Genomic DNA, 284,031 nt, shown 5'->3' with positions numbered 1-284,031 from the left:
CATGACCACAGGGTGTGAGGGTCACAGGGAAAGACCCTCTGCCCCTCAGCAATCCTCCTTGTTCAGTGCCTCACTGAAATCTCTCCACTGTGACTCATTTTCTTTTGGTGAGAAGTGGGCAGAGGCAGTGCAGAGAGCTCTGGTCTGGTGGTGAGAGGACCTGCGTTCTAATCTAGGTCCCAGTGCTGCTTGTAACCCGTACTTCCACCACATAACCCCGCCTTCATGTCTCCAGGAGGGCAGCGCGGTGGACTTTTTGGTTAAGATACTTCTTTACTGCCTGGCTGTCCTTTGTAGTGCAAACCGTTTAGCCTCCTTAGTTCAGTCTCCAGTTCTAAATGCTAGTGGCATTGCCCAGTCACATTGTGACATTAAAAACACTCCTGTGCATCTCCAATACTGCCCACTCTCTACCCCCTTCAGGACTACTTCAAGAGATGGTCTACGCAGGAATTGCAAAGAGAATGGCCTCCAAACTGTTCAGACAAGATCATCCCACCGCTCACCTTCAAGCCGTATGAGAGAAGGTAAGGAGTTGGAAAGAAAACTATGGAGGATACATCTGTATGGGGTTCCAAGTAGGAACCCCACCTCAATCAAGTGAGAGGAGCTTAGAGAGACTCACTTGGAGAGCTTGTCAATTCTCCCTGAAACTGGCTAACACAGAGACTGACGGCTGCACAGAGACATATCCCAGCGTGACGCGCAGGAAGAACTATACCAAGAGATTGGAGTCATTCGTGGAGGATGCAGAGTCAGCGAAGGGTTTAAAGCAAGGGATGTTAAAGAGAATCATTGGGGCAGCACGACGGAGGATGTATTGTAGGCAGAGAGACCAGTTAGGCAGCTACTATCAAAGTCCTGAGGACAGATGATGAAGGGCTGAACTGAACTAAGGCAGTGGCCGTAGACAGAAAAGGGCAGGGCTGGATCTGAGAAGAAGCGAACACAAGGGGCCCGGCCTGGTGGCGCAGCGGTTAAGTGTGCATGTTCCACTTTGGCAGCCCGGGGTTCATCGGTTCGGATCCCGGGTGTGGACATGGCACCGCTTGGCATGCCATGCTGTGGTAGGCGTCTCACATACAAAGTAGAGGAAGATGGGCACAGATGTTAGCTCAGGGCCAGTGTTTCTCAGCAAAAAAAAATTTAAAAAGAAGATAAATAAATCAGGACTGTTTTTGAAAACTCTAAGAGGCAGGACCTATAAGAGGAGTTTTTGTTATTGTTATTATTCAATTTAAAAAAATGTAAAACACTGTGGAGAGGGCATATATTGAGCACCATTATCATTCACTAACACTTTAGCATGAATTAGCATATTCATCCATGTATCAGTGGAAATTTATCAAAAGTAAAGTTCTAAAGAATGAAGACTGGATGGGGAGAGGGAAAAAGAAAATATACCACCAGGAAAATGAAAGACCTACATGGGAACAAATCTGGACACTTGCCAGGAGAAGGCAATGTAGACAGAAGAGATAAGAAGGGATGTCAGGCAGACTGTTTTGCACTGGATGTCTGGAGATCTGGCTTAAGTCTCTATCCTGTCCATAACCTATCAGCCCGAGGATCCTAGCAAGTCACTTAACTTCTTAGAGTGTCTAGTTCCTCATTTGTGACTAGTGGATGATACTACTTATCTTACAGGGTCAAGTTCTGTAAAGGGCCTTTTCAACTTCCAAGCTCTGTGAGGGGCTATTATTCCATCAGGTTGCTGAAAGTTAATCCCAGAAATGGTTACCCATCACCTTTCTCTGAAATACAGCCAACCCATCAACCTATCAGCTGCCAGTCTTCTTAAAATTAGTTTTGTCAGCTTCCAAGGAAAACTCGATTAGTCATAATGGGTACAAAAGGGGAAGGGCAAGAGAAAGTTGGCGAGAGTCAGTGCTGCTTAGAAGTCTTCTGTTCACTGGAAACCCCTTATGGACCTCAGTTTCCCCATGTATCCAATGGGAGTGGCAGTGGCTAGCCTCACTATTACAAGGAGATAATCCACGCTTCTAAGTTTGTTTAAGGAAAGGGGCTATCGTCTTTCTTCTTTTCTGCCATTCAGTAGCCATGATCTTGTTTTTAAGTTTTTGTTGCCTCGGTTTCCCAGCTGTGAAATGTGAAGAATAATGGCATATTAGTATGCCATAAGGTTGTTGTGAAGATTAAATGTGTTTAAATTTATGGCGCCTAGGGTGGTATGAGTGAGTACTCTGTAAGCAGTAGCTATTACTACTTCTACTTCCCTGCTACTACCACCGCCATCATTATCGATCCCCGCAGGACCTGGCATCAGTAGACATTCCATATGTGTTTGCTGAACCAGACTGCTCGTGGGTGTGGAGCGTGGAGAGAAGCGTGCACTGTCGTGCAGGTGGGTGAGCGCAGATTCCAGGCCTCCCATGCTCACTGTGCTTGCACTCAGAACCTCAGCTCCCCCGACAATCTAAAGGACTCCAAACAGCCCTTTCCAAGAGTACAACTCAGTAGGGAGAATTGGAGCAGGAAGTTCTTCTGGCACTTTCTTCCCAGTTCCTCTCTTCTAAAGTTGGAAACAAGACCAGGACCCCTCCCCGACAAATGGCTGCCTTTCTGGTGGCCTTGACCCATGATAACCTTGGGCCAGATAGAGAATCCAGTGTCAGTTGACTCAAGTAGGACATCTCCCCAGAGGTCCAGAGCCATATATCCAAGCCTCCTTGACAACCCAAGTCCAGCATTTCCAACACTGAATGCAGGATCCCTCCCCAATCTACGTCACCCCCCAGTGCCCCATCTCCACAAATGGGAGCGCACTCAGCTCCTTTGTGAGTCAGAAACCTGGGAGTCATTCACACTTCTGCATCCCTCAAGATTCAGCCAGGCAACCAGCATTTAGTGAGGACCTCCCGTGGGCCAGGCACCAGGCCAGGCACTGGGGTGCAGTAGTCCCTGGCCTCCTGGAGCTCCCAGTCAGATGGGGTGCACAGAAGTTAAGCAATGATCATTCAAATAACATAATCCAATCTGTGATATTGAAATACAATAATAGGGTGCTGTAAGCCTATATAAGCCTGTAAACAGGTGGCCTGATCTCATCTAAGAGGTCAGGGAGGCCTCTCCGAGAAACAGTCTGTTTATCTTAGATCTGAAGAACAAGTGAAGGAGCCTGGGGGGTGGGGGAGATACTACAGCAGAGAAAGCAACAAGAGCAAAGGCCACGAACAGAGATGGAGCCCCCTGCACTTGACCCACTGTACTCAGACCAAGAAGAAGAGGCTTGATTTGAGGCCAGAGGACCAGGTCAGATGGTGAAGGCCTCTGCGACGGTATCCTAAGAGCAGTGGGAAGCTGCTGAACAGATGATGAGATCTCATTTGCATTTAAACAATATCACCAGGATGTAAAGGAAAAACCAGGTTGGAGGATGTGGGGAGACCAGCTAGCAGGCTGTTGCAGAGGATGAGGCAGGAGATTATGGTGTGGACTAAGGGAATATTGGAAGAAGAGAGAAGTGGGGGAATGGAGACCATCTGGGAGAGGAAATCAATAGGACAACATTTCCCAGTTTCCCCTGCAGCCAGATGTGACTACATTCAGGTCAATGATATGTGAGCAGAAGTGATGTAAATGACATCCAATTTGTGCCCTAAAGGGAGGGGCGTGAATTCCCCTTCCTCTTTGCCCCTTCCCACTGTCCAGAATGAAGTCACGACAGTGGGAACTAGAGCAAACATCGTGGTCAAGGAGAAGAAGGCTGCTTATGAAGGAGAGCAGAGGCATGAAGGAGTGTGGGCCCCCTGGGATTATGGAGCTGCCATACCAGCCCTGAATTGCCAACCCAAACTTTTGTGTGAGAAAGAGGCAAACTTTTATTTTGTTTGGGCACTCCTATTTGGGGTCTCTCTGTTACAGCTGCTGGATCAAACCTTCATAGAGTGACAGATTAGATGTGAAGCAGATGGACAAGAGAGGCAGCGTTTCCCTTGGGTCTCTGGCTTACACCACTGGCTGGTGATGGTCAAGTTCACTGGGACAGGAAAGCCTGGGGCAGGAACAGGCTTCAAGGTGGAAGGAGGTGGGGGCTCTACAGATTGTGAACTTGACTTGGACAAGCTGAATTTGAGGCACCCTAAGAGGAAACAAGAAGAGATGTCCAGGGAGCAGGTAGGGTGCTTAGAAGAGAGATGGGAGTTGGAAGAAAGTGTGATCAGGGAATGAATTGGTGGTTCTCAACCCTGACTGAACAAGAGCATTTAAAAAATGCTAATACCCGGACCCAACGGCAGAGATTCCGATTTATTAGGTCTGGGGCAGGGCCTGGCATCGGCATTTTTAAAAGCTCCCCAGGTGATTCTAACATGCAGCCAGGGACGAGAACGACTGGTGTGGATGGTTATTGAACCCACAGGACTGGATGAGACAGCCTAGGGAAGGAGTATAGAGTGAGAAGAAAATCGATCTTCAAGTCCTGTCGATTTCAGTCCCTCTCACACCTCCAGGGCCCCGCTGGGAGATGAGAAAGAGAGGATGACATAGCAACTGCCCCGCCATTGCCATCAGTCCTCATGTGGAACGTGGGAAGGAGAGCCAAATAAGAAGCACGATAGTCTTCTTGGATGTGGCAGGGCTTTGGAGTGACAAAACTGTTCTCCTTCGTGGGGCCACCTGCCCTCCACTCAGGAAGCTGCTCTGGCCTTCACAGCTGACCCGCCAGAGGCTGCTCGGGAGCAGACTCCACCTCCCCTCCTGCCCAGGGCAACTCCACGAGGCTGTCACTGCAGCTGGTGGCCCTGTCTGCAAGTGCCAGGCCAGGCTGATCTGTGAGAACACACACACAGTGCACCCTCGGGCCATCTACCGCTTCCTTTCTTCCTGGCCATTTTGTTTTTCTGGCTCTCAGATTGCTCATCTGTAAAACAGAATAGCTATACTCAAGCCAAACAAGACAGTGAGTTTTTTTGGTGAGCATCAGAGTGGTCATGAAGGAAACTACGGAAACGTGTGAAGCTCCTTCTATCTGCCATACGTCTATTGTTCTCCAGGCTGGGTGGAAGGAAGATGCAGGGAGGGAGGCAGAGAGATGAAGGGGACCCGCAGACCCCTGCTGCTCTTGGGCTGCTTACAGAAGAACATGCCTCCCATAAGTGAAAGGCTGGAAGCGAAAAAGCCCACGGCATTTGGGTCAGAAGGAGCCCACAGTTTACGAGGGCAGAGGGCAGCGGGAAGGGGAAGGCACTGGAAGCCCAGCCAGAAGGTTATTTCCGTGAGAACAAACATTTTCTTCCCTCATTTGCGTCTCCACGGCAAGTGGCCAGTGTCTGTTCTGGGAGCCAAGAGGGAACGTGGCAATGTTCAGCCAGACCGGGCTTGAATGTCAGCACTGCCACGCTCTGATTGTGTGACCCCCGGGCAAGTTACGAAGTGTTGTCCTTTCTGAGCCTGTTTCTTCATCTACACGTTGCTCAGCATGAAGCCTGGAACACAGCAGAAGTCAATCATAAATATCAGCTACTTTTGCTCTTAACAGGATTATACCAAATTCAGAAGGTTACGAGCTAACATGAAAAAGACCTGACTTCCCTTTCTTCCTTTAAGTTGAATCAAGTGAACTTTCAGGCAGGCACCAGGGTAAAGCCTGCCTGCCAATTCTTTGTAAACAGTGAGGCTTCCTGCAGTGTTATGGGCTGTCGGGGGAGAAGGCATTGTGAACTAGCACCCATTGTGACGGTCTACAAGGTGAGAAGTCGATTATCCCACCTAGGGTGCCAGGAGCAGGAGTGAAAGGTCAGACACAGGGCCAGGAATAATTGCCTGACACAGGGACAGTCCGCAGGGAATACCAGGAGCCCCCTGGGCAAGAGGTCAGTGGGAATGGGGGGTAGGGGCGAGGGAAGACCTACCAGAAAATGATTCTTGGATGGGCGGGTAGATGAATGGTTGGAATCCTGTAGCCTCATGCCCCTGGCTGGGACTAGAGGATCTGGTAGACTTGGATAATTGGTGCTGAGTCCCTACCCTGATGCTAACAGCTTCTCCAGTCCCCATCTTTGACTGTTGCTTCTCCCCTGGGGCCAGGATGGCCCGTTCGGCCCCATGGCAGTTCTTCTCCCAACGTCTGGACTGTAGCCACCTCTCCCCATCCTGAGTTGGAGGGTTTCCCCAGGGCCGGCTGCAACCTCAGCCCACATCACCCCACTGGGGCAGGTTGGCAGGGCCTGAGTAACACGAAGGAGTCCTCTGTGTGTCCTACCCCAGACCCCTGCTCTTCCCACCTTCTCCTCTTATTCCTCCTTTTTCTGCTCCCCCGGGTGGTAAGTTAGGGCCCCAAATTGAGGCCATGTCTCCTGCCTTCCTTCCCCCAGAGCCTGGCCTGCCTTCTTGGTGGCCCCGTCTCCACCTCTGTGTGCGGAGCCCAGCCAGGGTGTTGAAGTGCCTTTGGCAGAGTCGAGAGTCTCAGACAAGATGCCCTGCCTGAGCCCAGTGTTCCTGAGCCCCCCTGGTGGCATGGGGGTGTCCAAAGATCTCGGCCAGGGAGCTCGTTTGCTGGGCTGCAGGCTCAGCCTGGTCTCAGCAGTGGCCGGCCTTGGGAGGTGAGGGGAGGTAGCTGCCTGGTTGCTTTGGGGCTCTGGGCACTATTAGTTGAGGCTCCTGGAAGTTCTGGCACAGGGCTGGAGCTCTACTCACATTTGTTGCATAACTTATACCTGGAAGGGACCTTAAACACTATCGATCCAACCCCCTTCATTTTGCAGACCGAGCAATGGAGTCCCTGGGAGCAGCAATAACCTGCTGGGACTAGAACATCTGAGCATGGTTCCCTCTCATTCCTGCAAAAGGCTGTTCCTTTTGCACATTACACTCAGAGTTACAAAGCTCAGCTGTCCTTGCCAGCTTCTCCTCTGGCGGGACATGCTCTTTCTCAGCTGACCATCAACAAATCCATCCTAGGTGTTAGCCTCTGACAGTGCCCTAAAGGTTCCCTCCAGTCAAGGACAGCCTGGTGACCAGGCGCCCAGCCTCACAGCCCCAAAGGCATGAACTATGGATGGCGGAATCTCAGACAGAGGCCCTCCTTGTTAGCATCGCCCCCACTGCCCAGCCCCCATGGGTGCAAGCAACCACCAGAGGATCTCAGCCACTCAGCAGAAGCCGAAGCAATTGGATTGCAGAAATCCATGAAAAAGAATGGATTTTCTTACTGCACTCAGAGTCTTTAATTTCCTGTGTTTGCCCCCAAAGGGCTTTTTCATCGACAAAGCACTTGGTTCTGTGGGCAGTGCGGTTGAAGAGAAGCTGCTGATGGAGAGATTAGCGATCAGGGACATGCAGGGGCTGGTGTGCTGGGAGGATGGCTCCGATGAAGCAGTAGGAGAGCCCAACCCAGCCTGGGTTAGGGGCAGGGGTGCCCCAAACGGCCAAGAGTGGGCAGACTCAGAACAGAAGCCAGGTTGGGCTGCAGTCAGGAGCCAGGTGGCAGTGAGCAAGTTGCCAAACCAGAAACAAGTGCTTTTGAAAACGGATTCCTAGGGACCTTTCAAATCAGCTGAGAGAGACAGTGGGAGTTAGGGATGGGGGCCAGCTGGAACGTTCTAGAGCCAGAGTCAGGACACAAGAAGCTCAGATCAGAGTCTGTGCCCATCCCTCCCCATGTGTTCTGAACTCCAGACTCTGTCAGAGCCCTGAGCTGAATTCGTGGGCTGTTGCAAGGAGGAGAAACTTCTCCCCTAGGAGAAGGAACAGGAACAACTTGGGGAAGATAGGGCTGATGGGTTTATGAGAGAGCAGGGGGAAAAAAGATTTTCTGTCTTCAACTGTAAGAAGGATGTGTATGAAGGGTCTCCTCAGCTTAGCTATAGAGAAGAACTATAGGCTCACTTTGAAGCAGTTAATATTATAGTCAGACATATGGAAGGACTTCCTGACTACCAAATTAATGAGCTGCCTGGGTCACCCTTCCCACACCCCATGCACTTCTCACCTTAGCTGAGGCCACTTGACACGGCCCCTCCCTGCTCTTTTCAGGAACCATGGATTCCTAGTTCCAGGGACTCAGCGTGAATCTGGCCAGCCTGCAGGGTTCCAGCCCAGGCATGAGCCCAGACCTCCTGCCTTGGGCCAGTGAGTTCTGCGATCTTGCTACAACCGGCCAGAAGCTCACAGGCTCTCCAGGGAGCCTGAAAACTGACCACACCCTGCTTCTTAAGATATCTTCTCCTCCTGCCTGGTTCTCCTCTCGCCTCCCTGGCTTCTCCCTCTCAGCCTCTCATTCGGATTCCTTCTCCGTGGCTCACCCTGTCAATGTTGTGTGCTCCAGGGCTCAGCCCAAGCAACCTTCTCTCCAATGTCTGCACTCTCCCTAGGTGATCGCATCGCCCCCCAGGGCTTTAAATTCCCTCTATCTGTTGCTGACCCCCAAGTATCTATCTCCACCCCAGATGCCTCCCCACACATCCAACTGTCTTCTTACATCTCTAGTTGGATGTCTACAGTCATCTCAAACTTAGCAGGACCAACGCACAACACCTGAGCTCCTCTTCTGAGCCTGCATCCTCCTCCAGCTTCCCTATCTTGGTGACCAACATCACCTTCCACCTGCTGTTCAAAGCAGTGAACATTAGTGAGCATTCTTGATACCTTCCATTCCCTTACCAGTTGCCTATGCCCACTCTGTCAGGGAATCCTGGGGAGACCCAGTGGATCCTGAATCATCCCACTTCTGTCCGACTCCATCTTGACCACCATGACCTGCCATATCCTAATGGGGTGTAGTTAAGCACCCAGATTCTGGAGCCACTCCCTGTGTGGCCTTGGGCAAATTACTTAACCTCTCTGGGCCACAGCTTCCTCACATGTAAAGTGAGGACAATAACAACATCTCCCTTATGAAGTGGTTGTGAAAATTAAGTCAAATGATGTATGTAAGAAAGAACAGTGCTGAGTACATAGGAAACATTTAATCAATAGAATCATTGTCTAACTCAGCCCCATGCAATAGAAACATAATGTGAGCCACAAATGGAAGAAATATAGGTAATTTAAAATGTTCTAGTAGCCACATTAAAAAAAGTAAAAAGAAACAAGGGGAATTAATTTTAATGATACATTTTGTTTAAGCCAGTATACCTAAAATATGATTTTAACATGTAGTCAATACAAAAATATGAATATTTTACATTATTTTTATTGTGCCAAGTCTGAAATCCAGTGTATCTTTTACACTCGCAGCACTTCTCAATTGGGACTTGTCACATTTCAGTGCTCAAAATCTCCATGGGGCCAGTGTCTTCTGCTTTGGCCAGGGCAGGTCTGGGTAGTCTCGATGTTTCCCTTCTTATACAGCAGAGTTTCCCAATCTCTGCACCACTGACATTTTGGGCGAGTGATGGAGACAGAAATTGCACCCAGAGTATATACAGAAAGAGCGAGATGTGAGTGTAGTGACCCTGGGTTATCCCAAAAGAACAGCAGCTCTGGGGAACAGAGACATGTAGAGCAGGGTTTTGCAACCTCAGCACTATTGACATTTGGGGCCAGACACTTCTCTGTTGTGGGGGCCATCCTGCGTACTGGAGGATGTTTAGCAGCATCCCTGGCCTCTACCCACTAGATGCCCGTAAGACCCCCCACCCTCCACCGCAGTCAGACACTGCCAAATATCCAGGGAGAGAGGTCCCTCCTGGTCGAGAATCATTGTTCTTGAGTCTCTTCTGTTTAAATTCCTCTAATGGCTTCTCACTGCACAGAGGATGGATCCCAAACCCCTCACTGGTTGGCACAGTCCTGAGATCTGGCCCCCGTCTGCTGAGCCCATCTCCTTCTCTGTCCTGGGTGCCCACCATGCCCCGGTCCTCCCAGCCTCCTGCAGTTCCTGAGCAGGCCAAGATTGTCCCCTCTGTGGGGTCTCCACCCAACTGTTCCCTCTGCTTGCCATGCTTTTCCCCTTGACCTTCCCTCTGCTGGTTCTTCCCATCCTTCAGGTCTCAGCTTAAGGCTCGCTGGGGTCTGCCAGCCACCTCTACCCGCCCCGGATCTCTCCTCGCCCTTCACTCACCACCCCTCCCCATGGTGAAAGTCTCTGCATGCCACCTGATATCTTTCTAGGTTACTATTGTCTATCTCTTCCTCTGAAACATAAGCTCTGGGACCACAGGGACCTTGTCTATCTTGATTATCACTGTCCTCCCAGCATCCAGAGGAGTGCCAGGCACAGAGTAGGTCCTCTCAGTGAGTATTCACTGAAGGAACCAATGCCCCTCTGCTCTGGCCTCCAGGCCTCAGCTCGAAGTCCCCACAGTGTGCCCACACAGCTATGCCAGGAGTCCCCCTTGATTCTCCGGTGGGTTGGTCAAAGAGCTGCTGCCTTTCCAATGTCTGCTTGGCAGGCTGCTGTAGACGGCAATTCAGGTTCTGCTCCAGGTTTTGCTCCGTGCAAAGGCAGTCTGTGGAGGTGGTGAAGGATGAAATCCATTCTCTGCAGGGCCAGATCTGCCAAGAGAGGGCATCTTCTTCTAATTCACACGAGGGGGCCACGGGGCTCGCAGTATCCTTGCCACTCTGGCTGCCTGATGGTGCCAGCTGCCCAGTCCCAGAGGAACTCCCCATTGCAGGAGTGGTCCCTTCTGGTGCCCCAGGCCTGGCCAGGCACCTGTGGGATCCAGCCTGGATGGAAAATGCCTGGATCTTTGCTCTGGACCTGGGAATCTGCTGGAGGTTGGACAGCACCTCCTCCCCATGTCCTTGTCCTATGAGACCTCCCTGCCTCCTCAGCTATGCACGAGCAGAAGCAGCAGGCCCTGGGACTCTCTGCACCCGCTTCAACCCTACCTGCCAAGGCCAGCTCCAGCTTCCACATCTCTTAGACTGTCATCTAAGAAAGAACTGCCCAGCCAGCAGAGCCTGCAAATCCTGGGAAGTGGCAGAGGGAGAGGCTAAGAGAGCAAAGCCAGCCCGGGGAAGGAGCCTCACCAGTGGCAGGCAGTGAGGAGCAGAGGGTGGATGCAGGATCTTGGAGCAAATGGTCCTGGAGACCTTGCCTAATAAGTGCCCTTGAGAGATGCCCCCTCCAGCGTCCTCTTGGGGCAGTGGGGGCAGCTTCCAAAGACTGTTCAGGGCCCATTCCACAGGCCTCTGACATCCTGGCTAGGCTCTTGTCTCAGGCCAGTAGAGTCTGGAGGGCTGGAGATCAGCCCCCACCCCTTTGATATATGGGGAAACTGAGGCCCAGGGCTGTGAGATTCCAAATGGAGTGGTCTGGAGAGCAGGGGTCACTGAGAGGGCAGTATTAGGAGGACGAGGTAGCAGGAGGGCAGCCAGGGCCTCTGAGCTACTCCCCCAGGCCTCTTGGCCACAGGGCTCCCCCATCCCTACCCAACTCAACCTTTGTCTGATTTGCTCCCTGTGACAGCTGGGGAGGCTGGGCCTCGCCCTGGCTCCTGCCATCAGCCATCTCTGTGTGGCACTAAAGATGTGTGCGGGAGCCAGGCCTCGGCAGCAAGCTTGGCAGGCAGCTTGGCGTTGCCTGGGAGACCACAGAGGAGGAAAGCTGCTCCACACGGCTACCGAGGGCCAGATGGCTCGTGGCTCCAGAGATGCCTCTCCCAGGGGCCACAACCTCATATACACCTTGCAGGGGTGTCTCCCAGACACCCATAAGGCAGATGGGAAAACTGAGGTGCCAAGGAGTGGAAGGTCTGACTTGTTGACACACTGAGGGTCGGTGGCGAGGAACCAAGGACAGACGCAGAGGCCCTGCCTCCCAGCCCTGGGCTCTGCTGACCTCCTGGACCTGCAACTCAGGAACACACAGCCAGGGGGCGTGCTGGTCGCCATGGCCAGGTCTCCCAACCCTACCCCTCTGGAAAGACCTGAGGCTCTGTTAAAGGCCGCTACTAAACCTCGCTCTCTGGAGCAGCGGGATGTGTAGCCACAGAGTCTGAGGAAAACTCCCAGCTCTGGATGCATGCACTGCAAGTGAATAAGACAACACTGAGAGTTGGAAGCTGGGCTCTTGGCTGGGGTGCCATCAAGGAGCCAGAACAGGGTGCTGAGATTGGGTGGCTGTGCCTTGGAGTTGGGGAAGTCCACCGTCTTCCTTCCACACAAGAGGAAATCGAAGTGTGTGTTGGGTGGGGGGAGAGTGTCAGTCGTTCAGAAAGGCTGCCTGGCCCGGTTCCCCTCCTCAAAGCTGGGAGAAGCAGGTATGGGACCTCCCTCACACCTCCAGAGACCCACAGGGTTGGGGGGACCCACTATCCTCAAGGTGGGTGTGGCTGTTTTGCTGAAGGTGATTCTAAAATAGCCGTTCCTCAGCTCGCCCGGCCGGCCGGCCGTGTTCAGTACGCAAGCCTTCCAGCCAAGTGCTTAGAAATGCTGAGCAGGACAGCCCTGGGTGCTGACCCCGGAGGAGAAGAGGAGCTCACCTCTGGCCTGCCCTCGGGGACCCCCAAGGCTGGTGGGTGCCTCCCCTCGCCCTCCAGTTCATGCGTTGGTGAAGAGCGCATACCTGGCCTGGGCTGGAGTTTGAGGCTGGACCTCTCAGGGTTGTGGGGGCTGGTGGGGATGGGGCCATCAGCTGGGGATGGGGAAACCTGGAAGTCTTCCCAGAGAAGGGGAGGGAGAGGGGACAGTCGGGCCCCCTCCCATGGAAGGTCGGGAAATACCCAGCACAGCTCCAAGCACAGATCTTAATGAGTCTCTTCTCTGGGAGCAGGGACATGGCTGTAGGCTTCTCAGCACTGACATTCAGGCATAAATTAAACAGGGAGACAGCCAGGCGGCTCTCCAGGTTCACGTAACCGAGCTAAATTGCCCCACAGCGCTCTCCTCCGTGGCACAAACAGAAACCACCCCCCTGCTGGAGGTTGTCGCCAGGCGGCCCAGCAGCGTCTGCTCAGAGAGCTGCCTGCAGCCCCGGGGCCTCCCGCCCCCAGCCCCTGCCTGCTGCCTGAGCTGTCAGCCCGACTCCCAAACAGGCTGATTATCCCTACCGAGGGAAAACAAAACATGTCAGCAGGCCCTGAGAAGAGGCCTGTCTTCTTAGGCAGAAGTAATCTGAGGAAAACTCCCTGCTCTGATCTGCAATAGGAGGTGAATGAGCTGAGCGCACGCGGCTTTACCAGCCCCGCTTTCTCCTGGCACCGGGGCAGCCTCTGCCAACATCACCTCCTCCGAGAAGCCTTCCGGGCCTACACTGACCCTGCCCAGGCTCCCTGCAGGCCTCCCTGACCGTCCCAGGGCCTGCGGCGAGTTCTCAGTCACTATTCCCCTGTGTAGCCCTGGAGTTTTGTGGACTCTTGGCTGTACGGTTTGTTATTTTGTAGGAATTTTGGAAATGGTTGTGGGCTAGAAGACTTGCTGACTCCTCCAGGAAGAATTCTCTTCCTGGTTGAACGGGGTGCCGTTCAGGTGAGAGGAAGGATGCCACGGAGTTTCGGATCTAGCTGCCTCTGTTTGGGAAGAAAAAAATCATGACTGAGACCCTCGCTCGGCCCATTGGACACCCCTCATGATTTCCCACCCCTGTACTTGCCCTTGGGTTCCCTCCACCTGCGATGTCCTTCAGCCAGTCCTCTATCACAGCTGACCTGCAAACTCAGCCAAACAAACCAGACAAAACCCCAACCCTCCCCAGCTTCAAGGGGTCTCAGCCCCCAGGCCAGACTTTGTACCTCCACCCTGCCTGGTGTTCATCTGAGCAGACATCTCCACTCGCTCTCCCTGGGCTGGGAGCTCCTGTGGGCAGGGGTCATGCCAGCCACATCTGCCCAGGCCCCAGACCGTGGACCAGACACAGCTCACGTCCAGGAAACATGCTGAGTGAATGAAAAGGAAAGTTTCCTCTTCCCAGCCCGGCTTCTCTACCTCTTCCATCTATGTGAGCTGTCCATGCTGCTGCTGCCATCTCCTCCCAAACTCTAAGGAGGGTCCTTGTGTGATATTTACCCAGGGCCCTCCTGCCTGTCCTCTTGGGGAGGGAACTAACATTCTCGGAACGCCTCCGATGTGCTGGGTAAAGTGATAAGCATTTTACACATGGATCTGGTCTAGCCCTCACAGCCCCACTGTGTGTTTGGTGTATTGTGCCCGACCCTACAGATGCAGAAAGTGAGGATCAGAGAACATACAGACCTGCCCCAGAACCTGGGTGGTAGAGCAAGGATCTGAGTTTCAAGGCTCTTGCTTCCATGCCAGGGGCTCTTTCCTCTGCAATAGACAGTTACTCCATTCACCTAGGGTTCCCATGACCAAGCCTCAGGCAAGAAGCGCTGCCGCGGGGTGGGGGTGGGGGGGAGCTCACACTGCCCCCAGGAAGGCTCACACTGCAGCTCCCCATCCCAGGGTGGATGCTCCGTCTGAGCGCATTTCAACCCAGTTATATCATCATTATCCTCAGCTAACTGTTAATGGGCATTTACCATATATGCCAGGTGCAATGCTAAGCGTTTTTGCAAATCGATACATGATAAATTTCACAACAACTCTTTGAGGTTTGTCATTTATAATCTCTACATTGCAGGTGAGGAAACTGAGGCACAGAGAGGTTAGCAAACTCACCTAAGGTCACGGCTATTAAGTAACAGAGTCCACGTTCTTAATAGCATTCAGGCCGGAGGCGTAGGAAATGTGGATCACGTGCCTCTGCCCTGCAGCTAGCCAGAATGACGTTCTGGGGGCATCTAGCATGTTGCCCACCCCACCCTCGCCCACCAAGTGGCACACAGAGGGCTGGGGCTGCCAACTCTCCTCCCCAGCCTGCCTGTAGCTCTGGAGAGTAGGCCCAGAGTCTGCCACCTCTCTCCCCGACCACTCACCCCAACTGTGAGCTCATCAAGGGCCGGGGCCAGATTCATCCTCTTTTATTTCCTCCCACAGGAGAGCAGAGACCAGAGCTGAACAAAAAGGGAGCATAATGATTTTACATACGCATTTACGATGTTTACTCTGCCTGCTTCCAAAGCAGATGTAAGGTGGTTTCGAATATTGAAATGCATAATTAGGACAATACAATTATTCTTTAAAACAGAGCTGTTGGAATCCAATCAGCAGTCAGGAAGATGGAGCTCTTTGGGCAGCTGGGAGGCCCCAGGCTGGAATGCAGGAACCTGGGTTCATGTCCCTGGCTTGGCCACAAACAGCCTTACGTAAGTCATTCATCCTTCTTGGGTCTCAGCGTACCTATCTGTAGAACAGGCAGGTGGAATATGTCGTGCGGAGATTGAAATTGGTGGACAGCTTTTCATTCTGTGCTACCTGGAGCCCTAGGGGTTAGTTAAGGACAGTCCAGTGGCTGCTGTGGGTGGACAGGGAGGTTAGGGGTCAGGAGATGGGCCCCAGGCTGCCACTCCCACCACAATCAGAGTGACTACTTTCATGTATTTTAATCATTGAGCTTCTGCTAAAAATGTTTGAAAAACCGCACCAGGCAAGACATTCTCTTAGTCTCTCAGTGTGAAAAGCCCTCTCCTTCTGTCCACGCTGCTGGCCCACCCACCCACACCAAGCTCCATTCTGGGCATAGCTGGGGTTTCCCTGATCTCAAAGGATGCTTGAGGCCAGGCAGGGAGACGTGGGTGCCCCCTTAGGGAAGGGACTACAGTTCGGGGGCTCACACTTGGCCGGGGTTTCTAAAAAGAAGCTAGGGCCCCTTCTCTCCCTAGACAGGAGCTCACCCTGGGCCTCTAAGACCCAAGCCCTGTGCGTTGGTCCGGGAGCTGTGCACGTCAGGGGCCCTCCCTCACCCTGCCTCAGCCCAGCTGTGCAGGGCCTCTGTGCTGCAGGCAGGTGCCCAGGACACGGTCTCCTCGAGGAGATCACACCAGACACAGGTGGGCAGGCGGGTGGCCCAGATAAGCTCCTGTCCACAGCGGGGACTGGACGTTCCAGCCACCGCAGCTTTGGGGATGACTCAGCCGCTGCCCAGATGGCCAGGTGCCCCCTATGTGGACCTCAGAGTCTGTGCTATCAGCTCCCTGGCACCCCAGTGCCCACTGCCTCCCTCTGTCATTGGCATGGCTGTGGCCGCTGATCTTTGATCACTGTGGTAGGGTGGGTGGCACGGAGCCATGCACTCTCTCAGCCAGTGTCCCTATGGCCAACTTGCTGGTGTACTTTGTCACCTTAAAGTCTGGTCCCAGCCTGAGCCTCCCCCAGAAGTCTAATCCCTCCTAAGCCCAGCCATGAGCAATTCATGCAATGGGAGATCTGAACTGCAGCGCGGAATTCAGGTTCAGTGTGCGTAGTACTCCTGCACCCCTTGAAAGGGAGAGTCCTGTGTCCCGGGAGTGGGGTGCAGGAATAGGTGCCGCACTCAGGCCTGTGGTGATCAATCCTCCGGCTCTGTGGTGGGAGGAAGAGAGGAAAGGGGATAGGAGAGCCAAAAGGACAGATGGCCAAGGCCCAGGACAAATGGGCCAGGGGAGGGTAGAGATGCTGGGGCAGCAACTTCCCCATCCCATGAGCACAAGATAGAGGGCCTCCCTGGAGCCTGGGGGCCCAGAGTAGCACACCCCTACATTCCTGCAGGACAGCCTGCAGACTCCAGTATACCCAATGTGTGCCAGCCACGGCGGGTCTGACTTGGCTTCTGGGATCTGGGCTTTTCCATCAGCTGACCCCATGCTGTGACTTGGAAGCCCCACGACCTCCTGCCAGCTTCATGCCTCACTGCACCTGCCTCTGCTGCATGGGACACCTATGACCATGCCCCTCGGCTTCCTTGACCCAACCATCATCACCCGTCCTCGGCCTCCCATTAAATGATGGTGGTCCCCAGAGCTTGGGTCCTGACTCCCTTTTCACTCTTAGTGGCAACTCTTAGGCAGCACTTAGTGGGCTCGCAGCACAATCTCTGTGGGAGGAGACAGAGATGTCACACACAGGCTCTGATACTCCCACCATCTCCCCACACCCACCCAGCTGAGCACCAGTCTCTGTTCACCAGCTAATTGCCAGGAGACCCAAATCCCTCGTTTGAGCCCCACCCCTGTCTAGCCAACCATCTGCTGGACTTCTCCACAGTGATGCCTCACAGATGCTTTGCAGTCAGCCAGTCCAAAACCAAGCTCATCCCTGTCTTCTAGGTCTTTGTAAAAGGTACCACCATCTCCCCAACTGCCCAAACCACAAACCTAAGTAGGAATAAGCCTCTTCTGCAGAGACCACTCCCATCTCGAGCTGGTCTGCCCCAGCCTGTCCCTCATCCACAGTAGGAAGGCATTTAGTCCCTCCTTTCCAACCACACGGAAGTGCCCAAGCCAGGACATCATTGCCTTTTACCAGTTACAATATCCTCCCAACTGGTCACCAGACCTCTGCTCTCACCCACTCTGCAGTTGGGATAGAGTGAGTTTTGCCACCTGCTAATCTGACTAAGCCATTTCTTTGTTCCAGAATCCTCAATGGCTCCCTATGTCCCATTGTATCCTGTCTAACTCAGCCGAACTCTCTGCAATCGGCTTCCAGGTCTATGTTTTCTCCTTCCTGACTTGCTCTCCACTCCAGCCTTCCCTGACACACCGACGGAGTTTTCCTTCCCCTCCCCCGTCCTGTCTCCGTTCATTTTTAACTCTGCCCCAGCCAGAGCAAGAAAATACTTCCACCGGAGGGCTCTTCTTCCTCAATCCCCATGTCCAGGTCATGAAGGACCAGCTCCATCCACCCTCTTACAGGGGTCTCCCCAGCTGCCTCGGCCCCCACCCACCTCCCTTTTCTGAGCTCCCCTGCCCCAGCCGGCGAGCCCTATGCACGCTCCAGCTCGGCTCTCACTGTGGCCTGGTTCTTCTCTGGCTGACTTCGGGGGGAGGCTGGTCTCCCCACCAGCCAGGGGCTTCCCGAGGGCAGGAGTCAGGCCTCCTATGCCAGTCCTTCCAGTAGGCCAAGCAGTGAAGACCAGGACGCAGGGGAAGGAGCACAGAGCCTGGGGCCTTCTTCAATATCTGGAGGGGCCGCTCACACTCTCCACTCTTACCTGATCTGAACAACTGCTTTTATTTTCCTCAGGGAAAAACTCTGGGACCTCAGGGGTTCTGGGTGAGTTTTGCACCCAATTTTCTTGGGGGGAGGGGTTGAGGAGCCTACAATTTGCAGGGGGAGTCCTGGGTCTAGGCCCCCTGACCCCTGTCATTTATCCCCTCCCCGGGCATCGACCTGGGCCTGGGATGCAGCACCACCATCCTCAGACTCAGACGCTGCTCTCGTCCTCCCTGCCCATCACGCTGCTCATCGCCCTCCCTTCTCCTGAACCGTAGACTGAAAGCTCCAGGCCATTTTAGTCCAATTTTCTCCTCAAATAGACAAGTGATTGTGGCATTAAGACCTGGTATCTGCTGTTCAGAATCAGCAAAGAGCAGAACATGGGACAAATAATGAGGACTTTTGGACAGAGCTACGCAGGAGCACTTTCTCCTCCTGGCCCCACCCCTCCACACCCCCTAACCACCCTCCCACACACACACCCCAGAGTCTGAATGGAGAGGAGCCCTCCCTGGCACAGGGGGTCCCGGCTTCCCCAGCTGGGCATGGGACCCTGGGCCAGCCACCTCTCCTCCCAACCTCGCTCTCCTCATCTGTACAATGGGCATTGCTGTCTTCCCCAGAGGACTAGAGGAAGGTGAGAAGTACTTTAAAAAAGCCAAGGAGGAGACCAGTACCTGGAAACTGTTGCTGTTCCCATCCACTATCAGCCTGCACTCTCTCTCCATCTTTGGCAGGCTGTCTGAGCCAGGATCATTCTACCCAGTTCAGTGGATAAGAACACAGGTGTGCAGCAGCTAAATGTTACCTATTGTCCCCACATCCATTCAGAGGCCTAAGGAAGAATAGCACGTATTTATGGAGATTTTATGACGTCCCAGGACGGGGGCTCCACTTGGATTATCTTATTCGAACCTAACAACGCCACCATGAAATGGTCCCATTATTATCCCCGGTTTACAGATGGGCAAATTAAGGCAGAGATCGTTTAAGCAACTGGCCCAAAGAGACATTTTGTGAGCTGCGGGCAGGGATTTGAACCCAGGCGATCTGGTCCCTCATACGCACCGTGCAACACTCCTTCACGACCAAGTCCCCGAGTCTAAGGACTGAGGGAGTGAACCTGGACGGCTCGGGTCAGCCACAACCCAGGCGTTGGATCGGAGACCCCCCCGAGAGCCCACAGACTCAGGAACTTCCTTCCGTAGTCCTCACCCATTTTCAGAGGAGGTGGGCCGGATGTGTGAACCAGGAAGTCGGTCCTGAGGGGGGGTACAGAAGCAGGTAGATTCTGCTTGTCGGGCCAAGGGATGTGGGGGGAGAGGAAACCCTTCCTGGATTGCCCATGCCTGCTTCAGTCTTCCTCCCTCCTGGTCTCTGTGTTTTCTTCAGGTCTCTACCCCTGCCTTCCTCCCTCTCCCATCCTCTTCTACCTGGTCCAGCCTCTGGCTCTCCCACCAAATCTCTGCATGTCTACCTGCCCCTCCCCTCCCCAAAGCAGCTCCCCGTCCCAGACAAGGGCAGAAAGAGAGAAGTGTAGGGTAAGCTGCTCCCAGGAGGTTGCAGGCAGCTGCGTGCCCCCATTCCAGCGGGCAGATCTTATCTTGAGCACCTCTACCCCGCTCCCCGTATTTCCTGCTGTGGCAGAAATGAGCCCAGCTGGCCAGAGCTGGCACTCATACCCAGGCTTTCCTCTGGTACCTCTACCCCTGCTCTCTCTCCTCCCCTCTTCCCATCCTCCCTTCCTCCTGGATACAGTCAGTCATTCACTCAACAAACTCTGGTGGGATGCCTATTCTTTGTCAGGTGCAAGGCCCAGTGTTTGGGTCCAGATGTGAAAAGGACACTGCCTGGGCTCTGGGCCTCAAAGGAGGGGGTGGACACAGCAACCATTTCCCCACAGTGTGCAAAGGGCTGTGCCAGAGGCATTAGCAGGGGGGCCTGTGGGAGCCTAGCTAATGGGGCTATTCTCTGGGAGTAGGGCACAGGGGTCAGGGGGGCATTCCTAGACATTTCCTGGTTAACCTGACCTGCCCCATCTCATCTGAAAATCGGTGTGACTTCCCAACCTGAATGACATAGGTGCTGAAGCCTGAGGGAAGAGCAGGGACTCCCGGTGATGAGCCCACCCTCTCCCCAGTCTCTGCCCCGCCCCCACAGCCCTGTCCCCAGCCAGCAGGGCAGACCCCGAGGAGGTCAGGGCCACAGACACAGGGGTGGAAAGGAGGCACAGGGTCCCCAGGGCCTGATCCTATTCTGAGCTGGGAGACCTCCACCCGCTCCCCTCCTCCCACAGCAAACTCTCCCCAACCCAAGACCAGCACCAGGCTCCAGCTGGGCCCCCACCCTGCACCCCTTACCCCACATCAGAGCACTGACTGGGCCTTCTGGGGTCCTCCCCCCTCCACGGCCCACTCCCCATCAGCAGGGCCTTGTGCTGGGTGTCAGGAGATGGAGGACAAGGAGGAGCAGAAAGTCCAGGGACCCACCGTGAGTCAACTCGTCCCCCTTCCTCACATCCCCCAGGCCTCCCCACCCTCACCCCGCAGCCAGCTGCCCCCCTGACCCACCATTGGTGCCAGGGAGGAAGTGTGGGTGAGGGCAGGAACAGGGACATTCTGGCCGCCCTCCTGTGCATGGAGGGTGGGGGAGAACTCAGGGATTGGGAGGGCGTCTCAGGCAGGCAGCCGGGACTCTAAAGGCTCTGGTGGGGACAGGAACTCAGGGTCCTCAAGTAGCTGGCCAGTGGCTTTGCTCTTTGCATGGGAACCAGGTAGGACCCAGGAGAAAATGTTTCCTCTCTTGCCAGTGCCTCTCAGAGGAACTGCCTGCTCCCTCCAAGAGGAAGTCAGCCTTATACAAGGTATGTAACCTCTTTATTTTACAGATGAGGACAACTAAGACCAAGAGAGTTTACCCGAGGTCCTTAACAGGGTCACAGGGCAAGTAAGGAGTCCAGGCAGAAGGCATCTGACACAGATCAAGGTCTCCGGGATGATCCAGTCGACACAGGGCCCCTGTGACTGGAGGGTGGGTTGTGGGGTGGCTATTGCTACCCATGATGGGTGCCATCTCCTTCCCTAGTCCACAGAATAGAGGTGGTCCCCACCCAGGTATGCAGAAGAGGAGTGGCTTTACCCGCCTCCCGGGCTCAGAGTGCGCAGCCAGCTCATGATGGCGGCAGCTGCAGCAAGACTTTTCCTGCCCTGGCGGGCCCTTCCCTCACCTTCCTCCTGCCCCTCCCACACCCAGGAGGGGTCAGAAACTGGCTCTCAAGCTGGACAGCGGCTGAAGCGGGGAAGAAGCAAACCATATCCCCCCTTCCCACAGCAGACCCGAGCAAGGCAGGGGAAAGTGCTGTTAAATCAATTTCAGAGTTTTAATTAATAGCTTCTCTGTGGGCTAAGAGTGGGCAGGAAAGATATGGGACCTGCCTGAGTTTTCCTCTAAGAAAGGAGGAGGAGACTTCCCCAACAGTACCTTTCAAGGGAGCTGTGGGATACAAAACTAAAATTGTGTTTTCAATAGACACAAGCCCAGCTTGTTCAACATATACATGTAATGCGCCAAGATTGGTTCCTGTCCCAATAAATGTGAGCTAAAATGACTGTCACCCCCAGGTTCTCTCAGTTCCATCTGACCTTGATGGGGCAAAGGGCCCATCATGTGGTCCTAGCGGCACAGGTGTTCTTGGGTTATCTTTCTGTTTATCTGTCCTGGGTACCTTCAGTGGCAGCCCTGCCACCAACCCCTTCAATGCTTTTGGCCAGGAAGGTCTCTGCCCTATCTGGGCCCCAGTTTCCCTCTCTGTAGCAGGATGAGGCAAATGAGATCCTTTATAAAAGATTGGCCCATTTTAACTATTTAGGTGATGGCAGGGGTCCCCTCTTCAGTGATCTTGAGAAGTCCTGGGTCTACATGGGCATAGGACTATAGTGAGGAAAAAGGTAAAATTCAGGAAATGTCACATAATCTTGATTTCTGAGTCCTCCTGAGCAATTCAGCCAGCATGTCTGCATGGCAACAGTCAACTTAAGTGGGGAGGAGCAGTGTCCATCATCCAGAAAAAAAAATCTCTCCATTTGGCCACAGTCCCCACCACTCCCTATTGCCCTCCATTCCTAATGCCAGCTGCCATTTATCACTGAGCATGTGCTGTTGTTTTAGTAGAAAACTATTTCTTTGTCATTATGTTGCCTCAAAAGTATAAAATTGAACTAGAAGGATATATGTTTTAAGAAAAAAATGGCAAAGGGGGACTATCTCCTTGGAAAGATGTTTAACCATCAAATGTCTGATCCTGCTTTCTTATTTGACTTCCCGGCCCAAGGCATGTAGCAGTTGAGTTTGTCTTCTCAGGCCACCCAGCAGACCCCCTGGCCCTGCCCTGACAGGACTAAGGGATCAGCACAAGTCCCCAGCCCCTGGACATTTCTCTGGGGGAGCTCTCCCTCCTCTTTATTCACCCACACTAAGACATCCTTCTCTAGACCCAGAACCTCATGTGGCAACAGGCCCAAAATGGAGAAGGCTTGCATGGTGCAGAAGCCAGCTTGGAGCCAGGCGGGGCAGGGATATGGGGGCGCCCACAGCGCCCTTGTCTGGACCCTCAGTCTCCATGCTCTGCAGACCCTCACTTGGAGAACCAGCTGACACCCCCCTCAGGCCCTCTCCCTCCTTCCCTCTGCTGGAGTTGCCATGACAACCAGAGTTCATCCTCTCTGCCAAAAACTCTGCAAAAACAACTCCGCCCTGGGCTAGGAGGGAAGGGGCAACAGCCAGGCATCAGGGTAACCACAAGGAAGGCACGTGGGTCGGTGTCCTACCGATGGCCCCCGAAAGAAGTGCTGAGCTGGGAACTGGGAATTTGCAACCGGTCAGAGGCAGAGTCGGGTGGCGTGATAATAGTCCAAAAGGATTTTTCATTGTCCTCCATCTTCCGCATACTCACAGCTTACATCTGGCCCCGCAGTTTCTCCACAGTCTCCATCTAATCTGCCTCCATTCTGGGGTGATGGGCAGAGGACAGAGGGGTGTGGTACAGGGGCCCAGAGAACCAGCTGTAGCCTTGGAACATAGATCCAGAAGGAGACCAGGCTCTCTATCTCTGCCTGGCCCATGCCGTGTGACCTCAGACAAAGGCATTTTCCTCTCTGGTGACCTGAATCCTTAGGCTCCATTTCCTACATCCCCAACTCCCATCATTAAAAGCGAATTCAGGAAGGAGTCAGGGTCTCATTCACACTGGGGTCTATGTGACTGAGAAGGTGTGAGCGGACGTCTTCCCAGGGAATGAGCGTTTTAGCATGGCTTCACCCTTCTGATGGTAGCATTTCAGGCCTCAAAGAGGCGGGCTGGGTTGGGAGCATTTTCTACTCCTCTGAGCTCCCATGAGGTGAGGGGGCCCACACTACTCCCTTCTGGGGAGACTCAAGGACAACCATGTTAACCCCACAGCGCTCTCCCACAGCACGGCCAGCCACAGGAATGGTCACCATTGCAGCTTGAGGACATCCTGCCCTCAGTGCCGTCCCCTCAGGGTGGACCAGGTTGTGATGAGCAGTGGCTGGCCACAGAAGGGGCCCTGAATGTCTGTGGAGGGAGGAAGGGTGGGGACCGGTGGGTGATGGGAGAAGAGCAGAGGCCTGCCTTAGAGACCTCGCATTTGTTCATATCTGATCAGAGCTCCCCCCTCAGCTCACAATGTGTCCTTTAGAAAATTGTTTCTCCGCCCTGGGCCTCGGCCTCCTGGTTCTGAACAATGGGGGCTCTGGGCAGGACAGTCGTGGAGAGCATAGTCTGTGTGATGTTCCACCAGCCTGGGGGCTTGATGGGGCAGGACATCTCCTCTTCACCTCTGACCCCTAGACCCTCAATTTGGGGCTGTGAAAGGGAGGAAGGGCTAGGAAGATGGTGGGTGTGGAGGTCGTGAGCAGAGGCAGGCATGGTCCAGTCTTCCCCAAGGTGGCCGAGGCCCCAGACACCTGGGGCAGGTGAAAGAGCTGCTTCTGCCTGTGGGATCCGGCCGTCCCTGCTGCCTGTGCTGGGGTGGGAAGGAAGTCACTGGCCTGGGCGTTTAGATTCCTCCCTGAAGCCAGAGTGGAGGAGACTCACAGGCGAGCAGACAATTCCAGTTCCATGCAGCATCTGTGAGGATGGAGGGCTCCTCAGGAAGCTCCTGGCGGGAGGAACAAAGTAGCTGAGTGTGAAGACGGGCACATCTATTCTGACTGTGAGGTAGCCGGGCAGGAAAGTCTTTCTGGAGCAGGCAATAACAGAGCCAAGGCCAGCGTGAGGACTGCAGGGGACAAAAAGCAGGGCCAGAAGCTTGCAGGCACAGAGAACCTTGTGAGCAAAAGCCTAGAGAGTGGGACCAGCCTGCTGCATGGGGGCCACGGGAAGGGTGTGTGTCCGCGTGCACATGTGCACGTGTGTGGACTTGCAGGGGCAGACAAGGAGGCCAGCCCCAGCCTTGGCCATCCTGGAGTACAGAGGGCAGAGGGCAGAGGGCAGTGGGAGGGGGTTAGCGGGAGGCAGAGAGACCAGCAGGGAGGTTGCTGTTGTCCAGAGAGGAGAGGACAGCCTACTCTCCAGCAGCCCTGACATGATTCCACTCCGCCAACTTTCCTGAGCATCTACTTAGTGATAATGCGCAACACTTTTGTAAGGCTTGTGTGCGCTGGGCACTATTCCAAGCACTTGACACGTGTTGCCTGGTGTAATCTTACAGCAATCCAGTGAGCTGGGGTCCCTTTCACACACACTCTACAGATGAGAAAAGTGAGGCACATGCAGTGAAGGCCTCTGGTTTCCGTCTCCAGGCAGCCCAGCCCCAGAGTCTCTGCTCTTAACCATCCCTGCCCTGTGCCCACCAGGGAGGCAATGTGCCAGATGTTAGGGACAAATAAAATACGCTCCCCACAAGTCACCAGGCCAGAGGAGATGAAGCCCAGCCTGTGGCAGGCAGGGGTCGTGGGGGTAGAGAGCAGGGGGTGTGTTGGGAGATACTGGGAGGTGATGTTTAGTTTAGAGACTGTGACGGGGGAAGAGGAAGGAGTCAAGGCCCCACCTCTTCCCAGCTCCCGTCTCTTCTTGGAGCTTCCCCCTGAGGTGGAGGCAGAGGAGCTGGCACACACGTGGTGACAGCCACCCCCAACCACCCAGGCCTGGATCTGCTTCCCAGCCCCTCCTGGGTCTCAGCTAGAGCTGCAGTGGGAGGGCTGTGAGGCAGAGGAGCAGCCCCAGCACCGCCTCCCTGGGGAGGGGGCAGGGCTTTGCAGACCCCCTCTTCTCTTTGCCCAAACCCTGACGGGCTGGGTCCCGCTGCAGCAAACACAGGGTGATTTATAGGGACTTCTCCAGCGGTTTCTCATGAACCACAGGCTCCCGAAGACACCCGAGGTGGCTCTCCTCAGACTGAGGACTAAATTGATTGATTAAATAAATATTTAATTTATATAAATATATAATTTACATATAGCTATAAGTTAACTATAACAGTGATTTATTAATATAACCAATTCAGCACCTGGCTTTATTCCAGGCTCCCGGCTGGGCTCTGGAGACAGGGCAGATAGGTATGCCCTGGAACAGGTCAGCCATGACCCTGCTTTCACAGAGCTTACAGCCTGTTTGGGAGACAGGACAGGTGAACAAGTAGGGACTTGGCAGAAAAATGAAGAGCAGAGAGTAGGGGGCACCTAGTCAATTTTGGTGGGGTAGGATGGGTGCAGAGTCATGGAAGGCTTCCTGGAGGCAGTGACATTTAAGCTGAAAGCTGGTAAATAGAGATGGGGCAAAGGAGAAGAGGCAGGGAGGAGGCATGGCGTGCCATACTTGAAGTATGGAGTACTCAGGGTAAGAGCAAGGGCTGGGGCTGAGGAGGTGGGCAGAGGCCAGATAGCAAGACTCATGGCCAAGTGATAGGGTTGAGCTTCATTTCAAGGGCAATGAGAAACTCTCAGATGTGATCAGATTGGGAGAGGTCTCTGAGCCAGACTAGGGAGGAGGAGAGGCATGAGGGGGCTGTCACGGTCCAGGAGAGAAATGATGCACGGACTAGACTGTCCAAGCTGCTGATAGAGACACATGAGCGGACTCCAGAGGTGAGGAGGAAGTGGTGTTCACAGTGTGTGATGGTTGACCCTCTTGGTGGGATGCAGAAGGACCTGTGGACTGGTTCCCTGGACCGCAGGGCAGAGGGCAGGAGTATTCACCAAGGTAGAACGCAGGAGGAAGAGCAGGTTTGGAGGGAGCAATGATGAGTTCAGCTTGAGGTATGCTGAATTTGGGGGGCCTGTGGTCCACACCAGAGGACACGTCTGAACCCCTGGGTGTGGGCTCATGGGAGAGAGCAGGGCTGGAGAGCAGAGTCAGGGATCGTCAGCATGTAGATGTGCCAGGAGGTCAGTGCAGCCCTGGCAGATGCCTTCAAAGGTAAGCCCTGTGGCTTGGCCACAGCCACTTACATTCCCTTCCCCGACTCCTGCAAAGCCCCACTAAAATGACAGAAAAAGACAAAGATGGCCAGAGAGGAGACAACAGGACACGACAAAATTTTGGAAAATGGAAAATGAATGGAGGAGCAGTAACTGCCTTGGCGGAATTGAGAAAGCAGAAACCTAAGTGCCTGTGGAGGCGGAAGGCAGCAAGAAGCAGGCCGGATTCCACTCCGATGCCTGGAAAGACTCAGGAAGGAGAGCTGCCAGACTCCCCTGAAAGCAGGAGTGAGGCTGAAAACAGAGGAGCAGTGTGAAAGTCTCCTTTAAAAAGCTGTCAGACCCGCCCTCCCCATCCCCATGCAAATTCCTTTCCCACCCAGCTGAGGATGAAATAGATCTCAGGAGAGATTCGACCTTGGTGACACTGGGACTGTGAAGTGAGGGATGGGAGATGAGGAATCATACTGAAATGGGGGATTTCATGCTGGAATGGGGGATTTCATACAGAAGGGTGGACCTCCAGCCCCCATCTGCTACTCCACTTGCAGAAGGCTCAAGACCCCAGTAGGAAATTAGAGATCTCTCTGGAAAAACTGCCCAGCTCAAGAGGAAAGATGTAGAGACAGTGGCATTTGGGCTCACCACCTGATCGTCTCCAGGAAAGCCTATCCGTGGACAAGCCCTGTCTGTGCACACAGAGCTTCCTGTCAGATTGGTGGTACTCTGTCTGAAACAAGGATTGCCACCCAGGGTCCGCAGACATGTTAGAAATGCCTCCGACATGAAAGACACAAGACAGGGACGGGGGAAGCAAAAAAGGGGTTTGGCAGACAGAGAAAGAAACTTAGAGGAAACAGAGATAAGCAGGGAGGAAAAAACTAAAAATAGCTAATCTCCTTAGAAAATTAATAAAATATATTGCATACTCGGGAAAAATGATCAGAATGTTATTTTTTAAAGGAACATTAAAAAAAATAAGCAAAAGAACTTGGAAAGGAAAGGGAAAAATTTGATAGCTGAAATTAAATATTCAGTGCAAGGGCTGAAAGATTAAGTTGAAAACCTCTTTTGGAAAATAAAACAAAATGGCAAGTTAGAAAATAAGAGAGAAAAGATAAGAAAGTGGAGGTTCAAATCATAAAGTCTACTATCTTACTAATGGGCGTCCTGGAAAGTGCGAACAGAGGGACCCAAGGGGAGAAATTTTTCAAACAGATGAAACAGGAAGATTTTCTAGAACCAAAGGATGTGAGTCTCTACTTTGAAAGGACTCATGAGTACCCAGCAGCAATGAACTGTAGAAGATGCATACCAAGGCACATTATCACCAAATTCAGAGTATCAGAGACAAGAAAAAACTGAAAATTTTAGGGGAAAGGGGGAGGATGGGTCACATATAAAAGATAAAGACTTTGAATGACATCAGACTTCTCAGGAACAAAACTGGAAAATAGAAAACAACTGAGCACACAAAAGTCTCCTGAGATTTCAAAATCATTGAGAGAAATTTATTTGTAACCTACCATTCCATACCTAGCCAAACTATCCATCATGTAGGTAAAATAAAAGGTAAAATAAATGCATATTCAGACATGAAAGGAGTCACAAAATTTACCTACTGTGTGCATTTTCTTAGGAAATTACTGGAGAATATGCTACACCAAAACAAGGAAGTTAGCCAAGAAATAGGAAGGCATTGGGTCCAGGACACAGTGGAATCAACTAATGAGCAAGATGGAAATCCTCAGGAAGACAGAGAAAGAAGGTTCTAGAAGGACAGCTAGGGAAGAGACGTGGATAGCGGCCCCTTCAGGTGGGGACTAGAGGCTCTAAGGGGCATGTCTGCAAAACAGAAAAAAATTTGAATTTATAGATTATCTGAGGAGGCTGACAGAATCAAAAGCAGTTTTAGGCTTTGTTAGAGAGTTTGGAAAGAATTCACGGTAGGGGGCTGGCCCCGTGGCCGAGTGGTTAAGTTCGCGCGCTCCGCTGCAGGCGGCCCAGTGTTTCGTCGGTTCGAATCCTGGGCGCGGACATGGCACTGCTCGTCAGACCACGCTGAGGCAGCGTCCCACATGCCACAACTAGAGGAACCCACAACGAAGAATACACAACTATGTACCGGGGGGGCTTTGGGGAGTAAAAGGAAAAAATAAAAATCTTTAAAAAAAAAAAAAAAGAATTCACGGTAGGTACATGAAAACTAAGTAAGCAACAAAAAAAATAACTTCAGGAAAAAACAAGTCCTGTGGATGCCACTTCTGACATCTCTCAGGGGTTTCCCCTCCACTTCTCCTGGATTCCAGAAGGTCCACAGCCCCCACTCAGGCAAGATGGTAGATTCTTCTCAGGAGAACTGAACAAGCCCATAAAGAAAGAAGAGCAAAATCTGACATTTGGGCATCCCCCAACAAAAAGGCAGGCTCGCCATCTGCCCACCTCCAGTGGAGCCCCTCAGTAGCCCAGCCCCGCCCAGCCACACAGGCTGCCAATCAGCATCTGAGGGGCTCCCTCAGTACAAACGAGCAGCCAAGGACCACCAGACATTTGAGAAAATCCTCCAACATTAAAGACCAAGGTCCAAACAAAGAAAACGCGTGGTCCAAACTACAAGAAAGAAACAAAGAGAAAACAGAGACAACGCAGGGAACAGAAGAAAACTTCAACACCAGCACTAATGGTAACATGCTTAATGAAAAGAAAAATCACATTCAGACACAAGGGAATTTTGAAAAAAGAACAGAGAACAAAAATGAGCTTTAGGAAATTAAAATAAAAAGAGTAATAAATTTGAAAAATCAACAGAAAAGTGGAAGGTGAAATAGAAGGGCTCTATCAGGAAAAGGCTTTTTAAAAAAAGGAACACAGGAAAAAAATATTACAAGAAAGAATTAGAGATACATTCTAGGAAGTCCAACATCTGGCTAAAGGGAATTCAAGAAAGTGAGGACAAAAAAACTGGAGAAGAAGAAATTGCACACAAAAACTTACCGGAATTGGACATGAATTTCCAGAATAAAAAGGTCCACCCAGGACCCAGCACAATGGATGAAAACAGATTCATAAATGAGGATGAGAAAGCTTATATTGAGCTCTTAGGAGCTTCCAGGTAATGAAGCCGCTGCCCGGAGACCAGGAGTCAGAACGGCATGGGTTGCTCTCCAGCAGCTCTGGAATTGAGAAGCCAACGGGCCATGCTTAACAGGGGAATATATTTCCAACCTGGGAATCCATGCTCTGGGAAGCCATCAACCGAGCGTGAGGCTAGATTAAAGACATTTTCAGAATAAAAATTCTGAAAATTTTACCCCCCGTGTCCCCTTTCTCAGGAAGCAATTGCAGGATGTACATCACCAACAGGGGAACAAACCCAGGAAGGGAAAGAAAAGAGGTTCTGGAAATAAGGACGTGAAGACAGAAGCGCAGTGGAGCTGCGTCTCAGCATGAGGACAGAGAGGGCCCTAAGAGCACAGGTTGAGTATCAGGCCCCGCAGGCAACAAGTCCGGGTTAAAACAAGAGAACAGAGGGAAAAATGAAACCGGTGCGTTTGATTGAATGGAAACCCTATTAATAGGCAAGCGGCAGAGACGTGGAACACTTAGAAAAAGTTGACAATACATACCAGACGTCAGGCGAATAAAAAAGGCGGTTATTAACTCCGGAAAAAAGAAGGGTTATATAAAGAAGAATGCAGGTACAATGTACAACTGGGCTCAGCGGTGCTTTTGTTCAATGAAAAATTAGCAAATAACCTTGTTGGGAGGATGGAGGGAAAGGAAGCAGAAAAGAAGGGAGATTTACATCTTCATTTACCACGGCAGCAAGTCAGAAGCTAACGCCCAAAAGTGACAAATCAAAAAATATTGTGGAAAAAAAAATATTGTGTATGCATATATTTAGAAAAATGGAGTTAAATACAAGACGAAACACCCAAAAGAATTAAGGGTGATTAGAGCACAGAGGTGACACTGAACTTGGAGACCAGTGGACTGGAGATTGCCGCTTTTCATTCTAAACCTTCTAGCACCATTTAACTTTAACTACATGCTGGTATTGTTTTGAATTCCCCAAGTACAATGTTATTCAATCCTTGTATGTCCATAATCCAGCCGGGCGTATAGTCGGTTCTCAAATGTGTGCGTATGAAATGAATAGAGGGAGACATCCTAGAACTGGAGGGGTTTCCCAGGAGAAACCACTGGGCCTAAAAGGCTGGGGCATAGGATCTGGATGAACAGAGAGAAGGACCCTGGTATCTGGAGTGGAAATGGTGGAGCAGAGGGTCCTCCAAGACTGAACAGGCTGATGAATTGTATGGCTCAGTCATTCTGGGAGCCTCTGAATTCTAAAAGAGAGCCCACAGAGAAAGCCCCAAAGGAATGAGGGTGCAGAAGCAGAGTTTCAGTGTCCTTGGCAGATGCGCCACTATTTGTCTATTTGCACAAAACTCTAACACAGTTGCAGCCCCTCGATAAGGGGCCACTAGCAGCCCCTTCCTTCCCCTCTGCACCCCTCAGACCTGCATTCGCTCCTTCTTTCAGAGTGGGAGTACGAAACCCTCTGCACAGCAGGATTCCCTGCGGAGCTTCCCCCAAATAGCACCTCTGTCCGACCCCGTCCCTAAGAGTCTGATGCTCCTGGTCTGGGAAGGGACCCGAGCTTCAGGGAGGGGACTAGGTTGAGGCGAGTGAGGCACTCCCTCTCGGGGTCCTGCAGGGGCAGGTCCTGTCTTGGTTTAAAAGTGTGATATTTTGTTTATCGTGGATTTTTAAATTAATTTTAATGTTTTCAACTATTACATTAAAATATTTTTATCTTGATTACTGAGCTTGGGATCCCTCTTGAATTTTCCACTCCCGTCGAGTGCCTCGCTCTCCGCCCTCTAGTTCTGGCGCTAGTGAGTGTCAGAGTTTTTGCTTAACGCCTTGCCAGGGCCTGACTGTGGGGCGTATGCATTGCACCGAAGCCCCCTGCGCTGTACCCTGCTCCGGGGAGGTGGGCTGTAGGTCAGGGCAGCCCTGGGCTTCTGGACCTTCCAGAGGAGAACCAGCAGCGTCCTGACTCTGGCGGCTCCCTCTGCTCCCTGGGGCTGCCTCAAGATGAGCGGAGGACTGTCACCCCTGCTCTGGGCTGGGAGACTTCTATGGAGGGAAAGGCGACATCTGTGCAACCTTCTTTTTCTAGAAAAGCCGTCCAAACAGTCCCCTGACGCAGACCCTTCAGTCTTCCGAGGGAGTAAATTAAATGCCTGCATGTCGCTTGCATAGCTAACGCTCATTGCGGTTCACAGAAGTTTTATGCACGTTTTCGATCCAGTGGAGCCGAATGTTGCCTGTCAGCTAATTACCACTTACCACGTGCCCGGTGCTCTGCTGGGGCTTTGAGTGGATCATCCTAGTGCATTCTCACGCCACCTCATGAGGTGGAAACCATTGTCTTCTCCATTTTACAGGTGAGGAAATTGATGCCAGAGAGGTCAGTTAACTTGCCGGAGGTCACACAGCTGGCAGAGGGTAAATGGCACTCTGTCATCCTGACTCCCATGCTCAGAAGCACCCCATCATTCTAACTCCACCAGCAGAAATGTCTAGAGTCCAGACTGGAGTCAGGAAGCCGGGGTCTCGGGATGGAGTCACTGTGAGCCGGCGCAAACACGTCCTCCCATTTGCTGTCTCTGGGCCTCAATTTCCTCATTTGAACAGAAGGATTGGGCAGCTGGCCCATTCTGGCCCTGGCGTGCAGGGATCCTGTGACTAGACCATCTGGCCCTATGTTCCAGCAGTCATATGTCCTGCCGGTGTCACGGCTAAAAATGCTGTGGAAGAGAGTGACCTGCAAGTCAGCAGGTCAGCAGGTCAGCAGGTCAGCAGGTCGGCAGGTCAGCAGGTGTGGCTCCAAATTCGGAAGGAAAGGATGGTGGGGTTCTGGGCTGGGGTTGGAAACCACTCTGATCGCCTTCTTCAGGACCTCCTGGTCCGAGTGTTCAGCAGCTGCCCCAAGCCCCGGGGGTGCCCTCCCCTCACCGGAGAGTCTCCTGGCTCCGCAGGTAGAGAGGGGTCAGGGGGCAGAGGCCAGGCTTGGGGGGAGGGGGCGGTGGGGGGGGGGAGGAGCAGGTCTTGGGGATGGAGCTGGGGTGGAGTGAGAGAGGCCTGGAGTGTCCGGGACAGAAGTGGACGGAGCTCCACGAATCGCCCAGGGATTCAAGAGAGAGGAGCCTCAGAAACTGCTGGCCGTGCGCCTTGCTGTGAGGCAGGAAGGGAAACAGGGGAGGACAGGGCCATCTGGGATCCCACCTGCCTGTGACTGGGGGTGGCAGAGGGGAGGGGTTCGGGAGCTGAGGAGCAGCGAAGCCTCTAACAGGGGAAGCAGGCCAGTCTAGAGAGTTCAGGTCCCCTGTGGTCAGGCACAAGGAGCTTGGAGCTGCTGGGAGCCAAGCAGGTGGCCAAGAGGAAGCAGCAGCCCTCCCCAGGGAGTAGATGCTGTGTCCTCCAGAGCCCAGGGATGCTCCACAAGCTGTGAGCTGGTGGAAAGCCACTGCCAGGGCTGGGCCGCCAGAGAGGTCAGTCGCTGGTGACCAGTGGTTCTTCCCGGGATGCTTCCCGCCTCCTTGTGACCAGGTGTGAAGTCGGTAACAGGCCGGGGCCCTGCCCCTGACCCACCGCCTAGCCCCACGGTCTCCGTCTGTCCTGCCTTTCCCTGTATACGTGTGGCGAAGGGGAGGGAAAGCAGCAGATGGGCAGGTGCGACTTCAGGTGGCCTCTGCTGGGTGGATGGAAGAGGCCCCCGAGCCTGCTAACGATGGCTGCTGGGGTCTCACTGTGATACGGCGCCCTCTCCCAAAGGGAACACAGGACAGCCATCACGTTCCACGCTGAGCTGGAAATCAAGAGGCCTGCGCTTTGTCACCAACTCTTCTTTGCCTTCCTGGGAGACCAGGTGTGGTCCCCAAACAAGGGCGCTGCACTCAGATGTCTCAAAGGGTCTCAGTGCATCAAAAGCCATGACTCTGTGGGGCTCCTTGTGACTCTGCACAGAGACTAAAGGGGACCTCTCTGTGATGAGATCACGAGGGCTTATCTGGACCACCCTTCCCTGCCCCCAACTCTAGGGGGGGGTCCCATGACCTCTCATACTCTTTACAGTGGGACAGCGCCCACCTTGGTTACTCATGGTTCGGAAACATTCAATTCTCATGCAACATGTCAGGATGCCAGTCACATGAGAGATTTGGGAGAGAAGTGACTGGCCCTGTAGAAAGGGACATCCTGATCAAGATGAGAACACAGGCCCCACTGCCTTTGATCTGTAACCTCCTGACCATGCCAAGTTCCCAGCCCCCGGCCCGCCTCTCTCTCCTCTCCTTCCTGGCCCCTTCCTTCCAGAGTGTCTTGGTCCCCAATTACTCAGAGCTGCAGGAGGCCTGCCAGGAAAGAAATTAGAGCTACACATCAGCTAGTCTATATTTACCACCTGACGGCCGAGAAGGATCTATCTTCTCCACAATTAAATGAAAAGAGTTTTAATATCGGCAGGCAAAGGACTCGAGCATCAACGGAGAATTAGGTTAAAGCCAGCAATTGGATTAGCGCCCAGCTGCAAGTGAAATGAGGACTCGGACACCGGAGCGTTGTTTTTCTCCTGGTGACAGGCCCTTCCTTGGTGTGGGGCAGGGAGGCTGGGCTCCTGAGATTGGCCCGACCCCCTGCCCTGAGGACCAGAGACTAGAGGGGCCAACTTTCCAAGAACCCTCTGTGAAAAGGAAGCCCTCAGCCAGGTGTGGTAGATGAGGGGAAGCAGGTCCCCACAGCCAGTCAGCCTCCACACCCCCTACTGAGAAGCAGACCTCATCGTGTCCCCTCATTCGTCTCCTCTCTTGCCTAGCTCAGGCCCCCACCTCCTTCCCTCGACTGGCTGCAGCCACCCACGGCCTCTTCTCTCCCCATCCAACCTGCAAGCACACGCTAACCGGTCTTCCCTAAGCCAGCCGCCTTCCCTAACGTGTAGCAAACGGATGCAGGGGCATATGTGCCCCCGCCCGGGGCAGTCGTTGAGGCCACATCAAAGACACTACTCAAATAATTGTCCCTTCCCTTTTTTTTTCAACTTCACACCGAATTACTTTCTTTAGATTTATTAACTGTGAAGTGCATGAATGCACGCTGGCTTTGCTATGGGTTTATCTGGGAGCAAATTCCAGCACAGCCTAGGGAGAGACAGCACACGCGTGTCACTTTGTTTCTGGTCTCTATCTCCCTTCGCTGCCCTGATGAAGCAAACCCAAATCCTTCCCGGGAAACAAAGGCAAGTCCTTCCCATCGGCTCCCTGAAGGTGGGTGTCATGTCCACCCTTCCAAACAGAGCACTGGGAGGCACACAGTCCAGCCCCGACTCATGAGAACATGCAAGCCCCATCCCGGTTGTGTGGATCTTCGGAAGGGCAGACTCCGCAGCCAACTGCATCTCTTCTGGCTGCGTTCCTCCTTTCGCACCAACAGTAAGTTCTTCCTTCCTCTTTCCTAAGCCTCTCTGGGAGGAGTCCAAGTTTGCTGGCCTCATCTCAAGAGAACACAGAAATCAGCCGGTGATGACCGGAGAACACCAGGCCTCTTCCCCCAGACTCCCAAACCTAACAGCCCCGAGCAGAACTGGGGGTCCCGGATTGTCGCCTCCATTGCAGAGGGGAAAGCTGAGGCCCCAGGAAGTCAAATGGCCACCAGAGAACTAGGCATGGAATAGACCGCCCTGAGACTCCCGGATGCCGAGCTCAGCGAGCGAGGAGTACATGTCCTCACTGCCCACGACGTGCCCAGTCCTGTGCTGAGCTGGGGTTGGGAGTGTCAAGAACAGTGCAGGGTCTGAGACTTTACCCCATTTACAAAATCACGGGTTAGCCTGCAGTATGGTGGATGCTGCCAAAGATACCAGACTCCCGGGGTCAGGGACAAAGGACTTAGCTACTCATGGCAAAAGCAGCAGCCAGAGCTTCATGGTGGCTTGCTGTGGTTCTCTTGGGCCACCCAAGTCCCACCAAGGCCATGGGAGGGGCCCATTATGGGCAGGCCTCTCAGCGGGTTGTGTTACAGGAGAGAACACTGAGTTTGGAGGTTCCCCACTTTTGTAGAAAGTGGAAGGAAACCTGCTCTTTGCCTGGTGGGAGATGCTACCTCATCTGTCAAGGTTGCTCGTGGCGAAAATGACCCTGAGGAGTGGCCCAGGTAGAGGGTGATCAGGACCTTGCATTCTTGGCATGTCCAGCGGGAATTTCCAGCAATGCCCATGGCACATGGTGAATTGTCTCTCTCAAGAGGGGGGAGAGGGGGTGGGCATTGTTCCTGCCCTCAGGGTGCCCCAGATCACCATACTCATGGGTGCTGCCTTTGTGCATGCACAGTGGGTATCTCCTTGGAGCTGCACATTTTCACCACAGAAACAACATCATGAATAAGGGCTGGGGTGCCTGGGTATCTCACAGTAACAGCAAATAGCTAGAAAGCATTGTTGTGAAATGAGGTCCGAGTGAGACCATACTAGAACCCTGGAGAAATAGATCTAAATACATCTCAAGGTCCTGACTAAGACTGGACTCCAATTACCTCCTGAGCGTGTCAGGTGGGAGGAAATAGGCCAGGCTGCAGTGACAAATAATTCCCCAAACCTCAGTGGTTTGAAACCACACGGTGTTTTCTTCTTATTCATGCCCCGTGGCCGTCACGGTTAGCAGGGGCTCTGCTGCAGGCCCCAGACTGATGGTCCAGCCCATATCTGGACCTCTGCCAGGGACCGAGGCTGAAGGAAAAGATCCTGTGGTGAAGATGTGCTGGCTCTTAAAGTCTCTGCCCAGCAGTGGCCCCATCACTTCCTACATTCTGCCGGTCCAGGTAAGACCTACGGCCGCAACTAACCTCACGCGGACATGCAAGGGCCATCCCACTCTGTGCACAGAAACAAAGAGAGCCAGAGACTGTGTCCCCAGCCCTTATGACACCCCAACAAGGGTCTCCAGGGTCTCGTTACTCTATAAAGAAACCAGAACAGGAGACCAAAGATGAGGCACCGTGGTTGTGGTTTACGAAAAAACAATAGACGAATTGAAATTCCAGTCAGCGGACTCCCGCTCAAAGAAGAAGCTTTGGCAATACACCAAGAGTGGGTAATGGATATATGTTTTGTTAAGTTGTCCCCCAATGTTGAAGATACGCGCACCATTGTTTATGATGCTCCACTTTGACATTTCTTATTATCTCGTTAATAGTCTTGTAGGGCTTATCTTCAGCTTACATACTCTCTGGGCCCCGATGAAGAGTTAAGTAGTTCTTTGTTGAAGGGTTCCAGTAAGTGTCCCAAAGTCCCTCCAAACTGGGGGGCAAGACTCCGAGACCAGCCCATGTGGCTGCTCCCTTGTGCCCTGACCTCTCCCTTCTCTTCTCTTCAAGTCTCTCCTCCACCTGACGTTGTTGCTCTTCCCTCTTACCAGGCGTGAAATCTTTGCCAAATCATGTAATCTCTCTGTGCCTTAGTTTTCCCATATGTAAAATGGGGGTGCCAATAGGGTCTACCTCATAGGGTTTTTATGAGGATTGATTAAGATGACACATGTAACATGCTTAGAACATACAGCCTGTCAGTAATGTCTGAGATAGAAAAGGGTTCAATATTGTAATTGTTCCACAGACACACACCCTTCCCCCAAGATTAAGAAGTTTCGGCACCCCACTGCATCCTAGAATTTTGTACATTGAGCTGTCTCAGGCATTTGCTAGACGTTTACGAATTCTTCTTCTTTGTAGACTTCCTGCTGACTCCAGGTGGGGAGAAGGTCCCTCCATCCCCTACACGTTCACGAGGAAGGCAATGGCTGCTCCTCCTGGCTGCTGTCTCTGTTCTGGCAATGCTGTGTCTGGTTTTCTCCTACATTCCTAGAAGCAAATACAACTCACAATGAGAACTGATTTCCTGCCTTGTCTCTATGAAGAATATCAACCTCTCCAGCTGCCCCAGTTTTGACTCTAATCCGTGGGAAGTAATAAACCAGGAGTATGATCCCAAAGGTGTGTTTGTCTGTTTCCTGGCAGAGCGTCTGGACAACGGGATCTCCATGGGAACTGAAAGGGCCCATGCTCAGACAAAGGCGGGGCCGTGTGCAAACAGCTTTCCACCTGCATTCCTTCGCTCAGGCTGCTGTAACCAGTATCACAGACAGGGTGAGTTAAACAGCAAAAACTTATTTCTTCATGATCCTGGAGGCCAGGAACACTAGATCGAGGGGTTGACAGTGTTGCTTTCTTCTGAGGCCTCTCTCCTTGGAGTGTGGATGGCCGTCTTCTCCCTGTGTCTTCACGTGGTCTTCCCTCTGTGTGTGTCCGTCGTCTTATGAGGACACCACTCAGCTGGTTTAGGGTCCACTCTAATGACCTCATTTTGACTTAACGACCCCTGTGATGGCCCTATCTCCAGATACAGTCACACCCCGAGGTCCTGGGGGTTACGGCTTCAGCATACGAATTTGGGAGGACCCCATTAAGCCCATAACACTTCCCCTCCTCAAGTTTCAAGCCCAGGAGCAGGGCTGGGGGCAAGTTTCCGTCCATCTCAGCTCTGTTGTCTCCGCCTCAGCCATGTCCTACATTGCCCTCTCCTGTTCGAGCTCCTCCCAGCCCTGACCTCTCCTGCAGGAGGCCTCCTCCTGCTCCGGCCCACACTCTAATCTCCCACAGCCCCATTCCCGACTGTCCCCAGGGACTGAGCTCCCATGGGCTCAGCGGGTGCCCCTGCCCCTCAGCCTGGAGCTCCTCCAGCAGAGGTAACACGCCCACTGGGCCCTGCAGAAGGGGGTGCCCAGCGGGACTCGCCCACTCGCAGAGGCCAGAGGTGGCTGGAGGAATGAGAAGGGTCTTGTGGGGAGGCTGGGGAGGGGCCAGGCCGCCCCAGCTCTGGAAGCGATATCTGGGACGTAGGAGCAGGAAGAGGCCTGTGGGGCCTCCCACTGGATCGACTTGTCCTCTGTGGGCCCACCCCTGGCCCACACGAGCCCTGGCCCCATCTCCCTCAGTGGGAGAGGATGGCTAACAGATGTTCCAGATGTTCCTAAGGGCTCCTCGGCCTCTGAGTCCAGAAGAGGGTCAAGGGGCAACTTTGTAATTTCCTGGCGGGGGAACCGTAGCTAACCACAGGAGCCAGTGGTTTGTAAAGTTTCCACGCACCTCGTCACACTTCCGTTCTGAATCCTTTTTCTGGGTGTCTGTCCCTCTATTGCCTGGATAGTCCGCCCTGCTGGCTGTCGGCCTCACATCTGCTCGAGGCTCCGTGATGGGGATGGGGGTCTGAGTCAGGGACTGTTCAAGTCTTTCTTTGGTCTGATATATATGGGCGTTTTCATTAGTGTATCCACAGTGCCTGGAACAGGAGCCGGTAGGTAGGAAAACACGTGCTCAATAAAAACGTTTGAACAGGTGAATGACAAGGAAGAGCAAACGTCGCCTTGGAGCCCAGTGTGCTGGTTAGAGTAGAGGGGTGGTGCCAGGAGGACAGAAGTCCCCTCTGAAAACACAGATAGACGAGAAGCATGTGAGCTTCCTTAGGAGCATGAGCTGGGAGGGGAAGGAGGGTCAAAAGCAGGGAACTTGAACTCTAAAGCCTGGGTTCAGAGGTCAGAAGAACAGAAAATGGAGAGAGACCAAGAGAAAGCACCTATTGGGAGTGAGTCTCCTGTCACTGGCGGCATTCAAGGCTTGCTAGACACCAGGAGACCAGGATGCTGCCCAGAGGTCCCAAAAGAGCAGATATTCTCAGACTTGATAGTGACGCAGAACTCTGACTCTGGACCTGGCCCTGCTTTTGGCCCTCTGGGACCTGGGCAGGCTCTGGCCTTCTCTGGGCCTCAGTTTCCTCCTCTGTAGTATGGCAGGGAGAGGTATGACTTTGAATTTCACGGCAGCCCCTCCAGCCCTGAAGATCAGTGCTCTTGAGCCTTGGGACTGTGGTCCCCTTCAGGGCTGCTCTCCAGAGAGGGGGGAGCAGGGCACGGAGGGGAAGGGCAGTGGGGAGTCCTGCCCATGGCGTGCAAAGACCTCAGTGAGAACGAGCTATACCCGGACTCCCACGCCTCCAGCCAACCCCATAGGCCCTCAGCCCTGAGTTTAGTGGCCCCAGGGGTGCTGGAGGAGTAGATGAAGGTTTAGCAGGGTCAGGGGTCATGGCCTCCTCTAGGGGAGCGAGGCCAGAGGCAGGGGCTCCAGAGAACACATGTCTGGCAATGGAAGGGCCTCGGGCTGGGAGGCAGGAGGCCTGGGTCCCAGCCCCTGCCCAAACGCTGATTCTCTGTGTGACCATGGGCAAGTCGCTCTCCCTCTCTGAACGCCAACACCCAAATTTACCAAGGCTAGGTCTGGGCTCTGCCAAGATCTGGGCAGGAAGGAGGCAAAATGAAGCAGACAGGGTCGCAAGCTTCAAGAGCCCTGGATGTGACTGAAATTTGGGAAAAGAGGAGGAAGGGACACACAGGAAAGGACAAACATGGTAAAATCAGTAAAATGTGCTTACTAATCTCTGCTCTGCCTTCTGGCCTCTTTGTGAAGAGCAAAACTAAAAACCTGTGTCAGCGAGTCACTCAGTGCTGCCGTGTCCCCCAGCTCGTTGATCTCAGGTTGACCCAGAAGCTCAGCGTCACTGCGAGGAGACAGGCTCTGGGAGGTAAGTGACCCATGCGAGCCATTCTCCGACTAGGACACTATCCCCTCCTGCAGCCCCTGGAGCTCCCTGCCATGTTCTGTCATGGCTGCCTGTCCCTTGTCAGCCTCCCCACCAGGCTGTGAACTCCAGGAGCGCAGGGTGCTGTCTCTGGTTCACGTCCGTATTCATGGCGCCTTGAACGGGGCCTGGCACCCAGGAGGGCAAGGAATCAGAGCCGGATCCCACCCAAAGAAAGGCCTAGAACGACACAGGATGGTCAAAGGAAGATTTCTTTAGATGACTTTGATTTCAGAGAATTTGACACGGAAGCTTCAGGGAAGTCACGGGAGAAATCAGAACTCTGGACCTCTTTACGCATTTTAATTCCATTTCAATTCATTTACACAAACTTTTTCCTAATGCCTTCTCTGTGTCAGGCGCTGTTGAAAAAACTAAACACAAACCCCGCCCCCATGGAGCTTACATTCTAATGGAGAGAGAGAGAGAATAAACAAGATAGGTAGATAAGTCATGCAGGATTTTAGTAGTCGGTGCCCTAGAGAATGTGAAGTGAGAAGGTGGCATAAGACGTGCTGTGGGCTGCGGCTGGGGCGGAAGCTGCCAGTGGGTCAGGGCCCCTCACTGAGGTGAGGGGGTGAGCCACGGGGGTTTCTGAGGGAAGACTTCTCCAGGCAGAGAGGATAAGTGCAAAGGCCCTGGGGCAGGAACAACAAGGAGGCCAGCACAGCTTGAGCCGAGAGAGTGAAGGAAAGAAGAAAAGAGTCCAGAGAGGCAGAGAACACAGGCCTTTGTACTCTTGTGTCGGCCATGGGGCCCCTGGCATTTTACTTTGAGGAAAATGAGGAGCAACTGGAGAGTTTGGCAAATAATTGTGTTTATTTTGGATTACAGTGTTTCGGGATTGGGGGTAGAATAGCCATCATATTCTTCTGTGAATCCCACCCTGGCATGAACCCAGGTCCGACTAACTCCAAACCCAGTACTCACTCTGGTACCCCTGCCTCTGAGAAGGGAGAGGCTGGGAATGGACAGGACATTCTAGTGTTGAGGGCCGAGCCCTGGGCGGGGGGCTTGGGCCAGAGCAGAGGGAGGGAAGCCAGAGGCTCCAGAGGCAGCCTTGCTGGGCTCCCAGCAGCTCTAGGAAGGAGTGTGGCTCCAGTGAGATAATTTTTCCTCCGCAGCACAGGGAATGTGGCGTTTGCCCTGCACGGCCAGCTGTGGGTTGTTTGGGGAAGAGGAAAAGGGAGAAACGACAGCCTGGCTGGGCCCATGTGCAGGCCCGAGGATTGCTCAACAAGCTCAGTGGAGTGGAATCCAGGCTCTCCTCCGCTTGGTCCCCTCCCCACGCCCCAGCAAGCCTCACCCTGCCCTGGGGTCACAGAAGTCAGAAGCTGCTTCCAATTAGACCCGCAGAATCCCACAGGCCCTCAGGGAACGGGTTCGCAGGAGCTTGACGTCACCACCATTTGGGGTCCAGAAGGGAGGAGGAGGTGACCCCTGAGTTGAGTGGGAGGATCAAGGCACATAGCAATCACTGCTTACCTGGGTCCCCAGGGCCCAGAGGCAGTGCCGCAAGCAGGTGTGGAGAGGGTCCTTCAGACACGGATTTGAACCCACTTAGGATGTGCGTGAGCTGCACGACCTTGAGCAAGCAGATGAAGCTCCCTGAGCCTCGGTTTCCTCATCCGTGGAATGGAGAGAATGCGCTACTGACTTCACGAGGCTTAAAAGATGATGCACCCCCAGGGCCTGGCACACGGGCAACGCACGTTACACAGCGGCACCTCTCCTCATCACTCAACCAGTGAGGCGACTTCTCTCCCTGCGTGTCCCCCCACCCCGGGCTGGGCTTGGCTCAGGAGTGGGGGAGCAGGGGGTCCTCTGGGCTCAGCCTAATGGGGGATCCTGGGCTGGCTGGGGTTGATGCAGGAACCCAAATAGGACATGAAAAGAGAGAAAGGTGACCTAGGGGACTGTTTCTCAAACTTGTTTTTACTGCCCCCACGGCGAGAAAGACATCTTGCCCTGTGATTCCACATAAACGTGCATATATGCGTAAAATGGAAACGAAAGTTCCGTGAAACAGTACTCACTCTCACTGGGCGTGATGCAGTCTGTTTTCTGTTCTCTTTCATTTCACTAAAAATGTTAAGTGCTGCTCACAACCCAAACACAAAAAAGATAACCAGCTAACGTGAAGCGCCGGCCCCGGGGCTGGCCGGAATGCAGTCCATGGTTGGGCTCACAGAGGGTTCATTCTGGCCTTTTCGAGAACGGCTCAGGGAGGGGAAGACTGGCTGGTGAGGATGCCCATCGCCATGTGACTGTCCTCTTCAGGTCCTCACAGGGCCACCCAGAGGCCTGGCAAGGAAACCCAAGAGGCAGATGCTCCCGAGAGGCTGCTCTGACCCTCTCCAGGGGGACCCTCTCCAGGGGGACCTTCCTGCCCAGCAGAGCCACCCACAGGGGACCATGGAAGATCATATTCAGACAGAGACCAGATGGCCACTAAGCGGACAGCCTCACTGTGTGTATCTGGCCTGGGAAGGACCAAGGAACCTTGGGGACCCGAGAGAGGCAATATAGCATAGTGGTTAGCACAGAGTCTTTACTGCCAGGTTGCCTGGGTCCAAATCCTGCTTCCATTACCTCTCAGCTATACGGCCACGGGCAAACTACTTAACCTCTTTGTGCCTCAGTTTCCTCCTCTGTAAAATGGGGAGGATAATTCCTCAAAGGGTTCGCACGTGTCACCCAGAACAGTCCCAGGCACTACTGTCATTTTTATTGCTCAGTCAGATGAAGGCGCTTACTGGCTGGAGGCCAGCCGGGTGGGGTGCCAACATATCCCATACAGGACCTGTGGGTCGAGCTTTCTCTCTCCCTGGCCCCCATGTCAGTGAACCAGGTTGTTCTTGAGACCTGTGGGCTGGGAGTGCTGCTGCTCACCCAGAGGGGCCCGCCCAGACAGCATGGACCACCGTCCACCTCACTGCTGGCCTCTGCAGGAGTTCCCTGCCCTGGAAACTTGCCCTGCCTGATGCCCCCAACACACGCTGGTCCAGGGGAGTAGGGGGGCAGTTCTTCCTTCTAACATCGCAGACAGGTCCTTCTGGGGCCGGGGGCCTGTGCGGGGCCCCAGGGTGCAGGAAAAGGTCCTGAGCTGGGAATACAAGTCCGTGCCTGGTGCTACTTTCCGCTATCTTCCTTCAGGCCCCCCTTATGAGCACAGGGTAGACCAGCCCCCATGATGTCAGGGGCTGTGCTTGGGGGAGGGGCCACCCCGTACCTGGAATGGAGTCCCAAAGACTCACTGTTCATGTGCTCGATTCACTGTGTTTCTCCTTGGAGGGCTACGTGGATTCGCACAGGGCCACCATCACCCTGAAGTGTTCATGGGTGTGCTGCAGACCACGTGACAGGTGGGGTGGAGGAGTATTTATGGATGCAGGTGCTTCTTTCTAGTGTTCCCTACACCAAATGCCAAATACTAGAAACCGGAAACTCAAACCTCTTGCGGGACCTGCCCCTACTTCGCCCCAGGGCTCCCCTTTCCCTGCCCGCAGTCTGGCCCTGGGGTCAGCCAGCCCTGCGTGCAGACCCCGGCTCTGCTAGTGACCCGATTCCTGACCTGCAGCTCGTTACTGCACCTCTGTGCGGCCAGGCTGGGCGTCAGTACAACCGGGTCAAGGGCTGCTGCGAGGATTAATCAAGTGAAGCATGGAATCAACCAGCACAGTGCTTGACCCTCCGTGGGTCCGTGACAAATACAAGAGGCTGTCCTCCTCCCTCGGTGGCCTCCCTGCCAAGTCCCCACCTCTGTCCTCCCCACAAGTCGCAACTCCCGGCACAGCCTCCACCCGAGGCTCTTCCGGGCGCTCGGCTTTGTAAACAGGTCTCGTGGCAGCGGCAGCAGCCTTAATTTTAGTTCTGGGCTCAGTAATTGCCTGTGATTACAGGCCTGTCAGCGCAGCGAGCACTGCAGCTGCTAGGAAGCTGGTGGGCCTCGGCAGGGCCGGGCTGCAGCACATGCTCACACACGTGCCTGCGCACGAGGGGACACGGCGCTCGTGTGCACACACACGCACTGGTCCTCCAGGACCAGGACCCCGAGGATGGACCTCAGCGAAGCTGCACGCATTCTGTATGTGCCCGAGTCAGCTCCTCCAGGAGGGGGTTTAACAACACACGTGCACGCACAGCCTACCCCGTGATGGATGACAGGCTGACAGTAAGCAGAGGAGGACAGGGAAACAGAAGGTTTTAGGACAAGAACTCTCACCTACCTGCTCTTTCCAGAATCTTCCTTCTCTCCTCTGCCTGTGGGCCCCAAGGGAGGAACACCAGAAAGAGATGCCCCATCTTTTCTGCTTTGAGACACGTGTGTGAGTGTGTGGGTATGTGGGGCAGGCACTGAGTGTGTGGATGTGAGGCGGGTCAGTCAGTCGATAAACATTCACGAGACATCTACGGTGACTCTTGACCTTGACCCTGTTTAGTCTGGGGGCACAGCGGTGAATAAGACAAAGAGGATCTCGACAATAAACATGAAAATATCTCGTACCCTGCTGTTGATGCTCATTTTTTGCAGGTTCCGTACTCATGAATTTGCCTCCTAGCTGACATTTATTTGTACCCCACAGTCACCACTCAAAGTGCTTCCACTGTCCTTCTCAGAAATGTACAGAGTGGAGAAGAGCTTGGTGGCCCGATGCACAGGTTCCCAGCTGAGGTCCAACAAGGCCACGCTCTGCCTTCCTGTGTCAGCTCTCAGACTGTAAGCAAGTGTCCTTTTGGAAGTCCACCCAGTGCCACGTTTTTAACTTTTCTGTGCTTTTCCTTGGCGATTTGGCAGTTTAAAAGGCCCCCCGAGCGTAGTGCTGTGTAGTGTTCCTAAGGCAGGGAGGCTGTGACGTCCTCCAGGAGAAAACCCGGGTGCTCGAGTAGCTTCCTTCTATTGTGGGTTCCAGCGCTGTTGGCCGTGAGCTCAACGTCAATGAATCAACGAGATACATTAAATAAAGGGTCTACAAACAGAAACACACAGAAAACAAGGTCTGTGTCAGTCGTTGACTAAATGCTGTGACGAGAGCCTCCCGGGAGCCTAACCCCGTATTTCTCATAGGAGCTGGGGTTCCTTATCTGCTAACTCAGCGTTCACGGGGACTTCATAGAACATAACTACCGTGAATAACGAGAATGGACTGCAATTACCGCTCAGTACCACGAAGGAAATAAAACAAGGAAATGCAATAGGACAGTGTGAGACATCACCAGGTGGTCAGGACGGGCCTCCCCGAGGAGGTGACGTTGCCCTGAATGGGGACTAAGTGAAGATGGCAGCCCTGGGCGGCGCTGGGGGAAGAGTGTCCTGGCAGGAGTGGTGCTGAAGCTAGCACAGGCTCCAGACTCTGGGAACCCGAGAAGGTGGGTGTGGCCAGGGCCAGGCACGGGGGAGGAGGGCAGAAGATGAGGCTGGCGGGTGGGCAGGTCTAGGCCACACAGGGCCTCACAGGCCGCAGAAGGGAACTTGAATTCTTTTTCTAAGTCAAGTTAGAAAGCGGGCAGTGCCAGGATTGGCTTTATCCCCACTGTGTGCACCGTGTCCCATAAAGGCTAACAAGGCAACAGCAACTGGTCTGTGGCAGGAGCCCTGGGGTCGTAGCAGAGACGTGGTGACAAGAGGATGGATTTGGAGATGTTGGGGAGGCTGAGGCTTCAGAATATCCTAATGGGATCCGGTGGGAACTGCTGGGCAGATGGGGTAGACACACAGAACGGGGAGACCAGCAGGAGGAGCTGGCCTGCAGCCCTACTAATTGCGAGATGCCCACACACAGTGGTTGGTCGAGGAGGCAGCTGGACCAGGGGTCTGGGGTTGGGTGGGGGCACACGCATGTGAGTCTCACGTGTGCCCTGTGAGATCTTCCCACCCAGGCTGTGTTGGGGCCTCGGCTTTCACTGGGAGCTTTCACTGGGCCCCGCTGGCCTTCCTCCACCCTCTCCCCAGGACACTTCCTGTGGTCAAACAACGCAGAGCCAAACCCAGAGAAACCTCTTCACACACACACACACGGATGGTCTCTGTTTGAAAGATCCAACTCAATCAAACAGGTCATGTGCACTGGGCCTCCCCACCTTCATGTCAGCTGTTCCTCGTCCCCGGATCTTTCCCTTCTTCAAATCTCACTCATCCTTGTGGGCCCAACCCACCACGCCTCCCCCAGGAAGACTTCTCTGACTGCTCTGACCCCCAACTGACCTCTGACATTTGAACCCCCACAGCCCTGCTGGCCTGAGTCCCATAAGCCCCTGTTCTCAGCAAGCATACCCACTGCCCAAAGCAGGGTTGAGGTCTCCTAATCTTCCCCTCCACGCTGTGAGACCCCTAGGGCACAGCCCTAGTGCTAGGGGGTGCAGGAGGTCAGAAGACTGAGGCTGAGGTCAAGGTCAAAGTCAAGATTCCTGCAGGGCTCAGGTTGAAGCCTGAGGCTGTGCTTAGTTAGATTCCAGCTGGGCCCAAGTTCAGGCGGAGGAAGAGGCTGCAGAAAGGACTCAGGCTGTGGGCAGCGTCAGGGCTTGGCCTGGGTCAAGGCGGGGCCTCGGAGTCAGGTCTGCCTGTGCCAGGCTGGCTGGCATGTGCGGCACTGGCTCCCATGACCACCCCACACCCCACGGAGCTCCGGCTGCTGGGCTGCGAGGCTGAGGGCCCTTCGGCCTTCCCCAGAGGCGGGCCCTGGGCTGTTTGCCTCCCACCCGACTCGCAGGCTGCTGGATACCTGGGAGGGGCCCTGCCTGGTGGATATCTGTCCAGTGAGAGCCCAGAGCTGCTCTGTGCCAGCACCACGCCCACTGAGCTGTGGGCCACGCTGGTGCCATGGCGATGCCACCACTGCCAGCCTTTCCCAGCCCCGTCACTATGGGAATGTGTGTAGGGCTGCAGCTGCTTATGCAACACCGCTGAGGCAGGGACTGCCTGCCCGTCAACCCCATCCTGCCTGCCGGCCTAACCTGCTCCCAGGGATCCCTGCAGGGAGGGTCTGTGAACTTGGGTTATGTTGTCCCATCTGTCATCCCCCAGACTCCCCCATATACATACACACACAGCACCCTGTCTCTGGAAGGGACACATGGGTTAGAAGGGCCATGTGGGTCTTGGGGAAGATGGGGAGGAAAGAGAAAGAGACGCGGTTGTGGGGGATGGGCAGAGGGAACTACAGAGGAGAATTCTGACAGATGGGAGCAGCAGGCCATCTGGATGCAAGTGAAAAGCTCCAGCACCTCCGGCCAGCCCCAGGCCCCAGATGTCTACTGTCATAGAGACAGGCCAGCTGCCCGACAGGCTGTTCTGTCACTTACCACAACTGGAAGCTGGGGCCCAGTAAAGAGAAAGAAAAAGACAGGGAGAAAGACAGAGACAGAGATAGAAACAGAGAAATAGAGAGACAGGGACAAAGAGACAGAGAGAGAGACAGAGAAAGAGAGACAGAGAGAGAAAGGAGACAGAGAAAGAGAGATGGAGACAGAGACAGAGAGAGACAGAGACACAGAGAGACACATACAGAGGGAGACACAGAGTGGGAGAGCTCCAGAAGAGAAATACACACACAAAGATTCACACAGATGAGAGAGACAGAACAGACTGTCAAAAAAAAGTCCCAAACATCTGCACTTTATAGTTTCCTGCTGGTTTTCAAAGCCTGGCTCTGCCTCTGAAGGCAGCCCTGTTCCTAACGGTTCCAGGGCCCGGGCCCCAGGCAGCCCCAAAGTTTGGAGGGTGAGGCCATCACAGGCTTGCTGGGCTGGACACACCAGGGCAATCGAGGGCAGGGAAGGGCTGGGTCTCCTCACGCCCCCTGCTGCCCGCCCAGGGCCTCTCCCCCGTGGCCTTGTCATGCGTCTCCCTCCAGCTTGCCTGTCCTCCTCACCCAGCGTCACCCCAACGCCGCCTGAGCCCCCTCTTTGCAGTCTCCAGCCTTCCGCAGGCTTCCTCTGTCACTGGAGACTCTGGCTCCAAGTCCTCCTTTCCTTCAAGCCCAGCCCTCATCCTGGGTGACCAGTCACCTCAGTGCCCAGGCCAAGGTCTTGCAGTCCCTTCCCGTCCTTCTCTCAGGGCCTTCTCCTGGACACCCAGCAATCACTCCCTCCCGCTCCAGCACAGAGCCAAGGCCAAGGCTAGAAACCTCACCAGCAATGGCAGATCCCCACTGAGCCCCTGGCCACACTCGCCTATCCCGCCAGGCCCTGATGCTTCCACACCCCAACCCCTCCATGGGCCCCTCTGGCCTTGATCCTGGGTGATCAGCACAAGCTCTCGTTTGCAAATATGGCGAGGTCTCAGGGCTGGCCCAGGCGCTTTGGCGGTCCTGGGTTCACTGGTTCAGATCCTGGGTGGGGACCTACGCTCTGCATATCAAGCCATGCTGTGTCAGGTGTCTGTGGTAGGCATCCCACATATAAAGTAGAGGAAGACAGGCACAGATGTTAACTCAGGGCTAATCTTACTAAAAAAAAAAAAATATAGTGAGGTGTGAGTGCCTCTGTCTTCTGGGCCAAACCTCACCCTGAATAAGCTCAATTTAGCCTTCTCTGTGCTGGACACTCCTCGTCCACCCCAGGGAGGTCACTCAAATTCATGCTCTCTGGGTGAGCTGGCCCGTTGGCTCTGCCTGACTGCTTCACTATATTTCTCCTCCCACCTTCTGTGGCTACTGTCTCCGACCTTCTCCATTCTCTCCAAGACCCCCACGCACTCTCCACTCTCACCCTGGCAGACAGCTGGCCTTCCCAGTGAATGCAGGAGCCCACAGCCGGCCCCCTGTACCTGCCCACCCCCAGGCCCCCATACCTGCCTGCATCCCCCACTACCCGCTGGGGCAGAGACCCCTTTCCCAGGCCAAGGTGCCCCCATGTGAGTTCTGGGCCCACGTTCTCATTCTCCCCATCTCCTTCTCAGGGACCTCGCTCAACGCCTTGCCCTCCCCGGATCCTTCAGCAACCACCTGACGTCCATCACATCAGCATTTATTCAGGTTGGCTTCTTACAACAAAACCATTCCCCACTAGACCCCACATTGCCCTCCTGACACCCTCTCATCTCCCCTCCCAGACAAGCCTCAGTGAAGGGAGTGTCTACACAGCCTGCCTCCACTCTCCCACGGCCACTCCCTTTTCAGCACCCTCTAGTCTGGCTTCTGCCTCCACCTTCTGCCACAGCCGCTCTTGCTGTGGGCTCGGCTGCCAAGTCCAGAGGCCGCTTTGCGAAGCTCATCTCACGGGCTGCAGGGGTGCTGCCGCCAGCCGCCAGGCTTTCCCTCCACCATGTATGTGGCTCCCAGGAGCCCAGGTTCATCGAGATTTCCTCCCACCTCTTTGCTGCTCCCCCTTTGCAGGTCCTTCTCCTCCATCGGACTTGGGGATGTTTCAGTCCCTCGGGGCTTCCTGCCTCACTCGCTCTCACGCCGGGTGGTGGAACAGCAAGGATGCTCCGACTCACGAATCCCACTTCCAACCCAGGCCTCTCTTCTCAGCCCCACTTGATCCCTGGCATCCAACCGAATGTCTCCCTTGCACACCAAACTCATCGTGCCCACACTGATCGTCCACTCTTCCCCCTACAACGGGCTCCTCTCCACCACCGCCCACCCCAGGACTCTTCCTAGAAACCTCCGTCTTTCCATCTCACGCACTGACTCATCATCTCGTCAGGCATCTTTTCACTCTGTTCTAATCTGTCCTACCACCATCCCTGTGGTCACGCCTCCATTTTCAGTCTCCCTTCTTCCAGGTGAGGTCTCTGCCTGAAATTCAGTCTTCACATACCAGTCAGAGGGATCATTTTAAAAACATAAGGTTCGCTTTATCACACACTTCCAACAATTCTTGGGATGCAAACTTAATATGGCTTTCCCATCCCTGTGTGATCTGGGTGCCACCTGCCCCCACCCTCGTCTCAGGCTTCCCCTTTTCTCCCTACAATCCAGCCATAGCAGCCGACTTTCAACACCCCCCCCCCAAAATTGCCAACTCCTTCCTGCCTCAGGGCCTTTGCACCTGCTGTTTCCTTTACCTGGGATTTCTATCCACTTCTTTATGCAGCCAACTCATACTCTTGGTTCTAATCTCAAATTAGATGTCACCCCTCCAGGAAGCCTTTTTTCGTTACACCCCAGACTAGAGTTGGTCCTCCAAATATTGTTCTTTCGGCAACCTACTTCGCCTTTGTACACCTATCACCATTATTATGCAATTGTTTGAGGGGCATGATTGTCTCCCTGTACTAGACATCTGTCATGTCTGTGGACAGCCAGCATACTCTGAATGTCCTTCGTGTGTCTGAGGAACTTGTGGGATCACGTGGGCCCTCTCCAAGGTAGAAGTCAGAGCTGGCTTTCCCAGACCCCAGTGTAGCTAGTGGACAGGGTCAGGACCAAGGCTGTGCTGTCCACGGCAGCCCTGTGAGACCCAGGTTTGGAAGACAGCAACGAGAGGAAGCCAGCGCCAGGTGGAATTGGGTTTTTGGCAAGTGTGGCGGTGGTGTTTGGCTTTTCAGGACAGCCATGTGGTGTGTCTGGCATCCCGTCCCCAGGGTTACTCGTGTGAGCAGCAGCGTCTGTGACCAAAAGTGGTGGAGTGGGGAATTCGCCACAGTGGTCCCAGGGGGCTCCCTGGGACAGAGAATGGGCTCCTCATTTTCATCCTCGCCTCCCCCTCCCCAAGGTGTAGAGGAGCACAGGCCGGCCACAACAGAGGGAAGTCCAAGTTTCTTCCTTCCCTTTAGGAAACCTCCTTTCTATTGGCTGGGAGGAAGATGCTGCAGTGGATGATGGGAAATTCTGCTTTTCCAGCACAAAACCAGGGGCCCAGGGAAACCCCCTTCTGGTCTGAACCCTGGACAGAGACTTCAATGAGCACCAGTTCTCCTGTCTCTTTAGTTCTCACTCTTCTTATCAGCTTCGTCCTCCTCAAAACTGGGGTCTGGAGGGGTTTGGGGGTGTCCCATTCCTCTTCCCCTCCAGGAGCCTTCTGACCTCTTATGCTGACCAGACTAGAATCCCCTTCTTCCACCTGCCCCGTAGGCTCACTAGGCTAGGCCCTGCGTGTCCTGTGTCCATCTCCAGCCTCAGGGTCTCATTCAGGGAGCAGGGTCAGCCCAGCCAGGGTTCTTGGCTGCAATTATTCTGCCACCTGGTGGCCAAGGTGAGCATTGCTCATCTCAGCTCATCTCATTGCCTGCAGTCAAACGTCCCTTTTGAAGAGCCCTCAGATGTCACCTAATGACCCCCTCCTTCCTGGTACAGATGGGGATGCTGAGGCTCTGAGAAGGGAAGGCCTTGCCAGTCAAAGGATCTGCCCAGGAACCCTCACCGTAGCCCCAGCCCAGGGATCCTTGCAGGGGAAGAGACTAGAAAAGTGATAGGAATTTGAGGCTCCAGTTGAGACTGGAAGGCAGCAAGGAATAGACGTCCAGCCACAGATGCTCTAGGGGAGCAGTGGACGGTTCACAGAGCGAGCTTCTGCTCCGACCACTGCTACCGCCACGAACTCACCGCTCACAGGAGCTGCGGTCAACCACCAACACCAACGCCTAACTAACAGCCAACACTAACTGCTAACAACACCACCAACAGCAGGCAAACGCCGAGAGGCCTCTCTGACTATCCGGCTGACAAAGATACTATTAACGACAATAATGATGCAGAGAAACTGTCACGCTCATGCTGCTTGTGCAAGAACGCACTGGATCGACTTTTCTGGGAGGCAATTTGCCAATAGGAATTAAAAGACTTATCATGGGCATTGCGCTGGCTCCCAAATTCTAGGTCTGGGAGTTTATTCGGATGTTTTTATCTCTTTGCGATGTACACAAAGAACTGTATGCAAGAAGTTTGTCATCACCATTATTTACCAAAAAACCGGGAGCAATCTTCGAGAGAAGATTTGCTAAATAATTATTGGCTGAATAAAGAATATTAGATAGACTTTACAAATTACATAGCAGAAAAGAGGTTTGCAGCAATGACTGATTTACCATTTTTAGTAATAAATTTAGAGATATAATTCACATGATAATTCACGCTTTTAAAGTGTACAATTCAGTGGCTTTTAGTATATTCACAGTGTGCAGCCATCACCACTATCCAGTTTTAGAACATTTCATCACCCCTAAAAGGAACCCCGAACCATCAGTAATCAGTCTCCATTTCCCCCTCCCCCAGCCCCTGGAAACCTCTACTCTACTTTGTCTCTGTGGATTCACCCATTCTGGACATTTCATACAGACAGAATCATACAATAATGTGCCTTTTATGACTGGTGTCTTTCACTTAGCATGTTTCCCGGGTTCATCCACGTCGTATCATGTATCAGGACTTCATTCCTTTTTATTACAGGATAATATTCCATTGTATGGATATACTTCATTTTGTTTATCCATTCACCAATTGATGGAAATTTGGGTTGTTTCCATCTCTTGGGCATTATAATAATGTTGCTATGAACATTCATGTACAAGTTGTTATACAGATGTAGGTTTGCAATTCTCTTGCCTGCATCCCTAGGACCGGATTTGCTGGGTTATATGGTAACTCGATGTTGGACATTTGGAGGAGCTGCTGGAATTTTTGCCAAAAAATGGTCAGAAAATAAATAAATAAATAAATAACTGCACCGTTTTACATTCCCGCCAATAATGTATGATGGTTCTAATTTCTCCACATCCTCGCCAATACTTATCATCTGTTTTTTTCATTTTAGCCATTCTAATGGGTGTGAAACAGTATCTCATTGTAGTTTTGATTTGCATTTTCCCAGTGATTAATGATACTGAGCATCTTTTCATGTGCCTATGGGCCAATTTATATTGTGTATGTTAACTTTATGCATAAGAAACAAAATACGAATTTATAAATATAGATGTGATCTCAAAATGTTTCAAAAATGCAGAGAAAAAACAGGAAACATACAAAATACCAACGGTGATTGTTTTGGGCTAATGAAATTATGGCTGATGTTTATTTTATTTTTTAACCCCTTTTCTCTCTCCCAAATGCCCTGCAATGAGTTTGAATTACTTTTATGATCTGAGACTAAAGGAAAGAATGCCTGATAGGGTTTTTAGACTGGGGCCACACCTTGACGTTTGTCTGACCAGGAGGGCGCTGGGCAGCAGGGCATTATGGCCAACAGTGTGACCATGGGTTTCCTATGGCTGCATTTCCTTTCACTGGACGCACTGAGTGCAAGGGAGGAGGGTGTCCACCAGAGAAGGAAGGGCGGGAAGGCTGGAGGAGTGAGGGAAGGCTCCCTGGAGGCAAGCAAATGGAGCTGAGTTCTGCAGGACCAATAGATCTGCTGTGGGCAGGTAAAGAAGGGGAGAGATTTCGTTCTGACCTGCAGTGCCCATTTCTGCTGAAACCTCCCTCCATCCCCCTCAGTGGCCCACCAACATGTCCCCAAGGACAGCACCCAGTTCTCATTCTCCTCCCTCCTGCCAAGGAGTAGGGTGGGGGAGAAATGGACGGTGATGATGTGTTATATCAGGGGCCCTCACTTGGGTGTGGGGCAGTAGGCAGCAGGTGGGGAGCACAAGAAGGCACACAGTGGAGAGGACATTAGGGAAAACTCTAGAATTGAGAAATCTCCACCCTAGAGTAAAACAGGGAAAGGGATCCAAGCAATTTCCAGAAGAACAAACCCAAAAGGCTAACAGGCACAGGAAGAGATGCTCACTCATTAGTTATCAGAGAACGTAAATTAAAACGACAATGAGATGTCACTTTACACCCATTTGACTTGCAAACATTAAAAAGCTGGGTAATGCCAAGTATTGGCGGAGCTGCTGTGGGAGTGTTGACTTTGCAGGCATCCTGGAGGACAATCTGCTGCTACTTTGTCACAATAAGAAAAGGCCTAACTGATGACCCGGCCCTTCCACCCCTGGGCATGTGTCCCAGAGAAAGGCTCGCTCACCCAGGTGCAGGAGGGGACAGGCATGTGAATGTTCACCTAGAGGGAGGAGGAGACAGGACGAGTCACACGTGGGCAATGACACCATGTGGCACCATACAGCAGTCAAAATAAGGGACCAGATGAGCACACAGCAACACCGGTGGATCTCTTCAAAGCATAGTGCCGAGGGGAAAAACATTAGAAGCAGGATGAGGCACAGAACCAACAGCACTTATGTAAATTACGAGTACACACCCACCAAACACTACATATTTTGCAAAAATACACAGAAAGACAAATATTCACATTAAACACATTGGAATGTTGGCCTGTGGGAGGAGGGAAGTGGAAGTGGAGGTGGAGACAAAAGAGAACAAATTTTAAAAATAAATCAAACAAGAGGATCCTTGCACAGATGATGGTGATGCAACATGAACGGAGGATGATAAACGCACTCCTGAGCCAAATAAAAGCTATGGACCCCTCCCCCCGGGGGCCCGTGCACTCACTCAAACGACATCTGTTCATTTACAAGTTTATTAGCTGCGGCCCAGGCTCTCGGAGGAGGAACTGAGCGGAACAGACAGAGGAACGGAGGAGTCAGAGGCAGACACACAGGGACCCAGGTGCAGGATGGGAAGAATGGCTGCCACTGCCTAGGGCTGGCTGCAGCTCGGAGGGGGCCTCTGGGGGGCACGGGCCCCATACCTCTGGAGGATGGTGGCCCCATTGCAGCTGCCCAAGTTTGGGTATGGACTTCAGTCGCATGAGGTGGCCAGCCTAGCACACAGATGTCAGCACCTTTACCCCCGAGCGAGAAGGCATCGTCCACTTGGCGTGGGTCCTCCGGGCTGGCAGAAGCTCAGGGTCATGGCCGTGCCATCTCCGTGAGATCTCAGCCCTTACCTCCAGGGACAAGAGGGAGGACGTTAGGAAGGTCCTTTACTCAACTCCAGTGGGACTGAGGGTGCAGGGAGAGATCATATAGGAGAAACAGAGACAGGGGCTCCTGGGGCAAGAGAAGCTATGGTTGGCTATAGCCACTGCTAAGTACTGCCTCTACAGGCTACTACTTCCTCCTTCCTGTGAATATTTCTGGCCATTCCCTTTAGTGCCTTTCTCTCTTTTAGCACTGCCTTTGTCCAGGCCCAGTTAAAGATGTTCATGGGTGCTTTCCTGAGTTTCTGGCCAGACAACTACTGTCCTCCCTGAATAGCTTGGACCATCCCCTGCCCTGGGGTTCAATCTCGCCCCTGTCCACTGAGCTGAATGGTGGCCACTGGGAGCCTGTCCAGAGGACATGACCTGAAGGGAGAGAGGACTCCAAACTCTCTCTGAGGAACTGCAGTTGAGGGGACTGAGAGTAACCAAAAAAGCAGCTTGGGAGGGGCAGGGGGGCAATGTCTGTATCTTCACCTCTCCAAGGGGCTCTCGGGGGCAGAGGGAGCTGAGAGGCTGTGACCTGCCTAGATGAGCTGAACTTAGGCCATGGTGAAAAACAAAAGGGAGGCAGATTTTTGTTCAACATAAAGTGAGCTGCCTGACAACAGAAAGAGCTATTCATAGGCAGTAAGCTCCCCATCACGAGAGGTATGTAACTATCTGGTTCCAAACACTGCTTCGTGGGACAGATCCCTTCACAACTCTCTGTGGAACTCCCTTTCCCAGGCGCCCCCAGTCTCAGCTGAGGCTGTTCCTCGCCCCTTCCGGCCTCCCCAGGGCCCATGAGCCACCACTCTCAGATACTGCTGTCCTGTGTCTGCACCTGGATACCAGAAAAGGCTGTGTGAGATTCAGAAAGGCTGAGAAGGCAACGAAGAGTGTCAGAGGGAAGGGAACCACTCAGAGACAGAGGTGGCAGGTGAGGCGGGAGCAACACTCCACAGCTGGGGGGGACAGGCACATGCACCCAGGTCTCCAGCAGAACGCGGAGCCCACGGCAAATCCACGGCCACTAGAGGGAGCCCATGACTGCCGGCACAGTACAGGGCTTGGTGGTCTGGGGCACCAAGTTAAATACTCCCACCTCTCCCCACAAAGCCAGTCTGTCCCAAGGGGAAAAGGCAAGTGCCTTCTGGGCGGATGTTTTAACCCGCTCCTCTCTGCCATCTTTCCGTATTTCTACATGTGCACCAAAACCATCTGTTCCGTCCCTTCATGTGTATGTCCACCTTGTCTGGTCTGTTCTCGTCTCTCTCTCTTCCAGGTGCTCTCACTCAGTGTCCCTGGCTCTGCTCTCCACCATCCTCTACAGCTCTGCATCCCATGCTGTTTTCCTAGGTCCCCATATGTCTACCTCTGACTTTCTTGGTTCCTCTCTCTTCTCTCTGTTTCTCCCAGAGCTGGTTTATTCCCTCCTCCACACTCCTTTTTGTTCAATTTTAGGAACACAGAATCAATTTTAGGAGCACAGTTCAATTTTAGCCCACCCCTGGATCTCTCTTCTGATTCCTGAAAGGCCTCCTCCACCTCCAGCTAAATGGACAGTATACTTCACCCAGCCCAGAGGAGGGATGGATAAAGAATGTTTACAAGAAGCATTCAGGTTCAGCTTGATCCAGAAGCTCAGGACAGACACCCACATAGGATCACAGGACTCAAGGTTTGACCTGAGCTGGGATTTACAGGGCCTGGGCAGGAGAAGGGGGCCTTAGGACTGAGGGAGGAAAGCCTCGATGAGTAAGGATAGCCTGAGATCACATACCTCTTGGTTGAGGAAGCAGTACAGGATGGCAACAATGAAGCCCTGTGTGGCCAAGGAAGAAGGACCCCATCAGAATAACTTGGCCTGGCCTCAAGTTTCTACCACCTTTTCCCTTACCTACTCCCTAGGCTGTGGCTTGGGCCAGGCATTTGGGAAAAGGAAAAGTAGGTACATTCATCACTTACCATATGCTAGGCATACTGTCTCACGTAACTGTCATAGCAAGCCTGCCAAAGCTGTACTGTTGGCCCCATTTCTCTGATATTCTTTACTTCTGCATGCCCAGTATTGAGCAGAGAGCCTGGCAGTAAGGTGCTCAGTAAATGTTGACTTGGTTGGATGGATGGGTGGATGGGTGGAGGGATGGATGGATGGATGGATAGATAGATGGGTGCAGGGGTAGTTGAATGAATAGAGAGATGGATAGATGGAAGGTGGACAGACAGATGGACAATTGAATAGATGGATGAGTGACTGGAAGGAAGAATCCCCCCCCTGCCCAAGGACTCAGAGGGAAGGAGCACCTGTGGGGACCCCCACCTGGAAGGAGCCCAGGCCCAGCTCCAGGGGCAGGCGAACGCCGAGGCCGGCACTATCAGGCAGGAAGTTGAAGATGATGTAGTGAATTCCAAACAACGGGATGAGGAGAAGGGTGGACTTGGAGAGCCGCCTGCAGGAGAGGACAAGCCCTAGGCTCCCGTGGCTGGAATCAGAAACTCCACATGCCCCCGGCTTGCCTTCACCTTCCGCCAGCTCCCCATATCGACTCTACGCATCAGCCACCCTGGAGAATCCATCCTCCCCACACACACCCCGGGCTCCTGGATCCTGCTGCTCCTTCTGCCAAAACCTCTTGTCTCAATTTATTCTGGTAAGTCTATGCATCTTTCAAAGTCTAGTTCAAAGACCACTTCTGCCAGGAAGCCTTCCCTGACCACACCCCACTCTAGCCCCCCCCATTTAGAAAGGCATTCCTTCGGCAGGCTCCTGTAGAAATGGATCCCAGCACTCAGCAGCCTATTTGGCCTGATAACTGGCTGTTTGGAACCTCCATCCTCCCCATATTGTGGTCTCCTGGAGGGCAGGGACCAGATTTATTCTCTCTCTGGGAACATGGGGAAGAGCACGGGGCCAGGATCTTAAATGCCGGCTGGATGAAAGAGAACCACACCAACTCCCACTCCAGTTATGGCCCCAGAATTCCCCAACACACACACATGCGCGTGCGCACATACACACGTTACCAGTACTGAGGCTGGGTGTGAAGGCTGCCCTGAGCTGGCTCCAGTTTCCTCAGCAGGATGCGGATGATATTGAGAAACAGCCCAAAGTTCACCTGGAAATAGAGGTGCAGGAGGGCAAGGGTCACAGGGTGTCCCTGGTGACCTGGAGTGGGGTGTCTTTGGGGACTAGAAGCCTCAAGTCTCTGAGAGACGGGGATGTGCAGGTGGAGGCATGTACACATCGCTCCGGTACTTGGAGCCTAGAGACTGGGAGGTGCCACACGGAGCTCAGGGGCTTAGGGTCCCCCTCCCTCTCCAGTCTTGGGATCAAGGGTGGGAGGCCAGGCCTTGCCATCCTGCCTCCAGCACCTCCTAGAGCCTTCCCTGGCACAAAGCAGGTGGCCTTCACTTTGCATAATTGCTAAATTGGGGGAAATGTGCACGTTCACCGAAGCCACGTAACCCAGCCCTGGCTGCCCCGTTCTCTGTGGGAGCGAGTGCTGGGTCTCAAGGACAGCACTCCTTCTATGTCCCCCTCCCCAGGTTCACGGCAGCAGCTGATGCTCTGCAGCGGGGACACCAGGTGGTCATCAGAACCCTGAGCTGGAACGGCTGAACGCGGAGCGAGGCCACCTGGTTTCATCAGCGGGGCCTCACAGAACCCAGGCTGGAGTCTGTTTCCCGCTGTGGACGGTCCCTCGGTGGACCCAGGGAGGGTAGCTGAATAAAGCAGAGGACACTAGCCCCACAGACTGACCCCAACAGAGAGGACGATGGGCCCTTTGATGATCCACCAGTAGGGGGAGCTGTTGTCCAGGTCCCAGCACCTAGGGAGAGGAGGGCCAGGACTGAGGCCGGATGCTTAGAACGCAGCGGGCCTTTTCTGCGGTCACCGTGCAGCTCTCTCCTCTCTTGTCTCTACCCACCACCCTCCACACTCCACTCTGTGGCATTCGAGCGTTCCAGCCTCCCCGCGCTCCCGTCCAGCCTTCTCTCCACTCTCAGCGCCTGACGCCCCCTGCCGCAGGGCCGCCCAATCCATGCCGGGCTCAGCCTTTCTCTCCGCCTAGATGGATGAACTTCTCGAAAATCAGCCTGTCTGCTGCCTTCTTGCTGGCCCCAACGCTTCCCCGGTTCCAGGAGGCCCCCCACTTACAGCCCCCCACCCCCACCTCTCCCTGAGCCCGCAGGCCCGAGAATCGGAGCCCCTCCCGCCCCTTCGACGCATCCAGGGACAGCCTCCGACCCCGCCCAAGCCTGGGAGTTCTCTGCAGGCGGCCCGGGTCTTCTCTTCCTCTCCCCTCCTGGAGAACAGCCAGGTTCCCTGACTGTACAGTCCACGCCCCACGGGACCCTGTAAGGGTGTGGACAGTTGGCCACCCAGACTCACGCAACGTCCTCGAAGGCCAACTTGCAACCCACCCACGTGCCAGTGAAGAGCAGGGGAAGCCCTGTGGGGGTTCAGAGGAGACAGGAGTAAGGCGTCTGCATCTTGCGCACGGAGACCTGCCCCCGCCTCCCACCACCACCAGCAGCCCCACAGTCACTGTGAGGACAGGCCCAGGCGAGAGCCCAAAGGCCAGGGACCTGGCCCCATTCTCCAACACTTGCTGTAGGACTACAGGCCGTCGCTTCCCCACTGTGGGCCTTGGGTCATCATAAGTGAGCTGAAGGGACCTTCGTGTGAGCTCCCTGGTATTCCTGGCCCTCCGCTTCCCCTACGGTGTGCAAACCAGCCTTCAGTGCTCACCCCAGCCGGCAAGAACTAGCCCCCAGAAGGCTCGCTTTGTGCTGGGGGATGTGGAGGCCAAGAGCCAGGTCAGGTAGACGGCTTCTGCCAACAGCCAGCTGAAGTTGGTCATGGTGGCGAAATGGGAGGTGGCCACAGAGACCTTGCACAGAACCTGTGGGTGGGGGACCTGGGTGCTTCAGAGCTGGGACACCCAGTGGAGCCCCACCCAAGTCCCCCGACTCCACTCAGGTCCCCTCCATCTTGGGCTGTACCAGAGAGGATAGGTAGTATAATGTGGTGGTTAGGAGCACAGATTTGGGATCCGGACAGCCTGGGGTCAAATTGACACCTATTAGCCCGGTAACTTCCCCACGCTTTAGCTTTTCATCTGTAGAAGGAAAACCTTCAATACCTAGCTCATGGCCTCTTCAGAAAGATTAAATGGAAACTGCGTATGAATTGCTGCTATTTTCACATTCATCCCATCCTTCCTGAGCTCAAGCCAATCCCTAGAGCTTGGATATGGAGCACTGCTTACTCATGGACAGCTCCCTCCAGCAAACACACGCATGCGCCCAGGATTTCACTCATTCCCCGCCTGACTCTCCCATCTGTCAGGGTGAGGAGCACCCCTCTGAGCTCAGATGGCCCACACTTGGTCCCAGGCTCACCACTAAGCAGCCGGGTGACATTGCCAATTGTCCTTCATCTACAAATGGGACTAAAATGAAAATATAAGTAGGAAATAAAAGATGATAATGTACGTGAAGCATATAGTGTACTGCCTGGCACATAGGGACTCAGTCTATATATTATCATTCTTGCTTTCATTCATTCATTCAGGTCATCTGTTGGTTTGTTCGTTCATTTTTCTGTTCATTTCCAGCATGATTTTAGGGTTCCTGGTAAGTTCCTCCATACTCGGCCCAACTTCTTTTTATTGTCAGTCTCCACTCATGCTCCCATCTCCCACCCCATTATGACGTCCCAGGTTCTTGGACATGCGCAGCTTCTCCTGTCTGGGAGAGTGTGTTTGCCCAGTCCCTCCACTTAACGTGTCCTCTCTCCCCCTCTCCCTGTCACGAGTGCCCACCCAGCTCCAAAGCCATCTCCTCCCCAGAGCTCCCTCTTGTCCTCTCCTGGCTCTCAGCTCCCTCCACCTGGTGGTCCCATAAGCTGGTGCAATCTGCCCCCTAGGCACCCTGGGCGCTTCCTGAGGGAGGGACCCAGCCCCTCACATACCCACCCCCAGCCACAGATGGACGAGTGCTCAGGGGAGGGGTGGAGTGAAAAGTTGGGTGGAGTGAAATGTGGTCCAGGTTGAATATGGAATGGGGCATGGAAAGAGGAATACCGAATGTGGAGTGGAGAGGGCACTGGGAAATGACATTCATTGGCACCATGGTCCAGGAAACGGCATGAGGATTTAGGACCTGACTCTGGAGCTGGGCGGGAGGAGGGAGGGGTGATTTCCTGTTCTGTGATTGGCAATGCCAGAGCCCCAGGGTCAGCCCACAGGCCTGAGCAGGCTGGCAGGCATATCTAGGTCTCTAACCCAGCCCCTTCCCGCCCCCCCGACCCACCCCGACACCCCCCAACCATGGCTGTTACAGTGGAGAAGCTGCAGTGGTCAGTGTTCTCGCCGTGAAAGAGGGCGGCATCCTTCAGGAACACAGCTCCCGCCTTGAGGATAAAAGTGGCGAACAGCTGGGTGTGGATGTAGTTCCGGGGACAGTGGAGCCTCCTGGAGGGGGCAAGGAGGGATAAGGAACAGAAGGCAAGGTGGGAGCCAGCTTCTAGTGTGCCTGCTGCAGGCTGAGGGAGGCTGAGCAGCGCGGGGGCGGGGGGGGGGGGACTGGATTGACTTGGATTGGACTGGATTGGATTGAGCAGAATTGGGGCTACAGTTTTAGCCTTGCAGGACAGCAGACCAACCACTGCCCTGGGTTCAGTATAGGTGAGGGGCGGAGCATACCAGTCCCCGCCTTCAGAGAGCTCATAGTCTCTCCGACAGAGGCAGAAACAGCAGGGTACTGCCCAGGGGAGTCCCCTGGATGATCAGAGAGAGGAGACACATCCCCATGAGCCAGAGAACAGCACAGGCCAGGTTGTGGGGCTCAAGCTCTGCAGTCTGGGGGGCCTTAAGAGGAACAATGGTCAAAGAGTTGGAACAGTCAAGAAGGGCTCCACGGAAGAAGCAAAGAGGATTCTTAAAGCAGGTGGGAGCTGGCCTTTGAATTTTGAAAGTCATGAAGACCTTGAGAAGAAAGGAGGCAGGCATTGCAAGCAAATAGAATAAGTTCCATGTGAACGAAGGTGTAGAGGTGGGAGAGTCCTGGGGTGTGAAGAGAAGGGTCTACACGTGCAGAAAAAGACAGGAAATGGTAGAAATGGCCATGGCGCCTAGAGCTGGAAACCTGTTGAACGTCCAGGCAAGGAAGCAGGCTTGGCATGGCGGACAATAGGGAGGTAAGGAAGGTTCTTGAGCAGGTGATGAGGATGGCAAACCTGAGAGCCACCAGGATGGCGATGGCCACAAAGAGGGCCACGCTGGAGATGCTGTGGCCCAGGGTGTAGATGATCTTCACGGTGGAGAAGTAAGATTTCTGGGGAGGGGGAGATGGAGAAAGGCTCAGCAACCGTGCCCTTGGGGAAAGGCAGGCTTGACAGTCGAGTGGGCGCAGCTCTCAGCACTACCCCAAGACTCCCCATCTGGGGACAGGGGTGTCCGCGGGGACCACAGCAAGCTCCCTCCGGGAACAGAAGTGTTTGTTTACAGCCTGTCTTCCTCCAGACCCGCTGGGGAGGGAGGAGACGGTGACCGGAATGAGATGCTCACCTCTGCCTGCTGCTCTGAGGGCGGGGAGAGCCAGCAGCAGACACCACGTGTCTCCGGAGAATGACAAAAACTCAAGAGGAAATCAGGCTTGTTTATTGACATCCAGTTTTCTTATTGCCTTGGGAACAAGATGTCCCCAAATAAAGGGGACAGCCAGGGACAGTCGCAGGAAAAAGTTCTTTCCATGAGCAAGTATTTGGATCAATCAAAGTCCAGCCCGGACCACAGAGATGGAGACGGGGGGTGTAGGCTGGGGGATGGGAGCAGGGGCCCAGCTCCCTGGAGGGATGCAGGCAATACCGCCCCTCTCTGACTCAGTTTTTTCATCTGAAAAATGGCCAGACTCATGCTTTCCCTTGCAGGGCTGAGGGGAAAGAGATATGGGATTGTGGGGGTGGAAGCACCTTGCAGAGGCTCCGCTCAGTTCTGAAGTGTGGGGTATGCCGACTAGATTAGGGGTCACTGTGATCACTTCTGGCCTGGAGTCTCCCTCACTTGCCCACATCACAGCCAGGCACACTACTTTACAGACTGAGGACCAGAGAGAGCAAGGAGTTTGCCCAGGACCTCGAGGACCCCTTGTTTCCCTGGAACCACTCAAAGCTTCCTGCCCTGGAGGCCTGGGCACAGAGAGGCTACTCCAAGGAGACAGTGGCCAGCACATCTCCCAGCCTGCCCTCTGTCTGCCCTCTCCCTCCTAGCAGCGTGGCCCACGTGTCACCCTTGAGCAAATTAGCAAAAGGTCCCCCCTCTCTTCCAGACACTTCCATCTTCTGGAAATCTGCTGTAATTAATATTCCAACTTGTTAGCTACAACGGAAATGGTGGCCCCTATGGTTGTGCAGTCCACCACTCATACAAACATCCATGGCAACCCTACCTCCAAGACACCAGGAGCCTCTTACCTCCTCAGTCAGCAGCTCCAGGGGCACAGGGCAGGCCACAGGGTAAGGTGGGAAAGGCTCTGACCAGCCCGTGATAGTACAATCCCGCTTCACGGACCCTGGGAAGGAAGTGGAGATGAGGAAGCAGAGAGCTGGTTATGGCTCCTCCCCTCTGCCCAGGAAGGTGGGGAGCCATGGCCCATGAAGTGACCTTGGCAGGATCTGCAGAGACAGCCCCTCTCAGGGGAAGAGAGAAGGGGTCCTTCCTTCAGAGGCCTGAGTTCCAGGTGCAGCCCACTGGGACACATTCCAGGGCCTTCCTCTCTGGCCTCAGAGTTACCGTTTGTTAAACGAAGAGAATCATTCCCTTGAGGGGCAGAGTAGTGTGTTGGGCCCCCAGCATCCTAAGGGCAGCGGGGAGAAAGGAGGCTTTCTCTGCCCCTGGAGGGACTGTCCACCCCAGGTACCCAGGCCAGGTAGCTGAGGCAGAGCAGCGCGCTGCCCTTCCACCCTGCCCCCAGTAGGCAGCTGGCAGCATCTTAGCGGTCAGACAGGCTCTGGGCCCCGCCTGCTGACATCCAGAGAACATCCACTGGGTGCCAGGCCCTGGGTCCAGCGCTTCCAGGCTCTGCTCATGAATCCTCACTCCCTGTGAATTTGATGCTCTTGTTCTCGCCAAGTCACAGGTGAGGAAGCTGAGGGTCAGGGAGGTTGACTGACTTGCCCAAGGTCCCACCCAAAGAGAGGAAGTTGGTGTTCAAATCCAGGTCTGCCTGCCCCAAAGGCCAGGGATGTGTCTGCCATATCCTGGCACCACCAGATGAAACCACCTCCCCTCCCCTCCACCCCACCTCCAGGAACCCTCACCTGGCTCTGGGCTGAAGTGAGAGAAGAACTCTGGGCAGGGGAGAGTCACCCACTCGCCAGAGTCTGCCATAGGCCAGCAGAGCAGCCCATCCCAGGTCCAAGGGCAGCCTAGACAGAGATGGCAGTGGAGTAGACTCAGCCCGGGAGCAGCCCCTCCAGCATTCCGAGGAGAAGCTGGAGGAGATAAAGCCATCCGAGAAGCCGCCTCCTCCCTCCCAAGCCCCATACCCAGGGTGGTGTTGGGCATCTCCTCGGCCGCCCGGAGACAGGCATCCTCCTCCTCTCTCAGCTGGGTGAGGAAGTCACACTCTGGTTGCACGTGGCCCAGCACCTGCAGGAGAGAGTTAATGGTAAGCCCAGCCAGTGGGGTGCTCCTTCTGGGGTCTCTGGTCCAAATGACCTGAGGGCAGAGACAAAGCTGGAGTCATTTCTGTGCCCCTGCTCCCAAGCACAGAGCCTGCCTCACAGCACGTACAGGTGCACTTGATGGTGGGAGGGAAGGAAGAAGGAGGGAAGGAGAGATGGAGGTCAGATGGATGCCTCCCCTGTTCTTCTCATGGCAACGAGTGCTGACACTCATTACGCAAACATCCTCAGAAGGGCTCACGGAGACAATTAAGCATCCGTGTAGTGGCCTTTGCTGCTCCCTTGCTTTACTCCTGCATCCGCACTCCTGCTTCCTGGGAGCAATTCTTCAAAAAAGCACCTTGGTAGACAGGATAACACCACCCCCTCAACAAAATAAATGTCCACATTTATTCTGGAAACCTGTGAATGTGCCGCCTTGCAGGGCAAGAGACTTGGCAGGTGTGGTTAATTTAAAGATCTTGAGATGGTGAGGTTATCCTGGATCATCTGGGTGGGCACGAGGCTCCTTATAAAAAGAGGCAGGAATGTCTGAGTCAGATGAGGAGATGTGATGATGGAAGGAGGGGTGCGTGTTGGGGGCACTTGTAGTGTTGGGGTGTGTGTGGGAGAGAGAAAGCGAGACTTTACCGCTGGGGCACACACATGAGAGGGAGGAGGCTGCCATCTCTGCGGAGGGCAGGGCAGTAGAAGCTACCTGTATCTTACCTTATGCCCAGCCCTTGACGAGTCAGACCCTGCTCAATGCACAACAGCCCTGGCAAGCAGATATTATTTGCCTTTTTCATAAAAGAGACAAGCAAGGCTCAGGAGGGGTGAGGAACGTGCCCAGGTCACACAGCTAGGTTCAGGGGGCAGGATTTGAGCCGGAAAACCATGTGCCTAGGGGCAGCACCTGTACACGGTGCTTGGGAGGTGTGCCAGCCCCTCCAAGCCAGTGGAGGAAGAAGAAGGCCTCAGTCCACATGGGCTCTCAGGACACCCCCCCCCCCCCCACAGGAACCTGGGCTGCCCGTCCACTACCTTGAGCCTCCTGTTCTGGTCCCTGCGTCATTTGCAGTAACTCGTGGAGAAGATGCTGGGAAATTGCAGCTCATTCAGGGGGGACCCTGGTTCTGGCACCCTATTCTCCAACAGTCTAGACCTCTGGGCAATATTTGGTTGCCTAAAGCTTCTCTGGCGCAAGAGCATATCATAAGAGGAAGAGTCCTCTCAATACGGAGGGGAGCAGCTGTTCTCCACTAACCACTCAGGCCACTCAGTCCCCGGCCACACCCTCTTAAAAGGCAGCAGCCAAATGGGAGTGAGGCTCCAGGGGTTGTTGAGATGGGGAGGGGTCTGGAGATCTTAGAGGAGGAGTATGTGGAAGAACTGGGGGTGCGTAGCTTAGAGAAAGAGACAGGATGTGAAGGGGAGGGCCTGACTGCCTCCCGATGATCCAGAGGCACTGTCTGGGGGCAGACAGAGTCTCTGCGGCCCCGAGAGGACACAGACAGACCCTGGGGGGAGCGACAGGGAGGTGGACTTAGCTTAGCCCCGGCAAGGAGGTCTTGATAGCCAGAGCTACCCCGAGACAAGCAGACTGCCTGGGAAAGGAAGGGATGGGAAGGGATGGAGGAGGCCTCGGGCATCGGGAGTTCTCTAGGCCACGGCCTGCTGCCTGCTTGGCAGACAGAGACTCCTGCACTGGGGAAGAGCAGGCGGGGTCCCCACCAGGCTCCAGCTGGACCTTCGGATGGCCCTGTGGCTCGCAGACCTGGAGCCCAGCAAGAGAGGCAGGAAGGTCTGGGCTGGCTACTCACCATGGGTAACGGGCTCAGTAAGCAGAGGATGCAGACACCCCACGCCCTACCATCCATGGCGGGGCCTCAGGAGCAGCTCCTCAGGCAGCCTCAGTGACCCTCAGCCCTCTTCCCTCCCCGACTGTCCCCTGCTGCTGCCGCTGCCACCACAGCCTCTGCGTCCCCTTCCCGGATGGTTGTTTGCATAGGCAGGAGCCAGAAGAGGGCTCAGAACCACGTGAATATTTACCAGGACTGCAGGACACTGTGCCCAACTCAGCCCTGGCCCTGGAGCGGGACTCCGTGTCCCAGCAGGGAGGGGCTGAACCCCCTCCCCCGACTCCCTTCCACTCTGTCTGTAAGTCAGCCTGTTTGTCTGTCCTGATAGCAATGGGCCTGAGTGGTGACAGTCACAGGACACTTCTTGCTCCATGAGGTCAATATTCTTTCTCATTTTCTTCTCTTTTCTCATTTTCTAGTCCTCTACTGGCCCAGACTGGAGAGAGACCCCCAGAAACGAAGGAGACTCAGAGAAGAAGAAGAAGACCTGGGCTTGCCCTCAGGGAGCCCCCAGTTTGGGTGTTGGTCCCAGTCTCATCCACAGGGCTGGAGGGAGGGCTCAAAGGAGGTGGGGGTAGGGTCTCACAGGGGCGGGAGGGTAGGAATGAGCTGAGACAAGGAAGGGGGATCACGAAGCACCTGCATGGGCTGGGCGAGAAAATGTCGTATCTGCAGCTCCTCGTTTCTTTCCCAGGCAAGGACGCCAGCCTGGATGGCGAGCTAAAGTCTGCAGATACAAGGACCTGGACTTCACGCAGGGGCTTCCCAAAGTCTCTCCAAAAGTCCTCAGGGCCACAGGGAGAGATGAGGCTGAACGGGAGGCGTGCAAGGGAATTCACGGAGCTGGGGCATCCTGAACGGACCAGGGCAGCTGTTATCAGTAGCAGACACGAGAGGACTTACACAGCCGCTCAAATTCTTTTAAATGTTCATTACTTGGTCATTTTTATTATAGTTTAGACTTTAAAAATGTGGAATCCCAATTGACCAGGCTAAAGAAAGTGTTCTAAATTACCCTGGATCTTGCACAGCATTTTGGGGTTTGAATGCACATTTCATCTCCGAGGGCCCCGAACACCCCAGGACCTGGTTGGTGCTGACATTTGTGCGTAGGTCTGCGCTCCCGGAGCTCGCTGGGCTGGACGCTGATGACAGCAGACATGTTTACAGCCTGACGCGAGTCATGAATGATGAAGGCGCCGCGCCCCCGCCACATCTGCATCGCGGAATCAGTTTACATCAGCACGGCTTTCTTTTTCCATTTGTATTCATCGCCAATGAAGTGTTGGAGAAAAATATTTTGAAAAGAAAACATGAGCCACCCCAAGCCCCAGACGCCCCCTGCCCTTGCAAAAGTGTTTTGGTGTGCTTCACAGTGAACAGTGCGAGTGGGCGGCACACACACTGAGCTCAGCAGGTTGTCAGGAGAAGCAGAGGTCCCCTGTCGGTAGGGAAGTGAGGGCAGGAGGGCGGAACACCGAGAAAGTGTAACTTAAAGAGAAAGCTAGAATTTCCCATCCTTCAACTACAAGAAGCAATGGCCCAAGGATAAACATCACAATTAATCAGTGTTGATAATTAGAGTCAATGTCATTAGCTTTAATGATGGTTAATAATTGATATTGATATGCAATAATAATTATTATTATCCAAATTAGTGATTCTTAACAGGAAGCAATTTTGTTCCCCAGGGAACATTTGGCAATGCCTAGAGAGGGTTTTCATTATCACAGCCAAGGGTCAGGAGTCAGAGGTAGGGAGAAAATGTGGAGAGGTGCTATAGTATGTAATGGATGGAAACCAGGGATGCTGATAAACATCCGTCAATGCACAGGTATGCCCCACAGCCATACAAAGAATTATGCAGCCCCAAAGGTCAATAAGACTAAGGTTGAGAAACCCTGGTCTGAAACTCTGTTCATATTCCCCAGGCCTCCCCCAAGGCCCGTTGTCTGTTCTGAATAGACGGGCTCATTGAACTCCCATCTCTGACTATCTCTGTATCTAGTCAGGGTTCAAATTCTGCCTCCACCACTTGCCAGCTGTGTGACCTTGGGCAAGTTATTCAACCCTTCTGAACTTCAGTTTCCCCATCTGAAAAATGGGGATGATAGCTTCCTTGTAGGGTTGATGGGATCAGTAATCAGGGGAAGGCATGTAAAGTGCCTCGCACAGAGCCTGGCTCATAGTCATTAACGGCAGCATGAATAAGGACGGACTATCAGCAGATGAGGTTAGAATAATCGACTCTTTGTATGGAAAAATAAGATTAGCTCTCTAGCTCACATTTATAAATTCTAGAAAGTTTAAAGACCTAATTGTAAAACAACAAAATAATAAGATTTTTTTCCAATCATGGAAATTTCTTTTTATGACCTTAGAAGAAAGGAGATTTTCTTATATAAAAAATAAAAACCATTAAGAAAAGATTGATGTTTGACCACACCAACATTTTAAAAAAAGTATATTCAAGAAAGGACATCACTGATAAAACTATAAGCAAGTTATGGATTGAAAGAAATATCTGTGACCAATAAGGACAAAGACATGGTAACAAAAATATATTTTAAAAATACCTAAAAATCAAAATATAGAGAAAAATAACCCAATAGAAAAGTGAGCAAAGGATATAAAGAAGCAATTCAGAAAATAAGTAAAATATAGGACCAATAAACAGATGAGAGATGCTCGACATCACTAATACTCAAGAAAATGATAATTAAAATAATACTGAGCCACTCTTTTCACCTATCACATTGCTTAAAATATTAATGTCTGATAATACAATGTTTGGAAACTAATGAGAGGAAAGGTACTTTTATACTGTGCAGATTAGAATGAACACTGGTACCCCCACTTTGAAAAGCAATTTGAAGTGATCTACTGAATCTATAAATGAACAGACCCTATCAATCACAAGTTCTATTTCTGGACATCTGCCCCAGAGGGCGATGTTATTTATAATATGTAGTAAAAACCAGAAAACAACACAAATGTCCAATGATAATGGAATAGCTAAATAAAATGTGATATATTCGTACAATGGAATACAGTAGAGCATTAAATGGATGAACTAAATCTATTTGCATCAATATGGAGAGATTTCAAAAACATGTATTTGAGGAACTTCTGCTTCCAGCCAAGACACAGTAACAGGGACCACTTTACCTTCCTCTTGCCTTAACAGCAAGAAACTCAAACAAAATACACAAATCATTGAGTCTTAATAGATGAAGGAAAAAAAGCACATGATCCTCTCAACTGATGCAGAGAAAGCATTTGGCAAAATCTAATACCCTTTCAAGATAAAAACACTCAGTACTCTAAGAATAGAAGGGAGCTTCCCCAACATGATAAAGGCTGTGAATGAAAACTCACAGTTCCACCATGCTCAATGGTGAAAGACGGAAAGCTTTTTCGATAAGATGAGGAACAAGACAGGATGTCCGCTTTCTCCACTTCTGTTCAACGCAGTACTGGAAGTTCTAACCAGAATAATAAGGCAAGAAAAAGAAATAAAAGGCATCCAAATTGGAAGGGGAAAAAATTATCTCTGTTCACAGATGACATTATCTTATATATAGAAAATTCTAAAGAATCCACACACCAAAAACAGGTTAATAAACAAATTCAGCAGAGTTGCAGGATACAAAATCGACATGCAAAAATCAGTTGTTTTTCTATACACTAACAATGAACAATCTGAAAAGCAAATTAAGAAAACCATTCTGTTTACAATAGGATCAAAAAGAAATATATATATATCTCTACAGTAATCATGATAGCGTGGTTTTGACAAAAGGGTAGACATACAGATCAACGAAACAATGTAGAGAGGTCAGAAACAGACGCCCACAAAATAGTCAGCTGGCTTTTTATAAACGTGCGAAGGCAATTCAATGGAAAAAAATAGTCTTTTCAACAAATAGTGCTGAAATAATTGAACATCCATATGCAAAAGAAAAAAATGAACTTCAACACATTCCTCACACTTATGCAAACTGACTCAAATGAGATCGTAGACCTAAATTTAAACATAAAACAATAAATCACCCAGAAGAAAACATAGGGAAAAATTTGCATGTCGTTGGGTTTGGGAAAGGCTTGTTTCATATGATACTAAAAGCACAAACCATAAGAGAGAAAACCTTGTAGGGGCCGGCCCCGTGGCCCAGTGGTTAAGTTCGTGAGCTCCACTTCATGGCCCAAGGTTTCGATGGTTCAGATCTTGGGCGCCGACATGGCACCGCTCATCAGGCCATGATGAGGCAGCGTCCCACATGCCACAACTAGAAGGACCCACAACTACAACATACAACTATGTACTGGGGGGATTTGGGGAGAAAAAACAAAAAAAGAAGATTGGCAACAGTTTTTAGCTCAGGTGCCAATCTTTAAAAAAAAAAAAAAAAACCAGCAGGTTGCCCTTTAAAAAAAGTAACCTGGTAAATTAGACTCTATCAAAATTAAAAATTTTTGCTTTGCAAAGAGATTAAGAAGACAAGCCAGAGACGGGGAGAAAATATTTGCAAACCACATATCTTATAAAGGACGTCTGTCTACAATATACAGTCATGTGTTGCTTAATGATGAGGAAATGCTCTGAGAAATGCATCTTTCGGCGATTTCTTCGTTGTGTGCACACCATGGAGTGCACTTACACAAACCTAGATGGTATAGCCTACTACACACCCAGGCTGTGTGCGACTAATCCTGTGGGACCACCACTGTATACGCAGTTTGTTCTGGACCGAAATGTTGTTACGTGGTGCATGACTGCATAGAAAACACTCAAAACTCAACAATAAGAAAACAAACAACGTAACTTTTAAAAGGGACAAAAGAGCTGGACAGACACTTCATCAAAGAAAATAGAGGCATACCTCAAAGTGGATTTGGTTCCAGACCACCACAATAAAGCGAATATCACAACGAAGTGTATCATGCAAATTTTTTGGTTTCCCAGTGCATATAAAAATAACGTTTACATTATACTATAGTTTATTAAGTGTGCAATACCATTATATCAAAAAAGCAAGGTACATACCTTAATTAGAAAACACTTTATCGCTGGGCCTGGCCTGGCGGGATAATGGTTGGGTTCACACACTTTGCTTCAGCGCCCTGGGGTTCATGGGTTTGGATCCTGGGCACAGACCTATGCACTACTCATCAACCCATGCTGTGGCAGCATCCCACATACAAAATAGAGGAAGATTGGCACAGCTGTTAGCTCAGCGACAATCTTCCTCAAGCAAAAAGAGGAAGATTGGCAACAGATGTTAGCTCAGGGCCAATCTTCTTCACCAAAAGAAAAAAAAAAACTTTATTGCTAAAGATGCTAACCATCATGTGAGCCTTCAGCGAGTTGTAATCTTTTTGCTAGTGGAGGGTCTTGTCTCAATGTTGGTGGCTGCTGACTGATCAGGGTGGTTGCTGAAGGTTGGGGTGGCTGTGGCAATTTCTTAAAATAAGACAACAATGAAGTTTGCTGCATCGATTAACTTTTCCCTTCACAAAGGATTTCTCTGTAGCATGTGATGCCATTTGATAGCATTTTACCCACAGTAGAACTTCTTTCAAAACTGGAGTCAGTCCTTTCAAATCCTGCCACTGCTTTATCAACTAAGTTTATGTAATGTTCTAAATCCTTTGTTGTCATTTCAACAGTCTTCACAGCATCTTCACCAGGAGTAGATTCCATCTCAAGAAACCACTTTCTTTGCTCATCCATAAGAAGCAAATCCTCATCTGTTAAATTTTTATCATGAGATTGCAGCCATTCAGTCACATCTTCAGGCTCCACTTTTAATTCTAGTTCTCTTGCTATTTCCACCACATCTGCAGTTACTTCCTCCACTGAAGTCTTGAATCCCTCAAAGTCATCCACGAGGGTTGGAATCTACTTCTTCCAAACTCCCGTTCACGTTGATATTTTGACATCTTCCCATAAATCACAAATGCTCTTAATGGCATCTAGAATGGCAAATCCTTTCCAGAAGACTTTCAATTTACTTTGCCCTGATCCATCAGAGGAATCACTATCTATGGCAGCTAGAGCCTTACCAAATGTATTTCTTAAATGATAAGTCTTGAAAGTTGAAATTACCCCTTGATCCATGGGCTGCAGAGTGGATGTTGGGTTAGCAACCATGGAAACAATATCAATCTCATCGTACGTCTCCATCAGAGCTCTTGGGAGACCTGGCACATTGTCAATGAGCAGTAATACTTTGAAAGGAATCTTTAACTCTGAGCAGTGGTTCTCAACAGTGGGCTTAAAATATTCAGTAAACCATGTTGTAAACAGATGTGCTGTCATCCAGGCTTTGTTTTTCCAATTATAGAGCGCAGGAGGAGTAGATATAGCATAGTTCTCAAGGGCCCTAGAATTTTTGGAATGGCCAGTGAGCATTGGCTTCAAGTTAAAGTCACCAGCTGCATGAGCCCCTAACAAGAGAGTCAGCCCGTCCTTTGAGCTTTGAAGCCAGGCACTGACTTCTCCTCTCTCGCTATGAAAGCCCTAGATGGCATCTTCTTCCAGTAGAAGTCTGTTTATTCTACACTGAAAATCTGTTGTCTAGTGTGGCCACCATCATTAATGATCTTAGGTAGATCTTCTGGAGAACTTGCTGCAGCATCTCCATCAGCACTTGGTGCTTCACTGTCATTTTATGTTATGGAGATGGCTTCTTTCCTTAAATCTCATGAGCCAACCTCTGCTAGCTTCAGACTTTTCTTCTGCAGCTTCCTCACCTCTCTCAGCCTTCACAGAGTTGAAGAGAGTTAGGGCCTTGCTCTGGATTAGGCTTTGGCTGAAGGGAAGGTTGTGGCTGGTTTGACCTTCTATCCAGACCATTAAAACTTTGTCCACATCAGCAATAAGACTGTTTTGGTTTCTTATTATTTGTGTGTTCACTGGAGTAGCACTTTAATTTCCTTCAAGGACTTTTCCTTTGCATTCACAACTTGGCTAACTGTTTGGCACAAGAGGCCCAGCTTTCAGCCTGTCTCAGCTTTTGAAATGCCTTCCTCACTAAGCTTAATTGTTTCTAGCCTTTGATTTAAAGTGAGAGACGTGCGACTCTTCCTTTCATTTGAACACTTAGAGGCCATTGTAGGGTTATTAATTGGCCTAATTCCAATATTGTTGCATCTCATGGGATAGGGAGGCCCAAGGAGAGAGAGACGGGGAATGGCTGGTTGGTGGAGCAGTCAGAATACACAAAACATTTATGGATTAAGTTCGTTATGTTATATGGGCGCTGTTCATGGCACCCCAAAAAAATTACAATAGTACCATCGAAGATCACTGATCACAGATCACCATAAAAAATAGAATAATAATGAAAAATTCTGAAATATTGCAAAAATTACCAAAATGTGACACAGAGACATGAAATGAGCAAATGCTGTTGGAAAAATGGCGCCGATAGACTTGCTCAAGGCACTGTTGCCACAAACCTTCAATTTGTAATAAATGTAATATCCAGGAACTGCAATAAAGTGAAGTGCAATAAAACTAGGTATGTCTGTATACAAATGGCAAATAACATGTGAAAAGATGCTCAACATCATTAGTCATGAGGGAAATGCAAATTAAAACCACAGATGCTACAAATCACAAACTGCACACATATTAAAATGGCTGAGATTTAAAAGCCAACAAAACCAAGTGCTAGCAAAGATGCAGAGCCACTGGAACTTTCATATGCTGCTGGTGAGAATGTAAGATGGTACAACCACTTTGGAAAACAACTTAGTGGTTTCTTTTAAAGTTAAACATGCACTTACCATCAATCCTACTCCTAGTATTTACTCAAGTGATTGAACACTTGTGTGCCCCTGTATGCAAATGTTTATAGCAGCTTTACTTGCAATCAGCAGAAGCTGGAAACGACCGAGATGTCCTTCAACAGATGGATGGTAAACAAACTGTGGTGCATTCACACAACAGGACATTACTCATCAGTGAAATGGGACAGACTACTGATTCCTGCAACGCTATGGGTCAATCTCAAATTTACTTTGGCAGGTGAGAGAAAGAAGCCAACCCAAAGGCTACTTACTATATTATTCCATTTATATGCCATCCTAGGAAAGGTAAAGCTACAGGGGCAGAAAGCAGATCAGTAATTCCCCAGGGGTGAGAGCGAGAGAAGAGTTTGACTACAGAGGGACAGCACGAGGGAATTGGGGAGCCAAGGAACTTTCCTGGATTGTAATGTGGTGTTGGAAAAATGATTCCATACATTAGTCAAGACCCATGGAACTGTACCCCTCAAAAAGTGAATTTGACTGTGTGAAAATGCTTTTAAAAATCAACCAAGATGTCAGGGGTTCTCAGGATGTAATGTAGACTCTGACGAAAGAATCTGACAGTATTATAAATATAGGACATAACCACACTTAGGGAGTGGGGAAGAAAAGAGCTGACCTCAGTATTTTGCTGGATACTGTGAGGCTAAAGATAAAAAGAACCGTACACAAATTCTGTACTATTTGGTAAATTTCTTTTTCACTAAGTGTGAGTTAGCCATTCTGAAAATACTTCACATGTACAGTAGAGTGGAACAAATAAGTAAATATATTGTAGATAATAAGATCCGAAGAAAGGTATTGTAGTTAATGAGAGCTGAAGACGTTACAGATAACTAAAGAAGAAATGCCAGAGTGAACACACATGCTGGATTGGAGTCACAGGTATTAGCATAAAATGATGTTTTCCTTTAAGAGATGGGCAGACATAGATAGGTGTATAGGTAGGTAGATACATACATATATATGTGCACGTACGTGGTTATATATGTTCATATATTTTCTACCTGTGGCCCATCAGAGGGCCTGGAAGCAATGACACCCTTGTAGCAGCTAGCACTCAATGTTGGTATCTAAATACCACACCAGTTAAAGGAACCAGGGTCATTTGGAGAAGTATTTATTGTTTCCAGGGCTGGGGCAGTAATAACTCAAGATGAGCCTGGAGCATTTTGTGGTGCTAGTAAGTTACAAAGAAAAAAGGAAGAAAAGACAGAGAGGGCAGTGGGGAGGGAGGGAGAAGATGAGGACATGTCAAAGGACACAGGGACAAACCTAGAAGACACCCAAAGGCCAAGACTGGCATTGAGCAACCAAATTAATAGCGATGGTATTGAATTATATTCCAAAGAGTAAAACAAATATCCAGGCGTTCACACTGATACAAATAAATGATGGAGAATGGACAACTCTTCCTTACAAAATAATTCCAATTATTAAAGGTGGATGGAACGAGGGACAGAGAAAATCGCCATTACTACAACACAGTAATATTCGCTGCGGGTAAATTCACCAAAGAATGCAAAAGTTTAAGAAAAAACAGGATATTTGCTTAGTCTCAAAGTATCTCTCTCAAACTTTTATTTTAAGAAAAGAGAAAAAATAGTAACTTTTCAGTGGAAAAAATAGTAACTGTCAGACACCAAGTGATCAAGGTCACCATCCCTGTAATAAGTCACGTTGATGTGACATCCCCATGATGTGGTATAATGAGAAGTGCATGTGGCATTTTTCCCCAAAACCCGTAACTTCCAGCTAAAGATGAGAAAACATCTGACAAACCCAAATTGAGAGAGACTGGACAAAATACCTAACTGTCACAGGTTAGAGGAGACCAAGGAGACGAGACAACTAAACGCGACGTGGTTCCTGGAACAGAAAAAGGACATCAGGGGAATCTGAATTAAGTCTGTGGTTTGGTTGTGGCATTGCAGTAATGTTAATTTCTTAGTTTTGATAATTATACCATGGTTATGTAAGATGTTAAAATTATGGACCTCTCTGTACTATCTTTGCATTGTCCTGTAGATATAAAATTATTCTTAAATAAAAAGCTAAAAAAAGACACAGTGAAACTAAGAAAACAAAAAGCAAACCCCTAAATGAGAGAAAATATTTCTAAAACCTATATCTTATAAAGGACTTGAACCTAGAATATACAAAGAATTACCACAACTTCATAATAAGGAAACAACCTGATTTTAAAAGAATGGTTAAGATTTGAATAGTCACTTAACCAAAGAAGATATGCATGGCAAATAAGCACATTTAAAGTTACTCAGCACCATTAGCCATTATGGAAACATGAATTTCACCACGAGATACCACCACACATCCACTAGAGGAGCTTAAAGTGGAACAGCTGTCAACACAAGTCTTGGTGAGGATGAGGAGCAACTGGGACTCTCACATGTTGCTGGCGGAAGCACAGAACGGCGCAGCTTCTCTAGAAAACAGTTTGGCAGTTGGATATAAAGTTAGACATACATGCAACCCAATAATCCTACTTCTAAATATTTACCCAAGAGAAACGAAAACACACGCTCATGCAAAGACTTGTACCCAAATGTTCGTACGAGCTTTATTCATAATAGCCCAAATCTGGAAACACCCCAAATGTCCCTCACTGATGAATGGATAAGCAAATTATGCTACATGCATGTAACGGAATGTTACTTAGTAATAAAAAGGAACAGACACTCACATGCAGCTACTTGAATGAATCTCAGAAGCATTCAGCTAAGCGACAGAAGTCAGACTGAAAAACTCCACACAGTATGATCCATGTATATGAAATTCCAGAAAAAGTAAAACTATAGCAACAGAAAACAGATCAAAGGTTGCTGGAGCCCAGGGTGAGGGCTGTGAATTGACTGCAAAGGGACAGCCGGGAACGTTGGAAATTTCTATAGGGCGATTAGGATGGCCATTACACTATGCACTCATTTAAAACTCACCAAATTGTAAACGTAAATTGGTGAACTTTATTCTATGAAAAACTATTCCTCAATAAAGCTAATTTAAAATATACAGACTTTTAGTAGAAAAAACCAAGTTGCAAAATTTATTTCTTTTAATTAAAAAAACTATACTTGTGTATACAAATGTATTTTTTAATGTCTGGAAGTCCCCACATCAAAATCATAAAAATGGGGAAAAGAGGAAGGGGACAGGGGATGGAATGTGGAGAATGGTCGAATGGGGCATTCATTTTAACTCCAATATTCCAGTTTTTAAGAAAAATGTATTCGTGCACTACTTGTACAATTAATATTAAATTTCAAAGACAGCAGAAGCTGGCGTTTAGTCTTTCCCTGCCCCCGGGCGGGTATTGGAGAATTCGGGGTCTAAGGTGTCCGCCCCACAAGCAGCGGGGTTCCGAGGGCAGGGACAAATAGTCCTCAAGAGAGCCCTCTGGCCGCAGCACAATGCGCAGCACCGAGCCGCGGAGGCTTTCGGGTCCCGCCAGCGTTTGGTGCCTCCTGGTGGTGATGCTGCGTCCTCCTGATGTTAGGCTGGCGGGGCAACGTGGGAAAGCAGCCCTCCGTCTTGGGTGGCTCCGGGCATGCCTGTACCCGCGGCCGGGGTCTTGAAGCTGGTGGGCAGGTCTCGGGAAGAAGCTATTTCTGGATGTTTGGCCCGGATCTCCCTTGCAGGGGTGGGCTGAGGCAGTGGCACTCAGGGCAAGTCCAGAGCCAGCCCTATCCCAGGCTGGGTTTCAGCCCCTCGTCCTGTTCCTGACTCTGTCCTTCCCTCACCGGCAGGAACACAGGGGCCCTGGGGCCTCAGAGTGGATCCCTTCAGACCGAAGTCCCATCCTTGGCCCTCTGAGAAGGCACCCTGCTTAGCTGGCGCTCCACAGGGGGCTGGCTGCCTGGAGCCACAGGAGGCTGTCACAGGGGCCCGTGACCCGCCACTGCATAGGGCCGGGTGAGAATTCAAGCTCGGCTCAGGAGCTCAGCCTGTGATCTCTTGGGGGTCTCATTTGGACTAGGGTTGAGGCTCAGTTTGGGGGTCAACCTCAGGGGTCAGTCTGGGGCCCGGGCCGGGCTCAGCCTCCGGCTAGGGTCAGGATCAGGAAGAGGGCCAGGGCCGAGTTTTCTTGGGGTACCATGAATGATGATGTTTAGATTCTTTGGGCTCTGAATGGCAAATCAGCTTCTGTTAAAAGGCCTTCAGGTCAATCTCACAGTCCCAAAGTGATTTTTTGCTGAAGCAGAATCGTGGCCCCGAAGGAGCACCTGCTGAATGAGGCACAGGGCAGGGTGGGGCAGGGCCAGGTGCAGACGGGCAGGGGTGCAGGAGGAGCACTGGCCTTCAGCCAGGCAATGTGAGAACAGTGTGACACTTTGTTTTCCTCCTACCGAAGACCGTGCTTTGATTTGTGCATGGAGAACTCATTTCTTTATAAACTTTAAACTTCTCCCTAGACTTTGCCCTCCTTCTCCTGGAACGGGCTTTCTGTAGCCAGGCCTGATGAGAGGGGCTACCTGGGAGGGATCGAGACCCAGCCGTCCCTCGCGTGCGCCCAGCGTGGATCAATGTCCTTATTTTGCAGAAGGAGAAACTGAGGCTCCCAAGGTCTCATGGGAAATTGTCCTCTGAGTCAGGACTGGGACCCGGGTCTCCAGGCTCCCAGCCCGCGTGCTGTCTGTGGCCCGAGTTGCGTGCTATAATTCACTGTAGGAGTCTGATTCAGAATGTCGGTGGCTTGTTTTGGTGTTGAAGACGTTTTTACGCAACAATTCAATGTGCCAGGAGCAGCAGCCCCAGAGCGCTGGGAGAGCATCATGCAGAATGGTGTCCCCCCGCTCCTGTGAGAGGGCAGAGCAGGGCTGCACCCCACATCACTGTGCCACCTTGCACACACTCCCTGGACCTTCCGGATGAGGCAAGCACCACCTCCAGGCAGAGGAAGGATCGCCAGTTCACCTCCTCTCCCCACAAGTGGGGAGACAGAGACCCAAAGAGGGCGGGAGACCTCCCCAGGGTCGCACAGCCGGTCAGAAGCAAAGCTAGGGTGCTACTTGGCCAGCCACTCCTCCCAGAGCAACAGGAGAATGGGCAGTGCCAATGGAATGTGGCCCTGGGTCCGACAGGGACAAAGCTGGGACGCCAGGGCTGGGGGGCTGCCGAGGACCAAGGGAAGCTGCAGGAGTAGGGTAGGAAGGCTCAAGGCTGGGGCCACCAGGCACAGCGTGGCCAGTGGTCAGGAGTGGGCAAGAGTGGCCAGGAGAAACCAGTGGTGGCAAGTTCCCCACAGTAAACAAACCCCTGCCACAGGGAACCAGAGGGATGAATGCCTGAAACCAAAGGTGGACAGAACATCCCAGAAAGCTACCCACAACAGGCTACTGTTCATTTAAAGCCCAAAAAGAGGAGCATTGAACAATTGCTTGATTAGGCATGTATACTTACATGGTCAAAATCTTTTCTTTTAAGCAAAGGAATGATAAACACAAAATTCAGGATATTAGATACCTCTAAGGGGTCTTCAGGGCATAGGCAGGTGCACAGAGCTAGATGTAAATTACTGGAAATGTTCCACGTCTTTGGTTGAGTGACAGGCTCATGGGTATTTATTATTTGTTATTTCACTCAACTTTATAATTTACCTCTGTAATAATTAACACTTACATGGAGCTGACTCCGTGCCAGGCCCTTTCATAAGCGCATTACATACATGAGCCCTTTAATCCTCACCACAGCTCCATGAGGCAGGGCCCCATTTACAGATGAGGAAACTGAGGCACCATTAGTCGGAGATCACACAGCTGATACGAGACCCCGGATTCTACCCGCCGCAGTCTGAGTCCAGAGCCCATGGTCTAAACCTCTCTGCCAAGCTACATGTGTTATTGTATAAGTGTGTTATTTGTTAAGGTAATAGAAAATTTAAAGTGTACTGGGAGAGGTGGGAAAGGAGGCTGCCACTGTGTTCCAGGTGACATGCAGATGTCCCAACCAGCTGGCCCCTTCCCCAGGTAAAATCCCTCCCCTCCTCCCCTCCACCTACCCAGTTGCCCACCCCTGTCTTCTCTGGGCACCTAGCACTGATGATCCTGTGCTTCCATTTGCATAGTGGGGTGGCCTGTAGTCAGATAGCTGGCCCAAGCCTGGAAGACCCATGGAGGAGGCGGCCCTGGGCTCCTCTGGGAGCACCTGGGGGCTGGGCCGGAGCTCCCGCTCCTTCAGGCCTCCCTCAGAGTTGCTGAGCCTGGGGCTGGCACAGGGGTGCTGGTGCTCAGTTCTGATCTGAGCAGGGCCTGCCCCTGGTGGGAAGGGATGGTGAGTGCAAGGAGGGGCTGGATGTCCCCTGAGGCCAACTCCTGGCCTCTCCCTGCAGCTCGATCCTCACCCTCCCCACCCGAACCATCTCGGCCCCACCCAGCCCCCTTATTTATAAACCATATGTCCTTGTGTCCCTGCCCGCCTGGACTGTTTGTCCAAAGCTTCAGCTGCTTCCCCTGATAACCCAAGGACCAGAGGTCCCAGGGAACTGGGAGGCGCCCAGAGCCAAGCAGAGTTCAAGGATGCTCTGCGGGGTCCCTCTCCTTACTCAGGAGCCGTCAGGGGCTCCCCATGGCCATCGCGGGGCCTGATGCATAGAATTTGCTCAAGAATCAGTAGTTGTTCCCATTTAAATGTTTAATTTCTGTTGTTGCCCCCAGGAGCAATTCCAGACTACTTGGCCAAGCCCCTCAAAGACAACTGAGGAAATTTAGGCCCAGAGAGAGGAAATGATTTGCCGTCATTCACACAGCAAGGCATTCTGAAGTTCTCTCTATTTCACCTCACTGCCTTTCTACCCACCCCAATGGAAAAAGGAATAGAACTCAGTCCCAGATCATGGCTCTGAATCCTAGCTCTGCCCTTCCTCGCTGTGCAACTTTGAATTGGTTGTCTAATCTCTCTGATTTATAGTTTCTTTGTCTATAAAACATAAGCATTGTCTGTTTTGTTCAATACCCACTGCCCAGGATAGTGCTTGACACATAGGAGGAGCTGAATAAATGTTTCTCTGATGAATGAACCAGTGACTCCCTAACTCTCAGCTCGTTTATGAGTATCAAGCGAAGTGATATACATGAGGTTCCTGCTCCGTGCTAAACGTGTGGCAGGACATTGCAAATGGGGATCCCCTTGTCCCTTCACTGACCACTCTGAGGGCTCCAGCCTCCCTTTTGACCCCAGCCCGGGAGCCCCAATCTCCAAAGCCCAGATACACCCTGAAATTCCCAGGCACCAAGAGCCTGGAGCCTAATGAATCTGTTCGGAGCGCGCAGGCCAGCCTCCTCCCCTGCAGCTCCTCCAGCCGTGCTCCCTACTTCTCTGCCTGCCCCATGGCCCCTCCACATGGTGCCTGGGGAAACAGCACCCCTGGCCACCCCTTGGGGTCCAGCCTGCAAGCCCTGGGTGCCCTGGACCCCACTCCCCTCTCTTCTCTTTCACCAGTGAGTGTTCCCTCACCCCTGTCATCGGTGGAGGTGGACAGGCGGGCGGGGGGAGGGCGGTGATCAGAGCAAGGTGTCAAGTGAGCCTGTGCCCAGGGCAGTTCTGGGGCGGTGAAGGCCTTTGCAGAGATGGGTTAGGGCTGCCCCACAGGGACAGGGAAAGGCTGAGAAAAGAAATGGCCTCAGTGAAATGCAACCCGAGATGAGGGCCCGAGCAAGCTAGGGGCAGCAGACCGGGCTCGAGTCCCAGCGCACAGGGAGCCCCCAGGTGATTTAGGGCAGGTCCCTTCTCTCTGGCCTCCATTTTCCCAGCTCTTTGATTGGGGAGCGTGGGGGAGGCGTGGGGTTTTTGACCGATTCCCTGTCACCTCCACTCTTCTCTGGCTTCCTAGCATCATCACACCCAGGTCCCCACAGTCCCCACATGTAGACACAGCTGTCCCAGGACACCGAAGCAAACAGGCAGCTTCTACTCCCAGCCTGGCCTGCTAAGGAGCCCCACGCACCCCCATCTGACAACCTCCTCCACCCACTAAGCCCCAGCACCCGCCCTGCAGGGCCCACAAGGGATTAGCAGCCCACAGGAGGAGGGAAGGAGAGATGTGGGCATGCAGGCAGGGCTCTGGAAACAGGCCCCCCTGGGAGTGCTAAGCCCTGGGAAGGGGCCTCGCTGGCTTCCCTGAGAGTTGGGCTGAGGCACCCGGATGGTGATTCCACCTGGATGAGCCCCAGGGTGTGTGGTATGAGGGCCAGGCCTGTGAGTGTTGCCATAGACCTCCTCCTCCCGTGGGCAGGGGGCTGCGACCAGGCAGAGATGGGGGAATGAGGGCGCCGGGGTCCTGGCCTCAGTGAGAGCCTGCAGGGACCCACTGCAGGCCTTCCTCCCAGCACTGTGCTAGGGAAACTAAGTCAGGGGAGGGGTCCCAGCGTCCCACAGCACAGCAGGCAAGTGGGGAGGACAGACAGCAGGTGCAGCAGCTTCCCCATGTCCAGGGCAGGCCTGTACCTTCCAGCGGGAGACAGACTCAATCCTGGCCGCAGAGGATGTCGGATCTCCCCAACCATCCTGGAGCTTCCGAGGAGAGGCCCAAGGCCTCAATCCCTGTGTGTGTCCCCCACAGCAAAGCTGAGCAAGCTCAGAGCCCAGGGGGCCTTAGGACAGAGCTGCAGAGATGTGAGCTGAAGTGTGAATGATAAACCCCCAAGGCCAGCACACGGGGAGAAGCTTCCAGGCTTGAGTTTTGAAAGGCTTTTGAGCAAAATCCTAGACCTGGGAGGGCCTTTCCAGTCTCTCAAATTCAATCCCCATTGTCTGGATGGTGAAACTGAGGCATGGAGAGGAGAAGGGACTGGTCCAAGGTGCCACAATAAGTCAGTGGCAGAGACAGGCCTAGAACTCTGGGCCCCAACTCCCAGCCCAGGGCTCATTCCCCTTCCACGGGCTGCCGCCCTGCTCCAGTGTCAAGGGAGCCCTGGTGTGGGGGCCCGTCCTGGCCTCCCTGGATTGGCCTGTTTCCAGAGGCCCTGGGTGAGATGCGGCTCAGCTCGGGCTCACCCCCAGCCTGCACCACCTTTGCCCACAGCTCCAGGAGCTTGGCATGGACACCGGCCCCAGCTGGTTCCAGCACAATGGAAGGCCAGTCAATGATTCATGAAGCTCCTTTCCTGGAGGCCTTCTCCGAGTGTACCCGGGCACCTGCGCTGGCTCCTGCACAAGCCCCCCAGGGTGGCAGGACAGGGATTAATCACTGATGGGCCCAGAGGAAGAGTCACTCCAAGGAGGAAGGTCCTCTTCACCATCACCCAGATGGCACACAGCTCCCCCCCCAACCCCCAGCCCTCTCCTTCTCTCTCTCCCTCCCACTCTCCCTCTCTCTCTTTTTGTGTCTCTTTGCGATCTTCCTGTCCCTCTTGATCACTGGCTACTTCTATCCCTCACCAGGTCTCTCCCTCTGTCTCTCCCTCACACACATACGCACACCCCCCGACCTGCCTCCCCTTCCCCCCACCCCCCAGCCCCCTCCCTCCGAGCTCAGAGCTTCTCTCTCCTCCCTCTTCCCTTACACCTGCCCTCAGGAGAGGTTTTGATAAACTAAGCCACCTGAGGTTTAAAGAGGGACGCTCTGAAAGCTGAGGGGTCCTCAGAGATAATGCCCAGACCAACATTTACAATACGTGTTCCATAGAAAACCGATTCACTGAAATTATGTTAAGAGTTACTTCTAAAAGAAAGTTTTTTGGCCAAATAAGTTTGGTGAACCCCTACCTAAAAAAGTGAGTGTTTTTTATTGCAGAGCTTGTCAGAGCCTCTACTATGGTTGAGTGTCCCAGAGGGTGATGTGGTTTCTGAACTTACCTCATCACCTGGGAAAATGAGTCGACAGCTCGAGGAGCTGGGGCTGTCACTCTGTGAGGACCACAGAGGGCAGGTGACCCACCGAAGCCCACCCCGCTGAGGATGGCGCCTGTTGGTAGAATCCCCATGGCTGCTGAGCTCTGTTTTAAACCTAACTCTCTAGGATTTCCCCTCCAGAAAATCTCAAGGGCGGCTTGGGCTGGCTTCACACTCAGGGAGAAGGAAGGAAACAGAGAGCGAGGAGTCCTCAGGATTTTCTGGAACGGAAGCTTCGGGCCCCAGGGAGGCATTCCTGGGCTTGGTGTCTCTAGGCCCCACATTCCTGGCGGCAGATGCAGCTGCTCCTCCCAGCCTGGGTGCCAGCAGTGGAAATTCTTGGAATTCGTGTCGGATGGAAGGTGCCACTGGCCCCTCAGTCACAATCCAGGCGCATCAGCCACTCCTGGAACTTCACGAACAGTTTAACAGAGTCACACCCTCCTTTGGGCCCAGCAAGACTCTCACAGGTGTGGAGCAGAAACACCTCTTCAAGTCTGGCGAGGAGGAAGGGGGTTAACCTGCGGCAGGGACAAAAAGACCCAGAAATACGGGTGAATTCACAGAACACTGGAACAGGTATTCACAGATGCTCATTGCAGAGTTGTAGGTGCATGCTGGGCAGCTGGCACATGCCAGGTGGCGGTTGAGATTAAGGGGCCACATGCCCTGTGACTACGGGAGAGGCTGCCTCCAAAACCAGCTTGAGTCAGTGACTTGACCTAGATACAAAACTAACTCCCTCCTCACTGCACCTTCTGGAAGGTGGAACTCACCTCCTGGTCTCTAACTTCACAAGGACTGTCGGCCGAAGAAGCTTGACACGTGAAAAGAGAGCTTGCCAGCATTCTCATCAAACGTATAATTTATTATGCATTTTTCTTCAGAAAAAAATTCTCACTGACGGAAAAAAATACACTCCCACCTCATGTGTCATCCGTCCAAGCAAGGAGACCTGATTCGGTGAGGGTGAAGCAGGGAGCCTGACCTCCAACTGACTCCCAGGAACTTGCTTTTTCCCAGCAGGCAGACCCGCGTGGACAGCCTGGAGCTCAGCAAATGGCTGTCCACTCTGTGGGTCTGGGTAAAGTGCTCTGCTATTGTTCAAAGACTCAGGCTCGATTTAAGGGAGGTCTCCTGGGAGTTCAGACAAATAACAGTTGTGAGTCGGCCACGTCATCCACTGTGAGGCAGTAGCCTGCACAATCTAGAATATTCTGTTGTAGGTTCTATGGTCAACTCAGACATCACTGATTCCCACTGTACGAGTTTGACGTCACTCTTACACATACACACATACACACACACCAAAGTGATCGTCAACATATATTAACACCCTGCATGACATGGGCGCGACCCTCAGCCGTCGACTTTAAACTTAGATGATTAAAATTCATTTTATTGGTTTGTATAGGTTTAGTTTGTTTGGGTTTTCTATTTGAGTTCCTTAAAGGCATAAGTTATGTGTATCTATTTAAGTTGCACTGTGAAAAATACAAGCTAGGTTTAAAAAATAAATAAAGCTTATGTTAAATAAGGTACCAGGGATCTATTGGCCATTTCCAGAATGTTCGAGACTGCTGTGAATGGTGGGCGCCCATCCTTGAGAATTTTTTCATCTTCGTTAATTTTGGGGGGTTTGCTTTTCTTAGATTGGACTCATCTGTTCAATTCATTGAGAGTCTCTCTCTCTCCCTCCCTCCCTCCCTTTCACGTTTCTCCCCAAAGACCATACTTTTCTCCCTCCAAAGTATAGATTTACGTGCTTACTTAAGAGCTTGTAGAAAAAACAATGCCAACTCTGCCTTAATGAACACAAGGCAGGCCAGCCTTCTCAAACTAGTGTTCCACATGGGGGGCAGGCTGGCTTTAGACAAACCAAGGATGGCATCTTGTGGTGGCATCCCTTAGTAACAACATGACTATGGGCAGAGTGCATTTCTCCAGCCTGTGACTATGTGGCAGGCATCCGTCATGGCCTGGGCTGCAAGAGCTGGCAAAGCACTGGGTCTTTTAGGTACACAAAGCTGTGCCATGGCTCTCCCGTGAGGTTCTTAGGACAGATCAGAGGATGACTGCAGACAGAGTATTACAGGGCTGAGTTCTCCCCCAGCACACACACACACGCACACGCACACACACACATTTTTTCTAACTTGAACTTTACTGCACGGACGTCTCTCTTACATATGTGAGTTGAATGCTTTCTTTCCCACCCAGAGGTGACGTGCAAACTACATAACAGCCGCATGTGGCAAGGGCACCAGTCCACCACAGCTTCCCACAACTGTAGTGCTGGACAGGGTCCTGGAGGGCCCTGATGATGACAGGCTTAACCCTTAAGTGCTGGGCTGTGGCAAGGCCACACGCCGGCCTCTTCTGGGGAGACTAGGGAAGGACAAGAGTAGCCAGCGTGGCCAGATGGGGGTTGGTGTATGAGAGGAGCTCCAAACAGGTGGAAGTATTGTAATTTTTAAGAACCGGTGAGGCCGTACTGACCCATATGGCTGAAGATCAGCTGTGCCCTCACTTCGTTCCCCATCAATACTCTGGAAAGAACAGAAAAATAAGCAAAATCCTATATGCAGAGAATGTGGTTTTATTGGAGTGAGGCAGAGTCACCTGAGCAGAATGAGCTCATTAAAATTTCTGGGTACCCTTCACCAGCGGCCACTCTGCGCACCAGGCCCAAGGTGATGGTAGGGACGGTCTCTTGAGGGCTGGATACAATGGCCCTGTAGGCAAAGGCCTCACCTGCCTTCACGACCTCCAGAATTGCCCCCTTTTCATCACTAAGGACAGTAAACATCACCACCTATGGGTCTGTGGCCCCCAAGAATGGCCCTGCCCTGGCCCCCAGCTCCTAGCAAATTCCACTCATTGCCCTCATTGTATTCTAAACCTAAAGAAAACAAGGCGTCATGCCCAGAAGCTGATCCATAAAACATTAATCACTATCACCCTCCTTGAGAGGCTCCTGAGCAGTGAAGGTGTGACCTCCAGGAGCGATGGAAAAATCCTAGTGGGTCAGCACATGGCCGGGCCAAGCCAAGGGGGGGCCCTGGCACCAGTCCCTCCAGTGCTTTTCCAGACCGGCTCCAGGCTTTGGTTCCAAGGATACCGAGGACCAGCCTGGGAACCCTAAAAGGGAGAGAATACTCCCTGCATCTAACGAATCTCCAAAAGGTGCCGTGGTCCTTGGGGCCAAGTGGCAAATGGCTGCCTTGAGTGACCCACATTCTTTCATTTGGGCCATCTTTGAGCCCACATGAGCTTTTGAGATGGATAATGATGCTGGGATCAGGGCCAGAGTTACAAACCGCTAGCCCCAATGAGGCTTCATGGCATCTACGTCAGGCAGCTGACTGATCGCAGTCCCGGATAGCTTCAAAGATCAACTCTTCTCCCGTAGACATCTGAGGACCTCTCCAAGGCCTGGAGAGAGGAATCTCCTTGATCCGGGAGAAGAAAGGGAAATATCAAAGGAGAACTATGGGACTACAAGGATCCCAGATTCTTGGATGTTTAGAAAACCGGGACTTTTTGCCCCAATGGTTGAGGTCATATATGTATGGCTAAAAGGCAACCTCAAGTTGATCTGAACTTTCATCACAGGGCTCTGGCTGATGTTCCCGCTAAAGGGCTTTGGAAAATTGTGTAATCTGGGCCAGGGTTCCCAGGAGGCCTCAGAACAGGTGGGGCAACTGTGGAACCGTAACTTTTTGCTCTTGTGAATTGAATGGAGGGACAAATATTCTAGGATTCAGTAACTGCTGGATTATATCCTGCTTCCTTATGGGCCAAGTGCAGAGGGCACGACCTTCTGGGCCAGCTGAGCCACCTCTGTGTGCAAGTCTCCACTGGACCATGGGAGAGTCCAGTGGAGGAAGTGACCTGTTGTCTTGTCTCATCAGGGACCCAGCCAAAGGGGGGTGATAAGTGCTCCCGCCAAAGCACCTCATCTGTGCAGAGTGACCTGAATGCTCAGCAGCTGAGGAACTAAGGTTGAGTCATGGAATCTTCCAGGAAATTTACTCTCTCCATTAAAATTTGATGAACAAAACAGACAAGGGCTCTGGTTGCTCCAGAAGTCCCACTCCAGTTCCAATTATTCCCCCCAAAATCCCTCCTCTGTGCTGGACTGGACGGAACATGAACAGAACAGAGTAAGGGTGACCCTTGGGAGACAGGGTCCCTGGAGCACTGAACCAGGGGCTGGACATTGGGAGGGAATCTAGGAAAGACTGGCCCCAAAGCTTTTGCCCTCAGGTCTGAATGGGGGTCTGTGACCCGCTTCATGGTGCATTATTATTCCTCAGGGTGCAGCATTGCCCTTCTCCTTCTCATATACTCTGGTGAGAGAGGAAAACCTCTGAATGAGCAAGTTTATCAGACATTTTCCTCTAGGGGGAAGTGAGGCCTGTAGGGCACTGAGGAGGCTGGGGTGGGACCAGTGCTAGGGGAGCAGCCTTGGGCCAGGGGGTGCCAAGGTATCTTAAGCAGACACCACATCCAGCTGGCCTGGGATGAACAGCTCTTCTCCTGGTGCTGGAGTCCCCTTCAACCAGTCGTTCCCCACTCTTCCTCCTCCCTCTAACACCCTGCAGGCAGAGGAAGCCAGGCTGCCTGGCTGGTCCAGAGCTAAACTTATTGGGGGTCATGACAAAATGGGCCAGCATCATATAGTGGGAAATAGCCTGATCTTTGAAGCCAGACAGAGCAGGTTCAAATCCTAATTCTTCCCCCAACGCACTGTGTGGTCTAGGACAAATCATTTTATCTTGAGGGACCCCAGCGTTCTTTATCAATGGGGGCAATCATCTCTGCCTTCCAAGGATTAGAAAGACTGTATCTGAATCCCCAGGGAAGCTCCTCACACATAGTAGGTGCTCAAGAAATACCAGCTCCTCGACTTCTTCTTCAGGTCCTGCCTCCTGGCACTAGGATTCTAGAAGTTATAGCTAAATAGTCAAAAAGAAAGGCTCTGCCCTAGAATGGCTAGGAGGTGGCAAAGGAGGAGCAGGGGCTGAGGTGGGGGTGGCCAGTGCCCCTAGTCAGGACTGAAAAGGCTTCATGCCTAAAAGGATGGGACAAGATAAGGACCCGTGTTGAGAAGGGCTGTGAGAGATAGCCTTGGTACACCCTCCCAGGTGGGCCTGGGTTGCAGTGAGCTAGCTCAGACCCTGTTCCCATACCTGCCTGTCCTCAAGGGCAGTTTGCATGGGCCGAGAAAGCCTGGGTGCCACTCACAGTAGCCCAGTGCCCACTGGAACAGGAAAGCCTGTTCCCATAGCACTGACTCAGCCTTCACTGGTGATCTAGTCCCTGGCCCTCTGCAGGCCCGGCCACCCTGTATCACCATCAGCCAAGCCCTCCACCAGAGGGAGGCAGGAACCATGTGTCTCTTAGGAACAGTGTGGGGGTGCCAGGACCTTCCTAGTCTCCCCTTACCTTCACAGCCCACACTCATGGCAACATCTGCCCATGTGGTCCAGTGAGATTTCTAGAAGGTTGATGGTTCTCAGAGCCCCCCAGACTCCAGGCCTCTGTGGAAGGTGCAAGCCTGCCCATGGCCTGTTCCCTGTTCTCGGGCACTCAGTTTCCCCACATCGTTGTTCCTGTCCTGAGAAACTAGCCTTAAGTGTGTGTGCATGGGGGAGTGTCGGGGCCTGGGGTCAAGTGTCAGCTCTACATAGACTTATCCTGTGACTTTGGGGCATGTCTCTGAGTAGCCATCTCCCTTCCATTGAGTGAGGACACCCATGCCTGCTGTGCGCCCAAGAGTGGGGGAGGCCATAGGTGGGAAGGGGTCTTGTGAGCTCGAGAGGCCTGGCCAGGGCCTTTTTCAGCCCACACTGGCCTCAGGCCTACCAGGGGAAGAGGCAGAAAGGCAGGAGCAGACAGAGGGGTCCTTCCATGGCTCCCTGTCACCCTCTGGCAGAGGCAAGCTCACTCTGACCTCTGTTCTCTTCCATCCTGGGCACACCCCTTGGGAATGTGATGAAAACCACAAACCCCTCCACAGAAAAATGCACATCCTCACTGAATGTGGCTTGTGGTTTCAGAGCAGAGGAGCCCTTTGGCCCAAAAGGGCTCAAGGGACTAAATTACTTTTCCCCTCTTAGCTACTGCACGTTGTCCTTCACATCCTTCATCAGCATCCCCAGTGCCTGGCGCTAACCTCACTCTGACCGGTGAGTCTGTGCTCTCAGTAGGACTGAGTTCCCGGTCAGAGCCTGTGGGCCCCAGTACCCAGCCCAGGCATGGGTGGGGTCAGAAATGTGAGAGGGTCACAGAGGGAAGAATGGCTGGGCAGTCCCTGGTGCTCCCTGGGCTCTGCTCTGATGGGCGCAGAGGGAACTAAAGGGGCTGTCATACTTCCATCCTGCTTCCCCCTCATTCACATTCCAGAATCAAAAATGGCCCCTATTAGGGGTGTCCCTCAGATGCAGTTCTGGGGTGGGGCTGTGTCCACCCTTTGAGGCCAGGGATCCTGAGAAGGGCAGGCAGTGGCTCTCCTTCAGACTAGGTCCCTAGGGGTGGACCCAATCTCTTAGACTTGGAGATCTCTTCTGGGAACACAGTGCCAAATGACGAAAAACTACAAGGAGCTTGGACAACCTGTATTATCCTTTATTTTCTTAACATATAGTGAAATTCCAACTCCAAAGAGACATATATGCAGAGCAGACAGAGGCAGGGTCCTGGTACGCAGCAGCCAGAACTGGGCAGTGGGCGGGTCTGCTCCCTTCTCCCCTCCAGCACAAGCCTCACGCCTCCTGGCCCCTGGCCATTGCCCAGGCAGAAACCAAGAAGCTGGGAATGACAGGAGCCATTCTCACAGTCCAGGGAGTAGCCAGAGGCTGGCCTCGGCTGCTAGGCCTGGCCAAATCATAATCTAGCCGTGGGACCTTGAACCTTAGTTTCCTTGTCTGTTAAATGGGCTAGAAGTCCTTGCTAAGAAATGGAGAAGAGAGTGTGTGGATACCGTGATGCATCAGTGACCATTAGGGCCTCCTGGTCGTCCCACTGCTTCTAGATACCTATGTTGTGTCTCTCAGTTTTTGTTACTGTCGTGGCTACAGGCACATAGGGGCACCTGCTCCGGCCCTGGTGGAGTTGAGTGGACTGTGTGTATAGCTGCCCCCAAAGCAGACTCTGGACTCTGAACTGTCCTTGGGCTGCAGTGGTAGCCACTTCACCAGGTCAAGGCCGCCTCTCCCCTCCAGGTAAAGGAGAAAGAGAAGGCTGTGGCCCAGGGTCACACAGGGAGCCTGTGCAGATCACCCAGCTGCTGAAATACCTCCAACCAGGAGCTCAGGAATAAGGGGGGAGTCTGCTCCTCCCCACCCCTCCCAGGACCAGCCAGGGGCTTGGAAGCCCCCCTAAGGGTCCAACAAGGGCATCTGCCTCCGTGAGCTGATCCACATCATGGTCATCTGTCCTCAGGCTTGGGGCTTCAGATAACCAGCTGCCCTTTAATAAACACACCTGCATAATGGTGACCTGTGTCTACACTGGAGGAAGTGAAGAACCGAATAAAGAGCAAGATGATGCGACAACGGGTGGAAAATACCAGCTAGACTCAGTGAAGGGACGTGAGTATTCATCCTTCACCCTCCGAGGAGCCTTCCTTCTGCAACAGCAGACCCTGTCCGGGAAGCCCCTGCACAGGAATGAGCCCTGCTTGCCCAGGAACGGGAACTTCCGATGTTCTGTGCTATGTGTTGCTCTCTGCTTTGAACATGGATGCATATGTACACGTGTTCACATGGACGCTAGGTACAGCTATAAACTCGGGGAGAGAACCAGGGCAAATGGGAGAAGAAGCGCCAGTCCAGACTACATCTTGCCGAACCCGCGGTGTGTCTACACTTACAGAATCCTACAGAGGGGCCTCAGGCCCAGATAACTCTCCGTGTGCCTGCCACTTTACAGATGGAGTCACTGAGGCCCCGAGATGAGGATGATCCCAAGGTCATGCAGCAAGTCCAGTTGGGGGGCGGGGGGAGGACGGGGCTGGAAGCAAGCTGCACTGCAAGGACGAAGCTTTTCTGCCACTTGCACCCACCACTGCCCCTCGTGCGGGCTCTTCCCCTCAAAGCACCCTAAGGAGCAAAGTGCATGTTCTGAGAAGGAGGGCCACTCCCAAAGGCACAAAGCAATAACAGTGGAGCCCCAGGCACCGGCGGCAGGTGAGTTGGTGAGCAACTTGGAGATGAGGGGGATTTTCGGGCACACCTCCAGTCACACTCTGAGGGGACAACTTAGCAGGGCAGGTCCCTCTCTTTCACCTCCTCCGTGACTTCAAGGGAGTGAGTAATTGGTAAATCTGGGTCCCCAGGAAGCCCCGAGGCCAGGAAACAGAGAAAGAGAAAGAAAGTGATAGAAACAGCCCCAAATCAGGCTTGACCACGCAGTTCCTGCGGGTCTTTGGGAAGTGACATTGGCCAGCTTGTCAGAGTGTCTACAATATGGATTTCAGCCCTCCCCTCCCTCCGCCCGCCCCTGGCCCCGCTCCCCACGTGGGTGCCTGGGCCAGGTCGCCTCTATTTGGGCTTCATCTCCACCCTGGCGTGGATGTCGTCGCCATCCAGGTCGTACTCCTCCACCTGGCCGCTGGTCCACACCTTCACGCGGTCTGCGAGGTCGCTGCTGCGTGGGGCCAGGATGAAGTCATAGATGAGCACTGCCAGGGCTCCCCCGATGAATGGCCCCACCCAGAAAATCTAGGAACAGAGCAGGCGTGCTCAGGGGGTGTCTCATGGGGCCTTCCAGACTGCGCTGAAGGCCCCCTCTTCTGGCATGCTCTCCCCGAGTTCCCCACCCCTCACCCCATTGGATGGGTTCTCTTGCCCCTGTGCCTGGGACAGGGGCAGGCAGTGCTGAACCCCAACATCCTGATTCCAGTGCCCCCAGAACTGGCCCAAGCCACGAGTGAGGTAGTGGGCATCTCCCTGCCACTGTGTGGTCCAGCTCAGGGTGCCTAGTGTGGTCAGAACAGCCCCTTCCTGAGGGTGGCCACTGCCCCACCCTCCCCAGCTTTGGAGGGGCCACAGGAAAGTCTAGTCTGATAAAAGGTTGGCCTGGAATGGAAACCTCAACAGCAAGAACAGCTCAGTCCACTGAGCTCTTCCTCCATCCTGAGCTCAGCTTACAGGTGGTGAGGTCGTTCATGCTCCCGGCCATCCCGGGGGGCAGGTAGGTCCTTCCACACCCCACTTCACAGGCCGGGAAATGCAGGCAATGAGACGGCCAGCAGCCCACCCAAGGTCACGCTGAATGGGAAAGTGGCGGAGCCAGGATTCGGGCCTGGCTCTCGAACACACTGCTGGGAGGACGTGGGGCAGGTCTGAGCTGGGCAGGCAGAGGCCTGGCGTACACTGCCTGAGGTGTGGCCCCATCCGCCCCTCATCTCAGGCCTTGGTTCTCCCTCTGCCCTGGCTGTCTCCCAGAACCTCCATGATGAGAAAGGATGCTGCGAGGTGGGGTGGGGCCTACCATGGGCACCAAAGCCTCCCCCCTTCCTCCACGGGGAGCCTGCCACCCCTTACCCAGTGATCCTTGAAGTTGTGGGTGATCACCGAGGAGCCAAAGGACCGGGCAGGGTTAATACCGCAGCCGGTGTAGTCGATCTGTGAGAGAGAAGGGGCACGCGGGCGGAGGGGGGACAGAAAGGGAGAAAGTGACCCAGAGAGAAAAAACAAGGAGGTGACGATCAGACCCAGAAAGAGAGGGGCACACTGACCCAGAAAGATGGTCAGGAGGTCCCTGTGCTTCCCTCTCCTGGGTAAGACCCAGCCCCCCAGCCCCAAAGAGCTGATCCCCTCACCCCATGGCGTGAGCCCTGTCGGGGGTTCCATCCGCTGCCCCTGACAGGGCACTCCGACAGCCCCTGCCTGGCCCTGCCCACCCCACCCCTACCTGGGAAGACTCCCCACTCACCGCCAGCAGGTGTCCCAGGGCCACAGAGAAGCCGATAGCAAGAGGGGCTGAGCCCCCGAGGTCACGGCGTCTCCGGTCAGTGGTGGCCAGCACACACAGCACCAGCTGCAGGGTGCCGATGATCTCGATGCCCAGGCCTTGGCCCGAGTTCACGCCAGAGGCCAGCTGTAGGGGAGAGGGATGGCAAGCCTCGGTGGGGACTGTGTCCCAGGCCCCCCAGGCCCAGGCACCAAGGGCCAGACCTTCAGTGCCCTGAGAGCCCATCGCATCAGCCCCTGGCTGAGCCTGGAGGGGCCTAGGCCCTGCCCAAGCACACACAGCTGATAGTGGGCGTCAGGCCTTGTCCTCTCCCATATCTGTTGAGGAAGCACCAGCTTGGCCCCTGGTACCTGCCTAGACCCTGCAGGCTCTGCCTAGAGGCCAGAGAGGCCTGGAGTGAGGTGGGTCATCTGCATCCAGCTACACTGAGGCCAGGGTACCCTGGGGGTACTAAGGCCACAGGCAAGGGGTGAGCCCCAGGCATGGGAGGTGATGGTCAGGGACACTCATAGGAGAAGAGAAGCAAAGGGGTGGCAGGGCCCATCTGGAGACATTACTTCATGCCCCCAAAGTCCAGAACATTCCACCCCATCCTCTGCCTCATCCCAAACTCCCAAAGCTGGGAAGGGTCTTGCTCCGTGAGCTGGCCTGGCTCCCTTTGTGCCTCTCTCCTTTGTGCCTTCTCCCTTGCTGCCCCCACCCTCTGTCTCCTTCCCCACCTCTGTCTGTCTCTCCCCTGTTCCAGTGTCTCTCTCCTACTTCTTTCTGGCCCTGCCCTCCCTGTCTGCTCCCTCCCTCTTCCTCCTGGCCCGGCCCCCCTCCCTCTCTCTGGCCACATCGGCTCCGCCACCAGCATCTGGCTGCCACTTGCTCCTGGGCCACTTTTAGAAACATGACTCATGGAAAAAGAAGGGAATGGGACCTGCCATGAGGTCATCGAAGCCGTCCCCCTGCAGCTTCACCAGAAAGACCCCTCCCCAGGGAGTCCCTGCACCCCCCCCCCACGTGGGGGTCCCAGGGGCCAGGTCCTACACGGGGGAGCTGGGCCACATTGGCAAAGGCCCACTCTCAAAGGTGCCCGGATGTGGCCACGTGGGCTGCCTTCTCCCAGGCAGGGCTAGTGTGTCCAAATAAGCCTGCACTTGAAGTCTCATCCTGAGGGTAGGGGGTGTCCCCAAGGCCGTAGGGCATTTTGCAAAATCCTAGAAAAATGGGCACTCCACTCTCCAGAGGTTTTCTCAGCCCCACCCTGAGGCCATCTTACAAGAACAATTCTCTTCCCGCCTTTGTCTGCAGCCCTGGGTCAGAGGGAAAGTGACTCACATCCCCTCCCCTGCTTTGCAACCCCAGTTCTGGGCCTTTCCTGGCCCACCCCAGAGCTTTGGCCCCTCAGCTCAGCCAGCCCTCTGGGCAATGCCCAGTTTCTTCCCACCCCGAGGTGGGGCGGTGGATGCAGGAGCCCTGTGTTCAGGTCCCGACTCTCCTACTTGCTGACCCGATGAGCATGCCCTTTCCCCTCTCTGGTCCTCAGTTTCCCCATCTGTAAAATGGATCTAATTTTCCCTGCCCACTCTCCAGACCAGTTCAAAGGCGGTGGGGGCTGTCTGGGGGCATTTGGAAAGGGCTGCAGAGGCAGGAGCGACCAGAACAGTTGCGGTTTTTTTCTGATTCTTCCAGGTCTTATCCCCAGGATTGGGGGACAGGCAGAAGGGGAAGGGGCCTGCAGCACAGGGGTGTGGAGAAGGGAGTGAGGCCTGCCGGGAGTCGGGAGAAGCTCCACTGAGGCGAGGCTCGTACCGAGGCCCATCACACAGACACCTGCCACTCATCTCTGTGTCTGAGCTCTCAGGGAGCTCAGGGTTCCTCCTCCTCTTCTCTCCTCTGCTCTCCAGGGTCGGCCTAATTGCTAGCTGGCAGGAGTTCTAAAACCAGCCGTTCCAGGCTGATTAATGGAGCAATCGCTCTAAGTGGCTCCTGCCTCAACCTCCCGCATCCCCACCCCGCCACTCACAGACGTGGCCTGGGTGAGCTCATCTCCTTCCCTGGTTCTTAATCAGGTCTGAGCATCCCAGCCTCTGCTTTGCCCCAAGGCACCACTTTTTATGCAAGTGAGCAGAGCACAGGGCCCAGTGTCATACCCACAGCTCCAAGTCCACGGGAAGGGGTCACCTGCCCTGGGAACTTCGGGATATACGCCTTCCTGGCAGTCCAGAGCCCTTAGAACCTGACTGCCCAGAACCACATGGGTTAGTAAACCTCTCCCATTCCCGCCACCACCACCGTCAGGAAGCCTCCCCTGATTGCTTCAGTATCTACTGACCACCTCTCCTTCAACTGCCAATGCACTTGCATTACTTACACCTAGAAAAACTTGATAATTCAGAATTGGAAGGAGTAGTTAAACGTCTGTTGAAACGTGATGTCCAGGAAAGAGCAGGTAAAAATTCAATACATATGTTACTATTTACAACCTATTAAAGTTGAAACAATTGCTTCAATAGGGCCAATCCCAGTTGTGGTCACTTGTTATTGGAAAAAAAAATCAATGTTTGCACGTCCCCAGGTAGTTTTGACTGGCTCAGGTCTTATATTTTACTGATTAAGTAATAAAAAAACAAAAAGTAACAGTTTTGTGAATGCAAGTATAAACAACAGAACAATCCACACAGTTAATCTGAAGCATCAGAAAGATACAAATTCTCCATTCATGAACCAAGCCCATTGATACCGACTCTCAAGACCCATTTCAGACCCACCAACTCCAAGAAGCCTTCCCAGGCCCCTGGCTGGAATTAACTTCTGCCGTCGCCCCGTCTGCCCTCGCTGAACTGCCTGCAGCTGCTGTAGAGAAGCAGTCCTCCCGCCTCCTGTGTGGGTGCTCGTCCCGCCTGGCCTGGGCGCTCAGGGAAGACACGTCACGGAGATCTTCCCATCTCCCTCCCCAGACCTTGGAGTGGACATTTGCTGTATGGCGACAGAAGTGGCAGGGGATGCTAATTTTCTAAGACTTCCACCCTCTCTGGAGGCCACCTGGCTCCAGGGAAGCTCTCTGGACCCAGGGCTGGCTTATCTGCTTTCTAGCAGGGAGACCCCAGGCCAGTCACTAGTCTCCCTGGGCCTTAAAGGGCAGCCCATGCAAGGGCTCTGTGAGATGATGAATGAGGAGGCCAAGGCCCAGGGAGCACAGAGCAAAGAGAGGACCCTTGCCTGGGGTCTGTGCCTCCCACACTCCCAGGCCAAGGCGCTGGCTACCTACCCAGGGACCTGGCTATTCCCACCTTGGACTGGGGAGCTGGCAGAAGATGGCCCTGTAGCTGCCAGTGTGTCCTGGGCTCCAGGGTGGTGGAAGGCTGACCTCTCCAGGAAAAGGGCCTCAAACCCTCCCCATTGCCTATGGGCAGGCTGAGCAAGGTAGCTTCCAGGGCCCAGGGCCCCAGCTTGGCCTGGGCACCCTGGTGTCCCACTCTTGGGAATAGCAGGCTCCAGAGCCACACCTGGCTGCAGCTCTGAGATCTGCTTTTTTTTTTTTTTTTTTGAGGAAGATTAGCCCTGAGCTAACTACTGCCAATCTTCCTCTTTTTGCCGAGGAAGACTGGCCCTGAGCTAACATCCATGCCCATCTTCCTCCACTTTTTTTTTATATGTGGGATGCCCACCACAGCATGGCTTTTGCCAAGTGGTGTCATGTCCACACCTGGGATCCAAACTGGCGAACCCCGGGCCACTGAGAAGTGGAACATGCGAACCTAACCACTGCACCACCGGGCCAGCCCCTGAGATCTGCTCTTGAAGAACAGGGGATGGGAGACATTGAGGCCTGCCCCACCCACCCACTGGACTCCGCACTCACGGTGGGAGGGCCTCAGTGTCACCCCTCCATGGGTGTTCACATGTGCATGTGCCTCTGTGTCCACAGCTCTGTGCACCTCTGTGTGTCTGTATATATCAGTGTCTGCCTATCTGTGGGTGACCACGTATGACTCTCTCCTTTTCTTTTTTTGTTAGGTATTAAAAGATTTATTACATAATAAGTAAATGAAAAGTCTATCAAAGAGCTGTAAAAATTCTCAATCTATATGTGCCAAACAATATAGCCTAAAAATAAATGATACAAAAATTGACAGAAATATAAGGAGCATCTGATCAACCCACTATCAGAGTGAAAGCATTTAAGGACCTTTTCTTAGGAACTGATGGAATGAGGCAGTCAAATATATAAATAACATGAGCAGGGAGGATTGGAACTGTATAATTAATGACTTTGATGTAAGGAAAATATGTAAAACCCTGCACCTCCAAATTAGAGAATATACATTCTTTTCCAGGCCTGGTGGGACATTCAGACAAATGGGTCGTGTGTTGGCCAAATGTATCTCCACTGTCTCTGAGAATCCCTGTGACACAGGGTGTGTCTCTTACCAAGGTGGGCTCTGTGTACTGGGGGTCTCTGTGTGGCATGTGGCCCTGGATGGCCATACTGTGTATCTGAGGGCATTTCTGAGTGTGTCACCATGCCCTGTGTGTCACACATCCACACACAGGTCCCAGCCACTACTGACTAGGGAGGGGGGAAGAGAAGAGAAGGAGGGCCCCTTGAGCAAGAGAGAGAAAAGAGCAGGTCTCAAAGCCTGTTTAGTTGCTCTCAGAAGCCATTTCATCTCCCAGACAAGAAACAATACATAAAGCAATGAGTTCCTCCTTCCCCCACTCCTTCCTTTCCTTACTCCAGGGCAGACCCCACCCTCCTGCCAGGGGAAAGAAGGAGGCTTTACTGAGGAGCCCCCACCCCACTCTCCTGGAGTCCCAGGGCCTGAGTGGGACCAGCCAGACTTGAGAATGTGCTCCACGCCCACGTGTGTGTGCCCCCATGTACCATGTCCAGTGTGTGTGTGAGTGTGTGTGCATGTGTGTGTTAGTACAGCATGGCCGTGTGCACGCTGGAGCAACAGGAATAATGAAAAGCTGGGAGGCAGGAGGCTGGGGGCATGGTCCTGCCCTGCCATGATCCTCTATGCAACCTGGACAAGGCTCCACACACCTGTGGGCCTCAGTTTCCTCATTAGTAAAATGGCGGCCTTGGCCCAGATTCTAATCCCAGACCATCTCTAGAATTCCTCCCTTCCTGACTTGGGACCCCTGCCTCCAAGACCCACAGACATCCCCCCGGCTAAGGTCCAGAAACCCAAGTACAGGATTCCTTTCCACGAGGCCATCTGAACTGCTGGTCTCAACATGGCCCGAAGCCTGTGACGGGACCTCCCTGTACGCACCCTGCTGTACCCCCGCACAGCCAGACGCCCCCAGAGCAGCCCGGCTGCAGATAGATTCTGCTTACACACCCCTAATGACAGGGAGCTCACTGACTTGAAGGCAGCCCCTTCCCAATTAAAAAAAAAAAAAACTCCTGCCTTACGTGGAGCAGACATCCGTCTCTCCAGTGGTCCTGACAGTGGGATTTCAGGCACTGAGAGGAACTGATGATGGGAGTGGGCCCTTTCCTGCCTCTTCTCCCACCTTTGGAGTCGGGGTTTTTAGTCTTCAAGTATGTGCACCCCACTGGACTGTGGATTCCTAGTTGCATGAAGACAGCCCCTCACTTTTCCCCTGGGAAGCACTGTGGGCAAGGAGCCCCTCTGGTCCTGGGGAGACCCCTGGCTGAGGGGACCCTGGCCATGACCACATTTTCCTGCCTACACCTATAGGGCTCAGCCCCAGACATTCGGGAGGCCCCAGACCCTTTGGCCCTCTCAAGGCCGTGATCATGACCCCCAGGGAGGCTCTGCCAGCAAGAACAGAGGGCTCCCTGTGCCCCCAGGAGAGATTCCCCATGCCACTCCCCAAGGGGCAAATGGGGGGCATGTTTGGCCTGCCTGGGGAAAGCCCTGGTGGGCTAACGCACCGGGAGCACCTGCCGGGTGGGGCCCTAGAGGAAGTGAGGAGCACTGTCTGGGCCCGAGCTCAGGTTGGGGAGGACTGCATGGAATTGGCCTGTGAGGAGCTAATGGCTCAAGGCGTGAGGGGGGCTGTGGCCCGGGAGACAGGAGCGAGGCGAGTCCCCTCAACTGAGGCACCTCCTTCAGAGCATCGCCCCTTCCACCAAGGGTTTCCCAGGAGGGGTGAGGGCCAGTGTCAGGTGGGCAACCCAGGGCCGCCAGGGCTGATCCAAGGGCTCTAATGGGGGAAGCAGCTCAGACTTTTCCGTGGTGAAGGAAGTCTCCACCGCAAAGGTCTTGCCTCTCTTGGTGCCCTCCCCCTCATCGGGTTCTGGCTGGAAACAGTAATTATACGTCCCAGCTGTGGCACCACCACCCAGCCCCCAGCCCCCTCCCTGGGCAGGCCAGGCTGGGCATGGCCGTCGGAAAACTCTGGCTTCCCCTTCCCCAGCCCACCCCCAGCCCTGGAGGAGGCAGGGGGGCCCTTCAACTGGGGGAGAAATGATGGCAAGGAGTGGGGGGACTCTCACTCTGTGGTTGGGGAAACTGAGGCCCAAGAAACTGAGGAAGGTTATGGCTGAAGTCAGACCCCTGATGCAGCAGGCAGAAGCATCCCACAGGGGATCAGGCCCAGAATCAGCAGGACTGAGAGAAGACCCCCAAAGAGGGGAGTTTGCCCTCTGCCTGAGCCCCCTAAGGGGCTGAAATCACAGGCTATGGGATGGCCAGGAATCCAGCCCCCTCCAGGATGCTGTCAGACACTGACCTGAATCATGAGCCTCACCACCCTCTGGAGCCCCAACCTTCCACTGTGACCCCGAGTCTGGCCACAACCCACGACCCCAGGCCTCAACATCCACTGCCCCTTTGCCTGTGTTCATGTACTTCCTCTGCCTAAAAGCCCCCTCCCTGGTGGGGTCTCCACATTCAGGCTCATGTGGCACCTCCTCCCTGAAGCCTTCCTGGTCTTCCCCAACCCTTAAGGTTAGAAGTTCTCTGGCTGCCCTGACATCTTTTATCACACCTGCCTTCTGGCCCCCATCACAGGGCAGCCATGCTTATCTTGCCCGGGCAGCTGTGCACACAGCTTATCTCGCCCAGGATCATGGGCTTCCCCAAGGCAGGGAGCCAACTGCTTCAGCCCCGCAGTCAGCCCGCTGCAGCCTCACAGTCTCGCAGTCCTGGGTCGTGTCTGCGGGGAGCGTGGGGAGGGAGCCACCAAGGGGAAGAGTAAAAAGAGTGGGCAAATGGTCAGGACTCCGAGGTTCACAAGCAAGCGAGCATCCTCCACTCCACGGAGCTCAGCCACACCCTGCTGTGTCCCTGTTTCACAGATGGGAACTGGGGATACACAGGGAGCTCAGTTGCGTGAAGTCACACAGGGTATTGGTGGCTGAGCTAGGGCAGGGGAGGCTGCAGCACCAACCCCTGCCTCTGAGCCTCTCACCCTTGGCTGAAATTAGAACCAGCAGGGAATCCTGCAGGCTGGACGGAGGCCCATGGTCTCTCCAGGGCGCATCCTGAGCCCTGACTCAGTGGGAAGAAAGTTGTCCCCACCATGTCCCCGGGGGACACCCCCTGACTCACCCCAACCACTTCCTGCCACTTCTTTCCCTATTTTCCTTGAAAATCTCCAAGCCAACAACTGGCTCCACCCAAGTTTGGGTCAGGGTGGGGCCCCAGGCCCTAGGGGCTGCGGAAGCCTCCCGAAGGGCTGGAGGAAAGAGTGTGTCACCTGCTGGGTAGACTGGACTCTGCCCCTCTTGAGGCCCTGAGGCCACCCCCCAGGTCCCTTCAGATCCCAGGTCCAGTGTCTAATAGGCAGCCTTGGGGGGCACACTTTCTCTGTTTCTAGGACCACGATTTGTGCTTCTGGACACCAATCTCCCATCGTGTGGACAGGGAGCGCCTGGGCCCCTACCACAGTGCTTGCAGCCCTCATGCTCAGCGTGGCCCGCCTGGGCTCCTCTCAGCCAAACCTCCTGGGAAGAGTCATAAACACCAGTGCATAGAGTGAGCTTGCTGGTGGTACGGGCGTGGCCCAGAGATAGCAGGAGACTGGGGCTCCTCTTAAAGCCTCAGGGTCCTCAGCTCCGAGGAAATTCAACAAGTCAGCAACAGAAAGGACCTGAGCCCAGTGTGCCCACCTCCTGGCCCAGGGCTGGCCCCGCACCAGGCTGCCCCTTTTCCTCCCCCATCTGCAACCTGTTCAGCCCAGGTGTTGGGGTGACTCTGGAAAATGGGGGCCAGGGAGGGGAAGAGACAGTGGAACAAGGCGTGGCCAGATCCAGATGGCACAGCGCTGCCCGCCCGCCCACACCTGCGTGGATGCCTGTGTTAGAGAATGTCAAGTGTGTTAGCAGATGCCCTGCCTGCCTGCTCCCTGAGAAGGAGGGTCAGCTGGTGGGCAGAAGGCCTGGGGACACTCCACTCCTCCCCTGTGAGGACCCTTTCCCTACCCCCATCATGCCCAACAGAGCCCAAATGTGAACCTGACCCTACCCAGTGGGCATTCCCTGAGGTCACCTGACTCTGCCCCCACTGAGAGACTAAGGCCTGGAGGGATGTGGCCTGCTGGAACGCTGTCCCTCACATCCACCATGGCCTCATCTTCCTCGACTAAAGTCTAAACTCCAGCCTGCAGGCTAATCTTCAATCTTAGGCTGGGCAGCAGTTGGCTCCACGAGGGGGCTGGGTGAGATGTCACTGTGACATGAGAAGTGCTAAGCCCCCCGTGTCAAGGCCATGCCAGCTGCCCTCTGCACCAGACCTTACCTCGCCTCCCCAGCTGCAGCACCAGGGTCTGAACTTTGGCTGGGAAGCATGAGGACAGTTGCTGTGATCACCCGCTGCTACCTCTGAGGAGCCCTCAGCCAGCTCCCTTACTGTCCCCACACCCACCTGCCCGCCCGAGGTCCTACCAGCCTCCTTTCTCTAGATCTGATTCCACCTCTCGGCTCCTTTGCCTCTCTCCTTCCCTGCAGGGGACACGCTCAGAGACGTCCTTCAAACCTCACTCAGCCTTTAGGGCCAAATTTCCCCCTGCTGTGGCCCAAGCCAGGTCTAAGTTTGCACTTGGCTGACAGGCTGGAAAGCCCAGGTTTGTGACAGCAGGCGACTACCGCCAATGCCAATTAGCTGTGCTAAACAGCCCTAGAGGAAATCTTTTCAGCAGCTGCCACCCAGTTGCCAACATCTGCTTATCATTAGTGCCCCAATCAAGCCAGGAGCGGTGGGCACATGCAGGTACACCTTCACCTCCACCCACGCTCACACAGCAGCACTAACGTGCTCACAGACACACTTCCAGAAACAGACACACACGGGAGCACAGAGCTTACACAAGCTCAGAGAACTATGCCGGCATCCACGTGTACATTCATACACACGGGCACACGCCACACCTCTCAGTGCCCGGCAACAGAGAGTAGAGCCCAGACAGGAGGTGAGATGTCCTCGCCCTAGCCCCACCCCGCACTGTAATCCAGGAAAACCACCTGCAAACAGCCAGAAAGTGTTCCCCCTCATCTTTGTCTGATTCCTGGGGGACAGAGGAGCGAGAGGGGCTTTTTCCTTGAAGGCAGCTTATTTGGGGACCTGTGTGAATGTGGGGGCTGCCGGAAGGCCTGTGTGGCCCCCCACGGGAGTCCTGCTCACACATTTGCAGACCTGGCCACAGACATGCCAGGCATCTGGCTCACGGTGGCTGGGGAGTGAGGGCAGAGTTTCCCCAGGGTCCAGGCTGCAGGAGGAGGGAGGCGGCTGCACAGGCAGGGCTGCCGAGGGCCAAGAAACTACAGCTGAGGGGTGAGGAGCTGCTGGCCCAACCACCAGCTGCCTCCAGAGCTTATTTCCCACAATAGATGCCCACAGGGGATATTGGCAAGACTACTATTCTCTGGGTCTCAGTGCCTGGCAGAAAACAGGCTCTGGGCTGCAGGCGGAGCTGAGTTCCAGCCCCAACTCTGCATGACCTCCAGCAACTTCTGTTCTCTCAGTTCCTCAGTGTCCCCATCTGCATAATGGGCAGAGAATGAGACCTGCGCTGTCTCAGCACCATCCTCGATTCCCCCACGCCTGAGGCCACCCCACTCACCTCGTTGCGGCCGAGTGAGTTGTCGGGCAGGGAGGAGGTGATGCCTGAGAGGATGGCAGTGGCGACGATGGCACCCACACACTGGGCAATGATGTACATGAGGGCCCGGAGGATGCTGATCTGGCAGCTGAGCAGCAGCCCCAGTGTGACGGCCGGGTTGAGGTGGGCGCCACTGATGTGGCCCACGCTCTGGGCCAGTGTGGCGATGCTCAGCCCAAAGGCCAGCGACACCTTCACGTTGTCCTGGGCCGCACCTGCTGTCTGGTTGCTCTTCACCGGGTATTGGAAGCCCAGGGCGGAACCAATGCTGATGAAGACGAAGAGGATCATAGCCAGGAACTCAGCCACCACTGCCCTCCAAAAGAGCTTCGTCTTGAACTCGCTGGCCATGCTGGCAGGGGGCTTGGCTGGAGACTGCTGCCTGGTGCTCAACTCCCTCCGAGAGCTGAGCCACAGCCCGGGCTGGGCCTATTTATAGGGCCCAGGGGGGAGGAGAGGAGGGGGGGCACAAAGGGAGGAAGGCCTCTCCTTGCTCCTGGCCCGCCCCACACCGCACGGGCCTCCTCTCAGCGATGGATGCAGACACAGCTCTGCTGTCGGCCTGCCAACTTTTTTTCCCTTCCTCCTCTCCCCCCTCCCTCCCTCTCTCCCTCCGCCCTCAGCCCTGCCCAGCCCGAGGAGGCAGGCAAGCGACAGCCACTGCTCTAATAGGCTTTGGGAAATTCCTCCAAGTTGGCCCCACTCAGGGGGCCAGAGAAATCCAGGTGTCCCCACCCTGTGTGCAAAGCTCAGAGGGTGCCCGAGGGCAGAGCCGGGCACTCGGGATGGGGCAAGGTGGGCGGGTTGGACTTGGCGGGGTGGACGTTGCCCTCCCTGGGGGCAGGCACCATGACCCTGATGGCCTGGCATCCCCATTCCACCCCAGAGTGGCGTTAGTCTGGAGTCCATGGGCCCAGGGCTCTAAAGGGGCAGTCTGAGCCTCTCACACTCCAGCTCAGGCCTGGCCACTGGATGTCACTTCAGGGATGTCCCCACGCCTCCAGCCCCACCCACCAGGCCTCAGTTGATGGGGACGTGGAGGTAACAGAAGGTGCACAAGCTGTCTGTGGCCCACCCTCCACTCTGTGGTCAAGGGCAGGCCTGAGATAGGCAAGGATCTGGGAAGCCCCCACTCTGGGAGCCCTCAAGTTTCTAGGAAGCAGTTTGAACTAGTGATCTGGGGGCAGGTGGGGAAGGTGAGGGCAGTTCAGGACTTTCCTCTCAAAGGCTGTGACAGATCTCTGGGGAGACTGAAGGAATAGCAGCCTGACCCAGAGACGAGAAGGCCCAGGAGGGAAAGAGGAGAGAAGGAGGGAGCAAGGGAGAAACGGAGAGGCAGACCCGAATGGAGAAGGGAAGAGGAGAGGAGACAGACAGACACACAGACAGACAGACAGAGAATGAAGCAGAGTAATAGGGAAGCGGAACCATCAAAAAAATGGAAGTGAACGAGACAATCCCCAGGCAGAGGCAGGGAGACAGGCTGGGGCTGAGAGAGAGACAGAGAGCACAGATGGAGAGAGACAAACCGGGGAGAGGGGAGACAGGCCTGGACCCAGAGGCCAGAAGGAAAGGGAAAGATTGGGGAGGGGCGGGCAAGTAAAGGGGGAGCGACCAGACAAGCACCCCACCTCTGCAGACTCCTACAGTCCAGCCTGTGACTGTACATCCCCCAGCCAGAGGCCTAATGGCAGCCAACAAGCTGAGCAAGAAACTGGTCTCCTGGGCCAGGAGGCCCATCGGGAGTCTGGGCTCAGTCCCTAGCCTGCTGCACATAGTGTGGGAATGGGAGCAGGCAAGTCCCTAGAGGGTGGGGCCTCAGGGGCCCTTTCCTCCCACATCCCGCCTGCCCCGCCACAGTCCTACACGTGAGTGCTGGCTTCTCCCCATTTTATAGGTGGGAAACTGATGCCCAAGGAGAAGAAGCACTTCTCTGAGTTCTGTGTATGCCAGGGGCTGGGCAGGGGTGAGCACATGACCTTGTGCCTCATGTCCAGGGGCCATCTGCAGAAGATGACGCCAGCCCCACTGGCCACCCTGCTGCCCAGCTGCAGCACACACCAGGGCCACCCTGCCCCGGCGATCAACTGTCCAGGCATCAGCCTAGTGTTTGCGGGGGGCAAGAGGCTCACTGGGGGTGGAGGTTGGGGAGCCGTGTTCCCCTAAGTGTCTGTAAGTACAGGATGGAGTGGCCACAAGGCAGGGAGTCAGCATGTAGCCAACAGGCCCTGCCTGCTCAGAGAGCCCGAGCAGCCGGAGGTAATCGGTGCCTTATTAACCATCCAAGAGAGGGAGCCAGCCCCACTGGGCCACTTCCAGGCACCTCCTCCACATCCTCCACCCTGGGCAGGCCTGGCTCAGCTCTCCGCGCCCCAGGAGGCTTCCTCGCGCTCTGGCTCCTGGCCCCTGGCCCTGTGGACTTGTGGCAACAATGCCCCACAGTGAGGGGTTCTCTGGCCAGTGCCAGGGCCTCCAACCAGAACTCCCTCCCCAGGGCTGGGTTTCCCTCACACCCAGGCCTCAGAGGACAGCCCTTTGTCGCCTCTATCCAGGCAGGACCATTTCCCTTCAGGCCACAGGCTCCATGTCCACTGAGAGACATCCGCACCATCCTCCTTCCCCCTCCATTTCCAGGTCCCGACAGGGCCTGCACCAGTCCTTGCCCTATGCTTGGTGAAGGGCAACTTCTGACACCGGTAGGTACTGGGACCCAGCCCTCGGTCCCTGGGAGGGCTTGCAGAAGGCAGCTGGGAGAGCTGGCATCGGGCCCACAGGGGCCACTGGACGCAAGCTGGTCTAGGGGTACAACACCACAGGAGAGGGGCCTGCATGGGCCCGTGTGTGCTCCGGGTTCTGAACCCCTGTCTGCGGGTCAGTCAGGATCCAAGCAACTGAGGACACAGGGTATGCTACCAGGTGTGAGGGTGAGAGTCCACTGGGACGTACTAATTTATCTGACAAATGTTTACTTGGCACGTGCCAGACACCCTTCTGGGTGCCAGGAGACAGCTACGAACCCAAGGGCCCACTCCTTGTCCTCGTGAAGCTTGCATTCTAGCACGTGAGGCTGCAGGCCCTGTGTGGGCACTCTGGAGGCCAGAGCATGTGACTGTGGAGGGCATGTGTGTGTGCGCGTGTGTGTGTGTGTGTGCGTATGCACTTGGCAGATGCCCATGTCCTTCAGAGCAGGGCGGGAGATAGGGACCCACGCATCACAGGGTAGGCAAAGCACTTTTGTCCAGGCAAATTAGGCACCTGCCAATCTCAGAATGAGAGGAGGGTCCTCAGGGCAACACCTCCGCCACCCCTGCATCTCCCTGCATCTCCCGCCCCTCCTCCACACCAGCTGGCCTCCACCTCAAATGCCACCATCATAGCTCCATTCCTTTGGAGGAAGGCATTGCCATCACCAGGAGGCACCATCAGAATGCAAGCATCTCCAGAATAATGCCCACCTCATTCACCCACCATCTCCCATAATGCCAAGGGGCCTCTGTGGCCATGACCTGACCACATGGATGGGAAGGGGGAAAGGTCTGCACTGGAGCTCCAGACCCAGGAAAGCCCCAAACTCTCCACTTCCTAATCTCTGGTCTGCCACAAATCCAGAGCAACCAGTAGAGGAAGGAAGGAAAGAGCAGCTGGCTGAGGGCCCGTCTTCCCCACATCCCTGGGAGGCTGGGATGGTAAGTGATTTGCCAATGAACAGCAGAGCTGGGATTAGAACTCAGGACCCCGGGGCTGGCCCGGTGGCACAGCGGTTAAGTTTGCACGTTCTGCTTCTCGGTGGCCCCGGGTTTGCCGGTTCGGATCCCAGGTGTGGACATGGCACCACTTGGCAAAAGCCATGCTGTGCTAGGTGTCCCACATATAAAGTGGAGGAAGATGGGCATGGATGTTAGCTCAGGGCCAGCCTTCCTTAGCAAAAAGAGGAGGAATGGGAGATGTTAGCTCAGGGCTAATCTTGCTCAGGAAAAAAAAAAAAGAACTCAGGACCCCTGATTCCCAGAGCCCAAGTCTGGTTCTTGGCCTGCCCGTCAGGAAGGGCCCCTGATGGACCTGGTGACCAGAGGGACAGTCCAGTTCTGCTGGCTCAGGAGCAAGTACAAAGGCTGCGGATCCAGGCCCCAGAGGTCTAGGATGGGTGAGGAGTGGGCATGGGAGGACCGTCTCAGCTTTCCTGCATAACGGGGAGGAGATGGGGGAGGACGCACCGGGCTAAAAGCTGGGAGGGGCTAGAGTCACCCCTGCGGGCCCACTAGTCTGGGAGTTTGGGCTCTGAGATGGCGCTGCCTCCACCCCGGCTCCTCCTCCAGTGTGGCCTGACTTGGCGGGCTCCATGTCCCTCCCATGGACAGTGGCACGGGCTCAGCCTCCAGAGCCCACAGGCCTGAGCCAGGCTAAATAAGGGGAGACTGTCCCCCACCCTGGCTCCTGAGCCCTGGGCGGGGCTTGAGGCCACTCAGGCCTGGTCACCGTCTGGGCCTGCTGGAGCAACAGCCTCGGCAAACGCTTTTCCAGATGTGCCCTGTTCCTGACGTGCCCGGCGAGACCTGAATTCCAGTCAGAGCTGGCTGCTCACAGGACAGTCTGGGCTTTGTCGCCTTCGGGATCCAGCGGGAGAATCTCAGGCTTTGTCCGGAGGTGCGTGCAAAGAACCTCAGGTGTTGGCTAAGGGTCCGGACCTCGGGCTGTGTGGGGAGAAGACGCCCCACGGGTGTGGCCACAGCCCTCACTCTCTTAGCCAGAAGCTTCTGGGGAGCGCAGGGCAGAGGGGCTGAGGGTCACGGACCCTCCCTTCTGGGCCTGGCAGGGACTCCCCCGCCCCCCCTGCAAGCCGGGTTGTGGGGAAACAATGATTTCATTCCCTCCAGGAGGCCCACCAGGGAGGTGGAGCTCGGGGTGGGGAGGGACTCAGACAGCAGGCTGGCCGTGACCATCCAGGCACCATCGGCTCACCAGCAGTTTGGATGAATTTTCCGGAATGGCTCAGGCTTTCCTGAATCAAGGCAGAGAGCAGCACCAAAGGAGAGTGGGAAGACGACAATGTCCCTGAGGGTCCTGGAGAGGGATGGAGAAAATCAGAGACCACCCCTCCTGGAGAATCCCTCTGACCTTGATCTGGGACCTGCCAGCCCTGGTTCTTGGCTGCTCAGACAGGGCCCATCTCCCTGACTCCCCACACTGGGGATTTGGCTCCAGGTGGAGTCATCCTCTCTGAGAGGCATAGCCATTCTCCTCTGAGGGGGAGCACAGGAAGGACCAGGCCCAGAGCACAAAGACCAAAAGGAAATGGGATGTCCCCTCAAACTCCTTGACCTAGTCCTCAAGGCTCTCCACTGGCCACCTTGTGCGGCACTCGCCACTACCCCTTCCCAACCCCAGACAAGGGCCGGGTTCCTGTGCCACCAGGCCCCCTGTGCCTGGATGTCGGTAAGCCACTCTTCCTCCTCTGCCACACCCTCCTTCCTCCTCCTTCCCAGGGACCCCTTGTCCACAGCAGCACCCACAGCAAAGGTCGGGGCTCACCCCAGCCTGGGCTGTCCCCCCACGCTCCATGGGGTGAGGCTGGGCCCGAGGGCAGGGCCTGGGTCTTCTCTTTCCCCATCCTCCGCGCCCCCAGGGGAGCTGAGCAGCAGGCTGAGCATAGCCAGAGACTCTGCTCTCTGGCCGTCTGATTCCCCAGAGAGACGGGGCACCCACCTTTCAAAGCAAGTGAATTCCTCTCTAACAGATAATTTAGGCGTCACACAATCTGCCTTAAATCAAAACCGGATTTAGCGGGCCACCAGTGATTCATCAGAAGCGGAACAATTTAGTAATTCTCTAAACTGCTGCCTCCCTTTCACTTCTCCTCTCGCTGCCCTCACCCCCACCGCTGCCTGCCCTGAGCAATAGCCAGGCTATCATCGGAGCGGGGTGGAGAGGGTGGGCGGGGATGGACACAATGTCAAACCCATTTCTGGAAACCAGGATTTTCTATTTTGATGTTTTCCCAACGTGCCAGCAATAGCACGATTGGATGCCACAGAGGATGAGCCGGAGAGACAGGATGGGAAAAGTTGCCCAGCCCAGCCAGGCTCTATGAGAGCATATCACACCGCATCCAGGGATGGGAGCGGAGATTCCAGAGTCAGGCTGGACTCCCAGGCCTGAATGAGGGCGCTGCGAGGACGCGGGGCTGCCTCCATGCCCCCCTCCAACTCTGCTGGGACTGGAGGAGGTCCTCCAAGAGGGGAGTGAAGTCACCTTTTCCCCAGCCCTGCCCTGCGGGTGGGGAGGCATCCCTCACTTCCAGACAATGCTGGTGCTGGCATTTGTGCCGGGCTGCCAGCCACACCCTTGGGGCGGTGGGCCGGTGGGGCAGTGGGGCGGTGGGGCGGGGTGGTGGGGGGGCGCAGGCAGGACAGGGGCCTCTGCCTGGAGCTGGCCTCTGTGCTGTGGGTCCCTGGAAGGGAAGTCGTGGCTTTATGTGGAAGTGGTTTGGGAGCAATTTCCTCACACTGGGCACACACATGGCACTTCCCCTGTCCCCTGGCCTGGCTGCCCCTGCGGCTTCCCGCTCTACTCTCCAAGCCCCCTACCTCCTCCTGCCCTGGACCCTCAAAAATCTCCTGTCTCTGCCTTCTTAGATCACAAAGCATCAAGATTGGGAGAAGGAGGTCAGATAGCACTGGATCTGATGCCCTCATTTTGGGCATGGGAAACTGAGGCTCAGAGAGGCAAGGTGATATCCCGGGGTTCTTTGGTAGGTCAGGGTGAAGCCAGGACTGGAGTCCTGGTCTCCTGGTTCCTGCCCAGGCCTGGTCTGCCAGCCACACCCTGCCTCTTCCTCCTCCCTTCTCTGCTTGACAGGAGGCCACCTCCTCCTGGACTCCAGCAAGAACTCAGAAAATTGCCCCCCTGACCAGGAATCCAGAGGCCCGGGCAGTCAGAAGGTACCCGTAGGGGAGCCTGACTTTGACTCCCCCAGCCCCCAGGACCTGACATTTTCGTGTCTGCCAGCAGGCCTGAGCCAGCTAGAAGTGCTTCAATTCCCCAGCTACGCTGTATCCCCAGAACCTCTGCTCCCACGGCTCCTGGCATTCTGCTCACCTTGTGAGGTTTCTCATGCTCTCCTGCCCCTGTCCCACCCCTCACCTATGGCCAATGTCCCCATAGGGAGTGTCCGAGTGCTCACAGCAGGCCCTGCAGGCAGGGACTCTGGGCTCCCTTTCCTCTTGCTCCAGCCCTTCTCCTGGACGCCCCATGCTTCTGGCCACCTGGCCTCACTGCCCTCTGTGGGTCCCACTGCCTCTGGCACTCCTCACTACGTCTTCCTTGGCTCTATGTCCTCCTGAGAACCGCCATGGAAGCTGGACCCTGCTTCAGCTGCCCCCGGGTCCCATCACACGTGCCAGGTGCCCTTGCTTCCCGTGGGCTCTACTGCTGGGACAAGCTGGGTGCTTCACAGGGCCAAAGCCTGGGGGCCTCTTCAGCGTTTCCAGCAAGCAAAGCCCAGCTGGATTCCAGCAGCGGGAGCAGGTACCCACCCATATGCCACCTCATGCTCCCTCCAGGCCCTACAGCAGGACCGCTTAGATGCTACTGGGTATCAGAACTTTAGGGAAATTCCTCTTTCATTGTGCTCGCAGCCATTCTCACACACCTCACCACCAGGATCAATATATTTATCATTTTACCAATGCAGTCGCAAAATTTAATTTTTAATATTTTTTATGGAGGAAGAGCATAGGGCCCACAAAAATCATAATGTGGTGCTGAGCACCACCATGGCCACCACCACCACCACCACCAGACAGAAGTATACAGGACGGGGCCGGAGATGGGCAGGCTCAGCTGTGCTCAGACTGACCCCTCCAACAAGTAAGGCGGATTCCTGGGCTGAGCTGTGTCGCCAAATCTTTCCTCCTTCATCATGAGTCCTCTATCCTTCTTGCCTGCCCTTGCAGAGTCACACCTGGCCAGGGTGCCACCATAGCTGTCCCTCCCTCTTCCCCAGACAGCGAGTGGGATTGCATGTGTGCACACACACAGGGCGTGTGCTTGTACATGTATACACACATACACGTGGACAGTACACGTGTACACACATGCATATACATGCAATGCACACACATTGGTTTGCATGCACAAAACACGTGTTGCACACATGCAAACACATGTGCTTGCCCAAACATATACACACGCAAGTGCACACACATCCTCACATGTACACATGCATGCAAACACACAGAGTAAAGATATGCATTGTGGTCACAAACCCCTGCAGCTCCAAGACCCTCTGCCATGCAGACTGTGGCCTCTGCTGCCTGCACCCTGAGCTCTGGGACCTCTGCACAGTCTCTCTGGCACCTCTGAGCACCATAGCTGGGCCATTTGTTCTGCTCATAATCCAGGGGCCTCCCTCATCTCATCTCTTTATCATGGAGCTGAATTTAAATGTTGGAGGGAAGGAGCCGTGGCCAAGAGGAAAGCAGCGGTGGGCATTTCTGTAGCTGCCTGGCTTTGTGGTTTCTCTCTTGGGAATTCTACATCTGTTTCAATGTGTGTCCTAGTCTCTCTTCATCTCCGAACTGAACCCTCCACCCTGAGTGGGGACAGGGACTGGGTCTGACCCGGCTCTCTGCTCACAGCCAGGTGGGTAGCAGCCTCAGTGCACAGAGCTGCTCAGGAAAGATTTTAAAGGTGAACAGAACCAGCCGTCTGCCAGCCCACCAACCAGTGTCTGGAGGGCTGTGCTGGGCCCCCACAGAGCAGGGACAGGCAGGACCACCTATGAGACCACCCCCTTTCTCTCTTTGGCTGTCTAGGGTGGGAGGAAGGGTGAGCAGGGCCCGCCCTGGTCTCCATCCACCGGTGACCCCTCCCTCTGTGGTCCTGTCTGGGGATTCTATTCATGTGAAGCCAACATTCCTGGAGCCCACAGGGCCAGCAAGATCATCTCACACAAGCGGATCGCTGTCTCGCCTAATGAGAAAATGATGACATGGCCCCCTGCCCTGGGCCCCCGGGCCCAGCCAGGCCCTGGCTCCCCAGCCCCCTGTGCCGCCGGCAGCCTCACAAGCGTGCACACACCTCCTGCTTTGTGCCATTGTTCTACAGGTATGCCCGCTGGTCCTGGGAAGTCAACTCACAGGCCCCCACGCCACCCCTCCAGAGGGTGACCTCCTGTCCCCAGGAGTGAGCACCTCTGAACTCCTAGGACATTAGACCGTTAGGACAGGGGGGCCTTCAGGTCATCAAGACCCTATTGCACAAACGTAAAGGAAGGCCCCGGGCTACAGCGGCTTCTCTAATGTCTGCACTGTGAACCAGTCTCAGCTCCCTCCCTACCAGCAGAGCGGCACACAGCTCACTAGGAAGGGCTTGCTACAAGAGCCAGGCAGAGCTCCCTTCCCCACCCCTCACCCCGCATCCTCCCTGTACATTGCCCTCCCCGCCCCCACTCTGGACCTCTGAAGAGCCAAGGCTGGAGGGGTTGGGGCTGCAGGGTCTAGAACTCAGGAAGCCCAGGACCCTCACGTCCATCGATCCTGCCTCTGCCCAGGCCAGGCCTAGGCCTAAAGAGGATAAACACAGTGTTGGCAGCAGCCTAGGGGCTGGTGAGAGGCTTTCCCGGAATCCCTCCACATTCCAGAGCCGGAAGCCCTCGGAGGGGCCATTTTTAGAGCCAACTGGGAAAGAGGGACCTGCCAGGCCTGCATCAGCTGCCTGCCTGCGTCTCCCACTCATCCTCACCCCGCCAGTCAGAGGACAGGTGAGCAGAGGAGGAGATCCGGGCCCTCGGTTCCCAGGCTGGTTGGGAGTCCCAGACTCACAAAGACAAGGCAGTCAGAGAGGAGCCCAGGCAAGGTTATGCGCTGGGGGAGGGAGGGATCGGCGAGGGGGCATAGTCACAGAAGCCTTCCTGGAGGAGGCAGGACTTTGACTCATAGAATCTCGGGATCTGAAGGGATCACAAAGGCTGCCTACAGTTGCACATCATCAGACCCAGGAAGCTCCTTGATACATCCCTTTCAGGAGGCTATGATCCCCTACGTGGGTACCTCCCTCACTGGGGACCCCTTATCTTCTCATCGTGGGACAGCTTAGATGGTTAGAGAGTCACTTCTTATCTGTCACTTTCCAGCAATGCTGCCACCTTTCCCAGTGCTGCCCTTTGGGGGCCTCAGACCAAGTGTGTCCCATGTGTCCACCCCCCGCCAGTGACAGCTCTTTGGAGCAGATGCGTGGACAGAAGGACCCATATTCCAAGGGCTGCCAATTCTCAGTCAAGTCATCCCCGGGTATCTCGGGCCCTCTGTGCTCCTGCTTCATCCTGGTGGCAGTGGACCCAAGCTGCGCACAGTCACATCAGGGCAACCCCATTACCCCAGGAGTGGCCAGAAGCAGTCGCTGCCGAGAGCCCAGCACCGGAGGAGGACGCCTATGGTCCGCGAGGGAGCAGACAGTTGGCCCAACGAGGCCCCCCTGTCCCGGGGCGCATGCTCACCACCCGCCTCATCCCTACAGATGATGACACAAGAGGGCTCCCACACCCCTCAGTGGCCTGACCCTGCCAGAGAGAAGAACTGAGCGCCAAAACTGCAGCCAGGGTCGGTTTGCAGGGCTGGGGTCAGGCCTGGGCAGGGCTGCCACAGAGGTCAGTTTTCCTGTAGAGAAATCAGGGCAGGAAGGGGAATCTTCCCAGGCCCTGTCTCGCGCACTTCCGACATCTGTTCCAAAAGCATCTGAGGATGTCTTCAGCGCTTCTCAGACTCTAACATGAACGTGAATCCTCTGGGGAGCCTGTTAGAATGCAGATTCTTGGGGCCAGCCTTGTGGCACAAGCTCACTTCCACAGCTCGAGTTCCTGGGTTCCAATCCCAGGCACAGACCTACACACCACTCATCAAGTCACGCTGTGGCGGCGACGCACATACAGTGGAGGAAGATTGGCACAGACGATTGCTCTCAGGGCCAATCTTCTTCAAGTGAAAAAACAGGAAGATTGGCAACAGGTGTTAGCTGAGAGCTAATCTTCCTCAGGAGGAAAAGAAAAACGCAGATTCTGATTCAATAGGTCTGGGTAGGCCCAAGATTCTGCTTTTCTAACAAGCTCCCAGGTGGTGCCAATGCTGCTGGTCTCAGGACTTTGAGCAGCAAGGGGCTGAATTACAAAAGCAAAAAGCTCTGGATCACAGTCTAGTTAAAACAAAAACACAGAGAGGGAGGAAGCTGCTCCTGATACCAGAGAGAGATTGCAACGGAGCATCGCTTTCCCTGTGAGCTTTCCGAAAACCGTGGCAAGAAAGGAAAGAAGCGCTTACCAACTCTTACGCCATGATAGAAGAGACAACTGCAGGCATGGAGAGAAAGCCCTTCCCCGGTCTGGCTGCCCAGGAAACTGATGAAGCGGACCTTATTCTCAGGAGAGTGGAGAAGCAGGCTGTTTTAGGGGTACTGCCAGCCTTTCTATGAGAAGCACTGAGCCTGGGCACCTCAGTGGGGTGCATCTGTGATGGAGAGTCACGGTTTAGACCCCACTGCCCCTGGTGCCCCACCTGGGCCAGCGCCATGGTCAGCGCCCATAGGAGACCATCCTTCTCCCACTTTTTGGCTCAGACACTAGCTGGCTTAACCATCCCTGACAACAGAGTGGAAACCTGGACTCAGATGCTTCACCATGCAGCACCCCGCAAGGTGTTCAGGGGAGGGCAGCTGAGGCCCAGGCCTGAGCCTCAGGAAGGGGTGAGGTGGATCTGTGGGCAGCGGAAGAGCCCCACCTCTTTCCAGTAATCAAGAAAGGCTTCCTGGAGGAGGGCACATGGCGGGCAGACTTGTTTATGTAAAGGAAGGGAGGTGGTTTGGGGAAAGGAAAGTCCAAGCAGAAGGAGGGATGGGATGGGGTGGGCATCCAGCCACAGTGGGGGTGGGGAGGTTCCCTCACTGCCCCTCTCTCCATGGCTGGCTCAGACCCTCAGAGACGGGCTGGTGGAGGTGGGACGGCACATGGCTCTCCTGCCACCCCCACGCCCAGGATGTCCAGTATAAGTCTATCTCCTCTTTACACCCTGAATCTCTGCTCCCCCTCCTGGCTCTGCCTGCCTCGAGGAGCACCCAGGTTGGGGCACGGAGGCTCTGGCCTGGGGGCATCCCACACCCAGACCAGTGTGGGTGGGAACTGGAGCTGAGTGAGGGCTTTGGCCAATGAGGCCTCTGAACGTGACCGTGGGCACAGCCACAGGCAGGACACAGGAAAGGAGAGACTGGTCAGCCTTCTGCCACGAGGCCTTGGGATGTCATGGTCAGTCGAGGTCTTCACTCTTAGACGGCTACGTTCCTACGAAAGGCCAACCCGAGTGGTCACCTTGGCCTGAAGGGGGGTCACATGGGTGTTGACTTCTCAGCCATCCTCACTCCTTCCTGGGGTGACCCGGGACACATCCCTCTCTTCCCAGCATCCTTTGTGACAACAAGGACGTGCAGGACCCTGATGATTTCCCAGAGAAGGAAATGGAAAATTCTCAGATAAAAAAAGCCAAGGTGTGTCTGTGTTAGAGGGGAAAAAAGGAAAAGCGCTTGGCATTTTCTATGATGACCAAAGCCGCTGGGGGCCAGTTGGAAGTGGGGTCTGCCGGGGACGCTGGGCTGGACGGCTGTTCCTGCCTTGGTGAGCCAGGCCTCCTTCTGGGCATGGCCAGATGGGGCTGTGACCCATCCTTCTCTCCACCACTCACGGGGAGAGGTCTGAATTGAAGGAAAGGCTGGGCTCCCACACAATGGCTTCGGGTGTAGAAACCAGGACACTGGTGGCTATTTCCAGATTCCCCAAAGTCTCAGGCCAGGGCTGGTGGCTGGGGAGGAAATCAGGGGAGATAGGAGAAGGGGCTCCAGGAAGCCCCCCTGGCGCCACCATCCCGCTTGGGGGCCTTCCAGAAGGCGGGGGAGCAAGTAGGAAGAACTTGGCACCTGCCGTCTGTCAGCCTGGAGGCCCAGTGTGAGTGCCTGGCTCTCTGAGACTCAGTTTCCTCATCTGGAAGTGGGAGGTTGGAGGGAGAGGCCCGTCAGCTGCTGTACGCCGTACCTGCCACGGTGACCCCGGTCTCAGCCTCAGGAGTGGTCACTACAGAGAATGCGGGCCCAGCTATGCAGGGCCACCTGGTCCAGTCACCTCATTTTACATATGGGGTACCGAAGTCCAGAGTGGGGAGGGAGGGCCTTGTGGGGGCAACTTCTCCAGCTGACCCTGGAGCAGCTATGGGACTGGGAGGGATGCAGGGGAGGGAGAGGGGGGACTGCCATCTTGGGGCAGGCTTGGAAATGGAGGGGGAAAGGGACTGACCTCCAGGGGTCAGTCAACACGCTAAGGTCCAGCTGGCTGCACTGCGTCACAGCACTCAGCATGGTCACATTTCTTGTCTCTTAGTGAGTTAGACCTGCCCCGGTTCCTGCACCTGCCCATCCAGCTCCCAGAAAACAGCCAACATCCACTGGGTGCAGGCTGGGTGCTAGGCCCTGTTCCAAGCACAGTCTACTCACTGCTCACACCAGCTGTAAGAGGTGCAGGATATGATTATTCCCATCTCACAGATAGAGAAACTGAGGCTCAGAGAGGTGTTTGTTTTGTAACTTAACTTACATGACCCAACTGAGAAGTTGGAGCTAAGATCGAAACTCAGGTAGTCAAACGCCAGGTAAGAACTCACTCCACTCCGCCAAGCTGCCAGGCCCCTTTCTCCCAGTGCACACCCCATACTGGGTGCAGCACGGATCCCCAAACCCCAGAGACAGAACAGCAGAGGGACAGCCTTGAACCTTTTGACCTACAGGTCCGGGAGAGCCAGGATCCCTGACAACAGCAGACACGGTGGAGGATGAACGGGCCTCGGACCAGGGGCTGGGAGCTCTCTGTCCGCTCTCCCACCTGAGAGAGTCCTGGTCCTCGGGAGATGAGCAGTTTCCACAATGCCCATAGATACCCCAAATGGCCAGAGCTGGGGGTCCCAGACTCAGAACACAGAGGGGCACTGAGAACCCCCAGGGGCAAAGGCCCTTCCCAAGGCCACCGAGGGACTGAGAGCCATCCTGCCAGCCTGCCTGGCCGTCTTCCATATGCGCTTGGAGGTGGCCAGACCCAAGGGAGCCAGACGGTCCCGTCCAGCTGGCCCAAGGTCACCAACAGCTTCGAAAACAATAGGCAGTGGGTCCAGCCGTGGCTGGGGCCAGAACAAAGGCCTAGGCACTTCCTCGAATTGAGGCCCCCTCCTTCATGGTTTGCCAAGGCCGGGGACGAAGGAAACCTTCATCGGGAGGTAGGGATGTTTTGCAAAAAACTGTTCCCCGGAGAGCTCCAGCCGCCAGGGCTGACAGGGGAGCAGACAGAGGGAACGGCTGCCCAAAGCCGAGATCTGTCTGCCAGGAGGCAGGGGAGGGAGCCTTGACTCCAATTCCACGGGCCCCCCCACCTTGCTCCCCAGGCTGAATCACTAAGATCTCCCACCTGCTCCTCGTTTCCATGGCCCTACCTCAGAAGTTGGCATCTTCTCTCTGATCCACCCTCCACAGTGTTGCAGTATCCGTCTTCTAAAACTGCTTGGACCCACTAGTGTCCTGTTCTGAAACCCCCCATGGCTCCCCAGTGCTCACAGGAGACACTGTGACATGCAAGGCCCTTCAGGGATCCAACCCTAATATCCTTAACCTTCCTGCCACCCCAGGTTCCCCAGGCCTCTTTCCCCTGGCAGCTCTGCCCTTGCCCGTCCCTCCTGGAGTGCCTCTGCCCCTCCTCCTCCCCTACCCTCCTTCAGGATCCAGCTTCAGTCTTCCCCCTCCAAGAAGCCTCCCTGATTGCTCCAGCCCATACACATTCCCTTCCTCTGAACCCTATGCCCCCAATAAAACCCAAGAAGGATCTGAGCCCAGGGTTTGGAGAACAGGGCGTCAGGAGATCAAGCAATATTAGGACAATCCTTCCTTAGACTAAGGTTCCCCTTACGTAGCACCATCTGTTTACACAGTTGTCCTGACGCAATTATTATCAGCACCCCCTCAGCTTCACAGGGGCCGGGGAGGGGCGAGGCAGAGGGGGCAGGGCCCAGAGGCAGTGCTGACAACCAGTTTCCCAAGTGCCCCGAGGGTGTCTACACTTGACACCCTGAGGTGAGTGCTTATCGCCCAGGGCTCCCCTCCGCAGGGGGGAGGGACTTCGCTGAACCTCGCAGATCTAATGGGCCTGAAAACAGAACATGCCAGATAAGCACCCAGGATTGCCCTTATCGGGGCCACAGAAAAGCCGCCAGGTTTAATCTCAGAGCCACACCCGGAATCAACAGTCTAGAGACCTCAGGCAGCGCGTGCCCTCCCTAGCACCCCAGTGACTGGGCCGTTATGGTGGGAGGGAGGGGCAGTGCAGGTATGTGGTGGGGGCCTTCTTCAAAGAAGGGGAATGAACCTTGGGCTTCATCCCCCAGGATGGGAAAGTATATGGGGGAAGGGAGAACGGGGGTATCTGGAAACCTGTAGTTGGGTGACCAACATCTACTAACTGGGATCTGGGCTTGTGAGAGAGGAGCTGATCAAGGGTGCTCAGAGGGTAGGGCCCGCACTTTTAGCTGGGTAATTCTGGAGGGCTTCCTGGAGAAAGGGCCTTGGAGCTAAGCTTTGAGGGATGGGTAGGATTTAACACATGGACATGGAGAGCGGAAGGGCAGGGACCCAGGTGCAGCAAAGAGCACTAGCAAAGGCTTCAGGCAGCAAGAGGCTGTTTGGCCTGGGTGGGTGGAGCATGGAGCCAGAGGAGGGAGGAAGGGGGGAGGCAGAATGAGAGGCAGATTGGAATCAACTCCTTGGCCCGCCTATCAGAGGTATTCCTCTCAGTCCAAAGACCGTCTGGAGGTCTGGTCTCCAAGAGACCTCCATGAAGGAGAAATGTCCCAGGAGGGCTCTAAACTAAGGATTGCTATCTGGGCCTCAGTTTCCCATCTGTAAAGAGAAGGCCTTCAGTGACTTCCCAGGGAATAGGACATGGGATGGGTATTTCGTGGGAATGTGGGCAAGACAGTGGGGTGAAGCACCATGATCTAGAAATGGCATGAAAGGAGGGACAGGAGAGGCCAGCCTCAGGCTTCGGAAGTGACCGAGCACCCGGCCAGTGGATTCTGATCCCCCTCCTGGGAAGGGCAGGTCGGCTGGAGCAATGTTCCTGAGCGGTGGGCAGGCACTGGCTAGGTGCCGCCGCCTGCCCACTCCCCGGCCCACCTGCCGGCCCACCCCTGAGTTAAGCAATCTCCATTATCACAGATGCCTGGCATTTTTGCCTGGTAATTACAGCTCCAGCAGCCCCACGAGGATTAGGGCGCGATTAGGGAGCAGGGAGGACTCTGGTGGGTGGAGCAAAATACCTGCAAATAGACTTGGCAGCCTGATTACCTCCTGCAAGTTTCAGGATCCTGTAAGGGCTCGATGGCCGATGGCTGGTAAGGATGGTAAGGGCCTCCAGCAGCAAAGGCCCTCAGCGTCTGTCACCTCCAGCCCCTCCTCGCCTCTCCACTCATGCTGCCCTCCCCGGGAGAACCACAGCAGCCCTCCAATGTGCCCCTGCCTCCACTGCACATGCAGAGAGAAGTCTGAACAGAGCTCTCAGCAGCCCTTGTCTCTGGGAAACATCCCAGCCCCAGGCCCCTGTCTAAGGCCACCCCTACCCGCCACTGCCTCGTCTCCCAATCCTCCGCCCTTCCCACTCTCTTGTCGCCCCCATGAGACCTACAGACATCATGGACTGCCGTGGTCTCTTGGCTCTCAGGGTTCCCTCCACTTGGAATGATCTTCCACCCAAGTCTCCACTTGTCAAACCCTGCCTATCCTTCAAGGCCCCAGGTCAGACCCTGCTACCTCCGAGGAGCCTCTCCTAGCCCCCATGGGAAATATCAAGAGCAAACACATATCAATGCGCCAGGCCCTATTCTGCACGCTTCACAATATCGATTCACTTAATCCTCCTGCCAGCTCTAGGAGGTGGTAATTTCATAGATGAGGAAACTGAGGCCCAGAGAGCTTGTGTCAAGTGTTCATGGCCACCCAGGCAGGAGGCAGTGGGTCAGGACTAAACTCAGGCCCTTTGTCTCGACACAGCTTCTTCCTCGGCACGCCCACCTGGCACCTCTCTCACACGTCCCTTCAGGATCTCCTGACAGAGACGGCTTCTGTTCTCCCACACTGTCACCCCACAAGATCAAGCTCTGGAGCAGAGCTTCTCCAACGTTAATCTGATTTGCCTGAGGGTTTCCTTAAAACGCAGATTTTAATCCAGTGGGTCTGGGGTGGAGCCTGAGGTTCTGCATTTCTAAGAAGCTCTTGGATGTTGTAGATGCTGCGGTGGAAGGACCACATGTGGAGTAGCGAGGCAAGAGTCTGGACTAGAGCAGGAAAGCGCTCCTGGTGCCATCGGTTGCTTAGCAGAGCTGAGGGCCTGTGGGAGCCTAAGACTGCCCTTCACGGCTCCCAGGAGGATGGGCCCACGTCTGCCTCTTTTCCACCGCTGGTGCTCCGAATGGGCTGGGCCCCAATCCCTGACTTCCCTTCAGCCCACACATGGCAATCTGGGGAGCAGTCAGGTGGGGTCTGTACGCATCCCTACCTTAGGATAACCCCCAACGCCCTTCCAAGCCGTGACCCAGCTCTGTCCCCCAGAGAATTCTTGCAGCTCTTCTGGAAACTGCTGTTACCTGTGCCTCCGCCACGTAGAACTTACAGAGAGTGATGCAAATGGTTCTGCCAACATTGGCCCATTACACCCTCTCGCCATGAAAGAAGGTGAAGGAAGCTGACGGGGGGGAGGCCAGTAGCTGTTGAGGGCTTTCTGGAGAGAGGCATCAGTGTGCTGGGATCCCCATCTCCCAGCCATGGGGCCAGGAGGGTGCATCTCGTCTCCTAAAGCCAAGTGAGGGAGGCTTTAGGCAAACCGCCTGAAAGCTTGTCATGTGTACCCCACAGTGTGGGATGGTCCCTGACTCCCATCTGGGGACAGTGGGATGTTGCTGCTCCCAATGGGTGGCTGAGCAGACAGACAGGCTGAGGTGGGAAAGGTCTGACCTCCAGAATTTGGGAGGCAAAGATGCGTTGGTGCTTTGTGTGGTTCAAATGTGTATCCTACAGAAGGAAGACTCCGGTCTTCTTAAAAGGGGAAGGAGGGAGACATACTCCAGCAGAAGCTGGGTGGTGGCAGGTGCCGGGAGCTGCCATAAGCAGCAGCCAGAGGATGAGTCGCCTGACTGGGGAGAGATCCCTAGTGATCCCTGGAGATCCTCAGCGACCCCCCTAAGAGCAGGGGGAGGGGGAACTTTCCAGTGATGAGCTGATGAGCGAATGGAGTTAAGTGGCCATGAGACCGGTCTTACTGTTCACAGTGCAGAAAAAGCAATGGACCCAGCCTGCTCTTTCATCCAGAAACCAAGAGACAGCCAAGGGAAAGAGAGAACCTAGTGGAAAGTAAGAAAGAATAAAGCTGCTTCTGCCTCTTACCCCACCGAGGTCTGCTCGTTCAATAAACTGCGCCCTGGCGCTGTGTCTGTGGTGGGCAGAGGTGGAGCTGCCGAGCCCAGATGCAGCCCTAGAGGCCACTCAACTATAGGCATGGGTCTGAACCTTTTTGACGGACAGCAGGAGGGGCGGTCATTCCAAGCCCAATGCCATGAGGACAGCTATAGACCCTCTCCCCAGAAAGTTACACATATGCACATGTACACAAAGATTTCAATATAAGTGGAGGGGCTATGGACCCTCTGAAGCCCACCCCAGTCTCCCCAAAGAACCATGCACCCCAATGGAGAACGCTCACGTGCAAGGAGGCACGGGCCTGCGTTTCATTCTTGCAGGCTTGGCGCCAGCACCGTGGGTTCATTCTAGTTTCTGGGTCTGGGAGAGGGCGGTGCTGGGATTTGCTCATCTTAAATTCCAGGAAACCCAGGCGAGGGGCGTCAGACGGCACGTGTACCTGCGTCTTGGCTTCGAGAATAATGCTTTTGTAATTTGTTGGAACCAGTCTTCTCAAGCAACGCTGGGAATATTTTGATTTCTCCAGCCCTGCCAATGGGACTCTGGTCAGGAGGTTAAGTGAGTTTCATTGAAAAGACACACTTTTCCTTCCCGGGCTGATAAACAAGGCTGCTGCGGGGAAACCGGCTTCCTCCCCCGGGCGCTCAGCTGGAGCAGCCGGGTCCCGGCCAAGGAAAACAAATGCATAAACATTTTGGGGACATATAGGAAGCATTTCTGCTGGACGCCTGCTGTGTGAATGGCCACTGGCGTTTACAGAGCAAACCCCGCTGGGGCCTCGGCACAGCCTGGACAAAGCACTGCCGGCCCACTCACTTCCCTCGCGGCTCCTCCCTGCCTCTCCCCAAAGACCTGCTGTCGTCGGGCCACGAGAGCACAAAACAGTCTCTACAGTTGTCACCTCCAAAAGCCAGCTTGCCCGCTGCATGCCTAGCACTTAAAGAGAAGGGGTCCCCCTTTCAGCCAGCGCTGCCGAGGGAACATAGACCCCCAGCTGCTTGTGTCCTGAGCCCAAGGGGCACACACAGAGGCTGTGGACCAGCTGCCATCCAGGGTTAATGACTCTCCGGGGCCTCTCCTTAGGCCAGGGCAGACTTGGGAGGAGCACACGCCTTGGTCCCCGTGTGAAAACACCCACCACTGCAGAGCCACTCAGAGTCACAGCCCCAGCGCTCACAGGGCACGGCAGGGGCAGGCGCCGGACGGGGCTCCTGAGGGCTCTGCCATTACGTTGCTCGTAGCTTCTCACAAGGACAGCCACGTGACAGAGGCTCCTGGAGGCCAGTGCTGACTCTGGGCACCCTGGCCCAGCCCCTCTGTTGGCAGCCCTATGCAGAGGGGTCCTTAACTTTGGTTTCCGACATGACTCTTTCCTTCTCTGGTCGTCTTCTTCTTCACCAGCCTCCCCTTGCATTTCTATACTTCCTCATCTTCCTTTTTGAAATGTGTAGGATATAAATTAGTGGAATGAAGGGGGCTCCAGCTGCACAATTTCCCTTCACGAGTGATTGTTTTTCCGTTCCCACCTATCCCATCCTTGCTCTGGAACGCGAGGGTCTCCACAGGCCTGGCCCACCCACGTTTTCAGCCAGTTCTCTTGGCATGTGCCCCACTGCAGCCACATGGGGGGACAACACCCAGTCCCTCTGCTCATCTCCATCATACTGCCCTACGGGGCCAAAAGGCTCCTCCCTAGAAGGTTCTTTCCCCCATATCCACTTGCCCAGGTCCTGCCTACCCTTCAGAGCCTCATGACCATCCTCTTGGGGCCTCGCAGGGGGTCTGCCCTGTGGGTTTGCAGGGGGGCCTGAGTTACTCCTGGTCAGCACAGCTTATGGATCCTGGTGCCTTAGACCTGGGGCTGATCCATAGAAGTTGGGCTAGACCAGAAGTCTAGCCAGGGACACCACGGGATCAGGGTGATGCCCTAGCCCACAGGTCTCCAGGGCTCTGGGGCCCCTCCACCCATCATCGTCCCCACCCAGCCATGAATCTCGCAGAAACCCTGCTTCCTTTGTGGCAACAGAACAAATGAGTCTTGGCCCTCAGCATGGGTTTGATTCCTGTTTTATAGAAAGCCAACTGCCAGAAATAATGAGTGCTCAGGGTCCCTGCGCCGAGGGTCCCTGGGCCGACTGTATCAGAGGCTCGGCGAGGGGACAGCCCAGTGGGGTACAAAGGAGGGAGGCAGACAAAAGGTGGCAAAGGCCCTGCTGGCCAGCCTCCTTCCAGTCCTTGGCAGTCACAGCTCAGCCAGGAGGGAGCTGCACCTCAGCACCCCCGACCTTCACCACAGTCCAGGGGGACCCTTCGTGGAGGCAGCAGGGAGGTGCTGGATGCTTCTGCAGCAGTGCGGGCCCAGGTGAGGTGACACTCTTCTGAGAGACTTGTCCCTGACAACTGGGGCTCAGCTGTCACCTGCAGTGATGAGTGGTGAGCCATAGGGCTTACCCACATGAAGGGTCACAGGATGGGGTCTGAGCCGTTCCAGTTCACCGACGCCCCCTTCCACCTGAGAGCAGAGGAGCACAGAAAGGGAGTCAGAGCTGCAGGGCCCATGAGGGAGCCATCACCTGAAGTTCCTGTCTCAGTGGCTTTGAGATGTCAGGTTCCACCCTCCCCACCTCGCCCCAGCCCACTCACACACAAACCTGCACACCAGGCTCTTATGAAACACAAATGCACCCAAGACCCTGGAGAGCAATGGAGGAGACAGAAGTGACAGGTCATTCATTTATTCCTTCCTTCATGCCACAAGAGTTCACTGAGAATCTCATTTGCGCCTGGCATGGCAGGGCCCTCAGCCGACATGAGTGATGCACACACATCAGAATCCAGCTGCTTTCCAGGGGTGCCTAATGGGGGTACTGTAAAGGCACATGGGAAGACCTAAATACGGAGACATCCTGGAGTGTTCAAGGTGCAGAAGGAGGTCCAGGCACCGGAGCCTAGACAAGTAAGGAGAGAGGTGCAGCACAGGGTGGGCAGCGGATGCGAGCGGCGCCGCACGGAACCTGGGGGGCCTGGTACGGGTTCTGGGCTTTGCTCCAAGAGCTAGTGAAGGGCTGTGAGCAGTTCAGCAAAACACAGATTTGCATTTTTTTAAAAATTACTTTATGAAGCCTTAAGAAGCACGGAGTATAACTAAACTGTAGTCCAGGGTTAGATACAATTTAATAATAGTTCCATTGCAAAATGAAAGTTATTACAGGTGAGACCATGAAATTTCCCAACACTTGAGTTTAATACATGGCACTGTTTCCTAAAACAACTCGGAGCAATCACATTTATAGAGGAGGGAATATTTCTGTAAAATCTGGCATTAGGTGTATTACACATTACCATATATCCTCAGACTGTATGAACTAGGAAACACGCATTGCGTACCTCACAGCAGGACTAGGGAGCAGAGGCTGAGCTGGTGTTTAGAAATGCTTTTCAACGTGTGGGGTTTGGGGAGGGAGAAGATGTTTTCAAAACCTGAGGTTTTTCTTCAGGACTGAAGTGAAAATGGTAACTGTCACAGACGAGGAAGGGAAAAGGGAGGTTTTTCTCACTTTAACTGTGTCTGCATTGGAAAGTCTAGTAGCCCTGAGGCTGGAACTGCAAGAAGGGCGTGAACAAGGTCTCCCAAAGTAACACTGTCCGTTTCCCAGCTGAATGTTGGAAGTACCAAGAGGTTTCAGCAGTGGTTCATCGTAAACCCAACATTCTCCGTCTTCGTGAGTAACCTAGACGCCCCGTGAATGTCCTTCTCCTTCCTTCCTTCCTCAGGCTTCTGCTCTTTGCCTTTCTCCACGTCTGTGCCTTGCTTCAGTGGCAGCATCAATGTCTCTGATTTCTGGGTTGAGATGGGCAGCCTTCCAGAGGCAGCGCGATTCATACTCATCCTCTTCTTCAACTTACTTTCCTCTTGATTACAGGCAACTTCTTGGTATCTGTAAAGACTGGATGTTCCCCTGTTGAATATTTTGCACACTTTACACCATTCGAATTGCCTTCAAATGAGCCAAAAGATTTCTTGTCATTCGGAAAAAAAAAAAAATCTTAGTGGTAATTCTGTGCTTCTTGCTCCTATAGAAGGTTTGGTGTGTGAGATGATATTCGTATATGGCCCGTTTTGGGATAATGAATAATGCATTCTCCTCCTAGCTCCACCCAGGGAACTGTGAGGACAGACTTTCCATAACCACTGGGGAATGTGAGAATGTACTGTTTGTCATGGTCTAGACACAAGACACAGCCCTGCCCTGTGCTTTGCACGCCAACTGAGATCGCAAGGAACTTTAATCTGGTCCATATATGAATGCTGAATTGTGTCTTCTTGCTAAAACATTCAGCATAAAAGGCTGAGATGGGAGGAAGATGGAAAACCTGCTTGGCCATGAGCGTTACACTGTTTTCAGGAAGTGGTCTTTCCAAACCCAGCTCTGCGTTCTCTTTAGTGTCATTTGGTAACGCCTGTGATGCTGAGAGATCTCACTCCCAATGCAGTTGTATGGCTTTTTGGCAACCGATCCTTTCCTCCCTGTGTGAAAGGTCGAGAAGCACCATTTCACCAACTGAACCATTTGGTCTCTGGGATCCTTCTGGTCACAAATGCTCAGAAGCAGGTCTGCATGTGCAAAAATGTCTGCATACGTTTCTAGAAAAGGTCTTCTCTCAAGAGTAACTCTTGGAAGAACATCTTAGTAAGGTCCATTCCAAGCCTAACCTGTGACAAGAGAAGCGTGATGACGCTCCTGCGCTCGGCCACGGATCCTGCCTCCCCTTCGTCATCAGTCACATCATGTGAACCAATATGGTCGACATCACTTGTTCCATTGGATGTAGAAGAATTAAGTGACTCTGTGGCATCTGGGTGCTTTAGACTATTTCCTGAGCTTCTGTGTGTCAGCACTGAGGCGAATCTGGAGGAATCTATTAGACACTCTGATGTTGAGACACTCTGATGGAATCCATCGACATCATAACATTTGTCGCAGTTTGAAGAAGAAACACTGGGACAGTGTCTGGAGACAACTTGACATGGCTAGGAGAAGCTGGGCTGCTCCTAGATGGTCAGTGCCCACTGCCTGCATAGCCTGGTACTGGAGCCTGATGATGTCCTGGGGTAGCTAATATTGGTCCAGTCGGTAGGGGAAATGGATACAGCTCTGACTTGCACCACTGAGCAGGTTCTGGAGGTAAGACAGGCTGGGAAGGCACTGTGCTGATGACAGGTTCTAAGGTAAGAGGTCGATCTACTGGGTTAACAGCACTTTAGCAATCCGTAGCAACACAATGCCGGGCTTAATTGATTCTACCATGCAACGTGAGATTTTCAATTTTCTTTCTCTGTTCAACATCTTTGCAGTTTTGAAGCATGTCATTAAAAAGCTCTTATTGTTCTATTAATATTTGTAGGCAAGTATCACCCTCTGTTAGTATCTTATCAAAGTCTTAGGCACTAGGGGCACATCCTGAATCTAGATGGCGGCAGAAGGGAGGTAGGGAGGAGAGCAATATCCTGGCCCACAGCCTGGCTCCAGACAGGCATCAGGGACCCAGATTTACAAAGGGGAAACTCCTGCCCAGAGCAGGGTGGTTTCCTGTCCCCATCACAGAGAGAAGGAGGGGAAGAGTCAAAAGTAGACCAGACTTCCTATCTCCCTCTAGGATCCCCCCTCAGCCTGGCCCTTCTGCCATCCCTCTCCACCCCTCCCAGCCTTGGCCCTCCCCACCCTGACAGGCAGACAGAAGTACCTCCTAGGAGCTCCCAATTTGCAAACCCCTCAGATCCTGGCAAAATGGAGTTTGGCTTCAGGGCAGGGGTGAGTCATACTCATCTACTGCTGGCATCCATGTCATACCAACAGGCACGGAGTTCCAAGGTCAGGCCGTGGGGTTTATGTTTACAGAGGTAACTAACCCACCCCATCCCGGCCAATAGGTGCCAATGCCGGGAAAGTACTGGAAGCATCGGAGAGAAGCAGTTTTCAACTATGACAGACAATCCAAGCAGAGACTTTTAAAAATGGAAAGGGCTGGGATGGGAAGGATGCTATGCTTCTGCAGAGGATGAACAGTTCCCTGGGAGGAATGGTTCTGAAAGTCCATGAGTCCACAAATAAGAAGAGCTCCGCATATGCAATTAGGGACAGGAGGAGAACAGGGCAGGATGAAAGGGAAAGGCTTCTGAGGGTGCGGCAGCATCAAAGCTCACTCACCCAGTGGGGATGCAGGAGGAGGCTGAGAGCGTGAGAGTTTACAGCAGGGTTTCTCAACCTTGGCACAGCCGCCATTTTGGACTAGAGAATTCTGCTGTGGGGGCTGTCTTGTGCATTGTACAATGTTTAGCATCCTCCCTCCCCCAAGCTGTGACAACAAAAAAATGTCCCCAGACGTTGCTAAATATCCCCTGGCGTGTAAAATTGCCCCCTGTTGAGGACCATTGGCTTAAAGGTTGAGCTCGGTGAAGATGCTGTGGTCCCTGGAGCTCAAGTCAGCTCAGCATCATGGAGTGGGTGCACCTCATGGACACAAGGCCTTTCCTCCCTAGGGGGTCATCACCACGACAGAGGGGGAGCTACCTGCCTCCACCAATTTCAACATTGATGAACTGGTGTCTTTCATGGGGAAGGGATGCCTGATAGAGCCTGGGTCAGCGAGGAGAAGAAGGCAGGCCATTTTAAAGCCTCCAGAGCTGATTCCAGAGTAGAAACGCCTGGAACAACTCTTCCTCACTTTGGATCCAGACCAGTATCCTCTGTGCAAGTTCCACTTCCTGTGCTCCAGCCACCAGAAGCCAGCACGGCTCTGGAATGTGCCCCATGGGCTGTCTCTCACCTGTGGGCTTGGCCTGTGCTGTGCCCTGCACCTGGAACAACCACCCTCCTCCCCTCGACCTCCATCCTTCAGGATCAGATCCAGGACTCCTCCCTCCAGTAGTATTCTCTGACCTCCTGGCCACCTGGGGGTCCTTTCTCTGCACCACCCTCAGGCTGTCCTGGCCATATTGTCATGAGATCTCCCTGCCCTGCTAGACTGTGAGCGGAGGGCAGAGCTGGTCCCATTCATCTGTTCCGTCTGTAATCTCCAGCAGCTGACCGAAGCATGGGCTCCAGGGGTGCTGCTGAATGAACACACCCCCTCCACACCCACTGCTCCTCCTGGGGCCGCAGGCACCCAGCAGGGAAACCTCAGTCTTCATTCCCACCTCACTCTCCCTTCCCTTTGACCCAGGCAGTCACAAAGCCCTGCCCTTGGCCCACTGCCCTTCTCGTGTCCCTTCCCCTCTGCCTCCCTCTCATTCTTCCTGCACCCCCGACACTTGTGCCAGCCCTTTACGGTCTCTGAGGAAAAGGGAACACTTCTGCAATCTCCTCTCTCAACCTCACAACAGCTCAGGGAAGGGATCATTATACCACATCAACAGATGGGGAAACCGAGATCTGGAGCAGAACCAGACCTTCTGGAGGTCAAGTGACATGACAGCAGCAGAGACAGGACTCAGCTGAGGTCCAGACTCCTGTTCGGTGCTCTTTCCCTGCATCATGGCATTGAGTGTTCTGTAAACCCAAGCAGGGCAACACCATGGGCGGATGTGCATGCAGGCTGCAGAGCGGGGAGTCAGAAGAGGGAGGTCAGGGCAGCGTGGGTCCCCAGGCAACCCTCCTTTGATGGGTGGGAGGTGCTCTGAACAGGGCGCCTACACGAAAAGGATGTCCGTGGAGGCGTGAAGGCTGGAACAGGCCCCTCAGACGGGCGGGGTCACAGCTGAGGGAGGTGGGTGCTCTGCTCCAGCCCCTCGAGGGCACCGTTTCCAGTGAAATTACATTTTCAATTTCTTGTCTGAGCCTCCAAACAGAAACATCTGTGGCCCAGCCCCAGGCCCCGGTTATGAGTTCTTTCCTCTTTTCTCTGGACTGTTGACAACCGTTTCATTCTCTCTCACTGGAGCTAGGCTGGAAGCTTGAGAGAGGTCACTGCGTGTGTCTTGTTTGGAAATGACCATAAATGAGTCTGTTTTGCTGTGATGGTTAGAGAACAGTGGGGGGAGCGGGCGGGGGACAGACCCCACATTCCTCACACAAGCGAAGGTAATGGGAGACTCTCTGAGACGGAGACATGCGTCACACCAAGACTGGGGACGGCACGGGACCCGCGGATGGTTCAAATTAGGATGCTCTTCTCTGAAGGCAAAACCAGCAGTCTGATCTTGTGCAACGTCGCTGTGGCAACAAAGCCAGGTGGCGGGAAGTCACACGGCCCTCTGGGTGACCTTTCAGTGGGGTGGGATGGCATGGGCTTAGGCACCAGGCCCTGCACTGCTTGCGACTCGAGGTGTGGCCTGGGGCACAGACCTCTGCTCTGGAGACCCCCGTCTGTAAAAGGAAGGGCCACCTTGAGCAGTGTCCAAGGGTCTGTCTGTGGATCCATGCAAGTGGCCAGACAGCCAGGTGTGTGGTGTGCTCCGTGCTCAGTCAGGGTGACGTCAGAGGTTCTCACAGGTTCTTAGAGAGCTGGGCTTGAGGGCAGGCTGTGCATCTCTCCCTGGATCAGAACAGTCGATTCTGAACTTGACTTCTATCTGACTGTGAACTCTCTGAGAGCAAGAACCAAGTCTTATCCAGCTGTTTTTCCCATAGAGTCCAGCCCAGGGATTCCAAGAGGGTTGAAGTGATGGGAGGAAACCTCACTGCCCGCCAGGTTGGTCTATCCTGCCCTGAGCACTCAGCCACATCTCAGCAGGTGCTTGGAACCTGACTGGCCTTACCAATGCCCTGAGTGCAGGGTGCAGACCCCGTGTTCCCCCTTCCTGTCAAGGCAGGGACCTCCTACAGGCCGCAGGACTTATCCCCCAGGAGGCGGAGCCCCATCTCCAGCAGGTCCTCGCTGACCTTGAAAGTCACTTTTCCAATTTTCTCCCTTTGAGTGGTTTGAGAATCTGGGATGAAAACAAAATGCAAAGTCTTTGTAATCCAATCCCTTGGAACAGGATTCCAGGAGGCCGGGCCTGCTGTTTCCCATTACTGTGGTCTGTTATCTGATGGGTACGGAGGGGAAAACACCCCGCGTTCCCACTCTTCGCTCACCCTCTCAGCTTTTCCGGGGAAAATGCTGGGAAAAGTCTCACCGTCCTAACTGCCCAGGTGGACCCAGCATGGTGGGGCAAGTGAGGGGGCAAGAGAACAGGCAGGCAGCTGGTTCCAGGAAAGTCCTAGCAGAGGACGGAGCACTCATACCCAAAGGGTGGGGGGCCAGGAGGACAGTCAATGGAGCCAGGAAGAAAGGACCCCTGGCCCGGTGTGTTAGAGGCCAGATGCAGGAGGGAAGCACCCCACTGACATCTGCCTCTCACCAGGCAACCAGCGAGGCCAAGGGAGGGTGGGCATATTCCTTCCCAGGGACTGGAACAGCAGTTTTCAAAGTGTAGTCCCGGGACAGCAGTGCCAGCAGCACCTGGGAACTCCTCAGAAATGCAAATTCTCGGGCCCCACCCCAACCTGTGTTTCACCACGCCCTGCAGGCTGTGTCGGCTAAGGCCTGAGGATCAGGCCCGAGAGCAAATCTTCCCAACAGTGAGCGGTAGATGGATACAGGTGTGCCAAAACATTGACCCCCTCAGCCATCAGGGAGCTGGCTGGGGTCTGGGCCAACCAGAGTCCCCAGGCCAGTCGTCACTAACTCTGCACAAATATGATGATGTTCCACCTGTGACAAGGACTAGGAAGTGCCACTGGGGGAGATGTTAGGGCTCAGCCTTCCCCAAGTTCCTCCTGTGACAGCGAGCAGGGGCCAGGGCAGGACAGGGACTTGGCCTGGACCATCTGCCCCTAGCCGAGGACTCCCTCCTTGATGCATGCGGCCTCTCCAGCTTCCCACATCATTTCACCGTCACCTGCCAGCACATGGCTGGGGCAGGGGTTAGGTGCTGGGAGAAGGGGACAGCTGACATCATACTCAGTTGTCTGTGGACTCGGCTCCCTGTCACGCCAGCTCTGGGCGAGGGGCTGCCTCGGGAACAGACCAGAATCCCGAGTCATTCTCAAGCAATTGCCAAATAGAGCCGAGCCCCAGAAGTCCAACCCTTGGGCCCACGGATGTGCCTGGTAAGTCCTGCAGAGGAGCCGTTCTTGGGGCAAGAGGAATTACGCCAGATGCGGCAGCTGGAGAGAGTCGGGTGGTGGGCTGCCCACGGGGTGTGCAGACAGATGGAGGCTCACAGTGAGAACCCAGGGGTCTGGACAGGGTGTGCCCAGGGGCGGTCCCCAGCCCTGCTTGGCAGGCCTGCCTGCAGGAAGGATGCCCTGTGGCCTCCCACCCTGTCCTGCAGAAGGTGCCAAGGCCAGTGTCACCTCCTTTCTCTGCTGCTGCCCTTCTCTCATCACTTGGAATGAGTGGCTCTTTGTACATGAAAGGAAAGCGGCCTGCGTGTGCCTTTAATCCTCCCGACGAAAGAAGCACCGGCACATGACCCCACAGGAATGCTTCATCCCTGGCCCAGTGGGCAGGCAGGTGGATGGATGAACAGAAAGACGCCAGGATGGGGCATAATGAGGACATCCTCTCCCACGTCCTCTCCCTGGTGTTTGCACCGTGTGTGTGGAGTCCTCTCTCTCTCTGTGGCTCCTCTCAAGGGCTCACTTGCCGGTGGGTGGGCAGTGTCCCTAGGCTCCAGGTGAGCCCCCTGGGTCTCAGGCAGCCAGGGCCGCAGGGCCTCGGCCATCGTCCATGTCTCTCTGTCCCAGTCCCAGTCATTTCACAAACAGGGAGGTGGAGGTTCCGCCCAGCGTCACACTGAGTCATGAGTGGCCAAGACGCTAATAACAAGAGCTTGGTAATGTCCCGGGCACTGTTCACGACTGTGAGCCAGGCACTTCCGTCATCCCCATTTTACAAATGACAAAGTGACGTCCAGATAGGTGAAGCCCAATGGCTCATAGCCAGAAAGTGGCAAGGTCAGGATTCAAACTCCAGAACCCACGCTCATAACACCTGCAAGTTCTGCTTCCCCAAAGAAGGCACTGGAACCCAGGTCTCCTCCCTCCCTGGCCAGCTCCTCCCACTGCATCCTCAGGCCTCCACATCATTACCCAAAGGCTCTGTGAAGGGCCTGCCTGCGGGTCCCCAGTGAACTTGGGAGTGAAGTGAGCCCCACTCACCCCGGAGTCTGGGCAACCCCCTTCCCTAACATACAGACGGGCTGAGTTAGAGGAGCTGAGGACCCCACACTGCCTCCGAGGCCAGGGGGCACCTCTGCTCAGTGTTCACAGGGCCCAAGCTGCGCCAGCAGAATGACAGAGGCTGTCCTCCCAGGCACAGAGGGTGCCGCTGCTCCAGAAGCCACCTCTGAGCTACCCCCTGGCAGGCCAGGTCTTCCCCCTTCCGATCCTGCTCGAGCCCCAGCCCGCCCCACCAGGTAACCTCACCTGTCTCTCCTTTGGGTCTAATAGCACTTACCACACCTGGCAGCTGCTGCCTTGAGGGAGGCGGGGCCTTGAGAAGCAGCCCTTTATCCCCTACCCCCGCCACAGGGACATCCTCACAAACTGAAGACACGTCACTGCTGCAAAGCACACATTTCTCCACTTGGGCCACAGTGACCACAAAATGCTGCATCTGCACAAGCCCAGGCACTGTGTCCTTCCAGGCTGTGGGATCCCACCTCACCACACTGCCCTGAGTTGGGGTGATCCCAGAACCCATCCTCCTTCCTGCAGGCCTGACCACCCCACCCACTGCACCTCCCGGCCGCTCAAGCAAAGTTCCAAAGCCAGAGATGGCCCCGACTCACTTGGTTCTGATGCAGAGCTCGAGAGGTGGGACGAGGTCATTGTTTCTGTCCTCAGGGACTGTCTGGGTGGTGTCTGGGGAACGGGGAGAGGCACACGCTCGTTAGCCCAGGACCCACGCTCACCCTGAGGTCAGCACCGACACCCCAACTCCCTACCCAACTCTGCTGGTACCTGCCCCTCTTCTCATCTCGACTGGACCACTCTTGTTCCTGCCCATGGGTTCTCTCCCAGACATCACAGCACCCTACTCGCTGGCCTCGTACCTCCAGTCTCCACTCCACCCTCCTGTGCCCTCCAGGTACAGAATAATTCTTTCTAAAAACACATGTGATCCATCACTTCCCTGTTCCAAAACCTTTCGTGGCTCCCTACTGCCTAAAGAATAAAACCCAAACATGTGAGCATTGTATTTGGGGCTCTCTACTACGTGGACTCAACTGCACCTTACACACTCTTAACACCATCAGTTTCTCAAGGCCCTCTTCTGGCCCCTCCTGCAGAGAGACCTGGAAACACTCGCCGGCTGATCCCCGAGTCCTGAGGCTTGAGTCTGCAGTGTTCTCTGGCTGCACCGAGTGGGTGTGCTAAGCTAGGGTACGGGGACAGGGTGGGGAGGCAACACACCAACAGTCAGCCGGATCTGCTCCTGCTGGTTGGCCAGGCCGTCGTAGTAGTACAGGTCAAAGAGCCTCTCTGTCCTCCAGTCTCGCAGGAGCTCCGGCTGCAGGCTGAAGAGGACGCTGAAGTGGCTCTCGCTGCACACCACCCAGATGGGGAACCTCGGGGTCTTCAGGAAGCAGCCGACCTGCAGGAGGAAGAGGGAGCAGACAGAGATGCCTGACGCAACCGGCCATCCCCAGGGAAAGGGGCCAGGGCATCTTCTGCCCAACCCCAGGACCGGGCTGACCTCAGAGAGACCCTGTTGGGGATACAGGATGCTGGGCGCCCCTCGTGGTGCTGCTCGCAGGGCCTCTGCCTCACAGATAGTCCTACCCCTGGAGATACCCCAGCCTGAAATCCAGCAGCCTCCATCCCCGTCATCTCCCACATCTCACTGGTTCACCGTGCTGCCCATCCTGCCTCTAAAAGCTCCCTCACGCCCCGCCTCTCCTCCCAATGACCTCCTCACTGGTTCTTCCACACCCTCCCCTCCCCCTCACAGCCACAAAGAACCTCTCACAAGTCCTCAGACTAACCCAGCACGGCGAGCATTCACTGTCCACCAGTCTAGAGCGCTGGTACACCTCTCCTCTCCTTCAACCACCTGCATCACCCAAGTTACCCAGTCAGGGAGCACGAATCACTTCTTCCTTCTAGCTCCCGGGGTGGCGGGTACAAGGTACTAGGCACTAGGTACTAAGTACCTGCCCTCTTCTATGGCAGAGCATCACTCTGCCTCACGATGATGCATTTTGTGCCTCTTGCATGCTGGACTATACCCTTAGCACCAAGAACAGGGGTACAAGTCACCATAAGCAAATGTTTGACAAATGAAGATCCTCAAGAATGAAGCGGAACTTGAACTAGGACTTCACCTTGAAGACAGGTGGGACTTGGGGCCACAGGGAGAAAGGAGGGAGGGCCTCTGGGTGAGCAGTCTGTGGGTGATGGTGAATGTCCCAAGACATTCAGGGAAGAGCGGGGCGTTCGGGAATGAGCAGGGGAAGCAGAGGACAGGAGCTGGGACCTCCTTCTGAGGAGGGACTCCCTTGGAGAGCTCCCAGCAGAGGACGTTCACGGTGGAGGTGTGTCAGGGAAGGTAGACACCAAGGAACACGCATCAGGGCCCTCAGTGCTGCTGTTGCTCTGCCTGCAAAGGGAGAGCGTGGCCAGGGCCCTCTGCGAAGACCTGCTCACAGGCCTGGCTGGCTCTGGCCCTCGGGTTGGCCAGCCCTCTGCACGCTCCCTCCCTGTCACCTGTGACTCCCTTGGGCAGCACCTCCCCACCCCTGACGCTGGTTTATTCAGCTCCATACACCATGGGCCAGGGTGATTCCAGCCTAATCCCCACCAGCCCCAGGGAGATGTTTGCAAGCTCAGGTATTTACAGCCGCAGCCTGTGGATTAAGGAAAGAATGGGAATTATTTTTCCAGTGGGGAGAAGGGCATACTTTCTCTAGGGCCCGTCACGGGAGAGTGGCTGGGCAGCTTCCTCGGCCCCTCAGAGCCCATCTGGGAGCTGCCTCTGGGTTGGGGTGTCTGGGACAGAAGGTTGTGCTCAGAAGGCCCTGAACGAGGTCCCTGTGGAAAGACTTGCCCACCGACAGCTTCCTCTTCCAGAGGGCAGCAGGGTCATCTTTACGTGTGTTCATTTTCTCATTTTCCCAGCGCCCCACCCCCACCTGGCTGGTGGGTCCCTCACCCCAGCTCCGTGTGACATTAAAACGTGATGGCAGAGCTCGCTCCTCAGTGAGACGTGGGGGAATTAGATGTTTTACAGGACGTGGCTGGACGTGCCTAAACCCGACTGCAAACTTGGCTTCCATGCCAGGCTCAAAAGAGGCTTTTCTGGTGAGGGCATCGCCTTGAACAGGGAGCCCTGAAGCCTGGAGACCCCGCTCATTCACTGTGGTCGGGGGGGGGGGGGGGGGGCGGGACGGGGAGAACCACTAAGTCTGCCAGGGAGAGGGCGTCTGCATAATCGGATGCCCTGAATTTTCCAGCAGAGGGACCAAAGGGCAGCTTGCCATTTATACAATGGTCAAAAGATTAAGGGCAAAGAAGCTGCCCAGAGAGTTTATAAATGAGTTTTCTCATTCAGGAGCCGCTTCCAAGTGGGAGACATTTTCCAAAGATGAAATTTGCTTCCTTTGGGTTCTCGGGTAGCTGACCAAAGGCCTGGGGCGAGGAGGAAACGTAGGGGCACATTTTCTCCAGCACAGTCGGAGGCTTTCTCCTAGCGGGTGGAGGGGCAGCACGAGTAGGGATTACCTTTAAATGGGGACTCTTCCATCTTCTGGGAGGAGGAGGGTGGAGTGAATGCCCCCAGCCCATCTGTGACTGCCAGCTTAGAAGCCCTAATTTAAAAGGATCAACATCTGATTGCTGGCAGAGTTACAGTCTGTCATCTCCAAGGATAACATCCATTTAACATGACTTATACTTTTGTCCCAGGCACCATGCTAGGCGATGAGGACACAGCCAGGCTAGGGCAGGGGGCTGGTTCCTTATGGCCGGGGGCGCATTTCTCAGCCCAGCACTTCCTCTGCTTCACCGAGGCATACCCATAGTGGAGCATGGGTCATCTGAGAAGCTCGCTGATAGGCAGCACCGCCCCACTGCCCGCCCCTACAGACTCAGCGAAGGCCCCAGAACCCCAGCTCTGGTCAGAGGCTGCAGCCAGAAGCTGGAGACAGGCTGTGAGTGAGAGACAGGTCTGGATCCGCCCTCTATGTGAAAGAAAGCCTCAGCCTTACAGGAACAGCCCCACCATGGACACCATGACCCAGGCTGCCCCAAATGCCAGATCTTCCCCATGACCACGGCTATGCTGCCCAACGGCGGGGCACCGGGCCAGGGCAGAGCGGAACCCCCCTCCCCCAACCAGGGAGAGTCCTAAACCTCCCTGGATTCCTTCCACGTCCAACGTGGCCAATCATGTAGGCCCCAGGAACTCAGGGACAGAGGGCACAGAGGGGACGGCAGGTGGTGTTAAGGGAGAGGAAAGCACTTTGTCTACACTGGCAGGCCTCTGCCTTCTCCTGCAGAGCCCAGGCCACCAGTGAGTGCCGGGGAGAAGGAGAGGAGGCCCCGTCCCCACCAAGCACACAACTGCAGAGGTGGTCCGTGCAGACTCAAGGGTTTAGGTCATTGTAGGGCCTGAATTTCTTCAACCGACATTTCATTCCAAGGCAAAGATGACCCCCAACTGATGTTCCCATCAACTACCCTCAACAGACCGCAGGAAAATAGTTTACTTTTTGACCAACACCCTCGACACAAGAATGAAACCAGGGCTCACGGTAAGCCCGGGGATTCCGCGTGCCTGGCCAAGGTTGCTGTGGAATTTCGGGCTGAATGCTTCCAGAGCCCACCCAGGGTCTGATGCTCAGGGCCCTGCTGCTTCTCACGGGCCACGTGGCCACATTCCTGGGCTTCCTCCTGACACCAGCACATCAGGAAAGGAGCCACTATCATTCCTTTCTTTGTCTTTGGAACCCACAAGTCAGCTTCCCATACGTGGGGGTAGGGGTGTCACCCAGAGAGGGCGTCTGGGGACGGGGCCACACCAGGTGGCCCAGGAGCAACAGGATAGCACCCCTAAACATTTAATCCTGCAGGAAGGGCACCATGAAACTTGAGTCCTGCCTTAAAATTCCAGTCTCCACCCACCCTGCAAATCCATTGGCCTAGTACTGTCTGAGTCCCCTTAGGCCAGTCTCTGTTCCCGGTTCTGGGCCTACATGATGAATGAGGCCTCATCCAGACCTTCCAAGAATCTTTGCCAGGGGGCCACCACGAAAAAAGCTCCTGCTACCCCCTCAGGACAACACTTTCCAGGGACTCAACCACAGAACAGTGTCTCCTCTGAAAACATGACAATCAAGACTCAGATGATTCAGTGGCAGGCTGGGGCGAGAACACAGGGACCATGCACCCCTGCCAGTGCTGCCCCAAGACACAGTCACCCTATCCCATGTCCAGCTTCACCTGGGGATCCAGTCCTTTCCGAGACCCTGGATGCAGTGAGAGAGGAGGTAGAGGGACCAACACACTAGCAAACAGACTGAGTGAGGCCTGTTATGGGTTAAACTGTGTACCTCAAAAAGATATGCTGAAGTCCTCGTTTCCAGTACCTCAGAATGTGACCTCATTTGGAAATAGGGTTGTTGTAGATGTAACTAGTTAAGTTGAGGTTAGTGGAGTAGGGTGAACCCTAATCCAACATGACTGACATCCTTCTAAGAAAAGGAGACGACACACAGGGAGAAGATAGCCACTTGACGATGGAGGCAGAGACTGGGGTGGTGCACCTGCAAGCCCTGGAACACCCAAGATTGCCGGAAAGCACCAAAAGCTAGACGAGACGAGGCAGGACTCTGCCTGTGGGTTTCAGAGGGAGCACTGCCCTGCCAACACCTTGGTTTTGGACTTCCGCTATGAGAACATCTGCTCCAGTACTATGAGACGATACACTTCTGTTGTTTCAAGACAGCCAGTTTGTGGTGCTTTGTTGAGACAGCTCTAGGAACAAATACAAGGCCCAAGACCCAGGTCCCCGTTCCTGGAGAAGATGCCCCAACACACACATACACACACACACACACACACACACAAAGAGGACAGCTGCAGCCACTCGAACCCACAATCACACTATAAATTCCTTCCAGACAACCTTTCCCACAACACAGTACCAGCCGGCTTTGGGTATGAATTACTCAAGATCAGTGAAGCTGCACTTCTCCCCAAACCCTCTGTGATTGACACTGGACCCGAATTCCGCCCTGCTCTGGGGACTGGAGTTGGCCTTTCCTTCCCCCGCCCTCCTTCTCGTTGGTCCCAGGGAGCCGGTCTCCTTGTCTCTGAGGACCTGCTCTCCTGGTACCTGGCACACGTTGTAGTGCTCAAAGAGAGACAAGAAGCCAATGTCGCTGCGCGCAGCAATGCCTTTGAGGAGCGTGATGTTCCCGTTTCCAGAATCCAGCTCAATCACGTCGTTGAAAACATTGGACACGGCTTTCCCGGTCAGGAGCAGATTGACAAGTTCCTGTTGATGAGAGAAAGGGAAAAGCTTGTCAAGGGGAGATCAGGAACAAGAGAAAAAGGGTGGAGAAGGAAGGAAAGCGGGGGGGGGGGAGACCGAAATCAGAGGGGCTGTGACTTCACCGTCCCCACGGTCCTCAGGGGAGGCTGCCCACTCTTCTCATCAAAGCGACTCCAGGCACTCATCAGTCTTTATTCCCCAAGCATTCATTGAGCACCAACTGTACACAGGAACCTGTCCTAAGCCCTGGGCTCCAGAGGGTGGCGGGGAGGGGGGCCTGCTGGAGGGAAAGAATGGCTCCTGACCTCAGGCGTCCAGGTCCAGAGTGGGGAAAAATGTGTGCATGGGGCATTCGGGGCCCAGGCGGACATGAGACCGCATGCGTGAGTCAGAGGCGCTTTGTGGAGAAGCGACATTTGGGTGGGTCTCAAAGGAGGGTATTTTTTTTCATAGCCTTTTGTATTTTGAGACAATTTCAGACTCAAAAGAAGAAGTAAAAATAGTACAGAGAGTTCCTGTGTACCCTTCACCCAGCTTCCCCCAATAACATCTTACATAACCGGGGCACATTCTCAACACCAGGAAACTGACAGTGGTGCAATACCAATAACTCAATTCCAGGCCTTATTCGGACTTCACCGGTGATGGTGGGGTCTCCAGGTGGGGAGGGAGAGTAGAGGACAGCAGAAGCAGAGAGGTGGAGGCAGAGAAGCCCAAGGCCGGGTTCTAGCTCTGTCTCTGCCCTCGACGGCTACATGGCATCGGGCAGCAGCTGCGTGACTCGAGCCGCACACCTGAGAGTGCAACAGGCTGCCATCCCCAGAATCACGTGGCGACATGTGGAACATGGTTTCTCTGACCGTCTCCTTCAGCCAGTGCCTCCTGCATTGGGGTGGCTGGAAGGGCCCTCCCTTATACAAGCCATCTAGGGGTCCAACCTCCTGTTAGGAATGGGGAAACTGAGGCTCACAGATGAAAAAGGATGGCCCAAGCCACACAGCTGGTTAGTGACTGAGCTGGACTTCCACCCACATTTTCCAGCTTCCCTGTCTGGTGTCCCTTCCCTCTCCCCTCATTTGTTACCCTCCAGGTACCACCTGGCTGGCCAAAGATTCGAGATGAAGGATGGCCGCTGCTCCGCTAGGTGCCCGCTGCTCCGCTGAGGAAGGATGCAAGCGAGCACTGCGTTGGCACATGGGCAGGCAGGACCCTCTATTTAACACAACTTCTGCCAGGGCTGGCACACGTGGGAGGCCAGCAGGCAGGACTCTCCCCCACAGCACGTAACAGCCCTTTCTCTGTAGGGCAGAGGTCATAGAAGTGTTTTCCCCTGAATTGTGAGAACAACGCCTGGAGTCAATAAATACCTCCGTCAGCACCAAGACCCCTGCTCCAGTGACAGTAAAAGAAGCCTCCTCTAATGGCCACAGAGGGAACCCCATTGGAGGGAGATACCAAAGGGGCCTCATTGTGTCCTTGCAGAGGAAACGAGAAAGAATTTGGAGGAAATGCCTGCTCTGAGATGCTGTACCTCAGCGGTAGTGGCTGCTAAGAAAGGCCCGGCCTTTCTCGGATGCGTTTGAGTTTTCTCATCTAGGTTTCAAGGGGAGAAAAAGGCTCCAGCTCCCCATCTGGGGTATGTCTCAAACCCTCCTCAGAGAGGGAAGCCTTCTTGCAACGGGGGAGAAGGGGCGACGGGCTGCTCCATGCCCCTAGACTCAAAGTCAACATCGTGGCAAAGCTCAGTGGTCATCTAGGCCCTTGCTTCTCAAAGTGTGGTCCATGGACCAGCAGCATCACCCTCCTTGGGGACCCTGTTAGAAATTCAGAATCTCATGTGCCAGCCTGGACCCACTGAATCTGAGCCCGCTTGTCAACCAGACCCCTGGGGGGTTCATGTGCACAATGAAGTTTGAGAAGCAGAGGTCTAGTCCAAACATCTCATTCCACAGGGAAGAAAACGAGTCTCGGGAAGAGGAAGAACCTCACCCCAGCTCATTCTGCAAGTGAAACAGCCAACCCAGCTCAGAAGCCGGACCCAGACTCTGGCCTGGCACCCTCTGCACACACTTGACTGCCCATCCCTGGACCGCACTGCTCTCTGCCTGCCGAGGGGGAAGCTCCTGCAGGGAAGACAGCACCAGAGTGGGAGATGAGCCACAGGCGGCCAGAAAGGCAGCCACTCACCCTGAGGCCTTCCTCTAGGAAGGTGGGCAGCAGCCTACCCCACAGTCCCTTGGGTGCCCTGGACAAACCAAGCTGGCCCCTGCAGGTGCTCAGTATGTACTCAGAGCTGGCACAAGTGAGCCAGGGCCCCCAGGACAATTCGGTGCTCAGCTGGGCCCAGCACACTGAACAGCTCTGCCCAGCCTGTCTGTGCTACAACTGCTGCCCCTGTATGTTGCCCCCGTATACACTGAAGGTCAGATTTAACTGCGGCCTGGTGGCCACTCTGGGAGGCCTTGCTGTGCGAGAAAAGTACAGACAGAAGCCAGGTGGGACGTTCAGCTCCCAGTCCCGATGCTCACTGATCTTGGACAGATCCCTTCCCTGGTATCACAAGGTGATTGGGAGCATCTATGAACAGCAATTGTGCTAAGGGTTCCCCTGCCACCCTATGAGGCCCCTTGAGGGCCCCTTTGTGAAGATGCAGAGGGGAGGGTGGTGTAAAGACAATGCCCTGTGCAAACACAAAGGGTGCCAAGGCTGTCGTCTCCCCAGCTGGACCCAGGGCCGCAGCCTGTGCCCAGGTTCTGGGCTGGGCAGTGCCTGGGCCTGCCACTGGTCCTTTTGCAGCCCGTGCAGCACCAAGCTAGCAGAGTGGGCACAGCAAGCTCTCCAGACACGGAAGCTAACCTGAGTTCCTTTTCTAGGTGCCCATGACGGTAAAGCCCAGCAGAGGCCGGCATGTGAAAGCTGCATGGAGAGGGCTGGCAGGTGCAAAGAAAGAAGAGAAGAGGCAGAGAAAGAAGCGCCTGGCTGCCCTGGGCCCCACTGTGCCCCCTGACCTGTGTGCAGTATCCGTGTGCGCCAATCAGGTGGCTGGTGGGGACATCGAAGTCCTGGCGGACGCTGGAAAACACAGAAGAAGCGGTGTTAGCATGTCTCCACCTGACTCGAGCTGCCTGAGCAACCTCACTGGGTGACCAAGGCTCCCCTTGAGCTCCAGGTTGAGCTCCAGCACTGCAGATTTGGTGAGAATATGAGCGCTCTGGGTTCTGCATCCTCCCTTGTGGCTGGAGCCCGGGGCTCCCCGAGTCTCGCCCACTCTGCTCTGGGCAACGGCCTCCACTCCAACTTGGAGACAGAACCGTGACGCAGCAGAAAGGCCCCCGGGTTTGGAATCCAGCATCCTGCATTCACATCCCAAGTGTCATTTATGAATGGTGGGGACTGGGACATCCACTGCCATCTCTGGGCCTCGGTCTATGAGTCTGTTAAATGGGAGGAATGGTCTAAAATAATAGCTGCCACCACTGGGCACAGACCTCATACCAGGCCCCGCACACACATTATTTCCTAAAGCCTGAGAGAACACCAGGGCTCAGAGAAGGGCTGACTTGCCCAGGGTGCTTGGCTGGTGGGCCATGGAGCTGCAGGGGACCCAGTAGCCAGTCTCAGAGGCCCGTGCTCTCCCCAGCTCAGATTACCACTGTGGCTCCACCCTCAGAATAGGGCTCCCTAAAAGGTACAAAGTGAAAAGCCCGTTTGCCAAAAGAAATCCCTCAAACCAAAAGAAACAGGTTTCTGGGGCTGCACAGTGCTGGGGACCAGAACAACTCAGGGCATTGTACCAGCAACGGTCCTGTCACATGTGAAGTTGGCACCAGGAGGCAAACCTCTCCCCACCGCATCTCAAAACCCTCCTACCGTCTAGAAAGCCCACCATCAGGACGCTGTTCCTTTTACCGACCCAAAGTGAATCCCTCGGGAGACTAAGCGTTATTGCTGAACGGAGCCATCGGACAAGTAAACAGGAAAGAAGCTCCTATCTACGGACACACACAGAGGATGGGAATGACAGCTTGCCAGCCTCCCAGGAAGGTGAGACTTACTATATTTTATAGACGTGAAAGATGTTCAGAGAGGTGACGCCAGGGGGGCCATGTGAAGCCAGAGACTGGCTCCCTCTGCCACTGCACATGGCCTTGGGGACACACCGCCCACCAGTCCCGTGCCCGAGGCCTGGCCTGCAGCCTTCATCCCCACCCCAGAGAGCACCGAGATGCAGCCCAGAGGGAGGAAGGGCTCAGCAACCACGATGTTTGCTTTTCCTTTTAGTGGAAGAGAAGAGAAACCTGGTCTCAATTTTATGCTTTAAATCTAAGATCTGCCATAAGTTTGCAAACCTAAAACACACACCCTGGCCACTGTGTCCTTTCCAAATGAGTTTAGAAACTCCGGTCCCAGGACCTCTGCAGGAAAAATGCTTTCTTGTGGTTTTTAATAACCATGGCCAGATGGGGACGGTTTGTGGTTCACACAGAGAAGACGGGCTGGGATTGGCACAGCAGGGCCCAGCTGAGAACCAAGGCGGCCAGGGGTCGCCTTGGAGGCTGGCCCACCAGAGACAGCCCAGCAGGCCTGGGAATGAGCGGGCTGGGGCACGAACGGCCGAAGGCAGCGCTTCACTGGCAGGAGCTCAGGCAGAAGAATTAATGGAAACGCTGTCTGAGGCATAGACAGGCATCTTCTGGAAAGAAGAAAATAACCTCAAAGGAGCCCTGCGAGGGCTGATAAGCATCGCTGGCCCCGAGCCTGCCCGCAGCTTTCAGAAGGAGTCTGATCTTCGTAATCTCACATTCTCGTGTTCGCCCAGCGGGTTTGAGCGCCTGCGTCAGCTGAGGGCAGGGGGACGGTCAGAGGGGACAATGGGAGGAAATGGTAATTGCATCCTTAGGTGCAAACACGGTTGGAAATTCAGCAGCGGGCTCCGAGTTAAAAAGGAGAAACATCTGTATTTCACATCAGGGCATTCAGGAGATGCCAAGGCGCGGCTTATGGCTTACGAGATTTACAACTTTGGCAAATCTAGATGCGCAGACCTCGTCTAGGGGGATTCCCCGGAGAGCGGGGTGTCAGGAGGCCTTGAGCAAAGGAACAGGCTGTGCTCTGCCTGCAGGGAAGGCAATTCACGTGGCAGGGCCCCCACCAGGCCCGGGTTCTAGCCCCAGCTTGCTACGTGGCCACAAAGCTCTCCTCTCTGAGCCTCAGTCTCCCCTTTTGCAACATAAGGGGCTTGTGCAAAGACGAGTGATGCTATGGGCTGAATTGTGCCCTCCAGAAGTCCTATGTTGAGGCCCTAACCCCCGTACCTCAGAATGTGAGTACAGTCGGAGACAGGGCTTTTAACTTGGTGATTAAGTTTAATGAGGCCGTTAGGCTGGGCCCTCATCCAATCTGACTAGTGTCCTTATAAGAAGAGGAGATCAGGACACACAGAGGCACACGGGGGATGCGTGCACACAGAGGAAGGACCCTGTGAGGACACAGTGAGAAGGCGTCTGTGTGCAAACCGAGGAGAGACGCCTCAGAAGAGACCAACCCTGCCAGCACCTTGATCTTGGGCTTCCACACTCCAGAACTGTGAGACAATTAATTTCTGTTGCTTAAGCCCCCTGGCTTAAGACCCAGGCTGTGGTACTTTGTCACAGCAGCCCTAGCAGACGAATACAAGCCAGCTCCAAGATCTTTTTAGACTCAGAGCCCTTTCTTCAAATGAAACCTTACATGCAGAAGCCCAACATATGAAATATAAAGGCAGAGCTGCTCCGGCTGAAGATGGTGCAGGTCCTGGGCCCATCCTTTTCCCCCTCCACCAGGCCCTGTGGCCCCTCTGGGGAACCCCTGGGTCTCCAAGGTCATGCAGTGTCCTGGGAGCAGGGGCTGAATCTGTGGAGGGGTTGCCTGAGCTCTGAGGTTCCTAGACTTTTCTGGGCTTCTGAGCTATAAGCTGTGATGGGCCCTTCCCTGGGACTGATAACCACTCCTGTCCAAAAGTTAGGTTGTCCCTTCCATGGTCCTCCTGGGGGCTAGACACAAGTAGGCCCCAGGAAAATGCTGGACAGCCTGAGGAACCAGGCACCAGGCTGGGTGACAGGAGGCAGGAGGAGCCAGGGCCTGAGGAAGCATGCCCTCCTGAGGCTGTCCTGCACCGAGACCCCTTCAGGGAGCAGGAGCTTGCCTGGATTCTGGGTTCTAAGAAGCACAGAGTGGAGGGAGCCTGAATGCATTTGCTCAGGGCATGGAAACTTACCAGGAGGGGCTTGGCCTTGGCTGCCCTGCCACCACCCTCTTCAGCATTCTGGGAGCAAAGGGCCAGAACCTGGACCAACAGACTAGGGTGACAGCCCAGCCTCAGGGATGTCCAGTTCACTCACCGACAGAGGAGAGGGGCCTGAGAGACTGGAACTGTTCCTCCCAGCTCTGACCCCATCAGGAGGTCCTAGGGACACTGCAGTGACTAAGAAACAGGAGAAAGAGGATGCCAGGGTTGGCAGAGCCCTCAGGGCTCAGCATTTCCCAGACTGGAAAAAGGATGGCCAGAGAAAGAACACAACTGGCCCAGGATAGTGACAGATGCCAGCCCAAATGCAGTGCCCAAAGCCTAGGACTCCACTGCCTCTCTCCAGTCCGCCCTTCGTCACACGTCCCTGAGGGGCAGAGGCTCTGCCGCTGAGCAGCTGACAAGCATGAGCCTCAAACCTGCAGCTTCAGACACTTGCAAGTACATCGTCCTCTCTAAAGCCTTGTGAGGCCAGGACGGCAAGAACCGCCATCTCCATTTCACTGATGGGGAAACTGAGGCCCAGAAAGGAGAAGGACTTGCAGTCTGTGGTCACACAGAGAGTCAGTGGGCCAGGACTGTGTCCCCATCACCAACATCACAGTGTCTACTATGGCCAGCTCCAGGCAGGCCCCAGAGCCCTGAAGCCCCACTCCTGGTCCCCACCCTCCCTGGCTGGGTGCAGCTTGTCCCTTTACCCTAAAACCATTCCCACAGGCATCGGAACATCTGAATGAAAGAACCTGAACAACTCACTTGAACAATGAATCTGGGCATTTTCTCCAGAAGTTTCTGAATAAGAAAGAAAATATGTCCAAGTGGCCCAGCGACATGGTTCCAATCTATGGTCACAGCCATTCACCTAAAATCAATGTCCACAAGGCAGGGCAGTGGCCAGCTTGGCCTCAGACTAGCTAAGTGACCTCCGCCAAGTCCCTGCCTCTCTTTCAGCCTGATTGGTCATTTATAAAACCAGAGGACTGGAACAAGGGGCCTCCGGGAACCTTCTGGGATGTGAACAAGTGTACCTGGTCCACGACGCTGATATTTAAAACATCACCCCTAAAACAGGTAGTAATTAACCTGGGAAGACCCGACCAGCCATCTCCCCTCCACCTGACCTCTGGGGTACCAGGCCCCCGGGCCACCACCACATCCCGCAGGGCCAGCTCCTGCCCGTCTCTCCCAGTTGGCCCCTCCCCAGGGACTGCACCACCCACCACCTGCAGTGGCCTCCAGAGACCACAACCTTTCGTTTGGTGGGACTTCTATTGACTTTTGAGGGCGACATCAATAGAGCAAAGGGCAAGCTGTGCAACAACTAAGAGAACCTGGGCTGGGAAGTCAGGGAGCCCTGGATTCAAATCCACTGTTGTTCCCCTCCGAGCCTCAGTTTCCCCACTTGCAATACGGTATGCTAATGCCTCCTTCTGGTACGGATGGCTGTAAGAACTGAATGAGAGGAGCTATATAAAGCATTTGGCATTCAATAAACATCGCTTCCTTTTTCCTACGATAGCAACAATAACAACAACATCAAAAAACAATGAGATCATGATTCCTGCAACCCCAAACATTCGTTTCACAGCCAACAACCCAGAATAAACAGAGGCCTCCAAGCGGTTGAAACGCAGCCATGAATATATGAAAAGAATTTGGAGAGAGCGGATATTGACTTTTTTCCCAGGAAGGCCAAGAAGGAGTGGACAATGAGTTAGAACACCTGGGTGTCAGGCCCCCTCTGACACCTGCGCTGTGTGACCTTCATCAAACTGCTTGCCATCTCTGAGTCTCAGGTATATCATCCTCTGATGGTGACAACAATTATCACCACAAAGGGTTGTTGCAATAAGGGCCGAGGCCATAAAAAGGCCTTGCAAACTGCAAACAGGCCCACAGGTTGGAGGGAACAGCTATGATTTCCAGGGGCCTGGAGAGGAAGGAGCTAGATGGGGGCCCATGAGGCGGGGCAAGGTGTGTGGAGGAGAGAGAGGGACCTGCCTGGAGGAAGGAAGAGAAACTAGAGATGTCCAAGCCCTTTCCGAGCTGCCTTCCCCCTCACCACCCACCAGTCCTCTCCCCACGTGCCAGCACCTTCCTCCCCAACCAGACCTCGTGTGATTACTCCCTGCAAACCCCACCACTGGCCTGTGCCTACTCTGTCCTTGCCGCCTGCCAAAACCCTTCCCACGTATCCCTCCGAGCCCTGCCGAATCTCGCCTCCTCCATCCGACATGCCGCATCTCTCCTGGACGTCCTTTCCTAAGAGCACCACCAACTGCTCTTCGTGCATCTGCCGGGCCCCTCCTTGCAGTAAGGACGTTAGGGCCAGGGACATGTTGTGTCCGTCTGGCCCCCTGGTACCCAGAACTGAGCTCTAACCCTGCAGGTACATGGCAAATGGGCTCTAAATTATGTGAGCCTGCCCACACTCATCCCAGTGTGGAGGCTGCAAGGAAGGCCTGGTGGGGCGGCTTCCAGAAGCTGGATCCCAGGAGGGGTGCAGAGGCAGACGGAAGGAAGCTTCCCACCCAAGCAGCGGGGGCTGGCCTGGAGCAGAAGATTCCTCCACGAGGTTAACTGCCTCTCCCTCCTCCCAAGGCCTGTCCTCTTTATCTGGGCGCCCAAGGCCTTCGTGGAACAAGGAGGTGCAGCCCTTGGGTGAATGGGTCAGGGTGCTAGGTGCATAGAGGCTCAGGAGGCCCTTCCAGCACTGCCATTAACCCGGGTGTGGCCTGGGCTTGGTGGCTCTTCTCTGCTGTGGGAGGTGGCCCCCCAAACCCGTCCTCAGGCTCAGTGTCCATGGGCAGACCCACTGCCCTCAGCCACGCCCCATTGGTGCTCCCTGGCCATGACCTGCCACCTCAGCAGCCTGGCACCAGGCTTGCTTTGGCCCAGACCATGCCAGCTGAAATTAAACGGAGAGGGAGGCAGGGGGACAAGCAGCTGGTTTGCTATGGACCTCCCCGGGGGTCTTGTCTTCCACTTCTCCCTCTAAGTTGGAAGATACAGCCAAACAGCGCCTGTCACTCCTCGCCCAGCCCAAAGAGGGCAAGCAGGAACAGGGTCTTAGACTGGGAGCCAGCAGACTTGGGTGATGGTGTCAGCTATGCCACCAACCTGCCCTTAACTTCTCGGAGCCTCGGTCCCTACCTCTGTAAAATGGGATGATGGCCCCAGGCTCTGAACCTGCCCCTTGGGTTGCCATAAGCCCCAAAGTGCAGGGTGTCAGTGAGGGAGCCTGCCTCCCCGCTCCAGCACCTGCCTTCCACAGGGTGAGGGGGCCTCACGGGACCCCAGAGGGAGCCAGTCAGAGATCTACCGGACAGGCCCCTGGTCACTGCACAGGAGCTGGGGGACACGGGAGCTGGGGGCTCCCAGAAAAGAAGGCAGGGAGGGGAATGAGGTCAGTTGAAGAAGGAGGGTCTGGGTGGAGTGTCTGCTGTTTCCAGTGACAAAGGTAGCCGCAGGCCCTTTGGGTCTGCCACCACCCGCACCCTGGTCCCTTCAGACGTATTTGCTGAGAGAGCTCAGCAGCATGGCCTCCAGCCTACTCTGAATGGAGGCTGAAGTTGGCTGGAGTTGCTTGAGGAAGTTCCTCTCGTCCTGTTTCCCAGCTAAAGTCGAAAGATCTTGGCATGTCGGGCGGGAAGGCCCTGCGCCCTCCTGTCTGGTCTCTCGTGTTCCACAGGGAGGACCCAGGTGAGAGAGGCTGCGGGCTTTGTTCAGGCTGCAAAGCAGCTGCTGTCCGTGTGGACTCGGGGCGCCCAGTCTGGGTGGTTCTGTGTGCATCTCGTTATCCTGGGCTGCAAGAGGTGACGCGGGTGCAACAGGAGGGTGGAGGAGAGCACTGACGCGTATCCCATCTGTCCCCCCACCCCCATCAGGGCAGCACAGCTGGGACCTGGGACTCTCAACAAGAACAGCCCCCCACTCAAATCCATACGCTGCAAACCACAGGCCCAGCCAGCTTCCCTGAGGTGGGCTCTGGTCAGGGAGCTCTGCCAGAACAAGAAGCTTTGTCAGTGCATTTCTTCATCTCTGAGAGGAGCCTGTGGGGCCTCTGTCAAGGCCCAGATCTGACCCACCCTAAACTCACAGCTGCTCTCCTGTTCCTTGATGCATCCCAAACTTCCAGTTCCTGATTATAGGCACCCCCCTTTCCCAGCCTGTGTGGTAGACCTTGTGGGTCCTCACTGCCTTCTGAGTGTTCACATGCCCCATGATGGGGGCAGCCCAGGCCTGGCCACCGTGAGGCATCAGGAGCAGGCTGAGGAGTGCTGGAGCAAGGGCTCCCTCTCCACCGGGATCTCCATGCAGGAGGGCCCTCCTGAGAACATGGCTAAGACAAGGAAAGAAGAGTGAAGACACAGAAGGAGGGACAACAAGTCCCAAAGGCACTGTCTGGGTTCCTGGAGCTAGCCACTCTGAAAGCCCTGGGATGAGTTGATTAATAGTGTTGTTTTCTACTCACACTGGCTAAGAACGGACTATCTGTCGCTTGCCTTTGCATTACTAACACTCATGGTTGGCTTTCATTTCAGGGCTATTTCCACAAAGAAATAAACTGAGTGCTTGTTGTTTTTACTCTCTTGGAGAGAGACACAGAGAGTGACAGGGCCAGCATGGTGTGGGTGCTGCCCCTCGCCCTCAGTGCCTGGCTAGCGCTATTCAGAAACTACTTCAGCAAATGGCAAACCACTGCCGACAGTGGACTTTCAAGATTGCCTTTGGGCAGCCAAAGTCGCGCTGTAATGAATGCCAAGGGTCCCCTGCATGCAAAGGTTTGCTTCACAAGCTGTCGCCCCCCACCGCCCAGGCCTGAGCTCCCAGGTGGGCATTACCCAAGCCCTCCCCTGTGCAGGCCCCGGCTCAGCGCCGGCTCCCTGGGGGCTGGAGCACCCCTGCACAGCGCGGCGCAGGCCTGGCTCGGAGCTGGCCCTCACCCCAGGTGCTGAGCATCTCTGGGGTTGTGAGAGCATGCTGGGGAAGGTTCTAGGTCGTGTGACTGGGAAAGCAGTGGAGCTGGGAGAGCGTGAAAGCTTGTATGAGATTTACTGTAAGCAACTCGAGATCTTAGGAAAGAAAATAGGTAGATGGCTGGAAATCAAGTGGAGAAGAATAAAACCTTCTCAAAGCTTTGCAGTCGGCCCAGGGTAAACCAAACTCAACGGCTAGCTTCGCTCCTGTTCTTTCGGCCTCTGAGGGTGAAGTGGCCAGGCTGTGCTCTGCTGCGTTTGCATCTGCCGGTGGTTCCCTCCCCCTGGCTGCATTGGGCTTGGGAACAGCCGATGGACAGGAAGCACTGACTTTGGTGCAAGGGTTGCCCATGAGCCTCAGGCATGAGTCTGAGAGCCCTAGCTAGGGGGGACGGACGGCCATGCCCTCAGCCACACACACACGCATACACACACACACACACAATCAAGTCGCCCTTTGCACAATCTTGGACACAGCCAACAATACCCACATCATCTCAGCCAGCCCCGCAGCCTCGCTGACTCTCACCCATGCACACACCATCACGAATGCACCCAGACACACACTGTTTGTAAAGGACCGGGGAGGTTTCCCAGCCCCCCACTCCGCTTCTCCCTGGCTGAACAGCCTAAGATTTGAGAGCCTCTGCTCTCTCTCTGGGCTACCAGGACACATTTCCAACTGCCCAAAGCAGTGACAGATCACCCCAAAACGGCAATGGGATGGCACAGCTGAATCTGAACCCAGAGCAGGAAACCCTGGGCATCGTCCCCTCCTGCGGATTCTCAGCTGTGTTTGCAGAGCCAGGCCTTCTCCAAGGAGGGGTCTCCAGGACGGGGCGGGGAGATGCGGAGGGGGAGCTGGGCTCTCTGCTTCCCAATCCCGCTGCTCTACTCCCAGCGGTCCTGCTGCATCTGCTTTATATAGTGAGCTTCCGGATACGGTTTATTTGGAAAAAATCAGATTTCGTTTCACTACAAAAAGAGTTTAAAAGCACTGGTCTGACCCCCTCCTGTTAGAGATAAACAGCTGAAGACACAGGTTGAGTCCGCCACACAGCTTGCTGGCAGCAGAGATGGGGACCCAGGTGTCCTGAAACTACATTGTAGCCACCAGGTGGGAGGCTGTCGTGTGACCTGTCACACTGGGCTGCCCTGGACAAGCCTCTCAGCTCAGGCTGACAAATGGTGCCTGTGTTGGTGACATTGGCCCCCAGATGCCCAAATGTCCATAAAGAAAGGCCTTTGAGAGTTGCCTACCCCAGAGAGAGGCCGGGATGAGGCGCGTTTTCACAGTCCCAGGACCATTATCACTGCCAAGCGAATCACAACAAACCCTCAGCCCGGCCTGGCATCCCACCCGAGGATGGCGATCGGAGGCTCCGGGAGCCGAGGGAAGCAACACCGGAGCGCAGCATGACTGGCAGGGAGAGGGAGCAGACCGTCCTGCAGCTCCCCTTCCAAAGGCAAGGCGAGAAAACGGCTCCTTCAAGGAGTCCCCAGAAACGCCAGGAACGCTAACACGTTCTCCTAAATAATTTCAGCGTGACTCTCACAGGGTCCAGGCAGCATCTCAACAGGCTGTTCCTGTCCTTGCTGTCAGGTCTGTCCTTCCTCCTCACAGGTGCCACCCCTTACAGGAAGCCCCGCCAGACCACGTAGACAACAGGTCAACTCCACTGCAATGCTCAGGTCCCGGCAGCCCCATGCGAGCATGGAGGGTCAGGCAGCCAGCCTGGGCCTGCCTGGGTCAGGAGAGTGTGCGGGTCCGGAGAGGCCCCCAGAGGCGGCACAGGCTGCCCCAGGCCTGCACCATTCCTCACCTGAAGTCCTCAGTCTAACTAGAAGTTTCCTTGAAGCTCAAAGAGTAAGAGTGAGTTGGCGTCTTCGCAAGCACACCTCTGGGCGGCTCACTCCCAGGACAGGGATTGGCCCTGCCGCTGTCCTTTCTCCTGTCTCCTCCGAGCAAGGGCACGCAGTGCCCCCAGGCTGCTCAAGACGTGCCTGCCAAGGGGAAGCGCTGCCACAGGTGGACACATCTCCAACTGCAGGACGCCCCTGTGGCCCTGTCTCCACCACAGGGCACCAAGCCAAGACTGAGGGCATGACAAGACAGGACGGAACACAAGAGGTGTGTGAGCACAGCTGGATGAGATTGGACCAGCAGCGGCCATCATCCGAGGCTGGCCGCCCAGCGTGAGCCGCGCTGAGCACACGACATGTATTTCTTCATTTGATCTACGAGGCAGGGATTCCAATCCCCACTTCACAGAGCAAGAAACTCAGGACCAAAGGAGGATGGAGACAGGAAACTGAGTCGGTTTTACTGCCAAGTTCGGGTCGTTAAACCGCAAACCCCAAGAGCCCTCCCTGGGGCCAGGCTGCCTGGTCAGAGCTGTGTGACCTGGGGCGGGCCACTCACCTCTCACAGTCTCCCTTCCTCATCTGAGAGCCAGGGATGGGGACAGTCATCACAGCAGTGCCACCTAACAGGGCAGCTGTGGCGATGAAAGGAGCTTCACATGTACAACATTACAGCAGAGGATCTGGCACAGGGGAAGCTTATGAGGCGCCCGCTGCTCTTGTTCTTACTGCCATGGGAATGTCCTCTGTGCAGTCTTCCTAAAGAAGGAAAGGGGGGCCATAGGAGCAAGACAAACCCCACTGGTGCCCTTCTGGGTCCAAGGCTAAAGCGGGTCTCCCCTGGTCCTCCTGGAAAGCGGGCCAGGGCTGGCCAAGGTGCCCCGGGGGGCAGGTTTTGACACCATTGCCTCCAGGGCCTGGGAAGGTTCTCAGGGGCCCCGAGGGGCATGGAGACTGTCTACACACTCTCTCCCCTGCCCTGGGAACAAGGGGAAGGAGGCGAGTCCACCAAATCGTGTGTGTCTGTGTGTCTGTGTCTATATGTGTGTGTCTGTGTATGTCTGTGTGTTTCTCTATAAGTGTGTGTCTGTGTGTCTATATGTGTGTGTCTCTGTGTGTGTCTGTGTATGTCTGTAAGTCTGTATGTGTGTCTGTCTGTGTTTATGTCTCTGTGTCTATGTGCATCTGTGCACCTGTGTGTGCGTCTCTGAGTATCTGTGTGTGTGTGTCTGTGTGTATGTCTATATGTGTGTGCCTCTGTGTGTGTGTCTGTGTGTTTGTCTCTGTGTCTATGTGCATCTGTGCACTTGTGTGTGTGTCTCTGAGTATCTGTGTGTGTTTGTGTATGTGTGTGGTGGAGGGGAGAGGGGTGACAGGGCTGTGACTTCAGGCCCATTAGCACAAGGCTGTGCAGATCCAGCAGGGCAGCCTTCCTCACACAGATGCCCCACAGGTGCCACGGCCTGGGCAGGAACTGACCCCCGCCAGGCTTGGCTGGATGGGGAGGGGAGGGGCCAGAAGCAGCCCCCATCCTCCAGCTCTGGACAGCGTGAAGAGTGGCCTGGCTGTGGAGCCCTGCTGGCCCCCGCAGATGGGGTGGGCTGCCAGAGCCGCTCCCTACAGGCTCGGGCGTGTAAACGCGGTGCCCAGCTCCTGGGCTGGTGAGTGGGGTCTACGGCAGCTGCCACTCCAAGCAGAGTCCTAGACCCTCAGAGCCAGAGGGCCCCCTGTACAAATGAGGAAACTGAGGCTGAGAGGATCACACAGCCAGACATCACCCAGCCTGGCCATTCTGAGAGCTCAGCATCTCCTCAGCAAGCTCAGGCATCTCACCCACCCACCCGGAGATCCCCACCCAACCCCGTCAGCCCAGGGATTAGCAGATGCAGGCCTGGGGAGAAGGTGGTGCAGCTTATGGTCTCCATGCACGTGAGCCAGGCCAGGAATGAAACATATCATTATGGCAGGATTAGAAGAAAAATGCTGTTAGAAAACGCTGTGCGCACACACGCATTTAATAAGGTCAGCAGCAGTGAGCTGCAGGCAGGCCAGCAGCATGAGGCCACGGAACCCCTGCCCTCCTCCTCTCACCCAGGCCAGAGGCCACGGGAGACATGGACAGGGCCAGGCCCAGGCCTAGCTGTGGGGAGCAAGAGTTCCCGTCTCCCAGGGCCTGCCCAGCCTGGGTGTACCACCTCCCGACTTCCCGGGGCCACCGGCTTAGACTGGTTCCCAACCTCCAATGTGGAAATTCATTCCCCAGGTCCCCACACCCTCTGGGGTCTGCTCTCTGCCTGCAATGGATGGGCAATGGATCTACTTTACCAAACTATTAATGTGCTATTAATATGCTACCCTCTCTGGAGACATAATGCCCAGGTGACACATACAGTAAGAGGCAGGAAACCTCCAAGGGAACAAGCGAGCGAGTGTGATGGAGGAACTCCAGCCCTCAGGCAGCCCAGGGGCAAGGGGTGTGGGGGGAGGGCACGTCCTCCCCGCTCCCCTTGCCTCCAAGACCCCAGGCCTCCCCGCCACTCATCTCCTCTGGGCTGGCCCTACACCAGAACTTTGCAGCCTGTGGGACTGCTTTGGCCTACAGTGAATCCCCCTTCCCTGAGTTCATGGGGGCCCTCAGTCATTCCCCAGGCCTCAGCCTTAGCTGTGCATCCCCACACATGCCCGGGGGAGCCCACAGTGTACTCAACGATGCACACACTGCAGTCCCACGGGGGTGCTGCGGCACCCAGGATGGGGAAGAAGAGTTCTCTGTGGGTGGGTGTCTCTCAGATCACCCCCCGCCACCCATGCCCCAGCACACGTGGGGAGACCGAGGAGAAGGTAGGGTGTAGGCAGAATGTAACGTGTCTCCCCCACCAGCCAACCGACCATCCCCTACTCCGCTGCTTCATTCATCCTTTCAACCACGCTCACTATGCACCCACCAGGCGCCAAGCCCTGCCCGGGGCTCTGGGGAGGCGGCAGCGAAGCAGACAGACAGGCCGAGCCCCAGGAGTCGAGGGAGGAAGATACTCACAGCTCCGTGGACCTGGACAGGATGGCCGACACGGTGAGCAGGACGCATCCGTGGGGGCCCGCTTCAAACTGGGAAGAGGAGAAGGGAGTGAGCCCCCATCAGGTCTGCTCCCCGCTCCTCTCCCCTCCTCGCAGGCCACACCCTAGGGAGCAGCCTGACCCTGAGCCAGCTGCCTCCAGCCGGGTCCCAGAGGATGGCAGGTGGCCCCAATGGCAGACCCCACGCAGGTCTCACCAACCAGATGCTCTAAAGGATGGGGAGCACACCAGCCTGAGTGACCCTGGGAGCAGACACAGTGCCCACCAAGGGGCACGCACGCGACTGCTGAGTCCTGGAAGCTCACAGCAGCAGGCAGGGCAGGTGCCTTTCAAGTGCAAGTGTCTCGTGCACATCATCCCACTAAAACTCTCACAGGCTCACAGGAGAAGCACTTATTGCTGCCCTCTGCCATGCAAAGGCCCTGGGGCTCAGAAGTTGAGCGACTGGCCCGAGGTCCCCCAGCTGGTAAGAGGCCCAGTGGGATTCCTGGGGCTCCTCCTGATTGCACATTCCTTCCTTTGAGGAACTGTGCTGTGCTGAGAGCCCAGAGAGCAGGTTTGGAGCACAGTCGGGTCGGAGGGCATAGTGAGGTGAGCAAGGGCAGATCCTGTCTCTTTAAAATTTTTCATATTTTATCCATCATGGATTTTTTTGGATGGATACTTTTTAAATATTGCATTAAACTATTATTTATGCTGATTACTGAGGTTTTCCATACGCCCCTTGAATTTTGCGCCCAAGGCGAGCACCTCGCTCGTCTCCCCCTGGTCCAGACCCCAGTGTGGAGCCCAGAGCCTGGAGCCTGGCTGCCTGGGTTTAAGTCCTGGCTCTACCACTCCCACAGGGACATTTCTTAACTTCTCTGTCCCCAGTCTTCTCATCTGTCAAACAAGGACAATAATAATAGGACCCACCTACCCTCCTCAGGTTGTTGTGAAGATTAAGTGAGAGCATCCTTGTACAGCCCTTAGAACAGGGCCCAGCACCCGTGTTAGCTGTCAGTATGCTGGCTCCTCACCGCCTACCTGTTCAGCGAGCCCAGCAGGCCACAGCCTAGTGGGATGGACTATGTCACTTTCACTCCCTGGAGAAATGCCATCCCCCAACTGCAAATCAGTGTGAAGACCTTACTCATCCCTTTTTGGAGATGATACCACTTCTTGTGAACTGCTGTTAAGGATGCTGCCTATTAAAATAGCCCATGTTGAAAAAATATTTGCAAGTCATATATCTGACAAAGGCTTAATATCCATAATATATAAAGAACTCTCGCAACTCAACAACAAAACATCAAACAACCCAATCAAAAAATGGGCAGGAGACATGAACAGACATTTCTCCAAAGAAGATATACTGATGGCCAATAGGCACATGAAAAGATGCTCATCATCGCTGATCATCAGGGAAATGCAAATCAAAACTACACTGAGATATCACCTTACACCCATTAGAATGACAAAAATATCTAAAACAAACAGTAACAAATGGTGGAGAGGTTGCGGAGAAAAAGGAACCCTCATACACTGCTGGTGGGAATGCAAACTGGTGCAGCCACTATGGAAAACAGTATGGAGATTCCTCAAAAAATTAAAAATAGAACTACCATACGATCCAGCCATCCCACTACTGGGTATTTATCCAAAGAGCTTGAAGTCAGCAATCCCAAAAGTACTATGCACCCCAATGTTCATTGGAGCATTATTTACAATAGCCAAGACGTGGAAGCAACCTAAGTGCCCAGCAACAGATGAATGGATAAAGAAGATGTGGTACATATATACAATGGAATACTACTCAGCTGTAAAACAGAACAAAATCATTCCATTTGCAGTAACATGGATGGACCTTGAGGGAATTATGTTAAGTGAAATAAGCCAGTTAGAGAAGGATAATCTGTGTATGACTCCACTCATATGAGGAATTTAAAATTATGGACTAAGAACAGTTTAGTGGATACCAGGGGAAAGGTGGGGTGGGGGGTGGGCACAAAGGGTGAAGTGGTGCACCTACAACATGACTGACAAACATTAATGTACAACTGAAATTTCACAAGATTGTAACCTATCATTAACTCAATTAAAAAAAAATAGCCCATGTTCCTTATGTGTGATCAGTTTCTTTTTGTGCATAAAACCAGGAAAAAAAGCTCACTTTCCTAGAACAATGAGAATAATATAACTTATCATGTTTCCATGTTTGCCGTGGCTGCCGGGAAGCTCAGAGACCAAATACAGTATTCAACTGTGGTAACTATTTCAGCTCAAGCTTCTGATAAAATTATCTTTTCTTTTCCTCAAAATTATTTTCATCCAGTAATTCAATTAGTCAGTCACTCAAAAAAAAAATTACTGAGTGAAATTTCTGTGCCAAGAGGATGCTCCTTGCTAAGGCTATACTTGTGAACAAGGTGGACATGGATCCGCCTTCACGGGGAGTAACTCAGTGAAGAAAGAACAATAAGCACCTTGAAAAGGGTGAGGAAGCTCTGCTCTGATGGGAAACACACAAGAAGGGCCTTCAACAGACTTGGGGTATAGGGAGGAAGGGGTATCATGAAAGGCTTTCTGGAGGAAGTGGTGTCTAAATAGAAACCCAAGGGACATGGAGGAATCAGAAGAGAAAGGAACACTATTGCAGATAAGACAAAAGGCATGTGCAAAGGCCCAGAGGCAAGCGAGGGCAAGTTTACTATGGTTGAACACAGAAGAGCCCTGAGCTATGTCATTTTTTGTAAGCAACTTCAAATCTTTTTTTGGAAGTAGAAATGGAATGAATGAATCAACCACAAGCTTCCATCAACCTTAGCTTAATTCTGTGATCTCAGGCTAGGCACTTCACTTCTGTGGTCCTCAGTTTCCCCATTTGTAAAACAAGGTTAATGAATACCTACTTTGCATATTTCATGGGCTCCATGTCTGTAGAAGTGCTCTGATAACTGCAAAGAGTAATGCTGATGTCCCTGCACAGGGGGACATTGGCCCAGGAGGACCTGAGCCACCAGCACCCTTGTCACAGCTCCACTACACACCTGCATGTCACCCTAGGGAGTGGCAAAGCTCTCTTAGTCTCAGCTTCCTCTTCTGGACTTTCATCTCACCTTGGGGAAGTCACGGACTTGCATGTCGCCTTAGGGAAGTCACAAATCTCTCTTAGTCTCAGTTTCCCCTTCTGGAATGCCTACCTGCTTCTGCCATGGACTTGGGCCCTGTCGTGGGGCAGCCAGGCAGTTTCGAGGTCTGCCTCCCCTCTGCCGTGCCTGCAATGCATACCCACTTGCAGGACTGCAATGAAATAAGGGACACGAGCTCTTACATGAGTAAGCTCTAACTCTCTCTGTCAATGTGGAGAATTCTTGTTACTGCTTGGACCAGCATTTCCAGTCCTTGGAGCACCTTCAAGGGGGTCTCACTGCGGGCCCTGGATATGCCCCTGCACGTGGTCTGGTTAGGTGTGACTGCAGACGAGAGGGAAGGAGCCCTGGCCCTTGCAGGAACACAACTGAATGGCACCAATATTCCATTTTGTTTTAAAAAACATTTATTAAAATTATTTCATCAGATTCAAGCTGCCAAGACATGGGAGGCCACAGGGCAAGGCGCCTGCATTGAAAGGCGAGCTCAAGCAGACAACTGGGCAGGAAACCATCGTTAGGGTCTGGAAAAATGTCTGGTGCCGCTTGGGAAGAAGGGGCCATTCTCCGGTGCGGCTGGGGCCCTGGAGAGACCTCAGTCCACGAAGGACCTCCAATCGGAGGCAGGGGCAGGGGCACCCCAGCTCGCGGGGCAGGGGGCCCTCCAGACACCTCGCCCAGAGGGTGAGCGGTAATGAAAACACCGCGAGGAGTCTATTTATTCTGGGCAGAGAAGTTCGGTGTTCATTTCCAGGCCTGGCACGAGGAGCCCCACTTAGGCCCAGGCCATGAAAAATGGATTTGGTAAGAGCAGTGCTGAGGCAGCTCAATGCCTTCCAGCAAAAACATAAATTAAACTGCAGGGGGAAAACATGGCCTTCCAGAAGGAGGCGGGCCGGATATTGACTGCTTGTACCCAGGGACTAAAGTCGGGTAGGCGGGGACCTGCTCTGAGCCCAGAGGCAGGACAGAAGGAAAGCGGCTGCTTCCCCTGGTGGAGGCTCCACCCTTGACCTCTTTCACGGTCTCTATCTTGCTTGGGCTCCACCAAAACCCTGGGGGTACAGGCCCGGAGGATGGAGTCCCCATCTGACAGACAGGATACACAAGGCCTTTGCGCAGAGGGGCCACCTTGGGGCCATGAGTGGGCAGTGATGCAGCCTCAGAATCTGGGGCCTCTGAGAATCACCGCGGGCCCCTCCTTTGCCCCCTAGAAACCTCCCAGGGCACTTCCCTCTCCCGGCCTCGGTGGCTCCACGCTCTGCTTCCCCTGATGTGGGAACACAGGTGCCCCCCAGTCCCCACCTCCTGGTCAGATGGCACTCATGGACGCTATCAGGCTTTGCTCGTCTCTCAGATGCGCTGTTGTATTCTCACAGCTCTCTGGGTGGATTTAATTGTAGGGTCCTCTCTGCGTATTTAGAAAGGCTGGTACTTAGTTTGGAAAACATTCTTTCCCATGTGTTTAAGTTTCTTTTTAAGAACCACGGTTAGACTGTAAAGGGTTAGAAGTACTTAGATAACTGCTCCATCCTCCATTTTCCAGATGAGGCAACTGAGGCCCAGTGACCTACCTGAGGCCACAGGTGACCAAGAAATAGGCCAGAGGAGGTCCCCGGGCCCCTGCTCAGCAGCCCGCTCCCCAGGACACCTTGGCCTGGCCCCTCTCTGACACCAGAGCCCTCCCACACACCTCCCAGACAGGCCAGCAGAGCAGCCAGAGCAGAAGGCAGCATCCTACGTTGGGCATCCAGGCCAGGCGCTGGGCCTCTCCTTGGGCTGAGTCCACCCTGAGGCCCCAGGTCTGGGGGATCAGCACCCCAGTGACCACACACCTGCCTCCCGGGGTCTCAGGGTAGGCCCTGTCTTCCAACACGACAGCATGCCTGCTGTCAGGGCCGGGACCTCCCGCAGTCCTCGGGGAATTGTGCGGGGGAGGGTCTTCTGAGAGCAGGAGTGTCAGGCCTGGTCCCACATCCGGCAAGTTCTCTCACCCTCCAGGCTCACCACCAAATCATCTAACGCCCTCCTGAGGCCTCAAAGTCCCCACGGCCCAGAAGGCCGAAAGGAAGGCCAAGAGGAGGCACGAGAGCATGCATGCCGGCACATGGAGAGAGACGGGCTCGGCCCTCTGCTTGCCTGCACCCCTGACACACAGACGAACTGTCAGCCCTGTAGCCGGGGACTCCAGAGGCCATCAGTCTCATGGCCTCGGCTCACGCTGCACCCTCTCTCTCTAATGCTTCCCTCTCATTCCCAGTCTACAAGCAACCCATCTCATGGTTGCCCGAAATAATGATGACGATGGTGGCCACGGTTTCCACCACAACAGTGAGCAATCACTGAGAACATGGAGCAGGGCACATGGCGCCAGGCCCTCGGCACAGCACTCTGAGGTGGGCCTTTATTATCACTCGCATTTCACAGGTGAGGAAACTGAGGCACAAAGGGATTAAGTAAGTTGCCCAAGGTCACAGAGCTCCTCAGGGGTGTAACATAGAAGCAAACCAAGGCCCATGGCTCCAGAGACTGTGTTCTTTACCCCGGAAGCATTCAACTCCCTCCTCTGCAAAGCCAGCGAGGCTGCAGCCCTACCCTGAGTTCCCTCGGCCCTTTGATGGGGCTGTTCCCAGGCCCCAGCGCATTCCGCCCCATCTCACAGCCAGGAGGGGATGCACAGCTCTCCTCCAGCAGACACGGTGCTCCAGAGGCCCCACCTGGCCTGCCCTGCCTCCTGGGACACCAAACGAGGTCTCCATCAGTGGTGCTCAGACCTCCAACCCAGCCCAGGAATCGAGATTCTAGTCCCCTCTCCAGTTGGTGCTGGACCCCTCACCGGCGAAGGGTTCTTTACTTCCAGAGGGGCTGCTTCCCCTGGGACAGAGAGAAAGCTCTCAATCCACAGGCTGATGGCTGCGTCCCTTCACCAGGCCCCGCTCCAGCCCAGCCCTGCTTTCCCAGCCCCCACTGTGGCAGCACCCTTTGCCTTGTAGTCATGGCCGGCCCTCAAGGATGCGATGGCAGAGACTGGATCCCTTGCTCCCCAAGCCCACTCTTCTCCAGCCTAAATCACCCCGCTGCCCTCGGCCATGGCACCCAGGGCCAGCACCAGCTCCTTCCCAGCCTCTCCACCCCTCACCCCACCAGAAGGGGATGTGGGGGGGACAACTCCCGTTCACCAGCATCTCTTCCACAAAGAAAGTAGAAGGCTTACCAATGCACATCCCACAAAATAGATCACTGTTCATACCTGATGGATGCTCTGTTGAAGAAAAGTCACCAGCTCCTCATAGCAGGTCAAACTATGGAGTATGAGCTGGGAAGACAGAAACACACAAGGTGAACAGCCCAAGTCCTGTGGGCGGTGCCCTGTCCTGGCTCAGCTTCCGCGGCCCTGGTTTCAGCAGATACAAAATCCCACTTAGGAATGTCCCTGCAGAGCGGCGACCTCAGGACCCTGTTGGGGGTCTCTGGGGTTAAGTCTGTCCTGTGGCAGCACTGGGCCTACCTTTAGAGGCCCCAGGATTGGAGTCATCATGGGACTAAAGCCAAGGAGCCAGCACCGTGCGTGAGTTAGGCTATCTGAGAAGCCCCTGGAGTGGGGGGAGCAAGGGGTACGGGGCGGGTATCCCATCCAAACCGCCATCGCCAGGCCAGTTCCAAGCCCAGCAGGCAGCGTCCTGAGTTCAGTGGGAAGCAGTGGTTACAAGGCTACTTCACTTTCTCAGGTGGGTCAGGAAAAAACACATTTAGAGAAAACATCCAATGGAGTGAGACCCTTCATTAGGATCCCGGGGCCTCGCGTGCCCAAACCTAGGTCAAATGAAACAACCTAGGTAAAACAAAAATGAAGTGAAGAGGAGGCTAATTTATGGAAAATGTCGCTGTTTCTGTATTTTCGCACATCTCTCATTTATTCCCCCTTTCTTCATCTGTCTGAGGTTTAGCTTTGTGGCTGGTGCTCTATCCTATCAAAGCTCTTCTCTACCTTCTAACATCCTCTCCCCTCCAGACCACCCCCCACCACCCTCTCAAAACAATCCCAGAGAGGATGCTGAAGACATACAAAGAGGGACACAGAGAAGGCTGGGGTTGAGCCAAAAGGCTTTATGTACGGACCACAGGGGGAACTTCAGGCTCTGTACAACCTCGACGTGACAGGGCATCCATCAGCCTTTTGGCCATAAAGCCAGTTCTGGCAACAGCCCCTTCACCCCCCACCCCCGCCCTGCCCCAGGTGGAGGGCACTGCTGGTCTGGGATGCAGTTAGGGCTGGCCCATCCCAGCTGAGGAAGGATTTACTTATATGAAAGGAGACCGTTCCCCAACAAAGCCAAGGTTGCGTGATAATTTTCCAGAAAGCCGTACTGTTTCTAAGACTCCATCTGCTTTGTATTTCCCTGTTGGACTGAACTGCTGTGCTCCTGAAGCCCTAAAAAGGAAAGGGAGATGCATGAGGCCTCTGCAGGAAGAGAAGACATGCCCTCGAGCCAGGGCGAAACCACATGCGCTGTTCAGGGAGGACAAATCAAAGGTGGCTCCCGAGGAAAGGAAGTGGCCAAGGGTTTCTTGTTTTTACCCACTTTGAACTCACCCTCTAGGCTGGGTCTACAGAACTCCACTAACAGGAGGGGAAAAAAGGAATGGAGGGCAGCAGACGGAGGGCCCAAGACAGTGAGACCCAAGTCCTGCAGTCGGGAGCCTGCCTCTCACCCACAGCCGACAGGATTCCCAGACTGAGGAATGCTGACTCGCCCTTCATTGTCTGGCATGTGAGGAACCCCGGCCTCCGTCCTCTCTGAGGCTCCTCACCTCGTCAGCATCTGTTCACACAGCACCCTCAGTGTGCAGCCCAGTGAGGCATGGACCACAAGTGGGGGTTGGGTTTGGGGCCCATGGTGCCATTAGCCCGCTGTGTAGCCTGGGAACAGCCACTGCCTCTCTCTGGGCTTCTGTTTCCTGGTCTGTAAAACAGGGAGAAACTGAAGTTTTGCCCCATGTGCTCTCAGGGCTGCCCTGTAGATCCTAATGGCTGGAGTCAGTAAGTTAACTGGAACACCGGTCCCAAGGACAAGCAGCCAATAGGAACAATAACAATAATGATGATAACGCCCAACATCCACATGATACTCAGTATGTGTCAGACATTGTCCTAGGTGCCTCACACTTATCATCTATCATTTATTTATATGGATAAGTGATTTAAACTGATAGATAATATTATCATTTATTATGTACCATTTTATTTATAGACTCATTTAATTCTCACAATCACCCGATTAAGTAATCATCATCCCCATTTTCCAGATGAGTAAGCAGATGAGGCGCAGAGAGGTTGAGTCAATTGTCCAAGGTCACACGCCCAATAAGCAGTGGTGTTGAAGTCAGCCTCTAGACTCCATTCTCTTAAGCACTGTGCTCTACTGACCACTGTGCCCACCAGAGTGTGGCCCTTGGCCCCAAAAGCACCCCCTTTACTAAAGCTTAGCCACATGGCTGGGACGAAGTGATGCTTCCATTCTGAAGGGTCAGGCTGAAGAGCGGGCAAACCATCCGTGTGGACTACAAGGATGGCATCCTCCGTCTGGGGTAGGACAGAGGAAGCAGGGAAAAGCCCCCTCCACCACCGGCCGCTCACCCCTCTGGGTCTCCTCCTCACTGGAACGGGGATCCATGTGACAGAGCAAACGGGAACATGCTCTGGGGACTGGGGAGAGCAGTATAGATCGGCGGGGTGACCAAGTCAACTGAGAGGCTGTTTCGGAGGCCTCCGGATCAGAGAAATACTGAGGAGAGCAGGCTTCCCGGGCCAGAGGTTTTCTGGGGCAGGTGACGTCCCTGAGTTCCCCAAGGAGGAGGCAGGGCAAATCTAACCCCATCCCGAGACGAGCACAGAGCTGTGTGGAGGGCCTGAGCCCTCTCCCAGTGCAGGGCTGCCCACCACAGCAGGCTGACTCTCTGGGCTCGTCCCAGCACAGGGCCCAGGGCAGGGGTCTGAGAGGACACACAGATGTGGTCCCTAACCCCGATGTCCCAGGACAGGAAAGCACACAGCCAGCTTGCCTGCAGCTCTGCCAGCCCGCGGTTGAGCGGCAGCACACAGCCCTCAGAAGCACTTACAGTGTGACCACGGCTCTCTCGTGGCCCCCAGCCCGCCACACAATGTCCGCAATGGCCAGGGCGAGGCAGTGGGTCCTGTGGGCGTTTGAAGGCTGAAGCTGCCTGGGGAGAAAAAAGGGAATGTGTTTACGTCTATGGGGACACCAGCCAGGGATGCCGCAGCCCTGCAGCAGACAGCTGTCCCTTCCTCTGCCACCCAGAGGGGCCCCTGTGGCCTGGGACTCCAGCAGCGTGTGGGAGGAGCGGTCTCCTCACAGGAGAACCCAAGGAAGAGCCTGGAGGGAGGGTTTGGGCGGGGCTGGAGGAGGAGCAGACCAGGAAACCCCACAGGGAGCAAAGGGGACTCCGGAGGCTTGGCCGGGCCTGAGGTGTGCGTCAGACAGGGCCCGGCGTTCTGACAGAGCCCAGGGGGCCAAGCCGACGTGCTTCAGACACTGCTGCCATCCCAAAGAGAGAAAGTCATCCCAGGCAGAGGCACGCCACTGCCCTGCCCCGGGCTCGGCCAGTCCCACGTCTGGGCCCCCAGAGACAATGGCTCCTGCAAGAAGGTGCCCTTCACTCCCACCAGCCGGTAGGAAATGAGACCACAGGTGGGAGGGGAAAGCAGCCTGGTTACCTAGATACAGGGCGTGGGGGTGCGGGAGAGGAAGGATTCAGGATGACCTCCGGGTTGGCTCATGGTGGTACGGCCAACTAAAATGAGGAAGACAGGGTGGGGAGGAGAACTGGGGCAGGCAGCTGGGGGTGCACTGGGACCCCCAGGAGAAGCTGTTGGACACACCGAAGCCCCAGGAGAGCTGTCAGGGCTGAGTATAGGTTTACTAGCCACCAGCATGTGAGGAGTCGGCACTCTGAGAGGCTAAGATTTCCCAGAGAGAAGATGAGAAAGGGAGAGGGGGCGGCCAAGGACGGAGCCCCGGAGAACTCCAGCGTATGGGGGAGGTGGAGGAAGGCAGGAAGAGGCAGAACTGGGGGACAGTGCCGGTCCACAGATTTAGGAGCAAAAGGGCTCTAAGGACGGGCAGTCAGCGGTGTCAAAAATGGCAGAGAGATCTCTTTCGATAAAAACGGTAACAGAGAGGCCCCTGGGGCGTGAAGTGAACGAGAGAGAAGAGGCAACTGGCAAACAGGCTTCTTTCAGTTTCACATTCCCAGGGCCCCTTAGAGCTGAACTTCTGGCCTTCTCCTCTGAAATTTTTCTAAATTCACACAAAAGCAGGCAGAGTGTTTCCCTTCCTAAGAAACAAAAAGGCCTTGATGAAGACCCTGCTGGGGCTCAAAGGAATACAGAGAGGAGTTTCCATGTTTCCAATCACCAAGCTGAGCTGCGGAGGCGGAGAAAGAAAATTGGAGTTTTGCCCCTCCTCTTCAGGGTAGGAAAATGGGAACCAGGAGATCAGGACACAGGTCACCGTGGTAGGCAGCATGCGGTCACCGCCAAGTGCCTGGGTGGCCTGGGACACAGAGCCGGCGGTCTGCACCCAGGCTCTTGTGGTCCAATGACTTTAAAATGGGAGGCGACGTGACACAGCGGTCCCTCAGTTTCCCCATCCATAAGCTGGCGATGACAATACTACCTCCTTCATAATGTTGGGAGCTTTAAACGAGACGATGTTTGTAAGGCCCACAGCCCAGCGCCTGGCACGTGGTGAATGTTCAATAAAGGGGACCTATTACTACTGTCTTCATGGAAACGTCAGGGTCCCACTTGGGCTGTGGCGACGGGAAGGTGAACCCCAACATCTGATGTGAAAGTGACAGCAAGGGCCTGGCACCAGGGATTCCTTCCAACCCAATGAGACAACAACAAGCACTCGACCCCTGGAACCACAACACGGCAGGCTGCCGGGTACTTCTGCAGCCGCGGGAAGCCTTCCATGCTCCTCGAGGAGACGGTTACCATGCCATCACCAAACCGAGCCTCCCGCGCTGTGGGAGCACTGGCCCGGGTCACCGCCAACTATGAAAACAAAGGTGAGGAAACTGGGTTTCAGAAGAGGACAGGCCGAGGACTAGGGGGCCAGGAAAGCAGGGCTTGTCAGACAAAAGAGAAAGCATTGAGTGTTTCTCTCTTTGGACTCAGAACCCAGGAACGTGAACTCCATCATCCCCACACCCCGTTTCCATCCCTTCCAGATGACCACCATGTCCTGTCAATCGCATCCCACCTCCTGAGTACCCACACCCACCCCCTTCCTGCCCCTCTCTGGGACCTGGGTGCCCTGCTCCTCTGCTGAGCTGTTACGGCCAGTGCCTGACAGGCGCTTCCGCTCCATCTGGTCCCTCTCTCTAACCCTCATTGCACATACTCACCAAGGACTGTGCCTACAACACAGATGTGAGCTGGGTACTCCCCAGTTAAGACCCTTACCATGGGTAGGGGTTGTACAAAATTATGCCTGGATTGTACACTCTGCCTAGAACACCTATGCTGGAAAACCTCCAGACGTGGAACTAAGAGGCCACCTTTCAAACACTCACTGCGTTCTACACTAACTGACGGAAGCTGGTAATGCTCGATGGAAAGCTTCTCAGCGTAGCCACAAGTAAGACTTTATAAGCTGACATATCCTGGGTACTCACCATGTGCCAGGCACCATGAGAAGCACTTCACATGCATCATTTCATTAACTGTTAAAACCACCCTATGAAGGAGGTACTATTATTGTCCCCTTTTAAAATGGGGAAACTGAGGCACAGAGACTCAATGATTCACCCAAGGTCACAGTTAGTAAAAACTGGAAAAATTAAAACAGGATTAAGGGAGGAAGGAGAACTTGGAGAGGTGGAACCGCCTGGAGCTCTTGGCTCTAGGAACAAGCATCCCTCTGCCTTCAAGCTTATCTTTCCGGCACCATGCAACACGACCAAGGGCCCTGGCTTCCTCATCTCACAGGCTCTAATACAGACCCCTGAACCTCCGGGTTTCTACACAAACTAAGATGATGTGTGTAAGGTCCACAGCCCAGGTCCATAGTCTACATTCTTTTCACTGGTTTCCATTTAGTAACTCTGCCAGTCTCTCCACCCTTCCCTGGGGCTTCTCTGCATGCTCTTTTGAGATACAACTTTTCAGACAACACAGAGGTAAGGCCTAGGTCACAGGCCTGGGGAAGCCCCTTGCCCTCACTGGCCTTCACCTCCCCACCTGTAAATGCGGGCGCTGGGCCAGATGCTCCTCAGCACCATTCCAGTCCTGCCATTCTGCCATTTAACCAGCCCCAGGGTAGACAGGGCTGAGCGCTCGTGCAGACAAGAGGAAGGGCTGCTGTGTGAATCCCCCAGACTCCACCTTCACCAGACAACTCAGTGTCTGCTTTTACTAGCCACACCTCGGTGACCAAGATGGTCCTGCGCCACCTTGATCAGTCAGACCACATTTATCAAACTCCTACCATGACTCTAGCACTTGGCCAGGCTCTTAAATCAAGAGAAGTTTCTTTAGGAGTCTAGCTCCTCGCAGAAGTGCAGGCTGCCTAGGGATGGCAGTGGGCATGCGGAAGCAATATATCCTGTGTTTGCCTAAATTACCCAAGTCTTTCAGGTTAAAGAGATGTTTCTACCCTAATTATCTCAAAACAGCCTCACCTGTCCACTCTGACATGCCCACGAGTTGGAATTTATAGAAAATTCAGAGGAAAGCTGGACAATGAATGGAGGTCGGTTAGTCCATCCTGTCGGCTCCCTCTCAGGATCAAAAGCCGTTGGAGAGGGGTGGACAGAAGGCTGGCCTGAGGAACACTGGACCTGGGTTCCAAGCCTGGCTCTGTTACTGTTGTCCAGAGAAAGCTTGGGCAAGTGCCCCTCCATCTCTGGGCCTTGAATCCCCCAATTTCAGAAGGGAAGTGGAGGTGAGAAGACAGCCTTTGTCTCTGGCTCGCTGGAGGTCTGCAGGGGAATGAGGCTCGTCGTCTCTTCCCATAAGAAGAGCCTCAAGTGGAAAATCACTGAGTCCTCCTTCCCGGCTCTGTCGTTCCCGATGAGGAGAGGCCGGCTGCCGGCCTGATGGAATGAGTCTTAATGAAGCCAGACAGTCCTGCAGAAAAAACAGCCCCCTGCCAAGAAGCTTTTATTTCAGCATGACTTCCCTGGAGGGCGCATCACACCCTCCATGCCGCTTTCACGGAACCACTTCCCCATCGGTCCAGGGAGAGAGTGAGGAGGGAGCCCCCAGCACCCAGGCCTACAGACCCAACGTAGGGAGGCCCACAGGTCCTGGAGGCCTGCGAGGGCCCGGAGGACAACAGCTGCCGAGCTGTGGCATGCCAGGCCATTGCGGTGTTCCTGAAGAGAACAGGAGGTTGCCTACTCGTTTTTTTTTTGTTGTTTTAAACTGGATCATTTCTGAAATCCTGGAATTATAGAGTCAAAAGGGAGTACTGAGGCTCAAACCCAACTCAGTACACACGGCCCGTGCAAAAACATCAACAACTCAGTCAATTGACGACTGAGCAGTCCTGCCAAGATGGCAGTGTCCCGTTGGCTCACGGGAAGCAGTGGGTCCCCAGGTGTTTGCTGTGTTAGTCTCTGTACTCTTCTGTGTTGATTTCTTCCAAAGTAGGAAAAAAAGGAAGGTTCTCCCCAGAAGCCCTTCGTAAAATACCAAGCCACACCTTGGTCACTGAGAGTCTGTCTGGGTGTGCAGCACTTGGGTCTTTCAAACCCATGACACTCTGCCTGCCAGCGCCAGCCCTTCTGGCCTCTCTGGCTCTCCCATTGCTCAGGGTCTCCTCTAGGGCACAGCAGCAATGTGTGACCAACATGGCATCAGGTACCAGGCTTTGCTCTGCCACGGATGCCAGGTGTGACCCTGGGCAAGCATCTTTCCCTCTGTGAGCCTCAATTTCCCCATATGTACCACTGCAGGAGACTTCTATGGTCTTACCCGCTTGCACAGCCCTTGACGATTTACAAAGGACTTGTGTGCATTTCCTCACTGAGTCAGACTTAGGCAGGACCAAGACCCACAAATGGAGGAAGTAAGGCACTGCTCCCCCGCACTGCAATCGGGGTCTCTGACGTGGTCCAGCACTGTCTTCAGCACCTCCTGCCCCACGACGAGCTAAGGAGTGCAGAGCCAGGCACTCCCCCACCCTCAGCCTCAGCACAGGGCACTTATAGGCTACCCCAATGCCCACCTGGCAAGGACGACTCTCTGTGGCCTCTGACCTGCTGGGCCTCACCTCAGCAAAGCAGCAACCCAGACTGGCTCTTGTTTCCTCCTCTGCTAACAGCTCTGAGCTCTGGACTCCACTGGTCTTTGCTTGAGGCAAGTCCTAGCCTGAACCCAGGAGGGCTCTCCCCTCCCACCCTACTCGCCCCTCAGTCCCCAAGGCAGGCTCATGACCCCCAAAGCCAGGGCAAGGGAAGTAGGAGGAGGAGACACAGGATGGGAGGGGCATGGAGGCATCTGGTGCCCCTTGCTCATGGCCCATCACCACTGGAACCACCTCCAGCTTGTGCCCCTCAGAGCCACCTCTTCCTAAGTCCCCTGGGGCATTTTCAGTAGCCCTGGCTGGACAAGAGAGCCCAGGTCACTGAGCCAAGTGGTCCTCTCTTCCTTCTCTGAGGAGTATGAAGAATGCGCACTCTCAGGCCTGCTCTACAGTCTGTGGGAGAAGTGAGCTGGCCCACTATGCTCAGCCTGCATGGAAAGCCGCTCTGTGTGCAGGGCCTGGGGCAGCAGGGGGTGGGTGTGCAAGAGGAGAGGGATTTACAAGGACCACCCACAGTTGTGGGCCTCCAAAGAAAGGTGAGGTCACTCTTTTGCAGCATGAATCCTTCCATGCTTCCTGGAGGAGGGGGCTGTGGCCAGCAGGCCAACCTCTCCCAGCTATTTGGCACAGACCTCCTCTGGTCCTGCCAGGCAGCTTTCCCCCCAGAGTGGGGCTCCTTCCCACAGGTATATCCCTACACAGAATCCCCAGCAGCTACTTCTCCCCTCTTCTCCCTCTTCCCACCCCACCACTGCCCCCAGAACCCAGCTCAGTCTCATGAGGCCAGCCTCCAAGGGCCTTTAATCCAGGCTGGCCCCAACTCCTCTCTCAGGGTCCCAGTTGACGGGGAGCCTGGAACCAAGGCTGCATTCCCTCCTCCCCTCCCCCCCAGGAGAGCTTTGGCAGAACTCTCCATCTAGTTGATGCTTAGATAGACACATGTCAATATAAACTGGGCCCAAGTCAGTGCCTGGCCAGTGGCTGACTGGCAGGCAGCGAGAGGTGGCTGAGAACCTCACTTCCCACAGCCGGCACAGATTCCTTTCTACTCAGAGCCTGCCTTAGCCCCCAACGTGCCTGGCCTTCTGCCTGCCAAGCCCTGGCTCCCCTCTCTGGTGTGGAGAGCAGAGCTCTCCCCCAGGGATGTGCCTGGGGATCCAGGCCTCTCACATCCCTTAGTCCAGGTGTTGGATGGGTGACAAGGAACCAAGTCTGCCCTGTGCCCCAGGCAGAAATAGCCCTTCCTGGAACCAACTTAAAACGCCCTGTCTTGACTGTTGGGAAATGATCCACAACTTCCCCCAAGAAGTCCAAAGTCCAAGTTCAAAAGCAGCTCTGAAGGGGCACAGGGCTGAAATGAGTTATGAGCCCTCTCCCACGAGGGCCAAGGCCAAGGCTTGCCCTGAGCAGGCGGCCGGGCCCGAGGCCCCTCTGGCAGCCTAGCTGACCCATCTCCCAGCCCCGGTCTCACCCTGTCCCTCCAAACTCTGCCCTGGCCACCCCAGGCAACTGTCTACTCCTCTCCTGGCCCTGTTCTCGCTGACCTTGGGCCTCTGCACACACTGTTCTCCTTACTGGAATGCCGTTCATTCCCCTCCCCTCCGTTAGACTGGATAACTAATGTATTTGTCCATGCGTTCACGCCACAAAAATTCTGAGGGCCTCTTCTGTGGGCTGGATGCCAGGGACGGGCTCTGAACCAGGCAGCCCAGGAAAGCCCCTGTTCCATGGTGCTGGTGTTCTCAGGGGACGGGTGGGGGCGGACAGTGACAGGTAACAACGCTGATGAACAAGGGCACCAACCGGTGGGGAGGCCTTGAAGCAGGCCCGGGTTTGTCTCCAGTGGGGAGGTCAGGTAAGGCCTCCCTAAAGTCATGGCCTCTGCACAGTGAGGAGCCAGCACCCAGGGCCTAGTGGGCCCAGGAAGGAGTTTGAGGGATCTGCTGGGAAGGAGGAAACTGAGGGAGGAACAAGCTTGCACAAGGATGTGTGTACAGGGGAATCAGGAGTCCTATTTATCCTCCAGATCTCAGTGAGATTAAAATGCTACTCCTCGAGGAAGCCTGCCCAACCCTCTTCAGGTCAGGTGAACCCTTAGCATCCTGCACAACCCCTCTAAGCTCCTGTCTATTTGTCTGGCTCTCGTGTTGAATCGTAGGTGCCATGAAGGCAAGGCCACAGCTGTCTCAAGCCTGCTGTTCCCTGTCAAGCACCTGCTAAGCACTTCCTGCCTGCTCCTTTTCCCTGCAAGCAGGGAAGGCAGGCAGCTGGGTGTATGTGTGCTCGGAGTCCGGGCAGCCTTTGAGGGCAGCCAGAGGTCCCTCACTTAGCGAGTTCCACCCAGTCAGGAGTGTTCCTGAAATGGAGCACTGTGCTGGCCTCTCCGGGAGAGTCGATGGCAAGGTCTCCGCCCATGACGTAAACCCAAACCTCTCAGCACTTTGCTGGGCTGGCCTTCCAGAGCGGGTGGTGGGGGATGGTCCTGCACAGACAGGAGCAGCAACGGATGGAGCCGGCGGGGCAGCAAGAAGAGCAAGGGCAAGGTGAGATCACACTGTGGAAATGTTATGTCGCTGTGCCTCTGGTTACGGTGATGCCGCGCTTCTGGTCAGCATCTTTGGCTTGAGAGGAAACACCTTGACTATTACTTTGTCAAGAAATTAGACAAATTATATTATTAGATAAATTATAAAATGCCAAGCATGAAAAGCTACCTTACTTAGACCTTGTCAAAGGCAAAATCCTTTACGCTGGCAAAATGTGTTTCATTTGTACCGAGCTTGGCTGGATGTGTGGGGACCAGGTTCTCTCCCGGGAATCTGAACATGAATAAATGGGGAATGAGCCTCGTCTTTACTACACCTAAGCTTAAAAAAAAGGAGGGGGACACTGAAATGCCCATGTCAAAGAGCAAGTCCCTTTAATTAAAGTTCAGGAACTGGCAAAACTAAGCTGCGGTTTTAGAATCCATTTAATTACAACTTATAGGAGGAGAATGGAGGTATCTACTGGACAAGAGGATTCTTCCAGGGTGCTGGAAATATATTCTTTCTTGACCTGGGTGATGTGTTCCCGGGTGTGTGATTCCTTGAGCAGAACACATATGAGCTGTACACGTTTTTGAGTTGTGCACTTTTCTGTATGTAAGTTACATTTCAACTTTTAAAAAAATGACAAGTGCCAGAAGTTCTGTAGCTCCGAGGACAATGCAGTACAAGCTAGTAACTGGGCGGGCAGGGAGGGTAAGAAGGCTGCCTCCTGAAATTGGCTGTGCTGGCCTGACCCCAGCCAGCACCCTGCCAATCCCTCTATCTCAGCACAGCAGTGGTGTGGGATTATGGTTTTTTATCCATCCCTCAACCTCATAGACCGTTATGCAGGATAGAGAATGCATCTATTTCTCTCTGTATCACTTGTGCTTGCACACAGATATTCCAGAAATATCTGTTGAGTGAGTGAGAATGCGAATGAGGTGCCCATGTGCAAACACTTCATGTGTGAGATGGAAAATAAATGGCCGGAGGGAGTGGAAGCAATGCCCTGTGGGGCTGGCTGGAATGTGTGGTAATGGCTGTTGGCAGAGGTGAGGTAACACGGGGAGGGAGAGGAGGCCTGGACTCAGTCAAAGGGTCAGCAGGGTGACGTGGGTATGGACGGGATTAGGGCAGCTGTTGTGTTCAGCTTCTGAGGAGGGGGGTGGCCTCAGTTTCGATGCCACTCCAGCACCCTCTTACCACATGGCACAGGACTTACCACCCTCCCTGCTTTTGGAAACACATTCACACAGGTCATTTCAACTGGTCAGTACCGGCCCTGTTAGCCAGGCGCCATTTCCCTTTCCAGAAGACGGGAAATATCAGGGAACACACACGCTTCCTTGCTTGTTTTTTCTGGACACTGCGGAGAAGCCTTGGGAAAAGAAGATATTGCCAGAATGAGCGTTAACTTACCTCGCATAGTCAGCTCTGCTATCTCCTTCAAACAGGAGTTTCTGTAGGACACAGCCTTGGACAGCTGCCAGAACCCCACAGGGACCCCCCTGCAAAGAAGGACGTGCATTAGTGCCAGTGAGAACAGACCCAGGGCAGAGCTGTCTGTTCCTCCAGAACCAGCCACCGACCATAGGGTACAGAGCACAGGGGCCCGCCGAGCCTCTCCAACAGGGGTCTCCGACGTGGCAACTATTCTATGGAGCGCTGACCCTGAGTCACATAGAGGGGGCGACAAAGGCCCGGGTGCCCATCGCTGGAGGAAGGAGCGAGCCTGCAATATCTGATGGCAGGAAAGCAACTCTTCACATCCAGTCATTTGTGAAGGTGTGATGCCATGGACACCACCACCGGTTTCCAGGGAAATGTCTCTATGTCCACAGGCTGAGGATGTCAACTGTCTACCCAGCCTTCAAGGCCCATCCTGAAGGCCTCCTCCTTCAGGAAGCCTCCCCCAACGGTCTCAGCTAGAAGCGAGCCCTTTGGCAGCCTCCACTGATGTGAGCAACCTTCTGCCCAGCTTGCTGTCTGCCTCAGCACCCATTAGGTGGTCTTTGTCCCCTCCCACACTGGAGTGACAAGGCTCCTTGAGAAGCTCATCCCTGTAGGCATCAACAAGTACAAGGACCTGTCCAAGCAGTGGGCCACGGGTGCCCTTGAATGGGGGGTGCAAGGGACGTGCTGAGCTTGGCCATTCCAGGGACAGAGCTGGTGGTCCTGGGGTTCTTCCTCAGGCAGTGTGGGGCAGCGGGAGGCCCCTGGGGCTTGAAACATGAACCCAGTTGAGCCGCAGGATTTAGAGTGTCTTCTGGCCCTTAAAGTGTACATCTTAGGAAATGTGTATAACCATGTTCAAATCCCGCCACGATCCATCTAGATTTCCCTGTCCTATGTCACACCTCCTCCTGCTGCTCCTCATGCTTGATACCTTTGCCATTTCCTGGGGCCCCAGGACTTCCATATGGCCTCCCCTTTGTTCATGCTGTCACCTGCCTCAAGTGTCCTTTCTCTAGCTCTACCTGCAAAATTTCTCAGTCCTCAGTGCATTTCTCAATCCTCAGCCTAAGAACCCTCTCTGGTGCCCCTCACCAGATGCAAGGCCTCCTGCTCCCTCTAAGAGAGGATTCCAGCACCATGCACCACTCACAGTAGGGGTTGCGTGCCCCAGCTCTTGCTCCGCCGGCCACACGCGGAGTTCCTGCACTTGGCGACAATTCAGCAAACATGGGGCTGGCCAGCGCTGGACAGCCCAGGTAATGCGAACAGGATTTACCAGGCTGGGGGACGCCCCACTCCTATTCATGATGGGCTCCCCACACAAAGGTCCCTTGGGAAATGTAAAAGCCACCTACCTTGTTCTGAACAATGCCATACTTTAACGAGGCTGCGTCACTAAAGGAAAAACTCTGAAGTTTCCATTCTTCATTGAAACAGCAAAAGCTGGAACCAAACAGAAGGGTCTTTAGGTCCTGTCAAAACGAGAGAGTTTTATTGGTTGTTTTAAAAGCAAACAATATACTGCTCGGTGTATATATTCCCACAGGAGCTGGTCTTGAATTCTAGCACGACAGAATGTTTTTCAGAGGGTCATCTATTTTCTGTTTATTTTGCAAACCCATTCTTCTCATAACTGAGGAAAGAGTAAAATCGACCCTGAGGGTCTTACCTCTGGAACATCTGTAAACCCAACTAGCCTGTGCTGACTCAGACAAGGATTTTTTTAGGTTCCTTAGAGGAATCTAAATTTTTGAAACACAAAATTTTAGTTTTATAAGGGATCTTGGAGGTTCTTGACTGCACCTTAGTTAGAATAATCTATGGAGCTCCTAACAATCCTGATGCTCAGACCACATGCCAGGCCAATGAAATCAGAACCCCTGGGCATCAGGCTCTGGTATCTGTAGTTTTAAATGCTCCCCAGGTGATTCCAGTATGCAGCCAAGTTTGAGAATTGATGCTCTAGGATAAGCTTAGCAAGCTGTGAGCCACAGGCCAAATCCGGCCCCCCACTTGTTTTGCAAATAAAGTTTTATTGAAACACAGCAATGCCCATTTGTTTACATATTGTCTATGTTTGCTTTTCATTACAATGGCAGAGCTGAACGGTTGAAAGAAAGCCAAAATACACTACCTGGCCTTTTACAGAAGAAGTTTGCCAACCCTGCTCTAGTATAATCTCTTACTACAAGGAAGAATCTCCTCATGACATCACCCACTAGTGGTCCCCCCACAAACTCAGCTTGAACACCCCAACCATCCAGTGAAGGGGTTCCACCACCTCTAAAGGCAGCCCCTCCGTTTTCTCACAGCTTATTCTCTAAACTTCTGGCTGATATTCAGCTCACTGTTCATCTCTCATCAACTAAAGCCCCACCCCACCAGAGCCCCAGAACGTGCCAACACCTCCCCACTGACCACCCCTTGGGCCTCGGACAGGAAGGCAGAACCTCTCCCTGGATGCCCCCTCCCCATGCCGGCTACCTTCTCTCTCCACCATGATTTTACATCCCAGGGTCTCTGAAGGGCCAACACGTGGATTCTGTTGCCACCTCCCCAGACTCCCTCTCCTAGCAGATCTTTCTTACAGACTCAGATTATTTCCCTCTAGAATCAGCTCTTTTTTTCTTTTCATTAAGTACAAGGAGAATCTCTGTGACAGAGGCATGTGTCTACGTGTCATCAAATGTAAGCTGGTGGCACACAGGAGAGATGGGGGGGTGAATGCACCTGTCAGGGCTTGGTTCCTCTTGTGCCAAGTACAACCATCCACGTATGTGAACTGAGTTTGCTGAGAGCCTAGAAACTATAGGGAGACTTGAGTCTTCTGGCTGATGCCCATGTCTGCTCTCTTAACAACAGGATGACAGCTCCCAGCCAGGCACAGAATAGTCTTCAGGTCAGAGGGTCATGAGCCTGGAAACCTGGGTTCCACTTGCCGAGGATGCTCTGAGGCCTGGGCCCTCCTTTCCTCTGTGTGGGCCTCAGGTTTTCCACTGCTTTTAGGGATGCTACCACTGGGTGGTCTCTAGGGGCCTCTAAGGACCCTTCCCACAATGTGAGTACCCAGTGCAAAGAATCCAAGCCCTGTGGCTACAGATAGCCAAAGCACCTACTCCTGGGTTTGGGGCCACTTAAATGTGTCTGACCCCCTGTGGTTTCAAAAGAAGGAAAGGAAAGGGAGGGGAGGAATGGGGAGGGAGAAAACCTCCAGAAAAATCTTTGGCTTTTTTTATCTGTGTGCTGAGTAAATACTTGGTAAGTAGGAAGAGAAGGGGGTCAGTTGTGTCCCCAGGAGTTTTATTTTTTCCTCTTGAATCCTGGCCGAAAAGCCAGTGGAGGACAGCGGGAGCAGCATTCCATCCCATAGGAACCACTGGCCACGGGGAGAGGTGAGGCCATCTGGCAGCTGAGGATGGTGAGGAATCCAGGACATCCCTGCAGAGGAGGCTGCTGAGGCCAGGAACCTGCTCCCTGAGTCCTGCGACCTCAAGTCCCTCCAGGAGGCCCTTGGAGGGAACCCAGATGGTGCTAAAGAATTGTTAATGCTTCCCCGTCCTTCCCTCACTGCAACCCAGCCTGAGCCCAGCTTAGGAGACTAGCAGGAGCAGAGCCAGTCTAAGGAGGACAATTGTCCCTTTGTCATCACAATTCTGGAGTTGCCCATTGCAGATGTGGTGAAGTGGCTCTGGGCCAAAAGAAGAACTAGATGCTGGAATGTTGGAATGGGAGGAGGTCATATCCTCACCTTTTGTCTCGGACAGGGAAGGGGAGTGGCCAGGACTAGGTCCCCGTTTTCCTGACTCTCAGTTAAGGTTTTCTTCTACACCACACCCAAATTTCCATTTTAACCATGACCCAGAGATTATAACGAGATGGATGGGACCAGAAAGATCAAAATCACCTCATCCACACCAATTCAAATCAAGATATAGCAACTTGTAACTTGACACCTACCTTTGCCACTGAGAGGTCGATTGGCTTTGACACTGTCTGCAGCTTGAGCAGGGATGGGACTGGAGACAGGAGGACTTCTTCCCTTACCAGTTCATCCTCCACATCCTCTGAAAGAAAACCATGGTCGTGTGAGCTCCTCGTTACGACTCACAGAGAATAAAATATGAAGTCATTTAACACCGAGGACTCCGCTGACTTTGGAGGTGGTGTGAATGAAAAGAGGGCTCCCCACCATCCACCTCTCTCCCCTTTGGGGCTCCCAGGCCTTCATCAGAAGGAAAAAGGGCAGAGCAAGAAACCCCTTGCTTCTTGTCGCAGCCCCACGCTGGTCCACACCACAAGGATGCTGGCGAGTGGGACTTGGCTATTGGTCCACTAGAAAGTTCTGCTTGTAAACCTGCAGTGAAACAAATGCCCAGGGCCTAAGCCATTGAGTCAGGCCCAGAAAAGCCTCCCTCAGACACATTTCTTACAAAAGGTGGGCAGGACGTGCAAATCCGTCCTCCTGAGGGTACAAACATGAAGAGGGCAGAAGGAGAAAAGAAAACGCCACTATTTCTGATAAAATTGCAATAATAATAGATTATCACTATTGTGGCTTTCATTTATTAACCATCTGTGTTTTATCCCCCTAACAGCCCCACTGGGGAGCACTTACCATTACTCTCGTTTACAGTTGAGGAAACTGAGGCTTAAGAGAAGTTAAGTGACTGGCCTAAAGTCACGCAGAAGGGAAGTGGCAGTGACAGGATACAAACCCAGGCCGACTCCTAATCGCTCTGCCATCCTGCCAGCCAGACCTCCCCGGACCTCCAGCCAGAGGGTCACTAAGTGTCATTCCGGATATTGTCCTCTCACAGCTGGGGCGGCTGAGGTCCAGAGAGGGGCCGAGCATGACTCTAGGCAGCACCAGCCTGTGTCTTCCCAGCCGGCCAAGGCTCCCTCTCACCGTTACACCCACTGCCACAGCATTTCCCAAAACAGTCAGACAAAGGACCCAAGTGAAAACAACCGAGAGCAATTATGCTCACAAAGCTGAGCAGGCCGGTCTCCAGAGAGTCTCTGTTTCCCACTTTCCCAAGACTAAATGATTATTTAAAAAGCATGCCACACTCTGTAGAAATCAACATGCTTTCCCACAATTCTGTGTATCGGGGCCTATAGAAATGTCACTATCCCTGCCCCACATCTTCTGGAGATGGTGTCCAAAGGCCAACGTCCCCAGGACATGTGTCTTATATCTTATTCTACAGCCTCCTCTTCTCCCCTGGGAGAGGAGCAGGCACAGCACGAGGCCGACTCCTAGAGGATGAGTCCACTGAAAAGGAGGCAGATTCTACCTCCAGGCTGGAAATAATTTAAAAGTAAGTCTGGAATTTAATTGAGAACCTGAATTTAAAAGAGAACCTTTCTTAGTCAGGGCCTCTGAAAAAACCACCCTGTGACCAGGGCCTTAAAAATATACCTTGAAATAAAGACCAGATGTTCACCCAGCAACATACATGGGTCTTAAAAGCATGGTGTTGGGTAGAGAAAGTAAGAAAGCAAATGAGATCTAGAACACAATACGATTTACATCCATTACAAATAGCTGCACGCAGAACAACACGACACATTTTGCAAGAACATACACATGCAAAAAGATATCAACTAAATACATGAGAATGGTTGCTTACGGACAGGAGGGTCATGGAAGTGTGGGATGGGGCTAAAGGGAGACTAGGAAGGAAAGGCAAGAGGGAGGAAGGAGGAAGGATGAGGGAGGGAGGGAGGGAGGGAAGAAGGCCAGGTCAGGCTTTGCAAAGATCAATACTGAGAATGTTCACTGGAGGAATAGAGATGGGTGATTAACTCAACCATAGGTAACTGAGGCCCAAAACCGAGGGGGAGAGTAACCTGAGTGATCCCACCAGGGCTCCTTTCAATGCCTCAGGCCAGACTGTTTCCTGGAGGCACAGAAGGGGCAGGATTGACGCCTATTTGGTGGCTTCTGTTTAGTATGAGTTTGTCCAGGAGGGAGCGGGGCTGAACCATGCTCTGCTGGGGCCCCATGAAGCAAGCCTGAGGATGGAGGCTGGGGGCCAGGGGAAGGGACCGGGTGGAGTCCCAGGGGGACGCAGCCTCCCTGGGCTTCTGCCAGGAGGAAGTTGGCCGCTGTGCAGGGAGTTGGTTCAGGACCACATAGCAGGCCTCGGGCACAGATGTGGCGGGACCACCATGCAAGGGAAAAACAAAGCACTCAGAATGACATGTTGGCCCAGCAGACAAAACCTTCTGCAAATGCCAGTGGTTTGAGAACGCTATTTTTAAGGCCCTGGTATAAATGTCTGGTTGAAAAGAAGCAAGGAATTTTGTTTCCCATACCATTTTATTTACCCTTTGGAAAAACTATATATATGTTTTCAGACATAACATATATTAGAATACATAATAGAGGCCCATATACTTCTTTTTCCAGATGCCTGCTCAGTATTACCTACTGAGTATAAGATATCTTCTCCGGGAAGCGCCCGAACGCCCCAGACTCAGGAATCTCAGAAAGGTGCCCCTCCAGGCTTCGGTTCTGATAACAGACTCCATCTCCCCAGCCCTCCACCGGAGACCAAGGCTGAAACCTCAACCCTCTCCCACACACCACATTGCTCCAGCCTCCAGATTATTCTGCCTCCAGAAAGTCTCAGCCCTTGCCTCCGCCCTTTCCCTCTCCACTGTTACAATAATATGCCATTATTCTCTATTTGTTCATCAAGCAGTTTATTGACCTCTCATGATGTGCTATGGGTTATGTGGGACAGAGGAGGTCCAGAAATGATTAAAACACCACCACCCCTGTCTTCAAGGATCTCACTGCCTAGAAGAGGGGACAGAGCCCTGAAGAAATAACATAACATGGGGCTGGCCCCGTGGCTGAGTGGTTGAGTTTGTGCGCTCCGCTGTAGGCGGCCCACTGCTTCATTGGTTCGAGTCCTGGGCGCGGACATGGCACTGCTCATCAGGCCACGCTGAGGTAGCGTCCCACATGCCACAACTAGAAGGACCCACAACAAAGAATATACAACTGTGTACTGGGGGGCTTTGGGGAGAAAAAGGAAAAAATAAAAAAAATCTAAAAAAAAAAAAAAAAAAGAAATAACATAACACAAGTGCTAAAATAGAGACAAGTCCAAAGGTTTTAAGAGCCCAGTGGAAGAGGCAAATAATTCTGCCTTAAAGGGTCAGAGAAGCTCCTCATAAGAGGTAAATATTTGAGCGGGTCTTGAAATGCTCATAGGATTTCCCCAGATAGAACAGGGGTCCAATTGCCTCCTTTCTGGACTATTCCAAGAGCCCCCTCACCAGTCTCCCAATGTCCAGGCTCTTATTCCTAAAATCCATCCTCCACACACATGCAGAGAGCCCCAGACACACAGCCCCGGACACATGGCTCACAGCAGAGAATCTTCAAGTGCTCCTTACTGGCTAATGACCTACACTCAAACCCTTAGCACTCAAGACCATCCTTGCCCGGCCACAGCTTCCTGCCCAGCCCCGTCTCCCCCTGACCCCACACCTTCCCCTACAGGCCAGTCGCCTCAAACCAATCTCTCTCTCACACTCCCGACCTTTGACCATGTGGTTCCTCTCACATCTCTACTGGGCAAGACCTTGCCCATCCTTCAAAGCCCAGTCTAAATACCACCTCACCATGGGAACTTCCAGAACCCACCACAGAACTTGGCTTACACGCCCCTTGAAGCAGTGAGGAACTGCTGATCGTCTGCTCTATGCGTTGCTACCAGAGGACACCTCTTCTTTGTCCCACCCAACCCTGCCCTCAAAGAAGGCAAGCCCACTTTTTATTCACCTTGATCTGCTTTCAATAGTCCTGCAGATGCCCTGGCAGGTAACTGCTGACAAAATTTGCTGAACTGAACCAAATGAAAAGGAATAGGGGTGGGGAAGGGAATGTCATTCCTCCAACCAAATTTTACTCCTTGTTTCTGCCCCCCACACCAACACTTCTCTTTCCCGTTCTCTTGGTGACTGGGTTCCATGATCTCTTCTCTTTTATCTCCTTCTCCTTTTCTAAGTCGTTAGCTGAGCCACTAGCAAAGAGGGGTCTGCCTCCCTCTGGAAAACACACAGCCACAGACACACACACACTTCAAACAGCTGGGTTCTGAGGGAACTTCCTTCCAGTCGAAGCCTGCTGGGTTCTGAAGGCTGGAAACTGATTTGCCTCGTGTTCAGACAGGAGTGGCTTTCACTGTAAAATCTTCAAGTGCAGCACTTTACGGAGCGGCTTCAGATGCCAGCGTCTCCTGGCTCCGCACTGCATCCTGCGTGGCCACGTGCAGAATCCTGACCCCTCCCAGGCAGGCCAAACGATCCCCACCGGCCACGTCTGATGATTCAGACTCGAGGAACTGTTACCTCTGAAGGGAGCTAAGCAGAATAAACAATCCTGCCTCCATCATTCAAGGGCCTGCCCCTGCGCTTTCAACTTCATCTAAGCAAACCGTCAGACTGCGCGCCTCACACGAGAAGCTTCTAAAGGGCGCACTGCTTGCTTCCTTCGCTTTAAAAGGGAGCACTTAAAAGGAGAGGAAAAGCATGCGAATAACTCTTAGATCTCAAAGTGGTGCAACAGGTAAACTGCCGGCTTCCAGAAGAGCAAATGTCAACGGCACTTTCATGTCTGCTCGTTGGTTCGTCATCCTCTGTTCTCCTGCTGCTTTTGACAAGCCCTGCAACACTCAGTCTTTGGGGAGTAGAGAATTATAGAAAAAGAGATAAAGAAAGATTCCTTCAACACTACAGAGTGGGTAGGTCGACACGTTCTCCACCTTGATCTCGGAGAGAAGTCACACAGATGTAAACGTATGTGAAGCACACCGAGGCACGCTAAAGTTCTGTGCACTGATGCACTTCACAGCTTGTATTTTACACCTCAATAATATGTTGATAAATATTTTTAAAAGGATGGATTTCCCCAGGCAGAGCTGTACCACTGTTTTGACTGAGAACTGTCTTCTGGAGACCTTAGTAGGCTCTAAATGACCCTAAAAGAACCTCCAAATGCAGCAGAAAAGTCTCCTCTGGCCACCCAGTGTGGATCCAGAAACACCCAGACTTCTTACAAGGATTTCTCCAGGAGAGAAAGACAGTCGGTGGAAGAAGACATCAACCCAAAAGAGAGAAGCCTGCTCTAGTCTCCCGGCCAGCCTCTCCTTCCTGAGGTCAGGTGGGAAGAAAGAAGCCCCTACCCCAGCCAGCAGAGAGCCCCACCATGGACCCAGGACCTCCCAGACAGAGCAAATGAAGCCACCTGCACCCTGATGGGCACAGCACAGAGGCACCAGCTGCACCTACCGAGCTGCAGGACTCCCAGCTCATCATCGGCCTTGTTGGACACTGGCAGCTGATTTTTCCTAGAAAAAAAGAGAACGTCAATGTACCAGAGGAGCATGACAGAGAAGTGCAAACAGCAGAGAAGAATGGGAGGAGTACCGGCTAGGGGTTCAGGAGACGGGTTCCCTCCAGCCCTGGCCCTGCCACTCTGTGTGGGCCTTGCCCCACTCCCTCTCTGAGCCACCAAGAGGTTCCATACCAGATGGGACCAAATGGCCTCCAAGGTGCCTTTCAAGTCTGTGTTCTTACAGACACACACAAACAAATCAAGTCCTTGCAATCATTGCACAGATTTTTTCATCTCATCTCTCTGTATATTGTTTTTGCTCGCCTTCTTACAAAGCTATCAGTAGCTATTTATAAGAAACCTCTGAAATGCACCAAAGAACCTGTCCTGTATCCTTCTATTACCTGAAAAAATTGCCCATGATTCTGATTTGTAAATTCAGGTATGTGTAGGCAGAACTTTCTTAAAATGATCTACCTGTATCTTAGCCCTCTTTAGGTTCTTTTTGTTTCCTCCAGCATGCATATATGTGAACTAAAGTAAAATCATTTTTTTAAAAGGCTGTATTAAAAATAACAATATTACATCACTCTCTGAAAACCCATTTACTATATTAAAAAATGACAGCTCTTTTGAACGTGGCATTGAAATATATTTTCCTCCAAGATCCTTGCAGGGTAAGATAGGATTGAAGTAACGATCGTAATCTTGCTGTGGTCCCTTCTATTGAATTGGCTTCCTCCTGAAGATGTATGAAGGGGCGTGAGTGGAAGACCGCGGAGGACACACAGTACCAAAGCCGCGAGCACGCACGTACGGCTCTGGATCCCAGGCTTCTTTCTTGCGCGCTGGAACGTGGAGCTGCTTCCCCGCCGTTCCCAGGCAGCCCTAATCCTCCCCTTGTCCTCCCGCACTCAGTCAAGCCCATTTCTTCCATTTGAAACTGTAAAATTCCTATACCCCTACGCTACCAGGATTCTGCAAGTGTTCTCGGGGGAATGGTGAAAGAAAGAACTGCAAAGAGGAGCTAAGGCATAGGGGAGCAGCAGAAGGGTGTGAAAGAGGGAGGCGATGCAGAGACTGTGTCAGAGCCACCCCTCCCTGGCCCCAGCAATGAGGGACTGTGCTTTCATAAGAACCCTCTGCCAGCCATGCCTCTGCCATCCCCACCAGCTCTGCCACTAACGGCTGAGGACCTGAGTCCTACCTCTATCTATCCCTTCTGTCACTATTTCATCCAGAAACTAATGCAAGGTGCCTTCCTCTGGCTGTGCCTCTGAGTCCCTGTGTGAAAAATGAGGACCGAGACATGGGTACTAGATGGCCTCTAAAATCCGCCTTGAACCATTTCAAGCAGGGCACAGCAGCAGCAAAGACATCTCTGGAACATCCTGGAGGCAACACATCTCTCTTGTACCCATCTCTGCTCTCTGCCTCCTTGTCTCTTACCCAGATCATTGCAACAGCCTCCTAACTGGTTTCCTGACCCCCAGTGTGATGCCCGCCCCCCACGCCAGCCCCCACATCTTCACACAGTTGTCAAAGGCATCTTTCTAAACGGCAAATCTGACCATGCCATGGCCTGGCTGAAATTCTTCAAAGGTTCCCCACCATCATCATCATCATCAACAGCAATAATCATATTTATAATGATGACAGAAATAAGAACAGCAAAGCCTTTCTGACTCCTTTGACTGTTCCAGGTACTGTGCTGCGTGCTTTGCAAGTATCAAGAGCCATCTGCTTCTTAGAACAGCCTTATGAAGTAGTTATTGCACTGAGCGTCAGAGAGGTCCAGTAACTTTCCCAGAGTTACACAGCAAGTAAGTGGCAGCACAGGAATCCTAACCTAGGCAATGACTCCAAAGATAATGGCTGCAACCATCACATATAATACTTCCTTATAAAATAAAATCCAGTCCCATTAGGGTGCCCTATGAGCTATCTATGATCTGGCCACCTACCGCCCCAGCCTGACCTCCCTCTGTATCCTCACGCTCCCCCTGCATTCCTCCATGCTGAACTTCTCCAGCTATGCCTCTATACCTTTCTCCTAAGCTATTCAATCAGCTAGAATATCCTTTGGCAAACTCATACTAACCCTATAAAGCCCTGGTGGGACGTCACCTCCTTCTCAACTCCAAAGCATGCATTCATTCACTTCTCCATTCACTCATCCAGCAAACACATGACAGTTACCTGGCAGGCCTGGTTTCCTGAGGGAACCTCAGCCAGGAAAAACGGACAGACGTAAGTCACAATATGATATGGTATCGGAGGCTGAATAATGACCCTAAAGATACCCATGCCTTGGAATCTGTGGATGGTACCTTAAACGGCAAAAAGGACTTTGCATTTAGGACTAAGTTACAGATCTTGAGATGGAAGAGAGTATCCTGGATTATCCAGGTGGAACCAATGTAATTCTAAGCATCTTTATAACAGAGAAGCAGAAGGACGTCTGACACAGAAGAAGAGAGGTGATGTGATGCCAGAAGCAGAGGTTGAAGTGATGCGCCTTGAAGATGGAGGAAGGAGCCACAAGTCATGGAATGTGGGTGGCTCCTAGAAGCTGAAAAAGCAAAGAAACAGATTCTCCCCAGGCACCTTCTGAAAGAACTAGCCCTGCCAACAACTTGACTTCAGCCCCGTGGAACTGATTTCACACTTTGGTCCTCCAGAACAGCGAGGTAACAAATCCACGTTGTTTTAAGCCATTAAGTTGCGGTAATTTGTTACAGCAGCTGCAGGAAACTAATACACATGGGGAGAGACATAACCAAGGAGGAACAAAGGATGGCAAGATTCTCTTGGTTGCCTCTGTATCCTGCGTGCCCAGCACCTAGTCAGTGCTCTGTAAACACGTGCCGAGTACTGGAGTGACCCTCACAGAAGCTAGGTAACTCACACAAGGTCACACAACTTAGAAGCGCCAGAGCCAGCTCTCAAACCCAGGCTGCTGGCTCCAAATGCTCTATCTTGCTCTTTCTTCCATTTTATGCTTCTTTCCACTGCCCAGGAACCTCCATGGCTTCCTGGGGACCATGGGACAGAGTCCAGACCTCCCAAGTGACCCCCCTGGGCTCCCGAAGGCACATGGGTGGCCGCGAGCCATGGTGAGAGCAGGAATGATGTTCCTGCTGCGTAGGGTACAGCGGGGCCTCTCCTGGGTCATGGGACTTCCACCAGAGCGCCATCCATCAGCTGCAGGAGCCCAGCTCCGATGCTTTGTGCCCATTTCCCACAGATCTCATCACCAGAGGAGACTTCAATCACGCTCACACTTAGGGAATGTGCTCATTGTTCCTTTCATGTGTCCCTTTGTGGCACAAAGCATTACAGAGTTTAAAAGGTCAGTTTAAAAGCATGTTCTTGCCTTTGAGTGAAAACTATTATGAAAAACAATGTCAAAAAAAGATAAATCAGGGATTCAAAACATTTTTTCAAAATGCGATTGTGCAGATAACCCAGAGACGTGTGTCAAAGTGTGCACCTAATAAATCCATGGGAGCCAGGCTGTAGACACTCAGCTTGCTTGCTATGTCTGAGGCCTCCACTTGCCACCCAAGCTCTTTTTCCTGCCCCCACAGGAGACGCAAGGGACAGGGCACTGCGGGTGTTGGGGGGGACATGGCACCAGGACTCAACCCCTGGACTGAATTTTGGCTGGTGCAAGGAGCCACTCAGAGACTTGAGCTCTTGCCCCTGCTCCCCACATTCTGTATGACCGTGGGCAAGTCACTTACCCTCTGTGGGCATCAGATGTCTCACCTGCACCTTGGGGGAAGCCTGAGCATGCCTACTTACCGAGGGACATGAGCAGGTGCCGGGGCTATGAGAGGACTGAAGTACCCAGGTCACACTATTCTCGAAGATTCTCTACGGCTTCTGCATCCCAGCACTCAGAATATCCCACTAGGTCTGAACATAAAGACAGAGACAAGGAGATGCTCCTTCCTGTATGTTTGGTACTAGAAACCTGGCTAAATTAGTTATGGATTACAAAAGAAAGGTGTCCCATGACGGGCTGGCCAAGTGGCGTAGCAGTTAAGTTTGCATGCTCTGCTTTGGCAGCCCAGGGATCACCAGTTCAGATCCAGGGCATGGACCTATACACTGCTTATCAAGCTGTGCTGTGGCAGGCATCCCACATATAAAATAGGGGAAGATGGGCACGGATGTTAGCTCAGGGCCAATCTTCCTCAGCAAAAAGAGGAGAATTGGCAGTGGATGTTAGGTCAGGGCTAATCTTCCTCAAAAAAAAAAAGAAAAAAGAAAAAAGAAAGGTGTCCCGTGAGAAGAAAGATATTTATCACTTACTATACATTCTATTTGATGAAAACTCAGAATCCAGCATGAATGGAGTCCTACTCATATAGCACAAGAATCCAGAAGATAAGGAGTTAACATAAAATTTTCCCAAGCCAGTGCTACCCCAGCACACCTATCAGAAGCGAAGTAAAATGCTCTGGAGGGGCAGTTCAACAAAGCAGGTCACACCAGATTCCCTGGGGGAGAGAAAGATTTTTCTAAAGCCCCACTGGAAAATATGCTCAGAACAAAAAACTATTAAATATATGAGAAAATGATGTACCATAAATGAAAGCCAGCTGACACAACAAATAGGACTCCCAAGAACTTGAGATAAGAGAACAACAATCTAAAAGAGTCTGTAATTAGAGTGGAGAAAGTTTTAAAAGGAATGGAAATCATAAGGAAAGAGACACTTGAGAAAAGAATGGGCAGCTTTGAAAAGTAAATACAGTCATAGAAATAAAAAACTTATGGGCACGTAATGATGGTGATAGATAATAACATAGCAAATCTATTTTTTAAAAATCCATGAGTCAGCAACTGGAAGAATGAGGAATGGAGGGAGGGAAAGGGCAGGCGTGGATCATAGGAAGTTCTTCTCTATAGAACACCATCAACCAATAAATGTAAAAAACATGATAAAACGATAAAAACTAGAAAATTACCATTTTATAAACTCCTGCTATGGTAAAAGATCATCAACAGACGCTAAGACCACTGGTTGAAATGTGTTTGACGCACAGGATACTCATATAATCTGAAAGTTACAGATTCTATATTAATTGCAAAAGGGAAAGTTATCTTTAGGATGATGGAGAGATTGCCAGAAACCACCTTAAGAGAGGGATACAACTGAGCATCACCGAAAATAAACTGACATTCTGTGCTCCTGATGTGGCCTAATGGGAAGGACATAACAACACGCATGCATTGTTCTTGCCAGAAAATGTTCAGCATAAATCTAGTAATGAAACAGACATATTTAGAATGTGGTCGCTGTGTGAGACAACCAGATGGCACTCATCATGAAAAACTAAAAATGGAGGGGAAATCGTTTGAGATTAAAAGAAACTGGAGACATGGCAACAAAATATGACTGAACTTTGACTGGATGCTGGATTGAAAAGACTAAAGCCTAAAAGAAGATTTTGGAGGAAGTCGGTCATGGGCTTTATGTTAGCTGATGCTATGGAATCAGTGTGAAATGTCTCAGGTGTGATAATGGTACTGTGGTTATCTAGGAGAATGTTCTTGTCCTTAGGACATGCAAGCTGAAATATTTAGGGGTGAAATGCCACGATATCTGAATTCACTTTCAAATGGATCGTCAAAAATGTGTGTGTTACAAATGCATATAATATATATGGGGAGGGGAGAAGAGAAGAGAAAGAAAGAGAGAGAAAAAAAACAAGGGCAATAAAATCTTAGAATTGCTGAATGTAGGTGAAGGTTATATAGGTGTTCACTGTACTGTTCAACTTTTCTACAGGTTAGAACATTTTTAAAGTTGGGGGAAAAAACTTCCAGTAAGCTTAAACAGGTGACCAAATACAGTGAAGAGATAAATGACTAGAAGTTATCAGATGCCATTACCCAGAATGCAACTTAATCAGAAGAGAGACAAAATATATGAAAGAGCAAATAAGAGACATAGAAGAGAAAAAATTTAAGTTTGATATATATCTAAAAGGAGTTCCAGAAGGAAAGAATAAAGAGAATGTGAGAAAGGAAATTAGTGAAAGATAATTGCTAAGAACTTACCAGACGTGAATCCTCGCAGAAACATACTAAGCCTCACACGGTACATGCGAGAATAAATGCAGATCTGGATATGTCATATGGAAACTACCAGCATGCCAAAGACAAGGAGAAAAATCTTAGAGAAAAGGTAGATGAGCTATAAACAACAATTACTTTAACAAAAGACATCTTTAACATTCAAAATATTAAAGGTAAGGACAAAATGAAGACATTTTCAGACAAACACTAAAAAAGTTTACCATCGAAGCCCTTCACTGAATGAACTACTAAAAGACTTCCTCCAGGAAGCAGGAAACTGAACCCAGAAGGAAAGAGGAGGATGAGAGCAACGGTGGGAAAAGAAATCCGTAAACATTTAGATAAACCTAAACGAGAGCCAACAATAAAAATATTAACAATAGCAACTAATCTGGGAGTAGCTAAAAACAAAGAGGTAATCCTAGACAATAACAAACAGAGAACATGGGAAGGGGAAATGATCACAGTGAAAGCTTTCTAAAAATCTAAATTCCTCGCATTTTTTGAGGGGGTAGAGAGATTGATGAAACTTAAACTTTAAGTCATTTATGATCAAAAATTTAGGAGTAACCACTGAAACAGTAAAAACATCATGGCTAACTTCCAAATCAGAAAGCAGAAGAAGGAAAAATATACATATCAGTTAATTCCTAAGAAAGCGCCACTGCGGAAAACAGTTTGGCAGTTCCTCAGAAATCTAAACATAGAATTACCAAACGACGCTGCAACTCCACTCCTAGGTCTATATCCAAAAGAACTGAAAACAGGGACACATGTTCAAGTCAGCTCTATTCCCAATAGCCAAAATGTGGCAGCCACCCAAATGTCCACCAATGGAGGAGCGGATAAACAAAATGCTATCTATTCATACGATGGATTATTTTTATACTGTAAAAAGGAATGAAGTACTGATATGTGTTACAACATGGGTGAACCTCGAAAACACTACGCTGAGTAAAAAAGCCAGAGACAACAAATCACACATTACATGATTCTATTTACGTGAACTATCATAGGTTGGTGACTGCCAGGGGCCAGGGGCTGGGAGGAATGGGGAGAAACTGCTTAACAGGAAGATATTTTACTCTGAAGAGAAGAAAACGTTTTAGAACTTGAGGTGGCGGTTACACAACATTGTGAATGTACTAAATGCCACTGAATTGTTCACTTTAAAATTGTTAATTGAAAAAAAGAAAGGAAGAGGGGGCAGCCCCATGGCCTAGTGGTTAAGTTTGGCACAATCCACTTCGGTGGGGCCAGAGTTTGTTCCCAGGTGCAAACCTACACCACTCACCAGCAGCCATGCTGTGGCAGCGATCCCCATACAAAATAGTGGATGACTGGCACAGATGTTAGCTCAGGGCAAATCTTCCTCAGCAAAAAAGAAAACAAAAGGAAAGAAAAGGAAGAACAAATAAAAGTGTGGCAAACTGAAAGCATAAAATATAACAGCATGAATGAATTCAAAAAATATAGCAGGATGAATGAATTCAAGTATATCAGTAATTACAATAAAGGTGAACAAATTAAAGTTACCAGTAAAAGACAGAGGCACTCAAATTGATTTTTTAAATTAGCTATATGCTGTTTCACAAGATATATAACACAAAAGGTGAACAGTAAAGCATAGGAAAAAAATATGTTACTTGCTTGCCAACCATTTAAAGCTAATGTACTAAATACTATCAGATAAAAACAGACTTTGGAATAAAAAGTATTATTAGTGATAAACCTACTTGTTATGGAAAAACAAAAGGAACAATTCAATAGGAAAATTGAGCCATCATGAACCTCTATTAAGTGGAGTTAATAACAGTCCTACCTCAAAAGATCATGGTGAGAATTAATCGAGTTAATATATCAAGTACTGAGAATAGTACCCAACACACAGTAACCATTACAGGTTAGCTGAGAGGATGATTAACGAGGCTAGCATAACCTTGATTCCAAAAACCTAACACTTGTAAATATAAGTGCAAAAATGTGAAATAAGATAATAGAAAACTGCATCAGCCATGAGTTTGAAGAAAACTGTGGCTAAGCAAGGATGCAAGAATATTTTAATACTGAAGAATCTAATAATATAATTCACACCAACAGAGCGAAGAAATGCAAAATAATCTCAATAGATGTAGAAAAATCATTTGATAAAAATAAACTCATATATACTCAAAAATAAAAACTTAGCAAGCTCAACAGACGGAAAGGGTTTTGCTTTACTTGATATATATATATATATATATATATATATTTGAACCCCACAGAACATCCTAACACTGAAGCATGAAAAGCATCCCTACTGGAGGCAGCAGCCAGACGAGGATGTCCAGTATCTCACAAGATTCAAATTTATACTACAAATTGTATAGTAACACACCAGATTCATATTTATCCTAGAATTACACTAGAGCACTGGAACAAGACAGGTGAAATTGACAACCCCGGGGCCAGAGTCCAGGTTTCCTGATGCAGGTTCAGCACTCGTTACTATTCTGCTTCAAACAGAACATCCTTTTGGAATGAACGAGAAGAGAGAGTAACGAAGCAGAGAGTTGTTCAGTTGTCAGTGGACACATAGGAACTGGAGAGAGAAGCCACAGGACCAGCCTGTGCCAGAAAAGATTGGCATCACCTGACAACAAACTAATAAAACTTCCCTTTGGCCAGATTCATCTTTAGGAGGCTGCAAGGATCATGACATCCAGCGATTCTGGGCTTCAGCTCTTCAGACCCACACCATCCCCACCCGCAGGCACTTCTCAGTGTGTGTGTGCATGAAGCAAGCACTTAGAGGTGCCCTCTGAGGGGTGGCTGTGTTGTGTTCGGTTCCTGCCTTCCCAGCAGTAACTCTGAACAGCACTTGTGTTTAAAGGCTCTCGTTGAGGACTGATCTTCGGGAGGAAGCCTCAGGGAGGCGGATCCCTGAGGGCAAGCTGACTTAAAAAGACATTTTTAAAAAATCGAAGTCCTCCATAGAAGAAAAGACTGTTTGCTTTCACTTTCCTACCCTCCATTTCTCTGTGGCTTCCTACAGAGGCGCAGGCCAAGCTCCCCACACAAAGACAAGGTACAGACTCGCAGCGGGTCAGACTTGGAAGATGCTCAGGGGTCACCTGGCATAAGCTCTGGTTTTACAGATGAGGAAACTGAGCTCTGGCAGAGAAAGGGAACTCCTCAGGCGTCTTCACCTCCCAGGTGCTCAGCCTGTTGGGATTCGGGTCCCATCTCAGGAAGCACTTCTCCACCCCGGGCCGCCAGATTGGCAAGCATTTTTAAAATTAATCCGTAAAGAACAAGAGGTCCCATTAAGGCTGAGTTATCAAGAAGTCATCATGTGCACCAACCACTGCGACGTGTAGTGACTTTAACAGATCTCAGTTTTAACACTCTGCAGTTGCCAGTTCTTGGACTGCTGACCTTCAGCACATAAAAAGAATCTTTTTTTGTTCCTCTCTCTTTTCTTTTCTCTTAAGGATGTGGAAAAGCTGACTAGAATTGCCCGGTCTGACATTTCCTGTGAGAAAGCACTCTGTTTGGAAAGCAATCTGCCTTAACAATTCAACCCAAATAGATTATCTTCCTGACACTAGTAAAAAACCTTAATTGGGAATTGGGCTGCATACCCAAGTCTCTCTCATCCGGGTCCACAATGACGAAGATTGGACAAAGATAGGGATCGCCCGGTGAGGACAGATTTGGCGGGGGCAGGGGGAGGCACTGATAGCCCTGCATCCTCCTGGAAAAGCCATCGGCTCTGCCTGTCTGGGTGGAGAGAACACACGTTGTACTCCAACCTCCTGAACCATTGTTCTTTGGGGGTGATAATTTCTCAGCTTAACTATCTTTCCGTATGCGTGCCTCCCCAAGGGCTCTGGCACACACCCTTGACGAGAAGTGTGAGGAGCCAGAGCAAGATCTGAAAGTCAGTCCAACATTTCTCCTTCCTTGAGTCAGGCTGGATCAGGCACATTCCAGGAACAGGGAAGAAATTTACTCTGGTCACCAAGACATCAGACTAGGAGAGTTCCTTCAAGGACATACAATTCGCAAAACAAAACCGTACCAGATGCAACCTTCCCTTATATTACTCTCCCAATCTCCCAATTTGGCACAAAGCCTTGCCATACAGCTGGTGTTTAATGGATGCTCCCTCTGGAAGCTGAGGAGTACTCAGAGTTCACCCAGATACAGCTCGTCCATCTGGAGAGGCTGGGAAAGCCAATCCAGACCATCTAGTCTAATTAAGTAGCCCTGTCAGGGGAAGGGGAAGGGCGCAGAGTTTCTGCCAAGGTCCCCTGGGTCATAGGCAAAGCCAGAAATAGAATTTTAGGCTCCAGACTCTCATCTTGGTTCATTTCCATCTATCCCATGCTGGACGTTGGAGGCACCAATTGCGTTTTCTTAAGACCCAAGATGCCTTAGGACAGGCTGGTTGCTCTTCCCTTAAGGGGCACAAGCTAGCAGGGCTTTGAGGCTCTCTGAAGTCCCATCTCCTGCTCTTGTCACAGGCTGCAGTTTCCCGGGTGTGGCTGAGCTCAGCTCCACAAGGTGACTGATGCCAAGAGGGAGGTGCTGCTCAACAGGCAGTAAAAAGCTGGGTAGAGATGATGTTACTCCCCAGAAAGAAAAATATCCTATTGAAGGGAAAGCAGTCTCTAGGGAACACCTCTCTGGCACATGGTCAATCCACTGAGTAACCCTTCACTCACCTGAGCTGTGCAGTTCACCAAGCACAATGTTGCTAGCCCATGATCTTCCTTCCTCTTGGTCTTGCCTCCTCCCCTCTGTCCACTGGCAAGCGGCTGCATGGCTCAGCCAAGCCCAACCATCCCGAGATGCTGGATGAGACCAATGACTAGGGTCAGAGCTAGAGACGTGACATGGTACCCGGCCTAACCCATGAGGACTCCCCGGTATGAGCCCCAGACTGCAAACCCAGCAGGGGGCATCACTAAGGCTGTGCTGATTAGGGCTCCTGGCATTAGACTGAGGATCCAGTGGGATGAATCTACCCAAGACAAAGAATCCCCCTGGCCCTGCCCTCCCCGAGGCTGGTGTGAGAGCCCAGGATGGAAAGGATTGACTTGGCCCCGTCTCGAGGAGTCTACAGTCACCCTTGGAGTTATAAAAGGGAAGGCCTACACAAAGACATTACATCAGAGTTGTCACCGGTTTCCATAGAGGACTGGAAAGCCGTGAGGAGATGTTTACTTAGCTGCTAGGAGAAGCTGCTGTTTGGCACCATTGCTGCCCTTTACTGTCCTAATAAAGGCCCAGAGATCCAGGGAAGGACCTGCCCCAACGGCAGAGGCCAGCTCTCTCCGAGTCCCATTAAACATTAAATCCACTTAGGTTCTGTTTGGTTAAATATGCCAAAGGGCAGCTTGAAACAACTGCTGGGATGAAATATTTCCATTTTGAACTCACACAACATTCCCCTGCGTAAGCACTAACAAAAGAGCCACGAGCAGCAAGTCTGAAACCACATTGTCAGGGTCCGAGGTTAACTTCATTACCGACTTGAAAATAAAGAAATTTGGATTCACTCACTTTCAGAAAAGGTGAGGAGGCTTACCTTGAATACTACTTAGTTCTGGAGCTCCTGTCTTTCCCCAAGTGTCCCTGGGCAAACGGTCCCTTTTTCTACTTTACCAAGCACTTGCAAAAGCATGCTTTTTAATTTCACTCTCACAAAAGGGCTGCGTGGGAGGCGGCATGGGACTTCTTAGCCCTATTTTCACAAATGAGGACACTGAGGCTTAGAAAACTGGAAATTGTCCAACACAAAACCAGTACGTGACATACAGGTCCATGGTGAAATGAGGAAAAAGAGCAACATAAAGTGAATCTTTCACAAGGCTTAATTTGTTCCCTAAGGTTGGACTTTTATTTCAAGATTGTATCTATATTTAAATTTTATGAAATTATTTTAATGTTCTCACTTAGCCAGGAAAATAATAATAATAATAACAACAACCTGAATAGGGTCTGATTTGCCATGAAGTTAACGGGGCTTAAGCTTCAGGGACCCTCGCTGGCACAGGCCCCTTCCAAGAGGACCTAGCAATGTGTTGGCATGGTCTTCTATTTTTGTAAAATTTGAAAAAATGAGAAACTTTTATATTCTTTGTCTTAAAGGGGCCGCCCAAACTGTGTAAGTTTCAGGCCCACAAAGTCTGGATCTGAACCTGGAGTTGGTCCCCCCGGGGTTTTGGTTTTTGATTTTGTTTTTATTTTGCTGACCCATGAGTTGCCAGTGACCCACTGTACCAGGGGGATGACCCAACGTCTCCTCTGACCCAGAGACCCTGGCACTGTCTTGCCCAAGTCCCTACAGAGAAAGGCCCGGCAAAGACTGGCTCCTGGAGCTCCTCTTTCTTCTATCCCACATTGCCCCATCACAAAAAAGGAATCTCTAGGAAATTCTGACCAACTCCAAAAGCAGAGAGGAATGATTGTTTCCTGGACATTTCTTATTAAAAAGAGAAAGAAACATGTTGCTTTAAGCCCAGGTTAGCTTTGCAAACTTTGAGCATTATACCACTCACACACAAAAAAACACAGAGCTGTGGAATTTCCATGGGTGAGCCAGCCCCAACTCAGGACAAGCACACCCTGGCTAAAATTAGATGTGTCCCTGTGCCAGATAGGCGGCCTCCCCGTGCCTCTCCTGGGAGCCATTTTCACTTGAAATGGGGTGTGAGGGTCCTTGGGTACCAACCAGAGTGGGGGACCCCTCCCTCCCCACTCCTCCAGAGGTACCACTTCTGCCCCTAATGAGGGTTCCCAGCTATTCAGCACAGATGGCTCATGGATGAGGGGCCTGGCAGGTGGGGGTATTCAGTGGGGAGCTGGGAAGTGGCTGAGAACAGCTGCTCAAAGATGGGGAATCTATGCTGGAACTTTCCATGAGCCCCAAAGCAGGAGAGCAGAGGGCCCACCTCAGAAAGAAGTCAGGAAGTGGGAAATTAGAATTGTAGCCCAGGGCAAGTATTCCCTCCCAGATCCTTAAGAGGTAAAAATATTTCATGTGAGTTTGTAAGAGAGGGAAAAAAAAATCAAAGCAGCACAATCTCTTTTCTCCTTAATAGTGAAACTTCTGCAGAAGCGGAATGAAGCCCTTTGGCAAGGCTCTGTCTTCCCTGGTTTCTAGGGATCTGAATCCAAACACCCAGGCACGAGACGGAGAGCACAGGCCTTCCGGAGCCCTGGAGTGCTCACTTCTCCAGGCTGCGCCCTTCTGCCACAGTCACCTGTCCCCAGCGGGGCAGACATGCAAGGGCCTATAGACTGCAGCCCCTTCTGGATTGCGTGGGCAAGAAACAGACCCAGCAAAGTGGCCAACAGGAAGAGCTTTGACCAAAAGCATCTGGAGCTTTTTCCAGAACAAATATAAGAACCATGTGAAGCAGCTGGACCCATGTCAGGCAGTCTCCTGTTGGAAATGTCACATTGAGCCTCATGATGTGGGTGTAATCAAAAGATTGGGGGTTTCGAGTCTTTTCAACAAATGGTGCTGGGAAAACTGGAAAGCCACATGTAAAAGAATGAAAATTGACCATTCTTTTTCACCATTCACCAAAATAAACTCAAAATGGATTAAAGACCTAAAGGTGAGACCTGAAACCATAAGGCTTCTGAAAGAAAACGTAGGCAGTACACTCTTTGACATCAGTATTAAAAGGATCTTTTCGGACACCATGCCTTCTCAGAGAAGGGAAACAATAGAAAGAATAAACAAATGGGACTTCATCAGATTAAAGAGCTTCTTCAAGGCAAATGAAAACAGGATTGAAACAAAACAACAACCCACTAACTGGGAAAAAATATTTGCAAGTCATATATCTGACAAAGGCTTAATATCCATAATATATAAAGAACTCTCACAACTCAATCACAAAACATCAAACAACCCAATCAAAAAATGGGCTGGAGACATGAACAGACATTTCTCCAAAGAAGATATACAGATGGCCAATAGGCACATGAAAAGATGCTCATCATCGCTGATCATCAGGAAAATGCAAATCAAAACTACACTAAGATATCACCTTACACCCCTTAGAATGACAAAAATATCTAAAACTAATAGCAACAAATGTTGGAGAGGTTGTGGAGAAAAAGGAACCCTCATACACTGCTGGTGGGAATGCAAACTGGTGCAGCCACTATGGAAACAGTATGGAGATTCCTCAAAAAACTAAAAATAGAACTACCATACGATCCAGCCATCCCACTACTGGGTATTTATCCAAAGAGCCTGAAGTCAGCAATCCCAAAAGTCCTGTGCACCCCAATGTTTATTTTTATTTTTTTTTTTTTAAGATTTTTTTTTTTTTTAAAGATTTTTATTTTTTCCTTTTTCTCCCCAAAGCCCCCTGGTACATAGTTGTGTATTCTTCGTTGTGGGTTCTTCTAGTTGTGGCATGTGGAACGCTGCCTCAGCGTGGTCCGATGAGCAGTGCCATGTCCGCGCCCAGGATTCGAACTAACGAAACACTGGGCCGCCTGCAGTGGAGCGTGTGAACTTAACCACTCGGCCACGGGGCCAGCCCCGCACCCCAATGTTTATTGCAGCACTGTTTACAACAGCCAAGACGTGGAAGCAACCTAAGTGCCCATCAACAGACTAATGGATAAAGAAGATGTGGTACATATATACAATGGAATACTACTCAGCTGCAAAACAGAACAAAATCATTCCATTTGCAATAACATGGATGGACCTTGAGAGAATTATGTTAAGTGAAATAAGCCAGCAAGAGAAAGATAATCTGTGTATGACTCCACTCATATGAGGAATTTAAAACTATGGACCAAGAACAGTTTAGTGGATACCAGGGGAAAGGTGGGGTGGGGGGTGGGCACAAAGGGTGAAGTGGTGCACCTACAACATGACTGACAAACATTAATGTACAATTGAAATTTCACAAGATTGTAACCTATCAATAACTCAATAAAAAAAAAAAAAAAAAAAGAAGAGATTCCCACCAAAAAAAAAAAGATTGGGGGTTTCGAGACAACATCCAGAGAGTCGAGAGAGGGCAAGAGAGGGACGACACAGCCAGCCTCAACCGCCAGGCTGTGGGGGTGTGGATTCCAGTCTCAGCAGCGCTGGTGTAGGAGGATGGATCTGGTGAGGGAGGATAGGAATCTGCTTTGCAGTGGCCACCAGGATACCCCTGGAAGAGGCAGCTTTCTGTGCATCTGGAAAACATGTGTAAGCTATCGTTTCTGTAACAGCCACCCATTCCTTGGAGGTTAAAGGGCTTGAGGAGGCCCATCCATAACAAGGATGGGGCTACCACACTCCACCCCGAGCTGTGCTGGGTGTTTCCTTGGTGCTTGTGTTTTATACTGCCACCTCACCCAGATTCCAGCATTTCGTGACACTCTATGACCTTGTTACACTTCTTTACGATCTTTACTGAAAGACGAAAGATGGATTCTATTGACTATTCGCTTTTCCTTTTTGTTCCATGTGTATTTTCCCTTTCTATTTTGAAAAATGTTGAACTTACAGGAAGATTGAAAGAATAATACAATGAACATCAGTATGTACACCCTTCATTTATAGGGACAAATTGTTAACATTTTGCCATATTTGCCTTCCCTCTCTCTTTCTCTCTTTTTCTCTCCAAACACAGATATACCCACAAATACACACATTTTTTTTTTTTCTGCTGATCCATCTGAAAGCAAGTTGCAGCTACCACAAACCATCATCCCTAAAAGCTTCAGCTTGGATCTCCTGAGAACAAGGACAGCTCCTGCAAAACCCATGCGGGGTTTATTTGTATGACAACACTCTTCAAAACCAACATTCTCCTTTAAGCTCTCCCAGATCCTTGCATCTGGTAAGTGCACTCTTCTGGAGTTATTTTCTTTAAAAAGAAGGATAACAGATCAGTCATAATGTCTTTATTAAATATTAAATGGGCCAGATCCACTTTCGGTTTTTATCTAAAATGGATACTTTCAACTTCTCTTTTCTCCTTTTAATACACTCCTAGGAGTGTAGTGGACTTAAGGATGCCTGCTCGCCTGCATCTAGGCTAGAAAGTGACTTGAGGAAGCTGACAGGGGCTGGGGCGGGAGGGACTCTGGGCTGTAGAAGTCTGTGTGGATGGATTTTCTTGGCAGTTCCTGGCATCGGTTCCTAGACACTTGTCAAATGCCCTTATAAGTTCATCGGCCCTCTACACAGTAGCTTCTGGAACGTGAATACTCAATATGTCACTGCTCCATAAGGTGGTGAATGTGAAATAAGGGAGTTGGCTCTAAGCCGTGCAAAAGAGCCTCCAGTCTCAGAGGGTGCCAGAGTACTTGTTCTTGGTTTCTATCAGTGACTTTTTTAGTTTGCTTGATTGTCTTTTTGTCTCATTCAAAAGAAATCTTATCTGAAGGGTGAAAGGCTGAACAAAGTGACCCTGGGACCAAAGGAAGCAACATCATCAATTATAGGAACACCATCTGCCTCTCATGGACTTCCCATTTCTCTTTACTCCTTCACAGAAGCTCATGAAGCCCTGGGCCAGGGCAGAAGCTGTGAGGTGGAGGACCACAGCCACGTGGGCCCAGGCAAGGGCAGCTCATGGTGCCAGCCCACTGCCCAGGCCTGGACCCCAGAGAACTCTGGAAGAGAAAAGCAGGGCGTACATCTATGTCAACCTCCAGAGCTTTAAAATGGACCAGCCTCACCTTGGCTTCAGTGCAAAGGGGAAGAAATGCCTATGGAAGGCAATTCAATCCACAAATGCTCCCCGGAGGGCCTACTATGTGCCTGGCCCCTTGGTACAGACTCGCCCTGAGTCCCAGGCACCCAGGCCATGCTCTGATCTTCACTTCCCTCAGCCACAGCCCACACAATGGATGTGAACATTTCTCTTTGACCATCATAACCTTCACGATCTGGCTCTAACCTTACTTCCCATCACTTTCTCACAAAATTTCCATTTATTCAGGAATACATCCACTCTTTTAAGAAATGGGGTGTTCATCTAACCAAATGGTAGAAAAGAAAGTATTTATTAAAGTAACCATTGTGGGCCAAATATTTCATATACATTATTTCACTTATTCTTCATAACAATGCCATAAAAGGTGGCTATATCATCCCATTTTTTAGATGAAGAAATTAAGCTGCAAAGAGATTTAAAAAAAAAAAAAACACTGTGCCCCAGGTCACCCTGTTTATAAGGGGCAGATCTGTTCAATCCTAAATCTCAGGCCCTTTCAACCTCCCCAGGCTGAGAGTTACTAAACATGTTAAAGATCGACAGCCGAGTTTCAAAGTCTCTGAATACAATAAAATGCAGTGTTTCCCTAATAGCAGTCGTCAATAACTTCACAAAGCTTTGCTTAATTGGAATAAATTTCAAATAACTCAAAAACTCTGCCGAACAGAAGTGGCTCTTTCACTGGGGATTTAAAAGGTACTTTAGAAACTTGTAATGCCCGGGGCCATCATTATGGACATCCATTATCATCTTCGACTGTGGCAGAAACTGAATCTGGCTGCTGTCAGCGCTGCCTGCTCCCGACCCCACCCAGCACACACTTCCTGCCTCCTCAGTTTCTGCGAATGATCAGTCTCTCCTCTCAGCTGCCGCGCCCAGCCCTCAGCTTACAAACACGCTCACAGCTCTTCTGTCCTGGGAAAAGGACCCTGTTCCCTAACGCTCTACCCTCGTGAGCTGCCATCCTGTCCCCATGCTTCCCTTCACCTCTAACTTTCTACAAAGCTCCATCCTCTGTGTATGTCCTCGCCCCACCACCATTCCTCAACCCAGTACAGTTGACCTCCTGCTACCAGAACCCTACTGAATGTGCTCTCTCCAAAGCCACTCCTGTCACCAGACTTAGTGACCTTCCTCAACCCCCCAAGAGTCAAAGCTGCCAACCTCCTGCTTCCTAGAGACCCTCTCTTACCTCACCTCTCCCCCACCCCAGTCCTTCTTCTGCTCTGACCACTCCTTTTCTTTCCCACCAAACATGTGGCTCTCCCACTACAGGATTCTGACCTGGGTGCCTTTATCATGCGCCCTTGGCAATGTCCACCCCTCTGAGGACTTCAGCTTTTGGGCCCATGCCAGCACCTCCCAAATGCCTCTCTCCCAACCTCTCCCCCAACATTTCCCAGGATCTGCATGTCTACCCCACGCCTCACCGTAGAATCAAAAGCTCTAGCGGATGTGTCTAGGAACAGACTCCTCATCCATGTCCTGATGCAGCCAGTGCCTCCCGCTGCAGGTCCCCTACCTCTGCTATCACATTCCCAGCCTCCTGGTCCTCCAGGCCCACAACCTCCCTGCACACCCAGTCCTGGGTCCTCCTCTCAGAGCCCCTGTTCCTCATCCCTCTGGTACAGTCAGGTCATCCTGGTCAGTCCTGCAGCAACCCTGGACCAATCTTCCTGAAGCACAGTTCCAACTCGTTAAAAAATAACAACTGCATCACCAAAAATGTGAGAGACCTTTCTACGTGTCTCTCTTGCGCTCTAGCCCATCTCTCAAGGCACAGTCCAGTCCTCCAGTCTCCCCAGCCCCTCGTCCCCGCACACGCTCTGCATTCCAGATACACCAGCTTGACCTCCTCTTTGCCTATGCTCACATTGGTGGGGATGCTTCCACTCCCCGAATTACCAGACTGGCCCTCTACATCCTTGCCAATGTCAGCTCCCCAAGAGCCCTTCTTCCCCAGACAGGGGCCAGAGGACAGTGGTTAAGGCTGAGGACCCTCGAGCCAGACTGCTCGCATGAACTCAGGCTGGTTGGTCGTTCTGTGCTTCAGTTTCCCCACCTGTGAAATGGAGCCCATAACCCTCCTGGTGTTGCTGTCAGGATCAAATGAGGTAACACATCTGAAGCTCTTGCAACGGACCCGTCTTGCAGGGAGGACTCAGTAAACACCAGCAGCTTAACTATCCCTGAAAGAATCCAGACTCCAGCTCCATGGCACTCTGCTCTTGTCCCCTCATCACTCTTGTGTTTTTTTGTTTTTTTAATCCTGCAGAACAGTTATGTGTATGGATGTCTCAGTTTCTTTGGGCAGGACCCTCATCTTCAACATCTCTCTCCCCAGCACTATTTGAACGAGCAAGAGGAACTCCATAAATGTTTTGTTGAACTGAATAAAACTAAATAACATGTATTTCGATTGAGATCAAAAACTGTTTATTGGGAAAAGGCTCCGCTTCTCAGGGACCCATGGCCGTGAAACCGGCCTCAACAGGAAATGGAAGGAATCCCATGGCTTTAGTAACTTCTTGTGGAATGAGCAGAGAAAACAAAATAGAATTTTCTGGAATGAGGCACACACACGGAATCCAGCTATACAGGAAACCGCCCTGGCAGGTCATCTTTGTGATTTGAAGAACTCTGCCCAAAATGCTCCTGACAGAACTCAGCATCAAAGGCCATCTTTCCAAGGTGGGGGCACTAGCCCGCGTGAGTCAGAGCACCAGTTCATCCTACGGCCGCCATTTGGGAAAACCAGCTGGGGAACCAGGAGGGAAGGCCCACTCCAGCAGGACGGGATGGGATTCGGCAGGAGAAAGATTTCAGCTCTCTCTACCCCAGCCCCTAAGGTAGCCAAGGTAGCCAGCCTATCAGAGTTTTACTCAGAGTGGGAACAAGGAGACCCATCCACTCCCTAAGTCACTGCCCCTCCCTAATCCTTAGGGAAGCTTAGGCTGTTTCTCCATGAGCCACCCTAAGTGCACATCATCCAAAAATGTCTGCAAATGCAGCAGAACCCAATGCAGGCCCCAGAAAAAAAGGGCTGAGGAAGAGTAAGGCAGCTACTTTAGTCTTTAGGAATGAGACCCCAGGGACACCAGCAAACTTTTTCCTAAAACATCTTAGGCCTGGAGGAAGATGACGGAAGAGAGAAGAGTATGTCCAGGCACAGCAGTGAGGCCCTTAGCTGGCCCCCAAGAGGGCTATTCCAACCTCGCTCAGCCTTCAAGGCCCAGCCCAGGAACAGCCCCCTCCTCTAAGATCCTACAGCACCTCAATGGCCACCATTCAATGCTGCCTCCTATTTTTAGGTGACGTCTCCTATTTGCTAAATCACTAATCCCACTCCTCTGTGTGCTCCTTGAGTGAAGGGAAGACCTCACACTTCACTTCCCCCTGCCCCAACGCAAAGCCAATAATCCAGCGCCAGCTCCATCCAATAAGTGTGGAACAATTCTGAGCAGAACTGAAGGAGGTAGGGTCACAGACAACGCGCCCTCATACTCAGGCAGCCGACAGGCCAGCAGGAGAAACAAGGCAGCCCGTCAGCTCTCTCTATTGTGACATGTGCTGTGAGAGGAATGAGAAGGGGACCACGTCCAGACACGGGAGCAGGGAAGAGATGGGGAAAGACTTCCTAAAGCAAGCAACAGTCAAGATGACTTAAAAACAGGACAGCACAGTTGTGATGGGTTGGTGGGTTGGTGGATTGGATGGAGGACTGGTCGCTTGGATGATTAGTTGGTTAAATAAATATACTAATAATGAAGGAGTGAATGAATGAATGCCAACAAGTGAAGTTGAAGGTAAAGTTTGGATTGTTCCAATTCTATTAAAGATTATCACTTCAAGCTTCATGACACTATCCTAAACAGATCAGCGTAATTTTCCCTTCCATTCTCCTTATTAAGTACAGTCTCTCATTTGCTCAATATTTACTGCCAGGTCCAGGAATATAGCTAGAAAGAAAGAAAGAAGGCCCACTCCAGCCCTCAAGGAGTTTTCATGGAAGTAAAGATAAGTCCTCGCTATATTGAGGGTTATCCATTATACTGAGGAGCAGAAGAGAAGCACCAGACTCTAGAGACCAGGCCAGGATTAGGGTGAGACGTGCAAGGTGCGCAGGGTGCAAAATTTAAGGAGGCACTCGCTCTCAGGTTCATACGGGCACCTACGCTACACTTGAACCACCTTGAGAGTGAGTGCCTCCTTAAATTTTGCATCCTAGATGCCTCACTTGCTTCACTCTTAGCCTGTCCCTGTCATTGACCTCTACATGGGCCTCTCTATGGGGTTCTGGTAGCCAGGATCTGCAGGAAGCTAGCTGGCAGACCAGCAGATAAAAGCATCTTGGAGTGAGGAAAAAAAGAACCACCCAGGAAAGAAGACTCTCCATACACCTCCCCCGCTCCCTGACACTCTTCTCCAAAAAATTATCCCTGAGCCTTAACAGCCTCATTCCGTCTAGCAGCAGCTGCTTCCCCTGCATGGGACATCTTCCCAGCCTGCATGCCATGGACTTGGGCCTAGGGCAGAGCTGGCAAGACCCAGGTGTGGTCAGAAGGAGGATCTCAGAGCTGGAAGTCTGATGTCCAGAGATGGACAAAATGAGATCATTCACCCTTTCAGGGAGAGGTGTGGACACTCTCTCACCTCTTTAGCCATACTTTCTTGATCTCAAAGGAAATCTGAGTCATGGGAAGTCTCTTTCCCCTGGGAGATGCGTTGGATCAAAGACTCGGAAACCCTGGCACTGAAGGTATCCAGCAGCTATAATTACCACACAGGGCAGGGGTATCGACTCATTCCTGGAGGTCTCCACGTGGCCTGTAATGTGCACTGGAGCCATTTCTCATGTTTAATCTCCTGCACAAGCTAGGAAGAGGCCAGCATTCAGCAGGAGCGAGAAGTGGCATTCCGCCATGGACTGGCAGCGTACATGTAGGGTAAATGTGGGTAAGAAGCGGGAGGAGAACCAGCTGAGCACAGGGCGCCGACGGCGGGTGTGGAAGGCAGCTGCACCCGCCACAGAAGAGAGGTCCCTGGAGGCAGTTATGAAGGTGAAGCTGGACCAGCGCAGGAGCCCCAGGCAGGCCACATGTCCACACGGGGCTTCTGGCACACAGGACAGCAACTGTGTGTTGTTTCACGAGTCAGCTAATTTTGAACCTCTCTAGTCTGACATAAAGTCCAAATCATGTGCACAGACAAATTAAAATGGAAATTCTCCCCATTACTCGTCCCAGGAGGTGCAGACGCTGTCAGGCTTGGGATGCTGGGATATGGGGAACAGTCAATAAACCGCAAGCGCCACATCCTCTCCAAACCCCGCCAGGCCCCAGATGGCATTATTCACTCCCTCTCAGGACGCAGCCAGGCATCTGTGTGCCTCCTGGCCTCCGCTCCTGATCCCAGGAGGGGCTGGGGACCCAGGAGGGATTGGGATTCACTCAACTCTCTCCCCTGAGGGCATCCTCCATGGTAGGGGCCTGGCGAGTGTCTGCTGAGCAAAATCCCACAAGGCCAGTCAAGGTCCCTGGGGTCCTGAAGATTGATGAAGATGTGCTGCCACCTGCTGCCCATTCTCCTGCAAAGGCCAAAGATCTGAAGAGGCGCCCCCAATGTCAGAGTTGCTGGATCCCTGGCATTGACTATTTACTGGCTGTAACACAGAGGCAAGGACACCAATGCTTTGGAGCCATGGCTGTGTCCAGGCTGTAGAGACCTTGCCGAATAAGGCAGGTTAGTCACAGCCACTCCTCGCCCAAAGTGACTGGTTCAGCATGAAGTCTCTCCAAGCCCAGGGCCCTCCTGCCCTGCCATCAGCGCCCCCTAACTGCTCCCCGATCTTTCACTCCTCTGGGAGGGCCACAATTTAGCACCCAATTTCCTGCAGCCTCAAGGCAGGCCCTGGGCTTCGGAGGCAGGGAGGCGTCTCATCCTTCCACATCCCCAGAGCCTAATCTGGGCACCGAGGGGGCTCAAGAGACACCTCCCATCTGATTGATACCTCAGGACATTACCCAGCCAGGAAGCCAGTGACGAGTTAACAGGGCGCTCTTGCAACGAGGGCTGTGGGTGTCATGATGGGAGGGGCTGGCTGTGGGCCTCTATCGGGCTTCATTCCAGTCTCCCCGTCTGGGGTCTGCATCCTCACCTGTAAACGATCCCTGCTTGGCCTGCCCCATTAGAGCATGCTACGCACCAGAGGCGATGTCCATGAGCAGGCTTTGCAGCTTGTCTATTTTTACTTTAACACTGGGAGCTGGTGACTGTAAAAGAAGCCATGAGAACTGATGTGGAAGACACTGGTGACCTGCCTGGATGCCCTTGACTGGGCACACCCATCCCAGCTGCTGTCCATGTTGGCTGCTAAGGGCTCACAGCTGCACCTTCTCCAAAGAATTGCCCTTTACCAAACTCGCCCCAGAGGTGGCACACCGCCCGCCCAACCCCAGGATGGGCAACCCATAGCCAATGACTGACAGGAAAAGAAAAGCCCACTCCCGGCTTTAAGGTGGGACCAGCTCTGGAACAAGTCACACTCTCGTCTCGCTGCAGGATTAGACTGAGATCACACATCCTTGCTGAGACGTTTCTCTGCCCCGTCCTGCTCCCCTCACTGCCCCTCTCCTGAGAGCACCCCCCCAATAAATGACAAGCACATGACCCTCCATCTCAGGCTGCACTTACAGGGCACTGCTTCCCACACCTTGGTCTGCAGCTCATCACCTGAGGGCTGGTTAAAGACCCTGTTGGGCTTCACCCCCAAAGTTCCGATTGAGTCGGGTAGACAAGTTGTGTTTCTAACAAGTACCCAGGTGATGCAGATGCTGCCGGTCCAGGGATCATGGTTTCAGAGCCACTGCTCTTTTTTGTCTTTTTAAAGATTGGCACCTGAGCTAACAACTGTTGCCAATCTTCTTTTTTTTTTATTCTTCTCCCCAAAGCCCCCCAGTACATAGTTGTAGATTCTAGTTGTGAGTGCCTCTGGTTGTGATATGTGGGACGCCGCCTCAGCGTGGCCTGATGAACGGTGCCATGTCTGCACCCAGAATCCAAACTGGCAAAACCCTGGGCCACCAAAGCAGAGGGTGTGAACTTAACCACTTGGCCACAGGGCCAGTGCCAGAACCACAGTTCTTGGGAACCTCCCATAACACAGACAGCATTCAACAAGTAACAGGCAAAGGGGTTAGAATGGCAGGATTTAACCAGGCAGCAGCTAGGCTGCCTCCCCACCCCAAACCCTGCAGCCAGGACCAGTAGGTCAGCAGGCCTCCAGCTATAGACCCTCATGCTCGGGGCTGGGGGTGACTCCAGGTTGCTGAGCCCTAAACCATTCTACTATGCACCTATAGGAGGCCACAGTCTAGGAGGGACTCCACAGGCACAGGGCCCTGGTTTATACGCTCATCCTTTACCCAGACGAGTCTCAGAGGTCGGCCGAACAGACTGTGCTTCTTGGATCACAGAGAAGGCAGAAGTTCAGTCTGGGCACACCCAAGGCGATGTGGAGAATGTAGGATGGGGAGGTGTCCGAGATGGAGGAACCCCTAAAGAGCAGTCCATCCAGCCCCTTCCCTTACAGACAGGAGCACAGAGGCCCAGAGAGGGCTAGAGATCTGACCTAGGCAGAAATTCCGCCTGCAAACATGGGAAAAATAAGTGCTCAACTTAAAGCCAAGACAGATGCTTTTACTGTCATCAGAGAATAGCTGTGAGCAATCCTATTAACTTGGGCTCTAGTAATAGTCCTGGTATGAGAGATAATCTCTTAACAGCTTCAGTAAGACCTCAAGGCCAGAAAAGAATTGTCCTGTCACAACAGCAGCAACAGGGCCTGAAATGAGACCCACAGGACAGCTGACTGGCCACATTTGTGCATTCCAGGCACATGGCCCCTGACTCACAGGCCACAGGGAGGCCAGTCAACAAAGAAACACCACTGGCCTGACAGAAAGTATCACAGCAGGCCAGGGATATGGACTGTGGCCCCATGACCACGACCCAAACCTGCTTCTCCCACATTCTTCTTCATTTCAGGGAATGGCAACCCCATCTTATAGTTGTTCAGCCAAAAACTTTGGAGTCATCCTTGCCTGCTCTCTTTCTCTAATACAGCACATCTAACCCATGGGCAAATCCTGTTGAGTCTACCATATATGTGTGTGTGTGTGTTTTTGTGTTATATATGTAACCCAGCTCACGTCTCGCCACCTTCATTGCCACTGCCCTGATTCAAGCCACCCCAGCTCTCTCTAGTCCACTGCAGTCGCCTCCTGACTGGTCTCCTTGCTTCCATTCTTGCCTCCTTGAGTCATTCTCAACCCAGCAGCCAGAGGGATCCTACTGAAACACAAGTCAGCTCATTCCACGCCTCTGCTCGACCTCCCAAGGCTCCAGTGTCTCCTAGAGAAAAAGCCAGTGTGTTCAGCAGCCTCCAGGCCCTCACTCCCTCCGCCCCCCCCCCCCATCCACTCCAGCCTTGACTAAGCAACATGCTCCCACCGCAGGGCCTACGCACAGCTGCTCTCTCTTTGCATTTGCTCCCAGGGATCAAGGGGCTGGTTCCCCGTCTTCTGTCTGGTCTCCTCTCAAGTGTCACCTTCTCAGAAAGGTTTTCCCTGGCTACCCCTTTGTAAAATAGCAGCCCCCAACCCAGGGCTCCCTATCACTCTTCCTCGGTTTATGTGTCCTCACAGCACTCAGATATGTCATCTATTTAGTTGTTTGGGTGTTGTTGGGGGCTGCTTCTCCCCATCAGAAGCGAAAGCTCCCAGAGGGCAGAGACTTGGTCTGCTTCATTCACACGGAATCCCCAGCGGCTAGAACTGTGTCTGGCACATAGTAGGCCATCACAGGTTGCGTGGTGGTAGACATTAACAACTGGCTCTCCAGGGAGGGGGACACTCATGTGCAGCATTTGCCAATTTCCATGGTGCCAATATTCCCACCGTGACCAATTTCAAGCTACCACCTCGATGTCACGAACGCAGAGTGGGGAAGAGATGCTAACGACCAGCTCTCTGAGCCGGTAGGGGCCGGCTCTCACACCCTACAGCCATTACTAAACAGCTGTTAATAAATTGAACAAGTAAATGGATATGTTTGTGAATTGACAGAGTTTTTTTGAGGATGTCACTCTAGGAACTCAGGGTCTGAAATCAAGTCTCTCCTAAACCATGAGGAACAGGACGTCATATGTTGGTTGGTGACAACTGTGCTGGAGGTTCATACCGAACACAGGAAGGACCATACCTGTTTAAGGTAAATGCTCTAAACACAGCTAGACAGTGAAAACAGAGGTTATGAAAGGACTTTACAACACCTGCAAGAGCTCACGTGAGTCATTTCCCCTCTGCTCTCTGGGCCCTGTCCCCTGACTGCCAAATGAAGGGCTTGGATTCTAAGGATCTTTCCAGCCCTGACAGTCTACGAGGTTAAGAACTGAGATGGGTCCTAAAGGAGCATCTATTCCACCCTGCTTTTTAAAACACCCAATTGAAAATATCTTTTAAAAAGTCCAACTAAACCTCCATTTCTATCATACTTTAAGCTTGTATTCTGGGAAGACACCCCCTTTCCCCAGAGTGAAATCCATTAATGCTCATGAAATAAACAACTACCCTGAGGCCCCTGGAGCCACCAAGGCAGGCCCCACAGCCAGGCACCCTCTGCACACCTAATCCTGCTGCTCCCTGGGACCACATATCCATGGGTTTTTCCAGTTCCCTTCCCACACATGCCCCACATGAAAAAAAGAGACACAGATAGACAGACAGGGGAGAACGCCTGGAAAAGGTGAAAATAACAACAATTCTCCTGGGAGTGATAGAAAGGGAGACTGAGAGGATAAAGGTGAACACTTTCATAGTTGCAATGAGACCAGAAAAGATTTTAAATGCTGCAGGAAAAAACCAGTTGCCTTCTGTGGCAGGCAGAGAAGGCCTCCCACCTCCCAAAGATGTCCACATCCCAATCCCCGGAACCTGCAAAAGCGCTGAGTTACTGACAAGGGGGAATAAGGTTGCGGAAGGAGACACGGTTGCTAATCAGCTGATCTGGAGATGGGGTGATTAGCCTGGCTTATGCAGGTGGGCCCAGTGTAATCACAGGGCTCCTTAAACGGGGAAGAGGGAGGCAGAAAAAGGAGAACCAGAGAGACGGCAGCCTGAGAAGGACTGGGCTCAACACTGCTGGCTTTGAAGATGGAAGACGGGAGCCACAAACCAAGGAAGGTGGGTGGCTCCTAGAAGCTGACAAAGACAAGGAAACGGGTTCTCCTCTAGAGGCCCCAGATGGAACACAGCCCTGCCAACACCTTGATTTTAGCCCAGTGAGACCCAATTCTGACCTCTACCTTCCAGAACTGTAAGGTAACAAATTTGTGTGGTTTCCAAGCCACTAAGTTTATGATAATTTGTTACACCAACAATAAGGAACTAATAGACCTTCATATTGGCCCACACTGTCAGGCCATCTGATCCCTGATCCTAACAAGGAACTGTGTGACCCTGAGGAGGCCCATGCCCCTCTCCGGGCCTCAGCATCCCCATCTATACCATGAGCCTTCCCATCTTGGTGCTCCTGGTTCCCAAGGCCCCATGGCTCAAGCTGCTTGAGGGGACACACGTTCGCTTGGTGGCTCTGGCACCTGGCTACGGCTGCTGTGGCCACTGCCATGGGCTGAATTCCCAAGGGAGGGCAACGACCCTTCTCAATTTCATGACCATGATTACATCCACGTTTCCAAAGAAGACTGGGCAAAAAGTGAGCTGCCGGAGCCTCTGCAGCCCACGCACACCTGGAAATCACAAGCTGAAGCCAGTTCCTATTGCCAGATGCCCGGCATGACATGTTTTGAGCTAATATGCAGAAAATCAACCACAGCAGGGTCCATGTGGCCATCAGCAGGCCCAGAGATTCACTCTGAGGGACTCTCAGACAAATGACAGGCCAGCATGCCCCGAGAGAGGGCTGTACGCACCACAAGGGAGGTCGCCTCCAACCAGACTATCGACCTCCACAAAGTGCCACCCGGGGAGCCACCAGGCTTGGAACACCTAGCTCTGGGGGCTTGTAACGAAGAATTACCTCTCCCGTGCTCTTAGTCCTGCGTCTGAGGTTTCTCGAGGGGCTACTTGGGGCCAGGAGCGTGGGTGACAGCAAGACAGGAGAACGTGCAGAGGAAGGCCCTGCCCGGGACAGAGCGCAGGCAGGAGGCAGACGGAGGCATGGGTTGGAGACTGTCCGCGTCAGGGCCAGAGTCCCAGCAGATCTGATGGATCGTGAGCGGAACCCAACAAGCGCAGCCCTGACAAGCCAGTGACAAAGGACGGACAGCCCCAAACAACCACGACCTCCACAATGGGAGCCCAGACGACATATTTTCTAAGCATCTTCTAAGATCAGAGGACACAGGAAAGAAACAAAAGTCAAAGCAGAAAAGAGTCCCTTCAGCAACAGAGTCAGATTTAAGGAGCCAGAGTTAGAAAGGCCTGACTGCGCAGATATTCTTGTGCCCTAATATCTCAGTAAGTCACGTCCTCCACCCGCCCCCTCTCTCCCAGGACACACGCTCACTCCCCCTGCCCATGTCCCTGGCCCTGGGTGTGACTTCATGGCCATCCCTGAACCTGACACTATGAGGCCCAGAGAAGGCTCCAGTAGCCACCTTCCCTCCAGCTTCATCAGGGCTGAGTGATGGAGCGTGTGCTGGCATCTCACTGTCCTTTGTCATGTTTTAAAAGAATCACATATGCACACGTCTCTGTCAGCTTGAGGAGCTCACGGGATCTGATACACATGAGGACTCAGACCCATGTTTACTGAACTGAATGAAATGAAAGGGAGGACGGCAGGCAGGACTGATGAAGGCGGGGGTGCTGGGAAGGGCAGGGGCTGCAGTTAGGTTTAGCAAGTGGGATTACTCTGGCCCCAGTTTCAAATCAAGGGGACTGCATACAGTTATGCAGTATGTGCACTGCACAAGATGCCCAGCTGAGGGGATGAGAGGCCGCTGAAATCCAACCCATATGCCATTCTCCAAACTGTGAGCCTTGGACATGCATCTACTCAGAACCTTGACAGGTCCCTTAAATTCTCTGTGCCTCGGTTTCCTCATCTGTGAAGTGGGGATAATATTCACTGGGGTGGGAGGATGCTTGTTGTCAACTCCCACTGTCCTCTGGGATTTGGAGGGTGCCCTTCTGGTCTCCCCTCCTCTAGACCTCTACTCTCCTCCCCTTTACTCACCCCATCCTGAGGGAGGAAGCGTGACTTGTCTGATTGGTTAATTTGGGAAAGAAAACAAAGGGGAGTATTAGGTTCAGCTGCACCCTTTCTCCTCTTGGGCGTGAGCTGCTTCCTCCAGGGGCCAGCCCCTCCTGCCATGTGGCCATGTGAGGTGACCTGCCCTGGGCCCGAGATGAGGTGGGAGGTCTGTCTACTCTGGACCCCCAGGCCTCAGGACTGGCTGTGTCTTCTACCTTCCCCTTATCAACACAGAGATGATACGTATTTTACTCCAATCTAACTGATACCCTTTGTTTTATTTTTCAGTTTGTTCAGAACTTAAGAGGAGAAGAACTTAATGAGAACTAAAAAAAAAAAAACCCACAATAATACATCTCAACGGATTATTATAAAGAGCAAAAGAGATAACATACACAAGTGCTTAGCATGGTGCCCAGCAAATAGGGGAAAGTGGTAGGTAAACAACAAGGCCCCCAAAATGTCTGTTGATTGATCTATACAAAGGTCAACACTGGTAAACACATGTAAAGACCCCAGGTTCTACTTCTCCTGTACTGGGGGGAGGGGCTGTGGAAGCACCTTTACCTGCTACCCTCTTCCTATAAGACAAAGGCCGTCCCATCTTTCAAGGGTTTAATAACTGGTCCAAGGCCACAGCAGTTAGAAAGGGCAGAGTTGGTTTGCCAGTCCAGGTCGTCAGACTCCCAGAACCCCCGTGCCATACCTCTTAAGTGCCCTGTAAACAGTAGGTACTCAGTAAATATCCAATGATTGAAGCAGAGGGCCCAGAATAACTCTGGAAGTAAGAATCATAGGCCAGCAGAATGTGTGAGCTGGAAGGACACTTGGAAGCCATCTACCTAGTGGCCACCTTTTACAGTCAGGGATACTGAAGTCCAGAGACAAAATGACCCACCCAGGTCAGCCAGGACAAGGCGAGGACTAGAACCCAGGCTTCCTGATACTCCAGCCACTCCTCTTTCTCCTTAACCCACCGTCTCTCCCAGGCCACTGCAGCCTAAGAATGCTCCCCTCCATTAGGTTTGAGGCATTGTTCCCTTTTCCAGCCCTGGAAACATGTTATGGCACTGGAAGGCAAAATATGGCCATCTGCATCAAACTATAGGCAAGCAGATTTTAACTCAATGTGAAGAAGAATTTTCTAACAGTCAGAATCATGCCAAAGTGCTGTGGGACGAAGGGAGCTCCCCATCCCTGGAGGTGTTCAAGCTGAAGCCAGTCACCATCTAAAGGCTGCGGAAAGGATTTCTCCTCAAGCGGAGAGGTGGCACCATTCATTCATGTATTCATGTATTCACTAGATTCTGGAGCTGGCTTCCTGGGTTCAAACCCCTGCTGCCTCTTGGTATATAAACTTGGGCAAGTAATTCAACATCTCCGAGTGAGATTCCTCATCTGTAAAATGGGGATTATAATAGTATTTCCCTCATAGAACTTTTCCGAGAATTAAAAAAATAAATTTACATAAAATACTTATAACAGGTGTTTTGCACAAAATATCAAAAGCTTATTTTGTTATCGTCGTTGTTAGTAATAGTATGAAACCAATATTCATCGAGTGCCTTCTGTGTACCAGGCACTATTCCAGGTACAGGGAATACGAGGGTCCCTGCTCTTGTGAAACTTATATTCTATTGTGGGGGAGACAAATAAGGCATAATAAGTAAAATAGTTTCGGGTAATGATAGGTGCCGTGATGACAATAAAGCAGGCTAGAGATGACGGGGTGGAGGCGAAGTGAGTCAAAGAAAACCACTCTGAGTACAGAACATCTGACTGACAGTCACAAGACGATTTGGGAGCAGGGCCCTTAGGGCAAGGGGACAAGGCGGTTCTCCCTCATGTAGGAATAAGCTAGACACGCTGGGTGAACAGAAAAAAAAGGGCTGTAGAACGAATAAAGATCTGTACACAGCTACGCCAGTCCTACATGAAAGGAGAAGGGGGACTGGCCCTAACAAGATAATAAGCTACAACTACAAAGCCATAGTAATAAAAGCTATGGCCATGTGGCTTTAGCCAAGAAAAGACAAAAGACCAATGAAACACAATAGAGAGCTCAAAGACAGACCCATGTCTACCTGGGAACATAGTACAGCATAAAGGTGGCTTCATAAATCAGTGGGGGTAAAGAACTGACTGTAGAGTACAGGGTACTGGGAAAACTCTCTTCCTATAAAGGGAAAAATAAAAGTGGATCTTTTCATCCTAACAAATATAAAAGCGCAAATCCATAAAGGTAAAAGCTAAAACTACAAAGTTAATGGAAAAAATATAGAAGAATATCATTGAAACCTACAAGCAAGAAAGAACTTAATAAAGAAAGCTTCAAAAATGCAAATCAAACATCACTAATCATTAGGGAAATGCAAATCAAAACTACAGTGAGCTATCACCTTACACCAGTCAGAAAGGCTGTAATTACCAAGACCAAAAACCACAAGTGTTGGAGAGGGTGTGGAGAGAAGGGAACCCTCATACACTGCTGGTGGGAATGCAAACTGGTGCAGCCACTTTGGAAAACAGTATGGAGTATCCTCAAAAAACTAAAAACAGAAATACCATACGACCCAGCTATCCCACTACTGGGTATCTACCCAAACCACTTGAAATCAACAATCCAAAGTACCTCTATGTTCATTGCAGCACTATTCACAATAGCCAAGACACAGAAACAACCCCAGTGCCCATCAACTGATGATTGGATAAAGATGATGTGGTATATATATACAATGGAATACTACTCAGCCATAAAAAAGACAAAATCATCCCATTTGCAATAACATGGAAGGACCTGAAGGGTATTATGCTAAGCGAAATAAGCCAGACTGAGAAAGACAAACACCACATGATTTCACTCATATGTGGAATATAAACAAACACATGGACAAAGAAAACAGTTCAGTGGTTACCAGGGGAAGGGAGTGGGGGGGCGCACAGGGGGTGAAGAGGAGTACTCATGTGGTGACAGGCAAGAAATAATGTACAACTGAAATTTCACAATGATGTAAACTATTATGAATCTCAATTTTAAAAAATTGAAATTAAAAAAATATAAATGCAAATTATATGCCAAACAAGAGATTGATTACACCAAAACGAAGGATTTCCATTCAACAAAGGAGATAATGGACAAAGTTAGACAAATAACAGAATGATAGAAGATATTTACAAAGTCTAAAACTAACAAGAGATTAATATCTTCCAAAATAAAATTAAACTCTCTTTGGAAGAAGGTAACTAACAAGAGATTAATATCTACCAAAGGAAAATTAAGTTCTCTTTTGGAAGAAGGTAGCCTATACAATTATTCATAAACAACATCTGGAATTCAATCAAAATGATCAGAAATGCAAAGGAATAGAACAAAATGACCAAAACCCGAAAGAAAAACAGATAATAGCAATAGACCCATAGATGATCCAGATATGGAAGTTACTAGACAGGGACTTTAAAATGACTATGAATAATATGCTCAAGAAAATAAAGGAAGAGATGGAAAATTTCAAAAAAAGACTGAAATCTATTTTTTAAAAAGAAATAGAAATACTAAAACTAAAAACTAAAATAACTAAAATTAAGAATTTATTATATTTATTTAATAGCATGGCAGAAGAGAAGTAACATGAACTGGAAGATAGATCAAGAGAAAATATCTAGGGGCCAGCCCTGTGGCCGAGTAGTTAAGTTTGTGCACTCCACTTCAGCAGCCCAGGATTCACCAGTTTGGATCCTGGGTGCAGATCTACACACCACTCATCAAGCCATGTTATAGCAGCATCCCACATAGAACTAGAATGACTTACAACTAGGATATACAACTATGTACTGGTGCTTTGGGGAGAGGGAAAAAAAAGAGAGATTGGCAACAGATGTTAGCTCAGGGCCAATCTTCCTCACCAAAAAAGCAAAAGAAAAAAGAGAAACTATCTAGATTGAAGTACAGAGAGAAAAAAAGATGGTAAATCTAAGAAAGAATATTTTTTAAAAACCCTATAGAACACAATGAAAATATCTAGTATATGAATAACTGGAGTGCCAGGAGAGAAAAGAGAGGATGGGACAAAAGCAATATTTGAAAAGATAATAGGCAATAGTTTTCAAAACTGATGAAAGGTGTCAACCCAAAACTTCAAGAAACTCTACATATCACAAGTAGAATCACCAAAGAAGACCAGCCCTAGACACATCATAGGAACACTGTTGAAAATCAAAGAGAAAATCTTAAAAGAAGCCAAGAAGAAAAAAAAAACAGCCAGAGGTTAAAAAAAGACACATCACATTCAAAAGAGTAACAATAAAAACATCAACTGATTTATCAACAGAGATGACGAAAACCTAAAGGCAATGGAATGACGTAATTAAAGTGTTGGGGGAAAAACCCCACCAATCTAGAATTCTATACCTATTGAAAACATCTTTCAAATATAAAGGAAAATACAGACATTTCCAAACAAAAGCTGAAAACAAAGTTATTGTGGCACACCTGCTAAAGAAACACTAAAAGGAGTTCTTCAAGCTAAAGGAAAATATAAGTACCATAATCATTCCAACCAAACTAAAAAACTATCAGACTAGATTAAAAATTCCAAATATATGCTGCTTATAAGAGATAAGCTTAAATATATACTGGACCATAAAGAAATCTTAAAAAATATCAAAGGATTGAAATCATACAGGGTATATATCACCAAAGTAGAAATAAGCTAGAAATCAAAAACAAAAAGATAACCAGAAAAATAGCCTAAATGTTTTGAATTAGTCCATACATGTCTAAACAACCCATGGGTCAAAAGAAGAAATCACAGAGGAAATCAGAAAATATTTAAACTAAATTATATATAACATGTTAACTTGTGGGATACAGACAAAGCATTGCTTAGAGGGACATTTGTAGCCTTAAAAAATATTGCAGGGGCAAACCCCATGGCATAATGGTTGGGTTCACACACTCTGCTTCAGTGGCCCAGGGTTTGCAGGTTTGGATTCCAGGTGCAAAGCTACACACCTCTTGTCAAGCCACGCTGTGGCTGTGTCCCATATATAAAGGAGAGGAAGACTGGCACAGATGTTAGCTCAGCAACAATCTTCCTCAAGCAACAAGAAGAGGATTGACCACAGATGTTAGCTCAGGGCCAATCTTCCTCACACACACACAAAAAATTACAAAAACAGAAGGCTGAGGGGGATAGGGGTGGGAGAAATAGGTGAACTGTTTTTGTTTTTTTCACTTAAATAAATTATAATAATAAAAAATAGAGGGAAGGATCCTGGTAAACCCCACAGGCTTTTGGTTGGCACCCCTAAGTGTAAGGCTACAGAAGGGAGGAAAGTAAAAGGATGGAAAAACATATACCATGAAGACATTAATCAAAGGAAGACTGGGGTAGCCATACCTAAATAGACACCAAGGCAGCAAGCGCTACTAGAGATAGAGATTTCATGATAGAAAAGTCTGCCCAACAGGAAGCTATAAGAATTCTATATGTATATGCAGCAAATAGCCACAAAGTGTATTAAGCAAAGTAAGCCCAGCTTATTGATGATCACAAAGGGAATTAATGTATTATAGCTGTTTTGCACCATCAGTGGCTAAGGGCCTGGCACATATTAGGTGCACAGAAAATGACTAAAAATGCCAGTATTACAAACCAGGATGCCCAATATTTCTACTAATACCCACCCCTGTAGAAATTCGAATGTACATATTACTAGTGCTTAAAATATACACAACACACACACATACAAACACACACAATAACCGAACTAGTACAAGATGGCGCTTACAGGCACGGTGGGCTTTGGACTCAGAAAGGCCTGGGTTCATATCCCAGCTCCTTCGATTACCAGGTATGTGACCTTGGGAGCATAGCCCCTATTAGCCTGTATTTCTTCATCTGTAAATTGAGGAATAATAATACCTCCTTTCAGGTTTTTTCAAGTATGAAACAGAATAATCCATGAAAAGTGCCTGGCATAGTGTCAGGCACTAAGTAAACACTCAATTAATGGTAGCAATCAATAGTAAGAATCATATGTAAGAAATTTTGAAAATAACCCCAGAATAGCAGTTAAGAAGAGAATAGAAAAAAGAGGGACCAGTTCTAGCATACCTTAGATACCAGAATCTGGCGAGGCTGTTGCAAGAAGGGAAATCTGCCAGCCAACCTCCTTCATGAACTTATAGACAAAAACCCTACACAGAATATTAATAAATTGAATCCAACAACATATAAAAAGATAATATATCATAGCCAAGTGGGGTTTATTCCAAGAATGTACAGTGGGTTTAACATTCAAAAATCAGTGTAGGAATCATCAAGGAGAAAGAATAAGGATAGGGTAAAAAAAAAAATGGCCCCAAAGGAGCCTTGTGGGAGCTGATTCACCCCCGTATCCCCAGCCTCCCACAGGAAACGTCTCTCACATCGCATCAGCCTGACCATGCTGCTGCAGGCTCAGACGGGGACCACCTGCCAACACCTTGTTGACTTTGTAAGAATTAAGAGAGACTCAGGAGACCTCCCCAGAAGCTTCCCGGGTGTGTGAGCTCCAGGCTGATTTCCCCCCGACAGTGACCACGATCACCTTCCCTACTTCACAGGCTTGCTCTGAGAGCCAAGGAGCGGCTAGGAACTGAACGGTTCTCTGGGAAAAGCCGTCACCTGGGCACAGCATGCTCACCTGAGGGGCGGGGGCTGGCTCCCCTGCCGTTTGAATGCTCTTTCCAGCCTCTCCTGGGTTGTCCTGGCATTCCCGCCGGGCAAGGAGAACTTCAAGGGCATCCTGTCGGCCTCTGAGTCCACAGCGGGGCTGTCCTCTGGAGGGTCTCTGCCCCTGCCGCTCCCCCTCTGGGGCAGCCCTTTGCTCGGCAGGTGAGGAGGGCTGCTGGGCGCCGTTCTCCGCTTCTCTGGGATCAGCTCACTGAGCGGGCCCTGGGGGCTCCTGGAGTTGGAGCCGGGGCTGGACGCCAGGCCCTCCTGTGGGGCAGGACAGGCTGGGGTGCGGTGGGAGAACTCGGGCGCTTTGGGGCTCTCTTCCTCGTGGGGGTGGGTGATGCTGCTCAAGGCGGGGGACCGCCTCAGGGAGCGTTTGCGGAGGGGATCCTGAAAGGGGCAAGGACAAAAGCAGTGAGGAACAGCTTCAAGGGGGGTGGGGAAATACTGGATCCCACATCAAGCATTTGCCCATGCTGTTCCCTCCCCCAGGGAAGTCTTTCCCCATCCCCAACTCTTTCTCTTTAAAATCCTACCTATTCTTTGTGGAGATGCTCAACGGCTACCACCTCTGTAACACTGCCATGGCGCCCCAGCCACAGAACCCAAGAGCATGCCTCAGTCCCTACACAGAGCAGGCTCCAGGAGCAGGTGAAGCTGTAGGCCCTGGGTCAGACCGGGGTGCTAACTCCCACATCACCACCTCCCAGCTGTGTCCCCTGTGAGTTCCCCACCCTCCACTTCCCTCACCTGTGATATACCTCTCCACGATCCACTGTCATTTCTAAATCCCCAAACCTCCAAAAGCAAAAGTTTCTTTTGGAATCCCGCAACAAATTCTTTTTAACTGTTATGAGGTTGCTTACAGTCTTTCTGTAAGTGTGAATATTCATATATTTAGTTGCAGAAATGTTAACGTTTTTGCTTATGAGGTGCTACCCCAAACACTACGACAGGTGTTATGTGGTTTGTGGTTTATGCACTGTATTTCTTTTCTGAAAAAAAAAAAAAAAAAAGAAATTCTAAATTCCAAAACACACCTGGTCCAAAGGTTTTGGATGAGAGACTGGGGACCTGTAGTCCTGTCTCCCACAAGACTGTGATGAGGATTCAAGGAGAGACCCCTGTAAGGCTCTAGCACAGAGCCAGACCCACCACAGCAGTCAACAATATTAGCCACTGCTATGCATCTTTTCCCCTGTCGCCTCTTACGTATGGGCTTAACCCCTCCTGCTGGCAGACCAGGAATGGCAGAGGCCATCCTTTGATCATCTCTGTCACGACAGAGCTCCCAGCTCAGTGACCTACACCTAGTAAGCACTCAAGATTTGCTTAGTTTTTGAAATGAAGGAATTCCAAAGGAGTCGACTGAAATGTCCTCGCTCACTATCAATGATGAACTGATGAAATGGGAACTCACATTCTTACCAATGGGGGGGGGGGTGGGGGGGCGGGGCGGGGAGTGGAGGTGGAGGGGTCAAAAATAGACCTGCTGGGCTTTTCTCAGCATTTCTAGAAATAATCTCAAACCAAATGGTAAAGCCCGTGCTGGAATAGGAACAGCTAATTCCATAGTGTTCTTGCCCAGTGGAAATTACTAGGCACTATAAACCGCCTCCAAAAGTCACCCAGGGCATCCCCCACCACAAAGCAAGGAAAACATGAGTCACCAGCCCAAGGGGACCCAAACTTCCGGCCAAGGGCAGGGAACCCAGTCTCTTACTCATCCTTCATAAGTGCATAAGTGGAACACTACTAGATGATGAAATACCTTGCAAACCTTGCTCTTTTCTCTTGAGAATCCGATAAGTATGGCCAAGGTACTCAAAGGCCCATAAAACATCTTCCAGAAAACCTGGGGAAATTCTACAGCAACCCATCCTTTCATGTCCTTCATGGGATCAGATACCCCAGGGGAAAAGCGCACCTCCCAAGACAATCACTAAAAGGAGACGTTGCCGCAACCTCTTGGCGGGAAAGCAGATCCCAGTCCTCTGCCTCATACTTCAGTTGCGAAGGGGTCTCAACCGCACGGACTTGACAATCAGAACGTCACGGTAGGGCAGGACCCTGGTGTTCCACTGGTTGACTTGTTCTCAAAGTGTGGTCTGCCAACCTCAGGGGTCCCCACCCCCTTTTAGGGAGCTCAAAGCTATTTTCATAGTAATAATATGACATGATTTGCCTTTTTTACTGTGTTGACATTCGTGGTGATTGTGCAAAAGCAGTGGTGGGAAAAGCTGCAGGCCTTCAGCACAAATCAAGGCAGTGGCACCAAGCTTTACTAGTACTCAAGTATTTACCAGCACTTGCAATCAAAATAAATAGCGACATGCTAATTTCACTTAAGAACGTCCATGCTGAAGCATAAAAATTATTAATTTCCTGCAGTCTCACCCATGTGGTACACATCTCTTTAATATTCTGTGCGACAAAACTGGAGGCATATATAAGCCCTCTGCTGGATGCGGAGGACGGCTGCTGTCTCAAGGAAAAGCCCTTGAGCAACCACCTGAATTGTGAGCTGACCTTGCTATGTTTTTGATGGAACAACTCTCAAATGAACTATGGTTATTCAGACTCGGGTACTGGGCAGGCATTTTCTTGAAAATAAATTGGGCCTGTCTCTTCAAGGGAAACAAGTGGGATCAGTGATAAAATATAAGTTGTCAGGTAAAAATTAGAATTTGGGGAAACTTGTAGTATCTGCCACAGTGAGCACGGGGGCCTTTCAATACTTAACAACTTTTCTGGTGAGCTGGGTGGTGATATCAACAAATGTGATGTTTTTTAATGTTTTCTTGTTGTATAATGAAATGTCTCAACATTTGGAAGATCTGCATAACTCAGTAAACCAATATTTTCCAAATGACCAAACATCATGTTACTATACCACGTAGTGGGAAAAAAGTCATTCAAAGCACAAGACAGACCGACAGAAATCAATAGAATACGAAAACTTCGTTGGTAGGGTTTCAGATTCCACATTAAGAAACTACAAGTTGTCTAGTTTGGGTGTAGAATTAAAGAACATCCCTAGTTTTCTGAAAAAACTATTAAAATACTTTTCCCTTTTCCAACTGCATGTCTGTGTGAGGCCAAATTTTCTTCATCTACTTCAACCAAACTACCCGAACACAACAGACTGAATCCAGAAACAAATATGAGACTTGAAATATCTTCTACTATGCCAGACATTAAAGAGATCTATAAAAATATAAAACAATGCTACTTATCTCAATATTTTTGTTGATTTAGAAAAAATGGGTTTTTTTGTTTAAAAACATATTATTTGTATTAAATGTAATGGGTTTACTATTGTTAACGATTTAGTAAGTAAATATTATTTAATTTCTCAGTTTTAATTTCTAATATGGTAAATCTCAGTAGACAAAACCCACACAAGCCAAAGTTCTTTGGGCTCCTCAATAATTTTAAGAGTATAAAGAGATCCTGAGACTACAGCTTGAGAACCACTGATGTGGTCTAAACTCTCAACCAAATAGGAACCCCATCTACAATGTCCCCAGCAGATGGGGTACCTGGCTTCCCCCAACACAACTAGTCTAGTCCCTTCCAAAATGGCCTGTTCTACTGCTGAGGTGGCTCTGACACACAGCTCCTCACACCAGCCTCCACCCACTGGTCCCACTGGTGCTCTCTGGAGCTACCAGGCAAGTCTACACCACTCAATCCAACAAACCGCCAGCAGGCATACACCATGCTCTACACAGAAACATGGCAGAGTCTCTGCTCTTGAGCTTACAGCCTAAGTTCAAAACAGCCAATAGGGTTCATCTCGCTCACCACTCCAATCCATCCATTGGCAGTAACTGCCCAAGATGCCCAAGGTGTCTGAAGTCACGTCCAGGCTTGACAGGAAAAAGAGTACCAAGATCAACTAGCAATGTCTGCCACAGGCATGGCGTGGAGTGGCAGGAAGTCGCAGCCACCTATTTGCCACCCTGGGAGTAGACTATTCCTACCTCCATCTTTCATAAAATCTCTTACATTCTGCCCCACCTCCCACAAGCCTTCTCTTCCCAAGATCAAACATTCTCAAATCTTTCCCTTTCCTCCAAACTTTTCACCTTCCTAGTTCCTTTCCTCTAGGCATAGTCCAGTTTACGAATGTTCTGCTTCAAGTACAAGATGCCCAGATGGGACATGATGTCGACGTGTGGTCTGAACCACACAGAGGGGAGCAGACTCTGGTCTCCTTTGATCTGGACACCAAGACCACATGACCATCTCCAAACCATGAAATCCCAGAGCTCGAAGGAGCCTTGGATACCTGGTCTAACAAATGAGACCACAGCCAAGAAGAATAAAGACCTTGTCCGAAAATTTCACAAGATGCAGGCAGAGGCAGGGAGGGGTCCACTTCTTTCTGGCCTAATTGCAAATGAGTTGGAAGAACCATTGCTGGCATCTACAGCTACAGCCCACAGCTAAACACGCAGCATGTGAGAGCAGAGGTGACCAGCCAGGGACACAGACGACCAATGTTTGGTTTGCTCAAGCTTCCCGATCTGACTGATACTACACTTTGAGTTCTAAGTTTGATTTTCTTTTGTTGCTTTACAAGCTCCTTTTATACTCATTCTCTCATTGGGTTTCTTCCCTCCACCTAGTAAGACCCCACTACAGCCCTTCCTTAAGCCACACTATAAAACAATCATGTTAAACTTTTAGAATTTTTTTTAAAGCAAAACAAATCTAGCTATAAGGATTGGGATTCCTTTTTCCCTTTTAACTATCATGTTTTTAAAAATGAAAAAGATGCTCTCTAGACTCGGACGGGGCTCCCCACCCCACTCCTGAATTGCAAAGATAAAGCTGGGTAGATATGTTCTCAGTAGGCAAAGGAATCTAAAACCATGACAACCACCTCATTGACAAAATGGGTAAACTGAGGGCAGGGAAGGAGAGGAGGTGTGCCCACGGTCCCACAGGGGTTGATGGTAGAACTAGGGAGAAAAAGAGGCAGGAGTTCTTCCCATCCCACCACACAGATCCCCTTCCTTCTTTGGCTGTCTCGAAGGGTACCCCCAAATAAACCCAGGCAGCCCTCCAGCCCTGCCCGGTGCTCACTGTCCACTCTCATAACAACGGTGAGAGCAACAACCCCACCTGCGGGGAGCTGGCGATGGGCCCGGCCATCATGCCTCGGACGATCAGGCCAGGTTTCGGCCTGACCTTCTCTCCCATCCTCTTCGTATCCAAGGCAGGCTCCGACGACTGAAGCTTTTCCATCTTCTCCCACGCAGGGCCCACAGCAGGGCTTCCACCTGGAACAGTCTGCATGGGCCTACTCTTGTGTGGGGGCCTTTTGGATGACACGAAGTTACCAAGCATATCCCCATCAAGATCGTCGTGTCTGCGAAAAAGGCTATTTCCATTAAAACAGGTTCCCCACAAGGAATCGCTAGCGACAACAATAAATTCCACACTCAACAGGCCCTCAGAGCAAGCCCATTCACAAATCTGTGGTGATTTCTCACCAGCCAGCGTTTAATCATTAAAGGGAAGGAATAGAAAATACTTTTGCATCAGGGCAAGTCTGGCCTACAAATGGCGACCAGGAAACAAGAAACAAAATCAGAGTTGATGGTCCATGATAGGATCCCTCAAATCCTCAGTATAAAGAGCATCCTTGTTTCTTCCAGACCCCAGTGATTAAGGGAACCGGCAGCCCTTTGATACAGTCCTGAAATGTGTGGAGCCAGTCTTACTGCACGCCACGGAGGCCAGTGGGGAGAGACCTGAAGCAAGCTCGGCGCTCCCCCACTGTTAAGGTTCAGGTAGGTCAGGCATGCCAACGGCTTCTTTTCTTGGGTTGTTTGGCACTAAAAGAGAGAAAAAGAGTAGGAGAGATAGAAAGAGGGTGTGTGCGCGAGAGAGAGAGAATAAGAGAGCAAGAGAGAACAAAAAAAGGGTGAGAGGCAAAGAGTGAGAAAGAATAACAAGGAAGAGACAGAGCAAGGACCCAGGTCAAGAGGAATCTCCCCTGGGAGCACTCAGGGTCCAGCACTCCTCTGACACAGCCTGGGATGCTTCCTACCACTGGACTCTGGCATGAAGGGGCACTGACACCTTCCCTGTGCCAAGCTGCTTACCAAGCACTGGGTCACTCATGAGAAAGCGGTCGTGCGTGCTATGGCTGGGCATGTCAAGCAGAGGAAGGGTCTGGAACCAGCCTGGGGAAATCCAGAAGGACTCCCAGAGAAGGCAGCACCTGAGTCTGGAAGAATGAGGAGGCAAGAGATGACCAGGAAAAGGCCCAGGCACCAGCAAGGAGGCCCTTGAAAGCAGGACACGCCCAGGTGAGCCATGGCAGCTGATCGTGGAAAGGGCTTTGCAAGTTATCCTAAGGAGTTAGGATTTTATTCTGGAAGCTATGGGGAGTTTCTGAAGGCCTTTCAGCAGGGGAGCAGCACGGCCAGAGTTTTTTGGAGGAAAGCTCACACCCTCTTAGGTCAAAGGTGGATTTGAAGAGAAGACCACTAGAGGCCTGGAGCCCAGGGAAGAGCTGGGGGAGTCAGCAAGGGAAGGAAGTGAGGGCGTGAACTAAGGCTGGTGCTATTAGGGCAGAGAGAATGGCAGAGTCTAGCATCATTCAGGACTCACAGATGCAAAAATGATAGACAAGGAGGAGTCAAGGATAACACCCAAGTTTGCAGCTTGGGCTATTGGGTGTGACTGAGGAGCCTCAACTACTGTATTGCTGGTTTTTTATCATTTCAGAAATATTTAATCTCCCAGCCAGGCAGTAAGCACCTTTGAAGGAGGGACCTCCTTGCCTTTCACATTTTGAGCCTTGAATTAATTCTTTTAGTGCTCCCCGTCTTTTGGCAGCTTGACACCCAGACCCTAAGCTTTGCTTACCCTCAGAAAAGGAAATGCTTTTCAACAGAGCTGGAAGAATATCCATTCCCAGGAAGTTAGACTCACTATTAGCTACTGCATGCAGTGTGTTAAGGTTGTAATTTAACCTGTTTTCCAAATAACAGAGGTTCAATCAAGAATGCCAAGTCATTCTCTTCCTGGGAGTTCTAAAAGGCCTTATTTTTCAGATTTCTCCATCTCTATAGTGTTTCATTGCCTTTTAGAATGCTATACTCCTGGTTTTTATGTTTTTTGTGTATTTTTAAAGATTGTCACATAATGGTGGGAACAGTAAGGCAAGGTTTGTTTTTTTTTTAAAGATTGGCACCTGAGCTAACATCTGCTGCCAATCTTCTTTTTTTTCTCCTTCTTCTTCTTCGTCTTCTCCCCAAAGCCCCCCAGTACATAGTTGTATATTCTAGTTGTAGGTCCTTCTGGTTGTGCTATGTGGGACGATGCGTCAGCTTGGCTTGATGAGCAGTGTTAGGTCCATGCCCATGCTCTGAAGCAGTGAAACCCTGAGCCACCAAAGTGGTGTGTGCGAACTTAACCACTCAGCCACAGGGCCAGCCCCAGAAGGATTTTCTTTTTTCATTTTTTCTTTCTTTCTTTCTTTTTTTTTTTTTTGGTGAGGAAGATTGGCCCTGAGCTAACATCTGTTGCTAATCCTCCTCCTTTTATTTTCCTCCCCATAGCCCCAGTACATAGTTGTATATCCTAGTTGTAAGTCCTTCTAGTTCTTCTATGTGGGCTGCTGCCACAACATGGCTTGATGAGGGTGTGTAGGTCCACACCCAGAATCCAAACCAGTGAGCCCTGGGCCGCTGAAGCAGAGCATGCAGACTTAACCACTATGCCACTGGGGCAGCCCCTATACTCCTGTTTTTAATAAAATGGAAACAAAGCAAGCTCCTAAACCTTACAAATCATGGAATTTAAATTAAACATTTTGAATCATAAGCACCCTCCACCACAGAGGGGTCCATTCCCATGCCTCTAGAGAAAAATAACAGTGCTCCATGACAGGGATTTTGGAAGCAGAGAATGTGGGAGGCTGAATAATGGTCTCCCAAAGATGTCCGTGTCCCAACCCCTGGAACCTGTGAATATGTCACCTTACACAGCAAAAGAAACTTTGCAGACGTGATTAAGTTAAGGATCTTGAGATGAGGACATTATTCTGGGTTATCTGAGTGGGCCCAATGGAGTCACAAGAGTCCCTGTTAGAGGGAGACAGGAGGATCAGAGTCAGTGGTAGGAGATGTGATGACAGAAGCAGAGGTTGTACTGACGAGCTCTGAAGAGGGAGGAAGCGGCCACGAGCCAAGGGATGCAGGTGACCTCTAGAAGCCGAAAAAAGAAAGGAAACAGATTCTCCTCTCAGAGCCTCTAGAAGGAACCAGCCCTACTGACACCTTACCATTAGCCCAGTGAGACCAATTTTGGACATCTGACCTCTAGAAGTGTAAGATAATAAATTGGTGTTGCTAGAAGACACTGTGATGGTTATATTTTATATGTCAACTTAGCTAAGCTGTGGTGCCCCAATGTTTGGTCAAACACTAGTCTAGATGCTGCCGTGAAGGTATTTTTTTAGATGTGATTAACATCTATAATCAATTGACTTTAAGTAAAGGAAATTACCGTAGAAAATATGGGTGGGCCTCATTCAATCAGTTGAAGGCCTTAAGAGCAAAAACTGAGGTTTCCCAGAGAAGAAGGAATTCTGCCTCAATACGGTAACACAGAAATCTTGCCCTACAGATTGCAGGCTTGCCAGCCCCCACAACTGTGTGAGCCAATTCCTTAAAAAAAATAATCTCTTTATTTATATATATAACATTTATACATATATATGTATATATATTAATACATATATACACATACACATATATCCTATTGTTTCCTATTGGTTCTGTTTCTCTGGAGAACTCTGACTGTTACAGCCTCTGAGCTTATAGTACCTTGTTACAGCAGCAATAGGAATCTAATCCACAGTATAAATGGGAAGAGATACCTGGCTTTGCTTGTTTCTGACAACAAAGTTCTCCATCCTGCATCTTCATCTGCAAGGTCATATATATTCACCAGCGTGGTCTCTGAGCATCTCAATGGCAATCTGTTATTTTTCTTTGGAATCGAGAGTGCAGGTATTGCTGTTTCTTGAGTGAAATTGATGGCAGTATTTCCAAAGTGATCCAGAAAGTATCTGGTAATGAGTTCAAGGTTTGTCTTTAGAGGATTTTCCTTTGCCTATCATTGGGGAAAAAAAAATCATTAATTGTACATACAGCTTCAGGGGAAGAGTGGAAAAGACAGCTATTCCGATTCTTTCACAAAAGTTTATCGACTTCTCACTCCTTCATACAGTCTTTCAGCAAACGTTCACTGACTGCCTATTCTATGTCAGGTACTGTGTTAGGTAGTAACACAGAGATGCAGATAAAATCTGTATCTGAAAAGACCTAGGATGCAATGCATGAGTCAGGCGATTCCATGAACATTTGTAATAAAATGTGATATGAATAGAGAGATACCCAAACAAATTTCTTCTTGTTTTTTTTCTCCTAGGAACAACTTTATAAAATGCATATCCTTTCCTTAAAAAACAATTATGCTGTTAGGGATCACTAACTCTACAAGTTTACAAATATTTGGGACCTGAGCATTTTCTTAGTTTGTGCACTCTGCATTTAACACCGGATATGAAAGATTACAGAGACAATGCAGCTGAAGGTTACTGCAGAGAACACAGACAGGCAGTCAGGACTGACTCAGTTTATACCCCAACCTTAAAAAAAAAATAATACAGATAAAATGAAACTTTTCAGTGGTAGGTTTTGGAAATAAATGACACCAGTATTTCCCAACCCTGACTGCACTAAATGTTACCTTTGGTGATTTTTTAAAATACAGATTCCCAGGCTCCATTAAGTATACCCTAGATAAACTCAGATAACGACTGCCTGATAAATCTGTTGAATTTGGTCATAAGCCACGTGGCTGTGGGTCTTGGTCCCAGAGTTCTGCCGCGTAGATCAGGGGAATAGAAAGGGACAAGGACTGGATGCGCCCGAGGGTCCCCTCTGTGCCAGGCCGTCTGTCAAGTGCTTTTCCACTCTGACCACAAACTCACCAAATGCCCGCATCTGCTCACAGTTCCAAAGGGCCTGGGTGTTCCCGGGCAAGTGGAGTGGGGACTGACATGGTCACATGTTAGTCAAAATCAGAGGACAGATTTATCTTATTTTTCTAGTACGGGACCAAAAAACTGTCTTGTCTGAGTCTAAGTGAAATTTACAAGGAAGACAGTTGGGGGGAAGATGTTATATAATTTATTTCCACCTTCTTGTTTTTCCTTTTAATAAAGAGATTTAGGGCCCAGGATTACCTGAATTATACTTTGTGGCTTTTCACATCACTTTGCTCATAATAGAAACAGCCTTTATTTGAATCTAGATACATTTTTCAAAACCTCAATTTCACATAGACATTTTTATCTATCATATACCTAATAGGGAAAAACAAGTTACTGGAATTAACGTTAAATTGCAGGGCTTTCCTAGCATCACGCTAGCTTTGGGCTGAGTGAATGTCAAAATCATTATGCAACAGATAAATTAATAAGGATATTTTTCTGTAAAATATAAGCTCTAATTCATTGTATAACATCTAATAACAACTGCGTAAATCAAATCATCAGGGCACTTATCAAGATCTAAGGAAAATATTTTAAGTATCTTAAGATAACAGTTACCTTAGGGAGACGACATTAGGAAGAAATTTGAAAAAATAGTGAAGAAATAAAAAGAACTTGAATGGCAAAGATACTTATGGGAAATTGGGTAAAGATGCATCTACATAAAAATGCTACAGAACCAGAATGGTTAACTGAATTTCCTGGTTAACTCTCTCACTCTCCACAGAAAAATCTTTCTAAAATGTACACACCATGGGCCTGCCTGGTGGCAGAGTAGTTAAGTTCGTGTGCTCCACTTCAATGGCCCCAGGTTGGCCAGCTCTCAGGTGTGAACCTATGCACCACTTATCAAGCCATGCTGTTGCAGGCATCCCACATATAAAGCAGAGGAAGAAGGGCATGGATGTTCGTTCAGGGCCACTCTTCCTCAGCAAAAAAAAAAAAAAAAGGGAGGAAGATTGGCAGTGGATGTTAGCTCAGGGCTAATCTTCCTCAAAAAAATAAATAAATAAAATGTACACACCACTCTCCTGCCTTAAAATGCAGCAGATGGAGGTTTTGGAAATATCTGCTGCCTGGGTCAACAGTCCTCTTTCTGAAGGACTTCAGCTAGAGCGTACAGGAGATGGAGGGGCCCCAGTGTCACCCCAGGACCCAGAGGACGAAGGTCATCTATTTGAAGTCTTTACTGAGCCTGTGATAGGCCTTTCCCTGGCTGCCATTTGTGATAAATGCCAAAATACATGATCATTAGGTTCTTTCCAACTCTGACACTATATCCTACCACAAGACACACCTGCGGGAGAGCCCATTCTTACATCAAATTAGAAGATTCTGTCTTTTCAACAGAAAGAGCAATTAAGTCAGAATGGCAGCTTCACTCATTCACATATTCCACAAATACATATTGACTATTTACTGTCATCAGGCAATGTGTTAAGTATGGGGATACAACAGTGAACAAAAGAGGCCATCTCTGGCCCTTGCAGCATCCAAGATGCGAATTAAACAACCACACAAACATTCTACTGTCAGCCTGATGAGCACGACAAAGGATGCCATGAAGGGCGGGGAGGGAGACGGGGGGGCGGTCAGGGAAGCACCCCCACCACCAAGGGGGTGCCGTTCCATTTGCTATCTCAGCTCCAATGCACCCTGGTTAGCTGAACGCGAGCGAGCCCCGCTTCTGCCTGAATTAGATGTCACAGTAGACTTAAGAATAAGGTATTACTCAGAACTGAAGAAGGAAAGTCTTGCGCAGGCAGGGGATGGAAAGTTTTAGTATAACTCAAGACTATATCCTTAAGTACAGTCTTACTAAAAATAGCCTCACGGAGGAGGAGGGAGCACAGGGAGTAACCGCTACAGGCTCGGGTTCAAAAGGAGCCTCAGAGCCGCGCACGCGCAAGACGTGGGTGGGACGGCCCCAGAAACCCGACACACGCGCGGGATCTGTCAGCACCCAGCCCGGTCTGATTCTCCAGACCTCCTGCCACCTGTCTCTGATGGCTTGGCAGGCCCCGTGAGTGCTCTGACTTTGCCAAACTCGGTTCCAGAACTTCACGCCACACCTCAAAGCACTTACTTTGTTCTCCTTGTAGAGAAATTCAAGATGCAAAACCTTGCGGAGGTCGTTTCTGCTGTTTATGCTGAGATCAGAGCGCGGGCGTTCCTGATCCATGATCACACACGTCTTCTTTAAGCCCTGAGGGAAGAAATCTGGATCACTATTTACCATTTTAAATCAAAACCTTCCTTTGTCCGACACAGTATAAACAAAGACTGTTGACGTTCTTCGTGGTCATATTCTTATCCTGCCCTCCTGACAAGGATAAGGCAAAGACCAAACACTGACTCAAGGACTTATTTTTATATAACCTTTAGGCTTGACAGCATCTTCACGACTATCACCATGAATCTTACAACGACCCCGTGGGCTGAGCTAAGGAAGGCTGGAGTGGTCAGGCCATTGTATAGATGAGGAAAATGAAATTCAGGTGACTGACTAACCCAAGGCTGACCCAGGAGCCCTGGGTTTGGCCTTAGATTTGGGGCTATACAATATGAAGATTTAAAAATAAACAAAAACAAAAGGCCAATATTCATTCCCCTCTTTTCTCAGATGGGGAGCCAGGGTTGATCTACCCAAGATAACAACACAGTGGAATCACATGGGGGGGGGGGGGTTCTGACCATCCCAGCCTGTGAGTCCATGATGTCGTGACCCAGGCCCACCAGAAGCAATTGGTAAAGGCTGCTGAACCCCCAGTAAAACCGCTTTCCACCATTCAGCCCTGAACTCCCAGAAGACCCGGCTAAGACACACTCTGGCAATGGGAAGTGCTGGTCCCGATACGAGCCTGGCTTCTTCATTTGAAAAACAACCACAGCTGCTGTGGCCTGCACAGAGAGCTCAGCTGCTGCTAAGGGAGCCCCTGGCTCTTGATGGATCCAGACCCCAGTGCTAGACAGGCCTCAACTTCTCCCCTCGCCTTTGTGTGTGGGCTCTCACTGCTTGGAAAACAAGACAAAACCTGCTGCCTGCCATGAATTGAGGCAAGAGGAATGTGAAACAAGACGTATGAATACAGCCTTGAACTGAAGAGAATAAAAAGGAAGTCTTAGAGATGGGGGAACAGAAAGCAATGGATATATACGTTGGGGAAAAAGTAGGGATGTGCTTGGGTGCATTAGGGAGAGTCACCTGGAAGGAGAGGTGGGACTCAAGAGGTACCTACAATTCATCTGGGCTTAACCATGTCTTCCCCGATCAAAGTGATGTGGAAACCTCTATAATGAGGGTCCCTCTCTGCTGGATAACTCCTTACATTTGTGAACAGTTCAGATCAGCAAGTCTTGGTACATGTAAGAAACTCTCCAGGACTGTAGTGCACGCTGGCATCTGAAAACCACTGGGGTAGTGGATGAGGACGCCCTCGAGAATCAGCCGGTCCTTGGTCCCATCCAGCCCACTTAATCTTCATTCACTCAACAAACCTCCATCATGCACCTACTGTGTGCCAGGCTCTGTTCTAGATGCAGGAGATACAGAAGGAATAAGACCAAACACCGCCCCTCCCCCCCCACCACCGCTACCCTGTCATGGAACTGACATTCTGTTGGGGAAGTCAACCATAGACAAAGGGTTGAACGTACAGTAGGGCGGCTTCTAACATGCCCCACTGGAGACCGATGAAACAGGGAGAGCAGAGATGAAGATGAAGGACTCTATGTTAGACAGTCAGCTACTTATTGAGCATCATCCACATGCTCACTCCTATCTTCTGGTTTCCCCCATCTGTGAAAGGGAACGAACTGCTAATCTACTAGTTCAGCTGCTAGAGGTAGACGAGTGAACAGATCCAAGTCCTGGCCCTCAGGGAGCTTACATTCTATCAGGGGAAAGCCAACAAGAATATACTATGGGGAAAAAATACAGCAGACTCAGGAGACAGAGAGGTGGGGGGGTGGGAGCAGGGAAGGGGGATTATTTTATAAAAGGTGGTCAGGAAAGGCTTCATGATTCGCTGACATTAGAGCAGAGATGTGAGGGAAGTAAGGAAGCAGGCCATGCAGACACTTGGAGGAAGAGCGTTCTAGGCTAGGAACAGCAAGGGCAAAGGCCCTGTGGCAGTCACAGGAGGCCAGTGCAGCTAGAGCCACGTGACCAGGGGAAAGTGGTAGGAGATGAAGTCAGAGACGTTACCCAGAGCCTGCTAAGGAAAGACCTTGTCGGTTTTTGTGAAATGGGGGCGCTACTGGAGGATCTGAAAAGAGGAGCATCCTGGACTGACTTATATTTGGACAGGATCACCTAGCTGCTAGGTCAGGAACAGATTGTTGAAGGCAGGGGATTAAAGAGAAACCAGTTAGGAGGCTAGCAAACCATTCACATGAAAGATGGCGGTGGCTTGGACTAGGGTGTTTGCAGCAGAAGTGGAAAGAGGGGGCGACATTCTCTATGTGTTCCGACGGTAAAGCCAACAGATTTACAGATGGACTGGGTGTGAGGTGCACAAGAAGAAAAAGAGGCAGGAATGATTCCAGAGGTTTTGGCCCAAGCAACCAGAAGGATGGTGATACTACTTAATGAAGTGGGGAAAACTGTGGGAGGTAGAGGAAATCAGGAATTGAACTCAGGATGTGTTGAGTTGAGACGTTTTTAGATATCCAAGTGGAAATGTAAAACAGGCAGTTGGAAAGGATGTTAGAGTTCAAGGAGAGGTCTTGGCTGGGGAGAGACAATTGGGAATTGTCAGCAGATCGATGGGACTAGAATCCACAAGACTGGGGGCGGTGCCTGGAAAATGAATGGAAAAGAGGAGAGAAGAGGGCCATAGACCGAGTCTTTGAGCCCACCAGCATGCACAGCTCAGGGAAATGAGGGGGACCAGAAAAGAACCTGAGAAGGAGTGACTAGGGAGGTATAGGAGGAAAGCCCAGAGGAGGTGGCCTCCAGAAGCCAAGCAGAATGAGTTTCCAGGAAGAAGGATGTAATTAGCTGTGCCAAACACAATTGTTAGATCATGAAGTATGAGGACTGAAAATTAAAGGTCATTGACAAATGTGACAAAGAGTCTTTTCCAGGGGTTGGTGGGGACAAAAGCCTGATTAAAGTGGGTTTAAGAAAGTATGGAGAAGAATTAGAATCAGAGCATGCATAACTTTTTCATGAGCCTTTGCCATAAAAGGGAGAAGCAAATGGACTAGTAGCTGGAGGGGCTTGCGGGCCAAGACGGGATTCACAGGAGCCCGTATATATGTTGACAGGAAAAATCCAGCAGAGAAGACAAAATGGATAATGCACTAGAGAGAGATGATGATAACTGCAGCCGTGTCCCTGAGCACGCAGGGGGACAGGCACCCAGGGAGGGGTGGCCTTACCCAGGAGCCTAGAGAATTCACCATGAGGACAGGAGGGACGGCGAGGTGAGTGGTTCGGGCCCAGGAAGGTTACGTGTGGTGGTGGGAGCCTGCGGGAGTTTTCTCATGACTGCTTCTACGTTCTCAGTGACATCAGACGGGGAAGGAGCTTTGCGGTTTGAGGAGAGAGAAGGTGTGAAATGGTCATCCACAATCAGGGAGTTAACGGGCTGGAGAGGTCTCACCAGGTGGGCAGGCATCCCTGAGGCATCACAGGGTGAGTGGCCATGAATTCAGGGCGGTCAACATGGTGGTGCGTTTTTCTCCAGCTCCATTCAGCTCTGCGGTGCAGGCACGGAGTGGGCCCAGCCGACTTTTCAACATTGGGGGAGTATGATGAAGGGAGAGAAGGACAAGGGAGTCAAACATGTTGTTGAGGGTGTGATTATAGTGACGGGTAGGTAAGAAGTGGCGGGAGGTCAGGATAGGGCTGAGGGACTGTGAAAAGGTGACAGGGACGATGGAATGGAGATGTGAGTGAGGTTGAAGAATAGTTTATGTGGGCTACTAAGGGAGGTGAGGTGGAAATGAGGACAGTGGGATGCTTGGACCTAAAATTATGGAAAGGGTGCAGTATTGGTAATGATAAGCCTAGGTCAGGACTACGGGAAAGGGTGGTGGAGGTAGGAGAGGGCCCATGGACCTGGGATGCTGGGGTACCAGGAGAGGCCCCTTGGTGGACCCTGACACCACCAAGAAACTGTACGACTCTCCCTGAGGGGAGATCACACTTGGTGAGTTCACGGAGGCCAATGCAGCTGAGTACGAGACAGGGTCAAGGGTGGAGAAGGCAGTAGTGGAAGATGAGGTCCAAGGGGGAGCCGGGAGCCAGGTCACAGAGAGCTTGCAGGCCCTGGAAGGCCTTCCCTTCGAATTTATTCCCACTGGAATAGGAAGCCCATGGAGGGTTTTGAGCTGAGGAGTGACATGATCTGACCTGCTCACCCTAGGCAAGTTTCTTCTCCTCCTCATCTCATAATTGATAGTCTTACGTGCGAAGGCATCATTATACCTGCCTTTCAGGACTGACGTGAGGATCTGGGGAGACCTAGAAGGTACCTCGTGCCATCATGGGAACTCTCTTGGTTATAGCTGCTGGGTGCCTACCTTGTGCCAAGTCCTGAGGGGAGGACATGGTCTCTGCCCCACAGCAGAAGGCGATGAGAAAAGCAGTTGACCTGGGCTGCAGTCCCAGCTCTCCATGACTTTCTGAGTGACTATGGACCACTCCTTTCTCCTCTGGGCCTTTGTGTGCCCAGATAAAAATCACGAGGGAAAGGAGGCCAGGCAAACCAGACGACTGCCAGGGTCCCACCCAGGTCAGGTGTCAGCTCTGTGGACCCGTCTAGTAGGTAACAGGCAAATGTATCAACTATAACATGAGCATCAGTGAGCAAACCCCAGGCAGGATGGGTCAGTCATCCTAACTGGAGTCATCTGAGAAGACCTCCTGAAGAACGTGGGACTTGAGGGGACCACGGTGGAACAAGGAAAAGCATGTGCGAGAAGCTGGAAATGAGATTGGGAGGGTAAGCGGGGCTCAAGCTAGAGGGCAGCCTTGGACATCAGGCGATGACTTCAGATTTCGTTTGTACTCAGGCAAGGAAAGGCATGAGGGAAACTCTCCGAGGGGTTTGCTTGGTGGCCCAGTCTTAAAAGAATGATGGCAGTGGTCAGCCTCATGGGTGTGTCACTGACATGCAACTGCAGCCAGGACTTGGTGATGAAAGGTCAATTTGCCATAGACACAGAGCAGATACAATGAAGCCACATGTATTTTTTTTAATTTAAATAAAAACACATTTTTAAAAAGCAAAGAAGGACACTTTCAAAACAGGTCCACATCAGAGATGGGGGAGAAACCATGCAGCAGATACAATGCTTGGGAGCTGCCCACATGTTATTATTAACCCTCATTATAAATCTGCAAAGGGTAGGTCTCCTTATTCCTGTTGTACAGGGAGGGGAATCGAGGCAGGAGTAACATAAGTTCACACTGCTAACTAGTAGCAGATATTTGAACTCCTCCATCTGATTCCAAAGCCCTTCTCTTTTCCTCGATTCAAACAATTGTTTGTTTGTATGTTTTAATCCCAGACAAGTGCCCACCGCCCCATCCAACATGACACCAAACACAACACACAGCATGTGGCCAGCCCTCAGTCACTGTGTGCAGAATGCGTAATGGGTGCTCCCCCCACACCCGCGTTCCCCTTGACCCCCACTGACTTATTTCCCACCGTGTCCTCGTGTCCTGTCTCCACCGTAAGGGCAGAGGAGAGCTGAGGACGTCACAACTCGTACTACTTCGGAAACTCTGCTGGGACAAGACGGTAGGAGAACTTAAAACCAGAAACAACTGAACTTCCCACTGTTGATGGACACGACCAAGGGGTTGAACCGTGAAGAACTTCTTTAAGACTTTTAGGTTCCCTCTTGGGGCAATTGGGGGAAGTTCTTTCCCAGTGGGGTGTAAGTCTCGGGAGTGGTTATGTGGACGGGCGGCCAGGCTGGGCAAAGGCCTGCCCGCTGGGCTGCTGGGGCCTCAAGAACGCAGCTGCGCTTTAGAGAAAACGGGAGGGGGAAACCCCCACCCACTCCGCCGTCAGCCCGCCGCCCGCCGCCCGGGCGGCGAGATGCCAGAGGCTGGCGGCGGTCCGCGATCCCGCCCTGCTTTGCGGGAAGTGCGCGGTGACAGAAATGGCTCCTGGGAAATGTAGTTTCCCCAGGCCCGGGAAAGTGGCGCTTTTGTCGGGCATCACTGGGCCAGGCAGCAGGCAGGGGAAGATCTCCCTCCTCGAAGGTGCAGCGGTTGCAGGGGAACCCCCAGACTGCCTCCCCCCACGCCAAATTAGAGCAACTGCCCAGAACTGTGGAGGGCGGCGCGACGTACCTTTCTGCTGAGGAACTCCCTGACCAGGGAGGCGGCCACCTCCTCCACGAAGAGGCTGTCCATGCTGCCGGTTCTGCCCACGAGGCCGCAGCCAGCGCAGCCCCAGGCCCCCGGGTCCGTTGGGGCCAGTATGGCCGCGTTGCCGTGGCGACGGTGTCATCAGAGCCGGCGAGAACTCCTCCTCTTCCCTGGGAGCCGGCGGCTGGGCCGGGAAGGTGGGAGGGAAGGGGAGGAGCGTCCTCAAACTCGCTTCTGGGAGCGGGAGGCAGAACTAGTAAGTCTAAGCCCAGTGCAGCCCAGGGGCCGAGCCGTGGTCCTGGCTCTGGTCCTGTCCATCTGGGTGGCCTGGAACAAGTCACTGCCCCAATCTGAGTACCCATTTCCCAAGATGTGAAATGGGGAGGGGGCCTGCCTCCTTATTCCTGGAGGAGGAAACCCACGTGAAGTGGCCCCTAGAGGTCGACTTGCAGCACCGCAGCCCGCTCCTGGGCTCCCCGAGGCCCGCTGAGCTTGGCTGGCCTGGACTGCCGTGGGGCAAGGAGGCCCAGGACTCTGCTTACTTGGCGCCGAACTTCAAGGACAAGTACCTCCCCGCCTTGGTGCCTGCTTTCCCACGAGGAGACTGCCAGTTATTGAGCATCGGGCATTTTACACACATTATTACATCTCTAACCTCAAAACTTCCAAGCAAAGTGGTTACTATTGTCCAATTCTTTAAAACAAGACAGAGATTCAGAAAGGTTAAAATTGTGCTGAAGGCCACACAGTTAGGAATTGGCAAAGCTGGGCCTCCAGCCAAGCCCATGTCTTTGCCCCGTACCAGCTCCCCCAAACTCAGTCACTTAGGTACCATCTTCACAGTCTCAGCCCCATCTGCACAGCACCTAGTGTGTTAGTTTGCTAGGGCTGCCATACAAAGTACCATAGACAGGGTAGCTTAAACAACAGAAATGTGGGTTCTCACAACTCTGGAGGTTAGAAGTACAAGATCAAGATGTTGGCAGGTTTGGCATCTTCTGAGGCCTCTCTCCTTGGCTTGGAGATGGCTGTCTTCTCCCTGTGTGTCCAGTGATTTTCCCTCTGTATATATCTGCATCATCTCTTTTTCTTACAAGGATACTAATCATATTGGATTAGGGCCCACCCTAATGAAACCATTTTAACTTAATTACCTCTTTAATGGCGCTATCTCCAAATACAGTCACATTCGGAGATGCTGGGAGTTAGGACTTCAACATATGGATTTGCAGGGACACCCATCAACCCATAATACCTATAGTTACTTATGTATTATTTTTTTTAAGTTAACATGCATGTTCTTAAATTTATGTTCAAAGGTAAGTGTTTCCAATCAGTAATATCCACAAAATCATAGGTTGGGTGTGCTTGTTAACTCTCTAATGCACATTAAAACAAATATGTAACCAGAAAGTTGTGTGTTCCTCTAAAATCATCTTGCGACCATACATGTGAAGCAATGGTACCACACTATTCAGACGCCCTAGGAAATCGTTGTAACGTGGCAGACCGTGTTATGATTTCTAGGTGTCTTCCCCCTCTAGCGTGCGATGGTTCGTGGAGAAGCCATTTTTGGGCACTTAGTGCTATGTGACAGCCAGTGAGTATAGAGTAGGCAGAGCTGCAGAAGCCCACATGATCCTCTGTCAAGGGGACCTCATGTGCCCGCTACGAAGACACACTAAAGGATGTGTAATGATAGGAAACAGCACAAGACACATTTGTGCTCCGGTAAGAGATTGTGTATCACAGATAGTAAGTGTTATGTAGTAAGTCAGAGGAAAGAGAGATTCCCCTCCTGGAGAAAGATCAGGGTGAAATGAAGACAAAGAGTAAAAAATTCCTTCCTTCATCATTCATTTATTCATTGATACATATTTATTGAGCCCTTGCCACGTGCCTGGTGGACAGACGCCATGGATTTAGCACTGTAAAATATGTGCGCTCTTGGAGGAAGAGAAGTCGGTAGGAGTGGGGAATGAGGAGATAGACAAGAAGCAAATAACTGAAACACATGGAAAATACACACAGAGCATAGCAGGTGGGTTTACAATGTCATAGATTTAAAAAGAAAAAAAAAGCACAGGAGGAGTATATATAGGAGGGCTTTCGATGGAGAGCAGAGACCACAATTTTTTAAAAGGTGATCACCTAAGACTGCTTTCGGGCTGCTATAACAGAATACCATGGACTAGGTGGCTTGTAAACAGAAATTTATTTCTTACAATTCTGGAGGCTGGAAGTCCAAGATCAAAGTGCCTGCAGGTGCAGTGTCTGGTGAGGGCCCACTTCCGGGTTCATAGATGGCCATCCTCAAAGGGCAGAAAGGGCGACAGAGCTCTCGGGGGTCTCTTTTAGAAGTGCACTAATCCTTCCTTGAGGGCTCCACCCTCATGACCTAAGCACCTCCAAAGTTCCCATCACACTGGGGTTTAGGATTTCAACATATGAATTTGGAGGCAGGGGGACACAAACATTCAAACCACAATGATTACTTAGTAATATTTCAGCAAAGACCTGAAGAAGAGAGGATGAGAGCCACACACATACTTAGAGGAAGAGCCCTCTAGGCAGAGGAAACAGTGAGCGCAAAGGTGCTGAGACAGCGTCCAGCCTGAGTGCCTGTGAACCAGAGAGGCCAGAGGACTGGGGAGAGAATGAGGCATCAGGGCCCCACTGTGAAGGCCTGTGGCCATTGGAAGGACTGGCTTTTACTGACTTGAGTTTTGAGCAGAGGAGAGACAGGATCTGACCTAGTTTTGACTGGATCCCTCTGGCTTTTGTGTTGAGAATAGACTGTAGAGGGGCGAGTATGGAACAGAGAGACTGATTAGGAGACAGTTACAACAAGCAGTAATCTGGGTAAAATCTAGGCTAGACATATTCAGTGTGTGTGAATGCGTGTGTGTGTGCGCGCTACACTTTCCTGACTATGGGACTTTTTTACCACATTTGGAATGGAACAGTTAAGCAAGAGAAGCACAGGAATGCATTCTTTTTCTAGATGCGTAGCTAGCTCCTGGGGATACAATAACCTTAAGATAACCTTAAGGTGTCAAGTAAAAGGGAACAACCTGGTAAATATGGGAAGGGCGAAGGATGTCCTGCCAGCCATCCGGGGGAGAGACTACATTGCGTCATACATCCCATTCTTTGCCACAGATCCCTGGCAGTCATCCTGCTTTCTCTGGATCATGCTCCTGTGAGTTGGAGAATCTCACAGGGCGCTGTAAGGGAGCCCGGCTCTCCCGCTAGAATGTGGATGGTGGCTGGGGTCCTCAAAAATGACTCCTTTATAATAAACATGCAGAGATGTGACAACAATGCCATCAAAAGAAGGACCTGATCATTCTTTCCAAGTTCCATAAAACAGAGATAAATGCTTGGAGATGCTAAATTAGCAAGAGCTATGGAGCCTGCCTGCCCAGGACCCAGCAAACACAATCTCTCTGTGCCACACGCTGACCTAAAACCAGCGTGAGCCGAGAGGGATGTCAGCATCACTGGTGATTGGCAGTCATTTCAGCCGCCTGCTCAGAAATTCAATGGGCTACTCACTGAGCTCAGCAATGGAATTGTGAGGAAAAAGTTAACTCCCAAAAGATTACATACAGCATATCTTTGTGCAAACTTAAAACAACTTAAATCAAAAAATCATAATTTGTGGGAAAATATAGCTTCAGTAAAGATATATTTATAAGCTATATTTATTAAAAAGCTATATTTATAAAAATCAACGTAAGGGAGTGAAGACCACATGATTCACCAGCAGTCCCTCAGGAGGGGCTGGGGGGCAGGGGGACAGGGCAGGGGAGAGCCACATGGGTAAATATAATTAATTGTCAGTGTTCTGAGTGTCATCAGGGCATTTGTTTCATAAGCGTTTGTTACAGGGCAGGGGAGAACCACATGGGTAAATATAATTAATTGTCAGTGTTCTGAGTGTCATCAGGGCATTTGTTTCATAAGCGTTTGTTACAGTACTCCTATTGATTCATTAGTTAATGAAAGGAGGCCTTGCTGGGACCAGTGATGAGAGGAGGTCGTGAGGCAAGGTGTATTATTAGTTAAGGGAAATTCAGTGGACCTTACATTGGAGAAGCAATTTAGATGGCCTTGCCTCATAACACAGAAAGGGTTCTGCAGGCGTGTGTTTGTGTGCGTACATACATGCGTGCGCGTGCATGTATGCGTGTAAAAATCACACACATTGCTATATGTGATAGCAATGCACACAGCAGTGGCTCTATGCATCTATGAGTCTGTGAGCTCCCGTATTTGTGTGAGTCTAACCACAGGAGTTTATGGGGTCCCTTGATTCTGCCTGCTGCCCTGTTGGGCGCTGCAGCAGACATGGGATGGGCCTCGGAACAGGGAGGTGGGCCTGCCGCGTTGTTTGCAAGAGTCGAGGGTCATGTGGTGCCTCCTCCAGGATGCTCCAGGGAGAGGACTGACCGAATGGATACCCCTCCAACCTAGGGATCCCTGAAGGCAGGGCAGGGCTGGGCATTTACCTGGGTCGGGGAGGTTCCGAAGAACAGAAGCATGCATGTTTGTTTCCATAACCATGTCCTCCCCAGGGACCTGCTATCCAGGGTCAGGGAGGTGGGAGCATGGATCTGACCAGGTGCAACTTGTCTGAAACAGCTGAGTTGGAAGGACATGGTGAAAGTCCTTCTAATGATGTGAACTCCAGTCTTTCCCAGCTGTCTGGCCACCACTCCCAGTGGCCAGGACAAGGAGTCCAGCCCAGGCCACTGTCCTTGGCAACATGAAGGAACAATTCACCCACACACCCTCCACATGGCCCTGTGTCATTGGCCACCTCCCAGTCTCTACTCCACATGGCTGCCAACATGAGACTGGAGATGGAGGAAAGACCGAAGTGCCAGCCAGGCTCCAGCAGGATGAATTGGGACAGCCACAACCCTGGTGAGGCTCTTGGCCTTTCACTGAGCCCAAAGCATCCCAGACCTCCTCAGTTTCAGGAGTGATGGGGTCCAGCTGTCCATGCAGTTCCATGCAGCAGGGCCATCCACAAGCCTGTGTAGCAGGGCTGCCCAGGCAGAAGATGAGTGGGAAGGAGAGGCACCCAGTGAGATTTTGAGAATATATCCATTTTAACTAAAATTGTATATAATCTCCTCCACCTCTGTGATAGTTAATTTTATGTGTCAACTTGCCTAGACCACAGTACCCCAATATTTAGTCAAACATGAGTCTAGATGTTGCTGTGAAGGCATTTTTTTAGATGACATTACCATTTAAATCATTTTACCTTGAATAAGACATATTACCCTCTATAATGGGGTGGGCCTCATCCAATCAGTTGAAGACCTTAGGAGGAAAAGATGGAAGCACCCCAAGGAAGAAGGTATTCTGTCTCCCAACTGCCTTTGGACTCAAACTGCAACATTACCTCTTCCTTGGGTGTCCAGCCTGCCAGCCTGCCCTGCAAATTTTAGTCTCTCAATAGATAGATAGATGAGAGATAGAGAGATAGACAGACAGATGATAGAGAGAGAAAGATGACAGATAAAGAGATAGAGAGACAGATAGACAGATATCTCCTATTGGTTCTGTTTCTTTGGAGAACTCTGACAATACACTGCTCAACCCACCTTCCTGAATGCTCACCCTGGAACAATCCTAGAAAATTCTTGAGCAAAGCTCCTTAGACACAGTCCAGATAAAAAGACGCCTTCTCTGGGGCAAGCTGAGACCTTTGGCAGTTATTCCATATCCTCGTGTTTTCACCATCAAGTGCAGACTCCAGATCCCCAGATGTCACTGTCAATGCCTCCTTGTGAGTAATTCCTGATTTAAATAATATGATGTCACTCTTTGCAAATCATAATATGATATCCCCCAAGAAAGCATTCTGCATGAAAATTCTGGTCCAAGTAAATGAATGGAAAGTGCCCCCAAAGCACTATGGGGAATTCCACGGAGTGCCCCACAGAATCCATTCTTTCCTTCATTAATAATAATATATTTGGAGTTGGGTAAGCGGTTTTCTAGCCACACTATATTCCCCACCCTCCCCTGCAGTTGAATGTGGCCATGGAGCTAAGTTGTCACCAATGGAATGAGAAGGCCAGCATTTTAAGACGGGCCCACGTCTTCCATACTCTTTTACTCCAGTCAGCCAGGCGCTGCTGCACCTATGGGTGTGTGCTGTGACCATAAAGGCAAAGATGACACCCTTGGACAGTAATTCTCAAAGGGTGGCCCCCAAAACACCAGCATCAGCATCACCCAAGAACTTGTTAGAAATGCAAATTCTTCATCTCTACATCAGATCTACTGAATCAGAAACTCTAATGGGGTGCCCCATCTGCATTTAACCAGACCTCAGTGTAATTCTGCTGTGCACCTAAGTCTGAGCCTGCTTCTCTAGGGGTGGCAGAAACAATATGTAAGAAACCTGGTTCCCTGAAGGACTGCATGGAGCAGGGTCACCGGTGACCTGGAATTCAGAAGATTACAAATAAGAGGAATAAACTTCCATCTGGTTTGGGCTTTGGCTTTTTATTTATTTTTATTATTATTTTTTTGAAAGTGGAGATGGGAGTGTCTTTTGTTACAGCAGCTTGTCTTTTCAACCTCAGCAATACAAACCTCTAGGAAGGAATGAAACCCCAACTGTGGGTGGTGCTCCCTTCCCCAGGGTTTGCTGGACCAGAGCTTCCCCACTGAGCGTCCACACTGGCATGTTGCAAATTGGTTACAGGTGTGCTGAGATCACACCCTCCTTGGGCAGCTGGATGAGGCTGTCTGGGCAGAGACCACAGGCCCTTACTGCCACGAGCAGCCTTCATTTACCCCAACACATTGCACAGCAATTATCATTTTCTATGTATGCCCTGACATGAAAACTGCCCCAGAGAGACCTCCAACTTTCCATCTTCTGCTTCTTGCTCTCCCCTCCCCTGGATCTCTGACCTCTTAGTCCACAGCTCTGGACAAGCCTGGAGCTCTTGCTCCACTGGCCTGATCTGGGCACCTTCCTCTAGGTTAACTATCTGAATGTTCCAACTCAGTGCTCCTGAGCTGATGGTCACAGGAACTTTCCCTTCTACTTCAGTCTCCCTAAAGCCAGGGTGACCCACTCTCACTTTAAGGCCATGCTTGGGGATAGTTGTAGGATTTCTTTTTGGCCAGGTTTCCTGGCCTGAGTCCTTTGCTCCAAAGGAGGCTGTTTGGAGCAGGCCGCCATCGGCACCTCCCCAAGTCAACTCTGGCTCAGGGTGGTTGCTTCATGGACCACCAGGTGCCCTGGCAGGCAAAGTGCTGGGCCTCTGGGACCAGAGTGAAAGAAGGCAGCCACAGTCCTCAGTCCTTTGTTCTACTCTCATGCCTGATTATATTGGTTAGCATTAGGTTCAGTTGAGCAACAGAAAACGCCAAACAAGAGTGACTTAGTAAGGAAGTACTCAAAGAATGATGTCAAAAGAACATAGAAGCCAGCTTAAAGAGGCTCCTACTGGCCAAATCTGTGCATCAAAGTAAGTAATGATAGTAATATAGATTACAACCCATTGACTAAAATAAGAATCCATGAGTCCATATTTATAGAAAGAAGGAAAGAAAGAAAGAAAGAAAGCCCCTCCTTACATTTGTATGTCAACCAATAAACATTGAAAGAAACGTGGAATTAGCAAATCACCATTTAGCAACTGGCATAATAATAATTCACTCAGGCAAGAAGCACCAATGGATGCTAAAGCTGCTGGGTAAAAGTTTGATGATAAACAGGATATTTATATAGTCTCAAAGTATCTCTCCATAAGATATTTCTGAATTACAAAGGGAAAATGGTCATTTCACAGTAAAGAAAGTTGGCTGACATGCTATTCACCGAATGATGGAGCTACCATCACCAGCAATGGGACAATCAACATCGTGTGCCTCCTTACACCCTGACAGAGACTCACACCGTTGCTGTGGTGTTCCTGCCAAGATAATAACAATAACAATAGGACAACAACATCAGTGACATAAACAAGATCAAATTTTACGTCTCTCACCTAAAAGTCCAGGGCTCATGCAGTGCCACACATTATGAGCTTTCCAGTTTCCTTCCCTCTTGTTTCTCCACCATGTGTGGCCTTGACCTCACAGCCCAAGATGGCACCATTCACGTTCAAGGTAGCAGGATGGAGTAAAGGAGGAAGAATAAAAGGCAAGGAGTCCATGTGTACCACACCTTAGGGAAGGTTTCCAGAAGCTGGCACAGAACAGTCTGCTTACATCCCTTTGGTCAGAACTCACTCGCTTGGTCGCACCTAGCTGCTGGGAAGTGTGGTCTCTGTTTTGGATGGCCATATGCTCAGCTAAAAAATTCTATTACTATGAACGAGATAAAGGGTATAACCTATATGGGAGGACACCTAACAATCTCTGGAACACTGCTATTCTTTCGTTTCAAAACGGCACATTTCTATACCTCCAGTTCTTTTCCCTAGGATCTCAAATCATGGCACCCTCTCCATCCCAAACACTTACTGCAGACACAACACGCCCGTGTGTGCGCCCAGACGTGGAGGGAGCTCAGAGCCCACATCCTTCAGACCTTGATCCCCAAAGATGCTCTGGCCTATTCCGCTTCTGGGACTGTGCGCAGCTTTACGTCTCAACATCATTACTTAGGAGGAGGGCAGTTACCCACGGAAACGCCCCCATGGCCTCTATGCTCACATTGAAGCTGATTTAAGCTGAGATGAACAGAATGACCAACCTTTGTTCCTTTCCTTTCTAGATAAGCAAATTAAAATGCCTCTGGTAAACAAACATTTCTCCTGACCTTAGGTTTGTGGATCTAAAACAAAGAGCCAGTTATTTTACCAGCAGAATGAGTTTACTCAGGAATGGCAAAGAATTGTAATTTGGGATATGCAGTCTATGGGAACCACAGGGAAGCCAAAAGAAACAAAGCAGAAAAACGTTCTTTTACGAAGTTAGGAGGGGGTGTTGTAAAGGAAGAGCCCACTGGAGGAGAGGGGGGCGTTTGAAGTACAGTGGCTTTTCATTGGCTGAGTTATAGCTGTCTCTCATTGGCTGAGCTGTTGCTGGGCAACAAGGAATTTCTTTCTCCCTTCTGCTGGAGGAGTATCACTCCCCGGCAGAAATGCAAGGTACCGTCTCTTCCTGTCAGGGTCAGTAGCCTGCACTGAGTGACCCGTGCATGGGTGAAAGTGCTCTCTTCTGGCCTCCTGGCTCCATTTTAAGTGAGGATTCTGTTTATTAATTTTCACAGGCTTTTACAGAGCTCTAGGAAGAAGAGTAGGTTTGGGGCTTTTGAGATTAGTGTGGGGTCGCAAGATGTGCAGGACTTCCCAGCGTTCCAGGTGGAGCCCGAGGACCGCCACTTGCCAAGAGTGCACAAGGACAAGATAGGTCTGCACTTGCCGGGCAAGAAGGGCTGCAGTGACAGCTCACGTCTCCTCACCAGCTTTCTCCTCCCCTGCTCCACTCCACCCGCCGCCTCCAGCTCCACCACTGCAAGGATGAGGGGTGCTGCAGTCTTGGGGTGCGAGGAGATTGGGAAGTTCCTATGCTTTTGGAGCCTATAAGTCTTTGTGGAAGCCCCTCTCCAAGTCTCGTTTGGCCAGGGGTGTTGCTTGATTCCCATAATGTGGTAGGGGTGGTGGGGTGGGCAGAGGGGGACTACACAGATAGTGAAGTCTCCTGAGAGCCTGCAACCAAGAGCCACATTCTTATTTGTGTCATTTCAGGACCTCAGGGGCCACAACTGTGAAGTAGCGATGGTCCTTGTATGCTTAGCCACAACACGCAAGGTGTTCCCTCTGCTGGGAAGAGCTGGCCCTTCTCCTCTTTGTTAGACGTTAGTGAACGGCTCACTCTCAAAACACAGCTCAAAGGTTAGTGCCCTGAAGCCTTCCTGGAATGGCCCCAGGCCCAGCTCCACATCTTTCTGGTTCGCTATGAGATGAGTGTGGGCTGCAGGTTAACCTCTTAGGCTCTTGAGCTAGACTGCCTGGATCTAGAAGCCTGGTTCAGCTACTTTGTAGCTGTGTGACTTTGACAAGTATTTTAACCTCTCTGCCTCAGTTTCCCTGCCTGTAAAATGAGGATTAAAAATAATACCTTCCGGGGCCAGCCCTCTGGCCTAGTGGTCAAGTTCCTGCATTGTGCTTAGGCGGCCCAGGGTTTCACTGGCCCAGATCCCGGGCACGGACATGGCACCGCTCATTAGGCCATGCTGAGGGGGCGTCCCACATAGCACAACCAGAAGGACCTACAACTAGAATACACAACTATGTACTGGGGGGCTTTGGGGAGAAGAAGAAGAAGAGAAAGAAGAAGACTGGCAACAGATGTTAGCTCAGGTGCCGATCTTCAAAAGGAAAAAAATGCCCAAGAAGACACTGTGTAGGGTCTACAATTTTTTTAAAAAATTAAGTAAAAATAATACCTTCCACATGAACCTGTTGTGAGAATTAAATGAGTTTTACATGTTTTTAAAAGTGGCTGACCTCATAGCAGCATTATTCTCAATAGCCAAAAGGTGGAAACAATCTAAACGTCCATGGATGGATGAACAGATAAACAAAATGTGGTGCATACATACGAGGGACTATTATCCAGCCTTAAAAAGGAAGGAAGTTCTGACCCGTGCTACAACATGGACGAACCTTGAGGACTTTATGCTAAGGGAAATAAACCAGTCACAAAAAGACAAATACTGTGTGGTTCCCCTCATATGAGGTACCCAGAGCAGTCAAATTCATAGAGACAGAAAGAATGGTGGTTGCCAGGGGCTGGGGGAGAGAGGAATGGGGAGTTGCTTTTTGATGGGTGCAGAGTTTCAGTTTGGGAAGTTGAAAAGTGTCTTGTGGACAGATGGTGGTGAGGGTTGCACAACAGTGTGCTTGTACTTCATGCTGCTGAACTGTTCACTTGAAATGGTTAAGAGGGTAAATTTTATTTATGTATATTTTACCACAATTTAAAAAATTAAAAAAAATTTTTAAGAGGCTAGCATTTAATTGATGTTAATGTTAGCACATGATCTGTGTGTTTCTTGTCTATTCCTCTCCTCCAGGGAGGGCACTGAAGAGTTCAACCCTGGTATGGTGAGCACCCTGAAAAGAGCAGGGGGTGCCGAATCTGCAGAACTCATGCAGACGATCCTGCAGGGTCAGACGGCATTGTGGGAGGAGGCGGGCGTGGGACAAGGCAGGGAAGAGCCTACTACGCCCAAGGAGAGGTGGCAAGGCGCAAAACTTGCCCCAGGAGGAGCCTAATGAGACAGAGTTCACAGCACTGGGAGGGCCCAAGGAGAGCCAGGAGCTCCCTCCTCCTCAGGGCTTGTGGAGGGGTGCCTGCAACCAGCCTGCTGGACACACCTTCTCTTAAGCTTCCCGCACCGGTTTCACAGGGAGGGGTGGGGGACAGAGACAACTAGAAATGGCGCTGGGAGAGAGGAGAAACTGAGTCACTGACTTCTAAGAATAGGCCGTCACCCAGCTCCCAGCAGACCCCACCCAGGAACACGCGAAAGAAGCCTGAGGCATTAGGGTGGGTGCAGAGGGAGCCCCCTGGTGTCCAGCTGGGTCCCGGCAGGGCCTGCTGGGCCATGCTCAGTTGGTCACGCACATGCTCTGCCTGGGGATGAGGGTGCTGCCTCCAGGCCAGGGGAGCTTATACTGGGGGGAGGACTCATCCACCAGAAGGCTCACGCACTGACCAGTCGTCTCCTGCTTTCTTGTGCCTGCTGAGCCCAGGGCTCTCCGGAAGCTGCGGTGGAGAACGGAACGGAGGAAGCAGAGGGCTCCAGACCACCAGCTTCGGAGTAAAGGATCAAAGGCTGGGGTCGGCTCTGCTTGACGCAAAAAGAATGTGGCAGAGGCTGGCGGCTGGCTAACCCATCCCCTGCCGCCGTACTTCTCCCCAGCCCGCCTCCACCATAGAGATTAGAAAAGCAGTATGCTTCCTTTCCCAGCCTACCTTGCAGCTAGTGGAGGGCCACATGACACAAGTGGAGTCTGCTAGAATCCTTCTGCAGTGGCTTTTGCTTTCCTCATAAAAGGGCCAGAGACTACCGATGAAGTCTCCTTTTCCTCCATTTCCCTGCCTTGAACCTAGGAATGATGCCTGGAGCTATAGCAGCCATCTTGTAACCATGAGGAAAGGCAAAGTTAATCACAGAGATGCCAGCTCTATTACCATTGAGTCACGGAACCAATATGTCACATCATTATATGAGAAGTCAAAGAGAAATTGGTGAAGCCACCATAGTTGGGTTTTATACTGTTTGCACTCCCAATAAAGCAGGAGAGCTACCCCATCACCTCAGGGAGGTCACAGTTTAGTAAATTACTACACAAAAGGAGTCTTGCCCCAAACGGCCACCTCCCCTGCCCCCAAACAGAAGGTTCCTTTCTCCAGCTACAAAGGGGCTTTCTTCTCTAAGGACCCCTTTCCCCCAGGCTCGACAGCATATCACAGGTTCTGCCCACTGGTTAGGGTACGCAAATGTTTCATTACAGCGTGTGGAGAGTACAAGCTATCTGCGGGTGGACACACGGCAGGTGCTTAGCACAGTCACTCAGTAATGAGCCGGGCAGGCTTCACAAGCCCCCATGGACCTCCCCCACACCCTTGCCCACCCTCTTCCCCAAGGCAGCCAGCCAGCAGCTCTGCATGCTGAGCTGCCCTAGGAGCGAGGCCCCCGGGTTGCATGCTCTGTGTCTTTTGCCTGTGTTTAGGCCAGATCGCACTCTAGGGGAGGTCCTGAGCTGTAAGAAGGGACACATTTGTAGCTCCCTCTCCTTAGCAATCTCCTCTCCTGGACATTGCCTGTCTTCCCCTTGCAGGAACCATCCCCTTTTTAAATGCCTCAAAACATCTGAGTTGCCAGGGTCCATTTTCCCTCCTCGTGGCAGCCCCTCACCCTCCCTGTTCCTAGACACGGGTTTGCAGAGTCTTCACGTCTGCTGGGCACCCCACCTGCCTCTGCCTGGTGATCATCCCGACATAAGCGTTTCTAAAGCCTACTCATATATGACGTGTCTCCAGACAAGTCCAGAGAGGGTCAGACAGAGACACGTTTCGGGAGTAGCTGGGGTCTGTAAGTCCCCTGGAGTGGAGTGTGACCTGGGAAGTGAGCTCTGCTGATAGGACTGCCATTGCTGACCAAGCCCGTGCTAGGGGAGACCCAAGGCGAAGAGGGGCTTCCGTGCCCCTCCAAGCCTGTGGGGACACCTAATGGCTTGGAGGGCACACTGGACCAGACGTCGGGAAACCTGCTTCTCCAACTCTGTCACCAGGTTGCTGTATGTCTTTGGGCAAGTCACTTACCCTCTCTGGACCTCAGCTTTCTGGGCTATAGAACAAAGGAATTGGACAAGGTCATTTCAAAGGGCTGTTCCAGCTCTCCTTTGGGGAAGTAATGTCAATCGTCATTTGTGCAAAGCCTTTTACTTTTCAAAGTGCTTTCACATCAATGATGTCCTGCTTCTAGAGTTTTCTTGCAGATTATTTGATTAGGTCCCATTTCCCTGACTTCACAGAAAGGAAATAGGAGGCCCAGAGAAGGGAAAAGACACTCAAGGTCACCCAGCCAATTAGCGGCAGGGCTGGGACTAGAATCCAGGTCTCCTGACTCTCATCGGGGCTGCTGTGTCCAGCTCTGCTGGGTGCACCCCACACATAGGTACAGGTTTGAGGGGAAGGGAGGCTGAAAGGTGCTCAGGGGTGGGACCAAGTCAGCCTTAAGGAAAGGGCACCTTTCTCTAATTGGTCTGCCAGAAGGGCCGCCTTGTTCTCATCGTCCATCCAGAGGAAGAAGGAATACTTTTTCAATTAATCAGCGCAGAGGGCGCCTTTCTGCAGTTTGTCCATCTGTAGGAATGATTTTCCTAGTCCACACAAGGCACCTGATGTTCTAGCAACAGCCTGACTCCCAGACTGTGCCTCTTCCCCCTTGGGGCTGGATGACCAGGGCTGGCATCGGGCCGCCAGATGAAATACAGGACACCCAGTTAAATCTGAATTTCAGATAAACAATTAATACGCGTTTTGGATAAAAATGTCTTGTGCCATTTTGGGGACACACAGCCTAGAAGAAATTTATTTTGGTCATCTGAAGTTCAATTAACTGGGCATCCTGTATTTTTATTTGCTAAATCTGCCAACCCTAGTCTGGAGGCAGTGGTGTGCTCAGGCTGGCTTGTATCAGTTCATGAGGGCCAATGGTTAATTTTTTAGGAATTTTGTGGTCCAGATATTAAACCACTGGCGCTTGAAAGCAATCACGGTGGGAGCATTCACACCATGGAAATAGGCAACGCCACAAATCATCCATCCATCCGCTGTTTTTTTTTTGCTTTGCTTTTTTTAGAGCTGATTGTGAAACGTTTACCAATACGCCACTGTCTAGAGGTTTCCTTGTCTTAAACGTACTGGGTGAAGACTCTGAAACTATGTGACCAGGTGCACTACCATCGCACGGGAGTCAGATAGCATCTGAGGGTAGCTGTCAGACTTAGTATATTAGAAAACGGAAAATTCCACTCGTGTGATCCTAGAAATAGGTATGTTGGAAACTTAGGATTCTAAAACGAGGATGTTAAAATCTCAAGATTTCAGAAGATGGACTATTAGTGTTGATAGCAGGGGCTGTTACACACTACCCATTCCTAACCCCTCTCTAGAGTGTAGATGGGCCGAGGCCTGAGCCTGGCCCCATCCCTGGCTGGCCCTCCTGGCTCAGGGCCCACGCCGCTTGCGGGCCACGATGAAACAGAGCCCTGTGTTGGCAGCAAGGCTGACCGTGTAGCTCCTGGGGCTGTGCAGGAGCTGCTCGATGTCAAAGCCGGCGTCCAGGACAGCCTGCTCCACCTCCTCCTTCTCCAGGGGCACGCAGGAGAACTGGCGCTTCCCCACCATGTAGGACTTGAGCCGCAGCGTGACGACAGTCACCAGGTGGCCACCCGGCTTGAGCAGTGAGGCAAGGTTGCGCAGCGCGGCGCGGTAGGCGTCCAGGCTGCAGCAGGCACACTCCATGGCCAGCAGCGTGAGCACACAGTCGGCCGGGGGCAGTACAACCGGGGCCAGCGGGTTGCCCAGGTTGGCATCGCACTTGAGCACCCGCTTTACCACAGCCCGCAGCTTCTCCTCCTTCTCCCACCACCGGTCGCTGAGGAGAGAGGGCAGGGCTCGGGGGAGGTGCATCAAGGTCCCGAAGGGAACTCCCACCCCACTGGGACCAGCAGATGGTCAAAGGATTGCTGCCCCAGCTCCCCCAGTAGGAAAACGGTCAGGGGAATGGGACCAGATCAATTGAGGGGCCTTCTTCTCTCTGATTCCATCTGGGTCCGCTCCCTGGGACCCCCCCCAAGAGATGGATTGAGCCCCAAGCATGGATTGAGCTTTCACTAAATGTTATTGGATAGACGGATGAATTAATGAATTAGCAACAGATAATGCATGGATGTGGCTATCTTAAAAATATAATATTGAGTGATGAAAAGCAAATCCTAGAAGAAAATATAGAGGAAATTACTCTGTTATAAAGTTCATAGATGACTAGAACTAAACAATAGGCTGCTTAGACATACATAAATATGTGACAAAAGTTATTTTTAAAAAGGAAGGAAATGTGAAATATAAAATTCATATGAGTGATTACCTTCAGTGGGGAAGGTAGGGGGCAAGAGGAGAAGCACCTGTAAGTCCTCATTGCATCTGAATACTCAGGCTGGGTGGGGGGTTCATGCCACTACGTGTAATATTCTCACAACAGGTATAGACAATAGAGGGAAGAAGGAAAAATGATAGATGATAGAGAGGTAGAAAGATAGATAGACAGACAGAAAGATGATCAATAGATAGAGGCAGACAGGCAAGAAGGAAGGAAGGAGGGAAAGATGGAAGGAAGGAAGGAAGGAAATGCCCTCCATCTGCTCTTCAGTGGTCATTCCTGGCTGGATCCCATCTCAATACAGTCCTGTAATCAGAAACTTGCCCCAAATGAGCTGTAATCCTGAAACTCAAGGGCCCATCTACTATCCTACCCAAAGCATCTGGTCCCATCCTTGAGGGACCTACTGTCCTGAAAATGTCAGGGACAACAGAGAGGGCAGAGAGCCCTCTGAGGGGAGCCACTGATGTCCAGCCCCCAGGGAACACCCTCCCCCACCCCTGAGCCCTACCTGTTCCCTTCTAGCTCACAGGCGAATCTCACAGCCGGGGTCCAGTCGTAGGCCCCAGGCTCCTTCTTCAGCCACTTTTCCAGCTCCTCCCGGTTGCGGTCAGTGAAGTCGGAGAGAGTGATGTCTTTGAAGGACTCACAGGCGGCAAGCACTTGGTAGATGGTAGGGCCTGAGCCGATGTCGATCAGCGTGTCCCCTTGGAGGCCCCCTGACAGAGGGAGAGAGGTCACTGAGACTGATAAGGGGCAGATGAAAGAACTGAGACCTGAGACCAACAAACACCCTGGTCCAGCCCACAGGGGATGCAGCGCCAACCATGACCATTATCATGGATACACCAAGCACCGTGCTAAAGGCTGTATATGCATTAATTTCCGTGTACACTTCAGAACTACCCCATGCAGAAACTGCTACTTTTATTTCCATTTTAAAGATTAGAAAATTGTGTCTCAGAAAGGATAAACAATTAGCGCAATGTCTTTCAGCCAAGAGTGTAACCACTACCCTCCTGGACAGAGAACATGGGTCCCAAACCCTGCTCTGAAGAAGATTCTGTTCAGGCTGCCTGGGAGCCTCCATGGGTGTCCAGCCCTGTCTAGCTAGCTTCCTCTGGGGAGGGCGGGCAGGAACAGGAAGCCGGGCTTGCCAAGGAGCTGACCTGGGAAGATGGCCCAGGAGTGCGTTGAGGTTACCTGGAAGCTGAAATGAAGCGTGATTTCCAGCATTCTGCCTGGAGGACGGGCCTGTGGGGTCACAGCTGCCAGGTTGTTCTCTGATCCCTGCCTCCCCAACCCGCCCACTCCTCCAGGCTCAGCAGCCCTTAACCCCCTCCTGTCCTCCTCACCAAGGGACTCCCCAGTTTCCTATCCCTTCCCCCAGTGCAGCAGCCAGAGTGAGGACACTGCCACAAGAGCCAGGAAGGACATGACCAGCTCACTGTGTCACCAGGGGGAGAGTAGTTATCATTGGGAGGTAGGCCATTTACAGACGGCTCAGTTGAGTCCCTTGGAGACTGAGGGCCCTGCCAGCAGGTGTGTGACAGGACTGAGACCTCACCCAGCTCTCTCAACTCCCCGAGTAGGGCTTTTCCAGACTCTCGTGACAGCCACATCCCACTATCCCACTGTTTGCCCTTGGCCTTCTTGGGGTCTCTGAGGCCTGACTGTGCAGGAGCTAGGCTGGGCTTGACGACCTTGAGAGCCTTCCCTGCCCCACCCCAAAGATCTAGGGGCTAACGGAGAGCGTTTGGGAACTACAAGATCCTCTACTCTCCCCACCAGATTTCCTGGTCCCTACTCCCTGTGAGGAGACAGACCCCACCTCCTGCCTCACATCTGATCAAAGAGAGCGGCAGGGCCCACCAGCTCCCCACCTCAACCCCCACACCCTGTAGCCCCTAGACAGGACCAGGCTTCCACCCCGGTGGGCCACGCCAGGCACCTTCCCTTATTCCCTCTCCAGGGTCCCTGGAGAGCGGCTCAAGGGGCTGCAGGAATGAGGTTCCCCCTCTGCTCACCTGGGCCGAAGGTCTTGTGGAGACACTCCAGATTAAACTTGAGCATCTCAGCCTCGGGGACGGGACCACTGTCGAAGCTGTAGAAGGTGGCCAGGTAGTCCCTGGGCAGGAAGTGTTTCTGGTACTCATCGCCCCCGGTGAAGCTGCCCTCCATGGTGGCCCTGAGTGTGTGCCGTCCTGTCTGCCCAGGTCTTATGAGGGCTCGGGATGCTCCTGGCCCCGCCCCCAGAATTTTGTCCCATCCCCTCACTCCTCCCATGCTGGCCTCTGCTTGAGCTGCCCTTCTGGAGAGATGGACCCTCCCTCCGCCCAGCACACCAACAAACCTCAGCTGAAACTGCTCTAAACCCAGAGCCCTGACAGCTGAGGCTGCAGCCGCCCTGGTCCTGCTTCCTCGAGGGATGGACCCAGGTCCATCGATGGTGCCCAGTCCTGGGTCCTCCTCTCAGCTCCGCCAGCCACGTGCTGCTATGTGACCTTGGGCAGGTGTCAAACCTCAGTTTCCCCATGAGCATACTCATTTCACAGGCTGTAAGAACCAAAGTCACTCCCCTAAGTCACAGATATCATGAGCCTGAGGGCACAGTGAGGTCCCCATCAGTCCCCTGGTGGTCAGAGGGGCCCAGTGGCTCTCCCCAGGCCAGGCAGTGGGCATCCCAGCCCTTCTGGAGGACATTGTTCAGACCCCAGGGGGCAGAACAGGATGGCTGACTGCATCACCACGCAGGCCACTGTGTGATCAGAAATTAGCCACCACCCTCCACGAATGGGACAAGGGAGCCCCGTCATGAAGCATAGCCTGTCAGAGGAGTCGGGGCTTCTTGGCTGCTGACTCGCCATGTGACCCCAGGTAAGTCACCCCCCTGGCCTCAGTCTTCCTCCTTTTAAAGGGGGAATGGGTTATAAAACCTCCCACAGACAGGAAAAGCTTGGCCTCCTTTCCTTTCCAGGAAAGAGCTCTGACTTGGCCACAAACCAGACAGAAATGGATCTGCTGCCCTTGGGGTCTGGGCCTGCTGCCCTGGAAGTGAGAAGGACAAGAACGACTTGTTCTGGCTTTAAGTAAATAAACAATGCTGACCCTGTAGGGCCTGACAAACTGAGGCTTCCACAGAGGCAGGAAAACCCAGTGGTCATTCAGGGCCTGATTTCCAAGGGGTGGGTACACGGTCAGCCTCCAGGGAGGCCTGGGGCCATGGTCCCAGCCCACAGAAGGCACTCAGAGCAGGCAGGGAGCTGGAGCTCTCACGTTATGTAATTTGAGTGTTTAATAAAGAGACAGCATTAGCAAAGGTTTGGGCAGGGTTGAGGGAAGCCACAAAGGACCTGTTACTCAGGGCTCTCCAAAGAAACAGACCAAAAGCGTGTGTGTGTGTGTGTGTGTGTGTGCGTGTGTGTGTGTGTATGTATGTATGTAAAGAGGCTTATTTTAAGAAACTGGCTCACACAATTATGAAGGCAGCAAGTCCAAATCTGCAGGGTGCACCCAAAATCTGTTGGAGACCCAGGAAGACGGGAAGCTGCTCTTCTGATCTGAAGGCTGTCAGGCGAGAAGCAGAAAGAGCCAACTCAAGAGCCAGTGCAAGTCCAAAGGCCATCTGCTGGCAGAATCCCCTCTTGTTTAGGCGAAGGCCGTCTTTGTTCTGTTCGGGATTTCAACTGATCGGATGAGGCCCACCCACATTATGGAGGGCAATTTGCTTTACTGAATGTCCACCAAGTTAAATGTTAATCACATCCAAAACTTCACAGAAACATCCAGGATAATGATTGACCACATATCTGGGCACCATGGCTCAGCTAAATTGACACAGAAAATTAACCATCACCATACTCCAGGGCTAGTGGCAGGGACCATTATCTGCCCTAGACCCAAGACAGAGAGCTGTGTGGAGAAGGCCACCTGCAGCAGCCAACAGCAAAGGAGCTGAAGAATAAATACCCAGACTCACTCTCCTCCCTCCCTCCTATATCCTGCCAAACCCGCTGAAATGCGGAAAACAATGGAACCGCTAATACAGTCCACATAGGTCAGCCTCTGGGGGCCCACAAGGACCTGAGAAGGATGGAGAGTGGATACTGAGGGACACATGGAAGGTGCCCCGCACAGAATCCCATTAACATTTATAGAATTGAACTGTGGACAACTATGTACCATCCAGGGGAGACCCAGAGCCCCTCCAGGGGGATGTGGGCATCCAGGGGTCTGCCCAAGCCGGGTGGGGGGATCATTCTCCCTGGAACCGTTCACTCTGCGGCAATTGGACATCTTTGGATGAGCTGAGGAGGCCCCTCCAACTCAGAGCCCCCAGTGCCTCCTGCTACCCAGGGGAATGAATCCACAACCCCCGGCATAGCCTCTTGCCTCACACACCTCTCCACCAGTTCCACCTTCTCCACCCCAGGGCACATCCTGACTGTGGCCTGGCCAGGGGTCTTTGCAGCACCAGGGTAATCTGCTCAAAGTCAAGTCTTGTATGGATAGATTCTAAGGAAAGGTTTCTCAACCTCAGCACCACTGACATTTCAGGCCAGATAACTGTCTATTGGGATGGGGGGCAGAACCGTGCATGGAAGGATAACTAGCCGCATCCCTGGCCTCTACCCAGTGGATGCCAGTAGCACCCAGTTCCCAGTGGTGACAACCTACAGTGTCTCCAGACATAGCCAGATGTCCCCTGGGGGGCAAAGCTTCCCCCAGTTGAAAGCCACAGTCCTGAGGTTTGCCTTCACCCAGTTGACAACATTTTGTTCATGCCAGGGCGGTTTCAGTCCCTTTTAAGAATGTCTGCATCATCTTAAGCATCTTTCCCTACTCTGACTTTTAAATAGCTCAAGGAAGTTTCCATTCCAGGGGACTTCCGCCTAATTTCAAGCAAATGAGTAAATGTCAAGCTACCTATAAAGAAAATAAGGCCACTTGCGAGCAGACCAGATAAAGAAACGGTGAATCTCCTTATCAAGATAGGAAAACTACCATCAGCACCCCACGCTCTCTGATGCCCCTGTTATCTTGCTTCTGCCTGACCCTGTGGAGTGAAGGACGAGTCCAGAGAACAAGAGAGGAGCTTGCCCATGTCAACACGACTTCTCTCTGATAAGCCACGAGCAGCCACGCAGAGCCTCGTCTCACGCCAAACACCAAAATAAAGGCTACACAACTTATAACAATCAGTCACAGAAGCTATCATAATTGAATAGCTATCAAACCTCTGCATAGGGAAGGATTTCGGAAGCCTAGACAGAAGAAAGCCCAAAGGAAAAAAAATAGCACACTTTATTAAAGAAAAATTAAACAATTTGTTTATCCTGAAAAAAATTAAACGGCAAAAAAACACTGTTTTCCTTTTGGAAAAATAATTTGGCAATTATTTGCCTAAATTATTTGCCTAAATAATTTGTACTAAACGTTTTAAAACCTTGACCCAGTAATCTCACACCTGGGAATCCAGCCTAAAGCCAGAATCCAAAATACGGAAAAAGCTTAATGTGCGAGGCTATTGATTACAAGGTTATTTACAACGATGAAAATTTGCAGGTCTTACCTGTGAGCCACTAGGGAAGCAGTTAAGTCAATCTTACCTAAACCTCTCTGTGTGCTATTTACGAGGCAGCACTAAAAACTGACATTTCCAGAGGCTTTATGGTGACTTGGAGAATGATGCTGACCCAGCACTGGGGGAACCAGCAGGTGCAGATGGGCACACACAGCACAATTACAGCCCTGCAAAGACATTTCAGACGCAAGTGTCCAGAGGCAAATTGCTATATAAGAAACCCTGGGGGCCAGCCCTGTAGCCTAGTGGTTAAATTCGGTGCTCAACTTCAGCAGCCCAGGTTTGGATCCCAGGTGCAGACCTATACTACTTGTCAGTGGCCATGCTGTGGCAGTGACCCATATACAAAATAAAGGAAGATTGGCACAGATATTAGCTCAGGGACAACCTTCCTCAAGCAAAAAGAGGAAGATTGGCAACAGATGTTAGCTCAGAGCTAATCTTCCTCACCAAAAAAAAAAAGATAGAGGAAGATTGGCATAGATGTCAGCTCAGGGTGAACCTTCCTCAGCAAAAGAAAAAAAAAGAAAGAAATCCTGCGACAAATATGACACACTCAATGTCACCAGTCATTTTAATCCACCTAGCATGTATGTCAATTGGATGTTAAGATGAAATTCTTTTTTAATAAATTGGATAGAGGTCTAACTTTATTTTCTTCCAACTGGATAGGCAGATGTGCTATCACCATTTATTATTTAACAGCCCCTTTTCTCAGTGCATGGATAGTACAGCTTCTATTCATTTCAGAAAAGGGGGAAATTTACATTTAACACAATAAAATTAAAGTTTATATTCTGTTGAAATCCAAAACCCTGAAAAATAAATGTTGACTGTCTTTGATTCTGGGTGGTGGGACTGAGGGGCTTTACTGCTCAGAGTGTGGTGGCCTCAGTGTCACCGGGGATCTGTTAGAAACGCAGAATCTCAGAACCAGAATCTGCTTTCTCAGTGAGTGGGACAGCATAGTGCGACGGGTGGCGAATAAGGTTTGCAGTCGGTCTTTATTTTGGCTTTGGACACAGGCCTTGAATTGGAACCTAGACGCCACCACTTGCTGGCAGGGCCACTGTGGAAAAGGCACGTCACCTTCAGCTTCCTCATCTCCCCGGGGGGGCGGGGTGTCAATGTCGACTTTGCAGGTTGTTATGAAGATGGTAGAGGACGGGGGATGCCTGGCACACAGTAGGTGCTCTGTAGGCGTTAGGGACCTTTCTAGGTATCCTCTGTGGTCCTGCTCCTTCAACATCCATGGGAGGGCCAGCCCACTACAGGCCCAGGCTTGCCCATCTGCAAAATATGCTTGAGTTTGCTGCCTGGACTCTCTGCTCTCAGGTGAACATTTGAAAGAGATTTGGCAATGCTTTTTTGAATATAAAACTTTTTATTTCGAGATCATTGTAGATTCACATGCAGTTGTAGGAAATAATACAGAGAGATCCACGTCCCCTTTACCTAGTTTCCCCCACGATAACATCTTTCAAAGCAAAAGTAAATATCACAACCAGGATGCTGACATTGACCCAATCTGCTGCTCTAATTCAGCTTTCCCAGCATCACTGTACTTGTGTGTGCGTGCATGGGCGTGCATGTAAGTTGTGTGCAATTTTATTACATATTCTGTTTATCTACAGCATGTAGATAACGAAGACAACGATGTAAATCGTTTGTCCAAACACAGGCATCCCGGATTCTCAGGGGCCCTGACTAAGTTTACTTCTGCCCTAAGCAAAAAGAAAGGATAGATTAAGCAAATGGAGAGCATAAATAGGACTGAAAACAAGGGGATATTTAATTAAGTTCAGGACAAACTGTTTTCAAGAGCAAGCTCACTGACCTCCTCAGGGAACCTTGGCCATCTGGGGATCTCGGGGATCCTGTTTCCTCACCCTCAGGGGCCTCTCCACTCTGGTTCTCATTTTCCCACCAAACCCAAAGAAGGAAGCACTCTTGACCCTCTGTCTGTCTGTGCTTTTGTCTCTCTCTCTGCCCATCTGTCTCTCTCTGTGTTCTCACTGTGCCCCTGTCCCTCTGTTTTCTCTCCCTCCTCCATTCTCTCCCCAGCAGCACCTACACTCAAAACACTGCCTCTTGGGACCCGAGAACATGGAGCGCATGTTGGTGACCCTGTTGCATCCACACGTTCTTGATGATTATCAGCCAGAAAAGCTAACACCGTGGCCCAGCTCCTTGTGTGTGGAGTCTGAGCTCCTCCCGGAAAGGGAGGGCCTGGTCTGAGGAGATCGGGACACTGCCAGAGGGAGGAAGCTGGGGAGGGACGGGGGGGCGGGGGGGGGGGGCAGGGGAGGACACATGGGCACTGCAGGAGTCGGGAGATGCAGGGGGCGCCCAGCTGAACGGAGGTGAGGAGACTTCCTGGAGCAGGCACCTTGGCAGCAGGCCTTGAGAAATGGATAGGTGGGTGTTAATGGAGAAGGGAGGAGGGAGAAAGCAGGGAGAAGAAGGCAGTGCACTTGGTTTTAACGTGAGGCGAAGATCCTTTCCACCTAACTCATCGCCATGTCCCCCTGCCTTCCCTGATTGGCTGAGACACTTACAAACCACTGGCTCGGGGACCTGATGTGTGCCAGGCTGTGTCCCACCCTCCAGCTGTCACTCACCTGCACCCCGGGTGAGTCTGGGGGTTCACAGCCTAGGGGCTACCCAGAGGCATGGTCGTGTCTCCTGTGTGGCATGTCCTGGGGAAGAGCAGAGCCTGGAGTCCTTCTTCTCCATCTACCATAGCCGGGCATGGCATTGGGGTGCCCCCCCCAACACCTGGCAGATGCGTCTCCTGCAGGAGGAATGGGAGGCAACATCCTGATCAAGATGGGCCCAGGGCCTCACCATCTACCTGCTGCTCTCGGCCTGTGAGGCCTTCCAGGAGGTCATGGCCATAGACTACATGGAGCAGAACCTCCAGGAGCTGGAGAAGTGGCTGAGGAAGGAGCCAGGGGCTGACGACTGGTCCCCAGCCATGCAATAAGTGTGTGAGCTGGAAGGAAACAGGTCCCCAAAGGTCACCATCCCTCTCAGACAAGGTCCCCCCATCCCCCACCAAGCAGAGCGTGAGCCCACCACCACTTCACCCACGTCTTCCTACACTTCCTCCTGACCACTTGGGCCTCATCAGCCCAAATGCCCTCCCTTTGAGTGAGTCCCTCCTCTAGTCTTAGAGCTGCCTGTGCTCTTCGCTTCAGTTGCCCTACTCTGCTCTGCACGACATTGTATTCCACCCATCCTGTGGGGCCAGCTTCAGTCCCACCTCCTCCTGGAAGCCTCCTCAGATTGCTCCAGCCCACACATCTCACTTTCCTCTGAAAACCAGTGGTTCAGCTTCTCCTTTAACCTAATGCTGGAGGGGCACTCATCATGGAAAGACACAGCTTCAGGGAATCCCCCAAATTTGTCCCTTCAGTGCTGTGGCCACACCCCACAGACCAACAGCATTAACTCCCTCCAGGCACTCACCCCATCCGGGTCACAGAGAGTGAATGCATCTCCTGGAGCCCCAGTGGGGCCAGGCGGGATTCTGGTCCTGATGCTACAGCCAAGGAAACTGAGGCCCAAACCTGGAGAGTGACCTCTAGGCCACCTTAAAGCCAGGACAAAGACCAGAGTTTAAGACTCCTGCCCTAACTCTGGGCCACGGGGGCCTGACCTGGCCACAGGTAGGAGCAGCCTGTAGCGGGGCAGGGCCAGAGGGCCTCTGAGTGCAGGGCCTCTGCGGCAGCCCGGCCTGCACTTCCTTGGTTCCTGCCGCCCTTCGTGGGGCAATACTGAGGTCCGGGCCTCCCTCTTCTGGGCGCTGGGCATGCTGCAGTGAACCAGACAAGGTCTTGTGCCCATGAGCTCACCTTCTAGTGGGGAAGACTACAACCGAGTCAGAGATGAGATTCAGGTAAAGACAGCTGTTCTGGAGAGACAGCTTCAGCTGGGTAGGGGCCTCGAGAGAGGTGGGGGTGCTGTGTTAGGTAGGACCATGTCTACAACACCTTGGGCTGCCATCACAAAATACCACAGCCTGGGGCCTTAAACAACAGCCGCTTATTTCTCACGGTTCTGGAGGCCGGGAGCCTGATATCAGGGTGCCAGCAGGTGGGGTTCCATCGAGGCCTCTTCTAGCTTGTAAGTGGCTACCTTCGGCTGTGCGCTCCCGCGGGAGAGATGGAGAGAGAGCAAGAGCTCCAGTGTCTCTTCTTTTAAGAGGTACTCATCCTGAGATTGTGTACGGGAGGCGGAGCAAAATGGCGGGGTAAGCTGACCCAGGACTCTCTCCCCTCCAAAATAAAACCAAAGAAATGGAAAAACTGAATTTCAACCAACGACCCCTAATGCCAAGACTGTCAGAGACCTATGGAGTAAGAAGACAGAGAACAGAGAGGCTGTAGCCGCCCTGGGAGGAGCTGGAACAGGGTAGGAGAGACCTTTACTCCTCCCCTAGAGACTGGGATCACTGCCGCGGGTGCAGGAAGGAGCCAGGGAGGGGCTGCGCGACCTGGGGATCGTCCAGGACTCCCACCACTGGTGCAGTGGAAACCCGCTGATGGAGGAAAGCTTCCGTGTGCGGGGACCCCATCAAGCCAGGGCCATGGGAGACCAGAGAACAGAGCTGATCCGAATCCAGATTGGTGTGCGAAAAAAACCACCCCTCCTCCCCCAACCCACACTGGGTGCTGCCATCTTGCCTGAAGGCAGGGGGCTCAGAATGTGTGGTGCTTGACCCCCCCCCCCCCCATCTAGTGGCAACAGTCTGTAAGCTCCAGACCACAAGGAAAACAATAAAAGCACAGAATTAAGTCCTGAGGACTTGGAAATAAGTAAACTAAGTGAAAATGAGTTCAGAGCAGCTATCATCAAAAAACTCAATGAGGTAGAGAGAAAGATAGAGTAAGAAGCCAATGAGTTCTGGAGTTACTTCACAAAAGAGATTGAAATTATAAAGAAGAATCAAACAGAATTACTAGAGATGAAAAACACAATGGACCAGATAAAACAGAATATGGATTCCCTGAATGCCCATGTAGACACCATAGAGGAGCAAATTAGCATAATCAAAGATAGGCTGAATGGCTCCAGATAGAGGAAGAAAGAGAACTAAGAATTAAAAAGAATGAGGAAAATATTAGAGAGATAGCAGATTCAATGAGGAGAAAGAATTTAAGAACCATAGGAATTCCCGAGAACATGGAAAAGGAAAATGGAGCAGAAAGTGTGCTTAATGAAATTATTGAAGAGAACTTCCCAAATCTAGGGATCGACGGAGAAATGTGTGTGGAGGAAGCTTTCAGATCTCCTAGATGTGTCAATGTAAAAAGACCTACTGCAAGGCATATAGTAGTAAAAATGGCAAAAATGAAAGACAAAGAAAGAATACTCAGGGCAACAAGACAGAAGAAGAAAACCTACAAAGGAACTCCTATCAGAGTTTCAGCAGATTTCTCTACAGAAACCTTACAAGCTAGGAGAGAATGGAGTGACATATTCAAAACTTTAAAAGATAAAAATCTTCAGCCAAGAATACTCTATCCAGCAAGAATATCCTTCAGCTATGAGGGAGAAATTAAATCTTTTCCAGACAAACAAAAGTTAAGGGAATTTGTAACCAAAAGTCCTCCACTACAAGAAATCCTCAAGAAGGCTCTCATACCTGAAAAAAGAAAAAAGGGAGAAAGGGGTCACAAACCGCAGAGTAGGGAGACAGATAGATAGAACCAGAATAGGATAGCAAATATTCAACTATAGCATTAGGATAAAGGTAAGGAAACTACCAAATCAAAGACGATCTTATCACTCTAACTACAAACTCATAACATGAGTTGGAATAAGAAATGAAAATAATAATTTAGGAGGGGAAGAGCAAAGGGACTAAATCAGTCTAGGACAAGTAAGAGAGCACCAGAGAATAGACTATATTATACACGAGATTCTAAATGCAAACTTCAGGGTAGCCACTAAACTAAAAAACAGAACAGAGCCACAAAACATAAATAAGGAAAAATCTAAGAAACCCAGCATAAGAAATTGCAGTAGTCAATGGGTAGGCTAAAGCACACAGGACGAGAAACAAAGGTAACGCAGGAAATCCAGATAACGAGTGACAGATTGACAGCATTAAGTCCACATGCATCAATAATCACCTTCAATGTAAACGGATTGAACTCTCCAATAAAAAGACACAGAGTGGCAAAATGGATTAAAGAACAAGATCCAACAATCTGTTGCCTCCAGGAAACACACCTCAGCCCCAAGGACAAACACAGGCTCAGAGTGAAGGGGTGGAGGACAATACTTCAAGCTAATAGCAAGCAAAAGAAAGCAGGTGTTGCAATTCTTATATCAGACAAAATGGATTTCAAAATAAGGCAGGTAAAGAGAGACACAGAGGGACAATATATAATGATCAAAGGGACACTTCATCAAGAAGAAATACCGCTTATAAATATCTATGCACCCAACATAGGAGCACCAAAGTTCATAAAGCAACTATTAACAGACCTAAAGGAAGATGTTAAAAACAACACAATAATAGTAGGGGACCTCAACATCCCACTCACATCAATGGACAGCTCATCCAGACAGAAAATCAACAAGGAAACAGTGGAGCTAAATGAAAAACTAAAACAATTGGACTTAATAGACATATATAGATCACTTCATCCTAAAACAGCAGAATACACATTTTTCTCACGTGCACATGGAACATTCTCAAAGATAGATCACGTGTTGGAAAACAAGACAAGCCTCTACAAATTTTAAAAAATTGAAATAATAAGAAGCATCTTCTCCAATCATAATGCTATAAGGCTAGAAATTAATTACAAGAAAAAAGCTGAGAAAGGCACAAGGATGTGGAGACTAAACCATACGCTACTGAACAAGCAATGGATCATTGAAGAAATTAAAGAAGAAATCAAAAAATACCTGGAAACAAATGAAAATGATAACACGCCATACCAACTCATATGGGATACAGCAAAAGCTGTTTTAAGAGGAAAATTCATCGCAATACAGGCACATCTTAACAAACAAGAAAAATCTCAAATAAGCAATCTTAAACTACACCAAACTGAACTAAAGAAAGAAGAACAAATAAAGCCCAAAGTCAGCAGAAGGAGAGAAATAATAAAAATCAGAGCAGAAATAAATGCTATTGAAACGAAAAAGGCGGTAGAAAGGATCAATGAAACAAAGAGCTTGTTCTTTGAGAAGATAAATAAAATTGACAAACCCATAGCCAGACTTACAAAGGAAAAAAGGGAGAAAGCTCAAATAAACAAAATCAGAAATGAAAGAGGAGAAATAACAACAGACTCTGCAGAAATACAATGGATTGTAAGAGAATACTACGAAAAACTATATGCCAACAAAATGGATAATGTAGAGGAAATGGATAAATTCTTGGACTCCTACAATCTCCCAAAGCTCACTCAAGAAGAAGCAGACAATTTGAACAGACCAATCACAAGGAAAGAGATTGAAACAGCAATCAAAAACATCCCAAAGAATAAAACCCCAGGACCAGATGGCTTTCCTGGGGAATTCTACCAAACTTTCAGAGAGGATTTAATACCTATCCTTTTCAAGCTATTCCAAAAAATTAGGGAGGATGGAACACTTCCTAACACATTCTATGAGGCCAACATCATGCTGATATCAAAGCCTGACAAGGACACCATGAAAAAAGAGAACAACAGGCCAATATCACTGATGAACATAGATGCAAAAATTCTAAACAAAATTTTGGCAACCAGAATTCAGCAATTCATCAAAGGATCATACATCATGATCAGGTGGGATTCATACCAGGGACACAGGGATGGTTCAACATCCGCAAATCAATCAATGTGATACACCACATCAAGAAACTGAGGAATAAAAACCACATGATCATCTCAATAGATGCAGAGAAAGCATTTGACAAGATCCAAAAGCCACTTATGATAAAAACTCTGAACAAAATGGGCATAGAAGGGAACTACCTCAACATAATAAAGGACATATATGACAAACCCACAGCCAACATCATACTCAACGGGCAAAAACTGAGCCCCATCCCCCTGAAAACAGGAACAAGACAAGGATGCCCTCTATCACCACTCTTATTTAACATAGTACTGGAGGTCCTGGCCAGAGCAATCAGGCAAGAAAAAGGAATAAAAGGAATCAAAATAGGGAGGGAAGAAGTGAAACTCTCGCTGTTTGCAGATGACATGATCTTATATATAGAAAACCCCAAAGAATCCATTGGAAAACTCTTAGAAGTAATCAACAACTACAGCAAAGTTGCAGGGTATAAAATCAATTTGCATAAATCAGTAGCATTTCTATATTCTAATAACTAGCTAACAGAAAAAGAACTCAAGAACACAATACCATTCACAATCGCAACAAAAAGAATAAAATACCTCAGGGTAAATTTAACTAAGGAAGTGAAGGACCTATATAATGAAAATTACAAGGCCTTTCTGAGAGAATTGGATGATGACATAAGAAGATGGAAAGACATTCCATGTACATGGATTGGAAGAATAAACATAGTTAAAATGTCCATTCTACCTAAAGCAATCCACAGATTCAACGCTATCCCAATCAGAATCCCAATGACATTCTTTACAGAATTAGAACAAAGAATCCTAAAATTCATATGGGGCAACAAAAGACCCCAAATTGCTAAAGCAATCCCGAGAAAAAAGAACAAAACGTGAGGCATCACAATCCCTGACTTCAAAACATACTATAAAGCTACAGTAATCAAAACAGCATGGTATTGTTACAAAAACAGGCACACAGATCAATGGAACAGAATTGAAAGCCCAGAAATAAAACCACACATCTATGGACAGCTTATCTTCGACAAAAGAGCAGAGGGCATACAATGGAGAAAAGAAAGCCTTTTCAACAAATGGTGCTGGGAAAACTGGAAAGCCATATGTAAAAGAATGAAAATTGACCATTCTTTTTCACCATTCACCAAAATAAACTCAAAATGGATTAAAGACCTAAAGGTGAGACCTGAAACTATAAGGCTTCTAGAAGAAAACGTAGGCAGTACACTCTTTGACATCAGTATTAAAAGGATCTTTTCAGACACTATGTCTTCTCAGAGAAGGGAAACAATAGAAAGAATAAACAAATGGGACTTCATCAGACTAAAGAGCTTCTTCAACGCAAATGAAAACAGGATTGAAACAAAAAAACAACCCACTAACTGGGAAAAAATATTTGCAAGTCATATATCTGACAAAGGCTTAATATCCATAATATATAAAGAACTCTCAGAACTCAACAACAAAAAGTCAAACAACCCGATCAAAAAATGGGCTGGAGACATGAACAGACATTTCTCCAAAGAAGATATACAGATGGCCAATAGGCACATGAAAAGATGCTCATCATCGCTGATCATCAGGGAAATGCAAATCAAAACTACACTAAGATATCACCTTACACCCATTAGAATGACAAAAATATCGAAAACTAATAGTAACAAATGTTGGAGAGGTTGTGGAGAAAAAGGAACCCTCATACACTGCTGGTGGGAATGCAAACTGGTGCAGCCACTATGGAAAACAGTATGGAGATTCCTCAAAAAATTAAAAATAGAACTACCATACGACCCAGCTATTCCACTACTGGGTATCTATCCAAAGAGCTTGAAGTCAGCAATTCCAAAAGTACTATGCACCCCAATGTTCATTGCAACATTATTTACAATAGCCAAGAAATGGAAGCAACCTAAGTGCCCGTCAACAGATGAATGGATAAAGAAGATGTGGTATATATATACAATGGAATACTACTCAGCTGTAAAACAGAACAAAATCATTCCATTTACAGTAACATGGATGGACCTTGAGGGAATTATGTTAAGTGAAATAAGCCAGTTAGAGAAGGATAATCTCTGTATGACTCCACTCATATGAGGAATTTAAAAATGCGGACAAAGAGAACAGATTAGTGGCTACTAGGGGAAAGGTGGGGTGGGGGGTGGGCACAAAGGGTGAAGTTGTGCACCTACAACACGACTGACAAACATTAATGTACAACTGAAATTTCACAAGATTGTAACCTATCATTAACTCAATAAAAAAAAATTATATTGTGCAGGGCCGGCCCCGTGGCCTAGTGGTTAAGATCACGCGCTCCACTGCAGGCGGCCCAGCGTTTCGTCAGTTCGAATCCTGGGTGTGGACATGGCACCGCTCATCAAGCCATGCTGAGGCAGCGTCCCACATGCCACAACTAGAAGGACCCACAACTAAGAATATACAACTATGTACCGGGGGACTTTGGGGAGAAAAAGGAAAAAAATAAAAATCTTAAAATTTAAAAAAAAGAAAAAAGGCACTCATCCCATGACCTCACCTAACCCGAATCACCTCCCCAAGGCCCCACCCCCTTGGGGGTTCGGGCTTCAGCACACGAAGGGTGAGGGAGGCACATTCAGTCCAGAGCAGAGGGAAGAGAAGGCCTCTCCAGGGAGGAGCCCTGGGGGCCGCTGCCTGGGTGAGGCGAGTGCGGGAGGACGGGAAGATCTGGGCGAAGGGAGTCAGGCACAGGGCACAGCAAGGGCAAAGGCCCGGCAGCAGAAAAGAGCTGGCCACAGGCTGGAGGCCCAGCAGGAAGGTCCGAGTGCACGGTGCGGAGTGAAGGAGTCAGGTATCTGGGAGGGCAGCCGAGGCCACACCCCACAGGGCCCGTGGGGAGGAGTGCACACTGTAGGATGAGTCTCCTGGCCACCAGAGTGTGAAGGGACATGGGAGGATCTGTGTGTTTAAAGAGCCAGGGGCTGCAGGCAGGGGGAATGGGGAGTTACTGCTTAATGGGTACAGAGTTTCTGTACGGGGTGAGAAAAGTAGATAGTGATGATGGCTGCACAACACTGTGAATGCAATTAATGCCTCTGAATTGTATGCGTAAAAATGGCTCAAATGTCAAATTTTTTGTTATATGTGTTTTACAACTGAAAAAATTAATAATGTAATATTCCAAAAATTGAATTATTTTGAATTATTAAAAAGAAAGAGGAGGGCTGGCCCCATGGCCAAGTGATTAAAGTTCCACGGGCTCCACTTTGGTGGCCCAGGTTCACGGGTTCAGATCCCAGACGTGGACCTGCTCCACTCATCAGCAATGCTGTGGAGGTGTCCCACATACAAAGGAGAGAAAGACTGGGACAGATGTTAGCTCAGGGCTAATCTTCCCCAGAAAAAAAAAAAGAGGAAGATTGGCAATGGATGTTAGCTCAGGGTGAATCTTCCACATCAAAAAAAAAAAGGAAGGAGCAGGAAGAGGAGCATGAAGGAGTAACCAATGTCAAATCCACTGTCACCTACCAGCTGTGTAGCCTTGAACATGTCACTCAACCTCCCTGTGCCTTAGTTTCCACATCTGTATGATGGGGGAAATACTATCGCCCTCAAAGAGCTGCTGAGCAGGTTAGATCACTGGCCTTGTCCACAGGAAGCACCCTGGATGGCAGCGAGGGGCAGGGGCCCTGCTCATAATTTTCATCACCACCGGTGTGACCCTCCCCATAGAAGCAGGTTGCCGAGAAGGAGGCTTGGCTCGGGACAGTCACGTGGTGGCTAAAGGGCACTGTGACCCAGCCAGACCCGCTGGGGCCGGCCCAGGTGCCGTCAGCCAACTGTTTGCTGTCCCTGCTGGCCTTGGAGAGCGCCTGTCCCCATGTGGACACTCACTGGCAGCCGGGTGGAGCTTGGCCAGTCTGCTAAAGCCAGGCGGGCACCTGGTCACCATGGCGGCCCTGTGCTCCTGGCCCTACATGCTGGGCTCCAAGAAGTTCTTCGGGCTCTGCCTGGGGAAGCAGACGGTGGAGAGGGCCATGCAGGAGGCCAGCTGCCAGGTGCTGAGGTGCCACTACCACCCCAGCAGCTACTCAGAGGCTTACTCCATCAGCGAGGTCACCAGCAGGGGCCCGGGTGCCTGAGGCCAGCCTGCTGGAGGAGGCCTGCCCCAGAGGGGATGTCAGGACCAGCGTTTCTAGAGTCTCACCCCGCAGGCCCCCTGAACTCCAGCCCTTCACTCTGATTCCTTCGTCCCAAGGTCCCAAGTGCAAAGCAAGGGTCTGCCCAGTGCCCAGCCCAGGGATCTGCCCCCGACTCCCCTGCCCTGTTCATCCTGCACCACAGCTCAGGAAAATAAAGTGGCTCAGCTGGATGCTGTCTTGAGTTATGTTCCCCCAGAAGCAGACCCCAAGACAAGGATTTGAGTGCAAGTAGTTTATTTGAGAGGGAAGCCCAGGAAACACCAGCAGGAGCATGGCAAGGAAAGGGGGAAGGCAGGCAGTCCATAAAGGGTGTGTCATCACTGGAGCAACTGGAGCAATTGGCTGGGGGCCTTGGGGGACAGGCACATGCCTCAGAGTCACCCCAGCTGAGGGAGCTGGCGCCTTTGTCCACCCACTCCCTCAGTTGAGGTCTGCCCGGGGCATTCGTTGGCCAGCATTTTCAGCCTATCTGCTCCCGGGCAATCGGGGAGAGAACCTTGGGCACAGACTTGCAGGCGCTGGCCGCTAGAAGGTGGGCCCAGCAGGCCAAGGGGGTAGGGAGACCCCAAGAGCATCTGCAACAGACACAAATGTCCCACTGACTGCAGTGTGGGACCGATTCAGGCAGCCGGGCCCTTCTGCTGGAGGAGCAGGACCTCGGGTTCTCAAAGCCCAAAGGCATCTGCCAGAACTAGGTGATTTCTAGGCCGAACTCCTGGGCCTCCTCGGGTAGTGAAACTGAGGTCTGTGAGGGGAGGGGCCTGGCTCCTGAAGGCTCAGTGAGTCAGCTGCAGCCTGGGTCCACGTTGTGATGGATCTGGGGGAGATGGAGCTGACAGGGAGTGGGGTGCAAGGTGGAGCCTAGAAGGCTCCAGGGCGGGCAGGGGCCTGCATCCAGCCTATGGACCCTGTGCCTTGCTGAGGTCATCCCATGTGCCCAGCAACCCCGCGCTTAGGAGGGGAACCAGAGGTTCCAGGGCAGCTCCACGAGTACATGTGAGTCCAGGTTACTATGGACCTGGCAGGTGATGGAGCCTCAGGGAATGGTCAGCTGAACCAGGCCCTGCGGGGCAGGGAGTCAGCCTGCTCCACCCACGTGGTCAAGAACATGAGCTCTCGGTCCTTTGGGAAGGCCTACGGTCACGTCTCTAGAAGAACCTTCCCCAAGTCCTGTGTCTTTCAAGACCTTCCTTGTCCACACAGACAGTCAGCTCACACTGTAGTCAGCTCCCGTCACTGGGCTGACATGTCCTCTCTGGGATGTGGGAGGGCCATCCGCCTTTCTCCCCCCAAGCCTGGCTCACAGGATGTCCTTAACACTCTCTGAACTGTGGCACAGGCCCCTCGCTGGGTTTTCAGTTCCCAATGTTCCAATCCCCGTCCATCCTCCACCGAGCCGCCTCCCAAAGCAAATGCAGTCATGTCTCTACCCTGTTGGAACCTCGGCCTGCAGGATGAGGTCCTGACACAAAACAGACCAGCAGGCCCCCCACCACCTGGCTGCTACCTGGGGCCCTGCAGCCACCACGCAGGCCTCTCTGAACCAATCCAGCGACCTCCTCCTTGCATGTCCTTGCTGCACAGGGCTCCTTCTCTCCCCTCCAGCTCTGAGCAGCTTCCAACAAGGTGTGCAGGAAAGGGTAGTGATGGGGAAAAGGGCTGAGCCAGGACCCCTCGCGGGGGGACAAAGGCAGCCTCCATTGGCCATCCCACTGCTAAAGCCTAGTGTTTTTCAAACTGCTTCCATTGTGTTCTTGGGGGTCCCTAAGCCTTTTGTCAGAGGTCAGCGACAGATGTGTCCTCCTCTTTCCACCATCAGCTGGGTCTTGGGGTCCCTGCTGTAGAAACCGAGCAATGTACGATGGCCATGGCTCCCCATGGCCACCAGAGGGCAGTGCAGGGCAGAAAGCTGCCAGCAGAGGTGCAGGGAGGCAGAAGTCAGGGGCCTCCTTGGGAAAGAAAACTCCGCTCTTGAGCCACCTTTTGGCCCACTGAGGTTCTGCCAGGCCTCGCAAAGCAAGAAGCCATGAGCCGGCTCACCCAAAGGAGCCTAGAAACCCTTGGACAGGCAGGGCTTCCACGGAGCCAGAACCCTCCTGTCTTGGTGGGTCCCGGACGCTGCGTTTCAGCGAGGGCCCAGGAGACCAGGGCTTTCCAAACTAACATGTGTGTGAGTCACCTGGGGAGCTTGTTAAATAGTGAACTCTGATCTTATAAGTCTGATCCACCAGGGCCCGAGATTCTGATTCCCAAACAGCTTCCAAGTGATGCTGATGCTGCTGGTCTGGCCAGCCTTTGAGTGGCACAAGGCACAAGGAATTTATCTGGAATTCTGACTTTTCCCTGAAAAGTCACACCCTGGAGCGGGCACACCTAACTTCTCTGGCTCCTGTCTCCAGGTGAGAGAAGGAGGAGGGCCCTGCACTCTGCCCAGAAAACATCCCCCATTCCCCTTCTCTTACCCAACGTGTGGCGGGCTCTCCGCCCTCTGGTCTTTGATGATCTTTTCCACCTGACGGAACTCCTCCGGGGTAGGGATGGGGTGCCCCCAGACTCCTCACCTCAGCAGTTTCCTGTCTGGCAGGCAGGAAGTAGACACCTGGGGAAGGTTTGCTGCTGCTGAGCCTGGATTTCAAACAACTATGTGGCTGCCAGCCAGCTCTTCACGGTTATGGAGCCCTCCCGCATCACCTGCCCTCCTCTGAGCTTCTGCCAGGCAGAGGGTACAGGATGGATTTTGTTGCAGATTTCCAACCTGAGGCCCAAAGATGCGAAGTGATTTCTACAAAGTCACTCACTTTCAACCTTTCCAAGCTGGGTAGCAGATTGGGCTGGGGTTCTCACCCTGAATGTGCGTTAGAATCACCCAGGGAGCAGTACACATCCTGCAGCCTGGGCCTCACCCCAGATCAAGCAGATCAGAGGCTCTGGGGGTGGGAGCCAGTATTTCATGACGCTTTCCTGGTGATTCAAATGTGTAGCCAAGAGTGAGAACTATGGGCCCGGGCCAGGGCTTCTGAAATCCTATTTTGCTCATGAGCCACTTGGGGGTCTATTAAAATGCAGCAGGCCTGAGGTGGGCTGAGAATTCGCGTTTCTAACATGTTCCCAGATGCTGCTGCTGCTGCTGCTGAGCCAAGAACCAGGCTGGGTAAGAAGACGACAGAGAGGGGGCACCTCCTCTCTACCCACCCCCAGCCTGGGTGCCAGCTGGTTGGGGGCGGGGGAGTGAGGAACACAATAAAGTGGTCCAAGTGTGGACTAATGACCCCTGATGTCCCGTATCCTTCAGGACCCGGGTCTTGAATCATTCGGAAAAGCCGGCTAAATCGTCAAAGACAGATCTCTCTGTGCTGCCTCTACCGATATGTCACTGGGAGCATCCAAGAATCACTCCTTACTTCTAGAAGTTCATCCACAGAGCAACTGTCTGTATTTTGGCCCTGCTCACTCTCCTGCCCTCCTGACTGCAGGGTCCAGCTGCCCCCAATTGCCTGGCCCACAGCCCCTCTAACTTAGGAGGTCTAAAGGCAAACTCCCCATCCCCCCAACCTGCTCCTCCTCCCATGTTCCCACCACAGGGAGGACACTTCGGTCCACGCCCTCCCCCGGGCCTCTGGACGTTACCTCCTAAACAGCTCTCACAGCTGCCCTCCTGTCCTCCTTGCCCCGTCACTGCCCCGATTCCAGCTGTATCATCTTCTCTTCAGTTCTGCAGTGGTTTCCTGACCAGACCCCCAGCCTCACCGTCCGCCATTTTGTGTCTGTTTCCATCTTCTCCACCAGCCAATGAACTCCTAGAGCGCCGTGGCTCTTAACCATGCTCAGGGGCTGCCCCACAGTAGGTGTTTAATCAATGCTCTCTGTGTGAAGGAATGAGTGAGGAGCCATGATGTCCAGACCTGGTTCTGTTGACTCACTCACTGATCTTGCTGAGCTCTTTCTCCTCCCTGGCCTCACTCTGCTTATCCGAAATGGTACCCAAAGATCCTCAAACATCAGGTTTGAGATCCTATGAGGGGAGTAAGATACTCCCCCGCGTACCACTCCCTCAGGGGCAGCTGGAACAGCTGAGTGTCCCATGAGAGAACTGCCCTGCGGCTCTCCTAAGCACAGGGTGACAGGTGAACTGAGATTAGACCCTTTTTTCCCTCCCTCTCTCCTCACCCCCAGCTTGTGCCCTTCCCAGAACCTGGAATCCCTGGGTCTGAGAAAGGTCAGCGCCTACTCCCCGCACCTCCAGACTCTTGGCAGCAGCATCGGCCTCCCCCGGGAGCTTGTTAGAAATGCAGAATCTCAGGTTCCAGCCCTGCCTGGCCGAAGCGCATCTGCATTTTAACAAGATCCCCAGGCGATTCTCATGCACAGCGCAGTCTGGAAAGCACTGATCTAGAAATGGAGATGCAGACAGGAAGCAAAGGGGGAGCAGGGAGCAGAAGAGAGGAGCAAGGGCTCCTTCAAAGCAGCCTGCTTGCTGGGCCCTCCTCGGGCTCCACGTTGCTCCGTTGTTCCTGTCCCTGCCCTTCCCACCCAGGGTAGAGCCTCCACCCTCACCCCCCCATTTGCTACCTCGTCACCCCTTTGGTTTCCTTCATCTCACATGGTCTTCTGCTTTCCTTCTCTATCCCCCTTCTTCCCCAGAAAAGACATTCTCTCCGTTTCCCTGCTGTATCCCCAGGGCCGAGCACGTCATAGGTGCTCGACAAGTATCTGTTGAATAAATAAATTGAACACGTGAAACTTATCATGATGAACTTCTGGCTGCGGCAGCCTTCACCCTTTGAACTTGGAAGTTTCTGAAGCTAGTGATGCAACAGCTTTGTTTCATTCTTTACATTTCAAATGGGGCATGGTCAGACAACTTGGCACTTCAGGCAGGACATCAAGAGTTCAAAAAGCAGGGACCAAAGTGGGGTAGATTGCAAAAATGATCATCATTCCAGGAGGTGTGTATCTTTGCAATACGACTTTGCTCTCCTCCCCCCAAGAGGTAGAGCCTATTTCTCTCCATCACCCCACTTTCCAAATCTGGGCTTGGCCGCGTGACATGTTTTGGCCAATGCAATGTTAGCAAAAGTGATGCTGGTAGAGGCTTGAAAAATGCTTGCACACTGGGGTTTGTTCCGTCTTTTGCTCTTTTGGATTTACCCATAAGTTGAAAACTTATGTCCACACAGAAACCTGCACACAGACCTCTATACCAGTTTCGTTCATAATTGCCGAAACTTGGAGGCAATGTCCTTCAGCAGGTGAGTGGATAAATAAAGTGTGGTACGTCCAGATAATGGAATACTATTCAGCTCTGAAAAATAATGATCTTGCAAGCCATGAAAGACACAGAGGAAACTTAAATGCATGTTACTAAGTGAAAAAAGCCAATCAGAAAAGGCTACATACTGTATGATTCCCACTAAAGGACATTCTGGAAAAGAAAAAACTATGGAGACAGTAGAAGGATCCATGTCTGCAGGGGGTGGGGCCAAGGGAGGGATGAATAGGGTGAGCACAGAGGATCTGTGGGGCAGTGAAACTACTCTGTATGACACTATAATAGTGGACACAGGTCATCATGCACATTTGCCAAAACCCATAGAATGTACAACACCAAGAGGGAATGGTGACACAAACGGTGGACTTGGAGTGACAATGACGTGTCAATGTCGATTCAGTGACTACCACAAATATACTCCTCTGGTGGGGGATGTTGATGGTGAGGAAGGCTATAGGAGGGGAGGGGGTGCATCTCCGTACTTTCTGTTCAGTTTCACTGTGAACCTAAAACTACTCTAAAAAATGAAGTCTACTTTTTAAAAAAGTGTTTGTACCCTGGAACTTGTTCCCTCCCTTGCTGCTCTCAGGAACCCTGTGACCCCCAGCATGTGGCAAAGGTGGCCTGCTGGATACTGATGGCCGTGTCATGCCTATTGCCCCGGCTGACATCAAGCCAACTGCCAGACATGTGAGTGAGGGCATCCAGAGCATCAGCCCAGCCAAGACGCCAGCTGAGTGCAAAGAGCAGCCAGACCAGCCCTGACCAGCAGCACTGCCCAGCCGGCTCCCTGGAGCATGAGAATAATAAAGGCTTCTTGTTTCGAGCCTCTCTTTTTGGGGTGAGTTGCTCCCACTCAAAAAATACCTGAAAGACACATAGACTTTTTGGTTAAAGACGGCAGGTTGAACACATGTTGTAGCTCTGGGTCTCCTGAAACCCCAATAAAATGACAGTAAACAGAACGTTTAAAGCCATAAACCCGCAAGGACAAATGGGGGAGGAGACAACAGCAGTAAAATTTTGAAAGCTGGGGAGCAGACTGATGAGCAGTTCCTGACAGCAGATCCAAGACAGCTGCATCGAAAGCCGCAGTGGCTTGATCTGCTTTAGGGAAGCTCCGAGATTGGGCTGGCTGCCTCTGGAATGCATGAGGGTGGGCTGATGGTGGGCCCACGACAGGAGGGCTGTTGAACGCTGGTAGGACGAGGCCAGGATCTCATGCCCTGCCCATCACCCCAATGCAGCTGGTGGCCCCAGACATCCAGGACTGCTGGGAGCCGTGGCTACATCATTTGATCGGCTGTTTGACAGGGTCCAGCCGATTAACGCCGAGGGGTGCAGGGCCGCCCCTTGGTGAAGAATAACTGGCCAGCCCCTCACATAGTTCTGAAACCTGTGCTGCTTCTAATTGCCCTTCATTTCTTTTCCTTTCTTAACCTCCAGTTTTCACTCCTTTGGGTGGCTGCTTGGGAGGCACTACCTCCCGGGAAAATTAAATATAGTAAGAGAATGTGACCACCTGCAGGTAACTTTCAAGATATTCTTCGGTTAATTATTGGAGGAGCACACAGTCCCATTTGAGACAATCAGAAAGGAATCCTGCCCAGATAAGATGTCGAATTAGGTTTATGGCCTCTATCTGGTTAATGTTTCCTTCTCCCTCCAGTTCTTTGTCTAAATATATATATGCATCATCCTTCTAAGTTTGCTGGTTAATTGGATGATCAAGAAGTATCTATATATTATTCTTGACCTTCTGCTTTCTGTTAAAATGTTATAGAGGTTTTCTCCTAAAAGCAATAAATAATAAATAATTGATGAGTGGAAGGGCCGAGGGGTGTAGGGATGCCCCTTGGTGAAGAATGGCCGGCCGACACCCCTGATATTTTCTGAATTATATGCATGCTTTCTAGCAAGGTTACGTCTATACTTATTTCTGTTTTTTATTCTTGAAGATATACAGTTTAGCTTAGCTTTTCAGCCCTTTACTTTACTAACAAAGTGATACTTTCTCCGGCAGTGTGCTTAAGGGACTGTTAGCTCCACAATCTACAAGACAAAGGAATGCTTCCACCCCCTAAAGGGCGCGAAAAAGTAAAGATGTTTAACTGCCCGCTGAGAATGCAGATAGCCCTGGGGATAAGACACCCTGGAGTCGCCTTTTGTTCCCATTAACCATCTACACTAATGGCGTAAATGATTGAGGGAGGCAGGGATGGCTCCACCAGGATGTAACCAGACGGACTGCTGTCCTGTCCGGAGGCCTGGACCTTCTCTCTTTGATTTAACTTTACCATGAATTACAACAGATGCCTAGGTACCTATCTCCTTTAGCTTAGAGACAACAAACACTAGTTAATTGCGGAGAAGACCACCATTAACCTTATGCTATACAGAATGGAATGCTAATAAATATTCTCGTGCTCGATTTTTTTACTTCCTTATCTCTCTGAGAATATTTGTAGAACCATTTCTGTACTAATCCTGAAAAATATATAAACGACACTTGTGCACAGTAAAGTCGGACTTGCTAACACCAACCCAAGTCTCACGTCCCCTTTATTTTCCCCTCATCGCGCCGACGCCGTCCATCCCTCAGGAACCTGGACTCCGCCGGGCGGGACCCCAGCACAGGACCAAAGGCGACTTCCTTACAGAGGGCCAAACGAGGGTGGCTAGACCAAAGACCACACGGCACAGTCGATGGCAGAAGCGTCGCCATGAAAATAAAAGAATTATGAAGACTTATATGCTGAATATCCAGCCCAGGCCCTGCCCTGGCCTTCCTCCCTCTCACTCAGCTCCCAGAATGCTGACCACTAGGTGTTTTATCCTCCAGCAGGAGGCTGGGAAAGTTTTCTTTACAGAATCTGACCAGCCCACAAGAAATGACCTAAGAAATTGACGTCAAGTGTCCCCCAACAAATAGCCCAATCAGACTGGTCCCCTATGAGTGTGGAGCGTCCAGCCTCTGTAGTGCTCCAATCCAAGACTGAGCAGACAGCCAAGGATCGCCATAAATGTCAGGAAAGCCTAAGAGGAGGAGAATAAAATCAGGAAAAAAGCAACATGGAAGAAACAAACTGTGTAGGGAGAAGAAAAATTTTAAAAACAATCATCAATATCCTTGTAGAGATAGGAGAGGATGTTGCACACCTGAAACAAGAAGAGGATGCATAGCGCAGGCACTGGTGCCCGCATCACCTCCCTGGCCACCTCCACTGCAGCCATGATGGGCAGTCCTGTGCTTGCAGACCATCAGCTGTGTCCCACCTCAAGCCAGAGCCTGCCCTTGTCTCTGCACTTGGCTGCCTCAGGACTTGCTCCAAAACTACAGCAGACGCCACCACCCACCGCAGGCCCAGCCTTGAAGTGTGGGGCTCAACGCCCAGTGAGAGATGAGCCCATCCCGAGGGTCCACAAACCTTCCTCTCAATGTGGCATCCCTCTTCTTGGCAAGGAACAAAACAGGCTCTGTCCTGCTGGAGCCAAATCAGGGCTTAAATTAGCAGGAAATATAGAGATCCAGGAAAGGCAAATGCAAGCTTCGGCTGAGGCAGCTGGAATTCAGGAAGGGAGGGTAGCTCCCCCCAAGACCCCCCACCCCAGACAGGCAGGGATTCCTCCAAACTTCCTTAGGGGTCACCCCACATGCATACTCCAACACTCCAGCCACGCTGACTTTATTGTCCCCAAACCTAGCCCTCCTAGCCTCAGGGTCTTTGCACATGCTGTTTGCTCTGTTGTGCATGTCTTTGGCCTCAGCTGTGGCCATACTTGGCCTATCCTCTTCTCCCTTCTAAATTCAGATAATTTATCAGTTCCACCTAGAGCCAACTTCTCTTGCCTCTTCACCACCCCCGTGGTGCCACATGGTTTTGCAAGGCTCTGTTGACACTTCATCTTGTTTACTGACAAGCCTGTGAGCTCCATTGGGTTGGGGACAGGTCTTAGTTGCTTCTGTACACTGCAGGACTGGAACATGGTGGTGTCAACAGGGGAATCTGCAGAAGTGAGTATGCCCCTCAGTTAGCCAGTGTCCAATCAGCACATTGTCAGTGGCCACAGGGCCCCTGCTCCAGGAGGGGCCCCTGGAGACCCCAGCCCTCAACAGTACATCCCATGACTACAGCACAGGGGGCAGCCAAGGTCAAAGGCATCCCTGCCCAAGTCTCAGTCGTGACCCTGACACTCAGGTGTGCGAAACCTGGCAACTTACTTAAGCTCTCCTTGCCGCCTCTCGTCATGGACAAAATGAGGGCGACGGTGGAGATTCCATGAGTTCGCGTATGTTAAGTGCTCAGCACTGTGCCTGGCCCCAGGCAAGTGCTCTGAAGTGCTGGCTATTGTTAGGACTCATTCCCTTTAATTCAGTAAGTGTCCAGCGAGTACAGAGGAGCAGCCCCCACAGCTAGGGTGTCCAGGGACTAGTCAGAGGTGGGCTGCAGTGGGGGCCAGTGAGGACTTACAGCCCTGAGGAGGTCAGGGGGGACTTAGGGAGCCCCAAAGAGATCAGTGAGGTCTGGGGAGCCCTCTGAAGGCATGGGGAGAGCACAGAGCTCCTCTCTGAAGAAGGAAGACAAGGCGGGCATTACAGGTTCCCAGAATGACACGACCATAAGGAAGGAGGGGGAAAGTACCTGGCATACAGGGGTGAGGCGACGCCACAGGGAGATGATAGGAGAGGAAGCTGAGGCATGAGGGGGCACAAAGCCCAACTGATTGGGTCCTCGGGTTGGCCTGGCAGGGTGGGGATGCCCCTCTGGTGGACGGCACCATGCAGGCAGCCCTGGGCTCTTGCTTCTGTGGCTGCCCTGATCACACAGAGCCTCCCAGTGGCCATCAACCTCTCTGAGGAGACGCACCGTGTATGGGAAGTGGAGCTGGGCATCCTGCTCCCACCCCACCTCTAGGATTACTGAATTTGGAATCCAGACTGGGAGCATCAAATATTCATGCAACATCTGGCGAGAGTCTTAGAATCCAACCTACAGGTTCACAGAAGCCAAGCATTTGGCAAACTTCTAGAAAACAGGAATATTCTAGGTTGGCCCGATTCTTTCCCAGCTTTAGCCTGTGTGGTAGGAAACTGTCTGGCTTTCAGATGCTTCTGAGGACCACAGGAACCTAGGGGAGGATAGGCTCTGAGGTCCCACCCTCCTCACACACCTGGATGATGGTGGGTGGGCTCTTCACCACCCGCTGAGTGAGTCTCTCCACCTGCTGGCCTGTGCTGAGCTCCATCTCAGGGCGACAGCTCAAGGCAAGTCAGGGAGGCCCCAGGGTGTCTGCAGCCGAGACCATGTTGCTGTCGGAGGGTCTGAGCAAAGGACAAGGGTGGTGAAGATCCGGTCAGAACCCCCTGCCCTGGTCTGGCTATGAGGGCAACGACCTCCTGCCCTGCTTGCTCTCCCGGCAGATGGTAACGACCCCCCAACTGTAACTGTTGGGATGTCAGGGTCAGGAGGGGCTCAGGTGGCAGGAATCGTCCCTGGGGGAGATTGATGAGGTCTTAACACAAGGAAGGACACCGCAGTCACCCACTGGGGAGGCCACTGGGCAAGTGTGTGAGTGCATATGGGAGGCAGAGACTGAGCTCCCCATCACTGTGGGGTGTGCAAGCAGAAGCTGAGACCTCCTGCAGGATGGTGAAGAGGGGCTCCTGCAGCCAGCATGTGGTGGGAAGTTGGTCAAGAGGGGGTAACTGCTGGGCTTCCCTTTAGTCCTGAAGACCGGGACGTTCAGGCCAAGGGTGGGGGTGTGATGTGGGTGTGGTGGCTGCCTCTGGGAGGGGGCACAGCCGGGACAAGCACTGAGAGAGAGGGAAAGGAGCAGGGATGCTGGGAGAGTCTGCGAGGGCTCCTGCAGCGGCTGGTGAGGGCTTGGACAGGTTTCCACAGGTGGCGGTGCTGGGCAAGGGGTTGAAGGTGGGGACAGGGGCAGTGGGGAGGGGGCTGAGGGACTGGCAGAGGCACTGCTGTGATCAAAGCCAGTGGGAAGGGGGATAGGAGGCTGGAGAATCAGGGAGGCTCTGAATAAGTAGGCTCTGGCATGTCTGGACTCCCCATGCCTCTTCCTTGGGAGGGGAAGGCCAGGAGCAGAGGAGGGGAGATGCTTCTCTGTGACTTTCTGGTGGAGGCGACAGCCAGCAATCGGCCTGAGCCTGGGTGGACAGGCAAGACTTGTGGGGGGGCGTCAGGAAGAGGGTAGGGGCCGGGGGCTTTCCCAGAGGGAACATGGCCTGGAAATACTGCACAGAGGCTGCTGCTCCTGCGGGAGGGGGCAGACGCGCTTAGATGCGACGGGGGCCCACAGGGTTGCAGACAGAGCCAGCACACGTCTGTAATTAAGTGAGAAATCCATTTCCCACTGTTGTTAGACTACCCAATAGGCTGAAAAGAAAGCGATGCATTTTCCTTTGTAATGATAACTTCTGGATATAAGAAAAATGTCAGCTGTCAATTCTGCAGGCCGGACAAATGCCTGCTCCGCCTCTCCCTGGAGTGATGGTGCCCGTTTTAGACCTCAAAATGCTTAACTGCTTGTTTATCCTTCAATACCACAGAGGAGGAAGTCTTTTTTCACTGAGACAGCAGAGGCAGAAAGCTTCTGCAAATCCATTAAGAGAGCCCAACCATTAGGCTTTCAGACGGCCGAAAAAATCCCGTAATGCCTGCATTGCGGCGATGGTGGCAGGGAGTGGAAAGATGTGAGGGAATCCCAGAGTGGTTGGGAGAAGGACACCATGGATGGAACCTGCCACTGTCCGCGCTTCCCAAGAGCTGGCAGGAAAGGGCAGTCTCAGTGCAGGCAGGACCCTCGAAGACCAGGGAGTCAACCACCCAACTCATGAATGGGGAAACTGAGACTCCGAGAGACAGGGAGCAGCCAGAGGGCTCGAGGCTCAGTGGTAACCCCATGCAGTGGAGTTTTAGCTAGGAGTTGGGAACCCTGGATTCTAGCCCAGCTCAGCTTCTCATCAGCTGTGTGGCCTGGAGTGGGTCACGCCCTCTCT

At 52.0% G+C, this 284,031-nt stretch overlaps 4 protein-coding genes, 3 long non-coding RNA genes and 1 pseudogene across 14 annotated transcripts; 2 read left to right on the top strand and 6 right to left on the bottom strand.

Moving 5' to 3' along the window:
• The first annotated feature begins 5,711 nt into the window (after window positions 1-5,711).
• Window positions 5,712-16,745, top strand: LOC103559361 (uncharacterized). Its single transcript, XR_546954.2, has 3 exons — window positions 5,712-5,834; window positions 14,996-15,113; window positions 16,495-16,745. It is a non-coding gene; the product is annotated as an uncharacterized lncRNA (long non-coding RNA).
• Window positions 16,746-54,545: 37,800 nt separating this feature from the next.
• Window positions 54,546-66,564, bottom strand: GHRHR (growth hormone releasing hormone receptor). The gene is made up of 13 exons (XM_070616160.1): window positions 66,442-66,564; window positions 64,502-64,604; window positions 64,274-64,381; window positions 63,428-63,525; window positions 62,192-62,289; window positions 61,295-61,427; window positions 59,702-59,855; window positions 59,342-59,402; window positions 58,709-58,778; window positions 57,973-58,064; window positions 57,269-57,398; window positions 56,729-56,770; window positions 54,546-54,930 (listed from the first exon to the last, which is right to left on the bottom strand). Exons 1-13 carry the CDS (start codon window positions 66,496-66,498, stop codon window positions 54,805-54,807), a joined length of 1,272 nt encoding a protein of 423 aa, XP_070472261.1. The 5' UTR covers window positions 66,499-66,564; the 3' UTR covers window positions 54,546-54,804.
• Window positions 66,565-84,017: 17,453 nt separating this feature from the next.
• LOC139082862 (uncharacterized) lies at window positions 84,018-85,275 on the bottom strand. Its single transcript, XR_011539192.1, has 2 exons — window positions 84,921-85,275; window positions 84,018-84,665 (listed from the first exon to the last, which is right to left on the bottom strand). It is a non-coding gene; the product is annotated as an uncharacterized lncRNA (long non-coding RNA).
• A 5,481-nt stretch (window positions 85,276-90,756) lies between these two features.
• On the bottom strand, window positions 90,757-109,921 carry AQP1 (aquaporin 1 (Colton blood group)). The gene is made up of 6 exons (XM_070616159.1): window positions 109,900-109,921; window positions 109,156-109,257; window positions 104,158-108,887; window positions 94,090-94,254; window positions 93,699-93,779; window positions 90,757-92,873 (listed from the first exon to the last, which is right to left on the bottom strand). Exons 3-6 carry the CDS (start codon window positions 104,545-104,547, stop codon window positions 92,694-92,696), a joined length of 816 nt encoding a protein of 271 aa, XP_070472260.1. The 5' UTR covers window positions 104,548-108,887; window positions 109,156-109,257; window positions 109,900-109,921; the 3' UTR covers window positions 90,757-92,693.
• A 14,863-nt stretch (window positions 109,922-124,784) lies between these two features.
• On the bottom strand, window positions 124,785-238,851 carry MINDY4 (MINDY lysine 48 deubiquitinase 4). 6 transcript variants are annotated; one of them, XM_070616156.1, is made up of 18 exons: window positions 238,460-238,851; window positions 232,229-232,348; window positions 228,961-229,196; window positions 225,189-225,435; window positions 220,024-220,445; window positions 184,183-184,241; window positions 178,831-178,937; window positions 176,229-176,345; window positions 174,838-174,926; window positions 165,672-165,773; window positions 163,920-163,983; window positions 162,802-162,867; window positions 156,383-156,450; window positions 143,226-143,289; window positions 140,059-140,220; window positions 135,138-135,318; window positions 134,513-134,585; window positions 124,785-125,245 (listed from the first exon to the last, which is right to left on the bottom strand). In XM_070616156.1, exons 1-18 carry the CDS (start codon window positions 238,520-238,522, stop codon window positions 125,197-125,199), a joined length of 2,289 nt encoding a protein of 762 aa, XP_070472257.1. In that variant the 5' UTR covers window positions 238,523-238,851; the 3' UTR covers window positions 124,785-125,196. The 6 variants fall into 6 exon arrangements, with proteins under 6 accessions (XP_070472257.1, XP_070472255.1, XP_070472258.1 ...); XM_070616154.1 differs by having other exon boundaries at window positions 225,189-225,447; window positions 238,460-238,652; XM_070616157.1 differs by lacking the exon at window positions 238,460-238,851 and adding an exon at window positions 235,752-235,900.
• On the bottom strand, window positions 126,074-128,248 carry LOC103559358 (oxysterol-binding protein-related protein 9 pseudogene; annotated as a pseudogene).
• On the top strand, window positions 173,347-201,714 carry LOC139082861 (uncharacterized). Its single transcript, XR_011539191.1, has 3 exons — window positions 173,347-173,430; window positions 199,969-200,178; window positions 200,837-201,714. It is a non-coding gene; the product is annotated as an uncharacterized lncRNA (long non-coding RNA).
• A 1,466-nt stretch (window positions 238,852-240,317) lies between the features above and the next one.
• INMT (indolethylamine N-methyltransferase) lies at window positions 240,318-257,835 on the bottom strand. 3 transcript variants are annotated; one of them, XR_011539190.1, is made up of 4 exons: window positions 256,175-257,036; window positions 254,659-254,866; window positions 250,451-253,643; window positions 248,874-250,240 (listed from the first exon to the last, which is right to left on the bottom strand). XR_011539190.1 is itself a non-coding variant. In XM_070616158.1 (3 exons), exons 1-3 carry the CDS (start codon window positions 256,431-256,433, stop codon window positions 243,155-243,157), a joined length of 846 nt encoding a protein of 281 aa, XP_070472259.1. In that variant the 5' UTR covers window positions 256,434-257,036; the 3' UTR covers window positions 240,318-243,154. The 3 variants fall into 3 exon arrangements, 2 of the variants coding, with proteins under 2 accessions (XP_070472259.1, XP_008506225.2); XM_070616158.1 differs by lacking the exons at window positions 248,874-250,240; window positions 250,451-253,643 and adding an exon at window positions 240,318-243,533; XM_008508003.2 differs by having other exon boundaries at window positions 248,874-253,643; window positions 256,175-257,835.
• Between the last annotated feature and the right edge of the window lie 26,196 nt (window positions 257,836-284,031).

The sequence above is a fragment of the Equus przewalskii genome, chromosome 4 (genome assembly GCF_037783145.1).
Source record: "Equus przewalskii isolate Varuska chromosome 4, EquPr2, whole genome shotgun sequence".
Taxonomy (NCBI): Eukaryota; Metazoa; Chordata; class Mammalia; order Perissodactyla; family Equidae; genus Equus; species Equus przewalskii.
Note: the sequence above shows the minus strand (reverse complement) of the source record. Positions and strands in the feature narration are given on the sequence as shown.

Excerpts from the sequence above, each read along its gene's own strand:
- MINDY4 (XM_070616152.1), bottom strand. The coding sequence starts at position 238,522 with ATGGACAGCCTCTTCGTGGAGGAGGTGGCCGCCTCCCTGGTCAGGGAG. Across the intron at positions 232,349-238,459 it reads GGGAGTTCCTCAGCAGAAAG|GGCTTAAAGAAGACGTGTGT; the intron begins GTACGTCGCGCC and ends TTCTTCCCTCAG. Across the intron at positions 174,927-176,228 it reads ATGGCATTGTTCAGAACAAG|GGGGGTCCCTGTGGGGTTCT; the intron begins GTAGGTGGCTTT and ends CCTTCTTTGCAG.
- INMT (XM_008508003.2), bottom strand. The coding sequence starts at position 256,433 with ATGGGAGGAGTGAGGGGATGGGACAAAATTCTGGGGGCGGGGCCAGGA. Across the intron at positions 254,867-256,174 it reads CCACAAGACCTTCGGCCCAG|GGGGCCTCCAAGGGGACACG; the intron begins GTGAGCAGAGGG and ends TCCCTCTGTCAG. Across the intron at positions 253,644-254,658 it reads TGTGAGCTAGAAGGGAACAG|CGACCGGTGGTGGGAGAAGG; the intron begins GTAGGGCTCAGG and ends CTCTCTCCTCAG.
- AQP1 (XM_070616159.1), bottom strand. The coding sequence starts at position 104,547 with ATGGCCAGCGAGTTCAAGACGAAGCTCTTTTGGAGGGCAGTGGTGGCT. Across the intron at positions 94,255-104,157 it reads ACTCACTCGGCCGCAACGAG|CTGGCCTCTGGCGTGAACTC; the intron begins GTGAGTGGGGTG and ends TCTCCCCTACAG. Across the intron at positions 92,874-93,698 it reads ACAACTTCAAGGATCACTGG|ATTTTCTGGGTGGGGCCATT; the intron begins GTAAGGGGTGGC and ends CTCTGTTCCTAG.
- GHRHR (XM_070616160.1), bottom strand. The coding sequence starts at position 66,498 with ATGGATGGTAGGGCGTGGGGTGTCTGCATCCTCTGCTTACTGAGCCCG. Across the intron at positions 64,382-64,501 it reads GATGCCCAACACCACCCTGG|GCTGCCCTTGGACCTGGGAT; the intron begins GTATGGGGCTTG and ends ATCTCTGTCTAG. Across the intron at positions 59,403-59,701 it reads GCTAGTTCTTGCCGGCTGGG|GGCTTCCCCTGCTCTTCACT; the intron begins GTGAGCACTGAA and ends GAACCCCCACAG.